Source organism: Sarcophilus harrisii, chromosome 1 (assembly GCF_902635505.1).
Source record: "Sarcophilus harrisii chromosome 1, mSarHar1.11, whole genome shotgun sequence".
NCBI classification, from domain to species: domain Eukaryota; kingdom Metazoa; phylum Chordata; class Mammalia; order Dasyuromorphia; family Dasyuridae; genus Sarcophilus; species Sarcophilus harrisii.
This window is the reverse complement of record NC_045426.1, coordinates 32,461,938-32,750,295: the sequence shown is the minus strand read 5'-3', so window position 1 is coordinate 32,750,295 and position 288,358 is coordinate 32,461,938.

Genomic DNA, 288,358 nt, shown 5'->3' with positions numbered 1-288,358 from the left:
TTTTCATTTCCTCAGATTGAGTGCCTCCACTTTGTCATCTCTCCCATTCTCCTTCAGTCCCTCTTCTTAATGAGATAATATAGAACTAATCAGTTTTACTATTTATTTATGGAGACCATACCTTTATGTTATACTTACTACTCATTACCTTCTGTTCTCCATCTACCCTTTCAACATTTGAGATTCTCATTCTTTAATTTAGTCACATTATATATGTGAAGAGAAGTTGGGAGGTTTAGTTCTTGTTACTTAAATTTTGTTTTTCTGTCTTCAATTTTAATTCTTTAACTTTTTCTTACATTTTTGTTTCCTTATGTGTGGTTTTCATCTCTAGATTTTTAACACCATAATTCATTTTTTCTTTTGATTTTTTTCTTTCTAAAATAATATCTAAGCATGAGGCATTATATTTCATGACTTTTTCTTTCTTCTGTTGTTATATTTATTAATGTTTCTTCTATTTTTTCCTGGGGTGTTTGTAAATCAAATATTCAACTTTTTTATGAGCATGTTTCAAATACTTTTATTTTGTAAAATGACCATTGTTTTTGTTATTAATTAGGCTTAGGTAAAAAATATTTCATTTTGGGTTGCAACTTGACTTCTTTTGCTTCTCAGAATATACTTTTCTATTATGTTCCTTGATTTCTACTGGGTGCAAAATAATCTTCTTAAGCAAATTTATGTTTTCAAGGACTTTCTGCTGATTGATGCAGAAAGTGTTGTTTTTTTGTCATTCTTATATTTAATATATATGTCTTGGAGTTTGATGTGTGGAGTTTTATTTGCTTAACAGAAATTCTTTTGATTAGGACTTTTCTGTATTCAAAAGTTGAGTTTGTGTTATTTCTTGCATCATGGCATCTATTTTTTTATTACATTATCTGGGAAACTTTTGATTCTTAAAATGTTCTTAGGCAACCTTCCTTTAGGGTTAATAGTGTTTGCTTCTATAGTAATCATGTGTTCTTTTATGTATTTTTTTCTTCTTTCCTACTGTCAGATTTTACCCCACTGTCATTTTTTTTTTATTCTAAGTCTGTTAACATTTTTTGCTTCTTTTGAGAAATTTGCCAGTATCAATTGATTTTTTTTCTATCATGCTCTTTGGATTTTTTTTAAATGTCTGCACTTAGAACCATAAGTCATGACATATACTCAGACCTATCAGTATTATACAGGATTCTGTGTATAGCAGGCCTTGATTTATTTTTTTCTTTTTTTATTGGTTAAAAGAACTTTGTATTCTCCTTGAAGATTTAGTACTTATCTCTCTATTTTTAGGATAATATCTGTTGATTTATTTTCTTATTGCTGAGGTTTTTTGTTGAATTTTCTTTTTTTTTTTGAGATCTTTGGCATTTTACCCTTTTCTCTTTATATCCTTGGATTTGGTTATCCATATTTGTAGATGAGGAATATCGTCTTCCCTGTTATTGCTTAAGAATCTTTACTTATCAAAATTCATTCTTCTTCTTTTGTAGATTCAATTCTTATCATCCTCTATGTCATAATAATTCAACTTTTGGGGGAATTTTGAGAATTTCATGTTGTCAGTACTGTGACCTAGAAGTTAATGTTTCACTTTTAAACTTCTTCACAATCTAATCCTAAACTATCTTTCCAACATCATTATACATTGATAATATTCCTATATTCTATAGTCTAGCCAAATTTGCCTTCTCTGTGTTCCTCACATATGAAACTATCTCTTATCTCTGTGCCTTTTGAACTTATACCTAGAATGATCTTACTTACCTCTGCCTAATAGAATATCTCATTTATTTCAAGATATATCTCAAACAGCAATGTTTTTATAAAACTTTTTCTTCATGCCTCAATAACTAGTGCTCTGCTTCATTAACTGCCTAATATTTCAGTTGCATTTTAAACTTACTACATATGTAATTATTTTGTGTATACTTGTGTATTCATGAGCTTTAAAAAAAATCTCCCCTCCAAAATGCAAACTCCCAGAGAACAGGAATTGTTTTATTTTTCCTTGAATGTTCAATTCTTTGCATGGTGTCTGGTAAATAGTAGGCACTTAATAAATACATGTTGATTGACTAGAAAAAGATCTACATATCACCCACAGTTTTTGACTAACTTAGAAGCAACCAAATTTTAGCACATACTTAGCAAGAATAATAAATTAAAATGGGAAGATGCCAACTTGAGTCTAGAGTGAACTATTTATCAGTTTTACCCCCTTCCTCCTCTCTCACCTCCAAATTTCCTGTGACACACCACTGTACCTGTAACTATTTCATTTTGTGGTGTTCTATCTGCCACTCTCTCCAAATTAAAGCTTCCTTTGTGGTATTTACCCTGGGCCTAAATTGAGCACAGGAACCTGTGCGCAATAAATTTACAATTTATTTTTATGTCAAGAGAATGAAACATGAATGAGTGTAAGATATATTGATAAATGTTCATAGATATGGAATTCTATACTTCCTAGAAATAAGATTTTTTTATAGCAACCAGGCAAAGTAAGTAGAATGTGTATAAATTGATTTTATTCACGAGAAATCTAAAGTTTTGAGAAGTGTGCTAAATGCTTCCTCATATTCAAGTTCTCCCCTGATATGCCTTCCCAATTATTAGTGTTCCTAATATTTTTTATGTATTGTTTTTCTTGTTTTTGTACATTGTTTTTCCCCCAATAGAAGGCAAGCTCCTTGAAGTCAAGTACTATTCATTCTATTTTTATTTTGCATTGCCAGTGACTACCTTATTGTTTGCCATGTGACAGGCCATTTATAAATGTTTATTCAATTGGATTGACTAGTTTTCTGGATACAGAATTAGGAATAAGGGATGGAAGACTCAAAGAAGCATCATTTAACTTGATCTAAATTAAAACTGATTGCATAGGTCTATTTCTAGGTATTTGTACCCTTCTTGGGGATACAAAGTACCTTGAAGGATTTCAACCATTAGAATTATAGAATTTCAAAGTTGAGTGGGACCTTACACTATCTAGTTCAACTTATACCAAATAAAATAATCCTTCCATAAAACTGCCAATAAATTATAATTTACTTTGTTGAAGAATTCCAATGAAAGAGATGTCACTCTATCTCAAAGAAGTCCATTCTAATTTGAAATAGATTTAATTGTTAGGAATTATTTCTCTCAATTTGAATTTAGAACTCATCCTGGACCACTCCCCAAATATACTCTATGGTAAATGCTATTTTTTAATCAATATTTTGGATAAAGGAATGGATAGTTTGCTTGTTAAATTTTCAGATGAAAGAAATCCAAGCAAGGTAATGGACATTTTGAATGACAAAGACAACGATTTCAAGACATCTTGATGGGTTGAGTGTTGGACAGAGTCAAATAAGATAACACTTTAATTGGAATAAATGTCAAGTCTAACCCTTGTGGTAAAAAATTCACAATTGGAAGTGGAGGACTGGAAAGAAGGAAGGTACAAAATCATAGTCATAGAATCTTTTAGTCAGAAGGGACCTTTGAGGCTATATAATGGGGCAAGAATCTCTTTTACAAAATACCTGATTCATAGCCATCAAAATTTGTTTGAAGACTACAAGTAATGTAGAACCAGCTATGCAAATTCTGAGTAGTTCTATTTTATAGGTCATTTTCTCGTGATTTTATTATCTTTTGACTAATGGTTAGAATTCCTAGGTTTCACTATTCATTTCGTGAACAATATACCATGTGTCCTTGGGAAAGTTAACTTTTGTAATTATATAGATTTTTCAACAGTGATGTGTCAGTTCTCAAAATCTGAGTATTTATTAAATGCCTTTAATATTAGAGCTTTGTGGTAGATGGTGGACATACAAAAACCAAAAATAAATGAAAGACTCAACTTTCATGGCGTCTTTTGCTCTTAAAATACTAACTTAAGGCAATTGTAGGAGCAACATGTAATAACAAGCATGTGGTATACCATGAATTGGGAATATAATGAGCTCTGTATAATGTATCATAGGATTATGGATCTGGAAGAGACCTTAGAAGCTAGCTAGTTCAACACCCCCTTTTTATAAATGACAATACCAGAGATTCAGGGAGGTAGCATAAAGTGCTCAGGTTCACACAGCTAATAAGTGGTAAGGGCAGAACTGACTCAGGGGCATTTCCTGACTCTATCATTGGATTCAATGGGACAATCATAACCTTGTTAAAGAACTGGAAGGAAAATAGATAGTGGGTGGAGAGATAGTCACTTCTGTTTTTTAAAACTAGTATATTTTTATTTTCAAGAACTACATACAAGTGCAAGATTCCCACCCCACCTCCAAATTAAACTATTCTTCTTTATAATCCTTATTTATCTTGCACAGAACTGGTTTGTAAATATTTATTTATTTGTTGTCTTCCCTATTTGAACTCTTTGAGGGTAAGAATTATATTTCCCTCTTTCTATATATCTATGACTTAGTAAAGTATTTAGCACATTGTAGGCCCTTAATAAACAGATTGAGTGTAGTCAATTGTCTGACTAGTTAGATCACATAGGGTTTTCCTTTCAATAGAAGGCATTTTCACTACACACACACACACACACACACACACACACACACACACACAAGATCCTTCCAGACAAAATTGCATGGCCCTTTTCTCCTTATCACTGGGCAATATTTTCCTTGGAAATGAGAGAATTCAAGATACCTTTGGTCATGAACTTTAAAAGTAGGCTAGCTAGACATGTTAGGAAAGTGGGATTATGCAAACTTTGACATAAGGGTTTTTCTTATATGTTTCCCCAGGGTCTAGACACAATGGAGGCTTACTAACTAATTATGGATTGATTGATTGAATCTTAGAAAAAGTAAACTTAGTACCTGGTTGGGAGAAAAAAATGGGCTAAAACAGGAAAAAAACAGAAGGCAACTTTTTCCCCCTTGGTTCTGACATTCTAATTGACCATGTATACTAATAGACCAGAATCTAATAGACTAGAATCATGTATACTAAAAGACCAGGTGAATTTATGCTGAAAAGATTATTTGGGGACACTTTTCATGCTGTTTCCTGAGGTGCCTATTCTATAAAACTTCTCCCACTGTGAAAAATGCTCTGAGGTCTTAAATCCTTTTTTTCACAACTGCTTGTTGCGTATACAGACAAGTACATACACATTTACACATACATGCAGGCAGACATACATGTAGACATACAAATATTTATATACACACATACAAGCATATACATAAATATCCATTACATGATATATATGTACAAATACATACATATATGATGCAAATACATGCAAATGTGTTTATTCTTTAGGCAAATTCTGCTCTAAAGTAACACACTAAGGCATATTTATTAAATATTAGAATACTTGGGCTTTTTGAACATTTTAACCAAAGTTAAAACATGGAAAGTTTTTAAAAAGTGGGAGAGAGAAGAACCTATCACAACTCGTTATATTTTATTCAATCCAATTCACAATGTATTCTGTCTGTGCTATTTTGTATATATGCTTGTGAATGAGAAAATATCTATGATCTGCAGTTCTTTCCACCCTGAGTTCATGCACATACACAACATTAAATGCATTCAAGTCATAAAAATAGATGATACAGAGAGATATGTATTGCTTGGATTCTGACTAGGAATAATCTTTTGATAACAAGACAATTTTTTATGGCAAATATATCTGTCTCTGTCTCAATGCTTATGAGTCACCTGGAATAAAGGAGATGAATGAGTATATCTATTTAGTCTTCTTACACATTCCCTTCTAACCTGAAGAACACGAAGGTCATCTGTCTTCTAAAAAGGAATGTGTTGAGAAAAGAGACAAAGGGAGGATGAACAGAGTAAATGGTAGACATTCTTGAGGAAATATTAGACAAGATATTATGTGGCTAGTGTAAACTGAGTTCCCTCCATTTTTCTAGATGTCCTCCTGAGGGTCCACATGGACAACAGAGTCAATTATATTCAAACTGACAGAAGTTTTAAAGTATTTTATATTAATAAAAAAACATAATAATAAAATAATTTCACATGTTATCTACCTCCAATATTTGAAAATGAAAATTATAAGAAAACTGCTAAGTAAAATGAACTTTAAAGTAGCCCAGTCTTAAAACATCTCCATACAGCTCAATGTTGATGAATTTGACTCTACTCTAGTCTTCTCTCAGCCTTTGTTTTGTTTTGTTTTTTTCCCTAACCCTTGCTTTAGGTGTTTCATCATTAAGTGCTATTTTACACATGTAACAATTGTATGAGTAGCAGTATGGAATAGTGGAGAAAAGCAGATTTCTGAGTCAGGAAGACTTTTCTAATAAATCCTGACAATATGAGCCTTCAGAAAGCTAATATGGGAAAAACACTTCACTTCTTGGTGACTATGTCACCTTTCTGAAAAGTTTGGATTATCTTTTCCCCAGTAGATGATAAGCTTTTTGAGAATAGCAATTTGCTTTCTTTTTCATATTTATACCCCCAGTGCTTAGTACAATGGAAGTGCTTAGTACTGGAAGATAGTGAGTGCTTAATAAATGTTTATTTATTGATTTTCTTGTAAGTCTTCTTTACAAGAACCTTTCTTAGACTTTAAGTCAGCTATCATGCGTCATTTAGGTGTTCCCCTCTATAAAGTAAATAGTGTAAAAAATAAAGTAAAATACCCCAGTTCCTTCATCTGATTCTCATACAACATGAGACTTTTACCATCCTGTTCATCTTCTTCTGTCTGTCCTCTAGCTCATCAATGCTCTTTCAAAAGTGTAGTACTAGACCTGAATACAAAAGTCCAGATGCAATCTGACCAAGGCAGCAGACAGTAATATAATTATTTCTTTATTACAACAAGTTATGTCTGTCAATTCAGCTTAGGATTACATTACCTGTTTTTAAACTGTTAAGCCACTGTTGGTGGCTTATATTAATCTTGCAGTCCACAGTTAGTCCCATAACATTTTTTCCCCTAATAGATACTTTAAATGATCAAATAAATAGAACATCTGCATTGAAGGCTGGATTCCTTTAAATAACAACTTGGAGACCACTAGTAAATTATTAGAGTAAAGTAGGAGTAGAACTAGTAATAGTAGTAGTAGTCATAGTTATAGTAATAGAAGAATAGTAATAATAGTGGTGGTGGTAGTAGTAGTAGTTGTAGTAATAGTCATAGTTATAATAGTAGGAACAGTAATAATAGTTGTGACAGTAAGAGTAGGAGTAGTAATGCTAATACTACTAGTAGTAATAGTCATAATTATAATAGTTGGAAGAATAATAATAATTGTGACAGTAAGAGTAGGAATAGTAATACTAGTACTAGTGGTAGTAGTCATAGTCATAGTAGTAGGACGAATAGTAATAGTTGTGGTGGTGGGAGTAGAAATAGTAATGGTATAGTAGTGGTGATGTGGTGGTATAGTAATAGTAGTTTTGTAATAGTAATAGTAAAATCCTTGAGGGTTAGGTTATATTTTGAGCTACTCATTCAAGTGGTAATAGTAGTAGTAGTAGTAGTAATAGTAGTTGTAATACTAGTGAAAGTAGTATTGGAGTGGTGGGGGCTGCTACCCTTAGCAGTAAATCGCTTGGATTTTTTGGACAAAGATGGAAATATTTATCATGGAATTACTGGTTCTAATGCTCCATAGCTTTCTATGTGTATTCTTTCTGCTATTGTGTGACAAAATAATTGATAAATGTTAAATTACCAAGAGAGAGTGTGATAGAATAGATAGAAAGCTGACCTTTGAATCCGGAAGTCTAAGTTCACAACGTGTGACAATGAGTAAGTTATTTAAATGGTAGTACCTAATGACAACTCTAAAAGAGGCATCGTGACACATTGCAAGGAATAGTGAGAACGCCTGGGTTCAAATTCCATCTCAAGCATTTAATCCTTGATTTATCTTGTGCAGACCACTTATTTTTTTCTGTGCTTCAGTTTCCTTATAGAGGTGAAATGGTTGGCCTCTTATATAATTTTCAATTCTAAATATACCATTTATTGACCTTCAGTAATTTAGAGACAAATTGCTGATCTGCTTAAGTGAAAGAAATTTCTACAAGGGGGATTTCCTACACTGATGAAATCATAAGAAACACACATACACATATGCACACACAGAAAAAGACAGAGAAAGAGATACAGAGAATGGCAGAGAGAGAGAGAGAGAGCTAGACAGAGAACTCCAAAATGTGAAACATAAAATTTTTATAATGAATTATAAATAACTATGCATTAAATGTCATAGAAGGGTTAGATAATCCAGGTCTAGAAGAGGGAACCCTGGTTCTGATTAATTGGTAAAGGATTTTTAAAGGATCCATCTCTACTGAAAAGAGTTTAAAAACACCATAAAAAGTCAAAGCTTATGTTTTTTTTTTTTCCTGTTGCCTCCCCTTAATATGTAAGAATCCTTGAGGGTTAGGGTTATGTTTTGAGCTACTCATTCAACAACTTTTTATTGAAAACCCACTCTGTAGAGGACATCTTTTATGTGTTTTATTTAGCTATTCAGTCAAGCAGGCATGTTGTTTCAACCAACAACTGTAAAAACATTTGCTGATCTCTGAAGGGGCAAAAGGAATGTTGTAGAATAGAACTCATGTTCCTCTTCCTATGGACACACACACACACACACACACACACACACACACACACACCACACACTTGGGAATGGCCTTGGTTGTGACCTTTTTCCCATAAAAAAAAAATCAGATTTTTTTAACGTGTTGCAGAAATATGACTACTCATTTTCATTAAAATTACATATTTTCTTGAAACTAAGGAATTGCAAATACTTGACAATAAATAAGAAGTTTTAAAAAAAATACTTTATGCCTCAGTACTTGGCTGTTCATAGATAGGGCAAAGAACCAGTTGACAAGGGAAAAGGAAGCTGTAACAGTTATAAAAGTGACTAACAATAGAGCCAAGGTATTTTTTAAAAAGTACCAATTCAACTGGTTTATAAAAAGAAAAGAATGCACAATAGCACAACAGTGAGTTCACCTATTATATAATTACAGGTTTTTGTATACAAGTGCAGACAAGCAGACAGAATAAAAAAGCATCTCTTGGAAAAGAAAAAAAAAAAAAAAACTTGGCAGGGCTGGCCAGGTGGGATGAGAAACTGGTACTAGCAACAAAAAAGGAAACATTAAAAGTAGGGTTTGGCTTAAACATGAGTTATGCCTCTTTTGGCTAAACATTGGTAAATTCTGCAAAACAAAAGGGAAGTCAACCTGTGGGAGAAGGGAGGGCTAGAGAGAGCTCAGAGTCCAAAAGGAAAGATGTTGGGAGTTCCCTGTGGACCAACCGTTCTCATCAATTCATTCTAAAAATTCAGGGGCTATGAAATATAGAAAAGATTTTTCAACCATAGGTGATAATGGAGGAAAGCTTTAAAGTTACGCTTTATAAATGAGCCTGTAAGGATCAAAACATCCTGGATTCTGGGTTGTAGGGGACATTAGAAACTATCAAGTCTCATTTCTTCATTTAATAGATGGGGAAACTGAGTCACAGGCAAGTGAATAAGAATAAGAGCCAGTATATAGTGATTTAAGTTTACAAAACATTTATAAATGTTATCTCATTTTGTTCTGACAAAAGCCCTGGGAGGTGGGTGCTATTAGTAACCACATTATACACATGAGGAAACTGAGTCAAATGGTGACTAGGGTCTTACAATAAATAAGTGTTTGAGGCTGGATATGAATTCAGAGCTTCCTGCTCCAGGTTTAATGTTCTTTCCACTGTGCTACCTATCAGCCTTGAGCTTTGATCATTGAGTGAGGGTTTCACAACTTGTGTCTTAAGCTAGCATTTGAACTCAGGATTTCCTGTACAGCAAGGACCACCATTCTGGAAAGTTAGGACTCAGAAACTGGAAGCTGCTTCTGGTAAGGCTGTATGATCAGGCTGCAAAGGTGTCAGACTATGAGTGTGGTATGGGGAACCCAGCTCTTTTGGAAGATGATTGAGAGAACTCAATTAATGATTGGCTCTATTTCCTGGCACTCGGGCCATTCTATTGCCCTGCTGTTCTCTGTTCTTTACTCTCTAGTTTTATGGAATCAGAAAGAGAAGTGAGGAATGATGTCATAAAGGAAATAATATATTAGCTCTGAGGACTTCTTCAAGTCTAAAAGGGGGCAAGCTAGGATGTTATGGAGCTGGGAAATGGTTCTTTTTCACAAGATAATATGAGAATATAGTAACTGTGTGACTCTGGGCAAGTCACTTAAGTTTTCAAGGTTCTTGAAAGCTTTTTAAATGGTAGAATTAATTTGCATTAATAGAAGGAATTTCCACACTAAGAGCGGCAGATAAGTGGTGCAATGAATAGAGTGCTTAATTCAATACCAGCTTCAGATACTTTTTTTTTATTAAAGCTTTTTTTTTCAAAACATATGTATGGATAATTTTCAACACTCACCCTTGCAAATTCAGATACTTCTTAACTGGGTAAATCATTTCATTTCTGCCTGCTTCCATTTCCTCAATGTAATGACATCTATCTGCAAAATGGACATGATAGTACCTATCTCCCTGTGTTGCTGTGAGAACCAAATGACATAATATTTGTAAAGTGCTTAGCAATGGCTTAATAAATGGTGCCTTTCTTCTCCTCCCCAACAACAATGAAATTACAGATCTGCTACCAAAAATATTCTTTATGATAATCTGATTTTTTAAGGATACTGAGGCTATCCTGTGATGAGAAAGGAGTATAGGGGGATTATGCACAAGTTGAGGGTAATATTCAATTCTATTTAAGGCTCAGCAATTATGAACAGCCTTAAGTGAGGGTTGAAATATCAAAAGATATTGATGATGCCAGTTTTTTGTGTCCCCCAAAGATCTACATTTCCAAGAATTAGAGGCAGGGGTTGGAAGAACAGTGATTGGTCACAATTTTCAGAGTTCTTAACATGTATTTGAGAGGATAGAAATATATTGGGTGAGGGAAGTGTTGGGTGGAGAGCCAAGTTTCCTGAGCCTATATGTGGGAAACAGAAATCAGGATCATAGACCTTTGTCTCCTATTCCTTCAACTTCTTTTTAAAATTTTAAAAAAATAGGAAGATGGGTGCCTCAAAGATGTCACAATACGGAAATGAAAAATCAGCCATTAGCTTAGGTTGGCTCTCTCTTCAGACAGCAGATTTTTAGGCCTGGACCATGGACCTTATGTAAACAGTTAGTTGATGTCTGTGTTTATTGTATTTTTCCTTGAATCGAAATGGGTCGTTTCTTGGCTCCATGGAGAAGAATCTCTGCCCAGGCTCCCATCTGCTCTCTAGGAAGGTTGCTCGTTCTCATGGCTGCCTTACCAGAAACAAGCTCGTTTCTTCCTTACCTGTCAAGGCTCCGATTGATCTCCCAAGAGAAGTCTCTTTCCCCAGTCACCTCCTCCTTTCCCTGTGTGAATTGTGAAAGCTCACTGAGAACATGAATCTAACAGTTGTCAGAAGGTGTTAACGATAGCTGCTCCTCCCTATCTCCCTGTTGTTCATTTTCAGACAGTCTAAGACAAGGAAGAGGCTGTCTTGGCGGCCTTCTTTGTGGGGTAGAATCCAGGTCATCCAAAGCAGGGCTAGCAGTTGGTTAGAAAATAAGTGAGAGCTGTGATGGAGAAACTGCAAAGGAAATCTTCCTGGCTTGCCTTGCTAATGTTTGAATTGTTCACCACGGGAAGGAAGGGTTGTGAGAGACTGAGGATTTTTGATGAGCTCCGTTCTACAACTGTCAGGGAGGGAGATGGAGAAGGCTGTGGCTTAGAAGGCTTGCAGCATCCATGAGGGAGAGAAAAACCAGTCCCTTCATCATCTTCCACAAAGACTAGGAAAGCCATGTGCTACGGTTCAAATGGTTCAATATCAGAACTGATCTGATTTTTTTTTCCCCCCGGTGGAATAATATTAAAGAAACAGTGTTAACATCTACTTTGCTATTTGCATGCTAAGGACCATGAGAACTTCCCATCTGCTTGCCTCTGAAACCTTCCTTATAAATCTTATATATCTTCTCCCCCATTAGAATAGTGGCTTTTATCCCGGTGAGATTAGCCCAGTGCTTTGCACATTGTAAGCACTTAATAAATGTTTTATTTATAGGATTGTTTTATCTTTCCCAGAGAGAGTTTGCTCCTTGAGGACAGGGACTGATTTATTCAAGTTTTTGTATTCTAGCACCTAGACCACATATATTGATATTGATATTGATGATTTATTGACATGGTATCAAGGTATCTACCGTAGCCATATAATGCCAAACATGCATTTATGAAAGTTCATTTATTCAACTAAGGGATGAGGGAAGGAAATGCTGATCCCCTTCATCATGTACCACAAATGTTGGCAATGGCAAATGCTAGAGTTCAACTTCAATATCAGAAACTGATAGGATTTTTTTTCCAGTGGGGAGAAAAAAAAACATCAAATAATTGGTAATAACATCTGCTTTGCAGATAAGTTCAATAAAAACTATAGGGACTGTGTACAGAGTACTGGTTTAGAGGTAATGGGGGCAGGACAATGTAGCACCTTCATTCCTTAATTGACTCTGTAATTTAATATGGAAGAACACACAAAAAGAAATCATTGTGTATGTAATAAACAGAAGGAAATCAAAAATGTTCAAAAAATGTTATATGCAACTGGAGGGATAAGGATGATGAACTTGTCACTGTCAACAAACGGTTCGTGGAGGAAGGTCATTTTATACTGTAAGGAAGGAAGGTTTGGGGATTAGTGTGACTTCTTCCTCTGGACTCCTGAAAGAGCTCTCCCTGGTATTCAAGAGTTGGGTTTAGGACGGACTTGAATGGTACAGGAGTTGTGAAATGACTTGGCAACAAACATAATTAACCCATGTGCCTCCCTGACACTCTTTAAATATGAGCCCACTCCTCCCATAAATACTGTCTATATTTTTTATATCCTTCGTGTTTAGCACAGGACCTGGAACATGGTAGATGATTAATAAATATTTACTGGTTAACTGGTTGATTTTATGTTTGTGAGAGAATTTGTTCCAAATTTATGGGGGAATGTTTGGTAGTTACTGTTTTAACTAGGCCATATTGGTAAGAGTCTTTTCTAACAGTTAAATGCAACTTCTGGCTGACTGCTAAGGGAACGCAGCTTGGTGAGGGCCCATGAGCTGAAGTTTTAGGATTAGCTCTCCACAGGTTATTTTGAGGTTTTAGCCACTTAGAGCTTAGACTGTCAAGCTTGGTATCAATGGAAAAGAGAAGGAGAGTATTTCAAAGGGAGTGCTGCAATAGATTTAGATGGGAAGGTTCCTTGAGGTATCTCATCTTTCCCTCTGATTTTTATATTTAAAGAAAGTAAGGGTTAAATGACTTCTCTAATGTAACAGAGGTAAAAAGAGAGCTTCTCTGCTTCCAAATTCAGGTCTTGTTCTACATTATATCTCTAAATACATTAGATTTAACTCATGGGTAGTAATTCACCAGATAAAAAGGAAGAAGGGAAAGCAAGATGAAAAGGAGAGGACAAAAAATGCAGACAGGGAATATCAGTGGAGCAGAGGGTTATCTGTTTGGCTGTCACATGGCTATAAGGACCTATTGCTAAGAAAAATCTGGGTACCCTTCACTTATATAAATTAACCCCTTCACTGCAACTAATACTTTTTTTTTTTTTTTTTTTTTTTTTTTTGCTGAGGCAATTGAGGTTAAGTGACTTACCTAGGGGCACACAGCTAGGAAGTATTTAGTGTCTGAGGTCACATTTGAACCCAGGTCCTCCTGACTTCAGGGCTGGTGCTTTATTCACTGTGCCATCTCATTAATACTCTTTTAAAAACATTTTTCTCTCCCTTTTATGTCTCCCACATTTATTTTTTAAGGAAAAAAAAACCCTGTAATAAATACACTATTTAGAGTCTTTGAGAGCTACCTTAATCCCTGATTAGTTAAATGACTTACTCAGGATAATAAAGTCTGTAGTGTATCAGTGTCAGGATTTAAACCCAGTTAGTCTTCACTCCAGGGTCAAGTCTCTCTCTATTGTTCTGTGTCATCTCTGTGGTTGAATACTCAGAATAGTATAAGGAGTGACTTCAGATACTTGAAAACAGAATTAATAGTAAATCTATGCATTAAAAACATCCATAAATGTTTAGAGAAAATAGAGGTAGTATACACGAAATTATCTGTTAGGGGACTATTCCTGGAGGCTAGGGAGATAGGAACAAAGGTTCCACTAAATTGCTTGTAGTGAGATTAAAAACAAAGGGACAGATACCAGAGATTGAGAGGAATTAGTGAGCAATTGATTATGAAAGGTGAGGGAGAAATACAATTAAAGACAATGAAGGTAGAATGACAGAATCTCAGTATTGAAATAAACTACTAATAATATCTAATGCAAACCATACCTAAGGAAGAATCCCCTCTACAGAATCCAATTGTTACTAAATATATTAGTTTAGGGGAAAAGGTAATCAGCTCTGCTTTGGATATATTGAATTTGAGATGTTGGTGAGCTCCAAAGGTTAACATCATTGGACTACAAATTTAGAGTTAGAAAAGACTTTAAAGGTCACTGAGTCAACGATTATTACCTTATAAGTGGGAAAGCTGAGGCTTAAAGTTGTTAATTTATCCATGGTAATATAGATAGCAAATAACAAGTAGAAGGTGAATACAGGTCCTCTAAACCCAAATCTATTGCTCTTTCCTCAGCACCAATATGATTCTCATGTCCTGGAGGCACCTGGGAATGCAGGTCTGTATATCAGAAGAAACATGCACAATTATAAATAGAAATCTGGGGACAATTTGGGGATCATCTATAGAGAAACGATAACTGAATTTTGTAGAGGAATGAAATTGTCAAGGGAGAAAGAATAGAGAAAGAACAGAAGAGCATCAAAGATAGACCTTCAGGGAACACTCACTTGAAAAAGTTGAAAAGAACATGATACCAGTAGAGAGGATGGAGAAAAAAATAATTAGAGAATAGGAAAATCAGGCTGGTGTGGTGTCTCCAAAGCCAAGAGAAGAAAAGAGAGCTAGAAAGGAAGTGTGTTTAAAAAAATAGGACTTAAATAATGTGAATCTGTGGTTTTCCGAGTCTATAGGCTGTCTTCAAAGATTCTATGTACAATGTAATGATTCCTGTTTCTGTTTGAATTTAACATCACTAGTCTAGAAATAGCAGTTGAGAGCAAAGTGTATCCCCAAAGTGTATCAAAGGGAATAGCCTCCAAAAAAAGAGTGTAGGGAATACGGTGTCCACCATGGAGACCAGGTTTGGTTAAAGTGAAAAGGTGGAAAGAACGGTGGTTGGTAATTAGGGGGGTTGACAATAGATTGGCAGTTCCATAGGGATGCAACATGGATGAACAGGATAGGAGTTGACCTATAGAGAAGTGAGGTTGATTTGAACAGAGCTGAAAATAGCATGTCTACTTGAACCAAGAAATAGACTGAAAGAAATAGTCAGGCTAGAACAGCAATGGGGAGAATTTCAATATGGCTTCATGTTCACATAAAATGGCAGAGCCCTTTTCCCAGTTAATCTGATCCAGAATTTGAAATAGAATATAAAATTTGATGTTTTGGAGGCCTCTATGAAGTCTTATAAGGTATTCTGATACTGCTTTTCATAAATAAAAATGGGCTTCCTGACTTCAATCGGGAGAGCTCAGAAAGACTCCCGTCTCTTCTGTCTTCTATTTCTATCCCCTGTAGAGCTGCCAAATTGATATTCCTAAAACACAATTCAGGCCAGGCCATTTCCTTGCTCAATAAACTCCGTAGTTTCTACCATCTCTAAGCTTATATGTGCACATACATGCATTTGACATGTAAAATCCTTCATAACATAGCTTCAACTTACTGTTCTAGAGTCATTATAAGTGACTCTCCTTCATGCATACTTAAGTCTATATAAAGTGTTCTTTATGTTGTTCCTTCTATTTTCTCCTCACCATACCCTGGTATGGACCATATTCCATGTCTTCTTCAATGCACTTTCTACTGATCTCTGCCCCTTAGAATATTTAGATTCCTTCAGGGTTCAAACTAAATGGATCATTTCCTACAGAAGGCTTTTAGTGCCTCTCTCATAAAATTCTTCTGTGTTTATTTTGTATATAAAAACAAGTAAATAAAACATAAGCTCCTTGAGAACAGGAACCATTTTACTTTTCTATTTACATCCTTTGTACCTAACACAGTGCCCAATACTTAGTAGGTGCTGAATAAATACTTGTTGGTTGCTTGATTGTGGTTTTCGATAATTTGTAGTCATTTGTGATTCCAGGAAAATATTAGTTTTAAAAACCCATAGAATAACCCATTAACCAAGGGGAAATCAACATCTTGTGTAATAGAAATTAAATAAGTAGTTCTTTATTAGGCTGAGCATAAAATAATGCATTTTTAAAATACTTAAAAAATAAGACCTCCAAACTCATTTAAGAGCATGATGTTTCCCCCGAAGTTAAATGGAAAGATATTTACTTTGGTAGAAACCTTAAGTGGTGTGAAACCTACATTATGTAATAGTTCAGTGTAAAAATTCCAGTAACTTTACTTTAGCCCATTAGTGAGTGAGAAGTCAAATGACTTGATTTGCTAGTCTTTGTCCAATTTATTCATTAATCTATTTATCAAGTTCAATGCAACCCTACCCCTAGAATATATTCAGAATAGAAGCTCATGACATATGCATTTGAGGAAAAAAAATTTCTAAGACTTTGACACCGAAGAATAGGTTTTTGCACATTTAATATAGTCTGATAGTCTTCCCAGGTTTTCAGTTAATCTGATAAATGTAGCAGTATGCTCATAACTTAATTTGTATATTTTAGCCATTTACCTTAATGCAAGTAATTGGCAGGTACTGCATTAACGCATAAAGGTTGTTAATGACATGAAAAAAATAATAAAGCATGCTTAGTCCTTTATTACTTTTGTCAAACAATATAATGTGCAAATCATAGAACCAGGGCTGGAAAGGACCTGTAAGGTAGCCTCATTCATTTCTCTGCTTCTGGACAGCACTTCGCATCAATTATCTGGCAAACATAGTTATACTTTATTCATTAAAACCCCCAGATAATGGGATTCTACAAACCCCTTTAGGAATGTGCTCCAGCATCCCACAATCCTTATAATGGAAATTGACCCTTCTGTCTGACCAGAGTTCCTCTTGTTACATGTCGATTACATCTTCATCTCTGAGAGCTTGGTTATCCTAATTTCTGTCATAAGAATAAATCATTAAAATAAATTCTTACATTTTTATAGCAAAGGGTGGGGGTGTTGGATAAACACCTTCTTCACATGCATTATAAGTTCCTGGTACTTAATCCACCTAGAAAGGAGCAGATCTGCCCAGGTAGAAAGGATTCAAATAAGGGAAAGGTGAAATGTTTAAAATAGATCTCTATTTCCCCCTCAAAATACACATCATACATGTTTTTCCTTTATTACTAATTCACATGTAATGGATGGTTTTTACATGGTTCTGTTGTGAACAGATAATTGATGTGGGCAAATCACTGACTGTGTGCCTCAGACCACGCCCTAAGACATATTTTTAAGATGTAAGGTTGACATTTTGTGCAGTGGAAAGAACAGTGGAATTGTTTTGAAAGGAACTTGGGTTCAAATGGCAGCTCTACTGCTTTCTTATCGCTTATGTGACATTGGATAAGCCTATTAACATCTGTGTGCTCTATGTGTACAATGAGGCAGCTTGATTGGACCAGAGTAGCCAAACACATAGCCTCTGTGGACCACTCCTGAGTGTAGCAGAACCAGTTTTAAATGTAATCAGCAAATCTTTATTTTAATAGTATTTTACTTTTCCAAATACATGCAGATAGTTATCCACAGTCACCTTTGCAAAACTTTGTATTCCAAATTTTTGTCTCTTTTCTTCCCTCTTTGCTTCCTCTTCCCTAAGACAGCAAGCAGTCCAATATAGATTAAACATGTGCAATTCTTCTAAACATATTTCCACATTCATTATCCTGCAAAAGAAAAATCAGCTAAAAAGTGGAAAAAACATGGGAAAGGGGAAAAAAGCAAAATAAACAACATCTAAAAAAGGTGAAAATATTATATTTTGATTCATATTCAATCTCCATAGTTCTCTCTCTGGAAGTAGATGGCACTTTTTATTACAAATCTACTGGAATTTTCTTGTATCATCTCATTGTTGAAAGTGGCAAGTCCCTTTTGATCATTCCATAATCTTGTTGCTACTGTGTACAATGCACTCTTGCTCTGCTCACTTCTCTCAGCATCAGTTCACGTAAGTCTTTCCAGGTTTTTCTGATATCAGCCTGCTCATCATTTCTTATCGAACAATAATATTCCATTACATTCATATATTATAACGTATTCAGCCATTTCCCAAATGAGGGGCATCCACTCAATTTCCAGTTCTTTGAATTGAAATATTTTAAAAAAATAAAATAGTTTTCTAAGTGAATATGGGGCCCACAGGGATCCTAAGGCACATGATAGTCATTCCCTTCTATTTTTGTATTTAACCTCATTGAATTAGATGAACTCTTTGGTCTCTTTCAATTCTTAGTTTATGTTCTTATGTTCCACCAAGTCATGGCTGGATACTGACTTATGTTAGTAGAGTTTTTCAAGCTAACTAAAGTGATAGATGCTTTACATATTCTTGTGAAGTCACTGAAGTTATCTTTGTGCCCAAACTCACTTCTCTTATATTTGGAGCAGTGATTTAGACTTATTGGAACATATCATTGACTTTTTTTTTAGAATTTTAAATGAATTTTATTAAAACTATTTTGAGAAGCAAAACCAAATGTTCCATGGCAGGAAAAATCATTTATTCATTCATTTTTTTCATCCATCAAAGTATTATTGTGTACAGAATATTATATCAGATACTATGGGATTTACATAAGATAGAACCTCAATTCTCAGGATGATTACACTTTAGTGCAGGAAAGGGACATAAATACACATAACTGAATTGTACCATATTATATGATTAGTACATTTCAATCATGTTTCAATTGTGTCTGACTCTTTTTGACCAGATATTAGGTTTTTTTTCCCCCCAGAGACACTTGAGTATTTTGCTATTTCCTTCTCCAGGTCATTTTACAGATGAGGAAACGAGACAAAGAGAGTTAAATATCTTGCCTAAGATCACACAGATAAGTGTCTAAGAGTAGTTTTGAACTCATGATGATGAGTGTTCTTGATTCCAAGCCCATTGCACCACCTAACTGCTTGATTAATACATTAGAAACTTCCAAAGGCAAAATGAACACATAGGTCCACATTCTTACAAATGGGATAAAATATTGTTGAAGAATTAAAGAGTGCTTTTTGATATCACAATTAAAAATATTTTCTTCAAGGCACCAAAACTAATTAAAAGCACATTGTGATATGTATTTCACAATGTGCTCAGATGAAATCATAAACAGTTAGCAATTCAAATCAATGGATATTTGTTAATAACAAGGGATATGTAAAAGGTATTTTAAAGTCTGTAAAGTTATTTATATTGTTTCCTTTAATCCTCACAACTACTTTGTGAAGTAGAGATCATAAATATCATTATCCCGATTTATTGATGAAAAACTGAGGTTTCTTAAGTATTTACTGTTGACAGGACAGAGTTCAAGGCATTGAGAGATGTAAAGTTAGACATGATCCTTGTAGACACAAAGCTTCAAGAGATACCTATAATTCAGTTTAGCTCAGTTCAATTAAATATTTATTAAAAGCATATTCTTTCCTAAGAACTTTATGAGGGGCTGAGGATACACAGAGAGGAAGTAAACAGTACCTGCCTTTAAGAAACTTACATTCAGTTTAGGGAGAGGCATTGTAGATATAGCAAAGAGTGAAGGCAAAGGCAACAAGGATGTTTCAGGAACAGAGAGTAGGGCGGTTTGGCCAGAGCATAGACTGCATGGCTGAGAGTACTAAGAGAAAACACTGGAAAATCAGGATGATGTGAGTTGTGGTGATGGTAGGAAGGCCTTTAATATCAGGGAAAGGTATTTTTTTTTCCTTTATTTTTATATCATTTTTTAAAAATTAAAGCTTTTTATTTTCAAAACATATGGATGGATAATTTTAAAACATTAACCCTTGCAAAACATTGTGTTCCAAATTGCTCCCTTCTCCCACCCACTCCTCTAGATGGAAAGTAATCCAATATATGTTAAACATGATAGAAATTTATGTTAAATTCAATATATGCATATATATTTATACAATGATCTTGCTGCACAAGAAAAATCAAACACAAAAAAATCAGAAAGAAAATAAAAATGCAAGCAAACAACAACAAAAAGAATGAAAATGTTATGTTGTGAACCACACTCAGTTCCCACAGTCCTCTCTTCATCACAAGAACATTGGAACTGGCTTGAATCATCTCATTGTTGAAGAGAGCCATGTCCATCAGAATTGATCATCATATATTTTTATTGTTGCAATGTACAAAAATCTCCTGGTTCTGCCCATTTCACTCAGCATCAATTCATGTAAGTCTCTCCAGGTCTCTCTGAAATCATCCTGTTGATTGTTTCTTAGAGAACAATAGTATTCCATAACATTCATATCCCATAACTTATTCAGCTACTCTCCAATTGATGGGCATCTACTCAGTTTCTAGTTCTTTGCCACTACAAAAAGGGCTGTCACAAGTGGTTTTGCACATGTGGGTCCAGGGAAAGGTATTTTTGCTAGATTTTAACAAAACTTTTCATAAAGTTTTTCATGTTCTTCTTGCAGAGAAGACAGAGATGTGTGTTAGACAATAAGACAGATAGGTAGATGTTTAGCCTATAATATGGACTACTTAATTGTGAACAACATAGAAATCAGGAAGTATTTCATAAAGTTGGAAGAGATATTGGAAAAAGTCATCCCTTCTATGGCATACTAGTCAGCCTTTGCTTAAATACCTGCACTGCATGAGAACCCCCTACCTCCTAAGGCAGTCAGCATTATTGGGAAATTTTTCTTGATATCAAGTCTAAACTTGCTTCTTTTCAACTTCTACTATCATTCCTCTGGTTCTGCCCTTAGGGGCCAGACAAAACAAATCGAATCCCTCTTTCACATGACAGCCCCTCAAATATTTACAGACAGCTATTATCCCTACCATAAATCTTATCTTTTACTAAGCACCCCCACTTCCTTCAATTGATCTTCAAGACTCTATATCATTGCTGATGAAAGATAATTTGAAGGGGGAAGGCAACAGCAACTTAGGGAGCAGGAAATGCTTCCTGAGAGAGGTAAGATTTGGGAAAGATCTTGAAGGAAGTCTAGATTACATAGCCTCTATGATCTCTTTGAACTCTGAGATTATGTGATTGGAACTTGACTGGTTAAAGCAATTTAATAATCTCTGGGAAATTTTTTAGCAGAGGAAATCATAAGACCAGAAAATAGGTATAATAAATAATATTTTGCCTATTTTCAGAAAAAAATAAGTGCTTTATAAAATATAGAAATAAAATATGTTTAGAAAAGTCTTTACATAATTTTGATAACATTTTGAAGCAGGGCTTTTTAATTGTTTTTTTATTATTTTTGTCATGGCTCCTTTAAGCAGCCTATGAATGCTTTCTCACAATAAAGTTTTTAAATGAGATAATTTTAAAGAGCTTAGCACAGTGCTTGGCCCATAGTAGGTGCTTTGTAAATATTAGCTATTAATAACGAATGCTTTTATAAAATAAAATAAACCAGCTGAAAAAAGGAAATTAGGTACATGAAATATCAGTATCAAAAGATTATTTTAAAGTTCACAGACTTCAATTTAAGAATCCCTGTTTTAACAAACAAATTTCTCTTTTGAGTTGAGTATTTTATTAAATGAAATTAGATTTCTCTGCATCTCTCACCCCAAAGCCATCTCCCTCCCTTCTCTCTCTGTTTTACTGTCTTTCTCTTTTATCTTTCTGTGTCTCTGACTCTGTCTCCCTTTCTCTGATTCTCTGTCTCTCTTTATCTCTCTGTCTCTGTCTCTCTCCACCCCCAACCTCTCACTCTTTATATGTGTGTATATTGAGACACACACGTACACACACACACACACACACACACACACACACACACAAACATATACACACACACTTGAAAACCTCTCTTTTGGATGCAATACCATGAAACTTAATTGCTGATAACCATCATACCTAAGGACCTAAGAAGTGATCTTAAAAAATCCCAGTTCTTGATTAGTGCCACATACAAGAAGAGGCTACTGTAGGAAGGACAGCACCAATGACATGATTTGATAAAGCACAATTTTGACAAATTTGAGATGTGTCCATTCCTTTCTACCTGGGGACTTTATTAGGAGTCACCTGGAGAAGAAATATGCCATTCAGAATTCAAGAGCTGTCATACAAATAATATGGGAGAATAAAAAAAGACAGAATTCTCTGTAAATCTGTAGGGTAAGCCAATGTTTGTATTTAATGAAAGGTTAGGGTTTTTTTTTATTTTTTTTTTATTTTGCAGGGAAGCTTCCAGGAACAAATTTTCTGCTATCTCTGTGTTAAGATCCTGAAAACTTGAAGATGTATGAATGTGCTAAAAGATGGTCTAGAAGCTGAACGCTAATCATTTGTTGCATGATATAGTTCTTTGTTTCTATTCATGAATTGGGTCTTGTTTATGGAACACTTACTGGTAGGCTTTGATGTCTCATTGGGTCATAGAGGTGAGCATAGTCTCTTTCTCCAATGTTATGTCAGCGGAGAATAAACTGAAGGTCTTTACCTAACTGAAAAGGCCTGGTGATAGAGTACATGTCTGTTGTCTGAGAACAAGATGAGCTAAGCTTGAATCACCAGGTTGGTCCCAAAGTGATTCATTTTTTTCAGGCACAACAACTCTCAAAGAGTAAGTCACAGAAGGGTCGTGATCTGCGGAAACATTAGAGATATTTGAAGTGTGGGATTATTTTGGGCTCATCTACTCAGCTGACATTTTAAGCAAATGTTCTTGCTCCAACTTCTGTCTCAGAAATTGATCAAGATTTATTATCAGCGGAACCAAGTCAGGTGATTAAAAATCTTTGAGCAACAAGCTCTTATTTAATACCACCAGTAATATTGTTAATTTAAGATCAAAAACTACATCTATATATAGTAAGAATTTTGGAACATAATTGATTGGAGGATAGAATTATTTATAGTATTTGTTTCCACTATACCTTTTTTTTTTTCTTACACCTTCCTTCCCCTGCCTTCCTTTCTCCTTCCCTTCCCTTTCTTCCTTCCTTCTTTCCTTCTTATTATCTCCTTCTCATCTTTGTCTCTGTCTCTCCTAAGTCTGTGTTTTCCTTAGTATGTAGAACACCCAGTACACAAATTCTTTCCCCTCCAATGGAATCTCCTCTATAATTTCTACTTTTAGAGGTTGCCAGATGCAATAATGAAGAGGTAAAGTGATTTGTACAAGGACACATAGTGTGTATCAGAGTTAGGATTTCAACTCAAGTCTTTTTGAGTCCCAGGTCCACCCTCTATGGACTATGCTATGCTGATCTAATTCACAGTTAAAATTCTACAACAAATAACTTCCTCAAACACTGTGCAAAGTCCAGATTGATTTGTGATGTGGAATCACCTGTGTGCTTTTCAAGTAATTTATTGAAAATTCCACATTGAAAAATGGCAGCTGACTTAGGAATCAATCTCCAACCATGTACTTAATAATGAAATGAGATAAGTCACTCTCATTAGGATTATTTTTGTTGTTGTTTAGTTCTTTTAGTTGACCAGCTCTTTGCATTTTGGGGTTTTTTTTTTGGAAACATATTGGAGTGTTTTCCATTTTTTTCTCTAGTTCATTTTATAGATAAGAAAATTGAGGTAATCAGTGTTAAGTGACTCCTGGCTTGATGCTCTATCCACTGCTCCATTTAGCTGCCCCGGAATTATTTTTAAGAAAACCAATGCTTGGTTGAGCCTCATGAATTAGAAGAAGAGAGACAATGAACACCATGACCTACCAATGTTTTGGAAGACAAGTCCAAGGGAGATGTTTGAGGTATAACAAGGATAACTGACATGTCTAGGAAACTTAACCTGGCAGTAACTGTAAAGGGCATGATTTCCACTTAGACTTTCTTGAATTTAAGCTGGATGTTTTATGCACTAATTCATTCCTTTTTCATAAGTAATAGTGGCTTCTATTTAAATTCCTCACCAGCAGTCTGAGAAATACTAATGTATCTGTATAAGATGCAAAAATGTATCCAGTTAGTGTATGTGTGAATCCTTTTATTTCTACTAAATGTTTAACAACCAGCTCTTGGAGGGAGGGGTACCTATAACACATTTTGAAGTTTAATCTGTATCATTAAAATTTTCAACATTACTTTCTTAAGTCTAGACAATTAACAGAACAGGAAACCCAGGTCATATTTACAGTGATTCTGAGATATAAATATTCACACTGAACATTTAACAACCCACTCTTCTGAACCTGTTCAAGCTCCAGCACACTGTCTCTAAAGCACTAGGTATTACAAAGTCAGCTCCCCTGATCTCATCTCAAACAAAATTTCAAACAAAGGGAAGATGACAAAACTTTCAAAGCAGGACATCAGGAATTCTGGTCCTGCAAAGCAAGCCAAATTTATAATTGACAAATAAATTGTAGCGAGGTTCACTCAATCACACATTGCATATAGCAAAAATTATATTATTATTGCCATCATAATGGATGGCGCTTATTAGGATTACAGCAATAACATAGGCAGCTGCTAATGCACTTATAATGTAGCATACCACTGGGAAATAAACCTGCCTCTTATTTATTCCTGCTGCTAAACAGGTGCTAGTATGAACCATATAGCAGCATATAAGCTCTGGCTACAAGAGAAAGTCTGCAGCCATTCATAGAAGCAGAACTTTTGGTAGCATAGAAATTGAGAGTGGCTGTGGACTGTGGATTTCTTATCTGTGTAAGAGTTCCCATTTAAATATTGCTTTGCAGGTTTACAGAACATTTTACATACATTATTTCATTTAACTTCCAAACAATCTTATGAGGTAAGTGATATCATGAAACGGTCAACAATTTAATGTTTAGTGATTTCAGTCATGCCTGACTCTTCATAATTTCATTTAGAATTTCCTTGGCAAAGATACTGGAGTAGTTTGCCATTTCCTTCTTCTTTTACAGTTGAGGAAACTAAGGGAAGCAGGGTTAAGTGACTTGCCCAGAGTCAAAACTAGTAAGGGTTTAAGGCTAAGTTTGAAGTCACAAAAATGATTCTTCCTGACTCAAGGACTGGTACTCTATTCACTGTGGTCAAAAATAAAAGAATGCCAAATAAGTGATCAACTTCTATCCACTGAACAGAGAAACTTGGGAGTGAGGGAGTGATGGGAGAAAAGGGAACAAAACAGTTATCTTCAAATAGTTGAAGAGCTGTCCTGTGGAAGAGAAATTAGACTTTTTGTTTGGACTCAAAAGGCAGAATTAATAGCAATGAGTGAAAGTTATACTTGAGGTCTGGAAAAAACTTCCTAATAGAGGAGCTGTCCAAAATAGAATTAGTGTTCCAGGGAGGTGGAGGGTTCCCCTGACTTTAGGTCATTAAATAGGGTCCAGGAAGTTAGCTAGCATTTATTAAATACTTGCTATATGTCAGGCATGGTAGGTAAGTGCTTGGGAACAAAGGAAGACAAAAGGCAGTCTGTGTCATTTAAGAGCTCATAGTCTCATGCTCCAGAAAAAAAGACTTTTCAAATATAGAGTAGTAGAAGACATTTTTATTTCCAGGTATGGTTTATACTCATTAGCCATTGGCCTCTCTTCCAACATTGAAATTATGTTTCTGAATTTAAGAAATTGATATAACAATAAAAATACTCTGCTCAGTCTACTAATTTGAACAATCAGAAAAATGGGTATATATAAATATGATAATCATGCTTATTCTTGGCTTACCTAATTAAATTAAAATTAAATAATGTAACTATAAAGTATTCAATTTATTATATTATTTACTTAGTAATATTCAGGGCTCAATATTATTTAGTGTCCTTTGTGCTTTGTGAAAATTTCAACATCTTATAAATAGCTGTCTATTATTTTTTATATATGATGACATTTGTTTTAAAAAAAAAATGAATTTTTTCAAATCCAGGCCAAGGGAACAAATTAGTTATCCCTAAATCAGTTTCATAATGACTATATCCAAAAGATTGCTAAGTTGAAATTTGTCTCCTTTGCCTAGAGAAAAAACACACTACCATCACACCTTTACAATTTACATAAGGTCACATCACAAGTAACTAGCTGAAGCATGATTCATAGGACCAGAGAAACTACAAAAAGAAGTGATCTCAGAACTCATCAAGGAGATAATGTTCTTGATCATTTTGTATGTCATGGACCTCTTGGGCAGTCTGGTGAAATCCAGAACAATATCATCTGAATATAAATATGATATATGTATATACACACACACACCTATATATATATATATATATAGGTGTGTGTGTGTGTGTGTGAAAGAGAAAATAAATGTTAAACATAAAATATATAGGACTACAAAAGAGAACAACTTTATTCAATAAAGGATCACAACATATTTTTCAAAGTTCACATTCCCAGATTCAGAATTTCTATTCTAGCCCTACATAAATCTAAAAAGGAATTTCCTTTCATATTTTCAATAAGTGGCCATTTTGAAAACCTAGGGGGAAAGAGAATAGATAATCTTCTAAAGAAACACATTATGGATCATTTTAATAGTTGGGCAGATTTTCTTCTTAATATTTCCTCTTTGCCATTAACCCTAGCTCTGTTCATGACCTCACCTTCCAAATCTAGCTCCTATTAATCTTTTAAGCACCTGATTTCTATCTATTCCAAATTGTACCACTCATTCACTCATACACATTCATTCATTAAATAAATGTTTTATATGCCTACGATGTGCAAGACACCATGTTGGTCTTTACACGTAGAAATAGTCATGAACTACACAAATTAATTGTGTCCTTAAAGAGTTTGCAATCTGATGTTGGAGTTTACAAGATTCATCTTGGGTCTCATTATTTTATCTTTTTATCTCACCGTTAGACCAGGAGACAACTGAATTAATCAACCAAATCATCTCAATTCACTTAAATTGTCAAGATACTTTAACTAGATGAGAATACTCCACAATTGAATCAATCAATAATAGGCTTTAGACTAAATATGAAAAGACCCATGCTCAATTTTGATGCCTTTGAAAGACAACAGATGAACTAGAATAATATTGCACAGGAAATACATTTAGATTAGCTGAGGAAACTTGGTCAGATGCTGTGGATTGTCTACAAAATTGAACACTGCTTTAGAATCCAGAATTTTCAAACATCTAGCTAACAGAGAGAAGAGAGAGCCAAGTTGGTGAGAAAGGATTGCTTGCAACATGGAAGGAAAAAAGCCCTGGCCCCAGCCCCTGGCCATGTTTTTTTTTCCCTCTCTCCATCTGTCTAGAGAGGAATTATGAAATGTTCAATGGGTACAGAGGGTTTTGAACTTATCTGCATTCTATCAGCATCTCCAGCATAGTAATGACTGATGACAATGAGCCCAGGACAATTTAGAAATACTGAGAACATGCAGCTGTGAGATTATACCAGGAATCCTGAACCTCATATGTTCCCCAAAAAGAGAAGAAAAAGGTTTCCAGGAACAAGAGCTACAAGTTACCTCTTTGTCATAACTACTCTCTAAGTTTGAACTCTAAAAGTAGTTTGGAAATTGTCCCCAATCTGGAGAGATGTTTTGTACCAAATACTATAATATTAAATATTTATTTCTAAAGGGTAAATAATTTCATTGGATTAATGATTTCTTTTTGTTGTTCAGTTTTTTTAACCCCACCCAACTTTTAGTGACCTAATTTGGGATTTTCTTAGCAAAGATATTGGAAAGATTTGCCATTTCTGTTTCCAGTTTATTTTACAGATAAGGAAACTGAGGACTTAAGTGTTTTGCTCAGGATCACACAGCTAGTAAGTGTCTCAACTCAGATATGAATTTAGGGACATGTCTTTGTGGTTCCAGGTCTGGCACTTTATTCACTTCACCATTTAAGTGATAAATTAACTGGAAATCATGGGGAACACCCTAATGATGGGGTCTCATGAGCTTCAGGATTAGAAAGACACTCCCAGTTTCTCAATTATACCTTTAGATTTTGAAAGAAGAAATTATATCCAACCTGCTAGTCTGAAATGGATTTTTGGAGAATAGCTTGAGTTTGCTAATCATGTAGCTCCTTTTCATGATGTTCTACTGTTTATGAACCCAACATACATTTTGTTCATCCCTCAGGAAGACCCCCGTGGTAGTTATCCTCATTTTTTTTTGGTAGATGACAAAATTCTGGGTCTTAGTGGCCCCAGAAGTAAAGTAGTGAATAATAAAGAGAGTGGAATTCAAGTCTTTTGGCACCCATGCCATATATTTATTGTAATATATTGCTTCCTACCAGCTACTTGAAGCCTTCCCTAGTGCATCTGTTCAACGATAACTTTTCTTTCTCCTGGTTGTCTATCATTTGTTGTCTAGCTCATGTGTTTAATCTTTGGATTTACTCAGTTTAGAACTTTATTATTTGACTTGTAATTGTCAGTGTTACCAAGGTTATAATTTCCATGAAGGGAAAAGACTTGTGATAGACTTCCTTTGGATCCCCTTTAGAAGCTAACATGGTTCTAAGTTAGTATTTGCTGTAAGATCTGGAACACAGAATGTATCTTCTTTTTCAAATTACCTCCAGGAAAATCACATGGATATCTTATGGTTAAATAATTGTATAAAATTTTACTATGAGTACACTACTTGCTTGTGCTGAGATACATATCTGGCAAGCCCTATCAAAACTTCTCACCGAAGAATAATGTGGATTGTTCTATTCCCAATGCTATTTGCAATCTAATCAATCAACAAGCATGTAATAAGTTCCTGCTGTGTACCCGACTCTGTCTGAGGTATTGAAAAATGAGAAAATAAAAATATATTAATCCCTATTCTCTGATAAGCATTTATTAAGCACCTATGTGCAAAGTACCACAGTAGGACCTGGGAATACCAGTACAAAAATTAAAAAAAAAAGATTGCCTTTGAAAAAATATTGGGGTGAGAGTGAATGGAACATAACATACAATCAGAGACATAAAAGATATTTCTAAAAGATAGAAAGCACTAACAACTGAGGGTATCCCAAAAGGCTTTCTGTAATATATGGTACATAAGTCAGACCTCAAATGATATTAGGAATTCTAACGGGTGAAGATGAGGAGGAACTGAATTCTGTGCTTAGGAAGGGTACAGAGTCAGAGTGATGGGAAAGGAAGAACAAGAAGCCCAGTCTGACTGACAGAGAGATCATGAAAGAGAGTGATGTGAATGTTGGAGTGATTCACTGGAGGCAAATTGTCAAGGCTTTTACAAGCCAAGATGAGGTGTTTATTTTGTGAATATCCTAAAGACACAATCACAGAAGAGTTTTATACAGAGCAAAGGCATGAACTATTGTTTTAGCTACAAACCTAGCTGGGAAGAAGGGGAGCAAGGGCAATCTAAATCCTCCAAGTTACATAACACGCACTTGTGTAGTGACCTGTCCTGGGTACCACAAACTTATTTCAATGTGCTGATAGATCTGTTACCTAATTGATGTTGGTACTCATTCCCTGTGAAGCATTTGTGAGAAGACAGAAATGAGATGAAAAGTATGAATGAGATGTGACCTGAGTGCCATATACATTCCTGAGCCAAGTACCCAGATGAAAAAAATACCATGGGAGTGCAAAGTTCATTATCATCCTACTCTTCTGAGAAGAATAGAGCCAGTGTGCTGTATTTTGAAGAGCTGATTTTGAATTCTCCTTCTGATATAGAACAACAATGTGACTTGGGGTAGACATTTATCCTCTTCGAAGTTGTCTGTTCATTGGTGAACTTGGCAGAATAACATGCCTCATACATCACAGGGTTGTTCTGAGGATCAAGTGAGAAAAATGTATGTTTGCAAATATCATCGAAGAACTATTTGAAATTCACCTTTTATTCTATTCATTTTTTCATCCATTTGTCAATTTTTAAAGGTAGAATTTTAAATGACTATAAGACTTAGAGCTGGCAAGGATTTAGACATTATCTGATATCCACTTTACAGATGGGAAAATTGAGACCCAGAGAAGGTGAATAGCTTGCCTAAGGTCACACAGCTAGGAAATATCAGAACTGGGATTGCGATCAATTCTCTGGTTTCAAATCTAGAGTTCTTTCTCTAAGCCACTTTACTTGGATTTTATCTGTTTTCTTTGGACATGGATTTTTTTTAAACACACACACACACACAAACAAACACACAGAATCCCCAAAGTCTTACTGTATTTTAAGCTGTAGTTGCTGCATATATACATGTGCATATACAATTTGTATCTATAAGCACATAAGCAAATATACACATGACTAACTATAAATACTTGTGTATGCAAACATCTACATCTAATATGGTATTTGGTGCAATATAAAACTGAATATATGTCTATACACACATGCATTTATTCACATATATACAAATATATATGTTTATATACATACATTTGTGTTTATGTACATGTGGACACAATATGTTTACATATGTGTATATGGACACATGGACATTGTATACATGTACATCTGTTTTCTGAAAACAAAGTCTTTTTCTCATATCCAGATGAAAATTGTAGGCAATTGAAAGCCCAGTTTATCCCTGTGGACTATTAGTTATCCTATAAAAGTTAATTTAAAACAAATTAATCCATAAATCTCTGTATTGTCTGCAAATACCACTACAAAAGAGATTTCTTTAAAAAAAAAAATAACCTTCCTAATTTAAATCCTTTCCCTTCTCTCCTAAATCAGGCGTAGGCTGTATTTTAGTAATCATTTCCTCACTTCAGAATAAATAACTAGTCACACCCTTATTGATTAATGGCAGTGAAAGTACTAAGAATAAAATCTGGTTTAATGTCTCTATTACTTAGTTGGAGAGAAATCAAAAAAGAAAGACAGGACTCTTAATACATCTGTTTCATGAACTGGAGTAGCTTAATTAAAACTTCAGTTTCTTGTAGTGTTTTTAAAGTCACTAAGCAGAGGTATCTTTGTTAAGATTCTAGTTTAACTAAGTCAGGGCTGAGAATTAGATTGTGCAAAAGTTTCTCAGCCTGCAGTAAATAAAAACGGGAATTTTTATTTATAGCCGATACACCAATACCAGCTTCCTGGGGAGGAAGAGAATGGTCATCAAAAAGATTAAAGAGTGTCTGTCTTCTCATGGCTTTTGGTGACTTGGGTTGGAGTACCTAAATTATAAAGGTTTAACTAATATTCATTTGAAACACCCCCAATGCTAATGGCTGCTTAGTATGAACTGAATTGAATTTTTTTTATGGAATATAGCCAAGAAAACAGTGAAAAAGAATCTAGGAAAAAGAATTAGTGACCAGGACAGCACCAATTCCCAAATTTCAATGCTATTTTGTCCCCTGTAGACATAATTTGCCTGAGAGGTCATTTAGTCTAATCCTCTCATTTTCCAGATGAGAAAACTGAGGCTGGCCTGTTCAAGATCAGGTAAGAAATAAGTGCAATGCCATAATAGTTGACAGTTCAGGCCCTGTGGACACTATGCTAGACCACATTGTAAGAGAAGGCAGAGCAACAACTGAAATATTAAAGAAAACAGTCAATACCTTCTCTGATGTCTTCAAACATTTAGACATTCATGTTTTGTGCAAATTTTGTCAAGGACAGCATGGACAAAGCATCTTTTCTGACCTTTTACTGTCTGTCTTGTAACATGTGGAGTCTTCTCAGTCCAAAAAAATTTCTTCAAAGAACTTTGAAATACATAAAATGCAGAAGTTTCCTCTCTCTCTGACAACATTAGCTCCCACTGCCCAAAAACCAAAAGAGTAAACCAGAGAGATGTAAATACAAAGACATTTGGAAGTTAGGTGTCCACTGGCTGTCATCCCCAAATCCAAAGAAAAAAAGCATTTTGCAAATGCTAATTATCAAGCAGCTTCCACTTCACTATCCCATTTTAAATGACATTGTTCCATTAGCCATAATTATTGCATTTTGTAATAAATAAGCATTAACCAGTTTAAAATGTGCATTCACAAATCATTTTAAAAGGATGAGTGTTACTCATTTAAAATCCTATATTTCAAAACAGTCTCAGCTACACATTTATATGGAGGACTGCAGTCAAATGAGAAAATCTTTTTTTAATGAAATTCAGAATCTTCATTAATAGGAAGTATGAGAAAACAAAAAACCAACAAAAATGCGAAACAAATCAACTAGACAAAAAACACGGGTCTAGTTATTATGGACTAGGAGAAAAAATATCAGGGGGAAAGATATTGTTCATTTGATGAGTATGTGTGTATGGATGTTTGTTCAAAAGTCCTAGATTTAGTTAAGAAATGATTAGAAGACATTGAGTGGCTGTAAGGGCAGATATAATAGTATCTGAATTAGTATAATGCTGGAAAGTTTGTAAAACTTTACTCTTCTCCAGTTCAGCTCTCAGAGAAAAACTCTGTCAGGTTAGGTATTAAAGGTATTATGTTCATTTTATTTATTAAGAAACTGAGTGCTTTGCCAATTTGTAAGGGAGATTTGAATCCCAGTTCAAATGCATTATATCACCTTGTTTCTAGTAGTTGGTGAATGTGTGTGTGTGTTTACCAACACTTTTGATTTTATATATTTATTGATTTATATATTTATATTTTCATATTTATATATTTATATTATATATTTGAGAATCAGCATAGAAAACTAGCCCAGATTCAAATCCTGATCTGTCATATATTACCTATGTGACCCTGAACAAGCCATTATCATCTCTGTATTCCTGCTAAATGTTCTGAGACTAAGAGTTGCCCATCAGGTGCTGACCTGTATTGAAAGGATGTTTCTTCCTAGTGTTTCCCTACATCAATGAAACAACTATAAAAATTAAATAGCATATACAACCCTTTCAAAAAAATCTCCAGAAATCTTGGAATGGAAACTCTTTCCACAAATGCAAACCAGAAGCATCTTTACAACCTGTACACTTAGAATTGATCTGGGGCATTAAGCTGAACAATTTACCTCGAGTCTTCAACCAGTATGTGTTGCAGTAAGAACTAGAACCATGTTCTTAACTCTATTGCTGTTCTACCATCATGTCCTTCTCCCCAAAACTGCTAAGAAACCCTCTCCCAAAACTGCTTCGTGTTTATTTTGTGTTTATTATACAAATATCTGTATGTCTTCACAGTTTCCTCCTCATTAGAATGTAAGCTCTTTGGGGACAGGGACTGTTATTTTTGTCTTTGAATATTCAGCACCTAATTCAGTGCCTGATACATACATGGTTTCGAATGCTTGTATATTCATTGATTTTCTCTGGATTGATATAGTGATATATTCTCTAACCTGAGATAGACTAATATAATGTCACAGTGACCTGATGGAGAAACCCTCCCATAGCTGGATATGGATGGGTGTTGACAATGAGCAAATGAGAATGTTCATCTTTCTGCCAGTTGGGTATCTAGTGCTACATGAAGTTAGACCATCTCCTTTACAATGGATAGAGGTTACTGCTGAAAATGAGAAAAACATGGGGAGGATAAGAGATACACTTATATATGATGTGTCTGAAATTTAAGTGTTAAGGTTGTTTATGCAGAAATTATTACTTTAAAACTTAGTTCCACATATAAAAGTTTTGATTGTTGCGCTAATAAATGGGGGCATAAATAATTCACCTTTCTAGCCCCCTGCAAGCTTTATAAGGTGTTTCCTTCTCAATAATGCCAAGAGGTAGGTAATGTGGCTATTATTATCCTTATTTACAAATGAGGAAATAAGTTTAAAGGCAATTTTTCTCCATTGTCAATATAATAAAAGGAAGAGCTGGGTCTTGAACACATATTTTTGACTTCAAGTCTTCTCTTCTTTTCACTATAACCATCAGAGAGAGAGAGAGAGAGAGAGAGAGAGAGAGAGAGAGAGAGAGAGAGAGAGAGACAGAGAGAGAGAGAGAGAGAGAGAGAGAGAGAGAGAGAGAGAGAGAGAGAGAAAGCAAATATGCTCACAAATTTTAACCACTTAATTCAATTGATTTATACAGATTGTTTATACAGAAATCATTACTTTAAAACTTAGTTCCACATATAAAAGTTTTGATTGTTGCTCTAATAAAATAAAATAAAAATTTGGGGGCATAAATAATTCACCTTTCTAGCCCCCTGCAAGCTTTATAAGGTGTTTCCTTCCCAATAATGCCAACAACAGGTGATATTTAATAAGACAACCCTACGAGGCAGTTATAGTTATTATTATCATTGATATTTTAGAGATGAGAAATCCAAGACTCAAAGACTTTTCCAAAGTCAGTCAGTTAGGAAATTTTAAGCCCTGGAGTCAAGCTCAGTCTTTTTGGCTGATTTCGGCATGCTTTTTACTAAAGCACGTGTAGAAATCTCAGTATGCTTTATACTAAAGCATGTGCTTTCTATAGTATTGAAAGAACAACAAAGTAGATCATTCAAAACCATGAATAATCTAATAAAATATGCTTTGATTTGGTTTTGGAATGGATGATATGAATTTCAAGAAAAGACTTACCTTTCTAGTTATGCTTTGCTTTTAGTAATGCTGATATCTTGATCTGTTACCATAGTCTTCCTTTCTCTAGGTTCTCTTCCTTCTGATTCAACCTTCACTCTGCAGTCATGAGAAGAAAATCTGCGGTTGAAATTAAAGAATTTTAGTTTGAATCTCACTACCAGTTAACCTTAGATTCATATTGTTTACCAAGTAAACTTCAAGCTCCTCAGCCTTTTGCAAGGCAATTAACCCCCTCCCTATCTCTCTAGCTAGCTTATCTTTTTGTTTCATGGTTGTAATAATTCAATCCAACACACATTTATGAAACATTTGTTACCCACAGGCAATACCCTTAAAAAGCTACCCTATAATGTAGAGAAATGACACATAGAAAAGGATTTACTAATTATAGGAATAGGAATATGGCATGGATGTATTAGTTTATCAGTCAGTCAAAAAGCATTTATTTTCTAAATAATATTTTATTTTCCCAAATACATGCAAAGATAGTCCTCAACATTTACCTCTGAAGAAACTTGTTCCAAATTTTTCTGCCTCCCTTTTCCTTCCTCCCTTCCCAAGACAACAAGCAATCCAATGTAGATTAAACATGTACAATTCTTCTAAACATATTTCCATATTCATCGTGCTGCACAGAAAATCAGATCAAAAGAAAGAAATACATGAAAAAGGGGGAAAAACAAGCAAAAAAAATGACAACAGCAGATGGAAATATTGTGCTTTGATCCATTTCAGTCTCCATAGTTCTCTCTCTGGATGCACATGAAGCTTTGCATTTCAAGTCTATTGGAGTTGCCTGGAATCATCTCATTGTTGAAAAGGGCCAAGTCCATCAGAGTTGATTGTCACATAATTTTGTTGTTACTGTGCACAGCGTTTTCCTGGTTCTGCTCAATTCACTCAGCATAAGCTCATGTAAGTCTTTCCAGGCTATTCTGAAACCAACCTGTTTGTCATTTTTCATAGGGCAATAATACTCCTTTGCATTCATATACATAACTTTTTCAGCCATTCCCCAACTGATGGGCATCCACTCAATTTCCAGTACTTTGGCAGTACTGAAAGAACTGTTGTGAACATTTTTGCATTTTGGGTCCTTTCCCCTCTTTTATGATCTCTTTGGAATACAGACTCAGTAGATATGTTGCTGGATTAAAGGGTAGCCTTTTGGGCATATCAACAAACATTTATTAACATTGTCAGTTCTATGTGCCAAACACTGTGCTACTGCAAATACAAAGACATTAGAAAATGATCCCTATTTGCAAGGATTTCAAACCCTACTTAGGAAGTAATTGCATGCAAGCATGATACCTACATGACAAATTGAGGATAATCACTGAGGGAAGGTGTTAGAATTAAGGGGAATAGGGAAAGATTTTCTATAGAATTTGGTATTTCAGTGGGGACTTGAAGGAATCCCGAGATGTCAAAAGGTAGAGATGAGGGGAGTAGACAGTGAAAACATTCAGAGTTGAAATATGAAACAAGGAGGTCAATGTCACTGACTTGCACTATATACTTTTGGAAATTAAGTAATAAGAATACAGTCAAGGCAGGAAAGGACCCAGTTCATGAAGGACTTTAAAAATCAAACAGAGGAGGATTTCAAAAATTTGACCCTGGAGCTAAAAGAGGGAGGTCACTGGGATTTATTGAATTGGGGGAGGGAAGTATCATAGTCAGACCTGCAACTTGAGAATCCTTTGAAGCATGGACTGGAGTAGGAAGAGATTTGAGGAGGGCAGACCTACCAGGGACTATTGCAATAGTCCGGGCATGAGGGAGGTGCTGAGAACCTGCACCAGAATACTGGCAGGGAAGAGCCATGCACTAGAGATGTAACAAAGGACTTGGGAAGCAATTAGATTTTATTTCACTGATATGGGAAACTCCCTCTCCCAATGGAGGCTGGCATCTATTCATTCCATCTCTTAGAAAGTTGCTTATAGCAGAGAGAATAAATGATATGCTGAGGGTCACAAAGCCAGTGCTGAGTCAGAGGTCACATTTGAACTAAGCCCTTCCTGTTTCTGAGGCCAACTCTTTGTCTACTCTTCTTTATACCAAATGTACACAGAGTAAATAAATGGCGATCCCTGATGGGTTGGAGGTAGTGTCTGAAATTGCTTTGATAGAAACTAGGGGTTCTATGAGGCTGAGAGGAAGGAGAGAGCAAAGTCTCATGGATAAAATATGGAATTTTCTGTTCCAAATGGGGAGAAACAATGAAAAATGAAGAAAATGTGAGGTAAGTAATATATAATAATAGTTGATATCTATACAGTACTTGAAGGTTTACAAAGACCTTTTCAAATATTTAATTTTATCCTCACAATTCTGGGTGATAAGTAGCATTATTATGTCATTTTGCAGATGATTAAACTGAGGCAGACAGGTCTAGTATTCTGTGTTGCTGAGTTGTCAATGAGGAAAGATAATTTGGAGGCAAGGTGAGAGACTGATGGATCAAAGGGTATACACAGTTTTACAGCCCTTTGGGCATATCCACAAGCATTTAGTAACAGTGCCAATCCTATGTGCCAGTTACTGTTCTTTTGCAAATACAAAGAAAGACATTAGAAAAAATTTCCCTATTGGCAAAGAGCTTTAAAGGCCTGAGGAGACATGGAGGCAACAGGAAATCCTTGCAACTTTTTGAGCCAGAAAATGATGTGCACAGCTTCCTGCTTTAGGAATTAATATCAAATTGGATGAACTGGAGAAGCAAGAGAGGGGAGGGAGGGAAAGCAATTAGAAGGTGATTGTAACAGTCCAAGGGAGAGGTGATAAGAGATCTTATCCACTTTGGATTAGTGTCGTCTATAGGGGGGTGGGGGCAGAGTGAGAGATGGAATTATTATCAATGATTGAAATCAATGGATTGGAATCAATCAGATGTGATAATTTAATTGAATTAGAGGAGGTGTTGTCATTGGATTGTTTTTCAATCATGTTAGACACTTCATGGTGTCATTTGGGGTTTTCTTGGCCGAGATACAGGAGTGATTTGCCATTTCCTTCTCTGGGTCATTTTATAGATGAGGAAACTGAGGCAAACGGGGTTAATGGACTTGCCCACAATCACACAGCTGGGAAGTTTCTGAGGTCAGATTTGAACTCATGAAGATGAGTTGACTTGACTCCAGACCTTGCACTCTGAGCACCGTGGCACCACTTAGCTAGCCCAAGAGGAGAAGAAAAGACCTTCTGCAGGGAGAGAAGATACCTACACTAGTGGAGTGGGAAAGCAACAGCTGCTGCCAACAATCTTCCTCCCACTATGAAGCTAACCTGGAGCATCCCTCTGGTTGATACTTTGTTGTTGAACTTGGTTTATTATATTGCATTAAAGGTAACTATGGAAAGAAGGGAGAGCAAGAAAGCTAGGAGAAGTCTTTGTGATGCTGCTGTGTGGCTGGTGTTAATGGTCTGTTTCTCCTTTATGACTCTCTCTGGATGTCTGTGTTTGCATTTCTCAGGGTTCTAGGCTGTTGCTGAGCAGGTCTTGCACATCACACTGTGATCTAAGCTGCCTGAGATCTTGGGAAATGAGGAGCTTATGATACAAGACCAGTGATCACCTGACTGCCAATTGTAGTACCCTTCAATTCCTAAAATTGATGTCACTCTCTATACACGTCTCGATGTCTGTAAACATACTTTTTCCTTTGCTTGAAACATCCTCACCCTCTTCCTCCTCTACATTTGCTCATTTAAAGATCCAATCAAAGGTCCTATTCTTCAAGAATCCTCTGATTCCACATCTGTTTCCACCAGACATATTGAGGTATCCATAGAGAAGAGTTCTAAAATACACATATTAGACATAGATTTATGCCTGAGAGACTATAAGACTCAAGAGGGTAAGGCCTGTATCTGATATTAATGTCTAGCAAGGTATTCTCTGACAAGAGGCACTGAATATGTGACTGTTGCATTGCATTCTACAAGACCTACCTTGAGCATATGAGGAGAAACCTGACTATTGTGTCATGTAGATCTGGATGAAAATATTGCTTCTGAAACTTCATAACTTTGAATCCTGGAAAAGTCAATTTCTCTCAGTCACAGTCCTTATCTTTAAAATGGAACAATAGAACCTCTCTCGTAAGATTGTTGTGAAGATCAAATAAGATAATATATGCATGTATATAAAGCACTTTATAAACCTTAAATGCCATATAAATGCTGTTATTATTAAGATTTAGATTAAGCACTGCATGCCACAACTAATCCCTGAGCAGGCAAAGAAAAGCAAAAAACAGAAAATTACTTGATATTTTGACTGAAGTTCAAATCATGTCTTCATTGGAATGAACAACACAAACCGACTGGCAGCAGAGAAGATGCAACAGAAAGATGTTGGGTTACATTTAATTTAATTTAGTCAGTATTTCCTCACAACCTGTGTCATTTGGATGACTTCTCTGGCCCCCAAACGTAAATTGTTGTTGGGGAATAGTCCTCAGTTCTGGTCACTGTGTTTTAAGAAGGATGTGGAGGATCTCCAGGAGAGGATAGTAGAAATGGGAGAGTCCGGGTTATATGGGGGTTACACTGGATGGCCTTGCAGACCCCTTCTAAGGACCAATACAGTATCCTCTAACCCTATATGCTAGACCGTGACCAGAGACACCAAAACAAGAGCAGAGCTTCCTCTGCCCACTAGGAGCTTATATTTCTACTGAATGAAATGATCTGCATCTCCTCCCATCCAACACGCCCTACATTCCTCAAACAGAATGCAAGCGGCAATGTAGCAAAACTGTTGACTTCCAAAATATCGCCTTGGCAGACAGAGCAATCTGCCAACAATCAGATGTGTGACAATCTGAGACGGGCTGGCTCATTTTTAGCAGAGGTGCGGTGTCACCCTGGAGGTGAAAAGGCACAGACACCCTAAATGACAAGCCTCATGTATGCAGTGGGGGGCTAGGCTATATACCTCTGGAATGGGACTATAAAGGGATGGACCCATTTGTCCTGGAAGTCTCATTCCTCTTCAGTCACAAATAGACTTCACAGATATAATTTATGGTATTAAAACGGCAACAGAAACATCTTCAGAAAGCGTGCCCAGCTGCTCTGGCTCTGTTTGAAAAGGAAACTGCCTTCATTGCCCAGCTTCTACTTGGTCCTGTCCCCACTCATAGGAAGGCAGAGGGGGTGCCCTGAGGTGAGATTAACTAATCTGGGAAATAACCTGGCTCCATCCTTTACCTGCCCTCCCTTCCGCTACTCTCCCTTCTACAACTCCAGTACCTAGTGCCCCATATCCTAACATGGAGCTCCCTCAACAAGGCTTTTACTTTTAAAGACTTTAAAAAAAAAGTTCACATATGGCACAATTCCCCCCCCCCCCCCACACACACACACACACAGCTCAGGGAATTTTAAGGATCACAACGAGCAAGCTGATGAATTTAGGCACCGGGCAAATGAACCCCTGAAGTCAAAGTAGATCTACTCAGCTGATCTTCAAGATTGGCTTTCCTTCCTTCCCTTCTTTCCTTCCTTCCTTCTCTCCCTCTTTTCTTTTTCTTTCTTTCTTTCTTTCTCTTTCTTTCTTTCTTCCTTCTTTCCTTCCTTCTTTCCTTCCTTTTCTTTCTTTTTTTCTTCCTTCCTTCTTTCTTTCCTTCCTTCTTTCCTTCCTTTTCTTTCTTTTTTTCTTCCTTCCTTCCTTCTTTCTTTCCTTCCTTCTTTCCTTCCTTTTCTTTCTTTTTCTTCCTTCCTTCCTTCTCTCCCTCTTTTCTTTCAAAATCTGGGATGTATGCTAGACAATTTCTCACTTTTTTTAATTGCCAAGGTTATGATAGAGTGATCACTTCCCACTAAAGTTTCCATTACTTCTATGGCAGCACCCTGTTCCTGGTTATTTCTGAGAACCAGATCCAAAAAGAAATATGATTTCTCTCCTCATTAAAGGATAATGATCTAGGCAAGTCAAAGACTCATTAGGTGCTTTTCTTTTGGCTGGAAGAAAGTACAAGAAAATATCTGAGTGATCAAAGTTTCCCTTTCCTACTTATTACTTCTTTGTCAGGCCTGTGATCTGTTTTCTGAACTCCTCTATTTTCTCATTCTGTTCTAGTGGTTTGTAGCATCCTCCAATGACACTATTTCTTCTTTTTTTCTGCCATGATTGATCATTGCCCAAATGCTCTTCACCATCATACTTATTGCATTCTGGTTCCTAGGTTTCATTTCTTCAGGTATATTTATCTTCTTAATGAACAATCCTTTTTTGCCTTTTCCTCTATTTTTAGCTATCTTGTTATTTCTAAATAAGATATATTTCTCTGTAAACATATTCTCCTATGTGGGATTTGATGCTCCATTCATTCATTCTGCTAGGTCATGCAGTGCATAGAGCACCGGATTTGGAATGAGGAAGATCTGAGCCCCAGATCAGCCTCAGACATGAGCCATGTGGACCTGAGCAATTTATTTAACCTTTGTCTGTCTCACTGGTAAATTGGTGATAATAACACTACCTACCACCTGGGGTTGTTATGAAGAACAAGTGTGATATTTGCAAAGCTTTGCAAATCTTAAAGCAGCTTATAAATACTACATATTATTAGTAATATTAATAATATTAATTCACTTCCTGATTCAACCAAACAATGTAATGTTCAGTCCTCTAAACACTGATGGAAATAAAAAAAAAAATAGAAAGAGACACAGATTGAGCACTAACAGGATACACTATCTTGCTGACTTTTATCAATTACTAACATTTATTAAGCACTTATTCTTTTCTTTTTTTCTTTTCCATTTTCTGCTAGTTGGAAAGTTAGGTGATGCAGTATGTAGAGCATTTATTAGACTCATCTTCATGATTTCAAATCTGGCTTCAGATACTAATTTGCTGTGTGACCCTTGGCGAGTCACTTATCCCAGTTTGCCTCAATTTCTTGATCTTTAAAATGAGCTGGAGAAAAAAAATGGCAAACAACTCCAGTATATCTGCCAAGAAAACCCCAAATGAGGACATTAAGTGTTGGATGTGACTGAACCCTATTAAATCTTTCACTCAGTTCATGTATCTTGAACTTTTTCCCTAATATTACAAGGAACATAAGCTATGTTTTCTAACATAGTTGCTGTGACTTGAGTTCATTTGTAGTAACGTTTTTGGTTACTAATAGAGGCTTAAATTCGATCTTTTTTGATCTGGCTTATTTCTCCTTTTGGTTCTGAAGACTTTTAACAAAGAAACATTCTATTGGAATTCTTCCTTGTCCTTAAGATGTATGTAGCCTTCCTTGAGTGGATACCATTCTTTATAAAGTTTGTGTCTTTGCCAGACAAGGTACAAAAGGGAAAAATAATGAACCAATGGTTCATATTCATATTGTATTTCGTACCTTATAAAGTACTTTTTCTTCACAATATTCCTATGAGTTGGGATTATTATTATTCTTGTTTCTAAACAAGAATTATTATTATCCTTGTTTCTAAAAATGAAAAAACTGAGGCTGGGAAGCAGAGGCTCTCTCAGAGTTATTTATAAAACACTTTTCATGTATTATCTCATTGGATCTTCACAACAATCCTATAAAATAGGTGCTATTATTATCTCCATTTTAAAGATGGAAAAAAAACTGAGGCTAAATAACTTGACTTGAGTCATACAGCTAATGAGTATCTGCTCTAATGAGCAGGATTTGAAGTGAGGTTTTTCTAGTTCCAATCTGTTATCTCACACTAACTAATAGTGTGAATTTGGACAGATCTTAGACTCTGAGCTATGGTTTTATTATCTAAAAAAGGCAAAGGATGGTAATGGAGAGGGATGTTTGCACTATGCAGACCTTCCAGTCCCAAATGTATCATCTTAGGGCTTGCCTATGGTCATAAAATTAGTCACTGGCAGAGATGATCTTTGGACTAAGGTATTCTTTTTTTTTTTAATTTTTTGAACTAAGGTATTGTTGAATGTCTCTGAGTTTATACTATATTCATTCTATTGAGAGAAACAGAAACAAAAACATTCACCAAGAGCATTTTGAGTTCATAGTCAGAGCTTATTTGAATGGAGAGGAGGGAAGCAATGTGGAACACCTGTGTGGCAATACTTACTTGTGTAATCTCACATGGTACTTGGTAAGTGAATAGTTGAAGACCTGTCTATGAGTGTTAATTGAAGGACTAAGGAACTCTGGTTCTGGATGGGGAGCTAAGTGGAGATGAGATTGTGGAAGAATTGATTCAATGGCCCTCTAGGAAAGAGTAACAAAATGAGCCTGTGTTGAAGCTGACTTCAATAAATGGGCGATAGTGAAAAGAGTAATATGGAGAATTTGACTGTAAGACCAGTCTGAGAATGTTGGCAAATGGGTGTAGGATGGTGGCCTAAGTTCCAGAGGGGGTACCTGTCTAATGTAAATAACAGCAGGAGAGAGTAGTGATAAGAGGTTATGTTGTCCATGATAAATTGTCTCCTACAACATAATTGAATTATGGATTTCTGAGTTGCTCTTAGTTCTGTTCTGGGAATAGATCATCAATAGGTAAGATATTTCAGATCATGAATTGTGTTGTGAACAATAACACAAGCAGCTAGGTGACACAGTGGATAGTGTTAAGTCTAACCTCAGGAAGACTTAAGTTAAAATGTAGCTTCAGACACTTTCTAGCTGAGTAATCCTGGATAAATCACTTAATCCTTGCCTCACACATAAAATGAACTGGAGAAGAAAATGGTAAAGCAGTCCAGAATTTTTGCCAAGAAACCCCCATATACGATCATGGTTGGACACTACTGAAATGACTCAACAATAATAAAATAGTGGAGTTGGAGTTTGAAGGAAATGTAGAGGTCATCTTGCCTAGTTTCCTTCCTTGTATGGATAAGTTAAGTAACTTGATTTCTTAGGTTCTCAAGATGATTTAAGGTCATAAAGGGAATCATGATTTAAATCTGGACTTTATAATTCTGTCTTATTCTTTCTCTAATCCATGCACAATAAACTCTAGTCAGTCTTCACTGGTCACTTTTCCCAAAAGTATCCTGGAAGTTCTGGGTTCTATGCCTTAGCTCCCTCTTTCCTTCTCTTGGAAGACCTGATGTTCTGAGTACCATCTGTCCACTTTCTGCCCATTCTTTTTTAATAATAGTTTTTTTTATTTTTCAAAATGCATACAAAGATAGTTTTTAGCATTCACTCTTGCAAAATCTTGCGTTCCATTTTTTTTTCTTTTCCTTCTCTCTCCCTTAGACAGAAAGTAATTCAATATAGGTTAAACATGTACAGTTCTTCTATACATATTTCCATACTTGTCATGTGCTTCATGCTCATTCTTTTAGAAACCAACTCTACTTTGATTTCTTTCATGGAAACTTCCTATCTTAAAGCCACAGAAAGAAATGATTTCTCCCTGCTCTGCATGCCAATACAATTTAATTTAAAAAATTAAGAGGCATCTACTATGTTTAAGGCATAGAAAAGCTATTTGTTGAATGAATTCATGCATAAATAATCCTACTGTTGTAGGATTTCTCATACTCTGACAGATCACCCTTGATATGAGAGCTTTTTTAAGTCTATACATCTGCTCATTATTCTCCAAAAACGTAACACCTTCAGATGCATGCTTTGTATGAACTAAATCAGAAGATAAGGTATGGTCATGTTTCCTTCTTAGTATTGGAAGGGAAGGATATTGATGCACAGAGAAGTAAAAGTAGGCTAGCAATTTCTAAAAATAATTTGGTCCTGGTTAAAAGAGAAGTCAATCAGTGATACAGATTCAGTACGCAAAAAACAAACAAACAAACAAAAAACAAAACAAAACAAAAAAACAAAAAAAACCTTCTGAAATTCTGCCTTACATTCACCAGATTAGCAAAGATCACACAAAAAAGAAAATGACACATGTTGGTGGGGCTGTGGAAAAACAGGAACATTGATGTAGTATTAGTAAATCTGTGAATGGGCACAATCATTCTGAAAACTATACACAAAAAGGTATAAACAGTGCATCTTATGTCCTTTGACCTTCTGTTAGGCCCATACCCCAAAAGAATTGAAGAAGTAATAAAAAGGTATTATACGTACAAAATATTTATAGCACGTCTTTTTTTTTCCACCAATAATGCATCAATGTCCCAGTTTTCCCACATCTCTTCCAACATTTATCATTATCTTTTCCTGTCATTTTAGCCAATCTGAGAGGTGTGTAGTGAGTAGGATCTCAAAATTGTCTTAATTTGCATTTTTCTGATCAATAATGGTTTGGAACACCTTTTCATATGACTAGAAATAGTTTCAGTTTCTTTATCCAAAAATTGTCTGTTCACATCCTTTGACTATTTATCAAGACAAATATGTTTCTATAGATAGCTACTGAGAGAATTGTTTTGCTTAACTATCCATGTTTAAAACAAAACTTTTGTTATTCTCTCTCTTTTTAAGTGGCAGGGTAGAGTGGAAATGGGATGGGTAATCAATAGTTTTCTATTAATTTTAAAAAATAGAGTCTGTGCATGTGTATATGTGGAGGGTGCTACAAGAATGTTAAATGGCCTTTCATTTGAGATCACTGCATTATTGCTTTTGCTCCATTCTTTTATTTTATTTTTTAACAAGGAGTGGGAACAATCTGGAAATGTTTTTAATGTAAAAGCAAATCAGATCAATAAAATGTATTATAATATCCCATATCTAAAGAATAGGAGAAAGAGATTTAAGTGTAAGTTTACCTTATTCCTGCTTTATCAATGACACCAACATTTAAATATAGCTTGTATTGTGATGACTAATTCAGAAAAAAAACATGGAAAGAATTTGTTTGAAATGACAGAACCAGGAGAACAATATGCCCAAATCCTACAATAATGAAAAAAAAATCTATTACAAAAAGGCAGAGTGACCTAAATTAATTGCAGGGAATTATCTTGCTTTCCAGGAACAGATGATGAAACACACTTCCCTCTCTCACTGTAGATCAGAGGATCAGAGATTTAGAGACAGGAGACCTTAAAGATTATTTGTTCCCACCCCCTCATTTTACGGATGAAGAAACTGAGACCCAGAAAGGTTATGAATTGTTCACTCATACTGACATCGGTCACTGTCACTTGTGTCACTTGTGGCACTGTCATGGTGTATTTGTGAGAGGCAGTATTTGAACACAGATCTTCTGACTGCACATCTCTACTGTAATCACTGTACCACAGATCCATGAGAACAGAATTTAGAATGTGGAAGCATATGCCCTGTTTGAGAAGGGTGGGGTTTGTTGAGAAATGACTGAGATATGAAAAACCTAAGCCATCACTAAAATAGTTTAAAAATAAAATCCATTATGAAAATCATATGCAGATGCATCTGGACATATTAATACCCTTATATGGGGAGAAGTTTTACATAATACATAGAATAGGGACTTTGAGTCAGAAAAACCTGAGTTCAGATTCCACCTCGGAAACTTACGGGGGGTTCATTTAATTTCTACACCTCAGTTTCCTCAGCTGTAAAATGGGAATACATAATGCCTGCAGCATCTGTTTCACAGGGTTGCTCTAAGGAAGAAATAAAATAATGTGTGTAAAGCACTTTTAAATCTTAAAACATATCTATGCTATTAGTTGAACATTTGCATGTAGAAATAGACACCCTGGGAAAAAAAGGCTCTAAGCTTTTACTATGCATCCTCTTGTAATAATAACTAAGTGAAAATAGTCAAATAATGACTTATTATTTTCAATTGGCTAATATTTCCATTGTAATATTTATCTGAGGACCAAGTGCAGAAATGCAAGCCTTTGAATTTTTCCAAATTAACAGCTATAAAGTATGATTTAAATTCTTTTCTTCCAAAGTAATTATTGGCGAGCAGGTATTCTAATACTTCTTTAGCAGCAGGATGCAGTCTCTTTTGCCGGGAGAACAAGGAACTGGGGCCATGTAAACTCCTGTGGGGAAATCTGATCCTAGATCCTCGAAGTGTGACAAAGAGCTATTGATTGGGCTTCACATTGTCATTTAAATTTCAATTAGGGATGGGTGAAAGGTGGTTAGGTAACAATTCAAACCTTTCTTTTAAGGCTGTCAAGGACAACTTAACCTTAACCCAGACTCACTTGGAGAAACTTGTGAGTTTCCAATATGTCTCAAATCAATGGGGTTTTCTGAAAGTCAGAAAATCATTACTTGACTCTCAGGGAGATGGCGAATTCGGTAGGAAGCTATTGCATCTGGCGAAGCTTTTACCTAAGGAAAACCCTCTCTGTCTCTGTCTCTGTCTATCTGTGTTATCAGTTCTCTCCCTTTCCTCTTTTCCTCGGCCCTCCTTCCTTTTCTCTTCTACTCTTTTATCTCCCTCTCTCTTTCCTTCCTTCTCCTTCCTCTCCTCCTCGTTTCTCTTTTTTCTCTCTTTCTTTCCTCTCTCCCTCTCTCTTTCCCTTTCTTTTTCTTATCCTCTGTCTCTGTGTTTACTTCTTTTTATCAATATGTCTCTTTTCTCTCTTCTTTCTCTCTAACTACCTTTCTCCTCCTTTCTTCTCTTACCCATTCTTCTATTTCGCCCCCTTTCTCTTTTCTCTTTTCTCTCTCCCTTTCTCTCTCCTATTAGTTTGTCTCTCTTTTCTCTCTTCCCCCCTCTTCCTTCCCTCTGTCCTCATTTTATTCCCCTCTTTCTTTTCTCTCTTTCTTTCCTCCTCCCTCTCTCTGTCTCTGTCTCTCTCTTTCTGTCTATCTCCCTCTCTCTCTTTCTATTTTGTCTCTCATCTGCCTATCTCTGCTTTTCTCCCATCTGTCTGTCGATCTCTGTCTCTCCGTGTGTCTCTTTCTCTCTATCCTCTCTACCCATCTATCTGTATCTTAGACTCTCTCAATCTGTATTTTTTCAGCTATCTCTCTGACTCTCTTTCTCTGTCTCCCTCTGTCTAATTCTCTCTATATATATATCTTTGTGTTTCTTTCTCTCTTTCTCCTTCTCCCTCTCTCCTTTTCTCTCATGTCTGAACAAGAATCTGGCCACTGCATTTGCACATTAATGTACAATTAAATCATTCCCTGCACTTTGCAAGAGTAGCTAGTTATAAAACCCCATAATGCTCTGAATTTGCTAAATTAAGTGCTAGTTTCATGATGTATGTTTTTCTTAGGAGTATTTATCAGATGAAACTCGCCCACTTAGAAGGTACAAACAGGAAGAAAAGTGGTGTTTGTTTGGAATGACCAATCCATGCTCAGTTCCTTGGGCCTGTAAGCTTTTCTGCAGAGTCTCTTTCTTCAGTGGGATGGCAAGAACTGAAACTGGATCTGTTTGTTGCTATCTTCTGGATGCTTGGGTTTGAAAACACTGACTAGGCACTCCTAAATAATCAGCTTTGACCTCCTATGGAAAACTGGAGTCTTGCTAGGATGCCAGGCTCAGTCCTGTTCTTCCCCAGGCCAGAGTCCCTGAGGCTTGCAGGGGAGGCTGGCCAGCTCTCCAGCTATAGCTCAGGATCTATTGCAACAGAGCACATTTATGATTTATTTTGTCAAAACCTTCCTTTCGTTCTTCTGCACAATGCACATCCACTTTGTCCATTGTTCACCAGAGTGGCTTTCACTCCTGGGACCACAAATGGTGCCAGAGGTGCCTGTGGAGGCCTCCTGGGCCTCAGGGACCCCATTGTTCTGCCCAACAGTTCAAGGTCACGCAGGAAGAATCCTGGCTATTTTCCCCCTTTTGCTAGTAATGTACTCTACTTGTCTGCCACCCTCCATGAGCCTGCGTGTGTTTCCATCCCCGGTAGATGCTGATGACATGACACAAGCAGCTTTGAAAAGAGATTTGGTAACATGTATCAATGAATCTCAGTCTTAAATAGTCCTGTCATCCTCACGATGATACCTCTGAGGGTATTTGGAAAGACAGAATGAGATAGAGAGTTAGAGGTCATTTTGTTCCAAGCCCTCATTTGGCAGCTGAGGGAACTGATGTCAGGACCGTCCACAAATATTTATTAAGCACCTACAATGTGCTGGACTCGGTTATATTTTGTATGTGTAACATTTTGCATTTCAAAATAATCATGGGCATACAAAGGAAGGCCAAACCAGTCCCTGTCCAAGAAGGTTACAAATTTAGTGGAGGAGAAAAGATGTAAACAACTATGTAAAAAAAAAAAAAAAAATATATATATATATATATATATATATATATTCAGAAAAAATATTGGAGAGAAGCCAAGAGGAAAGGAACTTAGGAGGATTAAGGCATTTTACAGAACATGGAGATTTACTTGAAATTTGAAGGGACTTTGAAGGTAAACAGAGGAAAGAGAATTAATTTCAGGTATAAAGGGCAACTAGAAGGGTCAAGTGACTTCCTGAGTCACAAACCTAAGTAAGTGTATGAGATGGGATATGAACTCATCTTCCTGACAAATCCAGCACTCTATATACTACATCATTCCCCTTCTTGGAAGTGGGATTTATACTTAGGTCCTATAAGTCTAGGAATTCAGACTCTTTAGGCTACCCTCTAATGTTGAGAAAATTTTGGATTCAAATCCTCAACCACTTACTAGTTATATGATGCAGGCAAGCCATTCTATCTATGTGAGCTTCAGTGACTTTATCTTGAAAATGGGGATGATAAAAACAATTTCATTGTTGGGTCATTGTGAGGATCCAATGAGAGAAGATGTTTATAGAACTTTGCAAATTTTCACACAGTACTTTAGAAATGTGAAGTATTTTTTAGAAAGTATTTTCTTCTTTTTAAGTATGACCTGCAAGAGCAAAATATTCAAGGCTGTGATCCTTTGCAAGGTTTTGTCTTTAAATCATTGTTGGGTAATTGCAAGGATCCAATGAACAGATGTTTCTAGCACTTTGCAAACCTTCAAACAGTAATTTATAAATGTGAATGATTTTTTAGAAAGTATTTTCTTCTTTTTAAGTAAGACCCGTAGAAGCAAAATATTCAGGGCTGTGATCTTTTGCAAAGTGTTTGCTTTTTTTTTTAATAAAAAAGAGGGAACGATTAACTTTTGATTTTTGTTTCTCAATTCTCTACCTAAAATCAAAAACTTATAAAAAGCCAAGCCTTAAATGTTATAATCATTCTCAAAAGCTAAGGTAGAACCTAGCATGGAGCCTCCCTTCTTTCTTATAAAAAGCCATAAAGCCCTTGTGATGGCAAAGGGATAGCATTAATTTCTGCTATCACTACTCTATAGCATCCTCATCCCAACAATTCCTATGGTATAGGGATATGGTATAGAAATTGCAGAATGGTCTTATCCTGGAGAAATCCTTTATTGTTGGCCCAGCCATAACACTGTATGGCAACATGAATATTTAGGGGCAGAAGATTTTTTTAAATAAAAATTTATTATAAATATTATTTCAAATGTTTAGAAAATGAGCACCAAGTAATTGAAGCTATCCAAAGGATGGAAGAGGTTTTACTGCCGCCTTGTGGACAGTTTGAAAGTCTAAAGATTTGGTTATTGACTCATACCCAGGTTTTATTTCTGAATCGTACTCCTTTATAGCACTCTGCCATAAAATGGGGGGAAGGGGAGGAGAATAATAAAATATTAATCAATGCCTTTTCATAACAATGGAATCGCTCCTATATACCTTTCTCCCTGAAAAAGTAATCAGGTTCTTAAAGATATTTCCTGACCTAGATTTTAAACCCTTTGGGGTTATTTTGCAAAATCTTAAGACATTAACATAGAATTAAAGAAATCTTTGAAAAGTCATGTTGAGCCCAATAAAAAATACTCGAAGTTCAGTTCAACCCAATAAGTCAGATATACAAGGAAGTATTTTATTCTGAACCACTTCCTGCCCCACTCCTCCCAGACTGGCATTTCTGCTAGATACAAATGTTTTCTCCTTTAAAAAAAATTATTCAACTTGCTGCCCACAGAGAAGAAATGCTGAAAATAGGGGGAAATCATTGTCTTCTTCCCAATTTTGGGGGTGTGAAAAAAGGCTTCTATTTCATAACATTTCAAATGTTGAATACATACCCAAGTAGGGACTTACTCTGAATCTCTCCTATCAGATTCATTGAAATATCATCTTTGACTCTTCAAGTCTCCAAAAAACACAGTAATATTTTTCATGTTGACAAAATGATGAAAAGCAATGTGAACTTTGTAATTTTCCATTTCCCCCTGTTCATCTGTTGGATTCAATATTAAAAAAAAATAGACCAGACGGTTCAAAACAACAACAAAAAATTAAAGTTGATTTAGCTCTCATGGGCATTAATTCTTACAAAGCACAGACTCCTAAGAATTTTTTTTTGAAAATTGAAGGTAACCAAATAAATGCTCTAGCTCTAGAATAGAGTTTTCAGTGTTTTCATAACCACTACTGACTCATCGCATTTTCCCCCCGAATAAAATGTGTTCTCAGGGGAACAAACTGAATATCAAGCAACCTCGGACCTTTAGAAACATTACAGTCATCTGCATTTTGCTAAAAATGCACTCCCAGAGCTTAAAATATTCATTTACATTATGAAATAATTTCCCAACCTATATTCGGGGAAGCTGATGCTTTTGAAAGATAACTGGGAATGTGAAAAATGGTTAAATAAAAAGAAATACTAATTTATACTCTCACTCATCTCAGGATCTAAGGAACAGGCTAGATTGCTGTGTTTATGTCTACTTTAAAAAGTGCTTAATTCATTTTCTTCCTCTGAATGAAAAAAGCCCCATAAATTTTATGTAAAAATCATTTTTGGAAAGTTACTCCAACCCAGTTTTGAGTGTAATAGGAAATATGGGCAGATTGCTTCCCTATTCTACTGATAGAGAAGTGGTGCAATTTGACTTCCTTCTGCCAATTATTAAGGAAATAAACAATTGTTAAATTGGCAATGAAGGTGAGAAGGAAAGAGACTTAGTCAGAGGTCCTAGACTTGAGTTCCAGTTTATAATTTAGGTCACTTTGAAAATCACTTAACTTCTCAGAGCCTCAGTTTTCCATGGGGCTAAAACTCATGTTACCTATTTCATAATGTTGCTCTAAAGAAAATGCAATTTAATTTCCAAATATTATTTTAAAATAATAGAATAAGTAAAATGACACTAGTTCTGAAACTGAGACTGAATCAATTTGATGTCTGAGTTAAAATGGTTTCTAAAGCCATTGTTTATATATGTACAAGAAGAAGTGTATTCACTAAAGAAACCTCAAAATACTGCAGAGTTTATCCACTAATTGTAACTATTTTAAGTACCTTTGAAGGAAGTAATTTCTTTGGATTCTAAAATTAAAAATCTCTACGGATAAAGGTACTTTTCCTCACTAATTGCTAGCTATTATTTATTTGTTTTATTTTTGATTAATGATGCTGATGATGAGATGCTCTTCCATCTGCCTTATTCCACAACACCAAAGCACTGCAGAAAAGCTTTTAGGAATAGTGAGTACCTTTTTATTCCCATGTCAGATAATGTTGGGGCATTGTGTTCAGTTCTGATAGTTGCATTTTAGGAAGGATGCTGAGAATATCGAATGATAGAATACATGCTAAATGGGTATCAGTACAAGAGGTGTTGAACATGGAGAAGAAAAGGCTCAGAAAGAACATGAGAGTTGAATTTAAGTACCTAGTCACTGAAAAATCATTACTGAATTTGTTCTATTTCATCACAGAGGACACTTTATATTTACAAAACTTTGTATTTACATTTATATTACAAAAGGGCAAATTTTTCTTGGTAAGAGAATCTCCCTCTCAATACCTTCCTAACAATTAAAGCTGTTTCAAAATAATACAAGTTGCTTGTAGATCTCCAGTTTTTTGCCAGGATTCAAAAGAAGACTCAATGCTTATTTGTCTGATTTGCAAGAGGAATTCTTTTTTTGATCTAGGCTTGATTAGAGCTCTCTTCTAAGAATCTTTCCAAGTCTAACATTATGCAGTTCAAGACTCTGGATACTAATGTCATCTATTTGTGAGATAAATTGGTCACAAGGCCATGAGGTACAAATCTGAGATCACAAAACCGAAATAATTACTCCAAGGTTTTGTCTCACCTCTAAATGAATTCATTGGCCATTGGTATAACCAATCAAAGATCAAACTGAGCATGCCCTACAGCTATCATGGATGTTTTTTCCTAGATCACTTCTGCCTCCTGACTTGCTCCTGTCTTTCAGTAATTAGCCCCATTTAAATTAAACCTCTGCAACATGATTGTCTATTACTTTAGACACAATTATGTTGCAGTGCTGAAAGGGCAATGGGCACTAGATATTTTGGGGTCCTAAATGTCTCATAGTTGCTCAGAAAGATTAACAAACCTCTCTTCATTGCTTTCCTCCTCATTAAGACCAGGTTCATGATATAATCTACACTCAAGTTCAATGCTAAGATGTTCCATTTAAAAACAAATAAAAGATATGTAGTGTAATTTAATGGGGGCAAATTCTAAATGAACCAAGATGTAATTTCTTAAGGGAAAAAAAGCTAAATAACCAATATTGGCCTAAGAAAGTGAGTTCTCAAAAATACTTCCCTCTCTCTTCCAAGATCAGGGGAGTCACCAGTTATGTGATGTTACTGTGACCTTCCCTAAATAAACTTATCATTTTGACAAACAAAAGCAACTAAGAAAATCCAACCAAAACAGGGACCGTGTCCGATAATGTTATGTGATGGTCTGTACATGTATACCTCATATTTTCAAGAAAAGGAACAAGGCACATATCTTCCTGCCTTCTAAAGGGCTGAGATGGATCATTACAATTACTCATTTCATTTTACTGTTCTTTTTATTCATGTTATTGTAACCATAGTGTACATTATTTTGTTGATCTCATTAGATTTTTATTAAATCATATTCCTAAAAGAAAACATTTTTGTTGTTCAGTCATTTTTCAGTTGCATCCAACTCTTTGTGACCCCATTTGGGGTTTTCTTGGCAATGATATTGGAAGAGTTTGCCATTTTTTTCTCCAGATCATTTTACAGATTAGTGACTGAGACAAACTGGTTTAAATGACTTGTTCAGAATCACATAGTGTCTGAGGTCAGATGTGAACCCAGGAAGATTAGTTATACTGACTCCAAGTACCCTATCCATTGAGCTACTTAACTACCCCTGAAAGAAAAGATTATATTCATACATACACATGTATGTGTGCATTTATGTATACATATATATAAACATATATATATATATATCTTTTGATTTGCATTTTTATGAATATAAAATACAGAAAGATGCATTGTGATAGAATGCAAGACCATTGAATTTTGAATCCTGAACTTAGCTTCCTCACAGTTGAGTTCAAACCCCAGTTCTATCATGACCTGATTTCCTTAAACAAATCCCTTCATCACTTTGGGTTTTAGTTTCCTCATCTATAAAATGACATGATCGATTTGGTTTCTTAAAATTTGAAATAATGATTTTTTGATTCTGAACAAAGTGATATTTGAGTATAAGATCTGAAGCCAATATTCCCTGGCCTTCCTCTCCAGTTTTTTTTTTTTCTGATCTGTTCCATAACAGCAACTTTTCAAGTCACAGGTGAGGCAGGAATGGGTTTGGTTAGTATGGCAGCAAGAGAATCAAGAGCAAATAAAGGTTATTTCCCTTTAATGGCTTTAATAAGATGTTTCACTAATAATAATCATAATAATAATAAGATGGCACTACTCTGGAGTGAATTGTCATCCTCAGTTAGTTTGAAAGCTGGCATTATTAGAACCATATTCAGAAGTAAGTAAAACCACATGACTGGGAATGTACTTACAAAGAAGTCCATGGGTGTTTTCTTTGAGTTAGAGAAAAAAAGGATAATGACCAACAGCATTCAACAACTTAGAGACATCTATATCCCATTAAGATCACATTCCCGTGAGTAAAGTTGGATTCAAGGACTATTTGCAAATTTATGTTGACATTTTAAAAAAAGTGCATCTTTTCTTTTCCTTTTTACTGTTACAAAACTAGTTGCAAAGTGGAGATAGGGATGAAGACATGACTTAAGGATGTCACTTTTTAAAAATTTTTATGAACAGGGCTAAGTGAGGTTGAATTCAATTCACTATTTTAAAAAATGTTTAATTTCTTTTTATTTCAGAATGCTGGGTTCTGGAGGAAGATATTAAAATTTACTAATGGATCTATGATATCATCTAAGTGTGTACTCTGTCCGACTAAGATCCCAATCTTTTTATTCCCATATTGTATAACTTTGGATCATATTTTCTCATAAATATACCATGAAGTCTACCCAATATTTCAGGAGACCTCCTTCATGTCATCTTGATATTGCTTAGTTACCAATGGAGCATTTATGCAACTCATCAAATTTTTATTCTTGTTAGATGTCTGAGACCATCTTTTTTATGATCCCACATTTCTCAGAAGACATAGACTTTATTTCATTTCTCCTGAAAAAATTTCCTATTTGTATTATTTTACAGTTTGTCCACATACACTAGGTGCCTCACTAATGCCTTTTGGTTGATATCAACTCTAAGTCTTTGGGGACTATGACAAAGAGAGATGAAATTTTCTGCTGAACTTGGACAATAAGAGTTAAATTCACTTCTACATTCTTCTACTTATACTGATGTGATTTTGAGCAAGCCTCTTCCCTTCTCAGGAATTCAATTTCCTCAACTGTAAAAGAAACAGATTGGATTGGAAAGCTTTTGAGGTCTGTTCTAAAGTTAAGTTCTAGGCAACTAGGTGGTAGAGTGGAATTATGAATTTGTAGTCAGGAAGACCTGAGTCCAAATCCAGTCTCAGACACTTACTGGTCATGTGACCTTGAACCATTCACTTTACCACTGTCTGCCTCAATTTCTACAAATGTAAAATAAAGATAATAAAAATATCTTTCAGGTTTATTATGAGTATGAAATATGATGTTTGTAATGTGCTTAGCACAGTACCTGGTGCCTAATAAATACTTGTTTCTTTCCTTCCTTAATCTGTGACTATGTCACTGGGATAATAGTAAGGGAAATAAAGATAATACATATCTATTTGTTATGTCATATAGGTCTCTGTCTATATTGATAGACTGATTCTGAGAAAGTAGGGGGAAAAGAATGAATAAATATCCCACAAAATCCAATGTAAGTGGGTAAAAAAAAAAAAGTAAGCATGTGTAAGTTGATGAAGGCCTTCCTAAAGGAAGTAGCAGGTATGGTAAATATATAGGGAAGATAAAATTTCAAAATATTGATGAGGAAAGGACATATAGAGAAAGGAATAAATGAAGGGATCCTGATGAAAAAGAATGTGTATTATATCTGGGGGATAATGAGTAGTCTGGTCTAACTAGAATTCCAGATGAGAGCTGGGAAATAGTGTAAGTAAGCTAAGTCTAGGAAAATGGGGTCACAGATTAGGAAAGGAAGGAAACAAGCATTTATTAGGCACCCACTAATAGGCACCAGGTACTTTGTTAAGCACATTACAAACATTATCTTATTTCATCTTCATAATAACCTTGAGAGATATTATCTCTATTTTACATTTGTGGAAACTGAGGCAGACAGTGGTAAATTGTCCATAGTATAATGTTGAAGGGTCTCTCAAAGAGAAAAGACTATTTTCTTCAAATATATGTGTATGAAGACATAAATGTTAATTAAAATTATTTTATATTTTGCTCATTATGATGTGGTTAATAAAGTGTTGACCTTGAAGTCAGAAGACCTGGGTTCAGTTCTGCTTCAGACTCATTAACTCATTGACCACAAGCAAATCAATTAGCTTTTCAATGACCTAAGGAACACTGCTAAGCTGCAAGTTACAGATGAATTACTGTTCTACATTAGTAGAGGAAAGTTCCATACCTGGAATTTGCAACACTGATGAAATCACAGCACTAGACCACTGTACCTTCCTTCTTCCTCAAAAGGATCTTATCATTGTACTGCAATGGCCTACTAATTACTGCTCCTATCTCAAGAAATCCCTCACTTCAATCCATCCTACATACAAGTGTGAAAAGGATTTTCTGTAAGTGTAAATCTTGCCCTGATATTCCCTTACTCAATAAATTTTAATGGTACTCTCTTGCTTTTAGGATCAAATATTAACTTTTCTATATGGCTTGAAAAGTCTTCATAACCTGTCTTTCTAACCTCATCATCACACATTTTTTCCCTGTTTGCACTATTATCAAATTGTACTTTGTCTTCCACCTTTATACCTTCTCATTCATTGTCCTTTGTGTCTAAGAATACACTTCTTCCTCATCTCTGATTCATATAATCCTGGTTTTCCTTAAAGCCACAACTCCACAACTCAAGCATTTTCTTTGTGAATCCTTTCTCCCCTTCCCTCTCCATTGAATTGCTCATATCCTTCTCTTTGACTAGCTTGTATTAAATTCCTTTATGTGCAAATACATATAGATGTGTGTATAGATAGATGATAGATAGATAAATAGATAGATTAAATAACAGAAAGATAGACAGACAGATAGGCAAATATATATCCATCTCCAAGAATGTAATTTTTTTGGGGAGAAGGGATTATTATTATTTTAGGGAACTTTTAATCTCTTGTGTTTGGCATATAATAAGGGTTCAATAAATGTGCATTGATTGATTGAGGAACATTCATTCATTCAATTATTCACCAATATGCTATATGAAAAGCAGTCTGCTAGGTGCTAAAGATAATATAAAAGTTAATTAAGATATGGTTCCTGATCACATGGAGGTGACAAGTCTCATGATTATTTTATTTCTAGGATTCCAGATCAATGATTATATAATTCATTGGGTATATTACATCATATAAACCTAATCCCAATTAGGATAACTGAGTTTTAATAGTTTGTCTGTGATTATATTGAAATCATAGGATCTCAGGATGGCAGATCTACCATCTACCATCTATAAATACCATATACCATCTATAAAGCTATAAGGAACCTTAGAAACTAGTCCAAAACCCCCTCTCCATTTTACAGATGAAAAGAATTGAAGCCAGCTTTGTTTTAAACTTTGTATTAATGTCTTGTGTTGTTTAAAACTTGATTCTAAAAATCTGACACCTTATCTATGTTCTTCCCATACATGGAAGGCTTCTTTTTTCACAGTGATTTTTTTTTTTCTTTTTTACTCCCTCTAAAAAGGTAAAGGTCATTCCTGGCAACAGCCAAAATGAATGGTGTTGGCTAGCAGATTAGTAAATAAAAGTACTATTTAGGTTGAGACAAATTGAGTCCTTATGATATAGGTCAAATCACTTCATTCTCTGATTCTCAGTTTCCTTGTCAGTAAAACAAGGAAATAAGATAGGTGATCTCCATGACTCCTTCCCTCCCTACTTTCCACACTATCTGATGGTAAGTTTTTACCTCCTTTTCTCCTGAAATGGCTAATTTTTGCCTAAATTGACATGCTACTTTGGACTGGTAAAAATGGTTTTGTTATCTTGCTATCCTATTGCTGTTCAATAATTTTAGTCATGTCTGACTCTTTGTGATCCTGTTTGGGGTTTTCTTGGCAAAGATACTAGATTGTTTTTTTTTTCTTTTCCAGCTTATTTTACAATTGAAGAAAATGGGACAAATAGCATGAAATGACTTGTCCAGGGTCACACAGCTAGTAAGTATCTAAGACTAAATTTGAATTTGATATGCTTAACTCCAGGCTTGGAACTATATTCACTGAGCTATCCTATCTCACTGTCTAATGACATGTTTGTTTTTCCATGAAAGCTTATTTGGAAGGATCTAGGCTTAAAACTGGATACTAATTAGTATGAATACTCTGTCTCATGAAACGGTTAATATCTCACCATTTAAAGTTATAATTACATATAATATGGGAATTGCAATCCAGAATACATTCAGAATAAATTCAAATAATCAACCATTTAATGTGATTCATTATAAACACTAATCAGAATTTAGGTATATAATAATTTAAGTACTTAGGTACTTTTAATGTGCTAGTAACTGCTCCAGGACTAAAAGAGCAAAAATGGAATAAATCTACTCTCAAGGAGCTTACATTCTATCAAATTTGAAATGTAATTTATATCAATAAATATTCTTCATCTTTAAGTCATTAAAGACACATGCTTTATAATGTAATTATCATTAAACAGCAATCATAAAAACTACTTGTAAAATTTTCAAACAAAAAACAAATTTTGGGGGGGAGTATAGCATGGTTTTTACTGCTCTTGCATTACAAATGAAGAAACTGAATTACTGAGATATTAGATAATTTATTTATGTTTTGTATATAAACAAAGTCTTTAGTATGTGCTTTACTAGATACTGGTTAATGGAGGTAACCTGGTGCAACCTGTCTTTTAGATAGGATTTATTAGATTTATGAGCTGCATTCAAATTGATCAAGAATGAGAAGAGACTAGAGTCAAGGAAACCAATTAGGAAAATATTGCAATAATTCAGAGAAGTGGCTATGAGGACTTAAACTGGGGTAACTGTGTGGGTGGAGAGAAGGCAAAGATGTAAGATATTAGGGGAGTGGAATGATGGAGTCAATGAGACTTGGGCATTGATTGATTATAAATTGCAAGAATCTAGATGATTTCTGGTTTGTAAATGGAAGGATCATTGCAGTCTTTATAGAAACAAAGAAGTTAGAAGAAAAATATTAGGGGAAAGATAATGCGTATTACTTTAGATATATTGACTTGTTACTTATGGGACATTCTAATGGAAGAGTTGAACAAATTCTTTGAAACTAGAGTGCAAAAAAGAGATTGAATGGAGATGATATTTGGATTCATGGGAGCTTATGAAAGTACCAAATCAGAGAGTACCAAGAAAGAAGAGAAGAAGGTTCAAAACAGAGTTTTGGGACAAAATGAAGCAAAGACATGATTTATAAAAATGCAAAGTAGAGTGAAAAAAATCATTGAGATGTAGAGAGGGAACCAGCACAGAGGAATGTCTGTACAATAAGGGGGAGGAAATTGCATCCAGAAGGAGAAGAATAGTCAATAATATTGGACACTACAGAGGTGTTGATGACTATGGTTTGATTGGTCTTTAATGATTTTCATTTACAAAGAGTTAATACTACTCATGCCATCTGTAAGAATCAGGAACATTTTTTGAATCTAGTGTCCTTTGGATAAGTTCCATGATTCTATAAACAGGAATGTGGACCAATAAAGACAATTGACTAAATATATTGGAACTGGAATTCTCATGATAGGGAGTTTCTTGAGTAAATTTTCATTTTAATTTAAGCAAACATACTATTTTCTTTCTTTATTAAAGCTTTTTTTTATTTTTCAAAACATATACATGGATAATTTTTCATGTGTTCTAATTGTGTTCTAATTTCCCCCCTTCCCCCACCCTCTCCCCTAGATGGCAAGTAGTCCAATATACAAACATGCTATTTTTTAAAAATTGTATACCCTTGCCAGTTTGATTTGATTCTTTCCATTTTATCCAAGGGAAGCTAACATATTTTCAGAATATGTAAAAAAGGACAAACGCAGAGGAAAAGGGTGCCTTATATTCTTGAATATTCTATCCACATGTGGCTAGACTGTAGAATTTTGGAAACCTTCATTACCATATCTTAATGGCTGATTAAATGTGCTACATGATTGACATAGTATAATCATAATAAAAGTAAATCTCAAATTTGTTTAGTGCGAAAGCAATTTACAAATATTGTGTCTCATTTTATTCTACCTTTATGGGTTGGAGTCTTATGTTATAGATAAGGTAACTAAGTCATAAATTACTTATGATCATGCAGTTTGGGAGAACCTAGGTAAGACTTGGTAAAGTAGCCGCTGAAATGCAATGGGAAATATCCCCTAAACCATTGCATTTAATGTTGCTATTAGTAAGTCAAATAACAACTTTGATAGGTTGCTTATCATATTTATGCATAACAACAAACTGGGAGAGATAGCTAAGGGAACCCATTGTGGATAGACAGACATTGATGAGGAATTAAGGATATGAATAAAAAAGATTAACGCTTTGTTTTAAAAACTCACTTTTACGAGCAGAGAAAGAAGTATGTGTAGACAGCAGTTAATATTAAAAAAAAAAGAAGAAGAAGAAGGGAGGTGACTTTAGTGGACTACAGGATTAATGCAAACTAACAATATAATGTTATAGCTAAGACAAATAATGCAGTCATGAACTGAATGGAGAAAGCCATCCTATGCAGCATTAAGGGGGCGATTGTCCCATTGAACTAGATTCCTCTCTGCTCAGAGCATCTAGGCAAGGAACATTTGGGTCTTTTATGGATGAAACAATGTAGGAAGGACATTGAAGAGCTGGACAGAGTTAAGAGAAAGTTTATCAGCCTAATGAAAGGTTTCTAGTCCATGCCAGTAAGTCAGTCAGCTCCCATTTATTAATCACATACTATATGCCATGGTGGAGTAGCGAGGCTGCACAGTGGATAGAGTTTAAGGACTGACATTAGGAAGACTCATCTTCCTGTGTTCAAATCTGACCTCAGCAAGTCAACTAATCCAGTATTTTCCCAGGGGAGAGAGAGAGAGAGAGAGAGAGAGAAGGAGAGGGGGAGAGAGACAGAGAGAGAGACAGAGAGAGAGACAGAGACAGAGAGAGAGACAGAGAGAGAAACAGAGGAACAGAGACAGAGAAACAGAGAAGAAGAGAGAGAGAGAGAGAGAGAGAGAGAGAGAGAGAATGTGTAAATTAGGGATAGTTTTTGAGGGGAGATGTTAAGATTGAGGATCCGGAAAGGCTTCTTGTGGATATGGGACTTTAGCTGAGACTTGAAGGAAGCCAGAGAAACCAGGAGGATGACATGAGGCATGGCAGAAAACCAGTGAAAATGCAGTCTGGAGATTGACCAAATAAAGTCTATTTTGTCTGGAAAGGAGAAGACTGGGGGAGGGACAGATATGATAGAATAGATGTCTTCAAGTATTTAAAGAACAGCAATGTGGGATGGACTTAGTCTATTTGTCTCCAAATGGCAGAACCAGAGTAAGGGGTGGCAGTAGTATATTTAGGGTGGCTCTAATGAGAGCTATCTAAAAGTAGACAGGCTGCTTCCAGAGGTTCTGGGTTCTGTCTCTTTGAAAGCCTTCAATCAAAAGCTATATGAGCAATCGTCAGATATATTGTTGTGGCCATTACTGTCTAGGTGTGGCTTGGGGGATGGGGGCGGGGGGAGTCAGCTAGTAATATAGTGGATAAAGTATCAGGTCTGTAGTCAGGGACACCTGAGTTCACTGTGGTCCCGGACACTTAGTTCTGTGTGAGTCTGAGACAGTTACTTTCTCACGTTTGCCTCTGTTTCCTCCTCTGTAAAATGAGCTGGAGAAAGATATAGCAAATCACTGCATTACCTTTGCCAAGGAACCCAAATGGGGTCACGAAGATTTGGACTCAAAAAAGATTGAACAGCAAAAACGGACTGAAGGAAATGTACTTTTCATTGCTTTCCAACTCTGAGACACTTTCATACAAGTGCACAATGAACCTCTAATACCCTGATAAGGCTCATTCTGTGGCCAAGATGGCAGGGGGAAGGGAAAATGAAATGGGCTACAGATATTGATATCAGTCTCACTCCAGCAAATTATCTATAAAGATCCTGTGAGAATGTACTTGACCACTAATGGGGGTATCTCCTTAGCAGAGAATACTCATTGACTTTTCATTCTTGCTTCCGCAATCAACAGGTTTCTTAATTAGAAATAATGTTGGATTAATTTTCTTCTTCACATTAAGCATTTTGGTGGTTTAAAAGGGTTTAGTCAATTCTAGGACACAGATAGTTAGGGTGTCAGCAATGCCCCCAACATAATGTCATTAAATGTTCAACAATGACTTTAAAATAAGTAGCTTTTGGAAGTTATATGTCTTTGAAGTTTCATTAATTAGTCATATCATTGGGAATGTATGGGCAAAGTAAATTACAGTGTTTAAAATATCTACTCTTTCAATGTGAAAAATGAAAGGATCCTGCTACCTTGTCTTTATACTAATGAAGATATTATTAATTGGTTTAGCAAAAACATAGATCTAACCATAATGTGCAACAGTTATTAAAGATAATTAACTACAGATCATTGGTTTGAAACATCTAGTCCAAAATGATTTCTGAAGGGCACATTATTCTATGAGATAAAATAATTAAATTTCTAACTGCCGCAGAAGACAACTGTGGCATATCTCGGGCTTTAATTTCTTTTGTTCGATTCTCAGGGCGCTCTTCTGTTTTCGATTTTGGAAAGAAAAAAAAAATCCCTATCTGCGTTTCATAGCAAGCAATCCATGCTGCGCGTTTTGTCGAAATCTTCCATGTGGATGGAAAAATGATGACTGAAAGCAAAGGATCAAAATGACAGGGGATCTAATAAAAAAAAAAACCTACATAAATTCAGCTCCTTTTATTGGGGAAGGGAATATGGCAAATCAAAGAAAATAGGGGGTGAAGCAAGTTAGTTTAATGAAAGAGGCTTCCAACCTTTCTTTCACAAAACCTATTTGAAAAATTGAAAGCAGCACATTTGCAAAATAAATAAGGAAAACTGTAAGCATGAACAAACGCCAGATACTTGTGGATTAATGAATAATGTAATTATGTGCCTTCACATAAAATAAAATGAAACAAGCTCAATGAAAACAACTAAGGCAATAGAACAGGCAGCTGTTTGTTAAGAGCTTCAGGTGAAAAAAAAAATCTGATCATATTCCTGAAAACCCTTTTGGCCCATTTTAAAAATTTGATGATCAAACTTTAAAAATAAGCTTAATAATCACATGCTTAATCACAATACTACTATAGGAGCCTAAAGAAAATTCATGTCATTGGTAAAATGAAAAGATTTAAACCTGGGACATGTGGATTAGAATTCCATTTTGGACACAGTAGGAGCAGAGAATTGTAGTTTGAGAACTGGAAGTGATCTTAGAAGCCATCCAGCCCAACTCTGTTCTTATCTTACACTTAAGGACATTATGACCCAGAGAGATTTAACAATATATTCATGGTCACACAGCTGACACAGATGAAATTCGCATCCAGATCCTCTGACTTCAAATTCTTATGGGAAAGTCTTGGATTTGCACTGGCCTATTTTATAAAATGGAGTTAACAGTACTTCAGTACTTATCCCATAGATTACTGTGCGGATTATATGAGACAATGGATTGAAAGCACTTTGCAAATGTAAAAATATCATATAAATGTCAGCTGTTAATTCATTCCTTTCTTTAATTTTAGACCAATGATTTCCCTGATGTTAAGACCTCCTAGGGTGGATACTTCTTCTACCTACACAGATCCACAACTCATCTTTAATTTGTAGTCTTATAAATTTGCTTGAGGTTACTGAGGCATTGTGCACACAAGGCCACACAATCTGTGAAACTGTGACTGAGTCTCTCTTGCTTAGGCTGGCCCATTATCAATTACACTATACTATTTTTCCATTGTTAATATAAAAGTCATTTTATTATATTCCTGTTTACAGTTATTATATTTCTGATTATTAGAAAATAAAACTGATCAGCAGGTAATAGAACTCAGGCTGGTTGGTCAGGAAATGTTTAGATCACAGTCTAGATCAGTGTTAGGACTGGTGAAAATCCCTTGAACTAACTAGTGACACAAATTTACTTTGACTGATATTGTGTCTGTCAATTGATAGACATTTATTAAACACCTACTATGTGCCAGGCAGGAAGCTAAGTGGTCAAGGAGTCAGGAGGATTCAAATCTGGCCCCAGAGACTTACTAACTGCACGATCCTCGGCAATTCACTTAACCCTTTTTCCTCTGTTTCCTCATCTATCAAATGAGCTAAAGAAAAAAAAAATGGCAAACCAGTCTGGTATCTTTGCCCCCATATGAGTCACAAAATCAGGCAGGACTGAAAATCACTGAACAGTAACAATGTGCCAGATACTGTATTAACCACTGGAGAAAGAAAGAAAGACAAAATAAAAATTCCCTGTTCTAAAGGAGCCTAATAGGATAACAATCAAATAGGAGAGCAATAAGAGAGCAACACAAAAACAATTATGTAGATGCAAATCATATATAGGATACACACACACACACACACACACACATACAAACATATATATTTGATTAAATGCAAATTATATATAGTATAAATTTGAAATAATCCCCAAATAATTAATCCCAGATATTTTCTAATCCATTTTTTAAAAAAAATTTAGGCATTCTTTTTCTTGTAATTTTTCTCCTTCTAAAAAGTAATTCAACATCACACATGATTTCATTTTGGAAGATCTGTTTTAGTTTGGGGCCTGCTAAAAAGAGAGTAATTAATAGTATATCATGCCTAAACTCCAGTGGAAAGGAATTTTTAGACAAAATATAAAATAACTGTCGCTTTAATTTTAGGATTGTTCCCGTTATAAGATTTGAGGTAATAGTATCTCTCTCTCTCTCTCTCTCTCTCTCTCTCTCTCTCTCTCTCTGTGTGTGTGTGTGTGTGTGTGTGTGTGTGTCTACCTCTGTCTCTGTCTCTCTTTTTCTCTCTTTCTCTTTCTTTTTTCTCTCTCTTTTTATTTTTTCTTTCTCCCTTTCTCTCTTTGTCCCTTTCTCTCTCTTTCTCCCTTTCTCTCTCTCTCTTTGTTTCTCTCTCTCTTTCTTTCTTTTTTTCTTTCTTTCTTTCCTTCTTGGATGGAAGAAATTGTTTAGACAGCACTGAATTATGAGATCCCAAAGTTGCTTAGGTCACCAAAATATACATGGATGGCATTTGAGCCCATATGCTTGGCAGCACTTCCAAAGAGCTAAGATTCCACCAGTGTGGTTAATTCCTCCACCTACACAGATCCCAATGCTCCATACCTTGGGTTGGCAGTTTTGTGGGTGGCTATGGCCAAATTCTTCATCTAGTGGCCAATGTTGTGGTGAAGAACCTCTCCTTATATAAGGAGGGGAAGAATACGTAGCTTCTGCCATGGAGGAAAAGCAAATTTAAAAAAAATTAAGTACCTACTGTGTGTTGGGGGAAACAATATGGCAAAATTATATACAAGATAAATGGGAGATCATCTCAGAGAAAATGCATCAGGATATTTCCTTTTATGTGTTATTGATGTCTTTTTTCTATTCTAAACTGTAAAAGAGGCAGTGGAGGTTAATGTATAGAAAATTGTCCTCTGATTCAGAAACATTTGAGTTCCAGTTCTATTTTTCACATATATTGACTCTGCTGCCTCAGACAAGTCTCTCAGTAGTCAAGGCCAGGACCTATCAAATATAATGCATTGCAGAGTAGATATTGCTCAGCATTTGTATAGCGTCCTCAGAGATATGCTCCCCACATCAATGAAATCACAGATCCAGCTTAAAACAAAAAGCGCTAAACCATATAGCGCGGAAGTTAACTTGGTTGGCAGTTGGTCAAATGTCTTGGGTCTACTACTGCTAACGGATTTCCATTGCTCTTAATAGTCACAAAACTATTTGGATATTGTTGAAAGGGACATGTATTGGAGCTATCCACTGAATTGGACATGATTAGGCCAAGAGGCATTTGAATCCATCATCACCATCTGCTTCCTTATTATTCCCCCTGCAATATTTGTAGCAAAATTGAGGAATATTCAGTGTCAGCCATTATATTCTATTGGTATCTACAAATTATCAAGCTAAATCAGGGAAGCCTTTCTTCCTTCAGTTTGATCTCCCCCATCCTTAAGAGTAGTGTAGAGCTCTAGCATAAGATATATCTCAGAATGGGAAGATGTGAAAAGAGCACAATTTGAACAGCTGGAGCAAAGATCCATATGATTGTATTTATAGAGACCCTTTGAAATATCAGAGAAATACCAGGATCAAATATTTAATTCTGGAAGGAAACATAAAAGTCACCTAGAAACTACCTCACAACACATTACAAATAAGAAAACTGAGGATTAGAGAAACTGGGACTTTCCCAAAGCCACACAGCCTAACAATGGTTAGGATTTGAATCTAGGTCTTCTGGGTCCACTTTTCTCTACAAGTATTCTCAAACACTATTGTATATGTGACCTCAACAATATGAATTTTCTCTCCAATGGGGCAGATGGTTGTACATTCCCTTTCGATTCTGTGGAACCCTTATCCACATCAAACCATGAGTTCCATATAGAGTCTGTCTTTTGAATTGGGGGCCTTCCCTGCTTTCTCTTTACATCATGAGAACTCTACTAAAGCATATTTGTTTCTTATTCATTTGTAATTCTCTCTCTCTCTCTCTCTCTCTCTCTTTCTCTTTTTCTTTCTCTCTGTTTTTGTGTGTATTCATTTGCTCGTTTGTTCATTTTTTCCTTCCTTCCTTCCTTCCTTCCTTCCTTCCTTCCTTCTTTCCTTCCTTCCTTCCTTCCTTCCTTACTTCCTTCCTTCCTCTCCCCCTCCCTCCCTCCCTCCTTCCTTCCTTCTTTCCTTCTTTCCTTCCTTTCTTCCTTTCTCTTCCTTCTTATTTTCTCCCTCCCTTCTTCCTCTTTTTCTTTCTCTCTTGCTTTCTCTCTTTTCCCTTGTTTCTCTATATCTGTCTCTGTCTCTTTGTCTCTGTCTGGTTTTTTTTCTCTGTATCTGTCTCTGTCTCCCCTTTCCCAGGAAAAGACACACCAAGTCCCTTGAAGAGCCTTTAAACATCCAGGTAGATTTCACCAGCCAGCTAGTGCTTTCTCTCCCCTGGACAAGCAGTCATACATCATGTGTTTTTTATTGGAAACAGCAGGGACATCCATGGGCCCCATATTTGTTTTGCACTTGAAAGCTATCCAGCAAGAGACAGGTTTTAGAGAGGAAGGCAAATTGCCCACAGTCCCTGCATGTGAGGGCAGGGAGCTGTGCATCCTTCTTTGGCCTTATTAATAATTCTGTAAAGCAGCCCCGGTGTTCCAGCCAAAGCCGGGCTCTGCCTCTCCCCTCGGCTCAATGTCAGCCATTCAAAAGTCCTGCCCTTCTCCATAACTGTGGGCGCTGGGGATGGAGGGGAGGTGATGTATTTGCTGTAATCAGAAAGAGAGGTAGGACCATCTGCTGCAAGTCCTTTCGTTATTGTTGGCTCTCAAGCAGCCGTCTTGGTTTTGGTCTTTTAACAGTTCATTTAACTGAGGAGGAGGGAGAGGGTACAGAACAGTAGGCCCTTGATATTAGTCAGGTCTCATTACAGGGTTTTTTCTTCCTTGCCTCTCCCTATTTTTAAGGAGTCAGTCCTTCTGGAGGGCTGCTGACTCAATTCCTGCCAGCACTGACCCCAGGATATTCACCACCAAATATCACTTACTAATGATCTTGAAAATGCACTGGTACCCGTGTCTTCTGGGAGTTCCTTGTTGCTGTTGAACTGCGTCCAGTAAAACTGGTTCTAACAAAAATGTTAATAACCACCAGTGTGTCCTGTTAACACAGGTTTTCTAGAGGTTTTAAAACCACTGGGTGTTATTTGAAAGCCAGCTCTCTTGGGTTAGTTTCTGGGGTGTGGTAGTGGGAGAGAGGGGAAGCAGAGACTTCATTTTCAAGTTCCACCCATGACCTTGACCTGAGAACTGGCTTCCACTTCATTCCTCCAACACCTTTATTCCAGACCATGTAAGACCAAAGTTCTCTCTCAAGGAAATGATGATTGTATTTAAATGACAGCACATTGAGGCCATCTTATTCTAAAGGTTACTTGACATGTCAGCTGCTCAGCTGGATTTAAGAAATAGTTGACTTTTCAATTAAGTGGTCAAAGCTTTTTCCTCCCAGTTATTTTAAATCTATATCTGTATAACTATTTTGTAAATATTTTCTTGTTTATACATACACACAGATATATTTTTATATATGTTTATGTTTGTTACATATAATTATATGCATTTATATTATAAATATAGTGTGTGCATTTATACACATATATATATACATACAAATATAAATACACACATAAAATATACATTGCATTGACAATCCTTATTCATGAATGCTTATCTTCTCTAAGGCTCAGTTTCCTTATCTGTAAAATGTGAGAATGAATTCCAAGAGTTCTTCCAACTGTATTTCGGTGCTCCTGAAAAAATTAGATAGATTTCAAGAAAAACAAAACTGTTACTGAAATGACAAATAAATAACATTTTAGTTTCTAAGTAAAAAAAAAAATACATGCTTGATGATCAGTTTTTGTGATAGCTATAATAATTTCAGATGATATGTATGAAGTACATAAAGAAAGCAGTTTTCATATATACAGAGTGTTTCTCAAATCTTAAAAAGCTATATGATGGTTAGCTATAACAATCCTCACATCAACTCTGGGAGGTAGATGCTATTATTATGTCCATTTTGTAAATGGGAAAATTGAGGCTCAGAGAAATTGAATTGACTTTGATATAATTAATAAATATTTGAGGCAGAATTTTACCAGATCTTCTTGTCTCTTGAGTTCAATATTTTATTACCATGGGTTCCTTTTTTTATGTCATGGATCCTTTAAAAAATATTCCTGATAAATATGAGCCTTTTCTTAGAATATTATTTTAAAGAATTCAAGGAAATACTAAAATTTAATTAGAAATGAGTGAACATAGAGGTACATTTTCCCCATCCCATTTTATAGATTCCCCAAAGTCTATCGGTAGCTCCCCAAAGGGTTCAGTGCATTAAGTCAAGCCTCGTTTATTTTAACACAAATGTTAGACAAATATATCATTAAGGAATTATATGATCTGAAAAGAAGGTGAGTCGTAGTATATATAGTAAGAGTAAATGGTGTTGAATTTGGGAGAACTTAAGGTTTTGAGCAAGTTGGATAGATCTTTTATGCAAGACTCATGGATATGAAGACTCAAGAACTTGAATCAGACTGTTATGGACAAAACTTGTTCAGGATGAGAAGTTGTGGGTGAAATATATTTGGCACCTTTGGAGGAAACACCTGCAACCATCAGATGACAGATCGATTGAAGGGGAAGAATAAATAATGAAAGAAGGGAAAGGGCAAACACACTTCAGCCTAATTATGAGAAATAAATATTCTAGAGGAAAAAGACTCCCATTGTTTAATTGGCTAACTCCAGGATCCTTGGATTATGACCTCCTTGTGGCAGGAACCGTATCAGAGAATCCATCTCTATTCCCTACAATATTAGTACAATGAAGTATAAATTCATAAGCACTCAAAGACACTTCTTGATGGATTTGTCACTATTTTTGTCATGACCTTCTTCCCTGTTTCAAGTCTCTCCCCTTATTCTACCCCATTCTTCACATGGAAGCTTAAGTATTTTTTCTGAATGGAGGATCTGATCATGTCCCTCCCCTACTCAATAGACTTCAGTGGCTCTCTATTATCTCTAGGATAAATGATAAGACTCTCTATTAGGTATTTAAAACCTTTCACAACATGGCCCAAAGCAATTTTTCTGTTTATATATCCCTGACCTCTTGGCAATCAATCAATCTATGGTCAAAGTAAGCTAATTTTTTGCTATTTCTCCCACTCAACACTCCATCTCCTATTCTGCATCCTTATTAGGGGTATAATCCTATGCCTTCAGTACATTGTTATCTTTTCTCTAGTCCTGTCTTTCCCTTCAAACTCATCCCACAAAGCCTCCTTCTCCATCAGAGATTCTTAATGGACTGTCAATGGATAGATTTCATGGGGTTCATGAACTTGAGAACAAAAAAAATTTATTTTCATTCGTTAGGATTTCCTTCAATTATGACTGTAGACAACAAAGCACAGGACGATCAACAGCCATATTAGCATAGTATAATTAGCAATATGTCATATAATTCTGAGAAAAGTACACCTTAGCTTTATCAGATTGATAACAGATCTGGGACAAAAAAAAAGTTTAAGAAGCTCTGATCTAAATAAGTATTTCCTGATCCCACCAGTTGTAGTTACTCTCTCCAAACTATCTTGTATAAAATTTTATATACTTCTATATGTCCATAATGTCTCTCTTGGAAGTATATTAATTTCTTGGGAGCAGAAATTGCTTCCTGTTTGTCTTTATAAAGTCAATACTTAGCACACAGTAGGACACATAGTTAATGTTTAATAAAGATTTGTTGGGGGATTTTTTAAAATCTAGAATATTATGTTATTGAGGCAATCACTCATCAGCAGATATTTACTAGCTGTGTGATACTGAGCAAGTCATGTAACCTCTGTTTTATCTTAATTTTCTCATCTATAAAATGGAGACAGCAATAGTATCTACTTCATGTGGATGTTATAAGGATCAAATGAGATGTTAGTGAAATTTTTAAAACTGTGCCTGGCACATATAAGGCATTATATAAATTTTAGCTCATATTATATAATATATATACTTTCCAGTACAGAAGAAAAATAATTCTGAGATTTTTGTTATTATTTATATATTCTTATTAATAATTATATCTGTATTTGTTGCTCTTGTTCAGTTGTTTTCATTCATGTTCACATTTTTTCTGATCCCTTTTGGGGTTTTCTTAGCAAAGACATTGAACCGGTTTTCCATTTCCTTCTCTGGATCATTTTACAGATGGGGAAATTGAGGCAAAACATGTTAAGTGATTTATCCAGGGCCACACACCTAGTAAGGAATTAACCTCCAGGCCCAGTATTCTATCTACTGTGCCACAAAGTTATGTCCAAATCTGCTGTAAATCTAAATATCAAGTTATAGAATGACAACGATATGCACTTTTTAATATATTGGAAATTGAATTAGGTGCTGAAGAAAGCAAAAAAGGGAAAAAAAATCAATCAGTCCCTGTCATCCAAGTTCTTATATCTTACACTGATCCTAGGTCATGTATACAAAATCAATTAAAGAAAAAAGAATAAACAAATGGGGGAGCAGGAAAAGCTTCTGCAGGTGGTGACATTTGAGCCATGTTAGTTAGCCACCATATTCTGTTACCCCCAAGATCTGATCTGTTTTCATACTTAACCACCTGTACCCTTTCTGGTCAAATCGTAACTATTCAAAATGAAATCATGAAGAGAATATAATTCTTCAAGTAAAAAACATAAAAGGTGATCTTTCAACCAAGTTTTGATGAATATGAATTTCATCTCTTTGGCATCCTTAAATAATCTGCTGGGATTTCCCTATGAAATCAGCAGAGACAATATTCAGAAGAAACCTTCTCATGCCACGTACAGAACAACCCTGGAAAATAATAGCACATTGTAAAATTAGAGACCTTCCACTAAAAAAAAAAATAGCATATTGGATATTTGGCGAATCTGCTCTCAGAGTACATAATATGTTTGGAATTTCTTTTTCCCAAGCTGTAGACTTAATTGGACCCCTTCCTTCGTAAACACAATCTTGATCTTCAGTTATAGATGCCATTTACTTTCAAAGCTAATCCTGACCGGGAGAATTTGGAGAAAGTAAAAGGAGCTATCAGCCCTTAATCCAGGAGTATGAAAAACTCTATGGCGACATAGAGAAGCTCAAGAAACCCAACTTCCCTCAAAATGTCTCATTTTAACTGCTTCATCTTCACACTGCTAACTCTTTGAGTAGTCAAAACTTACTTTTAACTGTTACATGCCAACAAAACAGGTTGCTTAATTGATTTGACCTTTCACAGTATTTTTTAATTTTCAATCTTAGTTTCATTGTTCCATCTGGCACTTTAAAAGCGACATCTGGTTAACTGTACTTAACCAGCTGATCACTGTACAGTTATTTTTAAATGTAATGTATGCTTAAACAGATGTTATTTTTATCGATGTAGATCTAAACTGCACTTGTATACGTGCTATGTCTGCATAAACTCTTTCTGCAATTCAAATGTTGACACCCAAAATTACCAGCCAGAATGCTTATGAACTCCACTATTATGTTACTGCACTTTTTTTACAGCTTGTTAGGTAAACATCAATTCAGTCCTTTTTTTCCTTCTCTTCATTGCATATAAATAAAACATTAGCATTTAGTTTATAAAGTGATGAACATTTTGCTGTGTTGGATTTAGCTTTATAAATACAACTGCTGTCAGCAAGAAAAAAGGATTTATTGAATAAATAATAAGAGAGCTAAGGGAAAATGAAAATATATATATTATGCAAAGCATGGTGTCTGTCAACAGGTCACATAGGGGCTGCGATGCTCTTGGCATGGCAGGCGGAGATTATTCTATCTAGAGCGTCCTGTCTTTGAGAACTGCTGGCTCTCCCTGACTCAGGGTACACACAGCTCAGTTTCATCCGGGAAGTCCCTTATAGAAAAGAAATGTTTATTTTGCAAAACACTGGCATCTCTAATAGCCAAGAGCATGACCGGCATTATGAGCCTTCCAAACTTCCAGCTGAAAAAGAATGAATATGAAATTATGAGCAATTTCCTAAGAAAGCTTCCTTCCCATCAAAATCAGCTTGCAGTTGAATCCTTCAAGTTGACTTTTGTCTCTTTCTAAGAGGAAAAATAAAGTTTCTATCGACATCAGGAGCATTTCAAATCTGTAAGGGCCATTAGCATAGAGTATATTCAATTTCAAAAATCTGAACTCAAGTCCCCTTTCCTCACACATGCACATCCTAGATCTCAAATGTCTGTTGCCTTTGACAATTTACATACTACTCAAGGTTGGCTCTTAACTTCAGACAAAGAAAGTAGCCACACTCTCAAATATTTCACCGAGAACTTTAAAGTCTAGTTCTCAAGGTTAAAAATTGCTGTTATACATAATACCTCGGTAATTGATAGACATTTTCTCTCTCCAGAGTCCATTTTCTGTGAAAAACACCACATAACATCTGTTCATAAACAGTCCTTCTGTGAGAACACTGACACAGGTCTTGAGCTTCTCCCGGCTCAATTCCCCTGCCATATACAGATGGCACAATGTATTTATACAGCTGAAGTCTTTGTAACAGAAGCCCGGCCATATCTCCAGGTAAGACTGCAGGCAAACATGTGCTTCCTTACCTCCAGCCACTGAAACCGCTCCCTCTGACACAAAGACAAATTGTCTCACACTTATGGGGAGAGCTGCCTCTGAAACAAAAGAACCTTGGGCAGTCACTCAGCCCGCTAACTACAGAGAGAAGGACAATTCTAGACTTAGAAAAAATATATATTCCACTGATTAATGAAAAGACCTAATTAGGTTACAGAGAAGGACTTTGGAAAGCTAAACTGGTTCATAATCGCTGTGTGATTACTTATTTTCTGCTGGAGAGAGAAGAGATTCCGCTTTCAACTAGAATTAAATATTGCAAAACCCCTAAATTTTGTGGATGAATGGCTCAATGAAAATGAACAGAGTAGAAAAAAGGACATGGCCTTAACACTAAAAAATAGTACCTGGAGCCACAGTAATTAAAAAGAGCTTTTAAATTCAATAAGCTTTGATTAAGCAGCAATTAATCAGTCAATCAATAATCATTTACTTATTGCCCATTTTCTGCCAGGTACTATGCTAGGCACTGGGGATTGAAAGATAGAATTGCGGCAATTCTTGCCTTCAAGAAGCTTATGTTCTATTAGTAGAGATATGTGAATATACCAGGAGTCCCAGGTTATTTCAATATAAGGAATACTAGAAATATGACAAACCCTGTTAATAATATAAGTAATGATGATTTGTGCATTTGTATATTTATATGGAATAAATAGAAAAATAAAGAAAAAATGATTTTGAGAGTTCTAGTATGGGGAGGGAGGGAGAAATAGGAAAGCCTTCAAATAGAAAGTGATTTTTGATATGACTTGAATTTAATTGGGTATATTTAGAGTTAGGGATGAGGGAGGTTTTGTTCTAGGAATGGGAAAAGCCAAAACAAAGACATGGAGAAGGGAAATATATTGCTGTGCATGAAGAACAGCGATAAGGCCTGGCTGAATAAACTGTAGAACAGATGAAAGGGGCTAATATACAATAAGGTTGAACAGATAGGTTGAGACCAGGTTGTAAAGAGCTTTAAATATGAAATAGAGGAGTTTATTTTTGTTTCTAGAGGTAATATGAAGCCACTGTAGCTTTTTTTTTTTTCAGTAGAGAAATGACCTAGTCAGATGTGAGCATAAGGAAAACTGGTTTGGCTTACTATATGTAAAGTTCCTAGAATGCATAGGCAAGAAAGAGAAAGAAAGGAAGGAAGGAAAGACAGAATAAAGAAAAATAAATTAGACAGAAGGAAAGAAGGAAGAGAGGGGGGAAAGAGAGAGAAAGAAAAGGAGGGAGAAAGGGAAGAAGGAAGAAAAGTATGAAAGAAGAAAAGGAAGGAAAGAAATGAAGAAAGAAAAAGAATGAGAGAAGGAAAGAAATGAAGAAAGAAAAGGAGGAAAAGAAGGAAAAATAAATGAAGAAAGAAAGAAGGAAAAAGAAAGAGAAAGAAATAAAGAAAAGAAGGAAGGAAGCATGAAAGGAAGGAAAGAAGAAAGAAAGGAAAAAAGAAATGAAGGAAGGAAGAAAGGAATGACAGAAGGAAGGCAAAAGAAAAGAAGGAAGGAAGGAAGGAAAGAAGAAAAATAGGGAAAAAAGAAATAAAGAAAAAGAAAAAAGAAAGAGAAACAGATGGAGAGAGAGAGAGAGAGAAGGAAGGGAGGGAAGGTGAGAGAGGAAGAAAAAGAAAATAAAGGAGAAAGAAAAATATTGTTTCTGCCTTTGAGTAATTAATATTCTATTGGACAATATGACATGTAAATAAATGAATATAAATTATGCACACAATAATTTCTGGGGGAGGAGGTTGTGAAGTAGTTAAATCAATAAAAACTGGTATCATGCATTTCTCTTTTTTGTGGAGGGATAGGAGACATAAGAACTTCTGGTATGGACATTCTTTTTACCACTATAACTTAGGAACATTTCTGTAACATAGGGTTTAGACTTGTTTAAGTGAAGAGAAAGGGTAAGTGACTTGTTTATTGTCACACAGCTAGCTTGTAAATATTAAAAGTAAAAATCAAATTTAAATCTTCCTGACATCAGTGCTGAACTGACTTTCTACTCATCCACTCTACCTCTCTTTCTTCTATTGCCTGTGAAACATAATGGACGCTCTGATGGAACCCCAAATCTTTAGAGTAATTATTTAATAGCATTTAAACATTTTGAAAACTCAGCGAGCCTCCTGTCGTGACTTCCAATTTGGCTTCCTCTGCTCACTGCTGGGATGTTGGCCCTTTGACATCACCTGATAATGCCTTTCTTATGATGAAGAAAACTCCAAGCACAAGTAAAGCCTTGTTTCTCACCACATGGGGAAAGAGAGACTTTTAAAAAGCATTACTATGTAACTTCCCAGGGTTTGGGAAGCTCTGAAGATCACCCAAATAAACACCCTGAGGAAGCTGTATACATATCCTGATAGCTGATTTATTTGTACATGTCTCGATTACACATCTGAATTACATATGAAAGACACGATCTTGGGAGGACATCTACATAGTACGCCGCTGCAATGTAAACTCTTCATATTTTATTCACCATGGGTACCGCAGGCAAGTCCTTGGTATATTTTGCCAGTGAGCTATTCAGCATGTGTTTGGGGAGGAGCCCGCTCTCGAGTTCCCAACCCATCTAACCTCCATCTCAATGAGCCCTAAGGAGATTCCCCAAACGAACTCTCTATGGCTATCGAATAAAGCATTTACTATGACTTTACTATTCTAAGAGTCTGCCAATAATCATCAGAATGTCAATAATCATAATAGTTAAGCATTTGCCGAAATGGACAAATAGGTCACACTTCTTGCTTTTGTGTTGTCTGCACTTACCCAGTGCCCAGCTCATAAAAGGAGCTTAAAAATGTTTATTGACTGATTGATTTCCCAAAAAGTAAAGGCTGGCAAAATAGAAGGGCTATACCTCTAGATTTAACTAATATAGCTGAAAGTGGTTTATCTCCAGATGGAGTCTGTGATGTATCTAAGACCCAAAAGTAGAATCAAAGCGGTGCTATTCAGATGAAACTTTATTGGCACTATTAAAATGAACTCAGCCAACTGTATGCAAGCAGAGAGACTTAGAAAAAATGGCTGAGGCAGGCAGATTGGTTGTTTTTTTTTTTTTAAAGAAAAAAGGGTTATTATGATATGACTCAGGATGAAGTCAGTGTGACCAAAATGATAGAAAGGTTTTCCTTGAGGATGCTGGACTTAAATCAGGCTAATGCCAATTATTCAACAAAATGCTAGAAACTGTTCAACATGTCGCATTAGATTACAAAAAATTTGGCATTTATCTATCAGTTATTTAAAATTACATAATCAAGTGACTAATAGGATATACCAAAATGGATGTATAAAAAGAAAGACCCTAAGTATTTATTTTGTGCTCTGGAGATACAAATACAAACAATTAAGACAGGGCTGCCTTCCGAGTTGTACAATTCAAACAGTGGAATACAATAGATATATTGAGAGCTATGGGAGGGAGCACACACATAAAGTAGCTTGACTTGGAAATGACTAAGTGTGGCATAATGACCTGGAGAAATAAGATGAAAGCTCATTTATCAGAATCAGCACCCAGGAGAGGGGAATTCAAGTTATGATTGGAATCAGAGGAAGAGGAGATTAGACGACATATGGTATATATTAGAGATGGCTGGAAAATGGCTATTCTTTATAAATTATCAGATAAGAAATGTCTATACTATATATTAAATCCACCCAATATTTTTGCAAATTCAATACTGAAACCAAAGCATCATTAAAAAATATCTCAAACCAATTAGACAGCACAATAAGATATCACATATAGAATAGATTAGCATTTTTCTTAGATATCCTCATACCAACTATTCATAACAATCTACATTGAATGAAAAGCTTTACCTAGTGAAAGGAATTAAAACCTATGGGAACAGGATGAGATGCATGTCATCCTTGTCATCATGTCTGTTACCATAATTATTCTCAAGATACTTTTGGTGAATGTACAGAAGATGAACTGACATCTTAAAACTCATATTCAACTACAAAAATTTGTCATTTTACTAACTTGTGAAATCCTCTACAGGATATTAAATATAAAAGAATAATAGCAGGATAGTAATTTATTCCTACTAGTTATATTGGAATTGCAGCAAAAAAAAAATTGAGATGGGATGACAGTAATTCTACTAGTAGTAAGAGCAATTCACATTTATATAGTGCTAGAATCTATTAGCATGATACTCATTAATTAAATATAATTTTCAAATGTCACAGATGTGGTGGCAGAGAATTGGAAATTGCAGGGATGCCCATTAACTGGGCATTGGCTGAACAAGTTATGGTATATGATTGTGATGGAATACTACTGTGCTATAAGAAATGATGAGCTCAATGATCTTAGTAAAACATGGATAGGCATGCATTAAATAATGAAGAATTAAATGAGCAAAACCAACAGAATATTGCATGCAGTAACAGCAATTTTGTTTTAAGAAAAACTTTGAGCAAATAAATGAATTTGATTATTATAATATCCAAATTAACTACAAATGAAATATAAAGAACTGCATCCAGAGAAACAATTGATAAATAAAAATATGTATAGAATGATTATACACCTATCTGTGTCTAAATGGTAGCCATCTCTAGGTTAGTAAAAAGGGAAAATTATATTGTAACTTTATAACACTTTTTGAAAAATAGCAGCCTGTACATTTGAGATTTACACAGTTTTATGTGCAATCATCTTTTTTATTATATTAAATATGGAAATGCTTTATTCTGTAAATTAAAAATAAATAAATAAATTTAAATATCACAATTCTTGAGACTAGAGCTTCAATTCTAATTTGTTTTTTGGGGGTAATTTCTAACAAATGGTTCATACACTATTATTTTTTGGTGATTAATATTTTGCAAAAAGTTTCCCTTGCAATAATCAAATCAGTTTAATTATAAGATTCTTACAAATGAACACTGAGGTTCATTTGTTAAGGTGTTAAGTGGGTTATTTAAGCTATAGAGCCTGAGCTCAAAGTCTCTCCCCATTTATAATTTTGTGTTTGTTTCTGGTGTGAATCTACATATACAAATTCACAGTGCAAAATTTGTTTCCCTAATTTTGATTTGTGAACAATAGATATAGAATGACATGGTTTGTGCTATGAAAGGTGTATGTAGGTGGCATAAAGCATAAGGTACCTGGTCTGTAGTAAGGAAGATCCGAGTTCAAATTTACCCTTACGCACACATCAACTGTGTGACTTTAGGCAGATCACTTAATCTTGTTTCAGTTTTCTTATCTGTGAAATGTGCTGGAGAAGTAAATGATACATCACTCTAGAATCTTTGCCCAAAAAACCCCAAAGGGGATCACATAGCATTAGATACAATTGAAAAATGAATAAAAAACAGTAACAATTCATAAACATGTGTATGTATATTTCTTTTTTATTGTATCAACAAAAACAGAGATTTCAATAAATAAAGAAAAGGAAGAAATGGGATTATATGAGAAATGGTGAACTGTTTTAATAGACATATATGTGTATCTATAATATGTCATGTGTATGTATATATGAATATATATGTATATATAAGTATGTACACATAGCTACACATTGTATATATGGTAGACAATTGCATTTTTTTGGTTTTGAAACATTTTATGTAAATTATCTCACCGATGTTCACAGACTTGTGAAGTAAGAGGAATTGTGATACAAAGTTGAGCTGGCCCTTAAAACCCAAAAGACTAGAATTCAGGTCTCATCTGTGACACAAACTGACTCTATAGCTTTCAAAAAGTCCCTCAACTACTGATCTGGGCAACTCTTTAAGGTTGAGATTTTCAAAGAAGGTGCTTCCTTGCATCAGGAGAAAGGATTTCTCACCTAGGAATTTCACTTACTAATGGAATTAGAGGTATCTATCTATCTTATACTTGGATGAAAAAAAGTTTTTAAAACTCATGGAATTAAATGAAAATGAAAATAAATGAGAAGAAATAATGAATTAAGTGATCCATCCATTTGCAACAACTGACTTATTATACAAGAAAATTGATGACATGCAATGTAGAATAGGTGGGAAATGTAGACTGAAAAAATAATGAATTATCCAAATTACTGGAAAACATTTTGGTCCCAACAATGGAACTGAATCCTAAAAGAACATTCTCAGTGTTATTGAAGTCTTAGAGAACTTCGAAAAATGAATTCTGAACAATTTAGCTCAGGAAACTGTCAAAAAAAATTTGGGGGGAAAATATAAAATTAAACTAGTGAAATTCAAGTAGCAACAAATCCATAGGAGCCAACCAGGAAAAACCCAAGATTCAATATACTTAGACACATTCGAGTTATATTTCAATTCTATAAAGACAAGTGAAAATTCTATGAACTACTAGAAACACTGAAATCATTTAGGAACATAGCATAACTGGAATAGAAAGAAACCTTTTCAAGAAGACAGGGGAGAACTACAGAAATTGTAATACATATTTACAAAGTTAAAAAATATGGGCAACATACCCAGAATTAACTACCCAGCAAAATGTTATGCATTATGAAGACAAAAGATGGGTTTTGGAGAAGCAAAAAAAGACTTTAAATAGACATATATATTTGAGGAAGTATTTAAAGAACAAACAAAACTCCCAGCCCCAAAACATTAAAAATCTGGGGATTTTAGTGGACTGAAAGCTCAATATGAATTATCGTTATGATAGGCAGCCAAGAAGGCAAAATCGAACTTAACTGCTAAATAGGACCAGAAGCTAGTCCCATCATCTTACACCATGTCATATGCCTTTTCCTCTAGGTTTCTAAAAAGAAAGAAAGAAAGAAGGTGGTAATAGTTAAAACAGTAACAGCTAGCAACTAGTCAAGGCTCGACTTATGGAAGAGTGTCCTTGCATCACAGGTACCAAGAAAAATAATTTCCATTTTTGTTGAAATCATACCATACAGCAAAATTGGGGTGCTTGGAGAAGGAAGATAGGTACTTGTTAAAGACATACACAAAAATCCTATGACCTCATTCATCTACATGGGGAATTTCCAGTGTATGTACTCTCTCCAATACCGAAGAATACAATCTATCTATAATGTAGAAGATAAATCTTAGGAAGTTGCTGAAGGACACAGTGACTAAAGTCGCATAGGTAAAAATAAGTGGGGATTGAATGCAGATCTTCCTGTCTTTAAGCCCAGCACTCTATCTATTGTGCAAAGCTGCATCAAGAAAAGAGAAAGAAAAGGAGGGGGGGATTGATTTAGCTTCCAAATGTGCTAAGAGAATACTCTTGCTCACCAAGGTAAATTATAATATTTTCAATGACCAAGTACTTTCAAATATATCATAAATAAATAAATATCCCTTCCCAGACATGTATAATTGATCGTACTTGTATCAACATTAAGTTCTTTCTCAGTTTCTTTCACTTTCACTTCTCTTAACATGGTATTATTTTCCTTAAATGGTATTTCCACTGACAACTCTACTGAATGTGCTCTATAATTATCATGTCTTCAGTTTCTTCTCTTGCAGTTCTTTTAAATTACAAAATAATACCCTGTTGGAAAAGAGCATCTTTGATATCTTAACCATCATTGGGTCAATACAGCAGTGGGTTCTTATTATCAATACGGTTGAATACTGTCATTCTTTTTAAGGCCAGATTTTTGTTTTGCATAAACTACTAGGGAAATATGTTTACAATAATATGAAAATAACAAACAACTCAGCCACATGCCTCTTCTCTACCACAAAAGTATCATTACTGCCTAATATAAAGTCAAGGCAATTCCAGAAAAAGAACATGCATATAGTCCTGTTTTCATTCAGGACAATTAAGAACATACTCACAGATAAGTGAAAGGAAGGGCATACTTGAAAATGGATTGACTTTTCATATTTCTTTTGTATTTCTAGTGCCTACCATGGTGTCTTGTATTTAGTTGGTATTCAATAAAATTTCATCAAATTTAATCTGAGATCTGTAAGGAAACATTCAATCCCATTTTGAATAATTTTTTTTGTCATGGGATAAGATTAAATTCAAATCATTTAGTATAAAATAACCTATTTTGAATGACCTTATCCCTATCATGTTCTGCAAACACATTCCAGGAAATGAACACATAAATTCCATGATTCTCACCATTCTTCCCATGACTCATCAACCATTTTTCATTTGACAAATATTTATTGAAAAATGCAATAGATCCAGCCTTCAGGAAACTTACACTTTATAAATTCCATAAGATTAAATCTATACTGACTAGAGGAACTTGTTGACTTGCTATTGAAGTTTGTCTTCTTCACTTTGAAACTTCTCAATATATCCATTTCTCCTGTAGGTATCCCTTAGCCATGACTTCTCCCAAACGTGCAGTGTTCATGTTACAGTAGCTTTTAGCAAGATTGAAGTCTCTCCTATTGCCTCCCATACATGGATGGAGTTTCTTTAGTTCCCTTTGCTGCCAAATATGACCATAGAGTTTCAAGGCGAAAAAATGCAAAATTTTAACTATTGCTCTATTTACATTCTGTCAAGCAATTACTAAATCTTTTGTTTTCATTAGATTTTTTGATTCAACCTGTTTATTTTCACATTGAGGGAAAGTAAGTGGATTTATAATGTCCTTACCATAAGGGATTCCTGGATGAAGTAATTCCCCTACAAACAAAGGCTGGCAAATTCTCTACAACTTGTCACAGTATAGAGTTGTCTATAGCATCAAAAACTTAAATGAATTGTACAAGTTTACCTAGCCAGTACTTGTCAAAAATGGGATTTGAGTGTAGCTTTTACTGGCTCTGAAACCAGTTTTCTATTCATTTGGACACACTATCTTAAAGGAACACTAATCCCTCTCCTCTGAAGGTCTGCCCAGCCCTTTTCATGGTTGCTCATTCACCTTTAGGGAGCAACCAGTAAACCACCTGCCACCTGTCCCTCCAAAGTAGCTGTAGTGTACCCAATGGCCACACCCCTAAGCCATGTTGGCAGACATGTCTAATGTAAATATTTATTATGGAAACACAGGAGGCAGAGCAATATAAACAGAGAACTTTCCTTCAAAACAGACACATCATGTTTCAGGTTCTGTTTCCAACACTTCAAGAGCAAAAGTATAGAGGTATATAATGAAGTATCGATTTTATTGGATAGTTGATGGCTCAGTTTAGGTAGAAAGTTGAATGCGTGAGTAAGACTAATGTGTAATGAGCTTGAAAACATGGGTAGGAAACAACAAGAACGGCAGTGTCACTGGATTATAGCGTACATTGAGGGGGGCGAAATGAAATAAGACTAGAAAAAAGGAAAGAGACCAGAGAGCACTTTTAGTAGAAGGATCCAGGAAGAAGCCAAAGTACAGAAAGTTTAGAAATGAATGAGAGAGAGTGAAAACATTGATTGTTGATATATTTCTCAAAGCGTTAATCCATAAAAAGGAGAAGAGGAAAAGGGATGCTAACCAGTGGAGATGGTCAGATGAAGTGAGTGATTTAGGGATTCAGTAGACAGGTGTTTTGTAGTAATGGGGAAGAAGCCAGTAGACAGGAAGAGGTTGAAGATTATGGAGAGTGTTAATAATAGAAAGGACATCTGCTGGAGAAGATGGGATGGAATGCAACCAATGGTGAATATAGTAGAAGAGTTGCCTCAACAAAGAACAAATCCACTTCTTAGTATGAGGCAGGGATCAGAGAGGAGAGGATGGGAGAAGAAATCTCAGGGAGGTAATGTTAAGGAACCTGCCTCAGTGAAGGGGCAGGTCAATTCTCCAAGAGCCTCCACAGCTGTGAATCATAACACTTGAAGGAGTTGCAAAGCAGCCTTTGATGCTGATGTTCCTTGTGGATTGGGAATGAAATAAATTGGAGGCAAGAGGGAAAAGGAGAGAGGTCAGATAACACAACTGCCTTTCAGTCTCCTTGTATCATCATCATCCTCTCACGTGAAGAGATCCATTCTACAGGTCTGAGTTAGATCTGCAGCAGCCACTGGCAGGTGGCTCCAGTATCACAACAACATAAAATGAGAAAAATGAAAGAAATGGGAGATGTCAGTGAATAGGTTAATTTTATTATTAAGTATGATAGAAGGAGAACCTCAGCTAAGGGGTCAAAGGAAAGGGACACAATAGGGTGAAGGGAACAAATATTTATTAAGCACTGAGCAGGTACTAGCCACTATTCTAACCACATTATAGATTGTATCTCGTTTCATTCTCCCAAGAAATGGGTGTTATTGTTATCCCCATTTAAAAATTGAGAAAACGGAGACAGACAGGTAAAGTGACTTTTGTAGGAACTCATAGCTAGTAAATATCTGAGGCTGAATTTGAATATGGTTTTCCTGACTCCAGTCCCAGTCTTACTATTTGATCAGCTGCTTCAAAATGCTTTCTCATTATTTGAGTGATTGTTTCAATTCATGTCTAAAAGGACTAAACATTTAATATACTTAATCCCATTTTATCATTTCATGCACATCCAAATTTTCCATGATCATTTTCTTCTGAATACTGTGTTAAAAATCATTTCTTTGAGAGTGTTGAAAACATTGTTTCCCCCACATACAAAGGAAGCTAAGTTTGCATAATAAAGCCAAACTCCCAAATGTTCTATGCCCTTAAGTTTGCCTTTAGGGAAACTTAGTATTATTTCAGATCTGTGTAGCCAGCCCTAGGCAAAATGTCTTTCTAGGGAGTTAGTAACTATTCTACAGAACCTTGCCAAATCTTTTTGTTTCCACTAACTAGGGTCCATCCTGGGTCCCATTTTCCAAAGTGTCAACTTGCTTACTGGTTAAAATCATGATTAAAAAATTCTAATCCTCTAATGGACGTTATTTCAATGATACAAATAATTTCTTCAGTGATGCATATTGTACCTCATCCATGATTCTATGTGACTAATCCTCAATCTTGTTCCCATAAATTCACTACAAGGTGTCAATATTCTGAGGGGCTTCTTTTCAGCCCCTTGATTTCATGAAGTTATCAATGGAGCATGTGATTTATTTTTAGGTTATTATATTTTGATTTTGTTCTCTATCTGGCTCATAATTTTAGTGGATATATTAATTAGTTTCCTATGACTTTCAAAAGAATAAATGTATTAAGTTCCTTTGAATACTGGTGGGAGAAATATTTTGGAGATGTGGGACAGGGGAGAATTGAAAACTATTCCATCTTTGGGAGTTAGGGTAACTTTGTGGTACAGTGTATGGAGTCAGAAAGATTCATTTTTCTGAGTTCAAATCTGGTCTCAGACTCTTACTAGCTGTGTGACTCTGGGAAAATCACTTAACCTTGTTTGTCTCAGTTTCCTCATCTGTAAAATGATCTGGAAAAGAATATGAAAACAGTACTCTAGTACCTTTGCTTAAAAAAATAGAAATAAAACCCAAATGAGATCAGGAAGAGTCATAAATGACTGAATATTAACAACAAATAATTAGAAGCAGGAGTATCAGGAAATTTTGATAAACAGAGGAGATAAAAGGATCTTGGAAAAATAGCTTGATTAATAAAGGTGTAAAGCTTATATTCTACTGAGAAGTCTCTTATCTATATAGCTCCCAGTAGAAAAATCATGGTCAGATGGAAAGGATGTTGGATTTGGAGTGAAAAATTGTTATACTTGACTTTCCATTATATAATCGATATTGGCCTCCATATTCCTCCATATATGCATTTCCCTCATCTTTCCCCCATACCAGAAATATTCTACTTTCTTATATCTGACTCTCAACTTTTTGTCGAAAACCTTCTCCTTCCCCCAAGTGCCTTCCTTCTTAGATGATCTTCCATTTACCTAAACTATTTTGTATTCACATTATCATTTTGTGATTTCCCCAAATGGAATGTAAAGTCTTTGAGAACAGTGATGAATATCCATTCTTTCTATATATTGCTTAATAATGCCCAGCACAGTGGTTCTCAAACTTTTGTTTTCAGTATCTTTATCCTATTAAAAATGATTGAGGATCTCTCAAAAGAGTTTTTGTTTATCTGGATTATATTTATAGACATTTACAATATTGGAAATAAAAACTATTTTTGAATTTGTAGACCCTCAGAGATCCCCAGGATTCTCAAGACCATATATTGAAATCACTGGACTACCTAGCTGCCCCATTAACTCTTTATATACTTTTTACATAATCATTTGTTTATTTTCTTCTCCACCATTTAAAAAAATTCATTTGTAGACAGGCACTATTATGGACATTTTTTGCACCCTTATCATTTAGTATAGGGCCTAGGAGCATAGAAATAATACATGCCTAGTACACAAATAAATAAAAAATATATCAAATAAAAAACTAAATTAAAATTTTGGACAAACTAAATAGTTTATATCCATGTGATATCTGGAGAATATGAGGAATTTATTGTAATTTTTTTGTATGGACCCCTATAGTACATTAAGGGAGGACATGAACCAGAAGACAGTCATGAATACATTACTTTCTATGTCATTAAAGGAAAAGTCCACATTGATGATGGCACATACCCATTTGTTACAAGTTAGCTATGTGGTCTAGTAAATAGAGCACCAGACCTAAGGTCAGGAAGACCCAAGTTCAAATCTGTCCTCAGACATTCAGTAACTTTGTGACTCTGGTCACTCAGAGGCAAAATGAGTTGGAGTAGGAAATGGCAAACCACTCCAGAATCTTTGCCAAGAAAATTCCAAATGGAGTCACAAAGAGTTGGACACAACTGAAACAACTGAATAACAAAATCCATTTGTTACATTCAGGTCCTAGAAACCTTTATTCAGAATGGTCTGAATATTTCTACTGGATTTACCCCCTATTTTTCCAGAATGAAACACATGGCATCACAGTAAGATAAAAGGACATTTCCTTAAACACACACACACACACACACACACACAAAGACAGAGAAGAGACAAAGAGACAAAAATAAAGACAGACAGACAGACAGATAGAGACAGAGACAAGAGAGAGAGCAAGAAATTAAAACAAGTAACAGAGCATCCATTACCTAATTCCTTAACATGATTTCATACTCCCCTTCAATCCTGGGAGGATGTTAGTCTCCTCCTTCCAATTCCCCTGTTGAACTTATCTTCACAGAACAATAAAGTAGAAAAAAGAAGGATGTAATGAATTAGTCATTGATTCAAAACAAAGGCTAAAAGTCTTAGGTGCTGTGGATATCTGAGAGTCATATCATAATATCAAAATTCCAAAGCATGGACGCCTTAAAGCTTGGCTCTTTAGTAAAGGAGCTGTCTCTGAATGGACTCCTCCATTCTTTCACTGTTTATATGTCATTTTTCATTTTTTTCTGGAAAATATGTTATGCCAGTTAATGGCCACCATCAAGGCAAAGGCAATAAGATACTGGAAATTTCTACTTCCTATTGTAACTGCTATTTATGTGTGTGTTATATTCCTCTCCTAGCTTATAAATTTAATTATGACCAGGACAAAACTTTAATAAATGATGTAGTAAGATGGCTCTTACTCCTGATTCCATACCAGATTTTTGGAAGGACATAAACAAGAGGCACAAAAGACAAGAAGGTAGGGATGCAATTTGCATTGTTGGAGAGAATTCCCAAATCAATAAGATCATAGATCATTTGGATATCCTTTCCAGGGTCTATAATGGTGTTTTGCAACCATTACAATCAATTGGTTTAAAGAAGAGAGGAATGTTGAGATTTTTATTATCATCCACTAATAAGTCAGAAGACATAGCTCATATATTCAAATATCATAATAGTATGAATGTGAGATGTTTGTGGATTCTGGAGAACAATTAACCATATGCCTTAAAACATTATGCAACAAAATGCTTTTCATTTTTTAAAAGGTAAGTCCACTTAACTCAAGAAATATTTATCTTAATGTTTTTTAATGGCAGACATCTAGATCCTAACAGTATTCTAGTAACAGGCGATTTCATAAGAAAAAATGCATATGAAATTATCATTAGTGAACAGAGTGACCTGTGCAAAAATTAGTGAAACCTCCCAGAGATTTCAAGGGTTGTGTAACTGATTTTATCTTGGAAAATCATTTTGGGCCATAACAGCAAAAGCAAGCATTCCAAGATTCATCTAGGAATGCTACATACTTAGATTTCAAGGCACAATCAAAGGATGAAAATATGTACCCAGCAGGCCAAGTGGGAATACCAAGATCAGGACAAGGAAAGGATTTTTGTACCCTTTAGTATCTTTTGAGTAAACAATGAAGACACTTGATCACCTTCTCTTTCATTCTTGTAAGGAAAAAATTCAGGACAAAATAAAAACCCAGGAAAGTTATATCCCCAATTGAGAGTGGAAATATGTTTAAATCTGAAATAGAGTGCTTTATATTTTTTTTTGCTTATTTTACTGAGCATTTATTTATAGTTTTCTCCAGATTTCCTCATGCCACTTTTGAGTTTGGTTCCATTATGAAAATGTGGCTTCGTTATTCACAAGGGTAAAGAATATTTTAGACGCCCCCACAGAAATGGCTGTCTCACACAGCATTCAGAATCAAGGAATAACAACAACAAAAAAAAATCTCAAGATGTGTTTTAAAGGATAAAACTGAATATGGTGCATGCACTTTAATTTCCATTTAGGCTCCAATCTTCAGTGATTCCTACATGCTAAGTTCTTCAAAGGTGTGTGTAAAGGTCAGCAACACTGAAGGCAGTTTGAGATAGCTGGACAGAATTCTATATTTGAAATCAAAAGAGGTGGGCTCAGATTTTGACTCTGCTGTATGATCTAGGGCAAGTGCTTTAAAACCTCTGGGCTGCATGTTAAAATAAGAAGTCCCTTCCCTTTATAAATTCATCATCCTATGAGTCTAGGCTCTTTGGACTGGAATGAGGAAAGGAAGAGACAATAGCTGAAAGTCCTGCTTTGCTACAGGAGAGGGGGAAATAAAAACTTCAGTCATGGAAACAGAGTCAAGTAAATTACATTTTTGGTTGAATTAGGTCAAGTCTATGCTAAATACATTTTTAAAAGCAGGGCAAGATGGCTAAACTGAAAATGCTGTCATTGAAAAATATAACTGATCGTAGATAGTAGACACTGAGACAATGTAGATTGAGTCAATGGACAATGGGAAACTGAACTATAGAAATGTGAGTGTACAACTTGCATGATGTCAACTAACTGTCAAGTTATTTTTCAAATGAGATAATATGGACAAAGCACAATATCTGGCACATTGTAGATGTTTAATACGTGCTTGCTCCTTTTCTATCCTTTTAACTTGAAAGAGATATCTAAGTATAGGTACTAGGAGACTGTATTAAGCCCTCAGAGTCATTAGTCAATTAGCATACATTTATTATTTACTTGTTATATGTCAGACACCTTGCTGAAACCTAAGCACAGGAATAAAAAAGTGAAAATAGTCCTTGCCCCTTTGAGGAGGACATTCTATGTATGTATTATATGTATTCTAATGAGAGCAAAGGATAAGTACTTAACAGAGTATGTACAATACATACATACATACATACACACACACACACACACACACACATATATATATATATATATATATATATATATATATATATATATATAGTAGATGGGAGTATCAGGGAAGTCTCCTGCAGAAGTTAGTTTTTTTGAGCCATTTCAGGGAAATCAGGAATTCTAAGAGGTAAAAATGAGGGGTGAAATGATTCCAGACAATGAGATTAACCAATACAGAGACACAAGATGTAAAAGACATAGAGGGATGTGTGAGAAATGGCAAGGAGAATGACTGAGCCAAAAAGTATGTGCAAAGTTGTAATATGTAAGACTAGACAAAGGAGGAAAAGACCAGGTTGTGAAAACTTTCCGTGCACACAGATTTTATATTTAATAAAAGATGTAGATAGGAAATTATTGGAGTTTGTTGAGTACAGGGGTGATAGGGACAGAACCCAACTTTTGGAAAATCCTTTTGGCAGCTAAGTAAAGGATGGACTAGCACATAGGGAGAGTTGTGGCAGGGAGGTCAATAAGACAAATATAATGGACCAGGTGAGTGGCAGTGAGGGATCACATGAGGGACATGGTTGTATGAGTGGAGAAGAGGAGACATAAACATGGGGGATTGTAAAGGTACCTGGTGAAATCTGTCAAATGATTACCTATGTAGAGTGAATGGGAGTAAACAATTGAGGATAACAGGGAGATTATGAACAGGATGATTAGAAGGCTAGGGAGGTCCTTAATATACGAAGGTTGTGAGACATGTGGGTTTGGGGGAGGGAAAGAATGATGAATTCTGTTTTAAAAACTGAACAAATTTGAACATTTGAGATTACAGGATATCTAGGTTGGAATGTCTAATAAGCACTTAGTGATATGTAATATGAGAGAGAAAGACAGAGAGACAGAGACAGACAGAAAGACAGAGACAGAGAAAGAAAGAGACAGAGAGAGACAGAGAGACAGAGACAGACAGAAAGACAGAGACAGAGAAAGAAAGAGACAGAGAGACACAAAGATACAGAGACAGAGAGACAGAGACAGAGAAAGAAAGAGACAGAGAGAGACAGAGACAGACAGATGAACAGAGACAGACAGAGACAACAACAGAGAGAAACAGAGACAAAGATAGAGAGAAAGAAAGACATAGAAAGACAGAAACAGAGAAACAGAGAGACAGAGGGACACTGAGACAGATAGAGACACAAAGAGAGCTAGTGATAGAGACAGAAACAGAAAGAGATCTGATGTGGAAATCACCTGCATAATCTATGGGAGTTGATGATTTAGATAAGCCAATGAAGTAACATTGAAAAGGATAAATTTTACTTGAATGATGAGATGGGAAGTCAAATTTCAAAGAGTTTTTTAAAAGAGTGAGAGAAGAGCAAGTGGAGGGATCAAGTAGAGATGTATTTTTCAAGGAATTTTGCTATAAAAGAGAGGAGATATAGAATAGCTATGGGGCATAGTTGAGTCTAATGACTTTTTTTAATTGATAGGAGAGACTTGATTAGGGTTATAGGCAAAAGGGAAGGAACCAACACACACACACACACACACACACACACACACACAAACAAAAAGACAAAGAGACAGAGACAGAGAGACACAGAGAGATACAAAGACAGAGAGAAAGGTGTGGAGAAACAGAGAAAGACAAAAACAGAAACCGAGATATAGAATGACAGAAACAGCGAGAGAGAGACAGAGAAAAAGAGATAGTGGGAGACAGAGACAGAAAGAGAAGCAGAGAACAAGAATTTGATTTATACATAGAGGTATTGGAATTGGCCAAAGAAACATCTCATCCTTAGAGAGTGGAATGAAGGAGGAAATATCCTTTGTTTTATTTTTTATTTCTTGCTGAGGCATTTGGGGTTAAGTGACTTGTCCAGGGCCAACCAACTAGGAAGTGTTAAGTGTCTAAGATCAGATTTGAACTTAGATCCTCCTGACTTCAGGGCTGGTGTTCTCTTCACTGTGCCATTTAGCTGCCCTAGAAGGAGGAAATATCAATGAAATATTAAATGGGAGAGATAAAATAGGGAACTTAGAGGATGGTTTTATTTTTATTTCAGTGAAATATGAGGCAAGGTCCATGGAGGACAATGAGGAGAAGGCACTTTTCAAGAAAAAAATTGGAGCAGGATTGTGATGACTGCATATTTTAAAATCAGCTGGAGTCAGGAATTCAGGTTAAAGGAAAATCTTCCATCTTTATTCTTTATGGAGATGAAGGTGGATCGCGATAGCAATGTGAGCAGTTGCGACAAGACACCAGCCAGTAGTCTCTCCCCATCTCTCTTCCTGCCCCTCTGCCTCTACCCACCACCAAAATCGTCATTTCCTATACAATACATCAGGACTTGCACAAAGAGTGGATGGGGGCCATTCTTTCCCCAAGCCAATATATTAATAGAGTATGGTCCAATTACTATTTAGCCTCACGTGCTTGGGACCTCAGTGCATCAACTCGAGCTTCAGCCCATTACACAGGATATATGATAAATTAATATGTAGAATGATTGTGGAAAAGTAGGATTGCCTTGCAGTGGTAAGGGCTTATTTAAAATAAAAACAAAAGCAACTCCTTAAATATGAAGTAGACACAATTTGAACAGCTTTATAACTTTCTCCTGCTCTGTCCAGCAGCCTGAAACTAGAACACAGGAGATAAGATGATGGAATTAATCAGATTCAGGCTTTGGGAAATTATGAAATCAATAGTACAAAGGACCAAGGTATTATAGAGCAGAGGATAGCAGAGGTTAGCTGATTTATTGTGGCATTGAAACTGGGAAAGGAGAAGAGTGTGGTAAAAATGTAAGTGGCAGCCCCAGAAAATATTGAGGAGCAAAGGGATTGAATATCATAGGGACAACCAAGAATAGAGTTGGGAAGAGTAAATGTTAGGGAGAGAGGGAGTGGTAGAACACTGAAACACCTGTTGTGGAAATCTCCTGAAAAATTAGTGACAATTATACTTTTCCCTCAACACCTTTTGTTTACTATGCTTATTATTATATGCCAATCAACACAGGTCTATCTTTTTTTAAAAAATAGTGTACAGGAGATAACATTACATTATATTTCTTTGGCAACAAAATAATAAATTGAAAATAAAGGTTTTTCTATTTTTTCTATACATTAAAATAATATCTATCTATTCAAAGAAAAAAGATGTCTTTCTATATTGAGAATTTTAATTTCCAAGTACTAAAACATAATACCTCCCAAAATTTTATAATGAATTATGCCTTGATGCATTTCAGAGAAGGAAATTCTTTAATTTTACCTATCTTAACTCAAAATAATTTTTACTCTGGACCTGTGACTTTTCAACATAGGGAGCTGCCTGTTAGGAAATCTCTTCTATCAATATAGCTTGGTGCCTTCTTTTCAACTTAACTAGTGTTGAGTGTTTCCTGGGACACTTGGAAGTTAAGGGCCTGGTCCTGCTTCACTCAGCCAGGATATGAACAAGGTCAGCCTTGAACCCCCCAGGTTTTCTTGACTGAAACCAGCTCTCTCTCAAAAATGCCATATTGCCTTTCAATTAAAATAAAAACACTTGATATTTCAACCTTATAAGATCCCTCAAAACAAGTATTTGCTAATGATAAATGAAACTTATTTGGCATTTGACATAAGGTATTCTGTATATATTAATTTATTTTATCTTTACACCTGCTCCAGGAAGTAGGTATTCCAAGTAGCTCTTTTCATTTTTGACGTAACCAAGGCTTAGAGAACAGGGATGGATTTGAACATATTTTCCCAGCTCCAAGTTCAGAACATTTTATGCTAGCCCAGGGGATCTTCTAATAAGTTCCCATTTATAAATCCACAAATGGTTTCCCTCAAGTAACACTGTGAGGAAGGAAATGCAACCCATTGTGCAGACAAGACAATTGGTGTGGGGGGGGGGAGAAATAGCAAATATAAACAAAATTAACAATATATACATCTTAAGGAAAGATTTCTCATGAAAGAAACTACGTCAATTGTTTCATTGAAGTAATACTCAAGATTTATATGAGTTTTTTTTCGGCCTTTTTCTTTTTGTTGTTATATTAAAATACTAAATTAAGGGGTTGAAATCAGATCGAATGTAATTTATTTGGCTTGTTTGCTACAACCTGCCAATCAGATTCTTCTCCAGTTTTCCTACACATTATCCCTCTTGTCCTTTGAGGTCAGGTAGTAATTTCTACTGGGAAAATATTCCTACTACTCTAAAAGTAATCAAACCGGGGCTACAACAACTGCCTGATGACAAATGATTTGAACCCTCCCATTATCAAAACATCTTCAATTGTTCTCTTTCGTTTATGCATCAATTACTAGGTAAGAGCTGGTCAGATTCCCGCTTCCCCTTCTGAGTATTGACAGACAACTGACATTTCAAATGGAGATCACAGAAAATGGACAAATTTGATGAAGTTCTGCGACTAATCAAATCATACTAAGCCCCAAATACATCTATTCTGGAATGCTAGCAAACAAGCAAAGTGTTCTAAACTCTTTCATCTCCAAATTCCAGTCGTATTTTTGATAGTTTATATACCTATCCCTCAAACCTGACAGTGCATAAATTTAAGTAATGCTTGTTTTAAAGAAATACACATTAAACTAACGATTTCATTTCTCCCTGGAACACTAAGCTTGAGGCTCTTGTTTCTATTTACATTTCTCTAAGGTGTGCTTTTTTAAAACAGTCATTCAACCCACAAAATACTCCAAAGGAATCTTAGTTTAAAATATGCCCAGCAGTGTTAAAAATCTTAGGATGTTTAGCCTAAGTGCTCCTCGCCAAAATCTGAGGATTTCAGTTCCTACCATTTTATTTTTATCTTTTTCCTAACGTCTCATTTTTTATACTCAAGTTTCTTATTAAATTATAAATAAAAGTGTGTTGATAGCACTATTCCAAACATATTACTTTTAATAATACAAGTGTTTATTTCTTTTAAACGCCAAATGATATACTTCGCCTTGCTTAAATGTGCTCTAATAGAGTAACAAAACATAAATCAATTGCTAGTACCTACAGCTCAAAGTATAACTTCGTCCTGGATCTGTTTGAAATCATGGAAAATTCCGTTCAGCACTGTTTGAGAGAGGAGGCTCTCAATGTTTTACTATTGTTTATTCTTCAAAAACTAATCACCCTTTTTGGTCTTCCAAAAGTTCCTGGCATTTCACTGGTTTACACATTGATTGAACACTGTTCCCAGAACTGTTGGTGGCATCTGGCCAACTGCTGTGATAATCAGCAAGGAGATTTATTCCAGTCGAGAAGTGTTATAAACATGAGGATTCCTAAGGCACAGCACTGAAAGGGAATACTGATGTTTTACTTGAGATGCTGGAAAACTTTTTTGTGCCTTCAAGAAGAGGTAATGCTGATCTTTACTCCTTTAGCTCTAGGTGGGCTTTGATACTTCTTTTCTGGGATGGGGGAGAGAGTGTTTTTGAGAGCTGGTGCTTATATATGTACATTAATAATTCTTAGTGGGAGGTTCACAAAATTAAATTGAATATCTTTCCATAAGCAAATAGAAGGAGAATAATCACCTACTGAATAATGCTCTACCTTTAAGAAAATTCAGGGATTATCTTCTATACATATGATCTGATACATTTATGCAATGTTATATGTTATACTTATGGATGGATGGGAAAGGGAAAAAAAAACTCAAAAAGAAACAGCTGGCAGGTAAATGCACTGAGCCAGAAAGGGATAATCAAAAAGAGCGATGCGGTGAGTGGAAAGTGGAAAGGATAATCATTTCTCCAATAAAAGAAGCAAAAATGAAGAAAAATGCAAGTCACAGTGTGACGAGCAATGATAAGTACAGAATTCATACTGTGTCAGCCCAGGTAGGTGAAAAGGTGAGTAAGCAACTGACAGGTCAGAATGAGGATGGAAACAAAGCGCAGTTAGAAAGAAATCACTGTTGAGAAAAATCACAGAAATCTAGGGAGAGGTCTGAGGTGATGGTGGAAGACTGTCACAACACTGGGGGAAGCCAATGGTGTCGTCACCAGAGGTGATGGTGAGCAGGGCTTCCTGAAGCGGAGTAAAAGACTACCCAGAAGTCATTCAAAGTTTACAGGAAACTGATTCCTTGGAGAGTAGGGAGTACCATGGAGAACTGGATTAGAAGAAGTATGAAAAAATGAATGTTTTATGAAGGGACTAATGAGAGGTTGCAGATTTTGTAGGAGGGAGGAAAGCCAGCCTAGGTCAATCAGGGCTTGAAGTTGTCATAATACAAAGCATGGAGGAGAGGGGAAATGATGTTAAAATCCTGTCCCTCCAATTGGAGTACTTGAATACATTAATTTTATGATATTTTGTTATTCTTCTTGTTGTTGTTCAGTCATTTCAGTTATGTCTGACCCTTGGTGACCACATTTGGGGTTTTCTTGGCAGAGATACTGGAATGGTTCACCATTTCCTTTTCCAGCTCATTTTACAGATGAGGAAACTGAGGCAGACAGAATTAAATGACTTGGCCAAGTTCACACAGCCAGGAAGTGTCTGAGGCTTGATTTGAACTCAGAAGATGAGTCTTCCTGACCCTAGACATTGTATCAAGTCTGCCGCTGCCTCAATTTCATTCAAATTCCCATTAAAATTTGAAGTGTTATTATGAATTTATATAAATATTATATATAGCCAATTCAGTATTACACATAATATATCATATTATACATATCTCATATGTAATACATATCAAATTCAATATCTGATAGATATTACATATTTAATATTATATATAGTAGAATTAGGGTTTGAGTTGGGTGGTTTGGGGAACAATTGTGTATAATATTAACAAAATTTCATGGAAATCTGAATGGAGTAGGTTGACCTTGGCATGGACCTATTTTAGGTCATATAGATTTAGAACTGGAGGGGGCTTTAAGTTTATCAAGTCCAATCTCTGCATTTAACTGATAATGAAAATGCAGTCCAAGGAATATAAATGCCCTCTACACATCAGTCAAGTAATGAACAGCATTGTCATGCTGCTGCATGGTCACCATTTCTAAACCATGCCACTTGAATCCTGGCCAATATCTTTATTCTTCCTCATCCTCATGTAATCCTCATTTCTTTCCTCAAGATTCTGGGCTCAGAAAGGTAAGCCTTATTTAATTTTTCCAGAAGCAGAATTTCATTCCATTTCCAAAATATTACAAAGGGTTCTGGAGGAGAGAGTCCTGATGAGGTATGAATTTTAGAACAAGATGAAAAGTTCCCTGAATATGATGGAGTTCTCCAGAAATCTATCAATCTATCTATCATTTATCTATCTGTCCATTAATCCATTTTTACATTTTTACACCTCTCTCTTCTTTCTTATGTCTGTCCATCTATCAATTTATGCATCTTTCTCTTTTTATTTCTCCCTCTTTTCTTCCTTCCTTCCTTCCTTCTTCCCTTCCTTCCTTCCTTTCTTCCTTCCTTTCTTCTTTCCTTCCTTTTTTCCTTCCTTTCTCCCTCCTTTCCTTCCTCCATCCTTCTCTATCTCCCTTCCTTCCTTCCTTTCTTCTTTCCTTCCTTTTTTCCTTCCTTTCTCCCTCCTTTCCTTCCTCCATCCTTCTCTCTATCTCCCTTCCTTCCTTCCTTCTTCCCTTCCTTCCTTCCTTTCTTCCTTCCTTTCTTCTTTCCTTCCTCCATCCTTCTCTATCCTTCATTTTGTCTTTCCATCTCTTCCTTCCTTTTATCCTTCCTTCCTTCCTTCTTCCCTTCCTTCCTTCCTTTCTTCCTTCCTTTCTTCTTTCCTTCCTTTTTTCCTTCCTTTCTCCCTCCTTTCCTTCCTCCATCCTTCTCTATCTCCCTTCCTTCCTTCCTTTCTTCTTTCCTTCCTTTTTTCCTTCCTTTCTCCCTCCTTTCCTTCCTCCATCCTTCTCTCTATCTCCCTTCCTTCCTTCCTTCCTTCCTTCTTTCCTTCTTTCCTTTTGCAACTATATTCTGAAGGTGGAATTGTATCAAGAATGAGCTTTTTTGGAACAATGCTAGTTCCCCATTCCTTTTTTTTGTTGTTGTTGAAGGTTATGTAGATAAATTAACAACTTTTATATGTAAAACAGCAATCTGGGGAATTGCAGATCTCCCTGACTGGGATATGTCCTATGGAACTGTGGGTGAACTCTGGTTATTTTATATAACACATGTTCCCTAATTCCATGCCAAAAATGCTAGGTGACATAATAACTACTGATTGGTTATTGGAGATGGATTTGTATTGTAGATGACTAGCCAGTGTCAGGAAGAGATGTCCCTTGGTAGGCTGTAGGAAAAGCTCAGGGCAATCATATCTGCCTCTCTTTAAGACTCCTCCAGATTTTTTTTCTTGTTTGGATTTTAGCAAAGATAGAGGAATTTCTCTTTTCTCAATGGCAATGGGAGGGGTGGTGAACAAACACGCTTGTCTAGATGGACCTGACTGCTGACTTTTTCTGTGTGTGTGTGTTTTTTTCCATTGAGCTTAGTTCAGGAACTAGAGAATCTGAAGAATGGACATATACTTCACAGGGGGGGCAAACTTTTGAGTTGATGAAGGCAAGAGTTATTGAGTTCAGGGCCACATACCAAGCAGGAATTGTGCTAACAGATTCATAAAATAGCAAAGCTTCTCAGAAAAGAATTCCACCTTCAGGATGATGCACCAAATGAAAGTCTAGAAAGAACCCAAACAATCTGTGTTTGTCCAGTTGTATTGGATCCTGTGAGCTTACACAGTGCAAGCAAATCTGCAATGAAAGTGAAATATCTGTTTCCATAATCTCACAACACTGTATTTATCTTTAAGGAGAGTTTAATGCCTGTGAGATGTTATCATTTTATGTTTATGGATTTAGTAATGTAGACTTAAAGTCTTGCATGTTTTAAGCATTTTTAGTATCAGAGGAAATAAATAGTTGACATATATAATAGATATTCATATTTTATAGTGAATGCTCTTTCTGGAAGATGCTCTCTACTATTCACTTTAGGCAGGGAGAAACCCAAGATGTAAGTCATACCTAAGATGTCTTTTAGGGATTTCCTTAGAGTCCACCTTCCCCTTCCTCCCCCCCCCCCACAGGGTAGAAGCAATGATCAGAGAGATGGAAAAGAATGAACTGTTATGACTAAGGACTAAGACGAACACAAACTACAAGTTCAGAGCTAGAGTTGCTATGTGGTTTGGGGGAAGTGGATCATGAGCCCTATATGTAACATCCTGTATTCACTGATCGGGAGGAGGGTATATGTTGGAGTTGGGCTAGAGGCATCTAGCTATTGGACTTATGATTTGCAAAAGCTTCCTGTGTGATATAGCATCTAAAACGACTTTGAAGGAAACTTGGGACTCAAAGAATAGAGATAGTAATAATAATATTAATAATAGCTAATATTTGCATAGTACCTACTATGTGCCGGCAAAATGCTAAGCATTTCACAGTTATTATCTCATTTAGTTCACATAACAACTCAGAGAAGTAAGGTGTTCTTATTATCCTCATTTTGCAGATGAGGTCACTGAGGCAAAGAGATGTTAAATTGAACTCAGTTCTTCCTACTTCCAGGCCAGATTCTCTATCTGCTTTACTCTCCAGCTGCCTCAAAGTAAGAAAGGAAAACATTGGAAGCATGGGAACTAACCTGTACAAAGGTACAAAGATGGGGGGTGGAGGGTGGAATGTTGTGTATGAGGAATGGGAAAAGACCAGTTTAGCTAGAATAGATGATTGGAAAGCATAATAATTTTTTTAATTACAGATAATACAATATAATTACAAAACCAGATTGTGAGTGGCTTTATTTATTTACAGTGAGGTAATCTGGGATAAGTGACTTCCCTAGGGTCACATAGCTAGTAGGTGTCAAGTATTTGAAGCTGGATTTGAACTGATATTCGAGGGCTATTGCTCTAAGCACTGTACCTCCTGGCTGCCTCTAGTTTTAAATGCCAAATGGAAGTGGCAAATCAACAAACATTTATTAGGTGCTTACTCTGTGCCAGGCATTGTGCTAAATGCTGGGAATAGAAATACAAACAAAAAGAAAAAAATAGTCTCTGTTCTCAAGGAGCTTCCAATATAAGGTAAGAACATAATGATATAAAAGGAACTGGAAAGCAGACATGGAGGGAAAGAGATGGAGGTACCCCGTGTGAGAGTTTTGTCTGGGAAAGTCAAGTGTGAATCCTGGAGAGAATTGAAGACTTGACTGGTCTGGACTTCCTGAAAATGGAAGTTCTATGAGAAACCAGCCACAAAGAAGGAGAGGCCATAGGAGCAGAAAGTCCTTTCAATGTCTAGGGATGGAGTGAGCTTCCAAGCTGAAGAGTTTCCTGTGAAATAGTACAGAAAGTCCAGGAGACTTGGGAATCCAGCCTGAAGAGGAGTTTGTATTTTATCCTAGAACAGAGTTGGGGAATCTTTTTCCTGCCAAGGGGTCATTTGGATATTTATAGCATCACTTTCAGGCCGTACAAAATTGTCAATTTAGAGAGATGAAGCAAAGGGAGGTTGTTGTGCCTAACTTTCAGTTCATCAACATCTGTGGTTGCTTTGGCAGGAACAGGCTATTTGGTCATGGGCCAGACGCTCCTCACCCCTGTCCTAGAGATAGTGGGAGACACTGGAACTCCATGCTTGGGGCACTCTCGTGATCACATATGAATTTTTGGGAATATCAGTTGGATATCTATGTTGGAGAATGGGTTGAAAAAGCATGCACTGAGGTCAGGGAGAACAATTAAGAAGTAACAGAAATAGTTCAAGTGAAATATCATAGAATAAGAGAATTTGAAATAAAGGCCCTTGGTGCTCCCATTCAAATCTATAAATTAAAGAGATCTTTTAGGTAACATACCTGGCAGGTGATCACCCAGCCACTGTTTGAGGATCTCTAACAAAGAAGAACCTATGATCTTTTTAGAAAGCCTATATAGAAGTCTGATTTTTAGAAAAAAATTACCTTGGTACGAGATATAGAACTGTCTCTTTACTTCTACCCAATGTTCCTTAGTTTGTCCTTTGGGGACAACAAAATAAACAAATCCAGGATAAACATCTCCAGTTCCTTTACCCAGCATTCACATGATAGGATCTCAAGGCCCTTCACCATCTTGATTACTCTCCTTTGTACACCTCATATGATCATAAATCTTCTTTCAAATATAGTATCTAAAATTGAACACAACATATCAAATGCAAAGTGACAATGGTAAAATACAGTAGAGCCATCAGTTCCATGGTCCTGGAAGATATGTTTCTTTTAATACAGACCCCTCAAATAAAATCTTCACTGACCAGCCATCTCCTCAATAGCTATAATACCATCATGACCAAAACGCAAGCCCTGTAGATCTTGAATGTTTTAGTTCTGTAATGCCTGCTCTGAGACCTTGTTGTCTTGCTTGGTCATTCATTTAAGAATTATCTCCAGACATACATCACCCCCTTGCTGGACATATCCTCACCATATGTCCCTCATTCATCCTTTTCCATTTCTGAAACCCTAATAAATTCAACTCTATCATTGCTCTTGGTGGGGAAAAACGTCAGCCAATCTATTCACTTTTATTTCAATCATCCTCTCTATAATTCTCCAAACCAAAATATTATCTTTGTATGTCATTCCCCAACATGTGATATCTCTCTCCTTCTTTAGATTATAAATTCCTTGAGGGCAAGGATTTTCTGTTTTGTATTATACAGTGCTTAGCACATTGCCCGATATGCACTTAATATATGTTCATTTACTGACTGACTGCTCTATAACTATCCAAACCAAACTATCACTCTTCAATAACACCCTTTTACATATGTAGTCGCCCACATTAGAATATAAGTTCCTTGAGCATGGGGAAATTGAAGAAACTTAATTATACCTTTTAAATTTATTCATTTGTTTTTTTTTCTTTTGGGCCCATCATATTGATTACTCATTTTGAAATTACAATTCACCAAAACTTCTGTATCTTTTGTAAGAATAATTATTATCTAATTATACCTCCCAATCTTATACTTTTGAAGTTGGTTGCTTTATACCTAAATGAAAAATGTTATGGTTATCTTTTTCTGTTAGCTTCAGCCCCAAATTTAAGCTTGTCATGGTCCTTTTGGATTCTGACTCTGCCATCCAATATTTCAGCTACCCTTTCAACATTTGTATCATCTGCCAATTTGATTAATTTGTCATTTATACCTTTACCAAAGCCATTAATAAACAGATGCTAAATAGCATAGTACCAGGAACAAATCTCTGAGATGGGGTGTGAATCATATGAATGGAGAGATGGGTCCAGATAAGAGAAAATTTAAGAATGTATAATTATCTACTGATCGGATATGGTGAGGAGACTCCTCAATGATGAACCTGAGTGATGGTAGGAAGTGGTTTTGAAAACAGAACTAAGAATCATGATGAGTTCAACAATTATTACTTGCATGCAATTCCTTTTAAATACCATTCACCAACCACAACATCTTAAATATACATCTCTAGCCTCCATCTTTCCTTAGAGCTCTAAAAGAATAGCCAGAAATAACCTGAAGGCTATTTACCATAAAATTCTCATTAGCACTTCTAAATTTCTATAAATGAAGTGGATATCTTCCCCCCATCCCCCCAAAAATTTCCTTCATCTAACTACTCTATTTCTATTGATCATATTTCAATCATCATAGTCATTCAGGCTCATAACATTGAAGTTATCTTTGATTCCTCTTTTCCTCAGATCTATTAATTGCTAAGTCCTGTCAATTATATCTTATCAATATTTACTATATTAATGTACTCTATGCCTGCCTTTAAAAGAGCCTGTCCAGTGGTGTGCTGATAAATGTTTTAACAACTGAGACTCTTAAAAATGTACATAGGACACACTTTAAGCTTTAATTATTTTGCATTATTAACATTTTCTCCATCACTTTCTTAAGTCTAGATAATCTGCAAATCAATATATGAAGCCTGAACTGGTAGTGTTTGCAAATTTCTTTGCATCAGGCTGAAAGTTGCCTCTTCAATTTCTATGCTTGTACTCCTGACTTTTGAGACCAGGCAGAACAAGATCTTCCAAATGACAGTTCTGCAGGTCTTTGAAAGTGTCCCCTCAGCCATTTTGTCATCAGTGTAAAGGGAGAAAATTTTCTTTTAGATGATCCTTATGTGGTATATTCTCTAGTTTTTTCATCTAGTCTAGTGGAGACACTACAACTTATCCATATCTTATCCATATTTAGGATACAACTACTAGAGAGGCCTATAACCTCCATCCTGGAAGCTGTCTTAAAGAAAAACTGTCTTAAAGAAAAAGAAAACAAATAAAAAAATTCATTTGGCATTAACTTTTTTGGATGCCAGTTGACTCATTAAGAGTTTTTGATGTAAGACTTGATGTGTGATCCAATTGTTGACTTAAAATATTTAGATGATGAGAAAATTGCCGTTTTGTAGGATTTTTTAAAAACAAATTTTAAGACAAAAGATCTGGGTTTAAGTCCCAGCCCCATCTCTTCCTAGCTGTGTGACCTTGACAAAATTTGTTTCTTAAGCTCCTCTGAACTCAAAATTCTCCATTAATCCAATGAGGCTAATGATACTTAAGAATAACCTCATAATATTGTTGTGAAGAACAAATAGGATAACCCAAATAAAATGTAAGATCTTGTAATGTGGAGGGTTAGTCTTGGAATGAATGGTGAAGTAATTGTATAATAATTACTACACTCTGAATTTCAAAGATTCAACTTCTTTATATGACAATCAATCAATAAGCTTTTGTTAAGTATCTATTTTGTGAAAGCTGGACACCAGAAATGCACAAAGAAAAATGAAACTGTCCCTTCCCCTCAAGGAGTTTACATTCTATTGGGTGAAGCAATTTTATACACACACACACACACACACACACACACACACACACACACACTACAATCATTTTGCTAGAGTGGTTACAGTGCTGGCAACTGGTGAAAACAGGAAAGACTTCATGTAGGTGTTACTTGAGAAGAATTTTGGGAGATGGGGACATTGAAGTGCAAAGGCATTGAGATGGAAAATAGGATATCATGTGTATAGCACCACAAGACCAAATTGCATGTCTTGTCAGCCTCAGCCAAGTCATGTCTTCCAGGGTACCAGGTGTCTCATCAATAAAAGGAGGGGATTAGACTGGAGAAGCTCTCAGGTACTTTCTTGCTCTAGTATCCCACAGTTCTATATTATTTGAAAGCCTCTGTTAACTATAAGAAAATTTATTGAGGGAAAATAAAGGATCGATGCAAATGTCCCTAGAGAGCTTTTTAAAAAGCTATGATACACTGGAATTCTGCCCTGATAACCCTTGTAAAGTCAAAGAAGACAAACACATTTACTGCTGTGTATGTTGATGTTTATTACAGTTAATACACTAATTTGTAAAAGGTCACCCTTCAGATAAAGTAGTCATATTTTTTTTCTGTGTTCTACATACACTGGGGCCATATGTATCACCAATATGTACCTTTCTATTCATTTTATTTAACTGTTTTCAGAGAAAATTGTGTGGGAAAAGAACAGGGAACTGAGAGACCTGAGGAGGGACTATAGGAGAAAGTAGGAAGACATGGGTGCCAATATTAGCTTTTACATAAAAAGTCAAGTGACTAAGGGGTCCCTTTTCCATTCTAGACCCCAGTTTTCTCATCCACAAAAATAGACTAGATGGTCTCTAATATTCTATCCATTATCATAATTTATAGCTTTTTAAATTAACCAAGCAATCAACAAGTGTTTATGTTTTTACTGTGTGTTAGAAATACATAGAAAAAAAGGAATAAGCTGTCCTCAAGAAGCACACCTTCTATCAGGGGGGATAAAAGAAATACATACACACACAACACACACAACACATAAAATGAACATAGGGGAGTTTGGAAAAGTAGAACACTACTGGCAATTGGAGAGATCAGAAAAAGCTTCATATAGAACCAAGTCATGATTGTATTGTTGTAAATGATTAGAAAGGTTAAGAATTCTTGTATCTATTTTATGGTATACAGTTTGTTATATCTGTGGTTTTATTTGAGACTAGTTCATTGATGAAAAATCCAACAAGGAAATTTTAAGTGTCTATTATTAGCAAGGCACTGAGCTATATGGAAGAAAAACAAAAATAAGACACAATGGAGCCCCTAATTTCAGGGACCTTCTAATGTAATTATAAAGTTTTCTTGATACATAATCATGATATAAGATAAAATGTGACAAGAATAGAAAACAGAAAAAAAAAAGACTGAAAAGGGAAGAATTACTTTCAGCTAGGAAGTTCAGGAACAGCCTTGTAAGATAGCATGCTTGAGGAGAATTTTTAAAAAAATAAAAAATATAAGGATTTCAAAAGATGGAATTGAAGCCAGTTTATTCTCTGCATGAGGAACATACAGAAAAAATGTATAAATGCATGATGACAAGGGTGTAAGAGAAAATCAGGAAATCATTAGTGATATATTTGCTATTGTTGTTCATCCTTCATTTTTTGAAGAGGACCAATGACATCATGAGAATGATGTCTTGACAAGGGAGTAAATTGTATTTAAGTGAGACATAACTGTTCAAATTCAACAGGGTCCCTCTCCTCCAAGTCCAGTGGCAAGACAAAAGTCAAGATGACTAGTGATAATTGGGATGCAGTGTATAACTTTGTTCTTTCTAAATTAAAGGTATTTGATGCTCATTCAATGACTAAAGGCTAGGTAAAAATTGAGACAAAAAATGGTCTAATTTATCTTTACCAAAATGTCAGTCTAGTACAGGGGTCCTCAAACTTTTTAAATAGGGGCCAGTTCACTGTCCCTCAGACTATTGGAGGGCCGGACTATAGTAAAAACAAAAACTTTTTTTTTTGTGGGCCTTTAAATAAAGAAACTTCATAGCCCTGAGTAAGGGGGATAATAGTCCTAAGCTGCAGCATCTGGCCGGTGGGCTGTAGTTTGAGGACGAGGATCTAAGAGAAGATGTTCAAAGTTTCTGAAATCCATTACTAATAAGACTATAGTGCTCAAAGGGGAGCCTAGTGAAATCATCTGGAAAAGTCGGATTACAGAGGGCCTGAACTGTTTTTCCAACATCTGTCTATCCATCTCCTCCTCCATCTTCCTGTTCCTCCTCCTCCTCCTTATCATCATCATCATCATCATCAACAATCTTATTACTGCCATGATAGTTGGTATCTTCATTATCACTTTAATAGTTCAAATTACCTTTCTGCTTCTGATTTTTTTTATTCTCTGATAATAGCTGTACCATTATTTTTCCTATCTTCCTAACAGAGTAATCGCAGTCTTTTACCAAAAGACCTCCCAGAAATCCTCATTGCCAAAGAAATAAGTATAAATTCATTATCCTTGTATTTAAAGGTTTCTACAAGAGAATTCTAACCTCCCTTTCTAGTCTTATTTCACACTAATCCACTCATGAATACCATGTTCCTTTTAACTAGCATCTTTCTCACCATCCTTACATCTACCTTTGTTTTCATGATGCTAATTCTATAATTGAGAATTCCTTCCTACTTCCCATCTTCTTATCTCCCCAATCCTTTCCTTGTACAAGCCTTAGTATCACTCCTCATTGTAACCTTTTTGAATCTTCTACCTATAAATGGTCCAATGTTTCATTGAATCACAATAACATTAAATTTTTAAACATCAATTTTTTTGTATCATTACATTTCACTTTGTATGTTATTTTAGTAACATTATTCATATTGTACTTTAATTTTTATTTGATGCATTGAACAAGGGGCCAGCATTCTCTAGTATCAGGTCAAGTCTGTCAGGTCACTAAACTGACATGGTAGTCTTGGGCAAGTCAAACTAACTCTGAACCTAATCTTCCTAGACTATTAAATGAAGTATTAGCCTAATCAGTTCTTTTGTGTTACAGAACCTTTGGGTAATGTCTAGTGAAACCCATTGATGCTTTCTTAGAATAATGTTCTTATAATTATAAAATAAAACACATAGTAAAACAAAATATCTAAAATTATATTTATTTTATAAAGTTATTAAAATATGTTAAAAACAAATTTGTGATTTCCAATATGGTTATCTCTTTATTAATTTTTTAAGTCACAACACAGTGATTTTGATTTAAGGATGTTGGTAATGCAGTACATAGAACAATAGGCCTGGCATTCAGGAAGACCAGACATTTATTACCTTTGTGACCCTGGGTAAGTCAGTTAACTTCTTTTCACCTCATAAGTCAAAATTCAATTATATTTTAAAGATAATATGAAGATGTTGTTTATCTCCAATAAGAGTTTTACACAATAGGGTTTTTTGTATAGCAATATTCATACCATATTGAACATTCAATTGTTTTTCAAGTATAATGTGATATGGAATCTCTGATTTCTGTGGCTTACACTGTCACATATACTGTTAATATCACTGTGACTTGTTAACTGTATTTTTAATCAAAGGGAATAATAAATTTCAACTAGAAGTTAGTAGGGAAAATGTATTTTTTTCCTATCCAAAATCATAACTCCTCTGAAGTTTATTATCCATGGACTTCAAGTTAAGAACCACTATACTAGATTATTTTTATGGTTTACCCGAGCTTCAATAGTCATTAATACTATGGTTTTATATCTTGTTCCCTGACCTAATAAACTATTACAACCTTAAACACAAGAATTCATCCTTTTAACCTCTATATCTATTTTAGCCTCCAGCTCACTTTTTTGAACATAGTAGTCATTCAATAAATGTTTGTTGAACTGAAATAAAAGCTCATACATACATCGTAAATAGAAAATTATTTAAATGTTTTTAATTAATTTTTATTCCCAAGTTCCTTTATTTCATTTTTTAAGGAAAAAAGGTCTCTCTTTGACATCAGTTGTAAAAATGCTACTTTTAAGATGTGTTTTTTTTTCTGGGAAGCATTTTACATGGAATAATAAGTCATAGTTTACAGTGTGTGATCCTGTGTGAAACCTCAAAGGGATCAAACATGGTTTCAAATTTCATATCCATGAGGTTCATTTTAGATTCTGAACTTGGAAAATACATTCTATTTTGAAATTCTCTCTTCTAAAAGGACTCTACAAGCACAAACAGATGGATTAATTACACAAAAACTGACATGTTAAGCATAAAGTTAAAAAGCTCAAAGTATAGAAATAGAAAATTTATTATTAAATCCTCAATTTAATCTAAACGAATTCCTCTTCAATGTCATTGGGTTTCAAAACATTTCAGACTTGGGATGAAAGAAATTTTATCTGGCAATCATAAAAATCTTGGAAAATAAAATTTTAGCTCCTTCCAGATATCTAGAAGCTTGGAAAAAATACTATAAAACCAAGTCCCATTTCTAGGAAATCAGACTACAAGACAGTCCTCCCCCCTTTTTTTACTGATGGACGAGTGATGCATAAGCAACATATGGAAAATATAGATTCTTCATTTTCAGACATGAGCACTTTCTATTTCCAAACCACACTGAGCACACAGTCCTTATTTCATTCTGTTGGAAAAATAACAATTATAGAGTGACAGGAGGTTTGCTTTTTCCATAGAGCCTCTTCAGAGACAGATTCAGCAATTAAAAATATTGCGGGAATTCAAGCGATCACTGATCATAAGAGGAAAATTGTTAATTTTTCCTTCTTCTAGAATTCAACAAATCAAACAGGAGGAAGATTTGCAACACTGATCATCACCATTTACTGTAAATTGCACATTTGGTAAAAAAATTGATTTTCTCCCAGAATTTTACTTTAAAAAGACTAGGACTATAGTCATCTGATGATTGGCTATCTAACCACCACAGCAAGGAATCAGGTAATAAAAAAAAAACACAGTGTAGACAATTGGATCTTAATCTTGAAATGGTTTTCAATATAGAAATATTTTAATATCTTAATGGCTCTGTATTTCTTTGGTGTGGGCACAAAGGGCACATTTCAACTTATCATGCCTTCTTATCTTATGTTTTTTTTTCTCCATATCTTTCTGTAAGACTCTCACAAAAATAAACTCCAAATACACTGAAGTTCTTTCTTCAATTTCCTTAACATTTATGGACATCAGGGTAATTCCAGATTTTTCAGATCTTATCTCTTCCAATTATGTCATTTATTATATGTTACCACTCTGTCTCCTGTTGATCATGTAAATACTTGAAAACACTTTTTATCTCATATCCTGGGTGCACATCATCATTGGTGATATGCTGTATTCCGCTTTCACCCACTACATATTTTCCCATTGAACACTGGACCTTCTTCAGTTTTGATGCTTATATAATCCTGGCTTTCATGAACTAGATAGTTGTAGCACCAGTAGGCAAATACTGGAAGGATAATACAGGTATGATTATCAAGGAATCTTAAGTTATACTAGCATGTATATAGTTATTCCAGATCCCTTAAGCTCGATATTTTGTTCTCTCGAATCAAATCTCTTTTTTTGAACTCAATAACAATAGATATAGAAAAATCTTGTAATTTTCTATACTCTTTACCAAATGTGTGACCATGAAATGTGGTATTTTGTGAATGCACTCCCTTCATAGGATTTTATTAAAGATATCATTGATACATGCAACGGTCATTCTCACAAGTAATTTATAAAGATGAAAAAAAATTCATAGCCAAAGAATTTTGATATTTTAGTCATTAAGAAGAAGTGACTAAAGTGAGGTGATACTATTATCCATGATCTCTTCCATTCTATTGAAATTTTCCTATTTAAGGTATTTTCAAAAATCGATCCCTAAGAACCTTTAAAACAATGATGGCTTCTGTGTAGTTTTCTTTTGTATTCATTTAGTTCAATTAATCAGCATCTATACAATTAATATTAAGAATAATAACTTATATAGGAATTTAGTTTGCAAAATGCTTTATGTATATTTCCTGGAAAAAAATCTCTTATTGTTGCTGCTGCTGTTGTTCTTCTTTCTCTTTCTCCCCCTCTTCTTTCTACTCCTCTCCCTCCTCCTCCTCCTCCTCCTTCTTCCTCTTCTTCCTCTTCTTGTTCTTAGAGTGCATTCCAGGTGGGCAGAATAGTCATGTGCAAAGGAATGGTATTTAGAGATGGCTTGTCTGTAAGTTAAGTTGAAATAATAAATACATAGATCATATAAAAGGAAATATATGTAAAGAGGACAGAGGGAAGAAAAAGGGAAATAATAAGTAGAGAGAGAAGGAGAGAAAGAGGAGAGGGGGAGCAATGATATACCTGGAGAAAAAAAAATCAAGATTTCCCTTTGCTCTAACTGTTCAGCAGATATGAAATGTGAAATAGCTAATTACTAGCCTTCCAATAAATAGAGTTGCATATAATTGAGGCTTAGATTTTGGCCTCTGAGTTAACTGTTAGCATTTGATTTCTGTTCTGATCAATCTATAATGTGCACTATGATTCTCTTGTGCTCATTATGCCATATTTGTATAATAAGTACCTCTTTTACTTTCTCTTATGGGGAAAATTACAAACTGGAGGCAGGGTCAGCTTGGTGGCAAAATGGATAGTGTGCTGATCTAAAGTCAGAAAAATTCATCTTTCTTGAGTTCAAATCTGGCCTCAGATACTAGCTGTGAGATCCTGTTGTTTGCTTCCGTTTATTCATCTGTAAAATTAGTTAGAGAAAGAAATGGTGAATTACTCCAGAATCTTTGTGACAAAAACAAAATGGGATTATGAAGAGTCAGGACTTTAAAATAGACTGAAGGAAAAAAATAGAATTGTCTCTTGAATACCTAGAGTTGGTTAATAAAGTATTGATTATGAGTGTGGGAAAAGTAATCCCCTAAGGAAGGCTTGGGCTCCCATGTCAATGAATCTAGTATACAACTACATTGTCAGATACCTAAGTATGGAGGGACAAAGGACCTAAACTCCTGAGATAATTCAACTGTAGTTACCTCACATTTCTTTGTTGAAATAATATGAAATAACAATAAAAACAAACCTTGCCCATAAGAAATTCACATTCTGGAGTTGTGGGATATAGACAAGTAAGCACTTCAAAATAAATTCTGGAAGAAGAAAGAACTTGACTAGAGAATCAAGAAAAGTTTCACGCAGGAAATGGCATCTTACTTGAGTCTTAAAGAACCTATGGATTCTAAAAAGAAAAAAGCAAAGTTGGAGTGCATTCCAGGTGGACAGAATAGTCATGTACAAAGGAATAGTTATTAGAGATGGCTTGTCTATAAGTTAAAATAATAAGACAGTTTGATTAGTACATAGAACATATAAAAGGAAATATTACCAGATTAATTAAAAAGGTAGATTGAAACAAGTCCCCTAACTGGAATGCTGTGCAATTTATATTTTATTCTATAAGCAATAGGGTACCCCAAATATGCTTGAACATCAGAACAAACTATATATAAGATCATTTTCTTTCAAGATTTGTCTTTTTCCAATATTTATTTTTTTCTATTTATTTTCTATTTTTTCCAGCTTTATTTGACTGATTCTTGATGTTTTAGACAAATTCACTTTCATTTGTTCAATTCTATTTTTAGTGAATTATTTTCTTGTTAGCTTTTTTATCTCTTTTTAAATTTGGTCAATTAAACCTTTAAATAAGTTGTTTTGTTGATTGGATTTTTTCCCATTTCACCAATTCTATTTTTTAGGAAGTTGTTCTCTTCTTCCATCTCACCAATTCGGTTTTTTAAGGAGTTGTTTTCTTCAAACAATTTCTGTGTTTCCTTTTCCAAAGATCTCATTTTTAACCCCATTTTCCTCCTAACTTTCTTTTGAATTCTTCCCAGATATTCTTTTGAGATGGAGAGCAACTCACATTACTCTTTGAAGGCTTCTTCTAGAGACATTTTGCTTTTAGTGTTCTCAGGGTTTGAGGTCTGTTCTTCCCTGTCTTTATAATAGTTAAGAATGGTGAGAGCTCTTTTTGATTTTTTGCTCATTTTTAAAGGTTGAGGTCTGCTCTTAGGGCATAAGGGGAAATTATCCTGAGCTTCTTCTAGAAGTGATATTGGTTTCATGCTGCTCTGGGGCTGGGGCTGCTGGCTTCCTTCCCAGTGTGAGTGGATGTGCCCAATTTTCACTTGTTATGCTGGGGTTCAGGGGCTCATTTGCCTTTTGTAGTCGCATTGGAGGTCTCACAGCCAATCTGCTGATCCATTGGCTTTTGAACCAGGACAGAGAAGCCAATGCTGGCATATTTTGGTTAACAGCCTCCCACCAGAATCCCATGGTACCTGGAGGCCCCACTGCCCTTGATCTCCCTGTGGTGCACCCGTTTTGGACCACCTCCTCCTCTGTCCTATTAGACAGATCTTTCTTTAAGTTCTTCTAAAATATATTCTGCTGGGAATTTGGTACACTCCAAATATTTGCGGGTTCTGTTATGCCAAAACCCATTCAAAGGCCTGATCTGGTGCTGATTTGGAGAGAAGCCAGAAAGAGCTCAGACATTACTCTCTGCCATCTTGCTCTGACTCCTTTTGCCCAGTATTTAAACTAAATCAAGAATAAATGAAAAAGGCCAAAACAAGATTAAGTGAATGTATGTGGGAGATGATTTTTATTCTAAAGCAGTTGCTTATTAATCACATTATCTTTATGTTTTGTTTTTTTATTCACATACCTAGAAAATCATAACTCTTGTGACCACCCCTCCCTCCTTATAAAAAAGGTAATAACCCATGACTGAGAGGAAGACCATGCATTTTCAGGTACACTGAATTTCTGCAACATTTTAGAAAATTTTAATTTAATTATAGCCAAGATGTAGTGACTGTAAGTAGATGAAGTATCTATTATGTAGCAGGAATGGATGATAGACAGCTTCAGGACCATTTTGTTAAGAAATCATTACTTAGTGTTGGTAAGACTTCCACCCAAACCCAAACAGAACTCATAAATGTCTGTCTTAAAAGAACAAAGCCATCTATTATAAAATAATCCTTGGTTAAAAAGTAACCGGGGTAATCAGGGGGAGGGGAAGTAATTTATTCAAATTGTATACCCAGAATAACAAGAAATTTTTAAAAGTATAAATGAAACATTAATTTGATTGAGTTCCTTGTTAAAGAGGATTATATATTTGCTAATTCTATTCAGTTCAAAAAAGCATGTCTAACATACCTATAATATACTGGGCAACGTGCTAGGTACTAGGGAATAAAGACAAAACCAAAATAAAATGAAGATTATCTCTGCCCAGAACAAACTTGTATTTTTCTACAATCCAGATGATGTCATCTGTGAAATGGGAGCCATGATAATACCTTCCTCAAAGGGTTGTTGTGAAGTTCAAATAAGATTACCCTTGACAAATTATTTGTAAATCTTAAAAGCTATCTATAACTATATATGCATATATTATTAATTATTAGTAATATATTATTAGGAGATGGGGAAAGACTAAAAGTAGGAATGAAAGTAAATAAATTTTAATTGCATGTTTTCAAAAAGAATTTGTATATATAACATTTCCATTTTGGTTTAAAGCATAACTCTCAAAATTTAATATGCTGTCTTTAAAACAAAGAAGAGAGTTTTAATGTAATTCAGCTTGTGCTAGTTAGCTTTTAAAGTTTTTTTTTTGCAGTATTCAGAGTTCATACTTTTCCTCCTTATTTCCAAGGCTATAAACATGGGAGAACAGCCTGGCAGAGCAACCACATAGAGAACAGAACTAAAGGTCAAAGCAGCACGGTCAACGATTATTTGTCAAAGACCATGCAAAGCATTGAAATTCTGATACCTCATCCTAGTGGCAAAAATTGTAATGAGAACAGGAAATGGCACAACATGACTCCATTGTCCTGACAATGATTTAATGAGAATGGGAAATGGTAAGAGCATAACTAATTCGCCTTACGATCCTCAAGTTGTCATCTTGTGGTTCGACTCAGAAGCTACGGGATGAAGGATGTCGGACATCAGCTGGGAGCGCACCAGGGAAAACATGAACAGAATGACATTGTGTGGCCTGCAAGTAATAGCAGAAGTTGTCGGAGAAGGTGGGGGAAGGGTGAGGCAAAGAATAGGGTTCATCTACTGAATGACAAAAGATGAATATATTAAAGAGGCATGGAATGGGTCCCACCCAACTGGGAAAATATGACAAAGATTGTGAAGGAAGCTTAGGGACAGGGAAAAACTTTGAAAGTAGCCCAAAAGTCAGATATGACTACCAAACAAGTGAAATCTTAAAACTTATATTTTTTAACCTGTAATCCATGAATTCTTTTTAAAAAGTGATATTTTGATCACTGTATAACAACATTTTTGGTTTCCTCTGCAATCTTATGTATTTTGCTTTCTGCATTTAAAAACATTATTCTGAGAGGGGTTCACTAGTTGACACTAGCCTAGAAAAGGAGCTCCAAATTTTAAAAAAGCCTAAGGACACTTTTCTTTCAGGTTTATCTCCTCTAGGAAATGTGGAGTTTTGTATATATATACATATACATATATATGTATATATATAGTAATTTGATTTAAAATTTTATTTTCTCTCAATTATATATAGAACAATTTTTACAAAAAAAAAATTGATTCCAAATTCTCTCTCTTCTTCTCTCTCTTGCAACCCTCCTTGAAAAGGCAAACAATTTGATAGAGACATGTGCAATCATACAAAACATATTTCCATATTAGCCATGTTATGAAAGAAATCATAAACACCACTCTCCTCCAAAGGAAGGAAAATAAAGAAAATGTTTAAAAAGTAAGTTGCAGATGTCATCAGTTCTTTCTCTGGGGGAGGATAGCATTTTTCATAAGTCCTTTGAATTGTATTTATTTATTTGTTTGTTTTGCAGAGAATAGATAAGTCATTCACCATTGTTCATCACACAATATTGCTGTTATATGCATACTCTTCTGGTTCTGCTCACTTCACTTTCCACTAGTTCTCAGTTGTTGTTTTTCTGAAATTATATAATTGTCATTTCTTATAGTATGTAGTATTTGATAGCAAACATATACCACAACTGATTCAGTCATTTTTCAATTGATGGATATCCCTTTAATTTCTAATTCTCAGCCATCAGAAAAAGAGCTGCTTTAAATATTTTTGGACAAACAGGTCTTTTTTCTTTTTTGTATTTTATCTCTTTGTTATACAGATTGGATCAAAGGATAGACATTGTTTTATAACCCTTTGGTCATAGTTCTGCATTGCTCTTGAGAATAATTGGATCATTCACAACTCTACCAACAAAGTATTATTATGTCAATTTACCCACATTTTCTCCAAAATTTGTCTTTTTCCTTTTCAGTCATAATAGCTCATTTGATAGGTGTAAGATAGTACTTGAGAGTTTTTTTATTTGTATTTTTCTAATGAATAGTTATTTAAAGCATTTTTATATGACAATATATAGCAACAGATAACTTTTATCTATCTGCCTTTTATCTAAACTGCCTTTTCATATCCTTTGATTATAATTGGAGAATGATTTATATTATCATAAATATTTCTTAGTTCTCTATATATCTGAAAAATGAGGCCTTTATCAGAGAAATTTAATTTTGAGATTATTACTATATATTTTCCGCTATCTGATCTTCTCCCTGTTTTCTCAACTCTGCCTTTCTCTCTCATTTTATTCTGTCCATCCTCAAAAGTGGTTTCTTTTTTCTAATCTTATGAAAAAAAAATACTCTAAATAAGTTTTGATTTAAAAAATTAAGGCAGCTCTAAGATATTACCTCATACCTCTCAGATTGATTAAAATGACAGGAAGAGGTAATGATAAATGTTGGAGGAGATATGCGAAAACTGGAACACTATGCATTGTTGATGGAGTTGTGAAATAAAATCCAACCATTCTATAGAGCAATTTGGAACTGTGCTCCAAGGGCTATAAAACTTTGTATATTTTGATTCAACAATCTCACTACTGGTTCTGTGACTCAAAAAGATAATAAAAAGGGGAAAAGGACCCATATGTTAAAAACAATGTTTATAGTAGTTCTTTTTGTATTGGCAAGGAAGTAGAAATCAAATGAATATCCATCAATTGAAGAATGGCTGAATAAGTCGTGATATATGAAGGTGATGGAATATTATTGTTCTAAAAGAAACAATGAGCAGGATGATTTCAGAAAAGCCTAGAAAGGCCTACTTGAACTGATGTTGAGTGAAGTGAGCAGAACCAGGAACACATTGTGCCAGGTAACAATAAGATTATAAGATGATCAACTGGATTGGACATGGCTCATTTCGACAATGCAGTGATTCAAGGCTTCCAGTGGACTTGGGATGGAAAATGCTAATTGCATACAGCGAGAGAACTATGGAGATTGAATGTGGATGGAAGCATAATATTGTCACTTTTTCTTTCTTTGTTTTCTTTCTAATTCCCTGCCTTGGTTTGATTTTTTCTTGCACAATATGAAAAATATGGAAATATATTTAAACCCTAACCTATATCACAATGCTTGCTGTGTTGGGGTGGGGAAGGTAAGAGAGAGAAGGAGAAAATTTTAGAATACAAAGTTTTACAAAAATTAATGTTGAAAATTATCTTTACGTGCATTTGGACAAATAAAATACTATTGGAAAAAATAAAATAAAATGTTAAATAGAATTTTTCTTTTTGCTTTTAATTAGTCACCCCAATCCACCCTCCTTTCTATCAGTATCTTTGCCCTCTCTTAATCCCCTTCCCCTCCTACTTTCCTATGAGATAGCATAGATTTTGATACCTAAATTATTCCTTCTTTGAGTTAATTCTGACAAAAATAAAGTTGAAATGTCCCTTCACACCTTTCCCATCTTCCACTCTACCATAAAAACTTTATCATACCTCTTTTATGGAAGATAATTCACCCATTCTACCTCCCTCTTCCCCATTTTCCCAGTGCATTCCTCTTTCTTAGCTATAATTTTACTTCTTTTTTTTTTTTTTGGATCTCCTCCTGTCACAGCTAATTCACATCCATGCTCTCTGTCTCCTTCAAATTGCCTTAATAATGATAAGAATTACAAGTGTATCTTCCCATATAGAAACATAAAAAGTTTAGCTTTATTGAATTCCTTTTTATTTCATTTTTTGTTTACCTTTTTATGTTTCTCTTGAATCTTGTATTTGAAAGTCAAAATTTCTACCCAGTTTTGGTTTATTGATTAAGAATACTTGGAAATCGTCTTTGAATTTCCATAAATGTCCATTTTTTCTACTGAAGGATTATATTCAGTTTTGTTGTTGTTGTTGTTGTTGTTGTTGTTGTTGTTTTTTGCTGAGTAGAAGATTCTTGGTTTTAATTCTAGATCTTTGCCTACTGTAATATATTTGAAACCCTTTAATCAAGGCTAAATCCTGTGTAATACTAACTGTACCTCTGTAATATTTGAATTGTTTCTTTATGGGAGCTCTTTAAAAGATTCTTGGATTCTTTCAATTTCTATTTTACTTTCTAATTTTAGCATATCAGGGCAGTTTTCCTTGATAATTTCTTGAAAGGTGATGTATAGAGTATTTTTTTTATCATGACTGTTAGGTAGTCAAATATTTCTTAAGTTATCTCTCCTTAATATATTTCCTAGGCTGATTGTTTTTCTGAAGAGAAATTTCATATTTCCTTCTATTCTTCACCCTGTTGACTGTTTTGTTATTTCTTGATGTCTCATAATATAATTATCTTCCACTTACCCAATTATAACTATTAAGAATTTTTTTTAGTGAGATTTTGCATCTTCTTTCCCATTTGGCCAATTATCTTTAAGGAATTCTTTTCTTCAGTGAATTTTTATACATTTTTTCCATGTGGTCAATTCTGCTTTGTAAAGAGTTTTTTGCTTGTGAAATTTTGTATATCTTTTTAAATTGAATGAATTATTCCTTCTAAGAAGGTCTTCTCTTCATTGAATTATTTTACCTCTTTTTTTCCATTTGGCTTTTTTCTGGATTTAAAAGTGTTTTTTTTTTCAATATTTTTGTGCTACCTTTACCAAACTATTGACTCCCTTTCCCCCTATGATTTTATTGCATCATTCTTGTCTCTTTACCAGTTTTTTTTTTACTAGCTCTCTTGATTTTTTGCATTAACATTTTTATTTAAAATTTTGAGTTTCAAATTCTATCCCTTTTTCCTTCCTCCTCTTTCACATCCCTAAAATTATTAGCAATCAGATATAGATTATACCTTACAATTATGTAAAATATTTCAATATTAGTCATTTTGTACAAGAAGATTCAATTATAAGAAAAATTGAAAAAGTGTACTTGTCTGTATTAAAACAATATCAATTCTTTCTCTGGAGCAGATACTATGCTTCATCACTACTCATTTAAGACTGACTTGGATCATTATATTGCTGAGAATAGTTCTCATTCACATTTCTTCACTGACCAACATTGCTCTAGATATATTCAACATTTTCCTGGTTCTATTCACTTTATTATCCTTCAGTTCATGTAAATCTTTCCAAGTTTTTTAAAAAAATCTTTCTGCTTCTCATTTATTATAGCATATAATATTTTACTTTTTACTTACATAAACCTGGGTAATTTTTCCAACAATGACCCTTGCATAACCTTTTATTCCAAATTTTCCCCTCCTTCCCCTCACCTCCTCCCCTAGCTGGCAGATAGTCCAATACATGTTAAATATGTTGAAATACATGTTAGATTCAATATATGCATACAAAATTTCTTTACAATCATATGTCACAGCTTGTTTGGTCATTCCCCAACTGATGGGCATCACTTTGATTTCCAATTATTAGCCACCACAAAAAGAAATGCTATTTTTTTATACAAATAGGTTCTTTCCCTTTTTTCTTAGATGTCTTTAGGATATAGAATTAGTAGTGGTATTTCTGGATCAAAGGGTATGTGCTGTTTTATAACTCTTTGAACATAGTTCTAAATTAGTCTCCAGAATAGTTGGATCAGTTCACAGTTCCACCAACAGTGCATTAATATCCCAGTTTTTCCAATTTCCCTCAAACATCAAACATTTTTCTTTTTTGTCATATTAATTGGTTTGATAGGGATGAAGTGGTACTCAAAGTGGTTTTAATATGCATTTCTCTTATCATTAGATAATTTTTTCATATCACTAGAGAAAGCGTTGATTTCTTTGAAAATATTATATTCATATACTTTGAGCATTTATCAATTGGGGAATGATTTGTACTTTTATAAATTTTGCTCAGTTTTCTATAATTTGGGAACTAAGGCCTTTATCAGAGATATATGTTTCAAAATTTTCTCAGTTTTCTGCTTTCATTATAATTTTGATTGCTTTGGCTTTCTTTGTACAAAATATTTTTATTTTTATAAAATCAAAATTATCTATTTGACATTTTGTAGCACTCTCGATATACTTGTTGGTCCAAATTCTTTTCTTATCCATAAATCTGACAGAAAAATTATTGCATGTTCTCTTAATTTGCTTGTGTAAATCATGTATCGATTTTATCCTTATCTTGGTATATAGTGTAAGTAAGATTTTGTTCTAAACTTAGTTTCTGTTATACTGTTTTCTAGTTTTCTTAGCTGTTTTTATGAAATAATGAGTTTTTGTTCCAAAAGGTTGGCTCTTTAGATTTATCATATATCAGATTCTACACTACAAAATAATTAGAAGTTAATCTATTCCATTAATCCACCACTCTTTCTTAGCCAGTACCAGATTTTTTGATAATTATAATCTCTTATGGCTGGACTACCTTCTTTCACATTTCTTTCAATGGTATCCTTGTTATCATTGAGTTTTTGTTCTTCCAGAAGAATTTTATTTTTATTATTTATACCTCTATAAAATATTTTTGATGGTTGATTGGTATGGCATGGAATAACTACATTAATTGGGGAAGTCTTGCCATTTTGTTAAAATAGCTTGGTCTGCCAAGGAGAAATGAATATTTTTTCTCAATTGTTTATGTCTGACTTTGTGTTAAAATGTTTTATAGTTGTGTTTATATCTTTCTTGGGTTTGTTTTAGGAGGTAGACTTTCAAGCATTTTATATTGTCTATGGATATTTTAAATGGAATTATTCATTCTATCTCTTGTTGTTGGACTTTGTTAGTAATATATAGAAATGCTGATGATTTGTGTGGGGTTATTTTATATTCTACAACTTAATTAAAGATGTTAATAACTTCAAGTAATTTTTAGTTATCTAAGATTTTTAAAAGTATATCATCATATCATCTGCAAAGAATGATAGTTTTATTTCCTTATTGCCTCTTCTATTTCCTTTGATTTTGTTTATCTTATTGCTAACGGCAATATTTTTAGTACAATATTCCAATGTAATTCCAATTAGTACAATTCCAATTCCCATACAAATTCCAAATTATATTAAATAATAGAGGAGATATCACACTTCCTTACTTCATCCTTGATTGTGTTCTGAAGGTTCCTTGCTTATATCCATTACAGATAATGCTTGATGATGGTGTTAGATAAATATTACTTATCATTTTAAGGTAAGCTCTATTTAAATCTATGCTCTCTAATATTTTAGTAAGAATGAATGCATATTTTGTCAAAGGTTTTCCCTCCATCTATTGAGATAATCATATGATTTCTGTTGGTTTTGCTGTTGATAATTTTGAGAATAGTTTTCCTAATATTAAACCAGTCCTGCATTTCTGATATAAATCCCAGATGCTCATACTATATAATCCTTGTAATATGTTGCTGTATTTTATTTAAAATCTTTCCATCAATATTCATTAGGGAAATTGGTCTATACTTTTTTTTTCTTCTCTGTTTTGACTCTTTCTAGTATAGATATCAGCATTGTATATGTATATGATATGTATATCATTAAAGGAATTTGGTAGGACTTCTTCACTATTTTTTCCAAATAATCTCTATAGTATTGGGATAAATTGTTCTTTATACATTTGGTAGAATTTGCTTATGAGCCCATCTGGTCCTGCATATTTTTCTTAAGGAAGTTCATTGAAGACTTGTTCAATGTTTTTCCCTAATATTTGGTTATTTAAAGAAATTTATTTTTTTGTCAATCTGGGTAATTTATATTTTTGCAGATATTTACTAATTTCATTTAGATTGTCAAATTTATTGGCATATAATGAGGCAAAAAAAGCACCTAACAATTATTTTGATTTCCTTTTCATTGGTGGTTAATTTATAACTTTCATCTTTCATTTTTTGAAACTAGTAATTTGGCTTTTTTCTTTCTTTTTTATATCAAACCAATCAAGGGTTCATCTACATTATTGTTTTTTTAATAAAGTCCATTTTTAGTTTTATTTATTAGATCAATTGTTTTCTTACTTTCAATTTTATTAATCTCTCCTTTGATTTTCAATATTTCCAATTTTCTGTTTAATTGGAGATTTTAAATTAGTCCTTTCTCTAGGGTTGGGTTTTTTTTTTTTTTAGTTGCAGGCAAAATTCATTGATCTGCTTTTTTCTCTATGTTATTGGTGTAAGCAATTAGAGTTGTAAATTTTCCCCTAAGTACCACTTTGACTGGATCCCATAAATTTTGGTAGGTTGTCTCACTGTTGTCATTTTCTTTAATGAAGTTATCAATTGGTTCTATGATTTGATCTTTGACCCACTTATTTTTAGTATTAGATTGCTTAATTTCCAATTAATTTTAAATCTTTTTCCATTATTTATTATTGAATGCAATTTTTCTTATATTACTATCTAAAAAGGATGCATTTGCTATTTCTGAATGAATGAAATAAACAGGTATTAAGCACTTATTATGTGCAAAACATTGTACAAGCAGAAAAGTCACACAGTTCCTGATCTAGTGACACTCATGTTCAAATGGGGGAGGCAACTATAAGATTTCAGCTGCAAGTCAGAAGAAGCACCATGGTTTCTGCTTTGAAACATTTGACAGTGCCAAGGACTTGCAAGAACTTCCTTTGGGGGTCTTGAGTAATTGTTGTTATAGCATCTGTAGGAGTTGTTGTCATGTTTAAAGATTACTTCACAGTGATGGTCGTGGACACTGGTATTGAAGAATTTCTATTCCCAAATGCTCTTGAGGTCAGGGTCCTAGGCTCTATTCATTAACATCTAAGAAGCAACAAGGATTAAAGTAGTGATGGGTGATGGTAGTGATTTGACTTGTCTGATACATGTTTATCCAAATATATTTCAATAGTGATGATTTTCAGATTTGAGACAATTTGAAGCATCTGAACATTAGCTGAAATTCTGAGTGTTAGGATCTGTGATCACAGTCACATATTAGAATAATTCACTCCAGAAATTAATGAACATAAGAAGTGAGATGAATAAATTTAGGTTCAGAAATCTGCCCAGTCTTTCCCTCAAAGACCAGGATGATCTTTTAAACATTTTCCTGAATTGTTTAGTCAGATGGCTGGGCATAGCTTTTACAGACTATATCACTAATCAATTGATCAATCAATCCTTCCTTGGCTATTGTGAATAGAGAGTCATAGAAAATAGAACTAGATACAACTTTTTTTGAAGACAAATTATATTTGCTCATTTGCCACAAACTTCTTGATTATTGATTTCAACTCCACCACTACCACAACCATCAGCTTTCCTGCCTCTCATGAACTCATGACAAGAAAACTCATCATCATAGAAATTGTTTTAGCTTTGTTACTTATTGTTCATCAGTTCCCTAGGTCTTTTATGTCCCTCTGAGAGGGAGGGCTGGAATCTGAAAGATCTAGATTCAAGTCCCACCTCTGACTCTTAATAGTCATGTATCAACAGCAAGTGTATCTCAGACAACTTCATAGTAGTTATCTATAGAGCATCAACCAACTGTACTCCTAGTTTATGAATTTTATTCCTGGATGACATTCCCACTAGGTGACTGTCCATGCTGAAAAAAATAAATTGAGGTGGATGTGACTAGTGATGGACAAAATGTTCTCTAGTATCTGTGTTCTATAATCACTAATTTCATAACTTCACCTTCCTCACTTGCATATTTTCACTTTTATCCTCACTTGCATATTTTCACTTTTATAAATCAATTGAATAAACTGACCTCTCCCCTTTTCAACTTCTCTTTTTGCATTGTCCTTCCTCATTAGATTATAACTTCCTTTGGGGTCTTTTTCTCTTTTTTGACTTCCCACTGTTTAGCACAATACTCAGCATGGGATAGGCACTTAATATTTATCATGTTATATGACATATTTTAAGAATTATGACACTTCAAAAACATAGATCACAGATTCATAGTTCTAGAGTTATATGGAACCTAGGAATTCATTGAGTCATACCCCATTACTTTACAGATGGAAAAATTGAGACTGAAGTACTTGCTCAGGTTTATATAGCTATGCCTGAATCAGGACTGGAAATTTAAGTCCTTCTGATCACCTCAACTCTAATAGAATTTTCAGATATCTTTGTAGTAATAATAAGCAATACTGACTTTTCATTCTCTTTATTTTCCTTTGAGTTTACATTAATTTTTGGTTTGTTTAAGGTAAATAAATAATAAAAAAAAAAAAACTGGAGAGGGAGTGCAGTCAATTAGTCAGTCAGTTAATCATTTATTAAGCTCTTACTATGTTCCAGGGACTGTTCTAAGCAGCTAGAGATACAAAGACAAGAAGAAAGAAAGAGAGTTGTTAGTCTCAGGAAAATAAAATTCTAAAGGGGAAGACACAAAAAGGGAACCTGAAAATGGGGAGAGAAGGCAAATGTAAAAGCAGGGGTCAGGAGAGAAAGTTCCTAAATCTGTAATATAATCTGGAGAAGGATGAGACATGGTTAGTACAGAAGCTTATTTATATGAAATTAATAGAACTAGCCATCTAATCAGAGGGAGAGGTCTCAGGGATAGAGGGTAATTCTAATGAATGAATTCTGAGGGTGGGATGAAGCTTCAAAATGAAGAACTGAAGCTGGGTGGAAGAAGTTTGTATAGTGTAGCAGAATGGATAGGTCAGCTTTCACACCCAAAACTCAAACTTGAATTTCTGCCTATGTGACTGTGAGAAAGTTGATTCATCTGTCTTTAAGACCAAAAAAGAATTAGAGACCATTATGAAAGGCAAAATGGACAATTTTGATTACATTAAGTTTAAAAATAGCTTTTTGCCTAAACAAAACCAACAGAAACAAAAGTAAAAGGGAAGTACAAAGCTGGGGGAAAATCTTTACAGTATTTCAGGCAAAGGTCTCATTTCTAAAATATATAAAGAAATGTGTCAAATTTATAAGAATACAAGTCATTCCCCAGTTGATAAATGGTCAAAGAATATGAACAGACAATTTTCAGATAACAAAATTAAAGTCATTTCTAGTCATATGAAAAAATGCTCTAATAGAGCTATGCAAATTAAAACAACTCTAAGGTACCACCTCACACCTCTCAGATTGGATAAAATGACAGGAAGATAGCAATAATTGCTGGAAGAGATGTGGGAAAACTGTGACACTAATGCATTGTTGGTGGAGTTGTGAAATGATCCAATTATTTGGGAGCACAGTCTGGGATTATGCCCAAAGGGTCAGCAAACTGTGCATACCCTTTGACCCAGGAGTGCTATTACTGGGTGCCCAAAGAAATCAAAAAGGAGGGAAAAGGGCCCACATGGGCAAAAATATTTGTAGCAGATCTTTTTGTGGTACCAAATAACCAGAAAAGGAGTGCGTGCCCATCAATCGGGGAATGGCTGAACGAGTTGTGGTACATGAAGGTAATGGAATATTATGATTCCATAAAAAATGATGAACAAGCTGATTATAGAAAGGCCTGGAAAGACTTACATGAACTGATGCTGAGTGAAACAAGCAGAACCAGGAACACATTGTACAAGAATGTGCAATGATCAAATATTAAAGACTTGGTCCTTCCCAGTGGTTCAGTGATCCAAAGCAATCCCAAAGGACTTTGGACAGAAAATGCCATCTGCATCCAGAAAAAGATCTAAGGAAACTGAATGTAAATCAACATATGCTATGTCTATGCTTTTTTCCGTTTTTTTTTAAATTTCTTCTTCATTTTTCCTTTTTGCTCTGATTTCTGTCTCCCAACATGATTCATAAAGCAATGTGTATTAAAAATAAATAAACTTACTATAATAAAAAGACTATAAGTAGTTTATAGTTCACTAATCTTCATTTAGAAAAGGCATTTTCCACATCTAGAGTTCCCTAAGTAAATGGTATCAAAGATCTATAAGGAAAAAAAATCCCTAGACAAAAAAAAAGTCATTTATAAATGTAAAAAAGCAACATCTGTGAAAATGGAAAAAGGCAATTGATTCTCTTACTACCACTCAAGGACCTTGTCGGGGTAAGATATGGGAGGTTAAATCATTAGAAAAAAATTATAGCAAACTTACAAATGTCTAAGGCTCCTAGTTTGCATTTTGATTCATACTTAATATATTGATTTAACAAATGGAGGAACTGTTAGTGTCAGCAGGAAGATAATGGAGTAAATTAAGGTAAAAGGGGAAGAAAACAAACAATACATTCATTTGTCTGAAAGTGAGGGGGGTCATAGCTAATTCATATGGGCATATGCAAAAGTCACTTTATTAATTTAATTATACTCCAGTACTTGAATAAATGCTTGTGGAGTTTCAGTGAAAAACAGAAACAAAACCAAGAAAATCAATTTATGCAGTGAAGGTCTGCTAGTGATCTTTCAAATCTCTCATTTTTTAAGGAAGAACTCGAGACCTAGGATACTTTTGACTTGCCCATTGTCACTCAATTTCCAAGTGACAAAAAAAGGACTTGGACCTACCTCCTTCATCACCAAACCTAACATTTTTTACCCTCCCCAGGCCACTAAATACTTACTGAAATTAATTCAATTCAATTCCATAAGTATTTGTACCTAGTACATACCCATTACCTTACTAAACAGTAAGGGACACACACAACAAGAACAAGAACAATAACAAAGAATTCCTACCTGTTTGCATTCAACTTTGGGAACAGCAGAGAACAATGTAAAATACATGCAGAATAAACATTAATCTATTTGTTGAGAGGGAGAATGGTAAGATGGGAGATATGGGACAGGAATGGAAACCAAAAACAGATATGTGCAGGAGGTCAATCTTAAACTGAACCTTGGAGGGAGCTAAGTGCTTCTGACAGTTCTCAAGTGGAACCTAGGGGCATATAGAATGATTAAAAATTAATTTCAACAATTTATTTTACCTCAACAGTTTTGGGGAGGGGGACAATAAAAGGTTAAAACATTCAGAGAAGATAGTAAAAAGATACCTTTAAACCTCAACTATGCAATATTGGCAATAATGTCTAGTACTAATGTAATATTTAATGTCCATATTTAAGCTGCTAACTAATACATGCTGCTATGAGCAGAGCATCAGGGGCTGATGGGAATTTCCATTTGACCTGATGAGAGTAAAATGGAATACCATATTTCATTGATTATGTCCATTTTCATAATGAAAGGTTATATGCTACTCCTTATTCAATCAATCGGCTATTCATTGGACTAGTTCTCAATAACTTGAATTTCAAAGGCATGTAACAATTACTGCTAAGTTACATTTAGTAACAAATGACAGGTATTAATAAATGCAAACACATCAAATATTTGAATATGGATTTTGGATGATATATTCTTATAAATGGAAGGCACAAATAGATACATCATAGCAATTCTTTTGGATAAAAAGATCCATTTAGCCAAGTCTTCAAATTATGGATTGATATAATGTACACTGGGTGCCATAATAGTTCCAGAAGCATTGTTAGTGTTATGTATTATTCATGTCTTTCAGATGCCTTTGTTTCAGTTCATAATAGAGTGATCTGAGTCTGTGATGGAAGTTCATTATTAGCTGAAGAAAACTACCTCCCTATTTTTGTATGGCATGCAATAGATAGTCCATTCAACTGATACCAAAGTATCTCGACTCTCTTCAATATCATTTTTAAATTTGAGGTTTGAATTTGTAGTTTGAAATGCAGTCTCAGTTTTCTTACCTGAGAAATGGATATAATCATGTCCCAAAGCATCACTAATAACCTTGCAGTGCTTTATTTTTTAGTTGTTTAATAGTTTATTATTTTACTTGAGTAATAGTATCTCACTATTATTTAATCAAACTGTGAATTTTAAAATAATGGACTTTCTTAATTTTGGTCCCTATTGCTGCCAGCTCTGGAGAAAATGCTTAGAAATACACCTAAAAACAAATCCTTCAATGCATAGCTACCTCCTCGCTCCATGCTGAAAGATAATTTGTAATCATAAGATATTGTTATTATATACAACACATATATAGAATCAATGATGTACTTATAGATTGATTAACTTGAAAATAAATGAATTCTACTAAATCACATATCATAGAGTTTGAAAGTGAAATATGTTTTGGTTAAATCAGGGGTTCATTCTCTTTTTCTCTCTCTCTCTCTCTTTCTCTTTTTCTGTGTGTTTGTGTCTTTTTCTCTCTCTCTGCATTTTAGTAGTATTTTATTTTTCCAATTATACTTAAAGGTATTATTCAACATTTATTTTTGTAAGAGTTTGAATTCCATTTTTTTTCTTTTTCCCTCCTTTACCTCCCTCCTTCACAAGACAGCAAACAATCTGATAGAGTTTATACATATACAATCATTTTTAAACATATTTTCATGAGAGTCATGTTGGGAAAGAAAAATCAGAACAAAAGGGGAAAGTCACGAGAAAGGAAAAAAAGCAAAAAAATGAAAAGAGTATGTTCTGATCTGCATTTAGTCTCCATAGTTCTTTCTTTGAATATGGCTGACATTTTCTAACCAAAGTACATTGGAATTGTCTTTGATCAAGGTATTGCTAAGAATATCTTAAGTCTATCATAGCTGATCATCACAGTCTTGGTGTTACTGTGTGCATTTTTCTGGTTCTGCTCACTCCTTTCAGCCTCAGTTCATGGAACTGTTTTCAGGCTTTTCTGAAATAAGCCTGTTCATCATTTCTTATGGATCAATAGTATTCCATTCTACTCATATACCATATCTTATTCAGCCATTCCCCAAATGAAGGACATCCACTAAATTTCCCATTCCTTGCCACCACAAAAAAGAGTTACTACAAACATTTGTACATGTGGGTGTTTTTCCCTCTGGTTATGATCTCTTTAGCATATAGATCCAGTCAATGGTTTATTTTATTTTATTTTATTTTATTTTTCTGAGGCAGTTGGGGTTAAGTGATTTTCCCAGAATTACACAGCTAGGAAGTGTTAAGTATTTGAGATCACATTTGAACTCAGGTCCTCCTGACTTCAGGGCTGGTGCTATAATCACTGCACAACTTAGCTGCCCCAATGGTTTATTCTTAACCTGAAATCGGGAGATAGATTTGATGGGATCTATAGATCTGGAGGGAAGAAAAATTATCTCTATTTTTTTTACTAACCTGTGGTTTCCTTTCTAATAATTTGTATTTTATGTTTTTAAAAACATGTACCTTACAAGGTATCTTTAGGCTTCTACAGATAATGCCCAAATAGTCCACAACATAAAAAAGTGATAACTATTCTGTTAAAGAGAACATTACTGATAATTCAAAGATCTGTGATGTTACTGATGGGGGAAGATGGGATTTCAGTGCTAAATATCACAAGTCCTTCATTCCTTAATAAAATTAAGCAGGGTTTGTTGTCAATCAATAAATTTTTACGTGACTATTACAAGGGTCCTCAAACTTTTTAAATAGGGAGCCAGTTCACTGTCCCTCAGACTATTGGAGGGCCGGACTATAGTAAAAACAAAACCTTTGTTTTGTGGGCCTTTAAATAAAGAAATTTCATAGCCCTGGGTGAAGGGGATAATCGTCCTCAGCTGCCGCATCTGGCTCACGGGCTGTAGTTTGAGAACCCCTTAGACTATATAGATAAAAAGAATACAAGGAGCTTACAACATAAGAAGGGTAGACAAAAGAAAAGGAAGCTTCAAATGTGAGGAAGGGAGAAAAGAAAAGTTATTTAGTGAAGTGGCCTAATCTAGAATTACAAAAGTAATATACCTCAGGAGAGATGGGGAGAAAAACTTTTCTGAGCCCCATCTAAGTAGAGACCCTAGAGTCCATGGCCCTGTCTTCTAATCAGAGTCCAATCAGAGGGGTAGAAGGTACTGACAAGATGTGAATTCCAGGGAGATTCAATCTTGCAACATAATGAGGTTTCCCAGTAATGACTTTCCTGGGGAAGGAATGCATGATGAGTAATTTTGAAGACTTGTTTCATTACTCTCATTTTATCCTTGGTACCCAGTGTAGTGCTTTACACATAGTAAGTAGTTGATAAAAATTTGTGGAATTGAAGGATTATTGTGCAAGAAAGATTGACTTTTTCTGCGTAGTTTTCAAACCAATAATGGTAAGGAGTAGGACAGATTTTCAAGCCAAAAATGTAATAGGTTGTCCTATGGGGTCATAGAATTATAAATTTTGAGTTTAAAGGAATCTCAAAGGTTATCTAGTCCAATCTCCTAGTTTTACAGATGATTTACCAATAGTAGAGTGAACTGGTTCAACCATACTGAAAAGTATCTTTGGACTATGTTCCAAAAACTATTGAATTGTCCGTATTCTTTGACACAGTGATACTTTTTGCGAGGTTTATAACCCTTATAGATCACAAATAGAAGAAAAAAAACTCCTATGTACAAAATTATTTATACTAACACTTTTGTATTAGAAAAGAACTGGCATCTAAGAAAATGTCCATCAATCAAAGCATGACTGACCAAGTTGTGGTATATGAATGTGCTGGAATATTATTGTGCTGTAAAAAAAAAAAAATAACAAAGGAGATGGTTTTAGAAAAACTAGGAAGACTTGTATTAACTGACAGAATAATTGGAACAATTTTTACAATAATAATGACAATGTAAAGATAATCTACTTTGAATGATTAATACACAACTGAGCACAGTTTCGAAGGACTCATGATGAAACATATTCACCTCCAGATAGAAAGCTGATGGATTGGTCAAGGTGACAGGAAAAGATAAATGATAAATGTTGGAGGGGATGTGGGAAAACTGGGATACTAATAATAAAACTAGGAAAACTGATTTGACCATTCTGGAAAGTAATTTGGAGCTATGATCAAAGATCAAATTGTACATACCCTTTGATCCATCATTGTCCCTATTAGGTCTATATCCCAAAGAGATAATAGAAAAGGAAAATACCCCACTTGTACAAAAATGTTTGTAGCAACCCTTTTCGTAATGGAAAACAATTGGAAACTGAGTTGATGCTCATCAGTTGGGGAATGGCTGAATAAGTTATAGTCTATGAGTATCATGTTAATTATTGTTCTATAAGAAAGGATTAACAGGATGATTTCAGGAAGGCCTGGAGAGACCTACATGAACTGATGCTGAGTGAAGTGAGTAGAACCAAGAGAACACTGTACATAGAACAAGAAAATAATATAACGATCAACTGTGTTGGACTTGGCTCTTCTCAGCAAGGTATTTCAGGTCAATTCCAATAGATTTGGGATAGAAAGAGCCATCTGCATCCAGAGAGCAAACTATGAGAACTGAATGTGAATCAAAATACATTTTCACCTTTGTTGTTGTTTGCTTGCTTGTATTTTTTTTCCCCTTTTGATGTGATTTTTTTTTCTTGTGCATCACGATAAATGTGGGAAAATGTTTACAAGAATTGCACATATTTAACCTATATTGTATTACTTGCTGATTATGGGAAAAAGAAAGTGGCAAGGGAGGGAAAATTTTGAATCACAAAGTTTTACAAGGGTGAATGTTGAAAATAATCTTTAAATATATTTAGAAAAAAACTATTATTATTTTTAAAAGGGGGGGAAGAAAGCTGATTGTACCATCATACAGATTAAAGTAGTTTTTTTCCTCTTTCCTTTTTTTGGGGGGGGAAGACATAAGGAATTTGTTTTGCATGTCTATACTTATTTGTAATACATTTTATTTTTCTTACACTCTCAAAGGATAAGTTGTGGGGAAATGAGAAAAATAATTTGATTTGAAAAATATATAAAATTGAATTTTAAATTGGTAAAAATAATGGTTTTTAGAAAAGAAAGTAGCTTACATATTGAACATTTGGAATGGTAACATTTATTTAAAAGGGTCTAACATTTGTTATCATTATTAGTAATAAAAATATTATATATGTATGTATGTAAAGTAAGCACCAGAATTAAAGTTTGAACCTATAATTTCTAATTCTAAAGCCATTCTTCCTTTTATTATACCATGTGGTATATGAAAGTAAGTATATTTCATCTATTTGGTGCTGAAGGATATCCTGGCAGAGATATTGAAGAGAAATGTCTGTATAAAATGAATTGTTGAACTAATGAACCCAAAGAACCCTATTGAATTTAAGACTAGAATTCTAGGATTCATTCAAGCTCTGGGAGCTTTATGTCTCCTTAGAAACAACAAATAGTTTATAATACTTTTTACTCTTATTCTTGTTTTATCATTTTGTATTGCCTCACACTTTATTATAGAAGAGCAAGGGATCATTCAAATAGTTATCATATCCCTAGTGTCTAGCAAAGTGCTTTGCACATAATAGGTTATCAACAAATACTTTTTGGTTTAGAGAAGCTCATCAACTTGATTCCTTGAAATTAGAAAAAAAAATATCTTATTCTCCTTTATATGTCATCAAATACATCCTGATTGTTCAATAAGCTTTGTTAGAGCTTGTAAAATAAATATCATTCATGAATGGTTTGATGGATGGAGGGATGGAGGGATGGAGGGATGGATAAATGGATTTGTAGATGGAGAGATGACCTGCCATTGAATTGCTTTGGGAATATTTCTACCAATGATGATAGTTACCTTCTCTATAATTTAAATCTAAAAGAGTTGCTTAGAGTGCTGAGAAATTGTGACTCAGAGAGTATGTGTAAGAGGCAGGATTTACATCTCAATCAGTCAATAAGCATTTATCTATTAAAACACTATTATATATCCAATACAGTGTTAGGTTTTAAGGATAAAAATACAAAATTTAGAGTCTCTGTCCTCTAGGATCTATATCTATTTAACTATCTATCCATCTATCATTGTCTATAATGTTTTTAAATTCAGTTTCTGAATGGGTGTTTTAAAAAGAGAAATAGAGTATGGTTGTTATTCACATTATATTGTGATTCACATTCTACTGCAAGTAATGTAGTTCTTAAGCTAGCAGCAAGAAAGCCTCTTCTCCTTCCCCTTTCCTTCATAATTCAATTTTAAGTACTTCCAGGAACCTTCTAATAATGGGTTATCGGGTCAGGAATAAAATAGCAATGTCACCCTTTAGTCTGATAACAAACTTGAAAAGCTGGGCAGAAGAGTTCAGCCAGTTATTCAAAGCAAAATAGAATGCAATTAGAGCTTTACTTGAAAGCACTACATTTGAAAAGCAACCACTCTCTACTAGTTTACCAGATCCAGCATTAAGGAGGAGGAGGAAGAGGAGGAAGAAAAAAGAGAAGGAGGAGACTGAGCTAATAGCATTTATGAAACTACCCTGGGCTTTCAAAGATCCAAAGTGAGTCAGGGCTGCATAAGCCAATCCTTTCCACACCAACATGCTCACAGTGGTACCAGATGTCTGAGAATCAATCAATCAGTCAATATGTATAAAGTGCTTATTATGTGCAAGAATTTGTGTTAAGTGCCAGGGATATGCAAAGAAACAAAAGAAGGGCCTTATCCTAAAGAATTTCCAATCTAATGGGGGTGAGACAAAATATAAACAAATATATACAAATCAACCTATATGCAGCATAACTAGGCACTGGAATTAAGAGAATTTGGGGAAAGTTTCTTGTAAAAGCTCAAAAGAATATAAACTTTGTGTGACCTAAAAAATGTGGGGATGGGCAAATGATTGTCAGTAATTTCCGTAGAAGTATGAACTAATATGGCACAGGGCATAGGATAATGTAGTTTGAAAAGCTTCAGAAGTCATATCTGTGACCAGTGATTTAAACTCTATGAGCCTGGGTTTCTTTATCTATAAAATGGGGTTATATGGACTTAATGGCTTCTAAAGTCCTTTGTAACTCTAAAGCTATTTTGTTTGGATTCTATGAAATACAGAGAAAGACTCTACTGAGGATATGTATAACTTGAAAAGAAATTGGGCTGGTTATATCTGAAGAATGGGAAACAACAGATGGACAATCAGAGTGTTAAAGAGATGATGAAAAGACCTATAGGAAGTCCTTCTGTGCCTTGGGTGGAATGGTTACAAAAGGATGCTAATGAGAATGATACAAAAATTGCCTGGATGATAGTCAAACTTGATCAGGGGATGGATTGTTTATTCAGTCATCATTTGACTATTATTTATTGATTATTAAAAACACAGAGAAATATTTGATTTAATAAATCACAGATCCAGTGGGTTCTAGATTTTTTCTAGAATACAGTGACTTGCCCAAAACCATGCATAATGGCAGGAGGTAGGATCTGAACCATACCCTTTAGTGGAAAATTATTGCTCCATATGAATGTATAAAAAAATAGAAGATGGAGCACTTGACCCAGATACTCAAAAAATCAGTGATCCCATTGATTGGGATATCCTGTCAAGATAAAGATCATACCCCATCCATCCTGTGCATTCTTTGATCATGTGTACTTAACATGCTGGAGACTTTCCTCATTTTTTCTAAAGAGGATATCTTTGAAGCATTCTAACTATCCACTTGTTCTCCTTTACCTTCTCCACATGAACCATCCATATTCTCTTGCTATCATCCATTTCTCTAATTATGTCCTTTGGCCCTGTTCTTCAATGTTCCTCATTAATTCTACTGTTTAGCTTGCTCATAGTCACTTTACATTTCTCCATTTTCCTCTGTGATTCCAAGCTCTAAAACACACCAAATCTTCACAGAAGAATGGAGAAAATGGATATTCATTATGAGCTTACTGTGTTCCAGGCACTGTGCTAGGGATAATAAAAAAGTAGCAAAAAAGCGACAATGTCTGTCCTCAAGCAGCTTTCATTCTAATGGTAGAAACAACACAAAAAGAGGAGAAAGAGGGATAGACTCCAGAATGGAGTTTTGTTGCCTGATGTTCAGAAGACAGCCAGAAAGAGATCTGTAATGATTCAAAATCATTTTACCTGAATATCTACATAAGAATGACCATGTGATCTTATTCCCCATATTATGACATGAGTTTCATTAGACAACCTATATAATTTCTCCACCAAACACAGTATAAGCACCCTAAGACTTAGATTTATGAGTAAAAAAGATGAGGGCTGGCTGGATTTCTTTGAGGAAATTGTAAAACTCTTTTAAAGAGTTAGGATCCAATATTTAAGATGTATGTATAATTAACACAGACATATACCACAAAAAGCCATTTCCCATTGGATGTGTTCAAAGGCTGTGAACAAACAATTCACAGAAGAATTTTAATATATTAACAAGCACGTGAAGGATTGCTCTGAATCACTCATAAAAGAAGTGCAAATCAAAACAGTTCTGAATTTACATTCTTCCCCAGCACATTGGCAAAGGTGATAGATAAAAGAATCAATATTGGAGTTTGTGGAAAGAGAGGCACACTAAGGTAATCATAATAATAATTAACATTGATATGGCATTGTGTTCCTGGTATTATGCTGATGACTTCATAATTATTATCTTATTTAATCTTCCCAATAACCCTGGAAATTAGGTGCTATTATTATGCCCATTTTACAAATGAGGAAACTGAGACAGACAACAGTTAAGTAAGTTGGCCAGTTAGTACATTCCTGAGGTCATATATAAATCCAGGTTTTTCTGACTCCAGAAACTCTGCTTTATCAATTTGAGAATTGGTTCAATCATATGGAAATTTAGAAAAGCAAGAAAATGAATAAAATGTCTATACCTTTTGTCTCAGACATCCCATTGCTAGGCAAATACTCCAATGAAGTCAAAGAAAAAATGAAACCATATATACCAATATATTTATAGCAGTGCTTGTTATAATAATAAAAAAAAATTGGAAACCCAGGAGCTGCCCTTCAATTGTGAAATGACTAAACAGATTGTGATATATATGTAATGGGCGTCTGGCACTTGCATAGAGTATCTCTAATGTTATCTCTGCATGTAGAGACACCAGGGAGCCTGCTTCTTGCTTCTGGGAGAGTCATATTCACATTGAATGGATATATGTTAGGGACACTATGGAGCATGTGTGAATACTTGTTAATTGGTTTAGGTCAGCTCACCATATGGGTGAATAGGAGGTTAATATGTAATGACTATGGGGACATTTGAAAAGACCTGTTCTTTTTACCCATTTTCTTAGTAACACTTTCACACATGGCAATCAGTAAATGATGATGCTGTAAAGGGAGAGGTCTGAAAATATTGTCCTTTCTGAGATCATATGACTGAGAAACAGACCTTTGGTCTCCCTACATGTTTTTTCCTTTTGAAATGAAGGAGATTGGAAACTCTTATGCTGTGTATCTAAAAGATCTTCAAGGTTCTCCAAAGTCCCAGAATTCCAGAGTCTGGCTTCTAGAGATAGTGGTATTAATCCCCCAAATTCCTACTGGACCTAGACCAACTGCAGCTGAGACAAGGCAACTATGTTCCATCTGAATATAAGCTTGCTGGGACCAATGCTGTATAGGTTCTGAATTAAGTTTTGAGTCTACTCCCCCAAAGAGTGAGGTCACATAGAAAAGAATATGCTCTAAAATATTGGGGGGTAGTTGCTTTTATGTTGATTCTTACCATAACTTTGAGGCAAATATCTCCTTTGTCAAAGCTCATTAATGTCAAATGGTTTAATAGAATTGAGGTTCCATCCACGTGTACCTAGTATTGTGCTGAAGGGCTCACACCATTACGATAGAGAAACAGGAACCTTTCAACCCCTCATTATATCAAAACCCCTTACAGAGGAGTGTGTGGAGTATCTTAGACCTGGGAAAAAGGGCCAGAGAACCCCTAGACTAGTACTTCACCATAAGAAACAATGAGCATGAAAATCACAGCAAGCAGTGGAAAGATTTATATGAAATGATGCAGAATGAAGTAATCCAAACCAGAAATTTTATATGCACTATGATCATAACAACATAAATGAAAAGAATATGCTTTTAAAAAACCATAACTTACTACTGTTATTTTGGTGACCAAGTATGGCTCTAAAGAAGAAATATTAGAATGAACCTCCCCTGCTTTCTCTGTAGAAGTGACGGACTAGGGATGTGGAATATTACATATAACATCAAATTTGATTGATGTGTTAATTAGGTTTACTAAGTTTTTTTCCCCTTTGTTTTGTAAATTCTTTGTTATAAGTGGTGGCTTTCTGTGATCAGTGGGCAGAGGAGATTTTAAGCTCCCTGGTTTCTTCCTAAAACAAAGGGTCTTCTGTTTAAAGTTTATTAATCTTTAATAATTTATTTTAATTCATTAATTCAATATATTTAACTAATACTGCAATGTTTAATAAATATCTTTTAATTTTCATATGCCAGCACTGCATAAAACACAATCATGTCTGGGAAAATTTTTTTAAAGATTGGAACATTATTCCATGAAAATCTATGCCTGTATATCAATGTACATGTGATTGTCAGCTCTCCAAAGATACCAACTGTGTTATTTCTTATTGTTATAATTATTAACAACTAAGTTCATAGTAATGATGTTTAATAATCTGTGCTCACAATGCCTGGGCAAATAGTAGGTGCTTAATAAATGTTTATTGACTTACTGAACAGGACTTTGCCCAAAGGGAGTTCTCAGCAAACATTTGTTGGATTGAGTCATCTTTTTTTTTCTGCTGTTCACTTACTTTTTGTGTTATTTGTGTTTCTTCCTTATATTTTCTTTTGTTGGTTATCTTTTTCTATTGTTTTACTTTATTTTTTTTTGCCTCTGCATCTTTTTCTTTTCCTATCCCCAACTCCTAATCAATCCTTTCACTTAACCATATTATAAAAGATATTTAAAATTATTGCCTGTGTTGAATTAGATCCTTTTGTACTATGCTATTAATTTTTAAAAGCAGATAAAAGGGTCTTTTGTTTTTTTCTTAAAAGAAAAAAATAAAATGAATTTAAGTTGATTTTTACTTATTTGACCTTTGATTGATTTTTTAAGAAAAAATCTTCATTGTAACTAAGAAGCCATTCATAAGAAAATTTAAATAAAATCTTCCTCCATCCCTCATGAAGAAGTCTTTTTCGTCTTTCACTGACTTGCCAATTTTGCCTTTCCTTCAAAACCATTAAATTTTGATCTAATCATTAGCGATTCATTAGTGATAGTCACTATCATTAGTGATAGAGTAAACTCTATTATATATTACAGAGATCCTTCCAATCACTAACTTTCTAGGGATTTCATTAATGTTTTCAAGCCTTTTCTGTACTCAAAGATTTTTAATTAAAATAAACATGAAGGTGACCTAGACATTGACAAGTCCTTCATTTAGCATCAGAAATGTAAAGATTATCAAATCCAACCACTTCTTAAAGATGAAGAAAAGGAGGAGAAAGATGACTTGCCCAAATTCACACTGCTAGTCATGTAAAAGCTTGGGAAATACTCTGTCCCCCTTCTACATGCTACCCACCTCATTTCTTGGGCTGTATATACAAGATGTGAAGACAACCAGGTATCTCAATCAACTGTAAATAAAATCAGTTAAACTAGACTTTGGTTTTTAAGCATTTTAAGACAGATTTAATGACACTTTTCTTCTTTTAGCTGCATGTGATGTAGCTTTAGCTAAAGCAGCTGATATTTAGAGATCAATTCTTTGGATCTTTTATATATCCAGAACACGCCATCCCTAAAACATTAGATGAGTTCCTACTTTTTTTTACAATACTCCCACCTCTCATTTCTGGCTTTCCTGACTTCTTATAAGACTCAGCTTTAAGCCCCACTTCTGCAAAATATTTTTCCTTGACTCCTATACCCCCCAACCCTCCTCCTACTATTGCCTTCCCCTGCTGAGATCACCTTCCACTTAGGTGCTATCTGCATCTTGCCATTGGACCCAGATGGCTCTGGATGGGAAAGTGAGATAGTTGACCTCCCTCCCTCAAATCCAATTCACTTGCATGTCACAGCATCCCCTCCTTGATGGTCCGCTTCAAGACAGAAGGGCAAAGGACAACATTAATACAACTCTCTCTGATATATGTGTGTATATGTGAGATTTCTCTCCCCGACTAGAATATGAAAGACAGTCCATGTTATTGCCTTTCTTTATAAGCTCAGCACTTAGCACAGTGCTTAACATATACTAAGCATTTAAAAAATGCTTCTCGCCTATATTTGTCAGTTCTGTAACTCCAGATAGCAGGAAGGCAGTATGGTAAAGAGGAAAGAGTCTTTGGTGTCAGAGAACACGTGTGCAATTACTGCCTTTGACAATGAATATATGGGTAAATTTGGGAAAGCCTCAGTTTCCTCATCTGATCAAATGGGCTGATGCATTAGAGTAGATAGCTCCTGAGCATCCTTCTATCTCTAGGTCTATCTTGACATGAACTGAATAGATTGAAAAATCCCATCTAACAACTTTGAAAGGAATAAAAATGTATTTTCAAAAATTACCTTGGAGTTTTAAAATAATGGGATTTTTAAAGATAAACCATAGGAAGGAATGGGGTTCTGGGATTTGAGGGGGGGGGGAGAGAAGTATATTTTGGATGATACTGTTTAACTCTTAAAGGAGCTGAGACTCAAAGATGAAGGGGTCTGTGGAATTAATCAGAACAGTTTACAAGAAAAGGCCTCTCTCCTCATTCTCTGCTATAATTTTCTGCTCACCATTCATCTTCATAATGAGTGAAGTTACAACCAGAAACAAAAAGAAAAGCCAGAGGGATCACTGAGTCTATACACGCTGGTTTATAATTGGCAGCTTTCAAGCTTGCTAAGCATGGGAGGCCCCTCGAAGCCAGTCCCAGGCTCACTCTTCTGTAGCCTGCCAGCCTCCACCAGGAAGATCCCCTTTGTACCCAAGTGCAGGCTAACCTTCCTTTCAAAGCTTTGGGAGTCTGAGAGGCTCTTGGGAACAGGTGGCCAGGCTGCGGGGCCTAATCTGTTATAAGAGCGTCCTACCAACGCTGACTACATATCATATGTCATTGTCTTCTCTTTCTCCAGCCCAGAACGCCTTTGGAACAAGGCATTTTTATTTCCATGGTAATTTAATCATTGCATGTTATTAAATAGTGGTTATTAAAGGTGTCTCTTCCTCGGGAGCTGGAACATTTGGATTGCTTTCTTTATTTCTGCAGCTGATTTCATTTGTCTGTCTGACCTTGCTACTAGTTTAAAAATGGAGCGAGATCCTAAACTCTTTGGGAAAGTGAGGAAAATGACTGTTTTATAGCAGGATTGTAACTCCTTTAATACTGATAAGAGACTTTCGTCTCTTTCATCAGAGGAATCAAAAGGACAATAGTTTATTATTAATAATCTCATTTGCTTTGAATTTGTGATTGCTATCATTCTTATGTATGAAAATTTTAGAAATTAGCATCATTCCATGAATTTTTGAAAGTGAGAATTCTATGCAAATAGATTAATTTGAAGGGAAACTATTTCTATATCTATTTATATATATGTAAAAAGAGAGAGAGTGTGTTCTAGAGAAACAGATATATGTGTGTGTGCATGGATACATATATATCTATTTTTTTTTTCCATTTTGAAGTTGGGGGGGGACCCTAACCTGTGATTTCATCAGTGTTAGGCACTCTCAAAGTGAAAAAAAAAAAAAAAACACTCTACTGATCCAAATCAGCAGCTCCTCTGCAATTTATACTCTTAAATCTTTCTTGGAGACCTGTGAAGGTTAAAAGATTTGTCTTGGAGTCCTAATTCCAAGGACGTTAGTCACCATGGCACACTATTCCACTTCTCACAGATCTAAAATGTTTATTCTTCCTCCTGCCTTAAACACACAGCAAAGCAGCTTATTTGATCTGCCTTTGTAATGCTGCCCCCTGAGGGCAGAGACCCTGGTTTTGCTTTGTATTCTCAGTCCTTAAGGAAGCACCTAAGACATAGCAAGCGCTTAATAAATGCTTATTGAATAATTGAAAATAGAAGATCCTGACTCATATTTTTCATTTCAAGCTAACTCTGAGATAATGTAGCTAATCAAATGAGATTATTTATGTAAAAAGATTTTTTAAATCTTAATAAATTACAATTATATCTGTAATAATAATGTTTTGCTATTATTGTTTAGTCATTTTCTTAATTCCCCCCCCCAAATAAACTCTGGTTAGTTTAATAAGTAACAGCAATCATGATCACCATCATCATCATTCTTCTCCTCCTCATCATCATCCTCATCATGCAGTTCAATGGATGGAGCAATGGCCCTAGATTTAGGAACACCTGAGTTCAAATGCAGACATGTGACACCAGTTTATGACCCTTATCAAATCACCTTCATCCTGATTGACTAGCCAAATATATATGTGTGTGTGTGTGTGTATATGTATCATGTATATCTATAGATATATAGATCACTCTCAGAATTGCATGCTTTTTCCTCTTACTCTCCAGGAATATCCTAAAGTATTTTTCTAATATCCAGCTCCTTCTTTCTTATGCTCTGGGAGAAATTTTTCAAAAACAGGAGCAATCAGCTCTGTTCCCCAAATTCTGTTTGCACATGATGCAGGGTTATTAAATATTTAAAATTATATTGTAACTCCTCTCGTAATATATGTGCTCCTCCCTCTTTTGCATAGAATTTTCTCCCCTTAATTCAGAGCTGGTGTGAGACTTGAATAAGATGATATATGAAAAATCCTTTGCAAATCTTATAGAACTCTAGAAATGGTAACTATGACTTTTATTCACTGATAATTAAACCAATATAAGCTGAGATCTAACCACATGGAAACACCCGCTTGAAAATCAGGTTTGGCAAGTGTTAATAGAAAAGCCTGTCAGCTATTTTATAAACTTCTGCCATTGAACTTTGGATTCCCCTTCCCCTTTCATATTTTCCAGTTAACATACGTGCAGCTGCTCCTGTCATGTAATCACCTGATTGTTACACAAGCTTTTTCTAAAGCAGTGACAAACTCCGATTTATGAGGTCAAGAAGTACAGACTTAATCCATTCAATAGCTGCAATTTATCGTCTGATTATAATTGTATACACAAACATTGTAATGATTTAGATGACACAGTGTAAAGATGAAATCCGTTTATTTTAAAAGGGTTTCTAACCTCTGAAATATGTTTGCCACGAATACCTTCCCTCACTCGCTTTTAACAACATGGTTATTATTGGTTTATTGATCAGGGTTTTATTACTGATTTGACACATATTTCATGTTAATCGAAAAAGGGGGTAATTTTTCTCCCGGATTTTAAGAAGACTATAGCTGTAATTAATTATATCACTATTATGTTTTCGGTGCATTCCATTTAAGGAGGTCTTGAAAGAAGTGCTTAATTTATCATACATGTATTATAAGGCATATGTAAACCTCTTTTTAAAAAAAGACAGAGTGCATGATCCTTCTGGAGATGATGGGATATGACATAGGCACAATATTTATAGATTTCTGCCTCTACACTGACCTGGTTTTATAGTGACAGCTCTTTTGGAATGAGATTGTAAATTAGCAACTTAGAAAGCCTGGGCAGCTCACAATATTACCATCCTTTAGTCTTATAATGCTAATTACTGGTCATTCCCTAATGCCTTCAATAGATCAAGAAAACAATCTGCAGACGGGGCCAAAGTGCTGTGACAGAATAACATGGCAATATACACACATACACACACACACACACACACATATATATATATATATATATATATATATATATATATCAGATACTTTCCATTTGCAAGTTTTACAAATGATTAAATATTGTTGCCAGCTTGTTCGGTTATATATAACAGCTTTGTTCCTTTCACACTCCCTCCTCCGATGGAACATCTGTGGCTGTAAAAGAGACATACCCTAAAACACTTTGCTAAATGTGAAATTTAAATTGATCTCCAGTTTATTCCCATTGATCTTTTGCTTTTTGAAAAATGTAACAACGTTTGCCCAGGAGAATTAGCGCCATCATATAAATCAGCACAATTTATGCCTCGGACTAAAAATCTACAAAAGAAACTAGTTTCTACCAACCATTCATCGAGGAAAGTGTTTCCTTCTGCTGTGGTGTGTTTTTCAATAATACATTTATTAAATCACATAAATATCATTTTACATTCCACATGACTTGGATGTATTTAATTACATTTCATTATGTACTATCGTTATATTTATGGCATCACACACTGAATATCTCTTAAATTAATCCATAAATTCTAATTGATATGTATAATGTGACATGTTTAGTCATCAAAGTCTAACTCACTTTAAAAAAATTATAATAAACATGATAAAATCCATCTACATTTTTTACCTTATTCTAAATATTTTGTAGATTTTCAAAACACATTACAACACATTTGATTTAGGAAATTAAATGAAAACCCATTAAATATTTAAAATAATTTAAAAACATAGTTCCATACTCAACAATAACTAGTACACATGCAGAATGTGGGGAAAAGTATATAATCCATTATAAAATGTTAAATGAAATAAAATCAATAGTTGAATTGGAAGGCTGCACTGTAATAATTAAACAGTCATGTTCTGTGCCTTTTCTACCCCTCTATCTGAAATAGCTTTATTCCAGTGGAAAAACACAGGCCAAAATTTTGTTCCATTTTCCTTGAAAGTATTTCAATCAGCACGACTAAAAAGTATACATTTATCTTAGTGGAGGGGAGGGGAGAGGGAAGGAAAGAATAATCTAGATAAAGATTCTGTATTCTCCCAGTAATTCAGACTAGAGGAGACAATCTGGATACTTTCCTGCCCCTTCATTATAGTGGTAATTCATAGAGATCAGCAAAGTCATTTGAAGAATTTATGCATTGGTGAATTTTAACTCCATCTGACTGTTATTTTCAATACCAAATTAGCATTGTTAAGTGTTTTTGTGTTTCTTTAAAATTGTTGGAGCTACTTCATCCTCCTTTTAGTTTCATCACAGCCTTGCAGTTAATACTTTCTTGGGATACTGATGAGTCTTAGATATGGTTAATACCTGGTATAATCATAGTGGAATGATCAAGCAAGCTAGTTTTAAGTATCTACTGTGTAACAGCTATTGTGTGAGGCTCTGGGAATAGAATGACAAAAATGAGACTATCCCTGACATCAGGTAATTTTTATATCTCCTCCTGGAATCCATGGACACTCATGTAATGCCGCCATGATCACAATATGTCCACTTTTTAAAAATCATAGTGCACAGATTCTTAAGTTTAGAACTGAAATGATTTAGTCTCAGTCTCTCTCTCCTGTATGTGTGTGTGTGTGTCTCTCTGTCTTTTCTGTCTCCCTCTGATTTGTGTCTCTGTCTCTCTGTGTCTCTGTCTGTTCTCTCTCTGTGTGTTCCCTGTCTCTATGTGTGTGTGTGTGTGTGTGTGTGTCTCTGTCTTTTCTGTCTCCCTCTGATTTGTGTCTCTGTCTCTCTGTGTCTCTGTCTGTCCTCTCTCTGTGTGTTCCCTGTCTCTATGTGTGTGTGTGTCTCTCTGTCTCTGACTTAGTCTCTCTGTCCCTGTGTCTCTCTCTGTCTCTATATATGTCTGTCTTATTTCTCTGTGTGTGTCCCCCCCCCTTTTCTGTATCTCTGTCTCTTTTTTCTGTTTGTCTCTCTATCTTTGTATCTCTATCTCTGTTTTTGTCTCTCTGTGTCTGTCTGTTTTTGTCTCTCTGCTGTCTGTCTGTCTGTCACTCTCTTTTTTTTTCTCTCTACCTCCTCTTTCTCCCTTCATTATAGTCAAAACATCTTAGAGATTAGAGAATCCTGGAGATTAATTTTCTAAGATGAAGTAACAAAAAATAGAATTTGAACCCAGTTAAGTCAATACCTTGTCCACTATGACATGAGATATATGATTTGGGTTTGATTTAAGTCATCTTATGGGTTTTTTGCCGCATATAAAGGTTTATGTTACATGAAATTGAGAAGAAACTATCAGCTTTTAAGTTAATGTTTCTGTTTTTCCCATTAAATTTTAAAAACTTTGAGTGCCTCTTTTGTTTATCTCTAGCTCTGAGCACAGTGCCTAGCACATAGTATGGTGCTTAATAAATGTTTATCGAGTGAGTTCTAAATTCCTATAGGGCAGAAGCTGTCACCATTTAATTAGTTTTATATGACAGCAATCAATTCCATAAACAAGCAATGCTACTATGAAATGATAGAAATCCACATAATTGAATATGCTCATGTTTCTTCCTCCTGTCCCATATTATGTTGCCATTATCAGAAGTGGCAGAGACATTTCATTATTTCCCCAATAATAGTGGCAGATTTGCTTCCTATATATTTGCTCCCCTCATTCTTCAAGGCTTTCTCCTGTTAATTATTTCCTAATTATCTTTTTTTTAGCTTGCTTTGTATATATCTGTTTGCATGTCATCTACCCCTTTAGAATGCAAGCTTCTTGAGAAGAAGTATGATCTTTTGACTCTTTTTGCATCCTTAGCACTTAGCACAGTACCTGGAATAGAGTAGGTGCTTAATAAATGTTTATTAATTGATTGATTGCAAAAGGTTCTATTTTAGTTTGTTCATGACACTTTTATAGATTTCTGCTTTTAGTAATATGGTTAGTTTCTCCATTGATATAGATTTCAACTTAGCCATCCTTTCCCACTTTATTCTATCCTTTCTCTATACCTTCCATAAATCTTTCATGGGAACTCCATCCTTTCTAAGGTCTTTTTTTAGATTTTTGAACATAAAATCAATTCCTATGGAGCTCATGACCCACTCATTGGTTGGCTTTTACTTTTTCTCTAATCTATTTTCTATTACTTTTACCCATTCCACTGTTAGCACTTGGTTTTGCTTAACACAATCTAATGTTCCTCTGTTTTCATAGAATCTCCATCCTCTTCCTTTTTATCTACCTTAAATTTACATAAATTGATAATTTCTCTTTTTTTGAATCTGTATTTCCTAACTCATTTGATGTTTCATTCTTCTCAGATTAGAATATATTTTGAAGTCATTTACTCCAACCTTCTCCAATTACTGATTTAGATTTAATAAAATTCTATTATGTCGTCCTTTTCCAAAAAAGTATTCCTTTGTTTTATCTTCCATCCCAAGCTGGTAGGTTATGAACTCTATTAACCAGTCTGGAAATTCCTACTTTCTCCTTCCTTGTTTATTGCCTCTTCAAGATCATGACTTCTGGCACAGAAAAAAAAAAGGGGGGGGACTTTCCTCTCTGAACTTTTCCTTTGTATTTATTGATCACACCCTATTTTCTCTTCCCTATGATTTTCTTTATTTGTTTAGTTTTGATTGTTTCAACAGGGTCATCACCTGGGTGTCTCACTTTTGGAGAAATAAATTCTAAGAAGAGGCTGTCATGCAGAATAGTGGAAGGATGTTTATGTATCTTGAGTATGTACCTCAATCATACTATAAGATTAGACAATTCCTTTCTCCCCTCTATACATATTTCTGGTGATATTAGTTTCACCTAGATCCATCACATGTATCTCTGTTACCATTTACGAACCCCTGACTTTCACTTCTCTAGAAACTATAGTTTTTTTGTGCCTCACAGTCAGGCAACATTACAGGAAAATATTGACATTTATATATATATATATATATATATATATATATATCAGTTTGAGAAGGAAAATTTTGATCAAACGAACAAACAAACTTCAAAGTGTCCCAAAAACAATACAGCAATTCTTCTTGTCCTTTTTAATTCCATAAGATCATCATCCATTTGTCAAGTCTGTCCAGGATTTTTCTTTTAATAGATGAGCTGTGGTCATGAAATACTTTCTCTTAAGGCTAAACAAAGTCACCTGTGGTGGAATTGAACCTGGAATGTTTCATAAAATACCAGTGACAACTAGCTCACAACAGACTTGGTTGAAAATGTCTCCAAAACACAGGATATCTTCACATCCTGAGCTATTTCTCTCCAACATTTTTTTCCAATTAAAAAAAAAAGCCTGTCAGCCTTTAGATCAGCTCATCTGTCTCTTGACAGTGGTTGCTACAAACATACCTTGATTCTTTTTAGTATGATGCTTCTTTTCCATCTCTCAAACCTGAATTTTCAAATGCTATCACTAAACAGTAAGATTTATATTCAATTATAAAATGAAGGGAAAAAAATAAACATGTAGCCAAAATCAAAAAGTGTGTTTTCTTATTATACAAAACCGTCATATAAATCTTCTTTATTATTTTCTAATACTTTTTTCAGTCTGAACCAACATTTTTCTCTATTGAAAAAAAATCTCTTCCTGGCCATATGGTATGAAATGCCCACTAGTGGCCATTCTCAGCTTCACAAATCATATTTCTACTGTGTATGTTGTCTTGCCACATTTTTATTCCATCCATCCAACTCACGACTTGAAATATTTTTGTAGAGTTATTTTTTTCCTGGAGATTGCTTTTTAGTTTTGTCTTTAAATCACTTGGGAAGTGTTTGGAAGGAAATTTATTAACAAAATCCACCTCACTGACTTAATCACTTAATGAGTCATATTCTCCTGGGGGATAAGTAATGAAAATAACAACAACTGGGGTTTCCGTAGTGCTTTATGGTTTGCAAAGTGTTTCACATATATTATACCATTTGATGATCACAGCCTGGTGAAGTGAGAGATAGTACTTGTGTTACAGGGATAAAGAACTGGCCAAGTAAACAAAGAAGTGACTTAACTTCCCACCTCTGACATTGACTAAGTGTGTCACCCTGGCCAAGTCACTGGCTCATTACTCTAATATTCTCTAAGAAAGCAAGTTAAAGAAAAGTTTCATTGATTAGCATAGATTTTTCTAATTTTTATCTGGAAATTCCTAATACTAATGAATTCACAAATCTCATCCCTACCTCCATCTCTACTAACTCTGCGGATTAAGGGTTACAGGTAATTTTATCCTCATTTAGTTGATGAAAGGAGGGGCAGAGACAGAGAAATAAAAAGAGAGAAAATACAGAGACAGAGAGACTGAGAGACTGAGAAAGAGACAGAGAGAGACAGAGAGATAGAAACAGAAACAGAGACAAAGACAGAGAGAGACAGAGAGATAGAGACTGAGAAAAACACAGAGACAGATACAGAGAGACAAAGAGAAATATAGAAATGAAATGTTATGACTTGTTGGTGAAGATGTTATGAAAGAAAGAGGGGAAAAATTAAGACTTGCTAAGAGAGAATCTGAACACAAGTCTTCTTGACTCTATATCTGGTTATCTGGCCATTTTTTCACAATGCCTTACAATATAGGTGGAGTCAGAGAAGCTGAACACAACCTTTAAGATATTTTTGACCTATATTATTTGTTCAAGTCTGAAAAAAGGGACAAAAAAATTCAACCATCGTAATTTTATTTGTGCTTATCAGTATAATGGGTCTATAGCTGTGGAACAATATAAAGTAAGACTTGAAAATATGAGAAAAATTTTCAAGAGTGGGATAAATATATTGAACAAAATACTATCTTAATTTTGTCCATAAACTCACTGGGAGAAAATAATAAACATATCTACAAAATTAACTGATATTTTAATAAAATATTGAATATGTTTTTCTTTTGTTAAAATTCATCTCATGTTATCTTTATTTTCATCTCACCACCTCTCAAGCAAAATGTTAGACAAAAGAGGGATACAAAGGGAAAGACTATGGTCACCGAGGAAAATTGGCAGAAATCCATTTTAAGTGAAATTTGGAAGTTCTCATCATTTGTAACGCAATTGACTGGAGTCAAGTAAAAATACCAATAGAAGGTACGGGGATGCTTCCAAAAAGTTTGATAAAAGGTATCCTTTTCCTCTGCCAGTCCAGCTCCCACCCCCACCCCCAAATCCTAGTTCCATCCCAAGGAGTCCCCTCAATTAAGTCAGTTTGCAATATACTTACCTAGACCTCATGCTAGTTAGCAGAGAGGAAAATTTTAATTACTTAAATGTAAAAATAAACCCGGAGACCGAACGTGTTTTTCTCACTGATTGCCTAACTGTTGTCTGGTACTTATTGCTGAGAGGGAAATTAAATTACCATCACTGATTGGGAGTTCAATGCATGTTTTTATTTGGATTGCAATCTGGAAACAGAAAGATGCTATCTGGTGGAAGGTGAAATGTGATCTCCATGCTATGTATGCTCCAAAGGCTCATCCTAATGGGTTCAGCAAGATTTCTAGAAGTGAACATGTTATAGCGTATGAGCCAATGTTGGTCATATTTTCCACAGAGACAAAGAGAAAAAAATCTCCAGCAGGTACCATGGCATAAATGTGCCTCACAGTGGTTGAATAGCAAAGGGAAAGAGACAAGCTGGCGTAGTGGATAGTGTGCTGGTTTGGGAACCCAAGAACCTTGAGGACCCCTTGGGAACCCATCAAACACTCTCTGTGTAACTTTGAGGAACTATAAATGTCTTTCCTTATTTGGGGAAAAAAAACCCACTTCAGCAAATGAACATCCAATGAGGTCAGGTATTTGGAAGAGTTTATAAATCTTGTGAAATGGTTAAAGAGCTGGCAATGGAGCCAGAGCGATACATGTTCAAGACCTTCTGATACTGACATTGTGACTTCAAGCAAGTAACAACCTCTAAGTGTTCTAGGAAACTTTAATTTGTAAAAAAAAGGTACCAGTCTTCATTGAAAGAGAGAATTTCTTCACCCTAGAGTTCCCTGTATCTATGAAATGAAAGTTCCAGACCCTATTCCTATATAAATGTCAATTACTATCATTGTCATAATCTTATTGATACCATTCTTCCAAGAATGCAAATAATAATCTTGTGTAACTCTCATCCCATACAGTATTCTCAGCATTGGGTAGAGCTATTCAGCATGCTGGAGACTTGCTGGTATCCTAATGACATTGTGTGAATACCAGTGGACACAAGAACAATTCATTGGTTATTCTTCACTTTTGCTAAGATACACACACATAAGAAACACACACAGAAAAACAAATATTGGGAAGAGAGAGAATCAATTTTTCTGTGTAAAGTCATTAAGCTACTTACTTTATTATTGTAAGACCTTACTAACAGAGAATCACAGGGAGGATCAGCCAAGAATGGTGTCCATAGAAGGTATATACATCCCAAAATGTATAGAAGGAATCATAATTCTGAAATAAATGTGGACCATACCTGGAAAAGGACCTCAGAATTTTTAGATGACAGAGATAGATTTTAAAATTGATACAACTATTTAAAAACCTGTTTAAATGGAAAAATAATTTTGGCTGGCAGTTAGAAATAGAATTTCTCTTCTTAAAACTTTCCATTGAAGAAAATAGAAATATAATCTATGAGGATAGGGAAAGGAGATATAGATATAGACTTGTGCACATATATATGTATGTATATGGTATATACATATATGTTCAGAGAGAGATATGATAGATGGATAGATAGATATAGATAACATAGCTATATTGATGAGAAGGAAATAGAGATGTATATATAATGAGGATGCTGAATCAAATAAGGATATGTTTTGCCCAGGGTAACACAGTAAATGTATGAGGCCATTTTGAATTTAGGAAAATGAGTCCCTGATTCCAGGTCTGGTACTCTACCTACTGCATCACCCAGCTGCCCATATATAGATCAGTAGATATCCATATTAAATAAATTCATGTATATAAATTTATCACTCTATCTTCATCTCTTTCTCTATGTATCTTCTATATAAAATTCAAGTGCAAGCCAATAAATTGATTCAGTATGGTCTAAGTACTAGTTTAGTGAAGTTAGGGTAAGCTTACCAGTAGCTCAAATTGAATAATGACTCAACTATATCAACTATCAAAGATAAACCAAACTCCCATTAACCATCTTCATGTTTTTTGCATTCAAATCAAGACAGTCTACCACCAACCATATTATGACCCCGTATCATCCTTTGTTTTTGCTGTTCCTCATGTCGTTAATGAAATGGTTTCCTGTATTTTCTTTCTTTTATATTGTTGAACTCCTACTTTCCTTCAGAGTACAGCTCAGTTACATTTTGTACATGAAGCCTTTCTTGATCTCCCCAATCATTAGTATTCCTACCAATGAAATTACTTTTTAATGTTCTTTGTACATAATATATATATATATATATATATATATATATATATATATATATACCTGTCTGTGATTGTGATGCTTCCCTAACATGTTTTGCCATGAATGATGTTGATCTGTTTAATGTTCTTCACATGATACTCCATCTTCCAACTCTTTTCATTTTCACTTGTGTCTTCCACAGCTTGTATTCTCTCCCTCCTCATTGTCTCCTACTTTCTATTGCTTCCTTCAAATCTCAGCTAAAATCCTAGCTTTTGTAAAAAGTCTTAACCCATCCATATTAATCATGGTGTCGTCCCTTTGAGACAACCCTCCTTGTATCTTGTACATAGATTGTTTGTACATAGTTGTTTGCACAGTTTGCCCAATTAGATTGTGAGCATCTTGAAAACAGATAATTTTTTTTGTCTTTCTTTATATCCTCATTTCTTAGCGTGGTGTCTGACATATACCAGTCACTTAATAAATGGAAGTGCCTAACTGAGATGGTGTTATTTTTCCTTTTTGTCACCAATGCTTAGCACTTTATTGGCACATATGAGTGAATTAGACTGAAATATTTATAGGTTGCAAGCTTCAGTTATAGAGAGAATTTCCACACAGAGATTACATATTCTTAATAGTAGTGATGCTAAGTATTAAAGGATAAATGAAGGACATGATCATTTAAAAAGAAAATTCTCCCATAAAGTATATGGAACAAGAATTATTTCACCGTGCAGGATCATAAATCTTTAACTTTTAGGATTAAAAGAGGCATTAGATCCATTCCATTTCGTAGATGGAGAATTTGAGATATGGAGAGGCTAAGTGATTCACCTATGGACATAGAAATAGCAAGAAATATCTGAGGCAGGGACTAAATCCAGATCCTTTTGACTCAAAGTCCAGAGTCATAGTTACTATGTTATGCTACATAGTGTAAATTATTTTATATTAAAACATGAGGAGATTTTAGATAACATGGAGGAGTCTCTAGTAGACAAATTGAAAAAGAAGAGACCTCCCAGTCTGACAAATATATTAGAATGGAAGCTTCCTGAGGGCAAGAACTCTTTCATGGTTATCTGTAGGTCCCTACCATGTAGCTCAGTGACTGGCATAATACATAATTCTTGAATTGAATGGACTTTAAATATAATAAAAACTCCACAAGACATTGTTTTTAGAAGATAAGACCCACATTTGCCTCATGAACTCATAACAATGTAATGTTTAATTATTTTTGTATATGAGTATATTTCAGGAGACAAGAATTAAGTTGTAGTACATCTGTATGTGCTTATTAAAGAATAATCTCATGACAAGGTGTTATATAACTTGACTCCAAATATATGCTATTATACAGAAATAAACACAGACTCTAAATGAAATAAATGATTTTCACACCAGATTCAAGGTCCTTTTTTTTCTTCCTTTTTTTTCATCATGACCCCCTAATACCATCTTGCAGCATTTAAGTATATATATATATATATATATGTATATATATATATTACTGACTCTTCAAATTTGATGTTCTCATAGTTTCTCTGTTTCCTCAACACCAAGATCTCTCTGTGTCCCACTTCTGCCACACTTGAACAAACTGACCCTGCTTGGCCTCTGTCCATCTTGACCTCCCACCCATATACACACATACATGTCAAATCACAATATGTAATTTAGCCTATTCCTTCAATTATCAATCATTTCAGTCATGTCTGACTCTTGTCTTTATGATTCCACTTGGGGTTTTCTTGGCAAACTTACTGGAAAGGTTGGCCAATTCCTCCTGAGTCATTTTATAGGTGAAAATTGAAGCAGAGTTCAGTGACTTACCCACATTCGCATAAGTATTTGAGTTCAAATTTTAAATCAGGAAGATGAGTCTTTTTGATTCCAGATCCTGCACTTTATCCACTGAGCCACCTAGTTGCCCCTTATTTCATTTGATGCTTAAAACAATTCTGTGAGATAGACTCTACTATATTCTCAATTTTTATAGGTAAGGAAATTAAAGCATTAAAAAATTAGATTAGTTCCTCAGGATTACATAACTAGCAAGTGGTACAGGCAAGTTTTGAACTTAAGTCTTCCTGATTAAAAGTCCAGCATCCTAGCCACTGTTCCATTTAGTAATATTCTTATACACTCTTTCCTTTCTTGTGTCAGAGGGTACATCCTTGACAATATTAAGTACATGCCCTAAATACCAACCTCTTGCATCCTAAAGCCTTTTTTTTTTTTTTACCAACCGTTTCTCTCTGTATCTCTCTTTATGTGTCTGGTTTAGTCCTTCTGTCTCTCTCTCTCCTAATATCTGTCTCTCTGTGTCTTTCTGTCTCTCTGTCTCTGTCTGTCTTTATCTCTCTCTCTCTCTCTCTCTCTCTCTCTCTCACACACACACACACACACACACACACACACTGCTTACCTTTTCATTTACCCTTGTTCCTTCCCAAAAGCCTACATGTAGATTTGTGCATCCCTGATACTTATAGTCTTCCTGGTATCCATCTATTAGTACTATTAAGCTAATTATTTTACTTCTCCCCACATTCTTACTAATTATTGTCTATTCAACACATAAATGTTAACAATTTTACTAATGCATTGTAATTGTCTATTGTCATGATATAGTTTGCTTGTTTTTCCTTTTTTGTCTAAGAACATTATTGCTTATCCTTTTTTGAATTCTCTTTAAGTATAATCTATATCACTCCAACCCCTGGCTTTATCTCTGTGTGAATCTTTCTTTTTCAAATGTGTTTCTTCTAAATAAAATATTGCTAGATTATGCTTTTTAATTTTTCCATTTTTCATTTTATGGATGAGTTCATCCCATTCATGTTCAGAAATGCAAATATAGATTGTGTATTTCTCTCCATCTTAATTTGTTTTATTTTCCCCTCTTTCACTATTTTTTTCTTCTTGAAAAGAAGAAAAGGCATGTCAGGGCAAAAAAGTGTGCTCAACACTACTGATTTATAATTTGTCCATTATATTTCTGTTCTACTATTCTTTTTCAGTCATAATTATAGTTTCTCATCTTTTTTTTCTTTTTTAATTATGCTTTATTCTTTTTAATTTATGTTTTACTTTCTAAAGATGTAGTGTATTTTAACTATATATTAATCACTTCTTAAAATTCTCATTCTTAATCCTCCTCTCCCTTTCCATTTCTCCATCCCCACTTGATTTCCAGTTGAATTTAATGTATTTCCATGCCAAGCTCTGTGTGTGTATGTATATATGTATGCATGTGTGTATCCATATTCAATCTTCCCTTTTTGGTTCATATGAAAGTGAGATTTAAGTGTAATCAACTTGTCCACTCCTTCCTCTATCTTTTTAAAATAATTTTCTCAATCATCCCAATTATTTAAGATAATAAGCTCTATTCTGTTTCTCCCTCACTCATCTTGTGTGTTCATTTTTGCTTTGCTTTTCTTTTTTTCCAAAGATCACAAAAATATAACAAATCAAGTAAGACTTCCTCTATCTTATTACTCTTTTTATGAACTCTGAAGATAGGAGGGCTTTGAGGGGAAGCTGTTTTTTTTTCTCTCTAACAGAATATTAAAATTTCATCATTGTCAAATACTTTACAATTGATCAAATTTTGCCTTTTAATATTTTTCTTTTGAGTTTACATTTAAGAGTATTTAGATCTGTTTTTTTTCATGAAGCACATTTAGAAATCCTCTATTTCAAAATGAATGGGTTCACTTTTTTTCTTCTATAAGATCATACTTAGCTTTATCAGCAAATGATAGTTAATTGTACACTGTTATTTTTCCATTCTAGAATATTATATCCTAAATTCTTCTCTCTTATATATATATACGACTGTATTTGGACCAAGTCCTGTCCACTTCTGGATGGATATTGGCTATACTGTTTTTCTTCAGCTTTAAACATGTTGAGTCCAAGATTTCAGTGAAACATGTCTTATGCAGAGATTCAGGTTTGAAATTTGTAAGTGAGATAAGTATATATATATATATATATATATATATATATATATACAGAGAGAGAGAGAGAGAGAGAGAGAGAGAGAGAGAGAGTGCTTATAAGTTTTGGATAATTTTATTTCTCGCTATTTTTTTAATTGACCTGGAAGCTTTTGATTTTTGACTCTCATAGTTCTGGTTTTATTTTTTTTTCATTTAAAGATTTATTCTAGGAGGTAAACAGTGGATTTACTGCATTTTTCATTCTGCCCTCTAATTCTAATAACTATATTCCATTTCAATTCCAGAGTTCTTGAAATATAGTGCCTAGGCTTCTTTATGATCTAGTGTTTTGGATGGTATGTTGATTCTTGATTTATTGATTAATTCTCTTTAATTTACTTTCCAAGTCATTTGTTTTATTAGGATGTAGCTTATATTTTCTAATATGTTTTTATTTTGATTTTGTTTTAGCATTTATTATCTCTGCCTGATCCAATATAATTTTCAAGAAGTCTTTTATATGAAAAAAATTGTACTTCCTGACCTAAGATATTTATTTTCTTAATTTATTCATATAAATGACTCATTTTATTTTCCATTTTTATCTTCTAAAGCAGAATATCAAATTCATGGCCCATGGATACAAGAATCCTGAATAACTCCCCAAAATAGCCCAAAGCAAATTACAGTGTCATTGGGAAATATTCAGCAAAAAATATAATGTAACATAGATAATGTTAATTTGTTATTTTCTATGTCAGCATGTAGCCCACAAAATGTGTTTTTATTTGAGTTCTATATATTTATTCTAGAATTCCCATTTCATTTATGTTATGGGACAGAACTTGAAACAAGGTGCTAAATCAGTGGAATTGATAGAGAAAATGGTTATTTAGCATAGTGCTTAACAGTTCTCTAGTTCAGTACATGTACTTGGTACTTACTATAGTTCCACAAGATTTACACCTTTGATAAGAGACCATATATAAGCTAGGAGCCTCAGCCAGGATTCAGTCAGGAAGATTCAGAAACCAGAGAAGGCAGGCAGGAGCTCAAGCTCTCGGAACCAAGGCCAGACTGAAAGGTTCTCCAGAAAGCTGCCCAGCCCCAGGAAGGAGATAATAAAGGATCTGGACTATAAGAAAGCTAACCAAGCCAGGGAAAGGAGACAAGACTTCGAAAGAGATAATAAAGGATTTGGACTTTAACTCCTGCCTACTTGTGTGGTGTTTACTGAACTGAAATGAAGGCTGCCTCCAGAGACCCCAAGAAAAGCTCAACAGAGAATATTACATTTTAGAGAGAATATTACACATTCATATGATCATTTCTTAAGTTCTGGTTTCGTTTCTTCCAAAAATTGCATTTGAGCTTGTGGCAAAACTTGGACTTTGAGGTTTTGCTCATAGATGGATAATAGGAGTTATTCTCTTGTACCAGATTGGTCATCTTTCAAAGCATAATATTTCTTTCTTGTCTGTATTCATTCTTTTCTCTAGCCTTACTTTTCAAATTACGATTGTATTTGGACCAAGTCCTGTCCACTTCTAGATGCATATTGGCTATACTGTTTTCTTCAGCTTTAAATATGTTGAGTCCAAGATTTCAGGGAGACATGTCTTACGCAAAGATTCAGGTTTGAAATTTGTAAGTGAGATAAGTGCTAGAGACATAGATTTGGAAGCCCCATGAATGGACATAACAGCTGAAATCATGCAGGACATAAGACAAGATAGAGGATGTAGAAAAAAGGAAAGGAAATATATGTTATTATATTCCATATACATGTATGTATTGCATATACATGGGATATAATAATATATTTATATATATGGAGTATATACATATATATATATGATTAAATTTAAGATGAGGGGGAAAAAAGATGATGAATTAGGAAGGAAGGAAGTGAAATGTGAGAAAGGTAAGAAAAGAACCAAAAGAATGTCATATCACTGAATTCACCAGAGGAGAGAATATCAAGAAGGACATACTCAGTAGTTTTAATGCTGCAGAAAGGTCTTTCTACATGGAAATGAAGTGGGAGTTTGTGACTTCCATGAATCACTTCCAATGCAGTGGAGTCAAAGTTTGAAAGAGCCAAAGAGAAAATGGTGAAATAGCTAAGGACAACTTTTCAGGAAATTTGACTCCAAAGATGTGCAGTAAATTATCATAATGTTAAATAGACTTGAAGAGTCAACAGGGAAGGCCCTTTTTGTCCTGGGGAAGTCTAACCACTTTTGGAGGTTGACAGTAAGGAGTCAGTATGGAAGGCAAGATTGAAGCCCCATAGACTAGAGATGAATGAATCTCTAGATTCTGGAATGAAATCCTGCTGGTGATAGCAGAGCATGGAATGAAGGATACAAGCAAAGTGAGCCAAGATGTTTTGAAATCTATAGCTTACCCAAGATCATGAGTGTCTCAAGCTCCTTTAGGCTAGATCATTTTTTTCATACGACTAGAAATGGTTTTAATTTCATCTGAAAATTGTTCATATGTTTTGAGCATTGGGGAATGACTTATATTCTTATAAATTTGAATCAATTTTCTATATATTTTAGAAATGAGACCTTTTTCATAATCACTTGAGATCATTCCTAGTTTTTAACTTAGTATGATCTCTAAAGAACTGACTTTAGCTCTTTGGTTCTAACAATTCACATCCTTGCTTTGGGTCTTGGTTATTCACAAAAACAAAACAAAACAAAACAAAGCAAAACAACAACAACAACAACAACAAAAAATAACTTCTGGCTTTTACCTTCCAGGAACTTCACTCAAATCCAAAAAGTGCCATAAAAACTGTCCAACTTGTAAGCCAAAACAAACTGTCCAATATTAGAATGCTTTAGGTGCTGTAGAGGTCCATGGAATCCCAATTTTGTACCTTTTCCTCCAGTATCTTATCTAGCATTTGGTTTATACCTCTCATATATTTATTCTGTATCATTGTACTATAATTATTTAAAGATGTTTGCTATTCTTCTTATATAAAGCCATGTAAGGATATGCACTCTTTTTATTTAATTTTTATATTTCCCACAATAACCAGATGTCTTGCAAACAGTAGGTATTTAATTGGTGTTAACAATTATTTTTCCTTTGGTCTAATTTAGAGGCACAAAAAAAGAAAATCTATATCAATTTGAAATTTATATTATTCAGTTATTTATTCGGATACCATTGGGGAGAAATGTATATTATATTCATTATATTTAGAAATTATCTTTTGTCAAGCATTTATATTAATTTAGCCTTTGGTTTTATTAGTGAACTTAATTAGAACATGATATTTGTTTAAATTACTATAATAGCAATGAAACATTAGAAAGCCAGTGGAATATTTTTTCACATTTTCCATAGATTGTTTTCTGGGGTCTAAAAAGTACTGTAGTATGGGAGAAGGTTACTAATATTCTGATTTCTGAAAATCACACATAAAATCATTGCAAAAGCAATCAGGGATGCTCCACTGATTTTTCTGCCCAGCCAAACATTGACCATGGAAACCATGACAATTTTCCATGTCTATTGAATAAGAAAAATATAATAAAAATAAAGATCTAAACTCTCCCTGAAATTTATCCTATCATTTTTATAGGAAATGACAAAAGTAATTTTCTTAATTTATATTATGTTTTATATTGAAACAGGATAAATAAAACCAATACACTAATTCTGAAAAATAATGCTTGATTATGACATTCTTTTTGAGGGGATTGAAGTTCACTTTCAGTACATTTCAATTTTTGTATTCTCGGGCATGCTGGGTTTTTTTTTTCCTTTCTTCTTACCTCTCTCCTTTGTTCCATTTCTTTTCTTCTCTTCTCTCTTACTCCCTTCTTGATTTTCATTTTTTCTTCCTTCCTTCCCTCCTTTCTATCTCCCTCCCTCCCTTCTTTCCTTTCTTCCTTCCTTCTCTCCCTCTCTCCTCTTTCCCACCCTCTTTTCTTTTTTCCTCCCTCCCTCCCTCACTCTCCCTCGCCCTCCCTCCCTCTTTTTTTTCCTTCCTCCCTCTCTCACTCCCCCTTCTTTCCTCCCTCTCTCACTCCTCCTTCCTCCCTCCCTCCTTTCCTTCCTTCCCTCCTTTCTATCTCCCTCCCTCCCTTTTTTCCCTTCCTTCGTTCCTTCCTTCCTTTTTTCCTTCCTTCCTTCCTTCCCTTTTTTCTTTCCTCCTTTTTGTCTGTTGTCTCTTTTGTCCATTCATCTATCCTTTTCATCTAGCATCACTGATTCAAGCACAACTGAACTCTATAACTATTTCTCGGGGTGAATAGTTGATCATCTTACCTCATCTGACCCAGGGCTGAACTTGAAACTTGAATCATAGATGTTTCCCTCTAGCTGAGATTTTTAGCATAGCCAGCATGAAGCTTTCTTTGGTGGCTGGTTTGATTCACAGATTGAAGGTTAAGCTATTTGTATATACTTGTGTGTTTTTAAATGGACCAAGCATTAAGTCTATTCCAACTACATTCTGCCTGATGTAAAGACATCACTATAATTTATTTTAATAAATGTAGCCTTCAGTCATTTCAGCTACCTTGAGGGAAAAGCACCAAACACTCCTGAGAGCAAGAAAATGGAGAACTGTGAATCCCCATACATTTCTCATTTATCCATGCTAATTAAGACCAAGCATTTGAAAGTTGCAGTCAGAGGGAAAATTAAAGCCAATTAACCCACCGACGAAGATAATTTTCAATATTCCATCAGCAGGCACACATTTTCACCGGTCCCTTTCATTGCCTACTGCAATGATCTGCTGGCTCTGGATACTCAGCTTTAAAACCCAGGAAGGGGGTGGGAATCCACTAATTCTGCAGGTTCTAATCGCATTTTTATTTACATGTCTCTTTAAAAAAAAAAAAAAAACTACTTTGAATTTTCATTGGCCGGACCTAATTACAAAAGTGGGAACTCTTTACAATCTATATGATTAAACAATATTTTTTTAACTTAGTTGAGAAACTGCCTAAAGTCTACATTAAAGTCTCTATTTCCATTAAAGAATAAGAAACACTGGGGTTAATTTTTTTGCACTTAATAATATTTTATTTTTATTCTAATTACATATAAAGACAGTTTTCAACATTCATTTTTGAAAGATTTTGAGTTACAAATTTTTCTCCTTCCTTTCTTTTCCTCCCCTCTCTCTAAGACATCAAGAAATATTATATAAGCTATTCATTGCATAATTATTTTGGAAAGAGATTCATTCAAGATATTAATGTATGAATAGGTTCAACTTTATTAGAGTGGGCTAATAAAATACTACATATAAACGACCATATCTTAATTTTTTCTTGAATGTATAAGTTTGTTATTGTTTTCAACACTGATAGTTTGCGTATTTATGCTATTTCCCCTACCCACTCTTAACTACCACCATAGACTGAATGGTAGCTATCTACCAGGTTTTCCTTATAAAAATGCAAATCAAAACTTTCAAAGTGATTTTCAAGATGATATTCTAAAGACAAAAGATCTAGAGTAGATTTGTTCTGTTGATTTTCTGATTTACATTGTTCTTCATTATCCACATTATGCCATTCACCCATTTAGCATTTTTAAGAACCCCCTATGTGCAAGACACTGTGATGAGCATCATGCTTTAGATAGAATCATAGATTGATACTTCATATAAAATCATAGATTAAAAGGTGGAAAGGAACTTAAACATTATTTAGCTCAGTCCCCTTATTTCATGAATAGGGAAGTTGAGACCAAAAGAAGTTCACTAATTTTCTCAATGTCACATAAAAAGCAAGAAAAAAAAGGTATAATTGAACCCATGTCTTTTTTAGATACCTGAAGATTGCTAAAATCAAGTGTGTGGCTAGATCCAACTCTGTCAATGAATTGAGTTGCCATTATTTAAAAGATATTCCTTATGGTAAAAAAAAATATTTTTGTTCTTAGAAATGCTTAAAACAGCAATAATCTATATGCTCCAAATATGCATATGCAGCTATTAAATGCTGATGCTAAAATAATGCTTTCTAAGATACCCCATTTCTTGACATGTCACAGAACTCTGGATATAAAGCTTCAGCAAAATCACACATTTCCTGTCCATCTATGAAGATCCCACTGCTGGAAGAGATCCTATTTACTATGAAGAGAAGTAGCCCAGATTTGTCCCAATTAACCTTGTAACGAGCTATACTCCAATGCTTATTAATGACAGTAATGAGATGCAGGCAAGACAATGCATTTTAACATCATTGGCATATAAATTAAATTCACATGCACTTTAAAAGGAATAGATACCTTTATGTACGGGACACGAAGGAAAATTATTAAGAGGCGATTTCATAAGAAAAAGCTAATTAGAAAGAAAATTCAATACTTTTCTCTCTCGCTCATCTCCATCAGTGTTAGAAACAAGTTTGACCATGGACTAAGAAATGGTTCCCATTGAAATTACTGTGCAAGGTATGAAATTAATTTTATGATTGTCCCAATGGAAGCTATAGTAGCTACAAATACTTATAGGCCCATTATCATTTTACTCTATATTGGCCTACATTTTAATTTGCTTGGCTTTCTATCTAAAGCTTATGAATAATTTAAAATAGACCTTCCCCTGTCTTTATAGCAACATAGTGATAGATAGAAAAGTGAGATAGACATTTTCTGTACACAGAATCCAAACTCAAACCTTTTTTCTTTTTCTTTTTTTTTTTAAGAAATGGGAACATTTATATAGTTGGACTATTCAAAGGCCACTTTAACATAATTAAAAGAACAACTGAAATGTTTGGGATTTAGGTTTCATGACTCCCATTTACAGGGTGCAAATCTTCCTGTAAGGAACATGCATATTGTAGGCCCACCGTTATGGGTTTTTGTTCTATCCATAAGAAGAATACTTCAGAAGGAACAGACCCAAAGATTGTTCAGATTAGTACATTGTACTCTTCTAAACATAACTAGACAAATAATATTCAATTTTAAAAATGCTTATTAAATACTTACTACATGCCATGTCACATTAGGGACTGGAGATGTAACGATAATTCCCACTTTTATGAAGCTTACATTCTCCTATTAAAAAAAAAATCTGTTCCCAATTAAGTGAAGACAAAATAGAGAGGAACTTAAAAGAACAAATTTACAACAAATATAAAGTAATTTGTGGAAGAAGGGAAAGGAACAATAGCTGAGGAAATCAGGAAGTACTTCTAGGAGGAAGAGACACTTGAAGACAGCTAGCAAGTTCAAGATGCAGAAGTGAGGCAAAAAAAATCAGTCCAGATAATAGAGGCAGCCTGTGCAAAGATATGCAAATGGGAGATGGGATGCAACAGCAAGTCATTTGGTTTAACTGGAACAAGAGTATGTAAAATGAAGTCTAGAAAGTTTGATTGGAACCAGATTGTGAAATTATCTAAATCCACAAAGAGACTCCATTCTCAAGCAATTGGGAGCCACTGAAAAAATGTTCAATTGGAACCAGATTGTGAAATTATCTAAATCCACATAGTGGCTTCATTCTCAAGCATTTGGGAGCCACTGAAATTTCTTGAGTAAAGTAGTGACATGGTCGGACTGGTGCTTGAAGAAAAAGAAAGAGGTTGACAGTTGTATAGAAGAAGAATTGGATCCAGAGACTGGAAATCGAAAGAAAAGTTGGAAAATGATTAAAATAGCCCAGTCAAGAGGTGCTGAAGAGGTCTGACCTGGTTGGGTGGTTGAGGGAAGTGGGGGCAATAATGCACAGAAGAAAATAAAAACCCAGTCTTTCCTCCTAGCAAAGGCTGCTTTCTGTGATTTTCCACCGAGTTCAGTCAAACTGGGGCCTACTGTTGTAACAATAATAGCAGCCGAGAGCTGAGATCCTCCCACTCACCCATGTAATAAACATCAAGCAATCAGTTTGGCACCTGACACTAAGTACAATGGAGTAAGAGCCACCATCAGAAATCAATCAAAGCCTCTTTTTATTTTGTGATCCATTAAAAAAAAATCCCCCTCAACTGAGAGAACCAAGGAAGAAAACCAAGCTTCCAAACAACAGAAAACCAAATTAGTAACAGCATACCCATTGCCAAGGGCAACATACATTTGACAGAAGATGGGATGATGACAGATGAGGATTCGTTCCCAGTCTAAATTCTGTCTATAAAATGAATTCATAATGTCTTAAATATTATCAACCACACTTCATTCACCTTCCTTCCATGGCAGCTGCGGGGGGCTTTGTCAGCAGAAGGGAACAGAGGTACAATTTTCTGTAATTTTTTTCTTGCCCCCTCCATCCACCCCCCCCATCTCACTGCTGACAGCAATTTTTGTTGTTTTTCTTCTTTATCCTGCCCCCCCTCCACTTTTTTTCCCCTTAGGCTCATAAGACTTTATCTCTTTCTGTTTTTTTTTTTCCCTTTCCCTATGATGTTCTGCAGTTTTCTATCTGTTACTATGACCATGAACAAATTAGAAAGGCGATAGCCTATGAAATGACTTGAGATAGATATTCTAAGTCAAAAACCACTCATTTATTTTTCATTTTTCTCTTATGAAAATATTTATCTTCATAGAACTAGTATTATTTTTTGCATATAGAAGGTACTTTTAAGGATATCTGTTCCCTCCCATCCAATTATAAATGGGCAAATTTAAACCCAGAGTTTTGAAGTGACTTGTCCAAAATAACAGTCATTTAGAGTGGCAAAGCGAGACCTGAAATCCTCACCTTTTGACTTTTAATCCCATCTAATCAACTCTCTTTATATTTTCCATATACCATAGTTTCCTTTATGCTATAGAGAAAGAGGGAGAAAAAACAAATATAGTGGCTTAAAAAGGATCTGTATTTGAATCTTGATTTGCTACCTATATGACATTTCTTGCTTTACTTTCTTCACCTGTAAAATAAGTGGGCATAATTAAATTACCTTTGCTATACTTTCCATATCTAAATTCAGAGTGCTTTGACCTCTGAGGCCCCTTTCAGTCCTGAAAGTATGAAAGTGGGAATCTTGGAAGAGCTTGGCACTGGGCCCATGTTGGGCACTTGATAGTTATTTCATTATAGGTGACTCACAGCCTCTCCTGTACCTCTGTTTTTAGCTGTTCACCAGGCAAACCTGCTTCCAACCCCCCTACTCCCCACGTCCAGAAATCAATGAGCATTTTTAAGCACTTTAACATGGGTCAGGCTTTTTGCTAAGAATACAAATATACAAACAGAAAGCATTCCTATGTTCAACAAGTTTACCTTTCCTATCTAATCTAAATCATTTGAATTAGGTCTTCAATATTTCTTCAAAGGAGACAATTAGGGGGTTTTGTGGCTAGAGCTTTGGACCTGGAGTTAGGAAGTTTTGAATTCAAATCTGGACTGTGATACATACGGAGGACTGTATTTAGAGCATTGAGAAGTTAGGAAATCAGTCAGAAACTGTTTTTAGAAGCTGCACACAGAAGATAGAAAAAGCAAAACAGATCTGAGAAATCAACAGAAGCAGAGAGAATGGAGATAGAAAGATGAAGTAACACATTCTTTGATCTTACCCCATTTAAGATTATGTATAGTTCATCAGGGGAGCTGATCTGACTGGAGGGGAGCTTAAATGCTGGGAGCTGAGAGGAGAAGCTTTCTGATCTCCTTGGTGAAAGGCTCCTCTGCTCCCTAGTTTGAAAAGCTTCAGAAGTTTCTCTACATTATCTCTGTGGCCCAAGGGGAAACCCTTCAAAGCTAAAGAATAGACCTTAATAGTTTAACAGATTCTAGTTTTAAGCTGTTTTATTGCTCAAATGGGGAACAGACTTGGAAAGTTCTACAGATCTCAGGCTTAAAACTGATGATGATGTTTGCTAAAATAGATTAATACTGTGTCAGCTTTCTGAGAAACTTTATTCAGCATGCAAATGGAGATCCAGAAGAGGAACAGTCCCACACAGGAAATGATACATTATATTCCCTAAAAAGATCAGACCTTCAGTCCAGGGTTGTAAATTGATTCAGGAACATGTGACTCATTGCTACATTTCTGTAAGTTTATGTCTAATATACCCCCATTAAACCATATGTATCAGGGAAAGATGAAACAGGTTTGTGACTAGACATATCATATTATGATTGTTATTGCATTTTCTTTTTAGTAGATGGTTTAGGATAATAAGTTAATGATGTAATCTTGACTAATGTATTTAAATAGGGATCACATCAATGGGGGCTAAATAAATACTATAAAGTAGTCAATGTAAACTTTTTTCTTATTAGGGTTACCCCAGTGAATTCTTTGGCTCCCTATTTAAGAGCTACCATATCTCTGCTTCCTTCTCATTCTTAAACTTTCCTCAGTACTTAAGCTTCCTCACTGTAGAATATTCAGCTACTCCTGTAGTCTTCTCACCCCGGATTATCCCTTGACAAAGCCGGTTCCCTTTCTCTATTTATGAGTTCTTCTTTGAATATTCATTTTGGGGAAAAGTTCAGGATGGCCAGCTTTTATTTTTATCTTGGACCTGTTCCTGACAAGGATAACTTCATTTAATATCATCCCCCATCTTTTCATCTCCCTTTTATGTTTCTTCTTCCTCATTAGAATGCAAGCTTCTTGATGGCAAGAATTGTTTTTCTTTTTATTAGTATATAATAAGGGATATAGCTATAAGTATAGATATAGATAAGGATATAGTCATCCCTAGCATTTAGCACAGTGCCTGGATCATAGTGAACATTAAACAAATACTTATTCTCCTTTCTTCTTTCCTTGATCTTTCAATGTGGGTGCAATTAATGTGAATGAACCAGGGATGTGCTCATGGTCAGCACCATGTTCACATCAGAAATTTTTGGTCTAGACCAGTGATTTCATTGGCATAGGGAAATCTTGATGAGGAAAGCCCCTCTACAATTATAAGTTGGCATTAATGGGCAAGTCATTTGCTGCTTAATGCAGATAACTAATGTAATAAGTTGCAAAATGGTTGTTTGGTACTGGTATGAAGGATTTCTCAATTGAGAGTTGTTAACTGCAATGAAGTCACTGGTCCAGGTTAAATAACAAAAACAACAATATCAATGTGTATGGTATCCAGACCCTACATATATACATGCACACAATAATTTACATTTTTGTATATGCAAATACAATCACAATATGTATATTTTGTGTATATATGCACATTTAGATAAATAGAAATTATGGGTATATATAAGTAATATATATACATATGTATGTTTACATAAAACATGTATATATTCACAAAATTTCTATTTATTCCTTTATTGTTCATAATATCTATTTATTCCTTTATATGAATTAGTATTTACTTATTTGAGAGACAGCATGGTATATTGCATTGAGGCAGAAGGCCCTGGATTCAAGTCCTCCCCCTCACACACAGGGTATCTGTGCAAACCTGAGGGAGTCCCAACTTCTTAGTGTACCCAACAATTATCTAAGACTATAATTTAACATCTCAGAAAGTTGCATGGAATATTTTGAGGTTAAACAATTTGCACAGGATCACACATCCAGTAAATATCAGAGGTAATACTTGAAGCAGGTGTCCTGATTATGAGGATAATTCTCTACTATATAGGCATGTCTACATTCATAGTGGAAGCTTTCACAGAGTTTCCTACACCAATGAAATAACAGGCCCAATCCTTCCCCCTCCCCCCCAAAAAGAATCAACAATAAGTATTTATTCATAAATAAAAAAGAAGGCATTCAGCATATTGTGGATTAAATAAGGCACTCTGTTTTTGAAGATTGAGAGTGTGATCTTGGGAAGAGAGAAAGGGTGAAGGGAATAAGCACTTATTTTGCATCTATTGTGTGTGACAGAATAAGCACTTATTTTGCATCTATTGTGTGTGACACACTGTTCTAGATCCTTTACATCTATCTCATTTGATCATAATCACTCTAAGAAACAGATGCTATTATTATCCATGTTTTGTAGTGGAGAAAACTGAGGCAGGCATAGGTTAAATAATTTACCCCGGTTCACACAATGCCAAAGTATCTGAGGCTACATTTGAACTCACGTTTTGTTTTGTTTTGTTTTTTGTTTTGTTTTGTTTTTTGGCTCTAGAAACATCACTCTAGCCACTATGCCATTTTGCTTTTCTGATTTGTAAAATGAGTTTATTGGATAAGATCAGAAATATCAAACTTCTGAGGGGGATGGAGGAAGAGAAGACTTGCCCCACAAAACTCCCATGATGCCAAATCAGATTAAAATGTAATTAGGAAAGGTCTAAAAATATAAATATAAATACAATACAAAACAGTTAAAGTTATCTTGTGGTTTTCTGAATTAATGTACAGACTATGGAGATTATCACTGCTGCAATTTGATGACCTTCAAGACCTCATATGAATGTCACTCTTTTGAACTATAAAGTGCAGATAATAATTCTTGCATCACTCATTTCTCACAGTTGTCCTACAGAAAGTGATATGAAAATCCTAAAGTATTATATAAACATGTTGCCATTGTCATTATTACCTTCTCTTTCGGGATGGTATTTCATCTGTGAAATTTATATTTCTGCTTTTATTCTTGTATATTTAATGGACAGCAGACATTATTATTAGCATCAGTATTATTATTAATGAAGAAATTTTCATTAGATCTTTTGTGTTTAACAGGTTTGAGAGCTATATATGAGGAGAAAGGACAGTCTATCTCCCTTAATCTAGGTTTCAGAGAATGTGTTGCTCATGAAAATGATTTTTAGTTTAGTTATAGTTAATAATGACAATAAAGACCCACTTATTTTGCATGGGAATGATCTATTTGTAAGCATTTACATCTCACACAAAGCTTTACTGAATGTAGTTTTCTAACCAATAACAGCTCTGAATCTCATCAAATTTAAAGAATAGTAATGGTCAGAAGTAACTGGGTGACTATCTATCCAAAGTTCATCTGTTCCATATTGGGAACAATTTTGTTGATTCACTATCTTTTTCAATAGAAAGATCAGATCATCATTATTTCCATTTGCCAACAACACACTAGAATAGCTGTTTTTTTTTATTTTATTTTTTTCTGATTGGCTCTATAGTAGCTATCAAGTGCAATAGGGTTTGGAAGCCAAGCCATGTTTAGACAGACTGAATAGGTAACAGTCAGGACAATGGTGTCAGACAATTAAAAGGGAAGGATTGCAAACTAAAAATGGCAGAGCTATTTATTACTGAATCACCATCCTCTACTTTTAGAAACCTGGGATCTTTCACTTCCCATTGTGCATATTTTAATTAATGTCTATTATTTTCCCTAAATAGCTGCCTTTTTTGAAATGCTATTTATACACATGGACAGAAAACAGGCTGAATATGCAGCCTAAGCAAAACGTATACAAAATGTTTTATAAGGCATCTTTGGACCTCTTTTGTCTTAGGAATGTCTTGAGGACAATTCTAATTGTATTCTCTCTGGGAGTTCTAGCTTCCAGATTCTTTTGATGTAATTTAAATATATTTGCTCCAGCGTTTTGATGATACTACCTAGATTAGTTATAGTGATGATTAATTTCTTTTTCTGTGGGACTTACTTATAATAACATAAGGCCACTTTTTCAAGAAGAATATTAATGGGATCTGTTAGATCTCAATTTCTTGAAACAGAGAGGATGACTGATATGAAGAAAAGGAGAGAGGAAACAAATAAGTACTGATATGAAGCATACCATGTGCTCCTGTTCCAAGTACTTAGACCTTCTATATTGTTATTCTTGAAAAATTAATGGGATGAGAGGCAATAAAGTTAATAAGTTTGTAGACTACCTTAAAGGAGTTGGTATAATATAGTAAGTAAAGAGTTAGCCTCAGATAAAAGAAGATTTCGATTCAAATTCTTCCTCTGGTTGAGAATATATATATATATACATATATATATGTATATATATATATATATATGTTTTCTAACTCAGAAATTGTCACTTAGCCTCTTCTCTTGATGTAGGGGTTAGAACACTGGGATTGGAGTTAAAAAGTGCCTGAGTTCAAATCAGGCCTCAGATACTTTCTAGATCTGTGGCCCTGGGCAAATCAGTTAACTTTTTTGCCTCAGTTTCCTCAAGTGTAAAGTGGGGATAGTATTAGCATCTAATGGGCCAGGTTGTTGTGAGGATCAATCAAAGATTTGGAAAAAAAAAAGGTGCATAGCACAGCCCCTGGCACATAGTAGGTACTCTATAAATGTTGGTCCTTTCTTGTTTTTCCTTCCCTCTCAGTCTTCCAGGCAATTCTGTAAGAGATTCTAAACTTTTTGATGTGTTATTCAGTCTTTTGGCAGCTTTTCAACCCTATGGATCCCTTCTCAGAATAGTTTAAGATGCACAAAATTAAGTAATATTGCAAAGGAATCCATTTTATTGAAATGCATTTAAAATATTTTCTTTTAAAAATTCCTAAATTCAGACTTAAGAACCTTTGCTTAAGATTACACCCAGAGCAGGTATGAATCTACTTTGATAGAGTTTCTATACCCAGGAATTTTCTATACCAATACAATTGAGTTTGGTGATAAGAAAAGGAAAGGAAAGAATGAAGAGGGAAAAAAAAGAAAAGAAAAAAAGGAAAAAAGAAAAGAAAAAGTACAGTGTTTAGAATGAGAGTTATCAAGATATAGTAGGAAGAGAATCATTACAGTCAGCAAGACCTGAATTCAAGTTTGTAACCAGAAGATGGTGACTGGGACTTTTCCTTAGAAAACTGAATGTTAGAGGACACAAAACTTAGCAGAGGTACTCATTTAACAGCAGGGAAACTATTGAACTTAGGACATACTTAGGGAGAATAATTCATTAAAATAGAAAACACCCTGATCATTAAAAAAATAATAATATCACTTATCAGTGAGCCCTTCCTGTAAGAATATTGTTCTAGTTCATTCACCTTTGTCTTAGTAATTATTTATATTATTTCCACATCATGAATACCCAAAAAAATGGTCAAAAGAGGAATATATCTTTGCTGCTGCTTGTCCTGGGTGCCAAAAATTGCTGGTGATGGGTATGGTCATGAAAGCCAAATAAGAAAATGTATGCCAGAATACTTTGTAAACTGTAAAATCATTTGCAAATAGAAATTATGATACTATTTTATTAGGATATAACATTGATCTATATGAACTATGAGCAACATTATTACTTAAATTGAGATGGGTTTTTCTATTTCATCACATACCGACAAGTCCATATTACCATTCTGGTTAAGACAAGTTCATATTACTCTTTTCATTAATATGATTTTTACATATTCAATATATGATGTTTAACAGCTTCTCTTAATTTCATCAGAGTTGAATTAGTCCTTTAAAAGCTTTCCTTCATTAAAGAGAAAGGAAATTGAAAGCCAAAGTGAACAGAATGGGCTGGGAGATCATTAAGAATTATTTGAAACCAGGAAGAAATATCCTTCCCTTTTCCAAACATCTAAGCACTTTCAGTTACATATTTCACCCTTGTGGTTTCCATCATGAGTAAAATGTAAGAAATATTAAGAATACAGGTTAACGTACTTATATCTAGGCACAGCCCCAGAACTAAAGAGCTGAAATCCCAACAGATGCACAATAGACAAGGCTCAGATATAAATTATCTTCACAGGAATTTTCCTCCTAGTATGCACCTTTCCCTACCAGACTTGGCAAACTTCTTAAGAGCTGATATTTTCTAGTTCTTTACTAACACTATCGTCTCATCTAGGTCCCATTAAAGCCATGGAAGATGGGTCCTATCCCTTATTTTATACATGAAGAAATTGTGTCAAAGAGAGGGAGGCATACAATTTAGACCTCAAAACTTTAAATAAAAATGTTTTTAAATTTTTGGGAAAAAAAAGAAAAGAAATCGAGTCCCAGAAAGGTTACATGGCTTTGTCCATGATCCTATAGCTATTGAATTTCAAGGGCAGGAAGTAAATCCAGACCTCTCTGGCTTCAGGTATACCACTTAATTTATGAAACCTCTATGATACACTCTTTCACTTAGACTGTTTCTCTGTAGGAATCTGAACAAATAACTACTTACTTTCATTGTTTGTTTGTTTTTTATGAGAATCAGAAACCCTAAATGTAGACCTTGTCCCTGAGTAAAGAAACAGTCTATACCACTTGTCCAGTCTGCTAGGGACATGCAGGGACTCAAAGGATTGTATAGACTATTCTTCCCACTCACAATCTCTTCTTTGTTGCTCACCTCAGAGAGGTTCTAGAGAAAACTGACTAAAACAAATTCTCCTCCAGCAGGATCATGGACAAAACTCTTTTTAGTGATTTCTCTTATCTTCTTTAGAAAAGGGAGAAGTGGCAGGGTTTTTGTTTTTGTTTTTGGAGGGGGGAGAAAGGGAGGAATTCCATTTAGAGCACAAGGTCCTGAGTTCAAATCCTAGTTCCACACAATACCTTTGTGACAATGGACAAAACATGAAACTTCTCTGGATGTGTCTTCTCGTCTGTTAAATCAGAGGACTAGACTTAAAAATCTCTTCGTTTTCTCCCGGCTTAAATAATTGGTTCTATATGCTAATATATCATAGGATGAAAATTATCTAAGTTTTCCAATTTATAGGAAAGAAGAAGAAAAATTAAAAGAGTATGAGTCAGCTCTTGACTGTAACAGCTTTGACATTGGCCATAGGACCTTTCTGTTCTAAGTATATATTAGTTTTCCTATGTAAATTAAAGATCATAATACTTTTCATATTGGCTTGAGGTTGTTATGAGAAAAAGTGGTTGGGAGATCAGTTTAATTTGGAGCCCTGTGTAGATTAGGTATTCTTGTTTTCTTCTTCAGTCTTCCAAATCTTGACAGTTTTGCAGTGTGGAGTAGAAATGAAGTTGATTTATTGATTGCATAGTTTCTGATATCTTTAATCTCTCATAGGATTTGGGTAGAAATTAAATTTATATAAAACCAAATCAACATTTTAATACCTTCAGCATTGGAACAGCTGGGTTACATACTTTGGGGGATAAAGGAAAACAAAAGAAGGTCCCACATCTCATGGTGCTGAGAAAATTGATCTTCGGTGGAAATGGAACTTTTCCACTACTTTCAAGATGAGTCTGAAGTGTAACTTAATTTCAATGGGATCCATTCTCATATAAAGCAATAACCCAGCAACTCAGTTCCAAGGGTCCTTAGAGATCAACTAGAACAAAATGTATTTTTTTACAGATGTGAAAATTGAGGTTTGGAATACTGGATTGACTTGCCAACGGACATATAGGTGGTATCAAAATGAGATTTGGATCACAGATTGTTTTTTACTCCAAATTCAGGGATTATTTCACTATACCACAAAGGATTATGATAAAATAAACTCACTACAAGACAGAAATCCCTACTAGAATATATCCAGCAAGTGCTTGTCCATCCAGCCTTTGCTTGAAAGCCTGTCCAATGAGGAGAAATCCACAACTTTCAAAGAGCCTCTTCTCCCACTTTCAGATAACTTGAATTTTTAGGAATTTTCTTTAACATTGAACCTAAATATGTCTTTTTTTGCAATTATTTCTGATATCTGGGAATCAAAACAAGTCTATTTTTTCTTTCATATGACAATCCTTCAATTACTTGAATACAATAATGTACTCCCAGGGCCTTCTCTTCTCCAGCATATATGCCCCAAGTTTCTTTAAGTGATATTCATGTGACATGATTCCAAGGCCTTGCATCATTTCAGTTGCTTTTCTCTGGATGTTCCTCAGTGAGATATATTTTCACTGTGATTTACAAAAAGTCAAGTACATATAATTTTCTCAACCCAAGCCCAGCAACTGTGAGGAGCAATTTCTGCCGTGACAAGAGTCTTCATAGGAAGTTTCAAAATTAAATCCATACTAGGAGATTCCACAGTCAATTTCTGTATTTTACTTGAAAGGATAAAGTTCTTGTTCTCCTAACCCTTATCATGAGTTCTCTAGTCATTCATTTTTTCCCTTCCAAAAATAGACTTTCACAATAATGATATTACATTCATTCATTTATAACTGACACCATTTATAACAATAAAAAGGCGCTAAATTAAAAACTTCATTTTCCCCCATTTACCTCAACCCCTTATCTCTGGAAAATCTTTCTAAAAATATGTAAGGAAATAGCCAAAAATTACAACTTAGCTTGATATCAGAAAGCATTTAATATGGAAGATGTTCTGAAATATAAATTCATTTAACTTCATCTTGAATTTCCAGAATATTTATGACATGCTAGAAATGTGGGATGGAGATGGGGAAATTTTGGAAATTATTGAAAGGTAAAAAGAAAGATAATTCTAATAGCAACATATTGAGAAAGAAAAGTGGGACAAATGATGGTTTTAGCTTTTTTTACTTATAGGAAATCCACTCTCTCCTGAGACAGTAAATTAAAGTTTGGGATGGTTATAAGTGTTATAAATATCTTCCTCATATAATAGACTCCTCACTTCTCCCTTTGGACCATCTACAAGGCAATAAACCCCAGAGCAAAGTTAGATAATGTGCTACCAGTCCCTTTTATCTCATTCAAATAATGCCTACCATTCTATGATTTGAGACAAATCTAGTCTAGAATCATCGCCTGAAACTTCTACTTTCCCCTGATTTTCCTTCAACTCTTTCCATCTCCTAAATAACTGAGCAGATTGCAATACTGCTTTTGGAAAATGTGATTTTACTGACTATGTAATAATGTGGTATATTTTAATTCACACCCCAAGATCATCCCTTCTTATGAACTCTATAGTCTCAATAATTCTCCCAAAAATACTTCACATTTATTTGTTTTGAAATTTTGTTTCTAATATTATTAATTTCTTTTAAAAAAAAGATCTTATATTAAGAGCACCTAATCTGACCAATTGAATTATTTTAAATATAGAATCAACTGAAAAAAATTAATGTCATTTAAGCAAAAATTTTTTTTAATTGATAAAATAATTAATTAATTTTATTATTCAATGACATCTAGTTATAAAATCATATCACTAGCAAAAAAACTTGCACCATGCTATTTAAGAAAACAAATCACATTTGTCAATGATCCAACTAAATGTAAAAATATCAGACAAAATTATTCCAAAATTAAGAAGTGAAAAATAATAACTATGATGTAGACCAGGATTTCTTAACCTGGAGTCCATTAACTTGGTTTAAAATTTTTAATAACTTTATGTCAATAAAATTGGTTTCCTTTTAATTCTGCCTATTTTATTTTATTCATTTAAAAATGTTATTCGGGGAATAGATCCATAGGTTTCATCAGGCTGCCAAGAGGATCTATAATAGAAAAAAAATAGTTTAAGAATCTCTGATTTAAAAATATTATAAGGGATAAAAATAGATTAATTTAATTATTCAAAAATTAAAAAAAAGATTTTACATAACAAAAAACCCAAGAAATTTAAAATAAGAAGCAAAGGATATAATGCTATCTGATTCTATTATCATCAATCCTCTTCACTTCTGAGAGTACCATCCATGGTGGAGCTGATGCCTGTGCTCCTTGAGATCTGAAACAGACTAGCTCAATATTAAATTTGACTTTAGCTGTAACTAGTTGATGACCCACCTGCATGCACACAGACATCTGATTTAGAAATGACTCCCACTTCAGTAACCAGTCTTTTCCTGTCATTAAGATATAGTGAATTTCTTTTCAGTGTGCTATTGCTTGCTCCTTACCATGTTTAGCACCTTCTCCACTCCCTTCTTGAAGAAAGAATTAATGATAAATATGCATGAGGCCTCTGAGCAAGATACAGTCTTTTGTCCTTTTCATCTCTTAATTGTGAGCCACAATTCTCAACACATTTTTGCCATCATTCCTCAAGTCTCCCTTCACATGGAAATCACCTAATATCAGGTTATATGTTGAGTCAATTTGGAGAATCTTGTCAATTTCTTTTTAGGATTTCTCTACTTCTTCATCCTCAGCAGCAGATGTTAGCATGTAAGATGCAATTATCTTCCTGGTGATTCCTTCTGAGGAGACTCTGTGAGCTTTCTATTTCTCTGTGCCCTCAGATTTAATTTACAGTAGGAAAGCCAATACGAATATGATTCCATTTCTAGGCTAGCAACACATCAGCAGTCCAATAAGCATTTCACATTTATAAACAGGTAAATTAATGCCGATAAATGGTTTAAACATTGCAAGGTACTTGAGAAATTCTGCTCTCTTTCTATAATTCTACTAATCAGACAAGAAGCATTCATTAAACTCCTACTATGTGTCAGGCATTCTATTCTAGCATATAAAGACAAAAGAAAAATTTCCTTTTAAATTCTTAATGAGATAGTGTGTGCAAATTGAGGTATATAGAAAAGCAGATATAAAGCGACCTTGTTTTGGAGGTGAGGGAGTACTAACTACCAAAAGGAATGGGAAAGATCTTAAGAAGATACAAGCTTGTACTAAGTCTTAGAGAATCTGAGGATTCCAAGAAGTAATAATGACTTTAAAAAAAACAACAACAACCCAAGATCTGGGACATAGGAGATAGCCAGTGTAAATACACAGAAAGGGAAATTGTGTGTCATGTGTGAGGAACAACAATATAGCTGAGATATAGAAAGCCATATAGGAGAATTAAAGGCTTTTAATTTTTTTTCATTTGATTGATATGATCAAAGACCAATTCTGTTAACAAATGACTAGTCTTCTCCACATAAAACTGGCCCTCAGATAACAGCCATAATGTGTAAGCAGGGCAATATATAATACATACCATGGATCCTCCTACTACCTTTGGATCAAGTGTAATTTAGTTTCTTTAAATTATAGTGTTCCATGATTCAAGGAGACATAAGATCACTATAATAATATTAGTGTTAAAAGAATAGATTTTTAAAGCAACAACTATTGAAAGTGCTAAAAAAAATTTCTAAATTCAACTCAGACTAATATCTTCTTACTTAATTCTAGGTCAAGCTCATTGTCCAGCTGCAGAGCTAATCCCAAAAAAATATGCTGAAAGACTAATTCAATGGGTTGCCAATCCATCAGAATCTTGTGCACATTGGCTGTTCAATAAATGTTTCTTTATTTGAATTGAATTAAATTGGGTCATATATGGTGTTCATTCTTTTTGTTTCTCCAATGTGACTGTCTCTCAACAAATATTAGGAAAATAAAAATGACAGGTACTGATTCAAATGTTGTGAAGAAAATGTAAGGTTTCAAATGATTTCATAATATGAAATATGTACTTTGTTGTTCTTCAAAACTCAAACCTGAAAATCTATTCCAATGTGAACAAGAACTGAAATTACAAAGGTGCCAGTAGCAACATTATGATCTGGAAAAAATCCCTGTATAAACATGGAGGCTAAATTTTCAGTAAGGATTTGAAGGTGAGCCAACAAAGAAAGACAAAGAACTTTGAAAGTGGAGTGTATTGAGTGAGAAGAATATTCTCCGAGAAATTTTAGGGCAAAGGAGATTTGATAATTATTTATCTAAAGAATTCTCCACATAATAGTCATTAAATTAAGGTCTTACTAAAGAGCTAAGGCTGAGACTAAGAAGGTAAGTTCTCACTGTGTAAATGTTTATTCTGAATTTAATATATCAACAAAAACATTTAAATTAAAAAAGGGGGCAGAAGACTAATCCCTAGGGAATTGTGGGAAGATGATGGAATGGGGCAGGAAATTACGAAATTCCCTCCCACCCTCAATAACTTAATGCCTCAAAATGAATTTTGGCCTGATAGAAAAATTAAAAGTCAGAATAAAGCAGTAGTCCAGCCTAAGATAACTTGGCAGAATGTTAGAATAGATCTGACCTCTTGAGGTGGTGGTCTGGCCTGAATAGATACTCCCAAATCAACAAATAGCAAACTATGGCAGCCTTATATTTGGGTACTTTTGCATCATAATGTGGGTGTCAGTCAGCTGATCAGGGAAAGATTATGGAGGTGGATGTCCTTCAACTGATTCTTTGGTTCTATAATCTAGTGCCCAGTGTGATTGCTGATCTTCTAATTCATACCTTGGTCTATGGATACCTTCATGTACTCCTCTCAGTCCCTAAGCCATTACCAGAGACTCTAGCAACATTGCCAAATAAAATGCCACTATTACTTGTAGTTATTCCAGTTACTGTCAGTACCAGCTTTGCCCCCTGCCTTGGAATCAAAACCATGGACTCTATTTTCCTGCAACAGAGCACAGGACACAAGGTTCCTATCCCTCTGCCATCACGCTCACAGTGTGTGCTTATTCCTCTTCATTCATAGTTAATCCTCTATTCAATACCACTTGAGGGACACCCACCCCAGAATCTTCCCCTGATTCCCACACTATGAAGGAAAACTTCCCAAATAGACTGCAAAAGGATCAAAGAACCCCAGATATATCTCTGAAAATATCAGCACAAAAAAAAAATCATCCCCTACAGCCTGAGTGCAGAGCTCAAGCCTAACATAAAGTTAACAACCAAGAAATAGCCGTTAAAATGAGTAAACAACAGAAAAAGAACCAGATCATACACCGTTAACATGCTGATAGAAAAGATCAGGGTTCAAACTCAAAAAAAACACAAAATCAAAACAGTTACTTGTAAAGTTTCAATGAAAGATGTAAAATTGTTTCACACCCCAAAAAGGAGTTTAAAAATGACTATAAAAACCAGAGAGATTGAAGAAAATTTAGAGGAAAAAAAAGAGTTAATGCAGGAAAATCAAGATAAATGTTAAAAGCCAGTTAACCAATTGGAAAAAGACATTTAAAAACTTAACTTCATAAAGAGATCAAGAAATAAAATAAAATGAAAAATGAAAAAATAGAAGAGAAGATGCAATCTGAATAAATATGAACATTACAATATACAAAGACCATGCCATTAGTTAGCAGTGCCTGAAGCATAAGTGGCCTTCAATAAATATTTGCTATTTGATTGAACATGGGAATGGGAACAATAAACAATAGGTATATTTATAGCATATTTTATATCATTGATATGATATGTGTTTGTCCTGAAAAGAGTAGTAGGTCAGTGAGCAGTGATAGATATGTAGGGAAAAAAGGTATTGTGGATCTTGATTTAATGCATTTCCAAAACTCCAGAGTTTTGTGATGATCATGCTAAATTCTCAACATTCATGATACTATTTTACAATGATACATTACATGATACATAAATTTTACATTTACATGATACGATTTACATATAGCTATCCCCTAGCCTACTACTTCCTCCACTGAAGTAGAATTACAAACACATATATATGTATAGTACACATACTTATATATAGTTTGGGAGGGAGCTTGGTGGCACAGTGGATAGAGTGCCAGGCCTGGAATCAGAAATATTCATCTTCTGACCTCAGACACTTATTAACAGTGGGATCCTGGACAAGTCACTGAATACTGTTTACCTCAGTTTCCTTATCTGTAAAATGAATTGGAGAAGGAAACAGTAAACTACTCCAATCTTTGCCAAGAAAACTCCAGATAGGATCACAAAGAGTCTGATATGAATGAACAACATGTGTAGTATGTGTGTATTTGTATATACAGATACAAGCACAATATTCATATTATATATATGTCCATAATATATTGTATGTTTAATTGAAAACATATGCAATATATCTATTCATGAATGTCTAAGTAAAATCCTTAACTTATAGGAAGGAAATATGGAAACTGAAGGAGATCAGCTTGAAACTAGAGTTCATACTGAATCAATAGATGGAAGTCATAACTAGAAACACCTTGGGAGCCTTCAGGAAAACATAAATATATCAAGGAAAAAGCTCTGGCTTCATGAATTGGGGTTTCCTGGCATTTTTAAATCAAAAGTTCAATGAGAAAAATTAACTTAGAGTAATTGATTACATATAAAATAGTATCGTTAATGTATTCCTTTGCAACGGTAAAATGGTATTTTTTTTTTTACCATTTTTTACCAAAACAACTAATACTCATAAAGCTCCCTAACAATCTATAGAAAACAATTAACTCTTCTGTGCCAAAAAAAAAGAATGAACAGAGTATTGCTAGATATTTATATATTATGTGATAAGCTAAAAATCTACAGAAACCTTTTTAGAACAAATAGGCACATATCCATCAAGCAATGGTGGAGACCAATAACAGATAACAGATCAATACCATTCAGTTGCAGATGTTTAGCTCAAGAAGTAGTCTGTGAAACAACTAATATGTGAGAATGGAAAATAAAGGTCCTTCCTATCTGCATGAACTCAATGAAGAAATTTGAAACAAATGGCCAAGCCATGCAGATTTTTCCTGTAAATATAATGGTTTATGATGGCAATGAAGGATTGTATCATTTTCATAGGAAATTATAGATGGTTTATCCATAAGAAGACTAGATTTAGGGATCAATTTAGATTATGCAAGTACATTTTAGGGGACTGATGGAAAAGTCAATAAAAGATTAGCTTAGTCCTTAACAAATAATAATTAAATTAAATTGGTAGCATAATTCATCAGAAATTTCTTTCATGGACTGACAAATTCTTGCAGTAACTTATTTGATTCTCACAATATCACCTATGAAATATGTACTAATAGTACCTCAATTTTTCAGATGAGAAATTTGAGGCAAAGAGAGGTTAAATGGTTTGTCCAGAGTTATCCCTCTATGACGTTTCAAAGATAAAATTTGAATGTTATGGATATAAGCCAAGTTTACTCTATATTTACTATGCCACTGGCCAGGTATAGAATTCGTGCAGCTAGAGGTGAGATTAGATTCAAAAGTCAATTCTCATTCTGAGATTCTAGGTTTTAAAATAATATGAAAAAACATGCCAGTAGTGAGCATTTTAAAATAAAATTTAAAAAAAACTACCCTATTGTCATTACCATGAAGAATAATAGTATCATTATGTTAAGAAAGTCAGTATCAAAGGAAATTAAGTTTCTACCAATAGTTTATGTTCAAAAGATGCACAACCAAAGAGAACATATGTTAGATTGTCTCCATTTCTATGGGCCATGTCAAGAACACTTTAAATATTCAGATAGTTTGATTGGTCAGTTATTTATAAATTGAGAGGATAGGACTAGATGACCTAGAAGATCGCTTCAAGTTTGAAATTGATGATCTTATGATGACTTTGGGGACCATTCTATTTTGTAGTAGAAAAATAAGGACAGAATTAATTGAAATAAAAAACTTCTATCTTTATAATCTTGGCTGACTTCATGATTTTTGCTATGATGCTTTTTGGAAATAATAGATCTTTGATTTTTATTATGTACATATAATTTTCCATAATGTTTTAACAAGGCAAGCTGTTATACCCAGGAAAAGTACTATAAAAACATTAGGATTTCATTACTGATCACATTAAAAAAATTTTTTTAAAGATGGTATTGTCTCTTAAAGAAGTAACAATGGGACATTCATAATTTCCAGATTATGGCTGTATAGATTTCAAGTAACATATCTAAGAACAAAAATTCCATCATACAACCTAGAATCTCGGTGCTAATGCTCCATTATTGGAAATAAAAGTAATTAATTATATTGAAAATGAACCGAACTATCACCATCAATCCTGCTGACAATTAACACCATTATTTACGCTGCGCAGAGACAATTATGTACATATCAGTGAACTACAGACAACTTCTGAATTAAAACTCCCCACAAATTGTAAAAAACTCCCCACAAATATCATGAATGAATAAAATATAAAAGCATTATCAGTACTTGCCAAAAACATACATTGTGCTGCTGAAAAGTCAGAAAATATGTACCAAAATGAACTCAGCCTGAAAATTTATACATAATATTGCACAAAATAAGCTATTGAAAAGCTATCCCATCCTTTTAAAAAGTCTTGTAGCAAAGTATTATAAACATTCTTTCAGACTATTCTAGGATTCTAAATCCAAAACATTCATCAAAGCCCTTAATTCATCATATCTTAAATTACACTGCCATAAAGAGAATCAGAGGGCTTCATTTTCCCAAATCATAATTTTCTAAGAAACAGAGTGATACATTAGATAGAATTTTGGAAACAAGAAGATCTGGATTCAAGTACTGTCCCTGACATATTCTAATGTGGTAACTCTGAGTAGGTATCCCAAACTTTTAGTCTTCCAGGAAATTCTCAAACGGTGACGGCAGAAATTTGCAAAGAGGGAGTTCACATATTCAGAAAATAGCTCCCACCAGTGAAATCAGAGGTCCAGACAACAAACTTTACTAACCCCATACCCTTCTTTTTTTTCATTCTTTTTTATTATTAAAGCTTTTTTTATTATTTTCAAAACATAGGCATGGATAATTTTTCAACATTAGCTCTTACAAAGCCTTGTGTTCCAAATTTCCCCCCCTTTGCCCCATCTGCTCCCCCAGAAGGCAAATAATCCAATATGCTAAACATGTTAAAAAATATATGTTAAATCCAATATATATGTTTACATATTTATACAGTTATCATGCTGCACAAGAAAAGTCAGATTAAAAAGAAAAAAGAGAAAGAAAACAAAATGCAAACAACAACAAAAAGAGTAAAAATACTATGTTGTGAAGCACACTCACTCCCCACAGTCCTCTCTCTGGGTATAGATGGCTCTCCTCATCAAAAGATCATTAAAAGTGTCCTCAATCATCTCATTGTTGAAAAGAGCCACATCCATCAGAATTGATTATCATATAGTCTTGTTGTTGCTGTGTACAATGATCTACTAATTCTGCTCATTTCACTCAGTATTAGTTCATGTAAGTCTCTCCAAGCCTTTCTGAAATCATCCTGCTGATTGTTTCTTATAGAACAATAATATTCCATAATATTCATATATCATAATTTATTCAGCCATTCAACAACTGATGGGCATCCACTCAGTTTCCAGTATCTTGCCACTACAAAAGGACTGCCATAAACATTTTTGTACATACGGGTCCTTTTCCCTCCTTTCTGATATATAAGGGGATATAAGCGAAAGGGTATGCACAGTTTAACAGCTCTTTGAACATAGTTTTGAATTGCTCTCCAGAATGGTTGAATCAGTTCACTACTTCACCAATAATGCATTATTGTCTAATTTTTCTCACATCCCCTCCAACATTCATCATTATCATTTCCTGTCATCTTAGCCAATCTTAGAGGTATATAGTAGTGCCTCAGTGTTGTCTTAATTTGAATTTCTCTGATCAATAGTTGATTTAGAGCACCTTTTCATATGACTAGAAATAGTTTTAATTTCTTCATCTGAAAATTGTCTGTTCATATCCTTTGCCCATTTATCAATTAGAGAATAGTTAGAATTCTTATAAATTTAAGTCAGTTCTCCATACATTTTAGAAATGAGGTTTTTATCAGAACCCTTGAATATAAAAAATTTTTTTACCAGTTTATTATTTCCCTTCTAATATTGTCTGCATTGGTTTGGTTTATACAAAATCTTTCTGACTTAATACAATCAAAAGTATCTATTTAGTATTCAAAAATGAGCTCCATTTCTTCTTTGGTCAAAAATTCTTCCCTTCTCCACAGATCTTAGAGGTAAACTATCCTTTATTCTTCTAATTTGCTTATACTATCACTCTTTATTTCTAAATCATGAATCCATTTTGATCTTATCTTGGTATATGGTATTAGTTGTGAGTCAGTGTTTCTGCCATACTAGTTGTTTCTAATTTTCCCAGCAGTTTTTGTCAAACAGTGAGTTCTTATCCAAAAGCTGGAGTCTTTGGGGTGGTCAAAAAATAAATTGCTATAGTTATTGACTACTTGGTCCTGTGAACCTAACCTATTCCATTGATTGACTACTCCTATTTCTTAGCCAGTACCAAAAGTTTTGATGACTACTGCTTTAAAATATAGTTTTAGGTCTAGCACAGCTGACCACCTTCATTTGTTTTTTTTTTCATCAATTCCCTTGAAATTCTTGACCTTTTATTCTTCCAGATAAACTTTGTTATTATTTTTTCTAGAATTATAAAATAATTGCTTGAGTGTTTGACTGGTATGGCACTGAATAAATAGATTAATTTAGGTAGTATTATCATTTTTATTACATTCATTTTGCCTACCCATGAGCACTTGATATTTTTTTCTGGTTGAGTAGATCTGACTTTATTTGTGTGGAAAGTGTTTTGTAATTGTGTTACATAGTTTCTGACTTTGCATTGGTAGGTAGACTCCCAAATATTTTATATTATCTACAGTTATTTTTAATGGAATTTCTCTTTTTGTCTCTTATTCTTGGATTTTGTTGGTAGTATATAAAAATGTTTATGATTTAAGTGGATTTATTTTTGTATCCTGAAACTCTGCTATAGTTTGTTAGTTGTTTTTATTTGATTCTCTAGTATGTCATCATGTCATCTGCAAAGAGTGATAATTTGGTTTCATTGTCACCTACTCTAATTTCTTTATTCTCCTTTTCTTTTCTAATAGCCAAAGTTAACATTTTTAATACAATATTGAATAGTAATGGTGATAGTGGGCAACCTTGTTTCACCCCGATCTTACTGAACCCTATACTCTTCTAACCCTATTGAGAACTTGTAATGCCAGCTGATATGAGACCTGTATTTCCTTTATTACATGATAAATATATTAATAAAATTGAAACAGAGGACTAATGATATAATTTATTTTGGTATAACAAGAAATACTCATTCTGTCATATTTGTAAAGACTCTTTTTTTCTAATAAAAGATGGAAGAACAGAATGCCTAGAAGCTGAGATAAATTAATACACTAGATATCTAGTGAAAAGTATTCATTTTCTTATTTATTTGACAAACTTTTATTAAGGGCCTATTATATGTGGAATACACAAAGACAAAAAGGGAACAGTCCCTAACTAATAGGAGCTTACATTTTACTGATCTTGATTAATGTTTAAAAAAATCACTCAGGTTATGAATCTGACTGATCTGTCATAAACTACTGATTGCTAAAAAGACCAAAAAATGAGAAATTGTGAAAAAATTTCCCAGCTAACCTTCAAATACCAGTTTCAGTATTTGCTATAACAGAGGATGAAAAAAAATTGCCGCCTTAGCCTATCTTTCATCCAAAACAGACTCCCATATAATTTTCCTGAGTTTCATGTCATTCTCTTTCTAATCAATGATTCTTTTTCTTTAAAAAAAAAATCTTTATTAACTTATTCTTAATTTAGACAGTGATTCTAAACTTTTTTCCATTGAAGTATTAGTAGGACTAAATAACCCATAAGCCATTTGACCCATAAACATATTTCCCATCAAAATTTGGCATAAAAAGCTTGAGGGGCTGGGCATTTTACAATAGCAAGCATCAGAAGTTGGGCTCCATTAGCAATGAAGACAGCTGAGAACCCTTCCCAATGTTCTCAAACTATGCTGATAAAAATGCATCTTTAAAACCACCCAAAATATGGACACTCCTGCATAGTGGCAAAATCTGTTCCCTAGGTCTTCATTTCCCCTGTCCTAGACTTAATTTCTTTATCTATAAATTTTTTTAAATGAAAAAAGAAATTCCAGAATAATTTGAAAGAGAAATCTTACAGATTTTATTATGAGAAGAAATTAGGAAGTAATATATTTCAAAACTAATAGCTTTCAAAATAGAAATAACAACCACAAAAAAATTCATATTAGAAAAAAAAAACCGAGACTTACATGAACTGATGCTGAGCGAAATGAGCAGAACCAGGAAATCATTACATACCTCAACAGCGATACTGTATGAGGATGTATTCTGATGGAAGTGGATTTCTTCATCAAAGACAAGATCTAACTTAGTTTCAATTGATCAAGGATGGACAGAAGCAGCTACACCCAAAGAAAGAACACTAGGAAATGAATGTAAACTGCTTGCATTTTTGTTCTTCTTCCCAGGTTATTTATACCTTCTAAATCCAATTCTCCCTGAGCAACAAGAAAACTGTTCGGTTCTGCACACATATATTGTATCCAAGATCTACTGTAATCTATTTAACTTGTATAGGACTGCTTACCATTTTGGGGGAGAGGGCGGAGGGAGGGAGGGGAAAAATTGGAACAGAAGTGAGTGCAAGGGATAATGTTGTAAAAAATTACCCTGGCATAGGTTCTGTCAATAAAAAGTTATTTAATAAAAAAAAACAAGAAAAAGAAAAAAACCCAATGTAGTAAGATTGCCCAAAGAAGCAAATATAACATGTTCAGAATACAAAAATACTGAAGTGAAAGAAAATCTGTTGCAAGGAAAATAAAACATAGTAATATTAAAAGAACATGCTCTTTATAGATGTGAAAGCCTTTGATCTTAAATACAATATGGGTAGAGACAATTTAAGGATAATAGTTTCCCAAAAATACATAAAAAATAAAGAAAAAATACAAGAAAAATATTTAGACTTCTGAACACAAAAAGGCATTAACCAAAAATATGCACTGATTGTGTCTAGAAGACAAAAGAAAAATATGCTTCAAACTTCAACTGTTTACATTTAATGTAATTTAATATAATAAAGAAAATTCTACAAGGTGTCATGATAAAGACCTTTAAAAATAGTGAAATGAAATTCAAATAACACAAGACTATATCATTGCCACATGTAGCCATAGAAAGAAATGGAATAACATGTTCTGAATAACAAAGTAATTCAATATGTAACCAAATGACATACTCTGCAAATCTGAGTAATAATCATCATCAACAGCAGCAACATTAGCAACAAAAAGATATTTGTTTGACAAAAGAGAGGAATTTGAGACATTCTTGACTAAAGAAAAATAGGTATGAGTAAAACATGGGACTTGAAAGTATCCCAAGCAACAGAATTAAAATTAAATGACACAATAAGAAAATATATAATGAAATATTACATTTGTTTTAATATGAGCAATAAAGTAACAAAAACTGCTTTCTTTTTTATCAATCATATGCCCTTTGGAATTACTGAGACCCCAACCAAAACTCCTTTCTCTGGCTACTGCTCCTCTTTATGTTCCTAATTATGAGAAATAGATGTTGGAACTCAAAGGAACTGAAGGCCTTCAAAATTCTCTTTTCTTTTCCCAATCTTTTGCCCAGTGATTTTTGGAAGTTTTATTTCTGGAGGAAACATACTTCTATTAAGAAGATTAGATTCTCTTTCACATACTTCTTGCTTTGTTAAACTTCACTCTGGGTGTGCTGGAAATATATTTTTTTGATTTATATCTATGATCATCACCATCCCAAAAAAGGGAAAAAAATAGGAACAAAGGTAATAAATGTCTAACACAAATGAAGTAATTTAATCCTACACAGAAGATAATGATAAATATAAAAACAACTACAGTAAACATGAACAATTTAAACAGGAATAATAAAATAACTGGATTAAGTAACTAAGAACATAATAGTACAATGTCTGGGATTCTAATATGGAGGCCTCATATGGATAAGGTATGATTTTCTGGTCTAACATAGTCAAAACTATTTCTATTCATTTTTTACACACACATGTCTCAGGCTATCACATGATCATTTATAACCAGGAATGGTGACTGAAAATTCTACATTGAACTTGTAGAAAAGGGCACTCACTCTATCTTTCTACAAAGGCATTCTTAATCTTTTGGGCATTGTATATTTTTTGGCATAATCTAGTAAAGTCTATGGACACTTGAAAATTAAATGATGAAAACATTGCCAAACTTCAGTTATTGCTTATTAAAAAATAATGAATGAATTTTAATTGGGCCATTTTCTTCCAATAAAAATATGTTTTAAATATATGTGAAAATTAAATTTATATCATCTATATAAAATATAAATTGAAAAAGTATTTTTAAAAAAGCAAAAAATCTTGAAGCTACAAATGAACATTTTTTCTCAAGAGAAAAAAAAGATAAATAGTTTTTTTTTTCATTTCTACTATAAGTAGAGACAATGATGGAATCAAGAAGATCCTTAATTTGAGAACAATTGCAATTTCATAATAAATAGTTAGATAACTACTGTGTTGCATTTTGATTATGACACCATGGTACTGATCTGAAGGAACTTAAAAAATACTGTATAACTTAGTATATAAAGAAATAACCATAATAGAATTTAATGTTTTTAGGTTAAGTCTAGGCAACAAGCATTGCTGAGTCTATGTCAGATACAGTGCTAAGTATTGTAGACGGTAAAAAATGGAAGGCTCCGGGGAAAGTAGTACCTGTTGTGAAGGAGCTTATATTCTAATGGAAAAGATCAAACACAGTAGCAGGAGAGATTTGCAGACAATAGATAGACAGATCATGGAACAAATGGTACCTTAACTGGTCCCACCTACTTCTAAAAAGTGCATATGATGAGTACTAAGACTTCTGTCTAGTCCCTCTGGAATAACCTTCCAGTTCATGAATAAGATGTCAAAGAAAGAAAAATAGACATCAATCACACAAATAAGAGCCATGTTAGATCTTCTGCTGTCACAGATGTTAAAACTCACTTCACTCATGTTCCACCCACATTCTCATACTGGATGTAATCATTCATTCATTCACAAAGTATTATATGAACACATATTACCATCAAAGAGCTACTCTAGACACTCCAGAGTATAGAAAGAAGAAAATTACTCTATCCTTGACTTACAGGTGACTATAATTTAAATGGGAGATAATACTTGAAGACAAACTACTATAGTTTCAGGTCAGACATTGTTAGCAGCTTACATTCTGAAGCTTCAGCTCAATTGACTTGATAGTGACATTTTTTTTTCTGTCATTCAAGATCTCATAATTTCTACTCAACTGTAAAATTTTAAAGCAGGGTTTCATTGAAAGAATAGTTAGAAATAAAATCTTTCAAAATAGCTCATGATATACATAAGTTATAAGTATATACGCATGTATGTAGGCAGCAAGGAGGCTAAATGGATAGTGTTGGCCTTGGTATAATGAAGAAAAATCTTCTGTACTTAGATACTTACTAGCTGTATGAGTTCAGGAAAGTATTTAATCCTTTTCTGCCATAGTGCCACATCTGTAAAATAAGCTAGAAAAAGGAAAAAGCGGGACACCTACTTGGTTCAGTGGATAGAATACCAGCCCTGAATTTAGGAAAACCTGAGGTCACATCTGGCTTCAAAAATTTAACACTTCCTAGCTGTGTGACTTTTAACAAGTCACTTAACTTCAATTGCCTCAGGAAAAAGAAAGAAAGAAAGAAAGAAAGAAAGAAAGAAAGAAAGAAAGAAAGAAAGAAAGAAAGAAAGAAAGAAAGAAAGAAAGAAGGAAGGAGAAGGAAGGAAGGAAGGAAGGAAGGAAGGAAGGAAGGAAGGAAGGAAGGAAGGAAGGAAGGAAGGAAGGAAGGAAGGAAAGGGAAAAGAAAAAAGAAAAAGCAAACCAGCTCAGCTTAGTATTTTTGCTAAGAAAATCCCAGATGTGGCCCTAAAGAGCTATCTACTACTGAAATGACTGAACAAAAAAAAAATTCTCTGTGTATACACAGAGGGGAGGAGGGAAAAGATGCAGGGGAGAAAGGGAGGAAGAAAGAGAGAGAGAGAGAGAGAGAAAGGAGAAAGATAAAAAGGGAGAGAAATAGGGAAAGAAAGAGATGTCTATATCTATATCTATCTATCATCTATCTTTTTCCATAAAATGATAAACGCCAAATTTTTTGTAAGACCAATTAAAATTTCAAACAGGGGTAAAGCCAGTCCACATTTTAAAATATCGCATAGCATGATTTGAAATCTTAATATTACTAACACCTTCAGCATAAGATTGTTGTCCTGTTACAGAATCTTTCAGGATAATTAAGGTATTAGATTTCTTTGAAAATGCTGCATAGCAACTGTACACTCAATATGTGAACTGCCATCAAAAGAGTAATTATTAGGACAAACTTATAAAAAGCTCTATAAATTCTTGCATTTCAGAGAGATGTGTAACAAGAAGAAAAGGGTTCATCTCACATGAATCATGAAGGACAATCAGTTTGAAGATAGACTATAGGCTCCATTGGTGGGTACTCCATGAGAAGAGAAATCAGGGACTTTCCTAGCACATTAAATGCAAACCATAACCCAAATTTATAGCTGGACATGGATTCAGAGGTAACAGAATGGGCTGACAAGGATAGATTATGATTATCACAATAGGAGAAAATATTGTGCTTGTATAGATTAAATCATAAATTCATCAGATTATTGGAGTATTAGGGAAGATATCTCACTGTATCTTAAGAAAATGTAATTCCATCTTTAAAAAATTATTATAAAAATGTACTATGGAAAAGAGTTCTATTTTGGAGTCTTATGAGTCAACTTCTAGTTGAGATTCAGCTATCTCTACCATTTCCTTCTCCTGCCATGTTCTCTTACTTGCTTCCAGAAAATCTATAATATGTAATGATTTCAAATTAATACCCCAATTCCCTAGATTCTTTAATGAATTCAGATACACTTGGGGATCTGACCAAGGCATCTGTTCATGAATAGTGGAATTATTACTGAGTCCTGATGGAGAAGGCAAGATGCCATCTTTTCCTGAAAGACATCCCAATTGAGAAATCAACTGCCTCATGCCCGAGTTGTCTGGTGTCAAGGTTTTTACAGAGTTGAATTCCTCCTAACTTTTTGTTTCTTTCAAGGTCCAAAGCACACACACATCCCCAACACACACAAATCTATACTTGTTATATCTGTAACTGGGAAGAAAGAGGAATCTGGGAAATCCAATTCCCTGATATTATCTACAAAATGGTTTTATCAAATATTTCAGCAACTGACTCTATTAATAATTATCCCAGTTCCAGAATTATACAAATACTTTAAAGTCATGCTTAAACAAACCTGGCAGCTCCTTAAATGCCTTCCTCTGCCAAGAAGTTAACATGTGATCAATCACTATCTAGTCTACATTGCTTCTGGTTAAAGTAGCCTATGCACAAAAAGGAAAATTAAAATGTATTGTATGCTTCTATGACAGCTATTATATATTCAATTTCAATGGCCAAACAAAAAACAACTAGTTGGTGAAAAGGCACATTTTGGACGGGAGAAGAGTCCATCCTAAGTATCTCTTATCAGCAAACCTCACTGGAAATAAAGGTAATATTTGACCTGACTTTTTTTTGGTGGAAAGAGGTCACCAGAAAATCAAAAGTAGATTTTTTGTGGTGGGTTGTTTGTTAGATGGGAGCACCATAGACCTTGAGAAAATATAGGAATCTTATCATTCCATTCCTGGCCTGAATCTAAATGGATGCCTACGGCTGGGATTTGAAATGGCTGCCACACAGACAGCTTCTACTGTTCCTTGCCAAGAGCATTGTTCTGACCCTGTCATCTACAAGGCAAAGCAAACTGCCAGTATTATTCACTTCTGACTCTCAGAGTTAAGGTGCCCTGACTAGTCACTGTAGCGAAACTTACTTTCTTTGGATTAATTTTGGATTTGGGGGGTTTGGGAATTTTTTTGGATTAATTTTGGATAATTTTGGATTAATTACTGCTTTGCCTCCCCTTGGGCAGCTTACACAGTTTCATCCAAGTCACTTCCAACTGACAGTTTTATTACTTCTACTATATTCCTAATAATAAATAAAATAGTGATGAATTAGACTTTTTAAAAATAGCATTGCGAGTGAAAAAGAATATAAGAAAAAAACAATGAAAGGCTTAAAATAGGAGTGTTTTTTGAGGTGGGTCAGAGGAATTAGTGGAAGCATTCTACTTTGATTTTTGGGAACTCGAGTTTTTAAGGAAATGGGAACACTTTGTAGTTTCTATGAAATAGACAGCTTTGAATAATTCACCCACAAGATCTCTACCTCTGGTTCATTTTCTAGCAAAAGAAGATAAGAGGAAGATGAATCTAATTACTCTCTACAGCTTTCATCATGGCACCTTTTTTTGTATTTGACCTACATTATTATGAAATAAGTTAGGGTGTTCTAGTTGGTATCATCGAAGAAGCAATTACAGACTATAGAGTTAAATCTGGAAGAGACCTCTTTAAAGTCATCTATTTCAATAATTTATTTTAAATTTGAGGAAAATGAGGTTCAGGAAGGTCCAGAGGCTAATCCAAAACCAGGATGTGAATCCAAGACTTCTGTTTCTATCACTGATCATTCTGTCTGTAATCCAAATGTTCTTCTTTCTGTATACATCCAAAGGCTGAGCCAGTGTCAAATGATTTTTCTTGGAATTGACCATCAGGCCCATAGATCTGGCCTTAAAGGGATTCTTGCACACTCTCATCCAGGCCTTGCTTGATCCTTGAGGATTAACATTTAAGAGAAAGTTAAAGGATGAGATTCAACAAAGGTTAAGAGTGAGCTTTGTGATCAAGTAGAGCATCAAAACCTTATGAATATCAAAGCCTTCATTTCAATTTCACTGGCACAAACCTCAGCCTCCAACCATCCAATGGCTCTGTACTGTCACTGATGTAGGTATTTCCCTCTATTTATGTAGATGTTGACCCAATTATGGCTTGGATTCATGTCCTTTCAGATGTTCTCCATGATAGATTGGGGGGGTCCACCCAGTGTGTTGAAACCATTTTCCTGATAATGCAGGAATATTAATAGAGCATCATATAATCAACCCCATATTTTTTCAGGCATACATTTCTCTAAACATGTCTGTCACCCTTCTTTGTATAATCATTCATTTCTATCACTTAAACAAATATTGAGTAGAACCCTGATACATGCCAGATTCTGTGTAAGACCCTTGGCATATAACCACAAAGAATGAAATCACTATTCTCAATAACTACTCTTACATTTTACTTAGGGAAAGAACAAAAAAATTAACAGAGATAGTGTAGAGGGCTGAAACTATTGAGTCGATGCATTGAGGTCAGAACTACTGAGCATTTGAGGCTAACTACTGATTGGACAATACTCTATGGGCATGTGCTTGGAAAATGGTCCTTCCCACTATCCTGTGCTGGCTCAATGATTGGTGTATACAGAGGATTGTAGGAGGGACTAGGGGGTGGAGTAAGATGAGCCAGAGTCACTTTTTGCCATAGAAGAGGAAGAAAGGGGTTGTGGAGATTCTGCTTCCATCCTGTTCAATCCTGTGTCTAAAGACCAAGAATAAAGACTAAGGACTTTTGCCTATCCTGGCTCTGGCTGATTCTGGGGTGTCCTGGGTGCTAGTATGGTCATCACAAGATAGATAAATTGATCAATAGATAGATGATAGATCGATGATTGAGTATAATATATAATATAATAAAATATAATATCATTATATAATATAATTAATATAATATTGATAAAATTCATAAAGTAGGTAAATACAAGGTAGTTTGGGAAGGAGGGTGCTAGCAATTGTGGACATAAAGAGATATTTCAGAAGGTGATTTCAGAGCTGCATATCTTTTCAATATTCTATTTTTCTGATTACATGGCATCTTAGCATGGTCTTGAACTCAGCAGATGACAGGATCTTCATTGGGAATCAAGGACAGACTTGATATAATGAAGAAAGGCAGATTCAAAACCATACAAAGAGCCCAATGGAAAACCTGTGTCATACCTAAGGGGAGCATCTTGAGGACAAGAACAAAAGGATTTCAAAGAGCTATGAGTTATCCTTTTTCCACATCCATTCTATCCTTGAAAACACCTTCTTATGAATTCCATAAGCTAATAGGAGACTTTGTCACAGAATTGTGGGGGATAATGAATATTAATTCTATGAATAATACCACTGTTTTAGAAGCAATATGTGTTTCTAAAGGCTATTAAATCTAGTTGACTAATTGATTATCAGTTGATAATCATTGAAGGAAACTTGATGGTGAGGATTAATGAATTATAGCATTATAAAGACATCATACTCTCCCCCTTCCCACCACTACTTAGCACCCAGCATTTAAGGGATATTCCTAGAACCTTAGGTGATATATAGCAGCCACTTTCTGGGGATCTGACCTACCAAGGAGAGAGGAAGATAGGAGAATATATTTTCAGAGAACATGCCTTTCAGTCACTTACCAATACTAAAGAATATTGGAGTTAAGGAGAGCCCATGTTTCCAGGATTCAACCTTAGTGATCTCATGCTATCAAATTACCCTTAACTTACCTCAATAAAAAAGTTTTGGTGACATTCCCAGTAGAAATCACGTTGTGAAACATTAAATGGGTTTTAATACATTCCTGGTTTTTTCTTTTTTCCTTTTTCAAATCTTTCAAAAGGTGCATGGCTTCCTTCAGATCATTTTCATTTCTCATTTTAAAAAATCCCAACGTATTTTATTAAAAATTTTCATCATGTATATTATACACCAATTTCTATTTTTTAACTGAAAAGGATTGATTAAATCAGCAGGTAGCAACTGAATAATGTTTAAGGCTCTGTGTGATGGCAGCTGACTTTTTTCTTTTTTCTATTTTTTTTCATGAAAGAATTGTTTTCTTTCCCCTTTCTTTCTGATTCCAGGGCAGCTCAGCTTTACCAGTGGTTCATTTGGTCACAGTATGTCCCACAGAGGATCTTTAGATTAAGTAATTCACAATGCCCCAAATTAGTTTACTTAATCAAAAGTGACAGGAAAAATTAACCTAAGAGAGGGGGATTCTACAGACTTGAAACTGAAACTGGGATATACAACTGGCTTTGGTATACCAAGCCGGGCTTTCTAGACTCACTGTCACTTATAGAAAAGTTAAAATAATAATACTTTAGTAATAATAATACCTTACACATCAATAGTGCCTTTTACCTGCAGTTATTGCAAGGCTTTTATGACCTATATATAGTACTTTGTCACCCACCACTGAAATCTAGCTACCTTTGGGATAGAACTGAATGATCTCTCTGTGGTAAGCAGCATTACACAACATTTTTTAAAAGAGAGGAACTGAAGAATAATTTCTCCCATTGGTATAACAGGGGAATTTTTGAGTGGGAAGAACACAATTTACTAAGTTTGAATATACTGGGTCACTAAAACAACATCCCTATTCTTACAGAAAAGGGAAGAAAATGGTGATTGTAATCAGTCTTTTTTCTCCATTGATATCAGTTATAACATTTATTTAAATGAGATAGATTCAGATTTCTAATATAAGTTTCTGGCTTTAGATAGAATATGAACTTCTTTGTGGGATAAAGAAAGAATATTATTTTGGGGAAAATTTTGGGGGGAAAAACCTTCAATCATATAAATTGGTTAAAATTTAAAGAATTATAACAATGATCATATTAAATATAAAAGAAGCAATGACCAATCTACTCCAATCACACTAATGCCCACTAGGTACAAGCCACTATATCAAGCATACAAGGATGAAATATTTCCCTTAAGTAGCTTACTTTCTTCTAGCAAGTATACAGTGGGTGTATAGTTAAGTATATACATAATAATATGAAGAAGAGATAGCAAATCTCAAGGACCAAAGGGACCAAGAAGGGCTATTTGCAGAAGATGTTGTATAGTCTGAGCCATGAAGGAATTTAAAATAATATCCTGGAGCTAGGACTTAGGATTCTCCAATTAAAATGATTTATTCAATCCAACAAAGATTGAAATACATACGGGACCAAAGATAGCTGCAGAGGCTATCATGATTCAATGTACTCTTGTAGTCAAGTAGAAAGAACCGAGCTTAACAACTGGTTCTTAATAACCCCATGTATAAGCATCTCTATTAAAGCATTCTTTCTTCAGCTTAACTGAATTTCTCTCTGCTGATTTTTTAGTATTATTTTCACATCATAAATTATAAAATTGACTTGAGATTTTAGGTGTTATGAATTCTGGATGCCAAAATTGCTAGTTATGGCTCTGACAAGTTATATTAACCTGAAGGATGCTATTTCTTTCAATGAAATGAGGGAGATATGTAATTCTTTAAAATAATATATAATTCAAAGATATTTACTTCTCTATGAGAGAAGTTTGGAAAAAGTGAATCTGTTGGTTCAAACGCCAGTGTGCTTTAGGAGTATTAAAATGGGGTGAAAGTTTTAAATTAAGATGTTCAAAGAAGCAAATTCACAAAAGCTAAATTATATAACATCTATTATATGCCAGGGACTGTGCAAAGTGCTTTCTAATGATTATCTCATTTCATCCTAGCAAGACCCCCTAGGAGATAGACCCTTCTTTTACAGATGAGGAAACTGAGGCAAATAGAGATTATTCTCAAGGTCACACAGTAAGAGTCAGAGACCAACTATGAATTCAGATCTTTCCAACTGAAGGCCCAGTATTCTATCCAAAGGTGCCCTCTAGTTTCTCAATATTCAAATATTGATAATTTTGAAATTGTGTGGATTTTAATTTATTATGAAATGTCATTCTCATAATCTTATGTTGATATGTCAGGATTTGGGTTACATGATTATTTTCTTAATTAACAAGTCTCATAATGAAAATTTTAGAATTTTTCATTAAATGTAGGGAAGAGAAAAATTTAACAAAATTTTTCTAAATCTTTCCAAAAAATATTACATTGTTTTTCCTAAATAGGACTGTTTCTGGCCTAATATTTTCTATTCTTCTATTAATATTTTAATGATAGTTTGCATTTAATGTAAAATATTTGCTACCCCCACTGAAACTGAATGATAAATATTTGATTCCAATAATTTACTTGACATTTCAAGACTAGAATACAGATTTTTCCATTATCATTTACTCAGAGGAGTTGGGATTTAAAAATTAACTGGAAGTGATAATGAGATAGAAGTATAGACAATAGATTGGCATGTCCATTGTAGCTTAAACCTTATGAAAGAGAATCAAGAAATCAATGACTAAAAATATTATTCTCTCTTCTTTAAAAGATGGTCATAAATTTAAAGTAAATATCCCCAGTAGAGTTATTATTATTAATATAGAATTCTATTGAAATAATTTTGAAGTAAATATATATTGTGAATCAATGAAGAAGATGCTGATATTTTCAGGAAATAGGTTAACATGATGTTGTAATAGAACTGGAACAGGAGAGTGGTGCGCAAGTAATTACAGGATTTCAAGCCATCACCTCCCTCCTCAGTGGTACAAAACATGATAAAAATATTTGAGTAAAAAAGGAGGGAATTTTGAAAGAGTGATAAAGAGGGAGCAAGAATAAATGAGGCAAAAACCAACTCTTTTATGACTTGTGACCAACAAGATAAGAACTGAGTGGAATATGACCAGTAAAAACAAAGTGATCTTGTTCCATAGACTATAAAACAAGGACAAGCTTAAGAAGACAAATTCCGTTTAATCTGTTCTAGCAAAACATTGAAATTGCTTTACAAGGGATACTTATTTTTGTAGGAGCTGTTATCAGTGAGTGATTGGCTAAAGGATATTCTGGCAAGACAGTGGGATTGGGAAATGATGCAAGACTGTAGTGAAATGACATTTGTTGAAGAAACTTTATAAAAGGTATGCTTTTGTCTTTGAGATAAACTTGTATCAACCAGATGATAGAAAGAAAGTTTCATTTCACTACTAAATTGGTTCAGATGATTGGAAGCCAACAGAGGGCTTAAGATAAGAGATACACATATAGCGCAATTAAGTCAGGTTGTTTCAAGAAAGAAAAGTTTTATAAACCTATCCCTTCATTGATTGTAACAGTCACATAACTGAACAGTTTCAAGAATCTTGGAATAGGAAGCGACCTTAGAGGCCACCTACTTTGAACCTGAACTTGACCAAGAATTTCTACCTCATCCTCTAACCTTTCAAATTCTCCAGGTAGTACTAACTTCCAGGACCACCATTCATGCACATGTATATAGCACCTTTGACAGATTTTATCTCACTCGTTCCTGACAACTACTATATTCTGCCATTTAGTTCACATATGCATCCTATTCCACTTTTAGCCACCTCTAGTTATTAAGAAACTTTTTTCCTTCCTTTGAATATTGAGTGTTTCAGAAGAAATGATTCCAAGATACAATCTGCCTCTCTGAAACTTGCATTCATTGCTTCCAGTTCTCCTCTCTGGGATCAGGTGGGACAAGTCTAAATTCTCTATCAAATGAATTCTGGACCTTTAAAGCTGAACAATGTTGCCTAAATCATGTGAAATTATAACAACCAATATATCTTCAATTGCACATAATTATCCCAGTGGCAGCTTATGTTGATGCATTATCATGTTATCAAAGTGGGTTCTCAAAGGTCTTGTCAGCAAACAATGAGATCAGATAGGTTCTACCAACCTGGAAAAAAAGCTTCAGGTATAGGACCTATGGTGTACGGCATGGGTCATCAACTTTTCAGCCACTGGAACTCACAAAAACAAAAACAAAACAAAACAACAACAAAACCAACACACAAACACAAAACACAAAACAAACACAAACACAAACACAAAAAGCAGTTTGTTGCTCTTGCTAACTAGCACAAAATTTAGACACAAATCATCTTTGTAAATAATGACATAAAGATAATTCAATAACCAATAAAGACAAATTTAATTGAATGCATATAGAAATGACAAAGCAATTATTCAGTAAACAAGCATTTATTAATTACTTTCCATGAGCCTGGGACTGCGCCAAGTGCTAGGAATACAAAGTTGAGGAATGCTACAGTCCTTATCCTTAAGAAGTTTACATTCTAGGGGGGATGTACACACACACACACACACACACACACACACACACAAACATACACACACACATTTTATATATATATATTATATATGTGTACACACATATATGTACATATATATATTTCAGAATATTATAGCAACTTTAGTGGCTCACAGATGGATACTATCAATAATATTTCAATCTAGGAATTTCCTATTCTAACTAATTATTCTTGCTAACTAAGTTCTAAATGTAGTGTTTCTAAAGGAGTATGTGTGTTAAATTTTGGAATCATTTAAATTCTAAATTGGAGCAGAGTTCTAGCTACCTCACCCTAGCAAGAACATTTCTACTAAAGCATGGGAAGGCTGTGATCTGCATGGGTATGCACAGTAACGAAGTCATGGTCACTTGAAATGCAGGAAAATTTCCTCATTCTGGGGGAAAACTCACATGTGTGGAAACAGGAGAGAGGGGAAAATCCTGGACAAAGAGAAAGGATTTTGATGGGAGAAATCTCCCTTTTCCAAATCTGCATGACAGTGTAGAAGAAACTAGGGAACACCAGGTGGACAATGAGAGCTTCTTGGCATTCTCTAAGAGGAGAGAGTACAATAAAACTAGAATTATGATTAAGGTGAGGTTATTAGAGCATTATCCAGTATCCTAAAATCTAGAGGGTACAAAAATATAATATGCATCCTCCTACAGCACTGTAGAAACAACTGAACACCATGCTAGCCATTCGTAATAATATCCATGTGTTGGCCACTATACTAACTAATTCCCCCTCCAGCTCATATTAATTTGTCTCAATTACTCGTATTATTTTCACATCATGAATTACAAAATTGGTTTGAGAGCTCTGGGGGCGTGCTTCTTGCCCTAGGGTGCCAAAATTGCTAGTTACAGCTCTGAGTAAAACTTTGGTACAAAGCACCTGACAGATCCACTCATATAGCTTAATTCTCCAGACACACTGCTTGAGGTACATTTCTCTCCCAATAATATAAGAAGCTTATGGCATAAGTGTTATTCTAGGCCTACAACACCAAATTGGCAAAAATCTCTAAACTAAAAGCAGAAAGGAGACAGGGATTGGTTTATTTATGAACCTGACATCTCACAGACCTGGAGAATACAATGTTATTTAAATCTGTTGAATTGCCAACAGAAAACTGTTATACAAGCACACAAGTATATCAGATATCGTATATATAAATACATTGATGCATACAAGCATATACATATATACAGTTACATATATACACATGTTTGTGAGCTTATATGTGTATGTGTGTATATAAAATACATTTGATATCCTTTATCCTAAAACAATATTGACAACAAACTTTCAGGAGCTACCAAACTTCTTCCTTCTTCTCCATTTCTGTCAAACCTCTCAAATGAAATCAACATCAAAATAATACTAAAATGATCTTAGATGCAATGACCAATAATGCTCCTCAAGAAAAAGGAAGAAAAATACCCTCTCCTGACAGTAGAGATGGGAAGGACCATGGTGGCAGTGTGTCCCGGGAGCTATCAGATGTTCATTCACTTTTTATGGGGGTTTTGTGTAATGTTCTCTTCTCTAAATTATAATGTTCTCTGTGAGCAGGTTTCTGGGGGGGGGGGGCTTCTAGAGGCAGCCTAAGTTTTGGTTCCATGTAATAATCACCTCAAATGCAGCCAGCTGTTAAAGTCCAATCCTTTATTGTCTTTTCCAAAATAGCCCAGTTAGCTTTCTTAGAGGGCTCCCTCCTTGCTTCCAAGAGCTCTTCTTGCTAGTCTTTTGCCTCTGCCAGCTTCAGCCTTTAGCTCTCTCTGAATCCAAAGCCTCCAGCCAGCACAATAGTGGAATATTGAATGGATCTGACTCCTCCTCTGGGAGAGTGGGCTTGTGGGAACTGTGACTTGTGAATCTCTTCCACTGAATCCTGACTTGTGAATCTCCCAAAGTTCCTCATTGACTTCTGGGAGCTCCTCCTTATATATAATCTTTTAAAGGTATGAACTGTAATGTGTGAACTCTCTTAAAGGTGTGAACTCTAAAGGTGTGAACTAAGTACATAAGCATTGTCTCTATCAATTACAGTGACTTAGCACCTTGTTTCCAGTTCTGGCCCATAACAGTTTTGCTCATCATTTTCTTTAGTACAAGATTGAGAAGAGTCTATTGGGTAATGATTCTGAGGTCTAAAAGTAAGTTATTAATTAAAAAATATAGAGTGAAACAGTGGAAAGTATGCTGAATTTGAAGTCAGAGAAACAAATTTTGAAACTTAGAAATGCTTCCTATTATCCATCTGACCTTAGGGTCACTTAATTTCAATTGTCCTCAGTTTATCATCTAGCAAATGAAAAGAGGGACTAGCTAGTTTGCAATGTCTCTTCCATCTCCAAATCTATAATAGAATTTTGATTTCCTCTACTTCCTCCTAACTTTTGGTTCCTCAAACTGTTACAATCTTTTTTCTGTCCTCAAAATTCTTTAGTGCTTTATCAATGATTGCCTCCCATCTCCAGATCCAGTATTGTCTTCTCTGATCCTCCTTGACCTGTTTGCTGTATTTAACCCTATTAATCACTTCCTTTTTCTAAATCTTTTTCCCTTTTTAGATGCTGTGATAACATCCACTCACTTTTCTCCTGCTATCACACTAGATAGCCAAAATCTACTCTCCTAAATTTTTATCCTCCTCTTTTTTCATTTTTAATATTGAAGCTTTCTAATGTTTGTTCTCAATATTTTTTTTCTCTACTCCCCTTTCTCCTATCACAGTAGATAGTCAACATCTCCTCTGATAAGTTTTTATTATCCTCTTTTTTCCCATTCTTTACATTGATGCTTTCTAGTATTTGATCTCAATATTTTTGACACCCATTCCACTGGGGAAACTCATGCATTCCAACAGATCATCTATACATGATTAATTCCCATAACTGGATCTCTACCCCGATTTCCCTTAAAAACCTCAGATCTACACTTCCAATCTACAAGCTCAAATTTAAGAAATATTTTTGAAGTGTGTGCAAAAAATAGAAGCAAGGCCAGAATATTGAAGGCAAATACCAAAAGGTACCAAAAAGATAAAGTGCAGAAGGAGTTTGTTTGCTATAAATGCAACCATTAAGAATACCCTTAAATTGGCTAGTTGTAACTCTTGCTAAAAATTAAACTAGAATTCCATTATTCTTAACATATGATTTGGAAATTTATTTTTTAATATTGTGAGAGCTATTTCAATACAATTGGCTTCCTTTGTAATCCTATATATTTTGTTTTATGCACTTGAAAATATTGTTCTGAGAAGAAGTTCACAAGTTTTACCAGACTGCCAAAGGGATCCATGTAGCAAAGAAACAAAAAAGTTACTAGATAGTCTCTTGGTTCCCTTCTGGCTAGGTATCTATGATCTAAGGACTGTTGGGACAAAACCTACTCTTTTTCTTTTTTTCTTGATGCTTGAGTCCATATAGAAGGCCGGGATATGTACTGAAAGGAGCAGAGGTTCAGGTAATGCTGCGATTCTCTAAGAACGTGTCAGCAGAGTGCCCTATATTTTATACTTCTTTTGCTATTTTGAGAGTTATCCTGCTGCAGATCTTCATTTATGGTGGTGATGTGAGGGGACTGATGTTGCCTGCAGCTGAGTTCATGTTGAGCAGGCATTTCCACGAGTTGCCGTTTGAAACGTGACAGCATATGTAAATGTGTTGGTGACACTAAAAATACATGTATAAATGATGCATGACATCCACGGAGTATGCACAACTTTGTTTTTATATAGTACCTCCGTGTAGACATTAGGATTCTATTTATGCATATGCCAAGAAAGGGAGGGAGAGTGTCTACATATGTCTTGTAAATATGGCTCCGGGCTCAGACCCAATGCAGATGCCACGGTGCCATAGCAAGTGGGGGATGGGGCATTCTGCACTGAGGGGCTGCTTGAAACATCAATTCAGGGATGGGGAGACCCTTAAAGGTCATCTAGACCAGATCCTCATTAAAAGTAGCAAGAAAATGAGTCTTGGAATGTTAGAGTAACTTGACCAAGATCACCTAGGAGTAGAGCTTGGATTCCAGCTCAAGCCCCCAGACTCCATACCCAATACCCTTTCCTATGGCACATGTTGTCAAATCTCTTCTTGTTCAAAACCAGAACAATCCGTGATTTTAAATGAGCATAAATTATCTTTGAATTAGCACATGAGGTTGATGATCTCAAGGCACTCCACTGAAAAACGGGTAAATGGATGTTCAACATAATTTCAAGGTTAAATATTTATTAAATCCCAAGGATTTTGGGAAAAGGAAACTGATATACAGTTACATATATAAGGAATAAGGATAACTGAGGAAACTGAGGTGCAGAGAAGTCAGGGTCATATAGCTGTTGTTTTCAGTTAGAATTTGAACTCCAGGTCTTCTCCACTCTACTTGTTTTCAAATACCTCCATACCTTAAGAACGTAAATGGATTTTAACAGTCATTCCTCTAATTGTTACAGTTTGGAACTCCCTCCATGATTTGATAGTTTCATCAATTGCTGTGGTCAAAATACAACATTATCTGGTAGCCAATCCAGTAAAGTCAATGTTGGTATCAGGGGACCAATAACTAATTTATGTGACCAATTTATCTCTCCAAGGCTAGGCCAGTCAAACATAAATTCTAACAAATTCTACTAGACTGTAGGGTTGGGGCAAAATACTGAGAACTTGCCTACCTCAAAAGGAGGGCCCCAGATAGAAGGGTGACCACTAGGGGATAAAGTTCTTGGCAAGGGCCATCTATTCAATTTTCCAGACAATAAAGCTCATACTCAATATTAGAAATTAACTGTATTTTTTTCTGCCTCCTCGTTGTCAATATCCAGGAGAGCATATCACAAAGATTCCATAGCATTTTTCGAAGGGGGAATCCAAAATAACACTGACTCTCTAGTAATATTTCCCTTTCAAATGAAACAGGTTTGAATGCTTCAGTTGGAACATGGTATTTCTGACTACAGTATGTTCATGCATTCTGTATTGAAAGGACCAATGTTTATTTTATACAAAACTCAGAGAACAGCAAACCTTGCAACAAATCTGTATTTTAGCTCTTATTAGGAACTTGTTTCCCAGTTCTTAATTTTTGTATGGTTTTTCAGGGGTGAGAATGGGGTCTGTATTTATGATTTAATCAGTATTGAAGAATCTTTATTTAGAAACTGTCTTCTACATGTAGACTGTAGATCTGTAGCTGATTAAAAGCTAAGTAATTCACCCAGGATCTTTGTCAGAGGTAGGACTTTAACCCAGGTCTTCTTCACTTTAAGGCTGGCCCTTTCTCCATCAGATCATATGGACTTTCATTCCATTTTATTCTGTTTTTCCTTGTGTAATCCCAGAAGTCAATTTGGCTATTTAAAAATTACTTCTTGTGAGACCAAAAAATTCAAATTTTATGTAAAGTTTCAAATTACTTCATTTCTATAGTGCAAGTATTTTGCATATAACTTTATACATACCTTTTTTTCTCTACCAGTAGAATGTGAGCTGCCTAAGGTTGCAGGGCTGTTTCATATTTCACTTATTATTTCACTATATGTCCCACCTAGGAAGGGGGGGCTAGTATGTAATTGATTTAATAGATGCTTGGTTGTTTCACTGATTAATTGATATCAAGCAAAGCATAATATAATAAATAGTGAAATAAACCAAAACCCACTAATGTGACTTAGTAAATAAAGTACTCCAAGTGGCCCTATAAAGGCCTGAATTCAAATCCTCTGTCATATACTTCCTATTACCTGTGTGCCCATGGATGAGCTCTCTTAATCTCAATTTACTCATCTGTAAAATGGGGGTGACAATAGCATCCATTGCACCAAGTTGTCTTAAGGACCAAAGATCTTTTAACTAAAGGGCTCTGAGAATCAGAGCTCTATGCATGAGAGAGAGCCATTGTTATCTTCATTTCTCCTCTCTGCTGGCTTTGTTTAAAGTATGTAACTGCGCCACGTTTACAGTAGTAAAATGAATTAACTGCACAATTATCAGGATCTATTATAAAAGAATTAACATACGTAACTAATTGGCATTGTTTCCAATTATGTCCTGTCTGTGCTGTATGCTTAAGCATTAATGCTTAAGGAGGCCGATTGCACATCTTCACTTGGGGAGGTTTACCCTTTAGAAGTTTAATTTAACGGAGCTAGTCTGGGCAAGGGAAAAGAAGGAAGTCAAATGAAAAGGGCCCCAAAATGATGATGTTAATCTCCTCCGTGCTCTTCTTTGTGCTCATCCTTTTGCTCTCTCCTCCCCATTCCCTGTTTCAAACCTCAGTCACGCTTCCACATAAAAGGGAGATAGGAATTGGAATAAAGGCCCACATCTTGAAAGGCTGAGAGAGCTCCGTTCTGTTTGGGTCATCCTGTTCCTCAGATGAAGGATGCCATCTTTCCACTGAAAACCACCTTCTCTGCCCCTGCCCCAATGGGAGTGCCTTTCTGGAAGGTGGCAGGCAATTAATTCTCCCTTTATTCCTTTCACTTCAAAGAAAATGGGAAACAAGGAACTATCAGCTGAAATGAGTACATTAGAAAGAGCGATTTTTTTTTTGATTCCTTCAAGGGGCATGTGGTGGAGTGGAAATAGAGTGGGCCTGGAGGCAAAAAGATGGTTCAAATACCACCTCTGACTCTGTGTGTGTGAATCTGGCCAAGCTGCTTATTCTAGCCAAGCCTTTACTTCCTCATCTGTTAAATGGGAATAATAGCACATGCTTCCTAAGAGTAGAGATAGTTTCGTTATTTGTATTTATATTTCCAGAGTCTAACAGTGTCTGGCACATAGTACGCATTAACTAAGAACAATAATAATAGCAATTGTTTAGATAGTGCAATAAGGTTTATAAAAGTATCTCACTTAGCTTCAAAACCTTTTTGCAAAGTGCTATTATGTATTCCTACTTTAGAGAAAACCAAGGAAGGCAGAGGTTTTTTACTTTCCCAGAGTCACACAGTAAATGTCTGAGGCTGTTGTGGAAGTCTGTTCCAAACAGTTTTCGACCCACTGGGCGACTGAGTCAAAATATCTACTTCACAGGTTGTGTGAGGGAAAAAAGTCCTTTGAACATCTATCTAGAAGTTCCACTGCATTTTTGTAGATTTTAATGAGCTAAAAAAGCACTTAGAAAATTATAGATATTCTGCACATTCCAGCCATTTTTGTTGTCTCCAAAAAAATTTTAATATCCTTAATCTCATGCTCTTAAACAACAGACAAAAATTAACAATCATACAATGAAGGAGTATCTCAGGAGAAGGGAAAAAAAGTCATCTTCAATTTCTAAACATAAATTTTAAAATAGGAAAAAGATTATTTTAAAAGGTTAGTAAACATATATTAAGTTCCCTTTTTCCTTACCAACCTCAATTCTTCATCTTGAAGAACATAAAAATGTTTTAATGTTAGCTATTTATTTTAACTTAATCAACATTCTCCTATAATAGAAATTGTTTTCTCCACTCCCATTTTGTATAACTATTTCCTTTAACCCATTCAAATCTGACTATTTTTCATGTTGAATTAAATTAACATTTGACCATTGCTTTTAAAGCTTAATTCTGCTTTATCCCTAATCCACATGCCTGGCCTTCTACATTTCACCACATCTTGCAAAGATACTCCCATCCACATAAAATTTATCACTGCTGCAACTCAAGTGCTGAATTCAGAAATTCCAGCAGAGGGCAGGCAAGCAAGAATAATCCTTTTTTTACTAGAGTAGGATTTGGTGATGTTGATTCCTGATCTTTTCCCCCCCACACAGTCCAATTAACATCCCTGTGTATGTGTTTTCTTTCTTCTTCTTCTTCTTCTTTTGTGGGGGAAGGGGTACAAATGTATCCTTGGCAAGCTAACTCATTTCTCACTTAACCTCTCTCTCAATCTGAACGAGTCACTCTATGTACCAGATAAGAGACAAGCTATTTTCCAAACATTCTCAACTTTAAACCAAAGCCATAAAGTCTGTGAAGACAACTGACATTTGCATTACTGACTCCTTGGCTTCTCCTCCATGTTATGTCATCTGAGGAGACGTCCAAAGAAAGTTCACTTTGATGTAGGTAATCTTAAACTCTAGGAAAATGTGATTTCTTGCGTAGGAACCATTAAAATACTCATTAAAAACATTTTAGGGAAAGAATTTTGTGTACAAATGAAAGCAACGGCACTTGAAAACTGCCTTAGTAGACTGAAGTCAGATGGGGTTTGTGATCTCATTTAAGTCATACAAATTGCAACCCACCCATTCCTGCACATCGTGTTCTATTCTTACACATAAGATTGGCACAAAGAGTCCACATGTGTTTTGGGGTATGGCAAGGATTGTGGAGACACAGATTGTGGAGGGGACCAGGAGATCCACTCCTCAGTAATCATTCCTTCTCAAAAGGGGCCAGCCTACTTTATTTTTCAACTATACCTTTGTTCTTTTTCTTTCTTTTTTCAATTCCTTATTTATAATGTTGAATACTTCTCTAACCCACCATATCCCTCTTCACTGATTTCATGAAATCAAATAAACCAACCTGGTTTGGTAGTTATTATGGAGTTAGAGGATCAAAGTAAAAAAAAAAAAAAATCTTAGAGGCTAACTGGTCCAACTCTTTTTCGTTTTATCAATAAGGAAACTGAATCTGTGGGAAGTATGGGGTCACACGCTAGTCAATGTAAGAGACAGTCTTTGACCTTATTAAGCAGAGGCAACTTGGAATAACTTTGAGTCAAGAAGGATTTGGTTTAAGTTATATTTTTGTAATGATTGGTTTATTATGTTCAGTTGTGTTCAAATCTACACATCCCCATTTGAAGTTGTCTTGAAAGAGATATTGGAGTGGTTGGCCATTTCCTCCAGCTCATGTTGCAGATGAGGAATTGAGGCAAATAAGGTTAAGTGAGTTGGGCAGAGTCACATAGTCAGTTTGAGCTCAGGAAAATGAGTTTTTCTGACTCCTGCTCCAATATGCTTCCCACTATATGACCTAACTATTCCTAACACTGAAACATCATATCCAGGTGACAATGCTCAAGTTGCATAAAGATCTCTCAGAATAAGGCATCTCTCTGAGTACAAATGGAGTCCCCTTCTGTACTGATGGAAATCACAAATCCTTGACAAATGGATGCCATTGGAAAAATGAGGGGAAATTGTTCTACACAACAATTATGATTATAATTTTTAAAGCTTTTTATTTTCAAAACATATGCATCAAAAATTTTTCAGCATTGACCCTTGTATAGCTTTGTGTTTCATATTTTTCCCTTCTTCCCCCATTCCCTCCCCTAAATAATAAGCATTCCAATATACTACATACCAATTATTGAGAGATCATCTAGAAGATAAAGTCAAGAAGACCCAATTGTAAATCCTACTTCTTACCCTTAGTTAACTGGGTAATAAAGAGCAAATCACTCTCCCTCTCTGAAACTCAACCTCCTCATAAAATGGGGACAAGACTAATAATGATCTTAACTCATAGGATTGTAGTGAGACTCAAAAGAGATGATCAGTCATTGATTGATTGTGCACCATGCAGATGCTAGCTATTATTATTATTTTCTTGTTCCCATGATATACTCATCATAAAAATAATTAAAATCTAATCTAATCAATATACTTCTTGTTCCCATGATACAAAAGAACTAAAAAATTGTCTAGATACAAGTTGCTATTGTGCTATTGTTCCTTTTTTTAGAGCTTGGCAAGCTCAGATATAAGTGGATAAAATGATTGCTTTTTTGAAATTGAATAAAAGTAGTAGGATGTAAGCTCATTCTCTATAGAATGACCCAAAGCTTCTTCTGGGGGATTGCAGTAATAGCTGGGATCTCAGAGATGATTTGCGCCATATTCTATTCCCACAAAATTTTTATATCTTCTCCAAGATACCCCTATTTTAAGAGCTTTTCATCCTTTATATATCCCCAGATGGGGATAATGAATTTTGGGATAATGTCCTTTATTAAAATAGTAAGGGACCTTAGAGATTATCAAGTCCCATTCTCTTGTTTTATGGCTGAGGAAGTTGAGGCAAAGAACATGCCTAGGAATACACAGAAGATTGGAACTCAAGTGTCCTTGATTCCAGTGCTCTGTTCACTATCTCACATTGTACCTTCTTTGAGTCTTTTTGATTACTTGGAAGGCACTAAATATGTGCAATCTACAGTGATGTGATACTTAGGTTTGTTTTTTTCCCCCTCGTTTCCTTAGGAAAACTACATTAATTAATACATTCTGACTCCTTAAGGATGATCCTTCTATTATTCCAGACAGCAAAGGCCTGGTCTTGAATTGCTAGCAAAAGTTTTTTTATTTTTATAAACCAACAGATGAAACTTGGCAATTTGGCAACATGTGGACATTGTGCACTGACTTTCTTTTGTTTTCATCTTAACCATTTCACAAGCTCTTTCCATAGTAAAAATAAGATTGCTGTTATTATGAAGAAAATGAAGCAGGTGACTTGCTTAAGATCACACAGCTAAGTCATAAATGTTGTGATAGAGCAAAAGTTAAGAGTCAGGAATACTTGAATTCAAGTCTGATCTAAGCAACTTACTAGCTGTGAGACTCTGAGCAAGTCACTTGACCCCATTTACTTTCAGTTTCCTCAGTTGTAAAACGAGATGGAGAAGGAAATGGCAAATCACTTCTTCAGTGTCTTTACCAAGAAAATCCCAAATGGAGTCGTAAAAAGTTGGACATAAGTGAAACTATTGAACAACTACTGACTCTTAAACAAATGATATTTCTACTATATCACATTCTGTCATTTCTTTTCATCCTTTTTGACAGAGTTAATATTGTACAGCTATTTTGGAAAATGTGACTTGATAATATTATAGAGTGTATTTCTGAATGCTTATTAAAACATTATTATCCATTTTACTCTTCCAAAACTGTACATCACAAAGATGTTCTTCTCATTTTGCTCTGACCTGAAGATTCCAGGAAGGCTCTTAACATGCATAACTGAATTTACTCTTTAATAACTTTGTGCTCAATATGTCTTATGTGGAAGAGATTGAGATCTTTTTTACATTTATTATTTTTATTTAACCTTCATCTAAGTCTTCAGTTTCAAATTTAGTATACCCTAATAATTTTATACTTATTAAATTTGAACAATATTGTGATATTATTGGGAAATTCTTTTTATTAGTAATTGATATAATTGCTGTTCAATTGTTTCAGTCATGTTTGACTCTTGATGATACCATTTTGGGTTTTCTTGGCAAAGATGTAGTGGCTATTTCCTTCTCCAACTCATTTTACAGATGAGGAAACGGAGACAGAATAAGTAATTTCCCACACATATAAATGACTTAGGCTGGATTTGAATTTACAAAATGAGAGTCTTCCTCACTCAGGGCCTGAAAGACCTCTATACACTGTGCCACTTAACTATCCAATAGATAAATAGCCAGCATTAAGCCAGGAACACCTTGTTTCAAATCTTACCCTTGACACCTATTTGTTGGGAGACACTAGGCAAGTAATATGACCATTGAGTGTGTCAGACAACTCTCTAAGACTGAAGCTTATGAAGAAGACCCCAACTTATGCTAATTGGGAGTTTTGTGTTTTTTTTAAGCTGGGCATTTCCTATATTAATTGGACTACGAGAACATTCCTTATCTTTACCCCTTCTCTTTAGACTAAGTCTAACACAATCTACCTCTACACAATTACACAATTCTTCAAATTTGAATTTTATTATTTGACTTTCTCAACCTTGTTATTATTTGAAGAATCATTCCTCTTTTTTGGCAGTGATCCTCCCACTGTTTCTTCTTTCTCAACTCCTCTCCTTCTCACCTTTTAAATGTGTTGCTTTTTCTGTGTTGTGGTCAGACAAATCAGAAAACTAAGCATATTAGTCTTATTTTTCAAGTAAAAGTAAATAGATTCTGAATAATATCGTTGAGTCAGCTGGTTGCTACAGTGGATCATACACTACAACAGCAGGAAACCCAGGAGTCAAAGCGCTTGGAATTGTTGACAGTTCTTGATTTCTTGGAGACCCTTCTTGCTCACTTCTAGAATATTTGATATTTTTTCAACATATGATGTGTATGAGTGACTTCATAAAGTGCCATATGTGATTCCCACATATTTAAAAAAAAAAATCTTATCGCTTGCATATCTTTTTCAGAATGATCCATAATTTCCATATTATATGCTAAGAAAAGCTCAAATTGCATCGGTAAATTAAAACACAAAAGAAAAATTTTGAAACCAAGATCTTGCCAATATTACTTTAGAATCTTAGGACTTACCAGGATCATGGAATTAGTAAGTATCTTAGACTAGATTTGAACTCAGATCTTCCTTGTAGTACATTAATCTCGTACCACCTAGGTGACTCAACAAAAATCTATCTCCCCTAAAGCACTTCATTTTTAGGATGATTACTATGATCTGATTCAAAACAGCTGCCTACTTCTTTCCTTGGATATCTCTTACGTTATCATACTTTATCATTACAGTCAAAACTGTCTTGTGCTTAGAAACACTATTTTAAGTATAAATCTCCTCAGAATAGGTATATCACAAGTACAAATATATCACATGCAGTTGCCAAATTCTTTAAATTTCCTAAAGCTGCCTAGGATAGTAAAACAAGAGATAATTGAAATATTTGAAAATTTTAAAAATGGCTCTGATTCAAAGTTGATTATAGGTGTACAATTGGGGTGTTCTACATTTGTGATTTCATCAATGAGGAAAGCTCCCAAAGCAGAAAACCACTGATACATTTGATTTAAGAAACCTAGCCTTACAGTAAGGGCCATAGTGACTTGACTAGGGCACTAAGAGATTAACTGCCTTGTCCAGGATTCATAGCCAATATGAGTCAAAGGCAAGTCTTGAATTCAGGTCTTTCTGATACTAGAACTCATCCTCTACCCACTTTACCTTGCTAACTCAAAATACATTGTCTCCCTCTGATAGACTGTAAGCTTCTTGAAGTTAGGGATAGCTCTGTTTGAAGTTTTATATTTCTCAAACCTAGCACAGGGCTTAACACATAGTATATGACACAGTGGACAGAGTGCTAGACTTGTAGTCAGGCAAAACTCATCTTTGTGTGTTCACATACAGACTCTTACTAAAACACTTGTTAGTTGTCATCTAACACTGTTTGCCTGACTTTCCTCACTTGCAAAATGATCTGGAAAAGGAAATGGGAAACAATTGCAGTATCTTTATCAAGAAAACCAAAAATAAAATCATGAAGAGTCAGACACAACTGAATTAACAAGAACAAAACATATTTAAATAATGATTATTAATGGATCCAATAATAATGCATTGCTTTTTTTCCTTTCTTTTTCAAATTTATTTTACTTAAAAAAACAGAATAGAAAAAGGAAAAACACAAAAGGAAAAGAAAATAAAGCAAAACAAAGCAGAACATTGTCAAGTACCCAGCAAAACATCAGGGAGGATTCAGAATATATAATAATAAATTACCAGTTCAAGAAGTGTCCATCTTTTCTTTGCTTCCTTGTACAGTATCCTTTTGTTCTCTGCTGTGCACCTTTTTTTAAAATTTTATTCCTTTTTGCCCTTTTTAATCCCCCCTACTTCCCTCCAAAAGGCTATAGTTAAACACAGGTATATCATATACATATATAGCTATATCTATATCATATAAACACATATAAATTCACATACACTCATACATGCACACATTTATATATACACATACATAGAGCAACATGCATACAACTACATATACTCAAACACATGCATCCACATGCAAACATGTATACAAAACAACATCAGTATGGCTGACATATAATGTAGATTTCTCTCTTAATTGAATTTTTAATCTTGACTTTGTCTAAGATCAAAGATAACTAGCCACACTTTTTTTTTCTAATACATTTTATTCCCGAATTTTGTTGTAATGTCTGTATGTATTTCTTCTTTTCTATACCTGCTAACTCTTTTGCCATAATTCTGTTCCTTAACTTGCCTTGCTATTACTTAACATCCCCCTGGCCCAAGAATCCCTTCCTTATCTTCTTCCCCCTCTCTTTGCTTCCCCTTCACCCATTCCTTCCCCCTTATTTTTTAAAATAGATTTTGGAGAGAGATATGCCCTTGATGGTAGTGGTGTGTGTGTGTCTGTGTCTGTCTCTGTGTGTGTGTGTGTGTGTGTGTGTGTACAGTGTTGCCTACTTAATCCATTCCCAATGTGAGTAGTTTTTCAGAACTATGAACCCTTTTCCCCCCTATAATGCCTCTGTGTCTATTCTTCCTCTGCTCCTCATTTGTATACCATAATTACCATTTTTACCTTTGTCTAGGTAGTTTTGCTTTTTTAGAGTCCACTCAACTCTGCCCCAATTTTTCTTTTGAGCTACCCAATTGCTGATTGAATCTTAAATATACGGTATACATTTCCATAAAACCATAAACAATTTTTCCATGTTAAATTCACTGAAATTGACCTCTGATATTGGTCCTTATATGTTAAATTTTCTACTGAGTTCAAGTTTATTTGAAAAAAAGTCCTGAAATTCTGCAAGTTCATTGAATGTTCACTTTTTTCATTCAATATAATGGATGACTTTGCTGTATACAATATTTTCAGCCACAGGCCTAGTTCTTTTGATTCCCAGTAACTATGATTCCAGGGCCTGTGGTCTTTCATGGTACCTGCTGATAAGTCCTGTACAATTCTAAATGTAGCACCAACATATTTGAATTGTTTTTTTATTTTTCCCTTGTTTCTTGCAAAATGTTCTCTTTGACCTGGAAGTTTTGAAGCTTGGTAATAATATTCCTATGTGTTTTTCATAAAGGATCTCTTTGAGGTAGTGTTTGGGGCATTTTTTCTATTTCTATTTTTTTCCCCTCATGTTTTATCATTCTAGGATAATTATCTTGGATTATTTCTTGCATTATTGGGTCACAGATTTTTTGGCCCCAGTTTTCAGGTAGTTTAATTACTCTTATATTTTCTCTTCTTGTTTTGTTCTCCATATATGTTGCTTTTCTTATAAGATGTTTCACTTTCTGTTTTTTTTTTTTTTCATTCTTTATATTCTGTTTTGTTATTTCCTGGCTTCTTATAGCTTCTCTGGCCTCCTGTTGCCTAATTCTAACTTTCATGGGGTTATAGTCATCTTTAAAACTCTGTATCTCCTTTTTTAGTTAGTTACCTTTTTTTCACTATCTTCTTGGGTTTTTTTGGATGGTTTTTTAATTTTTTTTTTTTTTTTTTTAGTTTTTCCTCACTATCTCTCATTTGATTTTTGAATTTTTTTGAGTTCCAGAAATTCTTTATGACAAGGAGAAGAAGCTTTTCTTTTTTTTTTTTTTTTTTTTTTTTTTTTTTTTTTTTTTTTTTAATTTCTGTGTCCTCCTCTGAAGATGAACCTGGGTCTTCCCAATACTCACAGTAGGTTTTTATGTTTGGGTTCTTTCTTCTTACCCAGTTCATTATTTATTTATTGTTTAAATGAAAAGTATTAGCATAAGCATTTTCAATTTCAAATTGTGGGGTGGGGTGCTTAAATCTCATTTAATCTCTCCTCTATGACCTGAAATCCCAAGCCAAGAACTCCTCCCTCCAGCAGATGCCTGCTGCCAGCAGTGTCCCTGCCTCTCTTCCTCTACCCTCTCAATGTGTTGGCTTCTTCTCGCCCAGGGCCCTGTCTCTGCAGCACAACTGGGCCTGGCATTCCTAAACAGCCTAAACTGACTCAGTCTTCTCAGACTCAGACCCAGAACTCCACACAAAGTCTGGGAGATGAATGTTTCTGTGGTTCCTTCTGAGGCTCCAACCAAACCCAGCTAGCCAGCCACAGGTTAATTCTGACATCTGTGGATCTAGCCCAGAGATGTTTGTGCTTCATGCAGATAAATCCCTTCTCAGGGTTTTTCTCCAGATCTTCTTGGATTGTATCAGGAAGATCCCTGTTCTGTTCTAAGTCTTCTTGATTTTTCACTAGTTTGTGTTTGCCCTGAAGCTGAGATTTGTTCTGTTTGTGGGGAAATCTGGAGAGCTTAAAATTTACTGACCTATTCTACCATCTTCCCAGAATCCTACTCTAAGCCATTGCTTTTTATTGGATGTATTTTGAAGTATTTCCTGTAAGTCAAACTATAGTTTTTCAACTCATTTTAAAAATGGTTAGAAATCTAGTATTTGCTCTAATTATTTTTTTTTTTTTAAAGAAACAAACCAAAGATTTTTGCTTCAATCTTAGATTGCCATTTCTCAACTCTGGTCCACATGCATTGTTCAGCTATCGAAATCAACTATATGCTATCTGATATTTTAAACTTAGATATTTGGTTGATTTTTTTCTCTTAAGGTTCCAATATTATTTCCTTTTCTGTTATCATAAGATTAGAACAGGGCAATGTTCATTCACATTCTAAAAATCCAATCGTATGCTCACATCAGTTCTCTAATTGATTGGGGGAGAGGATGATAGGATGGGCTGGACATGGGAATTCATTGGTACAAGTAATCCCCATTGAAGGTACTCTCTCCCACTACAGTTTGCTTACTCTTCTGTAACTCACTGATTGTTTTAGAAAGTCCCAAGTAATACTGAGAGGTTGGAAACTTGCTCATAATGATTCCATCAGTATATGCCAGATCTTCCTTACTCCAAAACTAACTCCTTTATCCACTGGCTTATTTCTAATTAATACTCTGCTTGTGGGGGCATATATATATATATATATAATATGTCTATGTATGTATGAAAATATATGTACACAAATATATTAAGACTAAATATTATATTAAAGAAATTTCCTGTTTACTACTTTATCTTGAAAAACAGGTTCTTGCTTTAGCCCAGAAATAATTAGTATTATCAAATTAACATTAATATACTTTGAAGATTTATTAATCATATTTGCAATGTTTACCTATGCAGAGTGAAGGAAAGGGAATTCTCTATAAAGAGAGTAGCTTTCTGGTCATGAAAATGGCTGACTGTTTAGACAAAATTTCTTATAAAAGGTGACTTGTTCTCAAAGATCAACAAACAGTACATGGTTGGGACAAAAGGCTTTTGTTATTTACATACAGTTAGTCTTGGCCATGAAAGGAAAGTTCTGGGCTATGGACATTTGCCATGGAAAGGCAATATTACTCAGGTACCATAGTCAATGAATGTTTATCTATTTCTAGAAAAAGAAAACAAACGAGGTTGTAGTTTTGTAATTTTTAAGGGGAAAAACAAAATCCTTGGACAAACCATAAATATAAGACTGGCCAAAAGATTTCTATTTGGAAATTATTGTTAATTAGCCATCACTAAGATTGATTATTAGTGTTGATTAATTAATAATTGACATTAAATTTAAGTGAAGCAGAGCTGTACAAAATCATCAGCCTCACTGTCTCTTCCAGAATTATCAAAATCCAGGGGGAAACAAGTCTAAATGACAACCAAAGCCCAGGATGCAATGGATGACCTTGGTATCTTCTATGACTGACAAAGCTCTAAGTGCTCCACACCACTACTTCAGCCAACTTTATGGCCACTGGAACAAATTGTTTTCATCTTTCCATTCCATTAGGGTAGTCTTCACATGTTTGGGAGAAACACCCTGCTAACTCACCAATGGGTTTGAGACCCAACTGTTACCCTAAACCCAATTTAATACTTATGCTGGAGTGGTTTACTAGAGTGTGGCTGTTCTTCATGCTACATCTCATGGCAGCTACAGGTGACTTCAAGTAGCACCAGTGATGAATGAGCAGCACTCTCTCTATATATATAGAGTCTCTTGCTTGCTCATCCTATTATACAATATCAAATACTATGCTGCTATAACTCTAGGGAAGAAAAAACAGACAAAAACAAATAAGGAATCATCATAAGGGAGATTGCTTCCATGAGACAAGAAGGAAAGAAACTGGCATAATTGCAATCAAAAAGCTTAAAAGGTTTCAGAGCTATATCAAGTGTTATGATATTATTTCTTAAGACCAAAATCAGAAAGAAACAATTTGAGAACCATGGTTTTATTCATTTTACTGCCTTTGGTGACCTATTATTGGGGTTTTTTTGGTGGGAGGAGAATGTTTTTTTGAACCATATAATCTTTCTCTGTTCAGGAACACAAGCTCTAATTATCTTTAACACATGGTAGAATCTTGATGCAATAAAGTTATTTAAGATAATTTCAAGGGAAAATATGTCTAAATGTAAAGAGGGGAATAAAGTTAAAGATTTAGCATTCATTGCCCTTGACTGACACACAAGGTGTCCCTTACTGATGAAAGAGAGTAAGCCAAGATCTCCCTAGGGAAGGATTCCCCTAAAATATGACTAACATCTATTTATTCTTACTCTCTATATGTTAATCTTAATCCATCAATCAACAGACATTTATTAAGCACCTATTCTGTGCCAGAACGTATGCTCCCTGGAAATACAAAAACAAAGACTGAAACAATGCTCACTTTCAACATTTAAATGAAAAGACAACCCAAAATGCGTAAATCATATGGAGCATAAAAATAAACTGAATAAATATAAATTTACAAAGTAATTAAATAAAAAATAGTTTGATAGAGGAGGCACTAAAAAACTGGGGGATGAAAAAAGGCTTCATTCAGAAGATTTCATCTGAACAGGATCTTAAAGGAAGAGTAGTAGTTCCAAGGTTCCTTTTGTTTCCTCCTAGCAATCAATTTCTACTTTAAAAAAAATGAAAATCCCATGCAAAATAGAAGTTTTTCCAGTTGATTCTTTCATTATTTGAAGAATATTATCATTATGTTCAGAAGTTATTAAATGATTTTTGGCTAACAAAGAAATTATTAACATGTATCTGAAAAACTGAAGACTCCATCAGTTCTATGTCATGATTTTTGCCAGGCTTATGATCTATTTCCTAAATTCACCTTGATGGAGGTGAACCCCGAAACAGTGCCCCCTTTAATCTGTAAAAGAAAGGTGATTCAGGATCTCAGGCTCTCCCCTGGTAAAAGCATACCTTTCCCTGACAACACCCTTCCCAAGTTAAGTGGTCTCATTCAGTTGGAGCTCTCTGCCTGACAGTCCTACTGAGTGACTCAAAATTCTAAGACAAGTAATCTCTTTTCAACTGGAAATCTAGGTCCAGGGCATTGATTGAAGCCTGAGCCTCAGATGGCTAATAAAAGACAACTCTGAACCCCAAATATTTGCAAAAGTTCTAAGCAGGATTATGTTTTGCCAAGGAAGCTCTCTTCTTGGCAAAGTTGCCTGCCAGGACTTTTGCCCACTGGGGGATATTCTCTTATCCTTTGCTACCTTCCTGACAGGACCTTGCTACTAAGAAGTCTGTATTCTTAGAAAAGCTGACATCTCATTGCCAAACTCCTAAAGAGGAATTTTGCCTGATAAGAAAGCTTCCTTCTTAGTGAACAATAAAATTCCTTTTTTGTCACATGCAGATTTTAGGGTTTGCGAATTCTTTTGCATTGGACTTTGCAATGTTCTTCTCTAAAGTATAATGTTCTCTTAGAGTAGGTTTCTTGGGGGGATTCTGGGAGCAGCCTTCCTTTCCGTTCAGAGTAATAATTACCTCAAATGCAGCCAGGAGTTAAAAGTCCAAATCCTTTATTGTTTCCTTTTAAGTCTTGTCTCCTTTCTTGGACCTGGTTAGTTTTCTTAAAGGCCTATCTCTCTCCTTGGTTCTGAGAACTCTTGCCACTAGTCCTTTGTCTCCTTCAGCTTCAGCCTCTCATCCTCCCGAAGTCTCCAGCTAGCACAAAGGTGGAAGTTGGAAGGAATCTGATTCCACCTTGGAGAGTGGGCTTTTGTCCTAGTGGGCTTCCTCTTTAGTGGGCTTGAGAGCTCCTCCTTATATGTGTTCTCTTAAAGGTGTGAATCTTGTGGAACTCTAATAAGTACTAAGTACAGCTAGAGAATTGTTAAGCATCCTGCTAAATAACCATTGTCTCTATCAATTCCACTGACTTAGCACCTTGTAAGAAATCTAAAGGACCTGCATCTCTGAGCAGAAGGGATCTCTCCTCCTATTCCCATAGTTAATCAACCTATTTCTGTTTTTTTGGTTCAGAAGATCTATGATCTATTATTCCAACAAAAGATAGAAAGAGGAGAAAGAAAGAAGGGGAGAAGAAATGAGGAAAGAAGGAGAAAGGAAGGAAAGAAGGAAAGAAGGAAGGAAGGAAGGAAGGAAGGAAGGAAGGAAGGAAGGAAGGAAGGAAGGAAGGAAGGAAGGAAGGAAGGAAGAAAGGAAGGAGAAGAGAGAAGGAAAGGGGAGGAGAAAGATGAAAAATGAGAAAGCTAATTATAGCAGAATAATGCTATCTTCTGGATGCTTCTGACATCTAGAAGATGTCAACATCAGATGGTAGTATCCCTTGCCTGATTGGATGCTGACTGATACTAATAGGTGTGTAAAAATTTAATTTAAATAAAATATAGCTTCTAAATTATACATTTCCACTATTTTTCATATATGTATACACATACATTGTACTATACCTTGTGATAATTGTTAAATTCTACTTTATAAGTGGGTGATATGGATGTGCTTCATTGCAAATACACCTCATTGTAATATGGCAAAATCTCTGAGTCTAAAGTCAGCTTTTTATTTAAGTAATTTGTATCTATCATTATTGAATAGCTGTTTCTTATCCTTGAAAAGAATTCATGGCATTTTGATAAAGTAGGAATTTTTAAAATTTGTATTTAGATTTATTTCACTGTGTCTAAAAGTGAAAAAAAAAATGACTTTCTCATTTTAACTTTTACTAGGAATCTTTAAAATTAAGCACCACCATCCAAAAACTATGAATGTGAGTGATTAATGATATGTACAATTACAAAGACTAGAAATCTTTTATTATATTGAAGAGGGTTTTACCTTAAGACAATTCACTTGAGACGAATATGACAAAGTTGTTTTTGTGATGGGACTAATTTGCAATCATTTCCTGACTATCCTTTCTCCGTGCATCTCTAAAATGGGAGTAAAAAGAGCTTATTGCCTACTTGATAGAGTTGTTTCCAGAAAAAAACAGTTTATAAATGTGCATGTGTTATATAAATGTGAGTTATAAAAGTGTGAGAGAATACTGGAGCTTGAGGTTAGCCCCATGTGTGTGGATCTGAAATTTGATGGAGTTACAGAACTTGTAATAAAATCTGAAATAGAAGAATCCAGAGTAGTGGAAAGGCTTAAAGTTACAGACCTTGTTTTGAATCTTGATCGTCATTCATTATTAGATGAAGAATCTAGCTTCTGAATATTTTAGTTATTTGTAAAATGAGGAGAAATGATTTAGTGTAAGAAAATAAAAAGAAGGAAGGAAGGAAAAAATAAAAGAGAAATAAAAATTTCAATTAATTTCACAGGTCTTGTGATAAATCAGAAAAAAAAGGAGTAGCAAGGTTTTTTTGCAAGCTATGAAAATAACCTAGTGTCAAAATAGAGTAAGTACAACTCAGAGCCACAAAGTTTTAAAGTGCTATTTTTTAAATTATTATTTTCTTTCTTTTTTTTTTTTGTATAGCTTTATATTGACAGAACATATGCATGGATGATTTTTCAACATTGTCAATTGCACTCACTTCTGTTCCAGCTTTTCCCTTCCTTCCCTCCACCCCCTCCCTTAGATGGAAGGCAGTTTCATACATGTTAAACATGTCAAAGTATATCTTAAATACAATATATGTGTACATATTTATATAGTTCTCTTGTTGCAAAAGAAAAATTGGATTCAGGAGGTAAAAATAACCTGAGAAGAAAAACAAAACTGTAAATAGTTCACATTCATTTTCCAGTGTTCTTTCTTTGGGTGTAGCTGGTTTCGTTCATCACTGATCAGTTGGAACTGAATTGGATCTTCTCATTGCCAAAGACAGCCACTTCTATCAGAATTGATCCTCATATAGTATGTTGAAGTGTATAATGATCTCCTGGTTCTGCTCATTTCACTCAGCATCAGCTCATGTAAGTCTTTCCAGGCCTCTCTGTATTCACCCTGCTGGTCATTTCTTACAGAACAATAATATTCCATAACATCCATATACCACAATTTACCCAACCATTCTCCAATAGATGGGCATCCATTCATTTTCCAGTTTCTGGCCACTATGAAAAGGACTGCCACAAACATTCTTCCACATACCCCACATACCCATTCTTCCCCATAGCCCAGTAGTAACACTGCTGGATCAAAGGGTATAGGACTATTTTTTTTTTTTTTGCTGAGGTAATTGGGGTTAAGTGACTTGCCTAAGGTCACATAGCTAGGAAATGTTAAGTGTCTGAGACCAGATTTGCCAGAATTGAACTCAAGGCTGACACTCTATCCACTGCACCACCTAACTATCCCAGCCACAAAGTATTGACTGAAAATAGGTAGGGGGTAAAATAAATCTGAATGAGCTAAATGAAAGAAAACAAAAGCCTAATAATCATAAAATTAAATGTGAATGGATGGAATAATATGATTAAAATAGAGTAAAATTGTATAAGAAAATAAAATGTAGCGATCCATTATGTTTAAGAAATAACACTAAAACATAGTGAGCTTTATGATTCCAAATAATATTGATTCAAACATTTTAAATCAAATTCTAGAAAAAATGCTATAGAAATGTATCTAATATTTTTGATGAACAAGTTAGATTTATACCAGTAATGAAGTGATAGTTTAGTCTTAGCAAAATGATTAACATAATAATATTCTAACATTAAAAAAATCAGCCATAATATGACTAAGTCAAAGATACAGGGAAAAGTCTTTGATAATTTGCAACATATATTCATAATGCTTTTTTAAAAATCTGAATAGTCCTCAGATGGGTACTTTTAATAGAATAAAAAAGTATAGAATAAAAAACCCAAAAGTTAACTTTATTTAGAGAGAGAAGATATCAGAAACTTTAAAGATAAACATGACTAAAATAAGCATATCCCTTTTCTCCATTGTTATTTTATATAGATTCTGGAAAAGCAGCCAAAAAGTAAAGACAAATTTTTTTTAAAATAATATGCATGGAAATGATAAAAATATTCCCTTTTCTTATGATATCATTAGAATTTCAGGGTGCAGTAAGATGCTCTCCCTATACAAAGCCAAGTTGGCTTGAGGTTAGACACTAAATGATGGGGTATGGGGTGATACTCCAAAAGTATATTGAAATTACTGGCTAATGTTCCTGGTAGATGCAAAAGAATTTGCAGGTTTTAAACCTCCTCCAAAACAAGAGGCAAAAATTCTATTACCTTACCATAAGAGTTTTCAAGAAATAAAAGGAGTTTTAGCAATTTAGAAAGGTCCTAACAAGGTAAGGAGAAAGACTCCATTAAGGGGAAGCCATTATTAAGGCATGTCAAATGGGAATATTACTAGGCTAAACTTAAAAGCAATTAGGGTCCTAATAGACCTTAGCCAATTTGTGAGGTGTAGTTAGCTTTTTTTTTTATAAAGGAAATATAATCTGGAGTGGGTGGGAGGGGGATAGACATTATCCTTGGCTTTCTGATTGTAATATTGTAAATTATTGTATCATAATGATCTTGTCAATGTTAGGTATTAGATAATAGGCATAAAGCCTACTTAATAATAAAAGACCCACTCAGCTCCCTAGATAATTTTTATCAGTGCTCCTCCTCCCTTGCCTTAGGGAGTAGCTGGGCTGCCAGATTACATACAGTAATTATGTCTTGGTCAATAGCCAACCTAGCTACCCAAGACCTCATCAATATCAAAAAAAAACCCAAACACACAAAAAAGAAAAAAAAAAAAAAAAAAAAAAACATTGTACTAAGAAAACCACTGAGAATCAGTAAAGAAACTCTTTGCTTTGATCAAGCAACAGAATACTAAATAAATCAATATTATTTCTTTATAACAAACAAAATCTAGGAGGGAACAATTACAAGTGGAAACTAATTCAAAATAACTACAAAATGGATAAATATCAGTAGTCAATCTGCCAAAACATAATAATGATTTGCAGAAATATAATTATAGAAAACTCTGAAGAAATAAAGACTGACTTAAATAATCAAAGGGATAGTCATTACTTCTTCTTGATAACAATATAATAAAAAATGACTGTTGCCTAAATTCATTTTTGAATTTGGTATTTTATCAATAATTCTATCAAGGAAATATGTTATAGAACTAGATAAAATCAGAATAAAAATCATTTGGGAGAAGAAACTGGGATCTCATGGGAAATAATAATTAGAACCAAAGAATAATAAAACTTTAAGATACAAAGCTAAAATATAAAAGTAATAATCATCAAAATTATTTGATTCCAGATAAAAAAATGGAAAAAAAAATTGGAGTCAAAAACATTAATTACTTGAGGAAGATATCCTATTGAAAAAGATGGAACACTGTTGAGCAGAAATGAAGTTTAGTGTTTGATATCCAAGACTTTCAGGGAAATAACAAAAATATATAGCATGTACAAAAAGACTTAGAAGTTTTAATAACAAAATAGCCCCAATTAAAGAGATATGCAGAGAAACCTCATCTTAGTAAAAGGAATCATGTTCAATGAAGTAATATTAATGCTAAACAAATAGGCACATATATCATAGGAGCCAAATTATTAAAGGAAAAGTTAAATGAATACCATAGGATATATGGTGTGTGTGTGTATAAATATGTAAAATATTTTTACAAACTATACCATGGGGGCCTGCAACTTTCCCCTCTCAGAGCTAGATAAATCTAACCATAAAATAAATGAGAAAGAACTCAAAAGAGATAAATAGAATCTTTAAAAAGTGAGCTATAATAGACCTCTAAAAAAAAAAAAAGTGAATGGGAATAGAAAAAAATATACCTTTTTTTTCCTCATCATTACATGGCACTTTCCCAAAAACTGACCATGTAGTAGTCATAAAAACACAAAAACTTCACAACCAAATGTAGAAAAACAGAAATATTGAATGCAACCTTTCCATATCATAATGCAATAAAAATTACATTCAATAAAGGCCTTGGAAGCATTGATTAAAAATTAATTGGAAACTAGATAACCTAATACAAAGAATGAGTGGGTCAAAAACAAATCATAAAAAGAATCAATACTTTCATTAAAGAGAATGACAACAATGAGACAACATTCCAAAATTTGTGGGATGCAGCCAAAGTGTTACTTAAGGGAAAATTTATATCTCTAAATGCATACATTAATAAAAAAGAGAAAGAGCAGATCAATGGATTGGTCATGCAACCAAAATTTTTTAGAAAAGAAGATTAGAAAAAGAACAAATTAAAAATCTCCAATTAAACACCAAAATAGAAATCTTGAAAATCAAAGGAGAGTAATGAAATTGAAAGCTGATAAACAGATAAACAAAAAGAGGAACTGGTTCTGTGAAAAAAAAATTAAATGGAAAATTTGATTATTTTGAATTTTTAAAAGACGAAAACTGTTACTACTATCAAAAATAAAAAGAGTGCATACACCATCAATGAAGATGAATTTAAAGAGATTATGAGTAGTCATTTTGTCCAATTATATGCTAGTAAAACTGAATTTTTAAAAATATAAACTTCCCAGATTAAGAGAAGGCAAAATAAAAAATTAAATAACCTCATTTTAGGGAAAAAAAACCCAGCAAGTCTTAAATGATCTCCTTGTGAAAAAATCTCCAGCACCAGGTATATTCTACCAAACATTTAAGGAATAATTAATCCCAATACTACATAAATTATTTTAAAAATAGGTAAAGAAAGAGTCCTACTTAATTCCTTTCATGATTCCAATATGGTTTTGAAACCAAAATTAGAGAAAGAAAAAAACAGAAGAAAAAAAATTATAGACTAATTTCCTTAAAGACTGTTGATGTAAAAACTAAAAATAAAATACTCACAAGGAGATTACAGAAGCCTATCACAAAGATCATACATTATGATTAGGTAGCATTTATATACCAGAAATGTAGAGTTAGCTCAATATTAGGAGAACTGTTGACATAATTGACCATATCAATAGCAAAAATTATAAAATTGATATAATCATATCAATGGGTGTGAAAAAGGCCTTTACTTATTCCTGTTAAAAACATATGAAAGCTAGGAATATATGGAGCCTTTTTAAAAATGATAAGTACAATCTGTCTAATAAAACTAAAAGCAAAATTATCTATACTTAGATAGCCAGTTGGCTGACAATTTTTTTTAATTGTTTTATAAAAATAGCTAGCCAACAGATGTGTGGCCATCAGGGAAGTCTCCATCACTGGCCTAATGGACATGATTGGACACCAGGTATTAGTTTAGCCTTTCAGCTTATTTGGTTTCTCTTTCTTTCCAGTGCTTTATCTTAATAGGCAGAATAATGACTAAATTGTTTTACTGGCTTCTCATCCTTAAATAGTAATCTTAAACTGGGTTTAGCAGATGTTGTGCTGCTTATTTCATTTGGAAATTGATTATTTGCCTTAAACCTGGGACTTTGAATTCTTTCATTGCTGTCAGATATTTTCTATCAGTTAGTAACCAGTTGATGTTAGATTTTAAACATTCTAATTGCAGAGTTCTGTTGTTCTTTTGAAAAAGATGTATTCTGCTCCTTTTTATGGACTTTGAGCATGCCTTCAACAAATGTTCATCGAATTTATGAGCATAAACCTAAACACATATCTGATATTGATTTTTGTAGGAAAGGGAATTTGGCTTCCAAAAAAACCTTTGCATATTATCTTTCCTAGGCCCAGATGAGGCTTCATTTTCTAGGATACATTATGCATGCTTATAACTTTGACCAAGTAATATCTTAAAAAAATAGAATTATAATCATGATATTATAATACTAAATATATAGCTCTGAAGTCAGGGAAATAGGAATTAAAATATATTTTCTTTCATATCTTAGTTTGTGTGACCCTAGACAGGTGACTTAGCATCTGAGTCTCAGTTTGCTCATCTGTAAAATGCAGTGCTTTAAAAAAATCTGTAAAATTGTGCTTTACTTCTTAGGGTTGTTTTGAGCATCAAATGAGATAATTGATGTAATGTAGTTGTAAAGCATGTAAATTGGAATTTGGAAATGATTTTTTTTTTCTGACATCTCAAGCCATCCCTTAAATATACATGATCATTTAAATGTAGATGAAAAAGCATATAGAGGAATGAAATTATCAAAACATAAAAATACTGATATCTGAATTTTTTTAAATGCTAACTATAATAATAAGAAAGAGAAAAAATTGAAGGAATAACAATAAATTAAAACTATCACTCATTGTACATCATATGTTTCTATACACAGAGAATCCGAGAGAATCAACTAAAAAGTTACTTAAAACAATTAAAAACTTCAGCAAAGTTGCAGGATATAAAATAAACCTACATAAATTATCAGTATTTCTACCTGCTACTAACAACAACAAAAAGTTAGGAAGAGATTGAAAGAAAAATTTATTTTCAAATCACTGCAGACAATATAAAATACTTGGGAGCCTACTTGCCAAGATAGATCCAGGAATTATAAGAATTATATAATATAATTATATTATAATTATAAAATGCTTTTCATATAGATCTTAATAATTAGAAAAATATCAATTGTATATGGGTAGACTGAGCCTATTTATTATGTATGCTTAGAGCTTTGACCTGTAATCCTGGAGAAATTGAGCAAGACAGAGATTAAAGAACAATTTAATAGTTTATTAAATGGAGAGATTTCCTGGGACCAAATGATCCATGTTTGGTACCAGGGCTGAGAATCCAGCCCTAAATGTCAGATAACAAGATTCTTTTATAAGGTAACAAGAACAATGACCTAATGGGAGAGGTACCTGGATGGGGATGATTAATGGGGAGAGGAACCTAGAATGAGGATCATAATAGAGGAAGGTACTGGAGAGGCTCCTGATAAAATGGATAGACCTTTATCCCATCAAACATTAAGAAGAAATGATTATAGACTAAAGATATAAGACCTTTATCTCATCAAACATTAAGAGGGAATGGTTATAACCTGAGGCAGAGTAACTGAATAGAACAATTAGAGAAACTGGGTCAGGACATTAAAAGGGAACTGTGGCACAACAGACCAAGTAATATCTAAAAAAATAGAATTATAACCATGATATTGTAACCCTAAATGCATGGCTACTATTATGATTATATAGTAATAAAAATGATAATTCTACCTGAATAGATTTATTTGCTCAATGTCATGCCAATCAAACTACCAAATGATGATTTTATAAAACTTGAAAAATAATAACAAAATTCATCTGGAAGAATAAAATTTCAAGATTATCAAGAGAATCAATGTAATAAAAGTGAAGAATCATTGTCTCACAGTTCCAGATTTCAAACTACATTATGAAATGGTAATCATCAAAACAATCTTTTACTATTTACAAAACAATCTGTTTCTGTTTAAGAAACAGAATAGTGGCACTGGATAAACTCAGTAATAGAGTGACCTGGTACTTGATAAATTCAAAGATCCAAACTTTAAGGGGAAGAACTCAATGTCTGACAAAAATTTCTGGGAAAACTGGAAAACAGTTTTTCAGAAACTAAGTATAGACCAACATCTCACACCATACACCAAGATAAGGTCAAAATGAATAAATTATACATTTAGACATAAATGGGAATATCACAGAAAATTAGGGAAGCATTGAAAAAGGTACCTGTCAGATCTCTGAGTAAGGGAAGAGTTTATGACCAAACAAGAAATAGAAGATATCATTGGAAACAAAATAGATAATTTTGATTACAGTAGATAAATACAAAATCTTTTTAAACAAAACTTTTGTAGTCAAAATAAATAGAATAAGAAACAACAAAATTTTTACAATTTTCCCTGATAATGGTCGCATTTCTCAATGGAAACTTAGCCAAATTTATAAAAATAAGATCCATGATTCAGTTGATAATCATCAAAGAATATGAATTATTTTCAGAAGGAGAAGTCAAAACTAACAAGAAACACATGGAAAAAATACTCTAAAATCACTACTGATTAGAGGAATGAAAATTAAAACAAATCTGAGATACCCCTTCACACCTATCAAATTTGTTAACATGACAGAAAAGGAAAATGACAACTGTTGGCAGGGGGATGGAAAATTGGAACATTGATGTACTGTAAGTAAAGCTACAATCTAGTACAAACATTCTGGAAAAGATTTTAGAAGTACAATGACACACTGGCCCATCAATGCCACGACTAGGCTTATATCCCAAAGAGATAAAACAAGGTGGGAGAAGGGGGAGAGAAGGACCTATTTGAACAAAAATATTTATAGAGGCTCTTTTTGTGTTTCCAAAATTACTAACTGAAGAGATGCCCATCAATTGAGAAATAGCTGAACACATTGTGATATGTGATAGTGATGTAATATTTGTGTGCCATAAGAAATAATGAGCAGGATGGTTTCAGAAAAACCCAGGAAGACTTATATGACTTTAGACAAGGTGAAGTGAGCAGAACTAGGAGAACATTATATATAATGACAGCAACTTGATAGGTTTAATTACTCTAATCAAGACAATGACCCAAGATAATTTCAATAGGTCCATGATAAAAAATACTACATACTTTTAGAGAGAGAACTGAACTCCAAATACAAATTGAAGCATATTTTTAACATTTTATTTATTGTTGGTTTATGTATATTTTGCCACATAACTATTATAGAAATATGCTCTGCATGGCTTTATATTTATAATTAATATTAAATTACCTTAAAAGGGGGAATAGATGAGGGAGAAAATTAGAACTTTAAATTTTTAAAAATATATTTTAAGTTGTTTTAAATGTAATTAGTAAATATTTAATGAAATAAATAAATTTTTAAATGCACTAAGACTTTTGTTAAACACTGTAAAACCAAGAGCCATTCCTTAATGATAGGATATCAAAGGATATTAACAAATATCTCCAAAAGAATCTAAACTATTAGCAATTATATGGAACATTGTTCTAGGTCACTAATGAAAGATATTAAAAGGAAAAAATATATATAACCCTAATCGTTTCACCTGACATATTGCAAATTGGTAAATATGACAAATGGTGGGAATAATCAATGTTAGAGAAAATGAATTCTCCCAACAATTCTGGAAAGTTTAGAATTTTACCTAAAAAAAAAGTGATTAAAATATCTATATTCTTTGGCCCCGAAACTCCATTGACAAACGTATTGATAAGTAGATCAGAGAAAGAAAGCTCTCATATGTAACAAAAAATAATGAGTAGGATTGATATCACTTTCATCCTACTTCAGATTTAATACCTTAAGCGGGTATGAACATGTTTCAATCATCCCTCATAGGTTATCAAGAAAGTATATAGATACATAGATATTTCTAGGTAGGAAAGGGAGAAGGGATGTACTTCTTTAGAAATAAAAGTGATATTTTTAAAAATTGGCACATTTTTAAAATTATGAAACTGAGAAGGAGAAAGATTTAAAAACCAGATCTTGGTCATACATCTAGGAGGATACAAATTATAGACTTAGACTTATTATTTTTTTCTCCACATTTTATAAGCATTCTTTCAATTATACTCAGCAAGTGATTTTCCCTTTTTGTGTCTCTACAACTGAATTTTAAATGTGTATATGTAGGTATAAGTATAGGAATAGCTGTATGTTTATATATCTATATACATATATGTATGTATAGGTATGGAAACATATATAAATTGTGGTACATGCATATACATGCTATCTTACTTCATCAAAGGAATTCATGAAAAGAAAGTATTATTTTCGAACTACTAATTTTATATACTTGCCTAGTCTTCCAGGAAAAGGAAGATAAATTTTCATTTTTACAACATTTTGCTATAGGGGATAACTTTATCCCTTACTTCTGTAGAGTTGCTTATTCATGAGAACCTCTATTAAAAGGTGCAATTCATTAATGAAGATCTCATTCACCTAAGCATTTTGAGTACAATTTGAAGTCAACATATCCCACCAAATAAATTTCTATAGATGCAATTAATATCAGAATTTGGATAAGAAAATTGGGAGTGAAAAATAAACTCTAAACTCAATTTTCTCCAAATGTGTCTTAGATAATAGGATACTAGATGAAGAACTAGAATTGACCTCATAGTCAAGCTTCCTTATGTTACAGATGAGGAAACTGAGGTACAGGAGGCTAAATGAATTGCCCAAGAAGTCTTAAAGGTTGTAAGTATTAAAAGAAGGATTTAAATTCATATCCCTTGACTTCAGAGCCACATATTTTCCCACTATACTGTCCACTGTTTCATACTATGACACAAAGTTTGTTTCAATTTGATCAATACTTTTTGAGTGCCTACAATCTCCAGCACATTTCTAACATAGTACTTGCTGCTAAAACAGTGTAATAAAATAATTACTGATATTTATTTAACACTTTAAAGTTACCAGAGTGATTTAGATACATAATTTCATTTGACTCTCTTAAGAATTAATAATCAACAAACATTATCATTTGCTATTTTCTGGTCACTGTATTAAATATTAAGAATATAAGAAGGCAACCTATCAGATACCATTATTCTTCCCATGCTCTAGGTGAGAAACTGTTCCAAGAAGTTAATCAAGCTTGCCCATCGTCACAAATGCTTGAATCAGTTAGTGAACCTACATTTTCTAAATCCCATTCCAGAGCCTTATTCACCATGCCACAAAATTCAGATTTTTAGCAAGGTTATTTTTTTCTGGATTTTAGTTCAGAGAAGCTTGTCATACATTTCCAAATATATATACCAGAGGCTCACCTGAAGTAGGTCATCCTAATGTCATTTATAAAACTAGTTAGATAAATAGATAGATAGATATTTATATATAATGTATATGTATATATGTATTTATATAGTATAGTTAAATATGTATGTATTTTCATATATGTTTATATGTAATATATATTTAATAGAATACACACTCACACATACATTTAATAGAGGCACATCAAAGTGCCTGGTAAACTGCAAAGAACCAGGAATATTTTAGTTCAAATTTTACCTCTACTACTCAGTTTGCATGTCTCTGAGCAACTCGTTTAACCATTCTATGCCTAAGGCAGCTCATGGATATGAATACTGATAAATTATAAACTTAAGGCTGTGATCTTCACTAGTGCAGGGATTTATCACACCATAGAAAGAAATTCTTTTAAGGAGTATTTGTGGATAGAGTGGGAGAGATGGAGAGATTGATGGAGAAATGAAGTTAGAGGAAGAAAAGAAAAGGAGAGATAACAAGAGAGAAAGAGGGATAGAAAGGTAGCAGAACAAAGGGAGGGTAGAGGAAGGATGAGAAAGAGAAGCATTGATGAAGAGTGGATGGATGCTCTTAGAAGTTCATGGAGTCAGTTTTAATTCTAGATGGAAATACATAGGGCATTTATTCAAAGTCACTCCTTTGAAAGGAAGGAGGAAACTAAGATTCAGACATCATATTAGTATGAATCAAATGTAAGATTTTTAGGCAAGGAGTAGGAAAACCTGAATAATGGTGTTCTTATAAACATCATAGCAAATTATTTCATGTCAAATCCCTAGGACTAAATTGCTATCTAATTGGATTGTATTCAGTAGACTGGCATCTCCTTAACACCCACATTTTTTTTTTGCCTCTCTTTTAGTACCATAAACAGCCTGGTCCTGACCACTCTTACCTCATACTTAATTGGGTTTCCCATCATTTGTTTCTTTTGTTTCCAGTCCATCCTTCACATGGCTGCCAAAGCGATTTTCCTAAAACAAAGATCCATCCAAGTTATTTTCCCACTTAGGAACCTTCATTGGCTTTCCATTGTCTCTAAAATAAATAAATCTTAGGGGATGGCATATTGAGTCATCTTTCGTCTCAATTCTTTCCCAGCCTTTAATCATTGAATGGACATGACTTCAGACAAACTGAGACCTGGAAATGGTCTTAATTTTGAAAGACCAAGGTCACTCGCTGCATCTTGGGCCTTCATCAGTTTTCTTGACCTTTGTCTTGCCAATGGATCCTAATCACTCTGAAGGAGAATGAGACCGATGACTTTGCACTGTTCTGACTCATTCAAATTGAATTTCCTGCCCATATCAAGACATCGTGCTCATGATGCCATTGGTCTTCCTTGAAAAAAAAAGACATAGAAAAACAAGAAAATAACAATAATCTACTAAGTCACAGAGAAGTGCAGACTACAGTTGCTGAGGAAATGACAAATGTTTTGTATATTTATGCATGATATTTTTAAAAACATATTTATCTGATATATAAACATATGCATATATTTTCCATTTTATGTAAGATATTAAATGAATCAATGAGACACAAAGAAAGGTGATTTAGGTCAAAGTTAAAAAAAAAAAAAAAACCTTGCTTTCATTTTTCTTTTTCCAAATTCAGGCTACTGGACAGCTTCTGCTATCTCAGCATTGCTAGGTATTTCATGCACACAAAAGTCACAGCTGACTTTGCTCTGGGGAGTGCTTAGACCCTCCACAATAATGGGCAACTGTCCTCAGGAACTTATCTTCTCATCACACAGAAACATAACACTGTGACTAAAAAGGAGAGATAAGAAGAACACATCTCAGCATAAAACCCATTATTCTTCATGAAAATCAGTTCTATTCTACTGTTACACAAATGCTATCTGCATCCCTCCATGGGTCACAGAATCCCAGAACCAGACAGGACTGCAAAAGCCACTATGTTAACCTGTAATGGAATCAAATATGCATTCTGCCTTTGCTTTAAGACCTGTAATGAGTGGGGAACCTTCTCCCTCCTGAAGGGACCAGTTCTACTTCGGATAGAATACCTTTTTCATAGCATCACAGACCTAGAGCAAGCAGAGACTTAGAATAAGGAGGTTTGTGTTCCAAGCCCCTCATTTTGCATATGAGAAAACTGAGTCTCCCAGAGGCTAAGTGGCTTACCCAGAATAGTACATAAAGTGAATGGTGCATCTGTGATTTGAACTCGGATCCTGTCATTTTACAGATTATGGTTTTTTTCATACAGTCTCAATTTACAATTTTAAAAATGACTAGCCTTATGGGCAAGGAGAATTTGAAAAGAGAAAAATGTAAGTTTTATAGGGAAAAAAAGGGATCACAGTGCATGCTCACTGCCCCTAATAAAAAGTGGGTTGAGGTTAGCTGTCCTGTCACTTCGCCGGGATCCCCTGTGTCGCTTCTATCACAGTGCCTTTCAAATAATAGGAGTTCAATTAGAAAGTGTTATTTAATTCATGCCACAGTGTATATTTCCATCTAAATGTTATCTAAGCACAACAGTTGTCAGCAAAAATCAGGCAACCTTCCTATTTAGACACAAAATGGTGACAATTGAGCAGGTTTAGTCAAAATCTGTTTGCTAAATGTTAACTTTTTGCCTCAATATTTTGTCGGCTGGCATCCTTCCCTTTTTTGTTCCTTAACGAGAATTTGGTATTTTCATCCTTTTTTAAAAAAAAAAAAATTTCTGTGGCAAAATAAATCTCTTCCATTTTCTCTCTCATGAATTGTGGATGTAACATTGATTTATCTCACACCCACTTTTTGAGAGTATACAACAAGCCAATCTAGGCCAGACTAATGGTTCATCCTATACAAGTTAGGTCTCTGATACAACATCGGTGGACATTTGGTGACCTCCGTGCCAGGCCTAAGGCAATGGAGGTGTAAGTTGAAACTTTGCTATCCTTCCCTCAAAAACCCATTCTATATTTAACATTCATAGAAATGCATTATATGGCTTCTATGAATTGATTTCTATTTTTCAATTGTGTATCTTTTGAAGATATAAAGCATATAAGTTTATTAGATGTTTTGCTAATGTGTTTTCATTTATTTATCCTAAAGTTATGTCTCTCACTAGCTCAAAGTACACCACCTTCTTCCTTCTAAAATTCAACTTTTGATAAATAAAAGTCCATGCATAGCATTTATGATTTTGAAAATTCTGATTATTGTCTGCATGTGTAGGAGGGTGAGAAACTAGAGAGGGTGTTTATTCTCAAGAGATCGCTTGATTATTTTAGCTTGTTACCTTATATCACTTTTGATGGTGAATCATCAGTAAAAAAGCTTTCTATCTCTAATAATAAGAAGAAGAACATGAAACACATAGCTCTTTCACATTTGTGAGTACTTGGCAAAAAAGTTACATCTATCATATAAAACTTAAAATTACTCTATGAGATAGGAACCATAGATAGTATTATCCCCACTTTACAGATGGGAAAATAAAGCCCAGGGTTTTGGTGGGTTTATTTTTTTGTTTTTTGTTTTTGTTTTTTGTAATTTGTCAGAATCATACAGCCAGAAATATTAGAATTGGATTTGAATTCTGGTCCTCTTGTGTCCGAGTCCAGCACTCTGCCAACTAGACTAAAGAATTTCTTCTTCCTGAGGCTTCCATTTGCCAATATGGTTAGAAGATTCTGAAAAAGAATTGCTCTGACTTTGCTACAAATTTATCCTTCTTCTGAAGTATTATTCTGATACTTCCAAAGAGTTTATTTCCAGTGTCAAAAAAATAATATTTAAGCTTGTATCTAAAAGTAAGCTTTCATAAAAAAATAATGAAACAGCATCTCTTTCATTTTTACCTTATTGCTTTTCAATAGAACCTATTAAGGTGTAGAAAGGCTAATTCCTAAAGGGTGACTGATGAATTACATTATTTTGGCTGCAATGACTGATAACATATATGAAAACAGACAGTGGTCCTAATCTCTGTGTGTGGGACTCATTTCTACTTTTCCAAGGGAATGGACAAGAGAGTAGATAGAAGATGTTAATGTTCATTTGCTTTAAACTTTACTATAATTATTGAGAATTTAAATAAAGTTAATTATGTTAATTATATAATAAAGTATAAGTATAAGTATACTTATAAGTACTTATAAGTATAAGTATACTTATAAGTATACTTCTGTCTGTTGTAAAGCAACTTAGAGATGATATGTAAAACACCTTGATAAATTTAAAGCCATACACATAAATTTAGTATTATCTCTTTTATCATTATCTCTCTTTTTCCCTTTAGTGATTTCTCTTTTTAGTGCTATCTTTTTTTTTTTTAGTAATATCTTTTTCTTTTCATCTTTTTTTGATTGTGTTCAGATAGAAATAATCCTGGAAGGAGTTCTTATCCTCTTATCATTTTTCCTATTTAATATTCTACAAGCTTATATAGTTAGATAAAAACCTGCTTTTTGTAGTTATTTTGAATAAAAATATTAGGATATAAACCCATCCTCTGTAGGGTCAGTGGAAGCATTCAAGGTATATCTCTAGTAGCAGAGAGGGAGGACATATAACTTATAGTGCTATTTCTTTGACTAGCTAGATCTTCATATTTCAAAAGCATTTTTCTTTAATATTACTCCAAGATGTTGAGTATTTGGGATGGTAATATGTAGTAAAATCATCGCTTCTTTTAATTTTTAAATAAATTGATGCTCTATCTGGGCAGTGGTGAGCAATAGTTCAGTAATAATGTTCTGGTTTAGTTTATTGGTTTAATTTTGTATGTCATTTGTCATCTGTAAACAAAAGCTAAACTTCTGATGATAATGCTAATGACTAGATTATATTTTGTAGTTTCAAACTTGTACTATATATATATATATATATATATATATGCACCTCAGAATTACATATAACAAAGTTTTAACTGTTTCCTTAAATAATTGATTATTATGTTCAGAGTAACCTTTTCATAATATCTGGTAGCAATGACCTGACTCTGAATTGTCATCATGAATCCATTTGTTTTCACTAACAAATTCACATAAATTCAGAGCAAAGAAGCATAGAAAAAATGATTTAATCGTTCAGATTTGTTTGTTAAAATGAAAGGATTATGGTCAACTTTGAGGGTTTTTTAGTCTACTTTTGAATCATATTTTATTGGCTCCTCTTGGAGGCATATATTTAATAGAATTCTCTTTCCAGCTTCTGTGGGAAAAGCTTGTGAGAAAAGGAAAAGAGGAAAGACTTGAATTGAATAAAAAGGGAAAGGAAACTATGCATTTGACTTGTAAGGGACTTTTAGAGACTTGAAGTAGGGAAGTAGGTCAAAGACTGAAAGTGAGGAAGATAAACAGGAAATTTTGAAGGAAAACAAATTTCAGGCTAGTGACTGGTCCAGATTTGACTTTTGGGTTGAGAAAACAAGATTAGAATAATTAAAGAGGATGTACAAGGTACAAGGCAGACTAATGAAGATTAACAATCAGAACCTGAAGCAAGATTCAAGCTACAAAAAGAGAAGGTAATTGGTAATACAAAGAAGTTGAGGAAGGTAATTGGAGAGAATTAATTAGAGAACAAAGAAAACTTATAGAGTGAATATAGTTGGTGGAGGAAATGGGTGAAACATAATATGCTATGTAAAGTTGAAGAAGAAATAGATGTTACTCTGGAATTATTTTTTAGATCAAAGAAAATTCGAAGATGAAGTTGTTGTTTGGTGGTGTGGTCAGGTTATTAATTTATGAAAATCAAAGTTTTAACCATGTGTTTAAAGAATGAATACCCATCATTATTTTATTCAAAAAGCTGATAGTGTAAAACAGTATGAAGCTTTGTAGAATTTGTCCATTTATTAGTTTGCATTGAGTATGCATTGTGTGTAGTTCTCCAATAGTCACATCTGTGTTCAATCACTAAGAGTGTTCCATAGAGGGAAAGGAAATGATAAGGATGCCTGTACAATTAGAGCTTAAAAAGAGATTAAAGATTCTTCCTGGTCATCTCATCATATGTTATCTGTCCGTGAAGAACTTACACAGACAACTATGAAAACAGCAATAGAAGTAGAAACTTAAGAAGTGTTAATTAAACTGAATTAATTGTGTCTCAGTTGCACAGCATAAAGAAGTATTGATAAATGGTCAAAGGATATGAACAGGCAATTTTCAGATGAAGAAATTTTCATAGGCATATGAAAAAATGCTCGATTATTATTGATTAAAGAAATGCAAATTTAAAAAAAACTCTGAGGTGCTACCTAATACCTTTCAGAGTGGCTAAAATGATAGGAAATGATAATGACAAATATTGGAGGGAATATGAGAAAACTGGAGCACTAATGCATTGTTGGTGGAATTGTGAAATGATCCAGCCATTCTAGAGAGCACCTTGGAACTATGTCCAAAGAGCCATCAAACTGTGCATACCCTTTGATCCAGCAGTGCCACTATTAGGTCTGTTTTCCAAGAAAATCAATCTAGAATATCACATTGAGAATACAAATAAAAAGCAAAAACAGCCCCTGTCCTCAAAGAGCTAATATTTTAATTAGGGCAATCCCATATATCAAAACATAGAAGGTAAAGGTGGTGAAGGGTAATTTGAGAGAATCTCTGTAGTTTATGGGAACCAAGAAATGTCTCCTGAAGCAGGTAGTTGGGACTGAATCTTAAAGCAAGGAAATGAATCAGAGATTAATAAATAAAACTTTCTAAACATGGGAATGGCCTGGGCAAAAGCAGACATGAAAATGTGAAATAGAGAATTATGTGAGAGAGACAACAATTAAATTATTCTGGCTGAATCGGAGACAGTATGGAAAAGGGTAAAATGTAAGAAGCATAGACAAGTAGGAGACAAGTTGGGAAGAAAATGAAATACCAAAAGGCTTCATTTTGGAAAGAATAAAGGAGATCAAAGATAATTGCTCTTCTGCAACACTTTCTGAACAGTAAGAAGAATCTGGTATTTAACTTAAAATAATGGCAACCTTGGGGTTAAGTGACCATTGCTTCATTAATTTCATGATAACAAGGGAGAAGAAAAACAAGCTTAGTTCAATGTCCATTTTAGGTTTTGGCATAATATTTTTAAGGGAAGACTCACCAAGATAAGTGGTAAGCTCACAAGAATAAAATTCTGAAAATATAGAAATTATCCTTTTAAGGAAGAAAAGCAAGGAGCTACATTTCAATATAAAAGGAGGAACAAAGAAATCTTTTAAGAAACTATAAAGTTTTATCCATACAGTTTGTATTTTTTTAAAAATGTTTATTTTTAAAATATATAACATGGTGGGTGAGATGGTACTAGTTTGTCATAACAGATGTCAGGAAAGCTAAGGTTAGTAGATTTCTTGAGTTCAGGATTTCTAAGTTCACTGTGCTAAGACAATACACAATGTGTATTATTTGAAATTAATATGACAAGTCCTGTAGAGAGGACCACAAGGTGAAGTGAGGAGGTATGAATTACCCCAAACCAGAAACTGAGCAGACCAAAGCTGATAGATGATAGATAGATAGATATATGGATGGATGAATGGAAGGACTGATGGATGGATAGATGGATTGCTACAGATACATATATCTATCTGTATGTATGTACAGGTATGTGTATATGTATGGAAACAGGCAGTAAAATGCCATATATTCATATATTCTGTCTCTTTATACACAAATATGCATACACATACATATAAGTGCATACATATATATAAATATACACATATATGTGTGTGTGTGTATATATATATATATATATATATATATATCCCAAGCCCATTGTTTAGCATGTGCGTTTGTGATTTTTTTAAAAATAGTATCGAAATTACTCTACTAGTTTGTATTCACTCTTCAAGCAGTTCTCAAGGAAGACAAAGATGTAGGAAAACAGCTAAAATGTACAGAACAAAAAGTATAAAAATATATTATAAAATCATTTCATCATAAAAGAATATGATTATGAAGTAACCAATATTTTCTGCTTCAATTCTTCATCTTTCAAATGGAGATTATATTAGTATCTATTTTCCAGGGTTGTTGCAAGGATAAAATGAGATGTTTGTCTTTGCATATCTTAAAATTCTATATTAAAATGCTACCTGATTATTGTTAACACTTACATTTTTTAAAAAGAATGTATAGGAGTTATAAGTAAAAAATAGCTGAGAATGTATATAAATAAGATATGTAGACCTCGGAATAATCTCAGAAACAGTAGAGCTCTATAGAAGCTGAGATTGTCAATGTGTAGTGACAACAAAAAGACTTGCTCTAATTATGTTTTGGGCAATGAAAGGCTAATAATGCTGCTCAGGTTATGTGAAAAAAAAGAGATAATAGTGAGAAGACCGAATGATTCATATCTTTTTTTTTTTTTTGATATATTTTTCTTCCAAGAAGAATCATCTTTGGACTGAGAAAGAAAATATTAAAATGCAGAGCAGGCAATGAAAACCCCCAAATAAGTAAGAAAATATAACCAAGTTCAAGTATCCAGGCCTGGATGAATGACACCCCAGGATACTGAAAAGTCTGACAGATGTGATATTGGTAAGACATTGAAGAAGGAGAAAGGTGATGGAAGACTGAGGGATAGATGTTTCCCTGATTTTCACAAAAGGTAATGGGATAAAGACTTCAAACTGTATGCTAACGAACTTGACTTCTTTTCCTGGAAACCAGTTTTGGAACACATTTTCCTGAATTGGTTTTGTGAACATTTAGAAAAGAAATTGATCACTAAAAGTCAAAATGATTCCATCAAAAATAAATCTTGCCTGACTAATTCTATCACCATTTTTGATGTGCTAACTGTATTGACAATCTGCAAGGATTTGGCAAATGTCAACTTGGATTTTAGGGGAAAAAAGCATTTGGCAAAGACTCTTAAACTCTCCTATAAAAATGTGGAGAAATGTGGGCTGAGTAGTTGGAGAGTTTGGAGGTTTTAGAACCTATATTAATAAGAAATGCAGAGTATTCATTAATGCCTCTATTCAACTTGAAGGATGTTTTTGCATCAAGTTCCCCAGAAACTTATGTTTGACCCTATGTTGTTTGACATTTACCTGGAGACTTAAAAGAAGAATATGCTTGTCAAATATGCAGTTGACATGCTATATATGAAGTAGTGTATAAGACTTGAGTTCAAGCAACATACCACCTGTATGACTGTAGATGCCATTTCATCTTTCTGGGGTCAGTTTCTAAAATGGTTTTAGAGAAAATGTTGACCTGCTTTGGTAGTAAGGAACTGTCTAGACAGTTCCTTACCTAGGAATTCCCTATTCCAATGAAATCACTGACACTTTACATATTCTATTCTCCTGGTATAATGCAATTCTCTGAGTTGCAGAAGTGTTTATAATTTTGTCACCATACCTTCAGCATCTTTAAAAATGCTAAGTGCTTGATAAATGCTTGCTGCTGTTGTTAATCCATTTTCAGCAAGGACCAATAACGTCATGATTTTGGAGTAAAATAGTACATGATGGATGATGTCTTAACTTGGATTTGAATTGGAGTTAATTAAGGCAGAAAGTTGTCAGCCTTACTTTGTCTTCCTGAGTCATCAAATTCCAGTAGCAAGATGATCAATGATGGTTAGGGATGGTTAGGGACCTTGATATCCTAGATGTCTGACTAAGCTCTAAGACATCAGCTTCAGAAAACTTGGTGGCTCTTGGAGCAATTTGTTCTCCTTCTCCCATTCCACTAAGAGAAGTGTAAACATTTTTAGTGTAAACATTATTAAAAAAAATTTAGTTTAAACTCTAACTCACTGATGGACTTGAGGACTGTTGGTTACCCTCAACCTGGATTCCTCCATCCATTAAGATGGTTTATTGAAATAGTATCACTGTGATTGCTACTGCTTCTTGGAGCTATAGGTGACACTTAGGTACAGGGGTTTTATTCCTCCCCGAACATGCATAAAGGATTTTTCCTTCCTTAGTAAGTAGGTGACAGTCAATAGAATGATGGGCCTGAAGTCAAGAAGATTCATGTTGGCGAATTCAAATCTGTCCTTAGGCATTTACTAGCTGTGTGATTCTGGGCAAGTGACTTAACCCTGTTGGTTTTAGTTTTCTCAACTCTAAAATGAATTGGAGAAGGAAATCACAAACCACTTCAGTATCTTTGCCAAGAAAACCAAAAATGGGATCAAATGGAGTCAGACATGACTAATTGACTAAACAAATGTTTGTTATATTATATGAGAATGTGGGCTCATCCTGGAGAGCCTTGAAGAGAAACTGAGAAAGACATATGTGGGCTTTAATAGAAGTTTTTCTTCTAGACCATATCTTTGCAATCACGCATGAAGTGCAGACAATATAATATCCTTCTGTGTCTTTTACATAATTGTTTCAAAAAAGCATTTGATTTAGTAACACTAACTGCATTCCAAAAAGACTCTCCTCAAATTACTTCTCTGTCAAACATGTGTTATCTAGGTGGATGAGTGGAAGGCTCCCCAAAGTTAACCACGAAATCTTAAAAAAAAAAAACAAACAAAAAAAAAAAAAACCTGGAACAACATCTCCAAAATATGGGACTGATCATCTATGGAAGATTTCTGCAAAGATAACAGATAGGAAACATAAAAAATGAAAGAGCCTATATGGCCGTGTTCCTCCCTGGTGGGAGACTCAGCAATGGGAATCTGGATTCATATACAAATTGAAGTAAAAGAAGATTCTCAGAAAATTCCAGATTCTAAAGTTACTACAATAGTATTTTTAACAACATTAATGTACATTTTAAAAATAATTGTAACTTACAATGTTGTACTAAATTTTCTACCCCAGAGCAAGGAATTAATATAATACCACATGCTTAGAGACAGCCAGAATGATGATCTATTAATTAAATTGTGTTGTCTCAATTTAGTTTTCTACTAGAATATTAATGAGAGTCCACCTAATGCTCCCATGTATGAATCAGTTAGGGTGCAACATTTCTCTTATGCTAAAATCTGCAATCAATATTAAATTGCTGTATGATAAGCACATGTCTTTGGGTAATGGGCATGCGTTAATTTCATTGCAACATCTGCTTATGTGTTCTTCAAAGAAGCCAATTATTCAATGTTAAAATATAAAACATGTTTTTCTCTACAGTTGTTTTGCCTTGAAGGAGAATATGCAAAAGGGAATTGCAAATAGTTTACAGCAAATGACGGAATAGAGTAGTTTTATATCCCTGATGTTTAATGTTTCTTTGAAAATTCATGAGTGAAATGTCAATTTTATGAGAATTATATGCAAGAAATTAAATAAAAACAGTGGTCAGGAAACAATTATTAATTAAGCCAAATTATCTTAGTATGGCATCTACTTCATAAAGGTAAATTTCAAAACTAGGAAACCTTCATCAACTCTTTTAGGATCTTAAAAAAAACTGTTATGTATTCCCTAGAATTTCTATCTCTGACAATTTTTCTCTAGAACAAATATAGGGGAGAGCCTCTTCCTGTTTATGACTCTACTGAGGGAGGAAATAGAAATATCTCATTGATATTATAAAAGAAAGTATATAATAAGGGTTACAGGGATTTAGATATAAAAGTGGAAAAGGTCACAGAGATTATCCAGACCAAGTTTTTAATTTCTTATAGAAAAGGAAACCTCCATGGACATGAAGTGACTTATCTAAGTCATCAAAAGGGGGATTTGAGTCCTGTTCTATTTTTTCCATTTTGTCACCTCATTCCCCAAGAAATGTTGTTTGAATTGATGAGAGAAAAGGGAGGGGAACAAAAAAGAGACAAGCAGAGAGACAGAAACATATGGAAATAGCAGCTTAAACCCAGAGAGATTTACAAAGGCACGAAGTCAGAGAGACACACAGACAGATAGATGGAGAGAGAGAGAGAGAGAGAGAGAGAGAGAGAGAGAGAGAGAGAGAGAAGGGAAAAGGGAGAGGGAGAGAGGGAGCGAGACAGAGAGAGAGAGAGAGAGAGAGAGAGAGAGTCAGAGACAGAGACAGAAAATAAAAGTTACAAAGTGAGAGAGAGACAGAGACAGGGAGAGAAAAAAAAGACAAGGAGACAGAGACAGAGAGACAGAGACAGAGAGAGACCAATACAGTCCTAGACTTCTAGCTAGAAAGATAGATAGATAGAAAGAGATAGAGACAGAGACAGAGAGTGTGGTAGAGAAACTGATACAGTCAGAGATACAGAGAGGTAGATGGATAGACAGAGACAGAGGCAGAGAGAGAGAGAGGGAGATAGAAAGACCAAAACAGTCAGAAACATGAAGAGATAGTTGTGTAGACAGACTTAGAGGTAGAGACAGAGAGAGGTAGAGAAAGAGAAAGAAGTAGAGAGAATGAAACAGACACAGAGATAGAGACAGACATACAGTGACAGAGATGAAATCAGAGATAGGAAGAGACGTAGAGATTGATAAAGAAAAAGAAGTGTGAGATAAAGGGAAAAGAGAGGCACATCTTCTCAGTGCTGTCACCCCGAGGTGTCACAGATGGCCCTTAGACACAGCCATGGGTTGTCTACTTCTAATAGAGACAATATAGCAATGTTGGGATTTCAAGCAGTGAACCCACCAGAAGAGTTCTCAAGCCTTCCTTCACTTCCTCAGCAAAGAGTACATAGGACACTTGGGATTCCTGTGGATAATATGACTTACAGTTAGTCATTAATCAATCAATTTAGTGTAAGAGAAGTGGCATTTGGGCCTCGGAAGTTAATCAGACACGCAGTATAATACTCTGAAAAGCCTTGAAAGATGAGAGTGTAAAGACAACCACCCTGTGTACACCATCAATACATCTCAACTCAAGATGTCCATCAATTATTAAAGAATCTCAGGCCAGCTAAGCAATTGTTCTCAGATAGAGATACTTCAAAATTTTTCCACTTAGAAATGAATAGTATCAAATGTGACAGGCGAGCTGTGCTGCCATTCCTATGGTCTAAGAATCTTAACACAAATCAGCTTAAGTTTCTAATTGCAAATTAACCCCTCACCCCAATTTTGGTGGGAAAAAAGGGGGCATTTTTTGTCAGCACAAACTTGTTTCATTCTTCTTTGGTGGTAACCATTCAGAAGTTACAAACCCTTTAAAAACTGAAATGACCTGTATACTTATTGTATAATTTATATTTTTAATATATTTAACATCTACTGGTCATCTTGTCATCTGGGGGAGGGGGTGGGGGAAGGAGGGGAAAAATTGGAACAAGAAGTTTGCCAATTGTCAATGCTGTAAAGTTACCCATATATATAACCTGTAAATAAAAGGCTATTAAAAAAAAAAACTGAAATGACCCACAAGCCTCAGTTATGTTGTATTATATAATTCTAATTCATCTTTGTTCAAGCCAGTTTTGTGATAAGATTAGAACAAATCTTTACAAAATACCTTCATCTATATTTGTGTTCTGAACCATAAAACTCAAAGACAGTGTTATAGTGAGAATACAGGAAATTGTGTGTGCTTACACACTCATACACATACACATATGTGTGTGTATCCTGTAATATATGGGTGTATAAATGACATATAAGTATATATATATGTGTGTGTGTGTGTGTGTGTGTGTGTATCTCTACCTATAACTATTGGGAATATGGGAATAGGTGTTTATATAGATATCTATATACACCCATATAAATGTATATATATTTATGTATAAGTATGCATACATGCATATGTACAAACATACACATACCTTGTGTTATACAGATACACACACATACATGTACACACACACTACCTATAACTTAATGGAAGAACATGCTAGTTGCTTCCCTGACTCGCTACCTGTACATGCCTGGACTTTATAATTTGTTTCCTGTCCCTAGGGGTCGATGAAAACTTCTCTCTCCAAAGACAGTGATGATCTTACTGATAAACTCCTGTTTTTTCTTCCACTTTCCTCATTCTTCATCAATGTGTTCTATGTGACCACCCTTGGCTGTTGTAATACCACAATTGATTGGCTATCTTTCTACTTTTGTGACCACTCGTTTTATGTCTCATTTCCCAATTGTTTGTCATCTTCCAAGTCCCTTAAATTCTGGCATTGACCAAAGTTTTGCTTCTAATTACCTGTGTAATTTTAGGCAAATCATTTGAGGTTCTTGACCATTGATTTTTGAACTGAAAAATAAGACTGTTGGGTTGGGTGACTACTGGGTTTGGGCCTAGCATAGGGTAGGTTCTCAGCTCCAGCATTCTTTACCAATGTAATCATGGACATGTATCTTATCCTTGCAGTGCTTCCCATCTTTCATCTGTAAAATAAGTAGATTATTTATATACTAATTATATATATAATTATTAAAATAAGTGGATTAATAATTTCAACATCTTGTCCAAGTCTAAATTTGTGAACTTATGATCTTGTGATCTTTAAGGATCCTTCTAGTGCTAAATCCCAAATTCTTAGGTTTCATCCTGAGTTCTGTTCTCTTTCCTATTCATATTTTCCCATTGTGATCTCATCTTCTCCCATGGTTCTAATTGTCAGGCCTATTCAGGTGATGTCTAAGTAAATGTAACTATCTCCTACAATCATACCATACCATCCTCATCATCCCAACTGTTTGATATTTCCATCTAAATGTTGTGTTACTTTTCCAAACGTCACATCTCAAAAATTGAAATTTGTAGTTAAGACATATCAATTACATCTTCCTAATATTTCTCCTGAAGTAATGCAGGTGGTTTCCCTGTCTCAAATCTCTCTCCATTTCAGTCCATCCTCCATTCAAATGTGAAATGACCTTCCTAAAATACAGATGTGCCTACATCATCCCCTTTTTAGTGAACTCCTCTGACTCCCTATAATCTTCAGGAGTAATCCAAAAATAAAATAAGTTTCTGTAGTAATTGCTGGATTTCCTAATTTCTGTTTTTTTTTTCCAGATACATTCAAAGACAGTTTTCAACATTCACCTTTACAAAACTTGTGTTCCAGCTTTTTCTTCCTCCCTTCCTCCTTACCTCTCTCTTTGACAGCAAGCAATCTAATATAGATTAAACATGTGCAATTCTTTTAAACATATTTCCATATTTATCATGCCAAGCAAGAAAAATCGGCTCAAAAGGGGGAAACTCAAGAAAAAAAAAAAACAACAATAACAAAAAAATGTGAAAATATTATGCTTTGATCCACATTCAGTCTCCATTGTTCTTTCTCTGGATGCAGATGGCTCTTTCCATCATAAGACTATTGGAATTGCCTTGAGTCACCTCACTGTTGAAAAAAAGTAAGTCCATCACAGTTGATCATCACATAATCTTCTTGTGGCTGTGTACAATGTGCTCTTGGTTTGACTCACTTCACTTAACATCAGTTCATGTAAGTCTCTCCAGGCCTCTCTGAAATCATCCTGCTGATCATTTCTTATAGAACAATAATATTCCATCACCTTCATATAGCACAAGTTATTCAGCCATTTTCCAATTGATGGGCTTCTACTCCATTTCCAGTTCCTTGCTATTACAAGAAAGGCTGCTACAAACATTTTTGTACATGAGGGTCTTTTTCCCTTTTTTATGGTCTCTTTGGGTTACAGATTGCTGAATCAAAGGGTATACATACTTTGGGAATAGTTCCAAATTTTCAAATTTCTCTCTAGAATGTCTCAATTATTCACTTCATCAATAATGTATTAATGTTCCAGTTTTCCCACATCCTCTCCAACATTTCTAATTATCTTTTCCTGTATCTTAGACAGTCTGAGAGGTGTGAAATAGTACCTCAAAATTGTTTTAATTTTAGTTTCTGTACTTAATACTAATATAGAGCATTTTTTCATGACTAGATATTGCTATCTTGAACATCAATATCATAGATTTTATGCAGTGTTGAACAGTTTGAGAGATGATGTGGCACTGTGGATTAGAAGTATGTGCTTGATAGTAGGAAAACATGGGTTCAAGTCCTTCTTCTGATGAAGGGGTAGCCCTAGATAAAATATTTCACTTCTCAGTGTTCTTGTTAACTGTCTAAGATGCTGTATTTCAGAGAAGAGGCCACGGCGGGTGTTTTCTCCAAATGAAAGTTACTAATCCAGTGAAATCAGGGCTTCTGTTCTTATCACTACCTTTTAAAGTTTACAAAGAGCACTTCTTACCTTGCAATGGGGACTGGATGACCCTTCATTGGATGCATTGTAAATGGTACCATTAGTGTGACTTTACTGAAATCTTTCTTAATTATGAAATTTTATGTCTATCCCATTTGGGTTTATTGTCTCATCCAATTTTAACCCCATCCTACCACACCTCTGCTCAGTCCTTTTCTGGTTATCAGCACTACCATGAGAATTTTTCCTGAATCAGTTCCTCCACCATTGTGACTATCCATCAACTGTGTTTATAGAGATGGGATGAATAACGAGATAGGTTTGAATATTGTTTCTGATCTTCATTAGGTCTGTCGCTGTAGCCAAGTGACAAAACCTTTGGATTTCTGTGCCTTCATCTATACAATACAGAAATTGGGCTATATGATTTTCAAGATTCCTTCCAGCTCTAAATCTGTGATCCTAATATGGCTTCTAAGATGAGACTGAGGTTCTGAGTTCCACAAAAAGAGCAAAAGGCAATTAACTATGCTAACTTCTTTTTTTTTTTTTTTTAATTTAGTAGCCTTTTATTTACAGGTTATATGCATGGGTAACTTTTCAGCATTAACAATTGCCAAACCTCTTGTTCCAATTTTTCACCTCTTACCCCCCCACCCCCTCCCCCAGATAGCAGGATGACCAGTAGATGTTAAATATATTAAAATATAAAATTAGACACAATAAGTATATATGACCAAACCATTATTTTGCTGTACAAAAAGAATCAGACTCTGAAATATTGTACAATTAGCTTGCGAAGGAAATAAAAAATGCAGGTGGGCAAAAATATGGGGATTGGGAATTCAATGTAATGGTTTTTAGTCATCACCCAGAGTTCTTTCGCTGGGCATAGCTGGTTCAGTTCATTACTGCTCCATTGGAAATGATTTGGTTGATCTTGTTGCTGAGGATGGCCAGGTCCATCAGAACTGGTCATCATATAGTATTGTTGTTGAAGTATATAATGATCTCCTGGTCCTGCTCATTTCACTCAGTATGCTAACTTCTTTTAAATCTCAACTAAAATTTCACCTTCTTAAGGAACACTTCCCATGTCTTCCTAAATCGATAGCTTTTCTTCCACTAGTTATTTCTTATTTATTCTGCATGTAACTTTATATTTTTATTATTTTATTATAACATATATATGGAGAGATGTATGTATATGTGTTCTTGCATATTGTCTCTCCTATTAGAGTGTAAGTTCCTTGAGGATAAACACTGTCTTTTGCTTCTTTTGGTATCCCCAGAACTTAGCACTGTCCAACATAGAATAGGATATTAGTACATGTTTATTTATCAATTATTTTAATTAGCAGACAAAAGTTATTTTTTGAAATTTTTACTGCTGTGATTGGATGTGTACTGATGTTCACTGAACAAATTATTCTTATAATTCAAATTTAAATACTAATTTTTAAGCCTAATCTAGGGAATCACTGAGGTGGAAGGAATGATAGTAGACATCTTGTGCTATCCATGGTGAAGTGGGGTGGAAGGGAAGCTGAAATATACTTTACAACACATTCAGTAAGTGGTCTGTCAACCTCTCCTTGAAAATTTATCATGAGATGGTATTCACTAGTTCCTTCCCAAGGAAATTTATTCTTCTTATAGACAGCTCTATTTTCAAGGAAGATTTTCCTTACATCAAGGCTACATTTACCTTTTGGCCATCCATGCACACATGAATATACTTTGTAATAAAAAAAAAAATTTCAAGGAAAAATAGAACCTAAATGTGCACAAACATTAGCTATGGCAAGCACATCCTGACTCAGAGTAAAATCATGCTAAGGAAAGCTTGCAGAATTTCTACTATTCAATGAAAGATATTGCAAGTACTTTGGGGCACTCAAGGATTTTAACTGTTTATTTATTCATTTTCTTTCTCCACTGCTTCATCTCTAGGGAAAACTAACCAACGAGATGAAGGCGCCATGTGGAATATATAAGAGGGAGAGCAAGCACTTAATAGGGGAGGGACATTCCAGGCCTCATTGTGTCCCCGCCGGAGTCGTCAATGATGAATCAAAGAGGAGCTTATACTGTGTTTGCTGTTCTCAGTCCAGGAATGCCAGAGTAATTATTTTTTAATTAAATACCTAAGAGTGTGTGGTATGAAACTCCCTATTAAATTTAGATTTTAATATGAAATCTTTTTAATTTTCTGCAACTTGAGAAGGAACACAATTCATTGGCAGTATTCTGGGGAAAAGTTACTGAAGATAGGACCAAGTGAGCTATTACCTCCAGGTAAAGATGCCATTCTTTGGTAAATTACCCAGAAATGTTTTTTAAAAGAAGAAGATAAATACACCATCATTGTCAGCTCCTGTGATCAGGGGCAAGAAAAGAATATGATTTATTTCCAATTAGAAATCATCTGATAAATGAAAATGGAGAATTTGCTTACAACCTTACCTATTAGTCGCTTTTGTTATGCTCATGACAGTCTCCATGTGACTAGTCTGTAATTTATAATGAAGTTGAAGATTTTTTGAGTGGGGGAGGAATTCATAATGACATCAAATCCTAAGACAAAATATCATTTTCCCCATGTGGGGTTTTTCCTGTGAAAATTTTCCACCATATATCAATATTGAGAGAGAGATGCTTCCTTGAGTAGGAAAGAAGGAAATTTGAGTATAACATAGTAAAGTTTGGGAGCCACATGCTTTTATTTAGAGTCTACTCTATGCAAGGGCCATTTTGCTTGTTGGGATAAAAAACATGATAATCTTTGGGAGAGGTGAACACATGAGGGTTTTTTTTTTAACTTTTATTGTGAGTTTCTTAATGCTCTCCTTCCCTCTTGTTCCTCCTCCACCTATTGAGAAGGCAAGAAATATGATATCTATTATACTTATCAAGTCAAATAAAACATTTTCAAAATGGTCATTTTGCAGGCAGGGAGGAGTGGGAAGAGAAGACTAGAAAAATTAAGAAAGTGAAAGAAAATATACAGTACTTTCTCTCTGGAGGTAGATAGCATTTTTCATTGTGAGTCCTTTGTAACTGTCCTGGATCAATGTACTGATCAAAGCAGCTAAGTCTTTCAGGAAAAGTCGATTTTCATAGTATTCCTGTTACTAGTTGCAAAATTCCCTTGGTTCTGCTCCCTTCATTTTGCTTCAGTTCATATAGGTTTATTGAGATTTTTTCTGAAACCCTCCCTCTTGGAATTTCTTACAACACACTATTATTCCACCACATGCAAATACCACAACATGTTAAGTCATTCTTTAATTACTGGACATCCTCTCAATTTTTAATTCTTTGCCATCACAAAAAGAGCTGCTATAAAGATTTCTGTACACATATTTTCTCCCTTTTCTTTGATCTCTTTGGGATAGAGAACTAGTAAAAGTATTTTTGAGTCAAAAGTCATGCAAATTTTTATAGCCCTTTAGTAATACTTTATGTAAAAGAAGAAAACTAATCACTGTCTGAGATAAAACCAAGATTTTAGGAAAGTGGATTCCAAAGCATACAAGGCAAATTATTGTGGTTTTCCCAAGATCTAAAATTCTACTTTAAAAATGTGCCCTAGAAAGAAAGCCTGAAATTCTATAGGTACCAAGAGAAATATTATAATGAGGAAAAAATAAGAGGTTGGATAAGGAAGTCTTCAAATAACTTAGATTTTTAAAAAAGATACATAAAGTAACAGAATTAACAGAACTGTAACAAAGAAACAGGGAAATGAATACAAAATGGGACTGAGGCAAATTCTCATTTAAGATGCCAAACAGAGACTCTGGGATTGTAAGACTGTTGACAGAAAAGCTGATAGAAAGAGGGGGACTGAAAAAAAACTCAAGGTTTTAGTGTACTGCATGGTACAGTAGAAAGTATGCTAGATTAGAAATCAGGAGAACTGGGGTTTTTATCCACAGTAATCATATTATTTTGGACAAGTCACTTAATCTCATAGCCAGATCCTGTGTTAAAAAAAAAAAAAAAAAAAAAAAATGAAAGGTTGGAATAGATGATATCCCAGGTCTGTTGCAGCTCTAAATCTATGAATCTATGATCTTGTAACAATCATCAGTGATCAAATGAAGTACCATCTACGTATGTATTAATAAAGGCATAGTGCCTATGACTAGGGGGAGTCACAAACTGAATGTATCCTGCTCTGCTCAGACTAGATCTGAATAACTTTATTCAGTTGTAGGTGTTACACTTTAGGTTGGACATTGATAATGTACTGAGGGAGATAAGGCATAAGGGACAGCAAGCAGAATGATGAATGGCATAAAGATCATGCCCCATGATAATCCACTCAGAAATACTTGTTTTTAGCCAAGAGGAGAGAAGATGTAGGGTGTAGGGGACAGGGGACAAAGAAGCATGGCTCCAGTATTTGAAGGGATTCCATATTAAGGAGGGATTCAACTTGTTAGTCCATAGGTTATAGGTTGAGAGTTTGTTGGTTGGAAGCAGCAGCTCAGAGCAGTTCAGTGGTACAGTAGATAGAGTGCTGGACCTGCAATCAGGAAGATTCATATTTGAGAATTTAAATCCAGTTTCAGACACTTCCTAGTTATATGATCCTGGGCAAGTCATTTCACTGTTTGCCTCAGTTTCCTTATTTGTGAAAATGGACTGGAGAAAAAAAAAAGGACTACTATTCTGATATCTTTGCCATGAAGTGGCATAGTTAAATGAAATGAATGAATAACAACCTGGCAGGGGTGTGGTGAGGATCAAATGTGATAATATTTGTAAAGTATTTAACATAGTACCTCACACAGAGTAAATGCTATATAGATGATAGCTAATATTTCTGACAGAGTTTCTTTGCATATTTACCCTAGGTTATCAGAAGCACATTTTAACCTCCTATCCTTGTATTACAGGAAAGAAAAGGAAATAATTAAGAAAGTAGTATGTAAAATTCTCTCCCCCCCCACCCCCAACCCTGGCTCCCTATTTCCCTCAACTTTTTTTTTTTTTCCTCCAAAGCAGACCTGGCTCCAGCACAATCCTATATGATAGGATTTTGTTGACGGATTTGAAGATTTGTTTTTGAAAATCTGCACATGGTTCTAAGAATCATGAAAAGTACCAATGGATAGATTGAGACTGAAGATTTTTAAAAGGGAGGAGCCTGGAGGGCAAAATTAAGAGCTCCAAAGAGAAGTTGCAAAGAAATAACTTTCAGCTAACATAAAGAGAACTTTCCTTGCAAATGTAAGTAACAACCCTAACTTAAAATGGGCAGCCTCCAGAGATAGAGGGAGATAGATTACCAGATGACTTCAGGCAAAAGATGGGCAATGAGCGACTCTGTCATGATGGTCTCTGTTCCCAAAAAGCACGTATCCAAATGGTTTGGGTTTTTGTTGTTATTGTTTTTTAATAACTTCATGAACTACTCATAGGTCTCAAAGATCTTGACAGTGATCATAAGATTCCTTCCCTTAGTAGACAAATGATTATCTGAATGCTGTCTCACAATAACAGAACATGACAATAAGTTTTAACTCTGACTTAGACTGTATTTACTTGTCCAATGTATCATTTTATTTTTAAAAATTTATGGATAGTTCTGGTTTTACATGACTAATTTCTGAACATATCAATCTTTCCTCCTTTTTCCAGTGAAGCATCCACTGAAACAAAGAATGAAGAGTAAGAGGGAGGAAAAGTATTTCAACAAATCAATTAAGTCTGGCAAGATGTTCAGTATTCCACACCCATAATCCCCCACCTTTACAAAAGAGATTGGGAGGCTCATTTTCCTATCTTTTCTAAAGGACCAAGCTAGATCAGTTTAGCTTCATTTTTTTTTTTAAACTGCTTCTATTGTTTTGTTGTAATCATTGTAGACAATACAATGTTTTGTGAGTTGTTAACATTTAAAATAAAATCTCTGAATAAGAACTCACAGGCACAATTCCAGTTTTTCTCTTTGAATAAAAAATCCATGCTACTTTGTAGGGATTTCAATTTTTTTAACTTCCTAAAGAAAAATGTTTTTCCCCTCAAAAAAGGTTCATGTTATTAATTTGAAATGTGAATCTACTTTGGCCTGTCTTGTTAACTTCTCTTGCTGAACTTACAAAGATGATCTGTGTGGATAGGTGATTATGGAAGGAAAAGTTAAAGCCTGAGAGCTCTTTTTAACTTTTTAAATATATTCATCTTAAAATATATTAATTGATCCAACAAGTAATAATTAAACCCTTCTATATTCCTGACACTGCTAAGTAAGTATGAGAGGCACAAATTGAAAAATGAACAATAAGCTACAGTCCATAAGAACATTCTATTCCATTCATGGGAAACATCAATAAGTAACAACTATAGGCATCTCTCTCTCTCTCTCTCTTTCTCTCTATCTATCTATCCACACATTTCTGTATATATGTGAATATATTTATATGTGTATACACATATATGTGTACATACATAAATATATAAGTGTATATAGACACATATACGTATATGTGTGTATGTGTAATTTCCCTAGTTGGGGAAAACTAATAATTGGGGAAACTAAGAAAGGCTTTTTATGGAAGATGTCTGATCTTTGAAGATAATTATATGTTTCAAGAGGTGGAGGTGAGGATGAATGCCATTCCAGACATGAGAGCTCACCTCTGCAAAAAGAGAGGAAGAAGATGGAATGCCACGTAGCAGGGAAAATAAGTAAGTTAATTTGGCTGGAATGTGAGGGAGGAGTAAAGGGATAATATTTAATCCATCTGGAAAAATAGGTTGGAGTCAGTAATGGAGGGAAGTAAATGTCAAACAGAGGAGTTTGTATATTATTTCAGGGATAACAGAGAGACTCCTCAAACAGAGGAATGACACAGAACGACTTGTGCTTTTGGACACAACTAAAGTTTATTCTTTGATGACATTAAATGCCAAAACCTCATTGAAAGATTTCAGAAAGAAGGCTTTTACCTTTTTCTGGATGCAAAATAAACGGTCTGTTCATTTTGTAACATGGAATTATCTGTTCTCATGCTTCACAAGTATGCTATGAGCCCAGTTATTGCTAAAGAAATGCCTAGAGAAGGGAGAATACAACCTCAAAGGAGCTATAGAGGATAATTGCCATTTGTGAGTCCAGGGAAGAAAAAGACTGAACCAAAATACTCCAGCTAAGTGGTTAAGTAAATGGGCTATCTTTCTTCAAACCCACTCCTTGGGTAACTTGACCACATAATAGTCTATTTCAATTGACCTGTTTTCTTCTTAGAAAACACCATATGAGGTATTAAGGGGGAAAAGTATCTATTTATATAAAAAATTCCATGAAAAACTTCTCAAAGGAGTTTGGTCTGATATCTACCTTGATATTTTTTTTAAAGCAAAGCAAAACCTTTTGACTACTCGAAAAGTAACCATATTTGTTCTAGTCTTTAGTAGTAGACTGATTATTAAATAAATCCAAAGTCAGTTGCCAAACTCTGGATTCTTAAAATTATTCTTGTATTCAGTAGGCATTAAATGTGACAAAGATTTATTAAATGTCTACAAAATTCAGGGTATTATAGTAAGCAGTAGAGATATAAAGATGAAATTGAAATGGTCTGGCTTTCAAAAATTTACATTCTCCAACACATCAAATGAGTGCTTTGTACTGTGCCAAATAGGACTTTTCACAGGCTGTGCCCCATGTCTGGCACTTTTTCCTTCCTCACCTCTACTTCCCTGGCTTCCTTCAAGACCCAACTAAATTCATACTTTCTGTGAGAAGTCGTTCCCATTCCTCTTTAATCTTTCTTCCCTCTGAGATCATCCATAACTTGTCTGCCCATAGCTTGTTTGTATATAGTTGTATGCTGTGTTCCCTATAAGACTGTAAGGTGCTTGAGATCAAAGGCTGTTATTGCATTTTTCTGCTTCTCCAGCATTTAGACTTTATAAGTAATTAATACATTCTTGTTGATTTGATTCTTGGCACTATGGCTTGATTTAAAGAAATATGACAGATAGCTCTTGCCTACCAGAAATATATACAAATGAAAAGTTAAATGAATATATATGACTATTCCATAGACTCAGAAAATTATGTAAAGGGAATGACAAGGAAGCATAATATGAATTGTCAGATGACACATAGGTGGTAATACTATAAATTCATAAGAGCTTTGGTGGTTAAGTGAGAGAAATGGGGACTGGACTGGGTCATCAAAGATATGCAAGATTTTAATTTGCATAAAAAGGGGAGTAAAAGACACCAGAGGTAAGCAAATGTGCAAAAAAAAATGTGATGCCTAAAATATTTCCACAGAATTTGAGGGAAGTTGCATAAGCCAGAATTTCCAGGACAGTAATACTGAAACACAAAATGGGTTGCTTTTCTCTTGGTTCTACTCATCTCACTTTGCATCAGCTTATACAAATCTTATTTTATGTGAAATCAATCTTTTTGTATTTATTTGCAAAAAAAAAAAAAACTACCAGTATTCAATTATATTCATGTATCATAATTTGTTGAGCCAATTACCAATTGGTGGTTACCACCTTAGTCTCCGGTTGTTTGACACTATTGAAAAGCTGCTAAAACTATAGTGTACATATGGATGTTTTCCTCTTTCTTTGACCCTTTTTAGAGTATATGCATAGAAATAGTATCAGTGAAGATTTTGGAATGGCCTTGTGAAAAATGTATATGCAAATTAATCTGGCATTTAGGATAGAGGCTAATTTGTAGTCTATCAGAATCATCCAAATATAGGCTCTGAATAAGACAGAAGCAGTAGGAATGAGAAGGGGAAAAGATGAAGGGTCACGAATAATGAGATGGAAAAGATTTGGTGACAGAATGTAGTGTGTGATGAAGAGGAAGAAGTAAAAAATGACTGAGGTTTCAAAGCCTAAAATACCTTTTGCAAAAATAGAAAGATCTGTAGGGGAAACTGTGTTTGGTGCATAAGATGATAAATTATGGTCCAAGAGTCAATGTCCAGTCAATAAGAATATATTAAGCATTTACTAAGTGTCAGATGTGCTAAATGCTAGGGCAATAAGTAAAACATTCTCTATATTTAAGGTTTTAATATTCTAATGAACATAACGAGGCAAGGATAAATATAAGACATTCAAGTGAAAAATGTCTGCAAGATTGTTGGTAAATTGGTGTGAGCTCCTGGGGGAAAGAATGTTTATAGAAAGTAAGAATTGGAAGGATGTTTGTTATCATTTAGTACAACTTCTTCAATGTACAAATGAGGAAATGAGCTAAGAGAGACAAAGATCATTTGCTAAGATTGCTGATTCCCAAATCAGTTGTCATTTCGTTTTTCTTTATCACCTCCAACTCTTGGAGATCAAGAATAGGGAGATAATATAGAGGGCAAGGTGGTTGAATTAATGAAAAAGTATTTGAATGAAAAGTATTATACTATTATATTATTAATTATATTATATTAATAATAATATAATAATATTATACTATTATACTAAGAATTATACTATGACCTGGTGTTCTTTTTGTATGAATCTATTTCATGAAAGCAGATTGGAGTAATAGAAAGAATATTGTATGTGAGCAAAAATGATGTCACTTTTGTATTTCTATTACCAGATTTAGCATAGTATTTGATCCACAGCATACATTTAATAAGTGCTTTTTTATTCTTTCAACAATTCATTCATAGGGCCTGAGTTTAAATCCTGGCTTGACCACTATATAACCTCTCTTTGTTTCAATATCTTTTTTGTGATATGAGAAAGGTTTAGATCAGATGACCTCTAAGGAATTAATGTATGATATTAAAAGTCTTAGATAGGAGTTATTTTAAAAATTGGAGGGCAATTTCTGCTAACAATCTTTTATATCTGAAAACACTGGACATTTTAAACTTGAAACATTTATTTTACCTCAAAGTAAGATGAAGTACAAAGTGTTTGACTCTAAAGGTTTACATCATTCAGCATGATTCTTCACTCGGAGTATCAGTGCCTTTGAAAAGAACATAGCATTCTAAAAACCTGAGGGTTTTCCTAAACAAGGGCCTTTTTTTTCATTACATTTCTCATCATTCACAAGATGCATCAACATAGGACTCACAAATCCCTTGTTCATCTTGTTCATATTTATGGTAGTGATGTAATTTAATTGGGAAGTTACTGTACCAGATCTCATGAGAATTATTCCCCAAAATCTCTCACTAATGCCATTTTGTTCCATTAACTTTTATAATCTCCTGATACTTGATAAATGCTGAATTGTGCTGTTGTCTGCCAACGACAGTTTTCAGTGAATGGAGGCAAAGGGAATTTTTGGTGTTTTTTTCCCTAAAACAAGCCCAAAAAGAGGAGATAATGAATCAGGATGCAAATTATCTGACAGCAGTTGAGAAACAACAACAAATATTAGCTCTTCTTTAGCCCATCAATGCAAACCTCTTCATTATTATAAAGCTGTTACTCAGAGTCTAAAAATGTAGAATTCCATCTTCTGAGATTCTGAAATATGTCATATAGCAATATAGCATGCATATTTTGTGAGATTTTTTCATGAGAATTTCTTGAATTGTGTACCTTATCTAGGATAAAAGGAGGGGAAAGAAAAAAAGGAAAAGTACAGTGTCGTAGAGAGTGCTATACGGAATGCCCAAGTCTGAGAGAAGATTGAATAAATTGGATTTGGGGGGAGGTGAAATCTGGGGTCTGATATCAGGTGGCACAATGTCTAGTTCTGATAAGAGAGAAACAGAAAAACACACATTTCTCTCTCTGGGGTCTCTATCGTGTGATAAGCTCCATATAAGCTTTAGCAGTTCACCAAAGAGTTTGATCATCTCCAAGCTTCAATTACTCTACTGGACTAAGTCTCGATTTGACCAGGTAGGAGGGTTAATAACAGTAGGGAATCATGTAATGGGAATAGGGAAACATGTGACAGTGATGGAAACAAACAGGATGGTTAAGGAAAACAGAAGAGCTCATTCTTGGCAAGGAGGATGTTTGAATCGATAAATTGAAGTCATCCACAACGCCTATGCTTTGAAAATCAGTATCAAGTAGAAAATATATGATTTTTTTTTGTTCTTAGATACATTTCCTCAAGTTCATATCATCATAGAGCAGGATTCCTATGTAGCTATTTGTGAATTCATATCATTTATAAATAATAGTTCAGTGAAAACAATTTTAAATGCTTAAAGATTTCATTCATATTAGTTAATGAGAGATACCTTGAAGAAGACAATAGAGACCTAGATTCAGGTTCAGGAAGAACTCAATCCAGGTCTATCGCAGACAAATACTAGTCCTGAGAAAAAATGGGTGGTTCTGGGCTAGAGGGCTCCATGTGGAGCAAGAATACTGGAGTTCACTCCTTGCCTATCCACTAGCTATGTAACATTTCATCATTTTTCTCAACTTTGGTTTTGTTGTGTATAAGAGGAGATGGTAGCACTTTGTCCACCAAAGTCCCTTCTTTCTCTAAATTTATTTTGCTATGACCCTGAGTAAGTCACTGCTCCCAAACAGCACTAGAAGGCTAAAATCTGCAGAGCAGTTACCTGTGGATAACACCTTAAACTAGGTGCTAGGGATTCAGAGGAAAAAAAAGAAATCATTCCTGTTCCTGTTCCTAATTGAACTTTTATTCTATTGGGGCTCACAATGTGTAACTAAATTTATGTGAAGTACATTCAAAGTAATTTAGGAAGGTAAAAAAAAAACTTTAACTGGTGGTATAAAGAATCAGGAAAAAACCCACTTCCAATGCGAGATGATACCTGATATGGGTCATCAAGAAAGCTAAGGATACCAAGGGGCACAGAGAAGGGAGAAGGATATAACAAGTTTGGTATGGGTGGGAGATGAAGTTTTGTAGCAGGAGGAACAAATGGACCAGTTGGGCTGGAATATAGAATGAATGAGAGGGAGTAAAGTGAAATCAGCCTAGAAACAGGTCAAAATCAGCTTTCAGAGGACTCTAAAATCCAAAGTGAGTATCTTTTATTTTAGAGACAATAGGAAGCTACTGAAGCTTAGTGGATTGGGGAATTATAGAATCAATCCTATTCTTTAGAGATATCAACTTGGCAGCAGCATGGAGGATGAATTGAATATGGAAGTGGCAAGACAGCAATTGCTCCTTTGAAAGATGATGTTATATTATAGAGAAGAGATGATGAAGGCCTGAATTTGGATGGTGGAAAGGACATAAATATCAAAGAACTTACTGAGCACCCCGAGAACACAAAAATCGTATTTATTTGTAAAGATGTACTATCAAAAATAATATATAATTATATGCATAATGTTGCTGTTACATCATTTTTTTTACTCTGTGTCCCCATTTGAAGTTTTCTTGGCAGAGATATTGGAGTGGTTTGCCATTTCCTTTTCTAGCTCATATTACAAATGAGGAAACAGAGGTAAACAAGGTTAAGTGACTTGTATAGAATCATACAATTCAGAGGCTAGATTTGAACTCATGAAAATGATTCTAGGTCCAGTGTTCTACCCACTGCATGACCTAGCTTCATATATTATGCATGATAAATCCAATCTAATAATTAGTTCCTTTTAGTCTGTTACCCAGATTTCTAAAATACAAATATTCTTTGAAATTATGGGGCATGACATGGAATGTATGCAGTTATCCTTTCCACATCATGACTTTCCCCATCACAGTTTCACTGTATATGTCTGCATGAGAAATTAAATAGAACATTTTTGGTGGAGGGGGGAGTTTTGTAGAAGTTATATTTGACCCAAGAAGGCCAGCAGACAACACAGAATTTATAATCAATTTTACAATAAGGTAATATAAATGCTCCATAAAAGAAAAATAAAAAAATTCAGATTTTTCTGGTATTAAGGGAGCACCCAAAAAAATGGATTTTCTAGATTGTGGTTGTGCCATGCCCTAGACCTCATGATGCGAAAGGGATAACTGTATGCTAAATTTGTCTTCAATATCATACCACCATTGTTCCTTGTTCCTAGCTATTTTAGCTTTTAATCATAGCCTATAAGAATGTTCTAGTAACTTGAATACCCTTAAGTGTATCACTTTTGAGACCCCCTTCCTCAAAAAGAAAAAAAAAAACTAACAAAAAAAATCTACCTTTTTTTAAAAGAATAGCTTTTTTTCTTTTTTCTTTTTTTTTTCTATTTTTTTTGCTGAGGCAATTGGGGTTAAGTGACTTGCCCAGGGTCACGCAGATAGGAAATGTTAAGTGTCTGAGACCACACTTGAACTCAGGTCCTCCTGACATCAGGGCTAGTGTTCTATCTACTGCACCACCTAGATGCCCCTAGCTTTTTTATTTTCAAAATATAAGCAAAGATAGTTTTTAACATTCACCCTTGCAAAACCTTAGGTTTAATTTTTTTTTCCTCCCTTCCCCCTACCTTTCCCCCAGACAGCATGTAATCCAATATATTTTAAACATGTGCAATTCTTCTATATATATTTCCGCAATTATCATGCTGCACAAGAAAAATCAGATCAAAAAGGGGAAAAATGAGAAAGAAAACATAAAGCAAACAAACAACAGCATAAAAGGTGGATTCATATTCAGACCCCATAGTCCTCTCCTCTCTCTTAGATAGCTCTTTCAATCAAAGTCTATTGGAACTGGCCTGAATCACCTCAGGTTCTGTCTAGTTTCTGCCATACTATTTTCCCATTTTCCCAGCAAATTTTGTCAGATACAAAGTTCTTATCCCAAAAGCTGGGGTCTTTGGATTTCTAAAATACTAGACTACTGTAGGCATTGACTTTTGTGTCCTGTGAAGCTAACCAGTACCAAACAGTCTTGATGACCACTGCTTTATAATATAATTTTAGGTCTGGTACAGGTAGGCTACCTTCATTTGAGTTTTTTTTTCACTAATTCCCTTGAAATTCTTGACCTTTTGTTCTTCCAGATGAACTTTGTTATTTTTTTTCTAGCTCTGTAAAGTGATTTCTTGGCAGTTTGGCATGGCATTGAATAAGTAGATGAATTTAGGTAGAATTCTCATTTTTATTAGATTAACTTGTCCTACCGATGAACATTTGATATTTTTCTAATTATTTAGATCTGACTTTGTATGGAAAGTCTTTTGTAATTGTGTTGACTGATTTGTATTAACAGGTAGACTCTCAAGTGTTTATATATATCTATAGTTATTTGAAATGGAATTTCTCTTTCTATCTCTTGTTATTGGACTTTGTTGGTAACATAGAAATGCTGATGATTTATGTGGGGTTTTTTGTATCCAGTAACTTTGCTAAAGTTGTGAATTGCTTCTAGTAGTTTTTTCAGTTGATTCTCTAGAATTCTCTAAGTATGCCATCATATCACCTACAAAGAGTGATAATTGGGATTCCTCTTTACTTGCTCTATTTTCAAATTTTCTTTTTGTTCTCTTATTAATAAAACTAACATTTCTAATAAAATATTGAATAGTAATGGTGATAATAGGCAATCTTGTTTCACCTATTATCTTATTTAGAATGATACTACTTTATCTCCATTATATATGATGCTTGCTGATGATTTTAAATAGATACTAATGATCATTTTAAGGAAAACTCCACTTATTACCATGTTCTCTAATGTTTTTAATAGAAATGGGTTTTTGATTTTGTCAAATGCTTTTTCTGTATCTATTGAGATAATCATATGATTTCTGTTAATTTGGTTATTGATAAGTCAATTATGCTAATAGTGCCTGCATTCCTGGTTTAAATCTCACTTAGTCATGGCGTATTATCCTGGTGATAGCCTGCTGTAACTTTTTTGCTAATATTTTATTTAAGATTTTGCATCATTAGGGAAATTGGTCTATAATTTTCTTTCTCTGTTTTGACCCTACCTAGGTAGGTATCAGCCCCATATCTGTGTCATAAAAGGAATTTGGTAGGACTCCTCTTTTGCCTATTTTTCCAAAACTTTTGCATAGTATTGGAATTAATTGTTTTTTTAAATGTTTGGTATAATTAACTTGTAAATCCATCTGACCCTGAAGTTTTTTTTTTTCCTTAGGGAGTTGATTAATAGCTTGTTCAATTTTTTTTCTAACATGGGACTGTTTAAGTAATTTATTTCCTTCTCTGTTAATTTGGGCAATCTATAGTTTTGAAAGTATTCATCCATTTTATTTATATTTATCAGATTTATTGGCGTACAGTTGTGAAAAACAGTGTCTGATTACTGCTCTAATTTCCTCTTCACTGGTGAAAAGTTCACCCTTTTCATTTTTGATCCTGGCAATTTGATTTTCTTCTTCCCTTTTTCTAATCAAATTAATTAAAGTGTTATCTATTTTGTTGGTTAATTCATAAAATCAATTCTTAGTTTTGTTTATTAGTTAATAGTTTTCTTACTTTCATTTTCATTTGGTATTTAATAGGGGGGTTTTAATTTGTTCTTTTTCTTGCTTTTTTAATTGCATGTCCAATTCATTGATCTCTTTATTTTATCCAAGTAATTATCTTGAGATATAAAAATTTCCCTAAGAATTGTTTTGGCTGCATCCCATAAATTTTGGTATGTTATCTTCTTATTGTTATTCTCTTGGATGAAATCAGCAATCATGTCTATGATTTATTGTTTTACCCACTCATTCTTTAGGATTAGATTATTTAGTTCCTAATTAATATTTTGGTCTATTTTTCCCTAGCCTTTTATTATATGTAAACATTTATTGCATCATGATCTGAAGAAAACATTTACTATTTCTGCCTTTCTCATTTGATTTTGAGGTTTTTAGGCCCTAAGATTTGGTCAGTTTTGTATAGATCCCATGTACTATCAAAAAAAAAAAAAAAATATATATATATATATATATATATATATATATATTCCTTTTTGTCTCTGTTCAGTTTTCTCCAAAGGTTTATCATATCTAACTTTTAAAAATTTCTGTTTACCTCTTCAACTTCTTTCCTATTTATTTTGTGGATCAATTTATCTACTTTTGAGAGAGCAAGGTTGAGATTCCCTACTAGAATAGTTTTCCTGTTTATTTCCTCTTGCAGCTCTCTTAACTTCCTTTCTAGGAATTTGGATGCTGTAACACTTGGTGCATATATGTTTAATATTGATATTACTTTATTATCTATGGTACCCTTTAGCAAAATGTATTTTCCTTATCTCTTTTAATTAGATCTTTTTTGCTTTTGCTTGATGTGAAAACAGGATTGCTACCCCTGCTGTTTTTTGTTTTACTTCAGCTGAAGCAAAACAGACTCTGCTCCAGCTTTTTATCTTTACTTTGTATGTATCACTCTGCTTTAAATATATTTCTTGTAAACAACATATTGTAGAATTGTGGCTTTTAATCCAGTCCATTTTAATCCACTTCCATTTTATGGGAGAGTTCATCCCATTCACATTCATATTTAAAATTAGTAATTCTCTCTTTCCTGAAATCTTATTTCCCCCGATTATACTTTTTTTCTTTTTTTTCCCCCTTTCCTCCTCCCCAGTGTTTTGATTCTGACCACTACCTCCATCAATCTGCCTTCTTTTTACAGTGCCTACCTATTTTCTTATCCCTTTCCCCTTCTGTGTTTCCTCTTTCCCCTACTACTTCTCTTGAGAGTGAGACAAGTTTTTCTATCAAACTTTGTCTGATAGTCTCTCTTTGAGTCAGATCTGGTAAATTAAGGCTCACATAATGCTCATCCTCCTCCCTTCTTTCTCCAATTGTAATAAGTCCCTTTTGCCTCTTCATGTATGTAATCTACCTCATTTTACTTCCCCTTTCTCTTCCAGTACAATCTCTTTTCCACCTCTAGTTTCTTTTATATATCATCACAATGAAGTCAAGTTATATCCACACCCTCTAAGTATACCCCTAACAAATATACAATTATCAAGAATTAAACATATTATAAACATATCAAAATATATCATATAGGGATATACACATTTTAACCTTTTAAAAAACAATTTTTTCTTCGCTTTTTTACCTTTTTATTCTTCTCTTGGGTTCTGTATTTGAAGATCTAATTTTATGTTCGACTCTGGTCTTTTCATCAAAAATAAATAAAAATCCTCTATTTCATTGAATGTCTATCTTTTTCCCCTGAAAGATAATGTTTAATTTTGCTGGTTAGTTGATTTTAGGATGCAGATCAAGTTCCTTTGCCTTCCAGAATATCATATTCTAGGACCTTTGATCCTTTAAAGTGGAAACTATGAGATTCTGGGCAATACTGATTGCAGTGCCTCCATATCTGAATTGTTTCTTTCTGGCTGTTTGCAGTATTTTTATCTTGATCTGATAATTCGGAAATTTAGCTATTATAATTCTTGGAGTTTTCATTTTGGGGTCTCTTTCAGGAAGTCAGTAATGGATTCTTTCAATGGCTGTTTTACTCTCTGGTTTAGGACATCAGGACAGTTTTTCTTGATGATTTCTTGAAAGGTGTTGTCTGGGGTCTCTTTTTCATCATGATTTTCAGGTAACTCAATAATTTTTAGATTGTCTCTCCTGGATCTATTTTCCAGGTCAGTTGTTTTTCTGATGAGGTAGTTTATTTTTTTTCCTTTTCTATTTTTGGCTTTGTTTGACTGATTTTGATGTCTCATTGACTTATTTACTTCCATTTGTTCAATTCTAATTTTTAGTGATTGGTTTTATTCAGTTAGCTTTTTTATCTCTTTTTGAATTTGGCCAATTGAACTTTTAAATCAGTTGTTTTGTTCATTGTATTTTTTTTCCATTTCACCAATTCTGTTTTTTAAGGAGTGATTTTCTTTAGACAATATCTGTGCTTCCTTTTCCAAAGCTCTTATTTCCTTTCCACATTTTTCTTCTGTTTTTAATATCCCTTTTGATTTCTTTCAAGAGTCTTTTGAGTTGGAGACCAGCTCATATCATCCTTTGAGGCTTCATCTGAAACCATTTTGCCTTTAGTGTCCTCATGGTTTGAGGTTTATTCTTTCCTATTTCCATAATAGCTATTTATGGTCAGAGATCTTTTTTTTTTTTTTTTTTTTTTTTTGCTTTTTTTGCTTATTTTTAAAGTATGAGGTCTGCTCCTAAGCCAAAGAGGAGATTGTCCCAACCTTCTCTAGACAGTGACAGGGATTTTATGCTCCTTGGAGTCACTGCTGCTGGCTTCCTTCCCATACTAAGTAGATATGGCAAAGTCCTGCTAGTTATACTGGGGTTCAAGGGCTCACTATTTGCCTTCTGTAGTTGCTTTGGAGGTCTCACACCAAGTCTGCTGATCCACTGGCTTCTGAACTAGGACAGAGCTGCCAGTGCTGTTGTATTTTGGCTAAGAGTTCCCACTATATTTCCTTTGTGGGACTTCTCTACCTTGGGCCTCCCTACGCTGCATCTGACTGAGTCGTGTTCCCCCTGCCCAATTGATACACCTCTTTCCTGAAGTTCTTCCAAAATATCTTGTCCTGGAAATTTGTTACACTCCAAATATTTAGGAGTTCCAAAACCCATTCAGAGGTTTGATCTAGTGTTTAATCTGAAAGAAGCCAGCAAGAGTTAATCTACTTTCTGCCATCTTGGCTCTGCCCCCCTCTACCTCTTCCCCTGTTTCTTAAACACAGAAGTGTCAAGGTTTTTCAGTGACTTTTGTATCATAGATGGTTCTTATATCATTTACTTTGTATAATGGTCCAATTCTTAGACAATACAGTGGGTGTCTCAGTAACCATGTTCTCAATTATTATCTTCTTATCATGGATCCCCAAAATTAGGAGATCTCTGCTAACTGCAAAAATCCCATGATGTGCTTGGAAAATTCTTAAGGACTCTTAGTTGTTATTGATGTCTCAGGTCCTCCCTTTACTTGTGTTGCTTACCAAACAGCCTAAACTGCCATGCCTTCCCTAAGGTGACAAACATTTGAAAATACAAACCTAGTCAAGGAGATAGAAATAAAAAAGGATACCCTCAAATTAGCTCGCACTGTACTATTCAAATCAGGAGCACAGGAGGATAACCTTCCACCAACCTAAAAGCCTCCAGGATTTTATTCATTACTGAAATGGGAAATCTCCGAGTTGGCAACAGCTGGTACATTCTGATTGGGGTACCAGGTAACATGAGAAGAAATGATGTATGAAGGCCATAATTTTCAAACTGATTTTGAACTTGGAGTTTGATTTTGGTTCCCACTTTTTTTAGTCTTCAGTTATGGTTCATATGGTACCATATAAATAATATTGAATAAATGCTAAAAAGTATATTTCTGAAAACTTTAGTAATCCCTTTCCTTCCTTTGACTGGCTCCTGGTAATGTCCTTCTGCTATGAAGCGGCTAACAGATTAAATGGGACTAAAATTAAAATACTATTTTCAGAGACAGCAATCTCTGTATTTGCTGCTCTATATGTTGCTATATTTATCTCTCTATAAAACATTGTTGAATGTAATGGAGTTCATTTTTCATGTTCATTTAGATTACTGATGTTCTTGATAGCTCAACACTTTATAATTATGTATGGAAAAGGAGTGTGGGGGTAGTCAGACTTCTACTGAATTATTGACCTAAGGAGGAGGCTTTAAAATTGACCAGAATGTTTTTATAATGCAAGGCTATATTTCATACATTTCAATTTCATTTTTAGTCTTTATTCAAATTTCTTTGAAACCTCAGAAAATCATCTCTATTAATTAGGTTCCTCATTCCTCAATGGCATTTGAGAAAAGGATTTACTTCACATGGATAATTTTATTCTTCTCCTAACTTGTTTTAAATTATTATTATTAAAGAGCAAGGATAATCTAAAACTTTGAATCCAGGGAAATCTGAGTCTGAATCCTACTTCAGATATTTATGAACATTATAACATTGGGAAAAATCACTTAATTTCACTCTGCCTCAGTTTCTGTGGTTTCATTTGTATATTGTCCCTCCCCTTCCTCAGTTCCTGGTGTTTTGTTGAGAAACTCTGCTACAATGGAATGCTGAATGAAACTTTAATCCTACCTCAGATGCTTACTAGTTCTCTAGGTCTCAGTTTCCTCAAATGTGAAGTTAAAATAGCACCTCACAAGCTTATTGTGAGGATCAAATTACATATATATATGCAAAGTGTATTGTAAACCTTAAAGTGCCATAAACATTCAATCTACTATTACTACTATTCATTTGAGCTAGATTGTTATCAATAATTTATTGTAATTACATAGAATAAAAATTTATCCCTATGTAAATTAATAAATTCCCGTATAAAGACATAGAAAATGTCTGTGATGAAGATGATTTCATATGTCAACTCTATTCAAATCAATGAATGCTTCCTAAGGTCAAGACACTTTGCTAATTATTGGAAAATACATAAACAAAATAAAAATAAGTCTTTGTATTGAGGAACCTTACATTATACTAAAAAGGTAATGTAGAATTATTTATGTATATATTTATTTTATGTGTTTTATATATATTTATATTCATATTATGTATGCATATATCTATATCTCTAATTATCTATCTGTTTGTATGTAGGTCTGTGTACACACACATATTGGTTAGTTATTGTCTTTTATTCTAGAAAAGGACCAAAATGACATCACTGTTACAGTGTGTCAGGCTGTAGCTGATCCGACCACCATCATCTTTGAATGCTGTATCACAGGTCGGATGCAAATAGTCCATATAAACATTTGGGTTAGATTTTCTAACTTTGCACATCAGGCATTTCTTTTAATATCTATATCTATATCTATCTATCTATATCAAATATATATATGTGTGTGTTTGTGTGTATTTGTTTGGATGTTTGTGTGTATCTTTTTGTTTTGTGTGTGTGTGAGTATGTATATAAAATAATGTGAGAATTCACAAAAAGAGGGGCCAGGAAAGGCTTCCTGGTGCATTATCTAAACCTTACAGGGATCTTTAAAAACTGGGATGAACAGGCAGCATATCCCAAGAATAGTACACAGCCTGTACAAAGATGCAGAAGTAGGAAACAGATGGCTAGTGGCAAGTAGACCAGTTTAGCTGGCAGACAGAGTTTGTAAACGGGAGTATTATGAAACAATATTTTCAAGGTAGGCTGAAGTAATATTTCAAAGGGTTTAAAATACCAGACCAAAGAATATATTTATCTTAGGGACAATATGAAACTATTCAAATCCTTTGAGAAGAGTAATTACATGATGAGAATTATGGTTTAAGATTAATTGTGTGGAGCTGTGAAGGATGGTCTAGGAAAATAAGTTACCAGAAATCAATGGATCAGTCCCTATGACTATATTCGTGTTTATTGAGCACATGATGCTAATAAGCACTTTCTTCCTAACTAGTCTGAAACATCAAAATGATGCTTCCTTCGCCCAACAATATCATGTAATCTTATAATGGAAGTTTCAATTCTATTAATATTTATAAGAGAATTCTAGCAAGGGAATATTAAGTAAAACATTTGTCTTCAGAATGAAGTAGACAAAGTTGGAAATGTTTATAGTAAGGTAAAATTTGTTTCTCATCCTGTAAATTCTCTTAAACTCAAGGGAAATATGTCTACAAAGAATATGTGTTTATAAGGGGAGCAATCTTTGCAAAGAAACGGCTCACCTTCCATATCATAACAGCAATCATTTACCAACTGCCACTGTCAAGTAGATGAGGTCAAGAGCCCTATGGGGAATAATGCTTCCAAGACCACTGAACCTGCTACCAGCCTAGAATCCAAAGCAAATCTGGGAAGCAAGCCCTGTGATGATGCTACCTAACAATTCCTTCTAAGGATGCAGCAGTTCCTACCTCCTCAAGTCCACATATATGAAAAACTCAAATAAGAATGATTCTAGAAATAAAATTAAAGAAAATAAATTATCATCAGTTTTGCGATTACATCCTCAGGATCATGGGACCTTTCTGCCTGACTTAGCAGAAATCTCTGATATGGACTATCCTCTCCCTTCCTCATCACTCCACCATTAAAATGTGAGCTCTTTGGAGAAGGGAATAGTTCTACTTTTCTACTAATGTAGAAAAGTACTTTGCACATAATAAGCCCTTAATAATTTTTTCATACATTCATGTGCCTAAATCAATATTACTTCCTAATTGCCAATATACTCAAAATTTTCTGTTTTTAATAAACTGTTATTTTAAACTAGGCATATAATCTTTTTAAATTGTACTAATCAGGTATTGGAACAAAATAATTCAAATCTCTCTATATATTCCTCTTTCTCTCTTATTGCCTTCTCTCCCTCCCTCCTCTACATAATACTTAAATACTTATTTTTTTCTTTTTTTTTTTGTTAAAAGCAGCAACAACTGGTCAGAAATGTTTTGGGGAAATTGTCTCATTAAATATAAAATCGCCAGATTTTTTCCAAAGCACATTACTTTAATAATAACTTTACAGAAAGTCTTACTGAGATCTATTATGATGGATAGAGTTACTGCTAATTGACTAATGCAACTGGACATAAATTGAGTTATACACATTCCCATCCCAGAGTTCCACAATTCAATGGTTTTTAGTATATTAAAAATAGAGTCAAATAACATTGGAATAGCTTGATAATAAAACTTGTTCACAAATAAGGTGTTTTAGTCTTTTTCAGTGAAAAAATCACATAATAAAGATGTGCTTTGATAGAGTATTAAAATTTAATATCACATCAGAGATGCCAAGGCTATCACTTCATATTTGTGCAGAAACTTGACTCAGGAGCTCTAAGAGCCTTAACAATCTTCTTGCTGTAACATTTGAAAGTTAGGAAATATCATTACCTTGGTTTAAAAAAAATGTAGGAGCAAGGTAGAGATTACTTGACCTAGCCCCCCAAAAAGAAAAATGTTCATGTGGAAAGTCAAAAATCGCTAATGTAATAAGGGAGCTTCTTAAGTAAGTCCTATTGTAGTGATAGAAAACTATTAAAAATGACAATCCTTCAAAATGATCATAGTGTTATTAATACCATAATTGACCAGAGCTTATTAAACGCTCAGTTTCAATTGGTATAACCATCCTATCTGGCTAAGAGAGGTGAACAGTAAAAAAATTTGTTAATAGGCCTTAGGGCACATGTAGGTACTTGATAACATGATAGGATGAGCATAGATAGATCTGAGTTTAAATTCGGCTCAAGAAAGATATTAGATACCACACTCTGGGGTGTCACAATTTCTGCTTCCTCAGTTTACTTGTAAACTGAGTTTTTTTGTAAAATGGTAATAATAATAGCACCTACCTCTGATAGTTGTATAACTATAAAATTAGACGCTTTTTATAAAGCACTTTACAAACCTAAAAGTCATATAAATGCTAATTATTTGCAGATGGGGATTTTGAAGGACATCTTGAATATAATGATGTTATCAAAAAAAATGAGTGGGTCACTGCAAAAATGAAGAAAATTCATGTTTGTGCTTCATTGGTTTTTCAGAATATTAAAAAAAAGTGAGGAGGGTGTTTAAATAAGAATGGTTGCTTCTCTGTGGTGCACTTATAGAAGTTCATGAATATAGGTCATAAAGGATGATCAGGAATGGTTGGATAAGAATCAACACTATTGGGGGGAAATGCCTTCATTGGTGAACTCACACATCAATGGAAGTATTTGGGTGTCTAAATATTTGAGTCCTTCCTTCTAAAGGGCTCTGACATATAATGTATAAAATTCTCCTGGTTCAAAAATAATATTGAATGCAAAATGAGATACAGAGGGTAGTACCTGGAGTGAAAAGAACTCTGCTAGAGTGACTGGTTTATGATATGCCAAATTATGTCTTACTGGACTGGGAAAAAATCTAATTTTCACACATCTAACTTATTCTCAGTGTACAGTTTATACAATGAATATGTGCTATGGTTTATTCCCCGTGTGAGACTGGAGAAATGACCAAAGTAGTAGTGTAAAAAAAAGAGACAAGAGTATCAGTGTCCACAGTCCTTCACCTTGCCACCCCAAATAACTTACCCAGTGCAGAAATGAAAATAGTTATAAAACGTTTTGGAGTGCCCCGATAGTCTTCTCCTACCCCTCTCCCACTCTGCACCCAAGAAGTCAAATAATTTTTCTTTGACTGTCACATCTTTTTTGTGATTCCTGAGATCATTGTTTTTATCAGTGCTGGACTTTCCTCCACAAAAGCTTCCTCCCCAAGAGCATAACCAAGTGAACCCTTTTATGGATTCTTCTGTTGGAGGTGCCCTCTTCCTCTGGGAGCTTATCTTGTGTTATTCATCTTTTTTTTTTTTTAATTTATTTTATTTGAAAAAACAAAGTAAGAAAAACAAAAAAGGAATACAAAACAAAATAAAGGAGAACATTTTCATGTGCCCAGCAGAGCATCAGGGAGGATTCAAAATATATAAAAATTTTTCTCCCTTTCATCCCCACCCTCATCCTCAAACAAGCTACTGTTAAGAAAAAAAAATTATTTATGTATAAGTATGTAGATATATACATAGACACACAGAGCCCACATACATACATATCTTTCCTATCCCTGCTGACTCTTTAAATTCTGCTCCATAAATTGTCTTGCTATTACTTAACCTCCCCCCAGCCCAAGAATCCTTCCCTTATCTTTTTCTCTCATCCTTTGCTTCCTCATCTGCCCATCCCTGCCCCCTTGTTTCTTTACAGATTTTAGAGGATGCTATACTCTTAATGGTATATATGTAGTGTTGCTTATTGAATCCATTCCCAATGTGAGTAGGTTTTCAGAACTTCAAACCCTCCTCCTGCCCCTAATGCCTCTGTGTCTATTTTTCCTCTGCATCTCATTTGTATGACATGATTACTATTTTTACCTTAATTCTGCCGCTCTTTGTTTTGAGGTAGCCTATTGTTGATGTGAATCTTAAACGTACCGTATGCATTTCTAATGTAAAAAATATGAAAAATTTGTTCATGTTTAAAAAGTTTATCCATGTTGAGTTCCTTACAATTGCTCTTTGATATTGGCTCCTATATGTAAAATTTTCTTTTAAGTTTGGGTTTTGTTGATAGAAAGTCCTGAAAATCTGCAAGTTCACTGAATGTTCATTTTTTTTCTCATTCAAAATTATAGATAGTTTTGTTGGAAATGATATTTTTTTATCACAGGCCTAGTTCTTTTGATTACCAGTAGATATGATTCCAGGACTGTAGTTATTTTATTGTGACTGCTTATAGATCTTTTACAATTCTAATTGTAGTTCCAGCATATTTATATTGTTTTTTCTTGTTCCTTGCAAACTTTTCTCTTCAATCTGTGGGTTTGAAATTTGGTAATAATATTCCTATGTGTTTTCCACAAAGGCTCTCTTTGAGGCGGTGATGAGTGAATTTTTTTCTATTTCTACTTTCCCCTCGTGTTCTATCACTTCAGGACAATTTTCTTGGATTATTTCCTGCATTATTTTGGCAAGTTTCTCTTTCTGGTCACAACTTTCTGGCAGTTCAGTTTTTCTTATATTTTCCCTTCCTGATCTGTTCTCTGGATCTATTGTTTTTCTCATAAGATGTTTCACATTCTGTTGTATTTTCTCATTCTTTATAATCTGTTTTGCTATTTCTTGGTCTTTCATAGCTTCACTGATGTCCTCTTGCCTGGTTCTAATTTTCAAAGCATTATTTTCATCTTGAAATTCTGTACCTCCTTTTCCAGTTGGTTAAATTTTTTCATAATATTAGTTTTTTCTTGGATGGTTTTTAGTTTTAGTTTTTTAGTTTTTTTCCATATCTCTCATTTGATTTTTAAAAAATCTTTTTTGAGTTCTATAAATTCTTTTTGGGTGAGGAGACAAAGACATAGTCTTTGGGATAGAAACTTTTTTTCTACTAATATGTCCTCCTCTGAAGATGAACTCTGGTCTTCTCTGTTCCTATAATATGTTTCAATTGTGGGGTTCTTTCTTCCTTTCTGGTTCATTTCTTTTAATAAGAGGTATTAGTGTAAGCATCTCTAATCATTGGGTGGGATGGTACTTCCCTTCAACTCTCCACTCTCACCAGGAGCCTCAAATCAAGAGTTATATCCTCCTTCAAGTGCCCACAGCCAGCAGGGTCCCTGCTCTCCTGCTTTTGCACTCAACAAGTGCTGGTTTGTTCTCATCCAGGGCCAACTCTTAGCAGCACAGCTGGTCCTGACATTCCCAATAAACTCAGGTTTCCTCAGTCCTCCTGGACTCAGATCCCAACTGGATAAAAAAGCCAAGAGGTGAAAGTCTCTGTGGTTCCTGCTGGGGCTCCAGCCACACTTAGCCAGCCGGGGTGGTCCCCACTTGTTTCTGTGCAGCTAACCCAGAAGTGTTTACACATCAGACAGGTTAATCCCTCGCCCAAGTCTTTCTTCAAATCTCCTCAGATTATAGCACACTTTCAGCCTAAAGTCTTTTTAATTTTTCATCAATCTATGTTCACCCTGAGGCACAAATTTGTTCTATTTGTGGGGGAAATCTAGAAAGTCTGAAATTTACCAACATATTCTGCCATTTCCTCAGAATCCTTCCTTTGGTGTTATTTATTTTGATATACTTGAATCTATTCCTGCCCTTAGGAAAATGGAAGTTTTAGGAAGAAAAATAGCTTCGTGTTTAAAAAAAAAATCATTTAATTTTTGAGCCCCTCAAAATCAGAAAGTTAGAGTGCTATAGTAAAAAAGTTCACCAAACTTTTTGAATTTATCATTTGATCTTCTCTGTAAATAATAAAATACAATTGAGCACTTATCCTCAATATAGGTATTTTTACTTATTTATATCTATTTCCATACTAATATTATGAACATTATAGTAATTTTCTTGCAAAAAAATGATCTTAAAGTCAATAGGGAGGCAATGAAGTTCACTGAATGAGATAGTTAAACCTACACATGACGAAAATCTCTTGGGCAGATATATGGAGAATAGTTTGCAGAAAGGGGAGAATCGGGGTATGGAGATCAATTATAAGCACATAATTTGGGGAATAATCAATGTGAGAATATATTTTGCAGGACTGTGCTTAAGTGACCAGAATTCTTCCTTCCTTCTTTTCCTTCCTTTCTTTCCTCTATCATCTTCCCTCTTTCCTTCTGTCCTTCCTAACCTTTCTCTTTTTTCCTCCCTTGACTTTCTTCATTTTTTCCTTCCTTCCTCCTTCCCTTCTATCCTCCGTTTTTCTTCCTCTCTTCCTCCCCTTTTCCCATGATTTGTTTTCTTCCTTCCCTCCCTCTTTTCCTCCTTCTTTTTCCCTCACACCCCCTTCCTTCTTAAACATGTCAAAAAAGATGGGACAGAGAAAAAAATGTATGCTTCAAAATTGAAAATATATCAATAGAGATATTTTTAAATAGTTTAGGTCAGACACTATGAAGACTAGAGTGGAAGGTGTGTACCTGTAATATAAATATAATACATAAATGCATCAAATGACATAAAAGAAAAGTTAGGTGAAGTATAGGAGGAAACAGACAGTAAAACTAGCTAGGGTACCTAACTAGCAGTACCTACCTAGATTTTCCCCTCTCAGAGATGGATAAACCTAATCAAAACATAAAAAGGAAAGCAGTCAAGGAGATGAATAGAATCTTAGAAAAATGAAATATCATAGATTTCTAGAGCAAACTGAATAGGAATGGAAAAGAGCATATCTTTTTCTGAGTTGTTCATGGCATCTTTACCAAAAAAAAGAAAAGAAAGAAAGAAAAAGGGAAGAAGGAAAGAAGGAAGGAAGGAAGCTAAAGGAAAGAAGGAAGGAAGGAAGGAAGGAAGGAAGGAAGGAAGGAAGGAAGGAAGGAAGGAAGGAAGGAAGGAAGAAAAGAAGGAAGGAAAGAAGGAAGGAAGGAAGGAAGGAAGGAAGGAAGGACGGACTATGTATTAGAGCAAAAACATTTCACAATCAAATGTAGAAAAGCAGAAATATTAAATGTTACCTTTTTGGACCATAATGTGATAAAAGTTACATTCATTAAAATCTGTGGAAGCACCAATTAAAAATTAAATGGCAACGAAATCACCTAACCCTAAAGAATAAGTAGGTTTTAGTACGAATCAGAGTAACAATAAATATTTTCATTAAAGAGAATAAAAAAATAACATAACAAATTTGTGGGATGCAACCAAATCCTTACTTAAGATGAAATTTATATTATGTAAACATCACTAAAAAAGAGACAGAATATATCAGTGAATAGGGCATGATACTAAAAAAAATTAGAAAAAGAACAAATTAAAAATACTCAATTAAACCAAAATGGCAATCTTGAAAATCAAAGGAGAGATTAATAAAACTGAAAATTTAAAAACCTTTGAACTAAAAACAAAAAATGAGGACTTGGTTTTATTCAAATAAATAAATAAATAGATAGTGTTTTAGTTATTTTGATTTTAAATCAAGAAAACAAAATACTAATATTGCAAATGAAAAATGCTGAATGTACCACCAATTAGGATGAAATTAAAATAATTATTAGGAGCTATCTTGCCCCATTATCTCCCAGTAAAACTGACAATCCAAGTAAAATGGATGAATATTAATAAAACACAGATTGTCCAGGTTAACAGAAGACAAAATAAAATACTTAAATTACCTTATCTTAGTAAAAGAAATTGAATATATCATCAATGAGTCCTAAGAAAATATTCCCAGGATCAGATAGATTTACAAGTGAATTTTACCAAATACTTAAGGAACAATTAATGTCAAATCTATATAAACTATTTGAAAAATAGTTTATCACATTCCTTTCATGACACAAATATGGTTTTGATAACTAAAATTGGAAGAGGAAAAACAGAGAAAGAAAACTATAGACTATTTTCCTTAGTTAATATAGATACAAAATTTTAAACTCAAACACCAGCAAGGAGATTGCAGCACTTTATGATAAAGATTATATACTATGAATAGGTGGCATTTATATTAGAAATGCAGAACTGGTTTAATATTAGTAAAAATCTCCACATAATTAACCAAAAACAACCAAAATCACAATTATTTCATTAAATGCAGAAAAAAAAACCTTTCGATAAAATACACTTTCCATTCCTATTGCAGGAATCATTGGAGCCTTTCTTAAAATGATGAATATTTATCTAAAACTAGCAAACATTATCTATCATGGAGATAAATTTGAAGCTTGCTCCATGAGATCAGGAGTGAAGCGAAGATATCCATTGTCACTATTATTACTCAGTGTTGTAAGAGAAATACTAGCTATAGTAATAATCCCCTCCCACCAAAAAAAAAAAAAAAAAGAAATTGAAGGAATAAAAATAATCAATGAGGAAACAAAACTATCATTCTTCACTGATGATATGATGTATGTTTAGACAAACCTAGAGAATCAATTGAAAAATTAGGTGAAACAATTTTAGTAATGTTGTGGAATGTAAAACAAACCAATATCACACTACTCTCGTTCTTCTTATAGTCTCTCAGATTTATATTACTTATCTGATCTGTCCTTTTCCTTTTTTAGCCTGTTATCAGTTTCTTTGGATTTTCTTTCAAATGAGACATCATTTGTAGAGCACTCAGCACTATCTCTGGCACATAGCAGTATATCTTGCCTTTTCCCTTGAAGAATGTCTCTTACTAATCCTTCCTTTCTCTTCTTACTATTTTAGGCACTTAATATCTTATATTTAGAGTACATTGATGTCCTAGCAAAATGGTTCCAAACTTTATAGCTATAGGGACTCCTGTTTAATATTAAAACTTTCAGTGAATCATCACTCAATAATACTTATGTCATTACTATGGCTATATGATAATGGAAATACTCATATGGATCTGTGGTTTCACTAATATGGGTTTTCCCTCTCTTGATATAAATCACAATATATTCTTGTCAGCCAATATTATGTCATTCATCCATAAATGATACAGTGAGTAGCCAGTCAATGTGCTAGGGAACTTTCTTAAGTTCTCTTAGTCTAAGGATATGACAATTAGGGACGGACTATCTGTAGGTTATCCCTCATTGTAGTCATATGGCTGGATTATTTTATTTCCTCTCATATATTTTTTCAGGACTTCCATTATACTTTATTTTTAATGTATCATGATTTGTTTTCTTCCACCATGCATACCCTGAATCTCTCCATTTTCCTTTGGGTGATCTCCAATTATAATTCTTCAGAAACTGCATCAGAGCCATGAAAAATATAAGTATTGAAAAGATAGATCCGTGTTTCTAGGAGAAGATTGGAAGTTTTAAAGAGAATTTTGAAATTTCCCAAAGGTAATGCAGCCTGTTTTCTTCCTGCTATTCAATTTTGAATGCATCCAGTTCATATGAAGTATCTAAGAGTTATGTACTCATGGATAAGACCCTTGAGTTGTCCATCCAATTATTCATCAGAATGTGGACATTATGTATTCTTTATCCACTTGGATTTTTCTATGTGAATAATCTTGCTCATTTAAACCTCTGTGCTGATAACTATTTCATTCTTCTGTTCTCTTTCTTTCAAGATCCTTCATCAGTAATGTACTTTTGTAGTTATTATCATAACCAAGAAAATTAGGGATAAAGCCCACTTGAGCCCTCTTGAGAAGCGTAAATTTAATAGCTGTGATTCCAGTTTTTCTAAAGATTTCCTATAGAACTATACATTACTCTGCTGAATCATGATAATCTGTGTGACAACTTGACACTGATCATTTTCATCTCATTTTTAAAAAAAAAATAACATGCAAATGCTTATTAACATAAAAATAGATAACAGTATCCAACATTAAATTTATTCCATATAATGCATACATTTAAATTGTTACTGAATGTTCTTATCAGTTATGTTTTAAATAATCTCCACTTATGTAAATAAAATTTAATTTACTAAGGAACATTTGCAAATGTAGCACAGAGATCCAGAACACACATACACATACACACATAATGAAGGATGGGAAATAACAATGAAATCCTGCTATATTAATAGTTCTGTTAAGAACCTTAGAAATAATAAAACATAGAGACAAAATGTTTCATTTGTATAGCAAATAATACCATTATTGCGGTGAGGGTTTTATAAAGCCCTGAAGAATTCATTCCTTTGGATATGTACTTATTTTACCTTATCTTTTCAAAAATATATATAAACAAATGAATAAGCAAAAACAATCAAAAGGTTCTATTGGAAAAAAACAGCTATCTAGTTTCATTTAATATATGAATACTTAAGTATTCTTCATATTTAAAGGAAAGTAATATGTACAGTACTACTTAACAGAAAGAAAAAAAAAATTAATGGCTCCCATTTCAAGTAGCCTTTTGAACCACCTCCAGAAGGCTCTGCAACATTTCAAGGCTTGATACAGTCAACACAGTGTGATGCACAAACAGTTATCTGGATGACCTCACCAACAATGAGGAATCTCTCGACTTGAATTCTACCCTGGATTTCTTCCACAATTGTAGTGAAGAAATTTGGCTAACATACATCTCTATATTTCTTATTTTTATTGTTATTAATTATCAGAGATAAGTCATCTCTGCTCTTCTCTTTAAAGGAATCATATAATTTTGGCATGTATAGGTTAGACAGATTTTTTAACAGGAGAACTATTAAGTTGACATTTGTCATTAGCAAATCAATTTTTAAGTCAACAAACAATACACACAGTAGGATCTTCTTTTAATTGAATCTTTTTGTCAGCTTTGTAATATTAATTACATGATCTATGGCAAACTGTTAGTTAAGAAAACATACCTGTCCTCTTTTAATATCTATTGGCAAATTGAGAGGATAAATAATAATGAAAGACAATATTTGGTGTGTATATGGATTCATAAGCTCCTGTAAGTAACTTTATTCTGCCTTTGACTTATTCTGTCTTATTTTTAAGACTAACAGGCATTCCTCAATAGAAAAAAAAGGTCAGAGCATATGAACAATTTTTAAAGGAAGTAATACAGGTTATTAATAATCACATTAAAAGTATCTAAATGAGTAATAATTCAAGAATACAAGTTAAAGTAACTTTAAATTTACACCTCATATCTACCAGATGGGCAAAAATCACAAAAGAGGAAAATGACAATTTAAAAAAAAATAATAGCTTTTTATTTTCAAAAATACATGCAAAGATAGTTTTCAGCATTTGCCCTTGCAAAACCTTGAGTTCCAAATTTTTTTATCCTTTCCCCCACTTTCTCTACCTTAGACAGCAAGTAATCCAATATGTGTTAAACATGTGTAATTCTTCTGTACGTATTTATACAATTATCACACTGCACAAGCAAAATAAGGTCAAAAAGGGAAAAATGAGAAAGAAAACAAAAAGCAAGCAAACAACAAAAAAGGTGAAAATACTATGTTTTGATCCCCACAGTCCTCTCTCTGGGTACAAATGATTCTCTCTATCACAAGTCTATTGGAATTGGTTTAATCACCTCACTATTGAACAAAGCCACATTAATATGAGTTGATCATCACAATTTTGCTGTGTGCAATGTTCTCTTGATTCTGTTCATTCCACTTAGCATCAATTCATGTTAGTCTCTCTAGGCCTCTCTGAAATCATCCTGCTGATCATTTCTTATAAAATGATAATATTCCATTACATTCATGTACCATAACTTATTCAGCCATTCTCCAACTGAATGGGCATCCACACTCAGTTTCTAGTTTCTTGCTACTACAAAAAGGGATGCTTTCTAGCATTTTTGCACATGTGGGTGCTTTTCTCTTTTTTAATGATCTCTTTGGGATACAGACCCAGTAGAGACCCTGCTGAATCAAAAGGTATGCATCCTTTGATAGCCCTTTGGGCATAGTTTCAAATGCTCTCCAGAATGGTTGGATCACAACTCCACCAATAATGTATTAATGGAAAATGACAACTTTTGGGGAAAAAAATGGGAAAAGGCATACTTTATTGCATGCTAAATTGGTCCAACCATTTTGAAAAAAAGAATTTGGATCTATGTCCTGAAAGTTACCAAATTTTGATCTTTTGACCCAAATATATTACTAGAGTTATGACCCAAAGAAATCAAAGAAAGAGGATAAGGACCTGTATTTACATACATATATTCACACAAAAACACACATACATCTATGTGCATATAAATACAAATACATCTATATGTATCTATATCAGCTACTTTTCATGGAAACACGCAATAAGAAACTAAGATGGTGATTCTCCTATTGAGGAAAAGATAAATTGTGGTATATGAATTAATGGAACATTATTGTGTTGTAAGAAATGGTGAAATGGACAACTTGGGAGGAAAATGAGAAGATGTTTATGAAGTGAGGAGAAAGTGAGTAAAATTAGAAATAATATATTATGTTAAATCATGAGTACAAAAATATGAAGCATTTTGCAAATTTTTGAAGCACCTATATTGCATCAGCTGGTATCATCATCCATTTGGGATACCAGTATTAACTCAATCTTCCTAAAAAGTTGATTTCGTCCTATCATTTTGTAATTCAAAAAAAATTTCAGCATCTCCAACTACTGCCTGCACAATTATGAAAAATATCCTGTCTTTCAAAGAATTTTTTAAAAAATCTATTTTTGAATATATTTGTCCCAACTTCCAGGAGTCTCCAAAATAAAAATTTTCCTCTACTGTGGATTGTATATATTGGCCAACTAACAAATTTACACATTTAGTAGCTTTTATTTGTTCAATTTCCCTTTTCTAGATTATCCTTTTTTTTCCCCTTTTGACCAGTTCAAAGCATTCTTGAAAACCCAGTTCAAGTCTTTCCTCTTGTATGACCCCTCTCCTTTCTATCACAGTTCACAATGAGTCTGGACCCCTGCTTTAATTTCAATAGCCTTCTTGAGATTGCTCATTTGGTACATGCTGCCTTGCGTTGTTAATCAACTTTTATTGAATATCAATCATAAGGGAGAGTCTAGATCACATCTGACACATCTATGCCTCTAAGCAGCATCTAACAGAGGCTCCCACATTACAATCAAATCAGTAAGCATTAAGTATCTACTAAGAGCCAGGTACTGTGGAGATTCAAAGATGAAAAAAGAATCTCAGTTCTCAAGAAGCTACTACGGAACCAACAGTCTAATGAGGGAAATATTTTGTAAACAAAAATCTACAAAGATGACATATACAGAATAAATTAAATATAAGTGCAGAAGGAAGGCTCTAGCTTTGCAGGAATAAGGAAGAGTTTATCACAGAGGGTAGAATTTTAGTTGAGGCTTGAAAAACCTTAGGGATCCAGGAGATGGGAAAGAGGAAGAAGAGAATCTCAGGCATGAGGGACAATTGGTAAAACATGCACAAGGTGAAATATGGAATGCTGTATGCTAGGAATAATAAGGAAGACAATTTCACTGGATACTGGAGGTGAAATAGAAGAGATAAAAAGACTAGAAAGATAGGAGGGATCAGATTAAGGACTTTGACAGAAAAAAATAGATTTTACTCAAGGATTCTCTGGAGTTAAAAAATATAATAATAGTGTATTATACTATATTTCAATAATAAAATAATCAGCATAGTGATAATAAAAATATTATAATATATTAAAATTATATGATTATATAAAATACATTTCATTTTTATATTGTATTATTATATTATTATTATAAAGTATGTTCATAAAGTTGCCAAACTTTGACTCATTGAACTAGAATCTCAATTTGTGAAAACAAATCTTAATTTACTAATTTAATTTAATTTACAGATGTGGAACAAAGCTATACACACTATTATATTTTTTAACTCTATTAACTATAAAAGTGTATTAAATGGTGGTAGTAGTAGAAGTAGTAGCAGTAATGGTAGAGATAATAATAATACTATTTTTAATCAGCTAATTTAAATCTCTCAGTTACCAAGCTGTGACCCTTTGATACAGATATACTACTTTGAGACCTTTGGAGACAAGACTAGGTTGGAAAGAGCTTTAAAAGACAAAAATTGGATTTTATATTTGATCCAGGAGGTAATAAGGAGACAAAAGAATGCATTCAATAGGGGGATAACAGATGTATGTTTTAGAAAGAACAATTTCATTGCTCCATGAAGAGTGTATTCATGTGAGGAGACATTTAATGATGGGAGACCAACCATCTGGCTTTTAGAATAATGTAGGTGAGGTGATGAGAGCCTGCACCAAGGTATGGAAGTGTCAGAGGAGAGAAGGGATCAAACATGAGAGATATTGCAAAGGGAGCATTTACAAGATGACCACTGATTGGATCTGAGGCGTCACAGTGAGAAGTTGAGGAGGATATTTAGGTTGAGAGTCTCAGTGACTAAAAGCACAAAGGTGCCCTCAAAAGTAATAGTAAGAATAGGGTTTGGAGTAAAATATTAATTCAGTTTTGGGTACATTGAATTTAAGATGTCCATAGGACAACCAGTTTGAAATGTCTAAGACGCAGTTGGAGATGTAAGATTGGAGCTCAGGACTTTCTTTTACTTTTTTTGTAAACTGGAACTTAGCACAGTGCCTGCCACACAGCAGGTTTATCGATTGACTGCCTGGACCGTGGTTGGCTGGCACAACTACAATCTAGATAAACAGGAAGCAAAAAGGTCTAAGAAGGAGAAGAAGAATTAGGAGAAATTGGAGAGAGTAGTGTCATGGAAAACTAGAGGAAAGAGAGCACCTAAGAGAAGAAAGAAGGTGATCAGCAGGATTAAAGCTTCCAAGAAATGAAGAAGGATGAGGACTGAGAAAAAGCTATTATATTTGGCCATTAACCTTTTATTGTGGGGCAACTAGATGACATAGTGGATAGAGCACCGGCCCTGGAATCAGGAGGACCTAAGTTCGAATCTGACCTCAGACACTTAATGCTTATTACTAGCTGTGTGACCCTGGACAAATCATTCAACCCCAATTGCCTTACAACTACAAACAAATAAAGGTCTCATAGGTGCTTCTAGAAAGAACAGTTCCAATTGATTGAGTAGATCAGAAGCCTTAAGTTAAGAAGAGAAAAGGAAATGGAAGAACCTCTTATAGAAGAATTTCTATAGGAGTTAAGTCATGAAAAAGAAGAGATTTTTTAATACTATTTCTAGCAGTTTTTCCTAAGAATAAGAGAGATATGAGTGTGTTTATTAGACAGGGAAGCAATCTGTAGATGGGAACAATTGAAGATTTGAGAGGGGCAAGATGAGAGAAAGGAAAATCTGCTGAAAATTAGATATAACACAATTACTTACATGTGAAGAGGGGTTTGCCCTGACAAAAAAAAAAAAAAAGGAGACTATTTGGAGTCAGGAAGAGTACACATTCTGCCTCAAATACTTAAAGGCTATTCAAAAGTGGATACATCATTTAACTTCTTTTAGTTTTAATTTTTTTCATCCATAAAGTGAATGTAAAAATAATACCTTTAATATTAAGTTGTTGCAAATATCAAATTAGATAATATTTGGAAACCTTAAAGTTCTATATAAATAGTATTTATCATCATCATCATGTTACTATTATTATGTGAGAGATAAAAGGGAGGAAGAAATAAGAGAGTTTTTCATAAATGACCTCTGTAATCAATTATTATCCTGACCCTATGTAATTAGCATGCATTTGATTTTTCAGGGATGATTTTACAGGATAGGAAAGTCATGTGATTTAACATAGTAATATGATTATCTGGAAAGTAAGAATGACTCCCAGATCCTAAATTACTTCTGAAATTTTCATGAGAAATCATAAGTGAGAACTTATTAAATACCCACTATGTGCCAGCTACTGTAGGTGCCAGGCAAAGCACTGAACAATCTCTACTTGCAATGAGCTTGCATTATAATGTCAAAGAAAAGGACATAGAATATATACAGCATATGTAAAAAGTTGTTAAATATGCATTTGTGCATACAGAGTCATTAAAAACAAGATAGTTTGGGGGTCGTTAGCAGCTGTGGAGATCAGGAAAGGTTTCATGCAGAAAATAATACAAAAAAGTAGTAAGTAAGAGGTTATCTATCAATTGATGAAAGTCTGAAAAAGTTGTGACCGATGAATGTGATAGAATTCTATTGCACTATATGAAATGAGGCAATAAGTGATTTCAAAGAGATATGGAAAGGCATCTATGAATTCATGCTGAGCGAGGTGAGTAAAACCAGAAGCCTCCTATATAACACCAGTAGTATGAAAATGAACAATTTGGAAGGCATATAAACTGATGGAATACAATGATCACTCATGATTCCAGAGGACAGATAATATAAACATGCTGTCCATGACAGAGAGGTGCTGGATTTAATTGCAGAATAAGACTTTGTTTTGCTTTGTTTTATTTTGTTGCTATAAAGGCATCGAGAGAATTTATTTTGCTTGACTATTTTTATTATTTAAAAAATTTTTTAATGTATTTACTTATTTGAAATTTAAATACAAAATAGAAAAAAAACATTGTCATGTAAAACAATAAATATCAATTACAAGAAAGTCTATATAATAAATATCATACTTCGTATGGAGCTGCCCATCTTTTTCTTGCTTCCTTGTGGATTTTTTTGTTCTTTACTTTGCATTTTTTATTTTATTCCTTGTCCTCTTTTTTCTATACGAATTTAGGAGATTTTATACCCGTCTAAATATATGTGTGTATACATATGTATGTATTTATTTTCCTCTTTATCATTTTCCCATTAATCTACACAGCCTTCTTCTATCCCCTCACATGTTTATCTCTTTATAAATTTAGAAGACTTTTATTCTCTTCCAAAATTTGGTAGGAGATCTCTCATGAAATGAGAATAAGTTGTAAAGTTAGATAGACAGATAGACAAATAGACAGACAAATGAACACACACATTAATATATATATATATATATATATATATATATACACACACACTTGTGAATGTCTTACAGTGTATCTCTTCCTTTAGCATATATTACATTATGTATATAGTATAATATATGCTGGTGTGTAATATATAGCATATATGTATACACATATGTACATGTTCATGCACATAAAGATAATGCATATACATAATAATGCCTATGTTAAATATCTAAATTATTATGTGTGTACCTATACATATATATATAAAAAGAAGAAAGGTACACTATAAGGAGAGAAGAGGGAAAAAAGGAAAGAATTTCTGGCTTGGGGAGTGATCAGGACCAAGGTACAGATGCAATGTTATGAGTGAGAAAGAGCGGTAGTTCAAAGAAGACTCTTGTCCAAATCTCTGCATAATGACAATAAGTATGAACGAATTGACATATAACCAGTCTTGGAGTCAGGAAGTCCTGGGTCCGCATCCTTCTGCCATACAGCTGTGTGTTCATGAGCTAATCACACAACTTCTTACACCGTAAGTAAATCTTTCAGACAATAAGCAACATATGAGTTCCCTGTCTATATCGGTGTAGAGAGTTTCTACATATCAGAATAAAAATTTCCTTCACTTATTGAAAAAATGGTCTAGATGTGCTTCTCACAACCAAAGGGGGGGGACAATCATAGAAGAGAAAAAATGTTTAATATGATTAATTTGGTCATATCCAATCAAAATATGAGAATATTTGAATATCAGCTACATATTTTTTTAAAATTTTGGTGAAGTCATATGATTATAGTAAACATCCAAGAATGAATATGTGAGGTGAGGCTTCCTTATTTTTATAAAAGGGACTATAAATCTTCTATCCTCACAGGGTCATATCATTATCATTATCCTCAGTGCCACATTTTCCCTTACCCCATTTATCCAAGCAGTTTCAAATCTTACTGCTTCTACTATCACAATATCTCTCCAATCCTACTCCTTCTTGTCATTTACATGACTACCACCCTTTGTTCAAGCCCTCATTTCTAATTTTGTGACCCTTTCTAGGTCCTCCTTCCCCAAGTCTCTCCCCTTTCAGTTCCATTTTCTAACAATGGCCAAATAATTTTCTGTCATTCCCTATCCACTCAACTTCAATAATTTCCTATTGCCTCTAAAATAAAATATAAACTCCTGTTTTTAGGCTTTTTACCCATTCACATCATGGACTTTTTGGACATTATACTCCTCCTACATGCTGCAATCCAATGCAAATAGATTTCTCTATTGCAAATGTCCACTCATTGAAATTATCTTGTATTTAACTATTTTTACATCTTCTGTATATTTGTATATATTTATTTCCTGTTTTCTTTGTTAGAATATAAGCTCCTTGAGAATAAGAATTGTTTCCTTCATTGCATTTGCATCCCTAATCCCCATTACAGTGCCAGACACATAAAAAGTCTTGCTATTTAGTTTATTAATTCAAAATAATATGAAAATAGAAAATATATAACACTTGAAGAGGTGGTCTAGATCATCTGTTGGCAGAAGCCATTTAAACAGTAAAGATGGGATCAGCCACGAACATTTAATTAGAAGTCTCTATTTCTAACAATCAAGAAAATAGAGAATGGTAGAAGCCATAAGCAATTTCCTCTCAAGTATTCTAAATCCCAGTATCTTAAACTGTTCTTCACCACTCCATAGGGGTCTCATAACTAAATGTGGAAGTTATGAAATTATGATTTATTATCAATAAATGTTGGTTTGTATATCTGTTTTATAAACCTATATACCTGGGGTCATGTAAAAATTTATTGGATTAAAAGGTGTTGCATATATAACAAGTTTAAGAAGTCCTACTGTAGATGAGAAAGAAAAAAAAAATATATAGTTCCTAGCCCAAATCTGAAATTCAGTGTCTGTCTGTCTGTCTGTCTGTCTGTCTCTCTCTCTCTCTCTCTCTCCCTCTCTCTTTCTCCCTGTCTCTTTCCCTCTTTCTGACACACACACACATCTTTTCTGTTTTATTCAGGGGAGTATTCTTATTATATTAAGAGTTTTAAACTGAATGTCTTTTTGGAGAATTAAGACTTCCTTAAATAAGACTTTTTTTCTTAAGATTTTGCATAATATTTGCAAGGAAACTATCCTATAATGCCATAATTTTACCTATACTACATTATTATTGCCTTTAGGTAAAATGTGTCAATTGATTATAGTTATACTCCTGCAGTCTTCCTTGCCATCATTATCCAACAAATGTCTTCTCTTAAATTAGGATATACATTCCTTGAGGACAGGAATTCCCTCTTTTCTATTTGCATTCTGACCATTTAGCCGAGTGTTTGCTTTATCATCAATGTTTTTCTTTCATTTTGAGCTTTCTAGGAGATAGACTTGAAACTTGAAAACACTCTATGTTTTAGGTTTTACTCTAACTTCTAAGTCATGTGACATCACTATTGTCTTCACTAATTCTGTACGGTACTGAAGACAAAAATAATCTTCAAAATCTGTACCTGTCTAGACCAGGGCCAAGTCTTTCAATATTCCCCAAATCTGGATTAATATGATTGTAGCCATGAAGTTTTTCCATGTTACTGCTTTTTAACAACAACAAAAGCAACAACAACAACAAAAAATAATATGAGAACTTTTTTGTTTTAGTCATCAAACTGTATTTCTGAGGAAAAGATCAGATTTCATTTGTCAGTCTCGTATTCCCTTTCCTGATCCCCTCCAATTCTCTTGTTGCTAATATTACCCTTAGAGACTGAATTCTAGGAAATTGAATTCAGAGGATGAATTCCTGAAAAAGATGCTGATCTTTATTATATTAGGCATTTTAAAGCAAATGACTTTTTTGGAGAATTGTCTTCCTTAAATAAGACATGTTTTTCCTTAAGATTTTGTATAACGTTTGCAAGGGAATCGTCCTATAAGGCTATAGTAGTACCTGTGCAGTATCTGTAGTTTTTTTTATTAATTTCATAATCTGAGAATATATTGGCATTCTGCTCCAATTAGTCTCTTTTTATGATTCAAAGTACTAGCTTATCTTCGGATAACATCAAACAGAAGAGTCTACAATTTTATATTTGGTTTAGGCTTCTTTAAAAGACACAAAAGACATCATTTGTGAATAGCTGATCAAATGGTAGAATTCTTTTTTGGATCCAAAAAGTCCTGTTAAAGTGAAATTTTGTTTGAAGTTCAATTTGATTTAAATACTCTTCTCTAAAGTTGACCCAGTGTCGTAGCCTAGAGAAAAGGCCGATGAAGATAATGGATTTTTTTTTCCTTTTCCTCTTTGGTAAGAAAACCAAGCTATTCCCACTGATGTTAGTGTGAGACAGAAAGCTCTCTCAGCAAAGAAGTGCTGTTGTCGCTCCTTGGCAAAGGAGAGGGTCTGGCAACAAAGCGAAGAGAAAGTCAAGCAGATGAGAAAGTGCTTGGCAATTAAGAGAAGAAAGCAGGAGGAAGAAACATGCATAGAGACAGAAAAAGAGCCCCAAAATGAGAAACACAAAAGCCAGAGATAAAGAAAGAGAATGGAAGAAAGAAACTCCACACAGAGTTTCCAATGAAAAGGAGGTACTGAGGCTTGCAGGGAAGGTCCTTAAAACAGAAAGTGAAGGCCAAAGATTGAAATAATCTTTGACTTGCTAGTCAGCCCCTGAGTACTTGAAGTAAGACTTCTTTCTTCCTCAATGGTTATCACGCTTCCTCCACAGTAGCTTGAAATATTGATGATGCTTGTGCACAAACCGTTCACTCCTTCCATGATGGGAAAAAACACAATATTTGTAGATTTCAAACTTATTCACCCAGCATCAGGAATCTTTGAGGGTTTCAAAGGTATATGGGAAAGCTCAAACTTCAACCTAGCTTTATTCATGTACACAGGACAGTGTCACTTTTGAAATGGGAACAAAGAAAGAATTGTATTTTGTGGCAAGGCAGCATAATGGGGATAAAAAAATTGAGTTGAAATCCATAAGGAGACCCATGGGTGATTGTGTGACTAAGACATAAAACCTTTATATTCCTAATCACTCACTTATATAGCTAGGATTTGTTTCTATGACTTCTTTTCAATGGGCTAAGCATCCATATCTTTGGTTTGATCCCAGGAGGATTAAATATGGAAGGAATTTCTGCTCATTTGAATTTTTCTTTCCTTTTGCACTTTTCCTACATTAAGAGAGACATTTAATATGCTCTGAAGTATTTTTCCCTCAAAGTTTATACAAGAAACACATCAAGTAAATTGCAACAGAAAGTTGCAGTGGTTATAGGGGTCTGGGGAGCTAGGCGTTCAGTATGATATAACCTATATTCTTCCATGAGCCTAGCCAAACTGCTGCACTTCTCTGTGTCAATTAGTGTCTTCCTCTGTCCTAACAAGAAATGTAGATGTACGTGCCTTGCCTTACAGAATCATTTTAAATGATTACCAAGAACTTTGCAAATAGTGCTGTGCTATAAAAATCCAATAAAAATAAGTGCTTATTAATAAATAATAATTTGTAAAGTAATTGTGGTGAATGTGAACTCAATCATAACACAATTCTTAGGAAAATAAAATGGCCTACTCAATACTGCAGGCACCCTTAATTTGATGTCTTAAAATCTCAACTTCTGGAGAAAGATTGAGAAATACGGATGTTTCTAGAGATCAAGAAAGCTGAGGGAAAGAGAGAGAGAGGGAGGGAGGAAGAGACAGAAACAGAGAGAGTTGTAGATTTCAACTAGTTGGCTCTGAGTTGAGGGAAAAATACTTCAGAGAATATTTAATGTCTCTCTTAATGTAGGAAAAGTGCAAAAGGAAAGAAAAATTCAGATGAGCAGAAATTCCTTCCAAATTTAATCCTCCTGGGATTAAACCAAAGATATGGATGCTTAGCCCATTGAAAAGACAGAGACAGACAGAGACAAAGAGAGACAGAGACAGACAGAGATGGAGAGACGCAGAGACAGACAGAGAGAAAGAGAGAGAGAGACAGAGAGAGAGAAAGATAAACAGAGATAGAGATTATGCTTCTCTAGGACAGCAAGAACCTGAAATAGAAATATGCTTTAAAAGTCACTGAAATCTCTGATCCTTTGACTTAGAAAGATTCCACTGCTAAGCATATGGGATAAATTTAGGAAAGAAAAATAATCCATTACACCAAAATATTCATAAAAACCCTTTTATTGTGTTGCTAAAGACCCAGAATTCATGGACTAGGGAATTGCTAATCATATTGTGCTAAAGCAATGCTATGGAATATAGTTGCAATGTATATCAAAAGTTTAAAGAAGCAGAGAAGATTTCTATGACCTGATTCAGAACAAATTAAACACAATATCCCCTTAATAATGACTGCAACATCAGTGATGGAAACTGAAAGAATAACAACAAAATCTGAGTGCTGTGGGATTAAATGAGCAAGTATGGCCCTGGAAAATAGTTGAGTTTCTAACTCTCTGTTTTTGTAGTGATGGAGGATTAATGGGAGAATTTTCCTGAATTGTTTCCCCATTCCCATTGTATGGGAATCAAAGCACTGAAGATTTAGAAAGGAAATTGAAATGAAAACAAATAATATTAATAAAAAATAAGATGTTTAAATATTATGGTGATATCCAAGAAAAGAACACAGGTTCCTAAATAATATTTAAACATAGTTTTCTTTTTTCTTTTTAATGACTATAACAAATTTAAAGGGGAAGAATAAAACTTTGTTTTTGTAATACATTATTTGCTAACCTTAGAAAAATTTATTTTCTTATTCTCTGAAATTCACAAAATGTTTGGGTTTTGTTGCTAATATTTTAATTAAGTAACTAATCAAAAAACATTCATTATTTGATTCAGGCATTGTACTGAACTCTGGTAATACAAAGACAAAACTTAAAGTATTCCTCCCCTTAAAGAGCTTATCTTCTATCAGAGGGAAATAAAAACAAATATTTGTCACTTACATACATCAAATTAGGTCTTATTAGGTCTTATTTCAGGGCAGCAGAGCTGCAGCCCTGAAGTCAGGAAGACTTGAGTTCAAATCTGGTCTCATACACTTAACACTTCCTAGTTGTGTGACTCTGGACAAGTCATTTAACCTCAGTTGTCTCAGGGGGAAAAAGTACTTCTTATTTCAATGTAACGCTCAGTTAAAATAATTAGTTTAAATTATTTTAAGCCTAGAGGTAATAGAATGACCTTTCTGATTCATTTTTCTCCCTGTTCTGCTACTTTAGACTGTTTTAAATGAAAATTTACAAGGGCAATACTTGTTTTGAGGTTTCCAGTTAGGAATTTTTTAACATTTAGGCAGAGATTAGTTTCTCAGCCTTAATTTCCATTTTCATCACTTTCTAATTAACCCCAGTTTCTTTGTGATTGAGACAAAATTCAGGTTCCTGGAATTTTATGGATAAAGATAAGGTAGAATATATTATAGTGTCTGGTGATAGGTACCTGGAAAGGAAATTGGGAAAAGAACAAGTCAAGTTAAATTGATAAGCATTTATAAAGGTCCTACTATGTGGCAGGCAGAGGAGATACTAAGTCAAATAACAGTTAATGCCCTCATAGTGTAATGGGAGAGACAACATGCAAACATGTTGAACAAATAAAATACATATAGGATATATTGGGAAGCTTTAGAGAAACTGCTAACTAGTATTAAAAAGTAGCAGAAAAGATCAGACCTTTACTGATAATTTTAAGAAATCAATCATAAGTTAATTAAAAGAGGTCATACATCACAAAGGCAAGTTGGGTGAAACAATCTGCAAGTAATGGACCTTTCTCTCTTCTCTACTGACACCTGCATACAATGGTTAGTCATCCAAACTAGGACTGTGCCAGTCATAGCTGTTTAATTCAATTTATTTTAACAAATATCTCTTGGGCCCGCAATATCTAAAAATAAAAGCATAGTCAATAGGGTCATTAAAGGCCCTTAAAGATTTAAAATTCTGTAACATGTATGTAGATTACCACCTTCTCCTACCCTAAAAGTCAAGCCTTACAACTTTTACCTTCCTGGTGAATCATTGTTATAACAAGGTGGGAAGAGTGCTGGTCTTGAGATGGAAAGACAAATCTTAGTTCAAATCCTGCCTTTATTTTAGATAAGTCATCATTGAACTTTTTCAGCAATTTACTGTTTTACCCACTTCATGGACCACCTAGAGATCACATCTGGCGAATCCTTGTTCTAGTATTTCCTGATCTGATCTGGTAACATCTTTTTTATTTGCTCTTAACTGAGGACTTACTCTCTATTTAGGAATACATTAATTTTACATATTTGTATAAAATAATTTAAAAATACAGAGATTCATTCCCCCCAAAAAGAAA